The sequence below is a fragment of the Pan paniscus genome, chromosome 1, assembly GCF_029289425.2.
Source record: "Pan paniscus chromosome 1, NHGRI_mPanPan1-v2.0_pri, whole genome shotgun sequence".
NCBI classification, from domain to species: domain Eukaryota; kingdom Metazoa; phylum Chordata; class Mammalia; order Primates; family Hominidae; genus Pan; species Pan paniscus.
In genome coordinates, this window is record NC_073249.2 from 144,057,952 (window position 1) to 144,346,309 (window position 288,358).

At 35.6% G+C, this 288,358-nt stretch overlaps 1 long non-coding RNA gene across 2 annotated transcripts; it reads left to right on the forward strand.

The window, feature by feature from the left end:
* The first annotated feature begins 14,967 nt into the window (after positions 1 to 14,967).
* LOC129398632 (uncharacterized) lies at positions 14,968 to 238,508 on the forward strand. Of its 2 annotated transcripts, XR_010110881.1 has the most exons (7): positions 14,968 to 15,040; positions 176,423 to 176,454; positions 203,401 to 203,473; positions 225,066 to 225,156; positions 226,545 to 226,719; positions 226,858 to 226,994; positions 237,912 to 238,508. It is a non-coding gene; the product is annotated as an uncharacterized LOC129398632 (long non-coding RNA). The 2 variants fall into 2 exon arrangements; XR_008626451.2 differs by lacking the exon at positions 225,066 to 225,156.
* The last annotated feature ends 49,850 nt before the right edge of the window (positions 238,509 to 288,358 follow it).

A 288,358-nucleotide genomic window follows, 5' to 3' on the forward strand; every position in this document is an offset into this window, starting at 1 on the left:
TACCACTTACATCCATTTATAGCTTTGTTTTCCATCTATAATAGCATTCAATCAAGGATCATGCATTACATTTAGTTATCATTGTTATAGTCTTCTTGGATATAGAATACTTATCTAATCTGCTTTGTCTTTCATGACATTGCCTTTTTTGTTGTTTTAGGCAGGGTCTCACTGTGTTGCCCAGGCTGGAGTGCAGTGGCACAGCTCTCTGCAGCCTTGACATCCTGAACTCAAGCGATCCTACCACCTCAGCCTCCCAAGTAGCTGGGACTACAGGCTCGCCACCACACCAGGCTAATTTTTGTTAATTTTTTGTTTTTGGTAGATGCGGTTTCCGCATATTGCTCTGGCTAGTCTTGAATTCCTGCACTCAAGAGATCCATCTGCCTGCCTCGACCTCCCAAAATGCTGGGATTACAGATATGAGCCACCGCGTTTGGCCAACACTGACTTTTTTTAAGAGTTCAGGTCAATTGTGTTAGAATGAAAAATATCTCTCAATTTGTTTCGTATGATTCTAATCATACGATCAGATGATTTGATTAAACATCATCTAATCTTTTGGTTAACCAAACATTTAACCAAAATGTTTGGTTAAACATTTTGGGCAGGAATACCATGTAGGTGGTATTAGATTATTCTCAGTATCACATCAAAATGAACATGACGTCTATTTGTCCCATTATTTATCACATCAAAACGAACATGATGTCTATTTGTCCCATTATTGATGACCATTTATTTCTTAAGTTTTATAATTCCTTTTAGTCTGTTTTGTATCTCTAACATAATGTATTGAACCATTTCCTTAGGGAAGGTCATTTATTCACCGTGTTTAGAATTTTATTTGCATATTTTCTCCCATTTTATACTGACAACATCTAGCTCCATAAATCCTTATGTGATTTTTATTTTCTTACAAAGAAACAGCTTCCTAGAAGAGAGATGGACGTGTTAAACTGGATAGGTACTTTAACAAAAGTTGAATGATTGTTTTAAAGACTCCACCCATCCATTTATCTACTCATAGCATATGAGACAGCCTTTTATTTTTTCACATACCCACCATGGACAGTATTCTCAGTTATTTTAATATTTTCTTCTCTGATAGATGTAAGGTGATATCTTATTAATACTTTTTTGCCCTTTTTGGACTACTGATATGCTTGGGAAACTTTATATGTTTACCAGCCATTTTGATTTACTCATCTATAAATTACTCTCCACATTGTCAGCTTAATTTTTCAAATAGAATTTTTATGCCTACTTAGCAAATTTATAAGAGATCTCTATATATTATAGATACTACTCTCTGCCTTTCTTCTGTGTTATAACTTCTTTGAATCTGTGTCTTTGTCTATGATTTTACTGATGTTATCACTTGCCATTCAAAAATTTAAAAAAATTTTATTTAGTTAAATGTTTCTTTTGGTTTATAGTCTCTACATTTCTAGTTTTAGGAAGCACATGTCTCCAGCCTCTGGATTTTATATGTAACCTCTTAGATATTTTTCAAAATATTTCTTGTTTACTTTATATTTTCAACATTTTAATGTAGCTACAATTTCATTTGATAAGGTAAAAAATATGGTTTAATTTTGTTATCTTCTAAGTAACTGACTATTTAACAATATTTAAATAACACAATGTTTTTCTTTTTTTCTTTTTTTTTTTTTCTTTGAGACAGAGTCTGGCGCTGTTGTCCAGGTTGGAGTGCAGTGGCGCAATCTGGTCTCACCTCAAGCTCCGCCTCCCAGGTTCAGGCCATTCTCCTGACTCAGCCTCCTGAATAGCTGGGACTACAGGACCCTGCCACCACACCTGGCTAATTTTTGTATTTTTGGTAGAGATGGGTTTTCACCTTATTGGCCAGGCTGGTCTCAAACTCCTGACTTTGTGATCTGCCCGCCTCGGCCTCCTAAAGTGCTGAGATTACAGGCGTGAGCCACCGCGCCCGGCCAAATAACACAATTTTTAAAATATTCTATTTTTTTTTTTGAACAGAAATGCCACTTTAATCATGTTAAATTTCCATATGTATTAGAGTCATTACTAATTGTTGTTTTATTTCCACTGACCTATTTGTTTCTTTATATTTCTTCATCATGTAGCTCTGAATACTTCTTACATTTTAAGGTATCTATTATGAAGTATTGGTTGTTTAGAAATAATTTTTCTCAATTATTTATTTAGATTTGGGTGCAGAGTTTTTTTTTAAATTATTGCATATGTACAAATATATGTATCCCAGCAGGTGAAAAATAATTAATCTGATTATAGGACTATTGGATTGAATTCCTGGCTCTCAGAAGTCTGTAAATAATGTTCCCTTGTAATTTACAATGTGGCAGATAAGAAATCCGATGCCAGTCTGATTCTTTCGCCTTTGCCAGAAACATGTCCTTTTTCTTCAGAAGAATGTAACATGTTGTCATTATTTTTAAAATCCAAAAAAAGGCCAGGCATGGTGGCTCATACCTGTAATCCCAGCACTTTGGGAAGCCGAGGCAGGTGGATCATGAGGTCAGGAGTTTGAGACCAGCTTGGTCAATATGGGAAAACCCCATCTCTAGTAAAAAACAATCCAAAAATTAGCCGGGCATGGTGGCACGCACCGGTAATCCCAGCTACTCGGGAGGCTGAGGCAAGAGAATTGCTAGAACCTGGGAGGCAGAGGTTGCAGTGAGCCGAGATCACGCCACTGCACTCCAGCCTGGGTGACAGAGTGAGACACCACCTCAAAAAAAAAAAAAAAAAAAAAAAAAAAAAAAAAAACAACCCAAAGAAAATGTACTTATATATGTCAATGCCTGTGTCTTTTCTAACCTGGAACACACTGAGCACTTTCAGTCTACAAATTCAGTTCTTTCCTCAACTTTGGGAACTTCTTCAATGATTTGTTTAATTATTGTCCATCATCCATGTGTTCCTTTGCATCTTTTTGGAACTTTGATTAATCTCATGCTAGGTTCCCCCTATCTACCTTGCAAGTCTCATATCTCATTCCATCCAGCCCTCTTTATGTTCTCTCTTCTTGTTAATTCTTTGTGTTACTGTGCTTTGACTTTTAAAATCAAGATGTATTTATTTACTTTTCCAAGTCAATACTCACATTTCAGCCATACTCACACTTTTCTTTTACAAATCATTCAGACAGTAAATCATTATGTTAGGTCTAGCAAGTCCATGTATGTGTGTGTTGACATGCATGTGTTTACCTGAATGCTACACTTGCAGCTTCTAAGGTGTTTTCCTTTGTTCCTTTGCTAGTTCATGCCTATCTTTTCTAACAGTTGTAAATCAATGGGCCTGTGGTTTATCTGCTCTGACTGATAATTATCTCAGGTTGCTGAGCACCTAAAGATATATGATTGTTTTTCTTCCTAGACTCATTGGTTATTAGTCTGATTGTTATAGGCTAGGATCCTAACTGGTGGAGTTTCCAAAAGTAGAGACAGAGAAGTAGTGTTTATATGCACATACAGTCAGGCCTCAGGTGCAAGAAGATGCAGTCCACCTATTCAGCTGTTTCACGGCCTCCTGAAAGCAGGTACAATAAACACTGAAGTGAGACCAATTTTCTACTTATCCTGAGAGAGCCATACCCCTCTATGGGCCAGGTTATTCCAAAGATCCAGTGCCTTGTAATTGTTACCTTGGCACTGTTTGATGTGGGTCTTTAGGTACTTGCCAACTTGAAAAAAACAAAGCCCCACATAAATGCTCTTTTTTGGAACCACAGCAGATTCTAAGACAGGCAGATAGATTAAGATCAATTGTGGGGAGGTGGGGAGGTGAAGCAAGGCACCCATAATCATGTCTCAAACTTTGCTGAATGCTCTGAATCTACTGTTTCTACAATGGCTTGACTTTTACTTTTGTTTCTACTGATGTTTACCTTAAAATTTTATAAAGACATGGTTACATTTATCACTGGAATTAATTTAAATAGTTTCCACTTCCTTTTGTGAATGTGAACATTGTGAAGACTTTCTCAATCCTCCCCTTGTCACATACACCTGCTCAGTACTTGTTTCTCATTTGAAATTATGAACTCTGTGACTTTAACTTTTTTCAATTTTTAAAGAAAAACTATTACCAAATCTTAACTATACTAAAACCAATATTAAAATTTATCTCAATGTAGTTAACAGATTTTATTGCCCAACCTGTCAGTTATTTTCAGCTACGATGTTGTCATTATAATTTGATTCATATTTCATCATTTTGTAATAGATCTTCTGGCAGTTTAATAGTCTACCCTGAAAAGAACACAAACGAGATGGCATAGTATTAAGCACTTGCACATCAAGGAATTGCTTTGTCCTGGGTTCATAAATCAATGACAAATTGGCTGGAAATATAATTCTTGAGTCAAAACATTTTTCTTTGGGACACTGTGATTGTTGCTCCAATTTTTTCTGTCCTTTAGTGTTGCACCAACATGGAAGCATGCTTGATTTTTCTTTTCTTGTAATGAAACTGCTTTTTTGCCTCTTAGATGCCTGCAGAATTCTTCTATGTCTTTGAAGTTTCTAATTTCACCAGATCATTTCGAAGTATAGTGTTCTTTTTAAGCTGGGCTCAGAAATGATATGTACACTTGGTTGGTTATTGGAACAAATAATCTCTTTAGAATTAAGAATAATTTCTTCAATTTTTTCATTTTTTCTTTTTATTATATCTATGTTGTTCCTTCTTCCAAAAATGTTTATGACTCATAGTTTGAACTTGCCAAATCTGACCTTTCTACATTTATACCTTTTCTTCCATTTTTTTCCTTTTTATGATGATTCCTATTGAATTCTGTAAATGTTTCCTAAATTCTACTCACAGCTTTTATTTCCTAGCATGTACAATCTGCCAAAAAAACAACCTTGTTTATCATCACCATGTAGATCTTTTTGATGGCTTTTCTTGTCTGTTGACTTTGGATTTCTTTGTCACAAATATTCCAGCCAATGTTAACCAAACATTGACATTCAGAGTATGTCATGAAGCATTGCAGTCCGAAGCCTGAAAACGTCTGGTTTCCATCCTGCTGCTTGAGACTTTGATCTGATTGCTGAAGGTCCAGTTGGTCTGTGAAATAATTTGGGACTGATGTCCAGGAAATGTGGAACAATGAGATCTAAGGACCGTAGGTCTCTAAGGATTTGGTGGAAAGGAGTCGCTCTTGGGTAGCTTTGACCTGCTTGTTTCTGAATTTTATGCAGGTTACATTTATTTTTTGTTTAAGCCACTGTTTCTTTTATTCCTTTTAAGTGCCTCTTTAAATGGATTTTATGGAGCCAGGCTGCCAAAGTTTAAATGAAATAACTACTGCTTAACTTGCTTTGTGAACTTCAGGCAAATTACTTAGTTTTTCTGTGCCTCAGTATACTCATCCATAAAATGGGAGTACTAATAGTACGTATTTCATGGTTTGTTGGGATTAAGTAAATCACTAAATTAATCTCCTAGCACAGAGAAATCACTATTTAAGTGTCTTTTATTACCTTCAGCTTTAACATAGAGCTTATTTCTGTCCCACACATCATGGATTATTACAGGAAAGCTGCCACATGGCTGTTTCTTTGCTGTGTAGGTTTGCAAAGGACTTTTCTTATCACTGGGCCAAGATTCTGTCTTGTTGGAGTGGTCTACACTGATGAGAAATCTGGGTTATGCCTCTACTAAGGTTCAAAGTCTACAAAACAGAATTTGGCTGGTGTGCTGCTGCACAGCCTCTTCCCCTGATATTAACTCCAGTTCACCTCCATTTACAATAGCAATAAAACAAAAGATTTCCAGGGTCTTCTATTTATTATCCAGACTCTCCAGTCTTCCTGTAGAGTGATATCCATGCCTTAATATGTGCCTTCAAAGTATTTTTCCCATATGTATTCTATCTTGCAGAAATTCTTCAAATCTATAGATTGGCTTATACGCTTGGCAAGTATCAGTTTAACCAACCATAGATTTTTCTAGTTATGCTGTAGAATTTTGTTTTCCTATTTGTAAGTTCCATTTCAATAATTTAATAATATGGAAAGGTGGATGCCTGTGTTCATACTGCCCATAAATTTACAGCTAGGCCACTTGTTAGGAGTGTCTATAAGAGACGGTACCCAGAGAATTTTAGTGCCCCCAATTCTGCCAGCTTCTCAAATGACAGCTGTACCCTAGTCCTTGTTGCATGCTCAAGTTACTTCTCTTTTGTCCTCAGCCTTGATTAAATTCACTAACAGCAAGAGCTCATAGGGTTTTTCAGAGAAAGAGAGAGAGAAAAAAAAGAAGAAGAGATATTGTTCAGTGATTCTTGATTGTATATCCTAGGCATAAACTCAGCTTAGGCTATCCTGAGCTTCAGCCGTGCTCTAGACCTAGTGGATAGCACTGCAATAAATATTAGTCTGAGCACAAAAACAAAAACAAACAAAAAACCAAAAAATTCCCTTTTCTTGATTGGTTACCCAGCATTATGTATTTTTCATTTTAATCTTAATTACTTTATTCCCTGCCATGCATACATTTTAACGAAATAAAGCTCTCTCTACAGAAATGCTAATCACATAGATTGTGATCCATAATCGGGCCTAATTTATGTGCTTATATGTGCTTTATATGTGCTCATTAAAACATTATCTTAGTACAAGAACTTATTATCATTTTGTATTTTTGTGTCATACTGAGGCATACTAATTATGCCTCAAAGTTACTTCCTCTGACTCCTGGCACATTACTTCCTATAATATTTTTCTCCTAATTTCTAGTAGAATGTTGATCAATATAACTTATTTCACAGGCTTAACCATATCTTGTTGAAAATTGGCAATAACTTTTAACTATTTTAACTAGTCCAAGTAGCACTAGTATTTAATACATATAGGCTTTCTTAAAATAATTCTTAAGAAACTGGACATCCATGGATGTTGGGATAAAATATAATTTAGTGTGCTCCTAGAAAGTGAGGTAGGGAAGCCTAAAAGATTTCCTTATGTTAATCAAATCACACAGTATTGAATAAGTTTGATTTTTCTGGCTGGCACATCTGTCCTCATTGTGCAACTCTTATTTCAGGGCCTGAGGTTCAATGTCTTTTTTTGTTGTTTTTTGTCCTTATTCTAATAATCACTGTTTTTGGAGCTGGTCCATTGCAGTTAATTTACACTATTAATTCAATAATTTCTCAGTTTCATAGTCCATTGAGGCTGCTGTAACAAATACTTTAAACTGGGTAGCTTATAAACACAAACATTTATTTCTCACAGTTCTGGAGACTGTGAAATCCAAGATCCAGGCACCAGCAGATATGGTGTCTAGTGAGGGCCAATTTCCTGGTTCATAAAATGTGCCTTCTCACTGTATTCCCACATGGTGGAAGTTGCTAATGAGATCACTGGAGCTTATTTTAAAAGGGCACTAATGCCAGTCATGAGGGCTCCAACCTCCTGACCTAATCACTTCTCCAAAGGCCCCAACTCCTAATACCATTCCCATGAGGGTAAGGATTTGAACACACAAACTCTGGAGGGGAACACAAACATTCAGACCATAGCAGGCAGTCATGGTAAAAAAATAATTCTCAGCTCTGACATAATGATTTTAATCTGGAATAGAGCTGAGTGGTGAGTTATAAAGTCAAAACCTCCGGACTACAAATTCAAGAATACACAAAAAGAATAACCTAAATGTTTTTATTCAAGAGTGACATCATATTTAAAGACTCATTACCAAACTGGCAAGCATAGGTTTGATTCTTGAATCCTGTGTCTGTAAGAACTTTTAAATGGCTTCAGATCATGACCTTCTGCAGCACTTCCCTTTCTGTCTCTCACCAATTCTCTTGGACTGACTATTTCATTTGGTCAAACTCTCCTCATCAACTCTGTAATGTGAGTATTAACCTCACCAGCTCTGCTTCAAATCTACCATTTCAAATCTCCTCTTCCTCAACCACTTCTCTGATTTTGTATCACAAAAGTCAAGGAAACAGCCTAACCAGATTGAAAAAAAAAAAATCTCTTCTGCATGAGGGAATGAAGATAGGGTAGAAATGGGACTCTTGAATACAAGGATTCTCTTGATAGACAACAAATCACATATACACCATGGAATGCTATGCAGTCTTAAAAAAGGATGAGTTCATGTTCTTTGCAGGGACATGAATGAAGCTGGAAACCATCATTCTCAGCAAACTATCACGAGAACAGAACCAATCACTGCATGTTCTCACTCATAAGTGGGAGTTGAACAATGAGAACACATGGACACAGGGAGGAGAGCATCACACACTGGGGCCTGTTGTGGGGTGGGGAGCTAGGCGAGGGATAGCATTAAGAGAAATACCTAATGTAGATGATGGGTTGATGGGTGCAGCAAACCACCATGGCATGTGTATACCGATGTAACAAACCTGCACGTTCTGCACATGTATCCGACAACTTAAAGTATAATAATAAAAGAAAAATAAAATGAAAAAAAAGAGAAATATCTGTCATTAAAAATGTTTTTCTAATTATACATACAACATGGATAAATCTTATAATTATGCTGGAAGAAGGAAGTCAGGCAACAAAAGAGTACATTAGTTTATGATTTCATTTATATAAAATTCTAAAAAATGTCAACTTATCTATAGTGACAGGAAGCAGATCAGTGGCTGCCTGGGGTTAAGGGAGGAATTACTAAGGGGCAGGAGAAAAGTTCATCATTTTTGGAATGATGAATATGTTCATTATTTTGACTGTGGTGATGGTTTTACAAATGCATATCAAAAGTGATTAAATTGTACGCTTGAAATGTGTAATTTGATGCATATTAATTATATTTAAATAAAGCCATTTAATTTTAAAAAATAAGCATTATCTGCTAATTAATCAATGATTAGGTTAATAAAAAAAGTGGTAAAAACATTTTCAGATACTCTTGAGTGTGAAAGTCAATGTGATATTGCTAAAGTAGCTCTACAAAGTTCTGATTTCCTGAATTCAAGTCTCAGTTCTGCCAATTTAATAACCAACTAACCTTGAGCAAGTTGTTTAATCTCTCAGAGTCTCAGATTCCTCATTTGTAAAATGAAGAAAATAACATTTGCCTGAACGTGTTAAACTAATATACAGCATTACTGTGGATGTAATCTTATTTACTCATTGCTATATTTTACAACAATTCCTATGCTGTTTCTAGTCTCATCCTCCGTTCTACATAGAGTGGCATGTTTACATTTAAAAGATAGCTTCCTCAAAGTTATAGAATCACACAGTTAACAAGGTTTTCTTATTCAGAAAAAGAGAATGGAGAAGAGAGTTTTAGAAATGGTGTAGCTTATGTTTTGCCCAATTTCTTTACTATCAAATATAAAAATAATTCTTAAATTTGTTTTGTTATTTAGTGATTTATTTTGAATATTACTGTTATGTGAACTTAGATGGTTCTATAGTTAGCCCACAGTATTACTAGAACTATGAGAAAGAACTCATCCTAATTGTGCTTCTTATACAACTTCACTGATTCATATACTTGTGTGTTATTATATCTGAATATTTTGATGTTTTCCAGGCATTCTTTTTGAAATCAGCTTTCCTGCCACCACCTCAGACTGCATCCGCGATTTTCTCATGAAAGGTAAATTGGAAAAATAATTCAATACATAAAAACCATATGTAATTAACTTTTTAAAGGAGTGTTTTTTATCTGTCCTACAGTATGTGAGCATATTGATTTGGTAAGGTTTGGACTAACAGGAATAAAGAGTCATTCTTGCTCTCTCATTCTCCACAAATCATTTAAACCTGTTGCTGTTGTCTTAATGTTTGTGTCTCCCCAAAATTCATATGTTGAAATCCTAACCTCCAAGGCAATGGGATTAGGAGGCAGGGCCTTTGGGGGTGATTAGATCATGGGGTGGAGCTTTTATTAATTACATTAGTGCTCTTATAAAATAGGCCCAATTAAGCTCATTTTCTCCTTCTACCATTAAGGACAACTAGCAAGAAGGTGCCATCTATGAACCAGGAAATGATGAGCCCTCACTAGATTACAAATCTGCTGGCACTTGGATCTTGAACTTCACAGCCTCCAGAACTTTGAGAAATAACTTTATTGTATGTGTATAAGCCACCCAGTTTTTATTATAATATTTTGTTAGAGCAATTCACATTGAATTAAGATGAAAATTGGTACCAAGGAGTAAGGTTGCTGCTTTAACAAAAATATGGAAGCAGTTTTGAAACTGGATAATGAGTAGAGACTGGAAGGGTTTTCTAGTGCCTGCTGGAAAAAGCTTATGTCACCATGGACAGATCATAGAGGGAGATGCGGAGGAAGGCTCGGAAGAAGAGGAGAGCTGTAGAGAAAGCCTTCATCTTCTTAGAAAACATATGAGTGGTCATAAATACAATGTTGGTAGAAATATGGACAGTAAAGGCCATTCTGATGAGGTCTTAAACAGAAATGAGGAACATACCTTTGGACACTGGAGGAAAAGTGCCCCTTATTATAAAGTGTACTCGTTTTGTAGCAAGTAGAACTTATGAGTAATGAAATACATATTTTGCCAAAGAAATTTCTAAGCAGTGTAGAGGGTATGGCTTGGCTTACCCTCAACACTGCTTAGAAATTTAATACCGAAAAATTAAATAGTGAATTTTTAATCAAAAGAGAAGCAGAACTCAAATTTTAGAAAATTCTCAGGTTGTTCTTATTCTTTAAAATGAGAAAGCATGTTGTGGAGAGAACATCAAGGGTGTGACCAGTAAACCATTCAGTAAGGAGATTAGTACGTATAAACCAGGTGCTATTCATCAGGACAATGGAAAAATGATCCCAAAGGCATTTTGAAGAGTATCAGAGTTGCCACTCCCATCACAGGCCAAGAGTGCAAGGTCCTGGGGAAACAGAGTGATTTCAAAGGAGTGGCCATCGGTGTTCTCAAGACCTCTGCACTTGATGCCCTGCACCCCTCAAGGCTCTGCTCATTGCCCTCCATCATGATACTCCTTGGCTGCCCCAGGTGTGACTCCAGTGGGTCCTGGTATAGTATGTACTACTACCAGCAAAGCCGTGAGGAAATCTAGCTAAGTCCACCTAGATTCCAAAGGATTCCCCGGAAAGCCAAGAAATCCAGGTAGAAAACCAGTTTGAGGGTGGTGGTGTCCCCTAAATTTCAGACCAGTATATCTATAGATGTGCAATTCCAGCCCAGGAGAGCCACAGGGACATGACCCAGGCACGTTGCTGCTGCAGAGGTGGGGTTACTGCAGGGAACTGCCGTATGGGTGGAGCCACCCAAGCCTAGAAGACAGGGCCATCATCCCAGTGGGCCTGGAAGACAGAGCCACTGCTCCAGAGTGCCCAGACGGCACAGTTTCATGCCAGAGAAGTTATTTTTGACCCTTAAGGTTTTGGACTTGCTCAGGACCCGTTACCTCTTCCTTCTTTCCTATTTCTCCTTTTTGGAATGGACATGTCTATCCTATGCCTATCTCACCATTTTATTTTGGAAGCATATAACATGCTTGATTTCACAAGTCAACAGCTGGAGAGCTATTTGCTTCAGAATAAAGGGAACCTTGAGTCTCTCCATATCTGATTTAGATGATCTTTAGATGATGCTCTGGGTTTTAGACTTCTGAGGTGATGCTGGAATGTGTAAAGACTTTTGAGGCTATTGGGATGAAATGAATGTATTTTGCATATGAGAAGGGCATGAATTGAAGCTAGGGAAAGAATGCCATGGTCTGAATGTTTGTCTCCACCCAAATTTGTATGTTTAAATCCTAACCCCCAAGGTGATATAGTATTAGGAGGTGAAGACTTTGGGGAGGTAATTAAGTCATGGGGACAGAGGCCTTATGAATGAGACTAGTGACCTTATAAAATAGGCCTATGGGAGCTCATTAGCCCCTTCCATGATATCAGACACAGCAAGAAGTCAGCAGTCTGCAACCTAGAAGAGGGCCCTCTCCAGAAGCTGAACATGCTAGCAACCAGATCTTAGGCTTCCCAGCCTCTATAACCAGAAGATACAAATTTATGTTATTTATAAGCCACCCAATCGACGGTATTTTGTCATAGCAGCACAAACAGATCAAGATACCTATTGATAGTACCTCTTAAATATGTCTGTAAATACATCCCACTGGAACTCTTCCAAGTCTGCACATCACTGCCACTTATTTTATTAAAACAACAGGCTCTTAATTGGTCTTTACTCTCTAGTCCTGCCTCTCTTCAATCAGGGCAATATTTCTAAAATACAAATATGATTGCACTACACTATTTCAGTGGCTTACCATTACTCTGAGGATTAAATATATCTTAGCATGATAAATAAACTTCTTTATATTCTCTGATTTTCTTTCTGGTTTCCTTTCTAACCTCAAACTTTTTCTTTCCGTTCACAATCCATTACCTGCCCCAGTGATACTAAATATTGTCCAACATTGTGCTGGAAAATATCCCATGCCTATCTCCTTCCTTGAGCTGTGTAACACCTACTTCTCAAGGAAGATTTCATTTAGATTTTACCTCCCCTAGGAAGATTTCCCGGAGCTCTGTAGTCTGGTTAATTGCCTATTTTTATGCATTATATACATACCCACTTCATAGTGCTTACTTCTTTCTCTGTCTACTCATAAACTGTAAGTCCTAAGTTATATCCCTTCAGGTACTGTATCTCCAGTGCCTAGAGATATGCTCAGTCATCTGGATATGTACCATTTGCCCTCCAGCTCCCCACAACATCCTTAAAAGCTTTCCTTATGTCCTGGAGACTGATCCATGTGTACTACATCAATAGACTCCCTCGGCCTGACTTTCAGTTGGTCACTGCTAACGAGAGGTCCTGGTATGAGATGAGAGAGAGAGTCAGGATGTGGTGTAGGGGCTTGATTCCATGCCCTTGGGACCTTGAGTCCACTGCATCCCTCCTCCAAGGGCCTCAGCTCATTCCAGTTCTCTTTCCAGGATCTGGCAACCATTCCCTCCCATTTCCCCTTCAGGTCTGGAGGTGGTAATCAATACATATTTATTTAATTAACTTTAATTGAATCACTTTGTGTGAAACACTTTTTCCCCCTGGTGGATATGTTTTCTACAGTAAAGAAAGCAAATGAGTTTTCTCTTGACTGACTAGCCATTAATTGACCGCTATATAGAGCAATATTTTCCACACTGCTTTTGGTATTCAGATGGTATGCAAAATAATATTTTATATTTTAATAATCATTTATTTAATATAGTAGGAAAATTTAACTAGCATAACAAAACCGTGATTTAACAGATATAATGAAGTAACACACATTTTTCTTATAGACCACAATTAAGTGAAACATTGTCACTTTAAAGGAAAAAACTAAGTAAATGATATTTACTTACTACACGTAAAAATGAATATGATGAAATTATGGGCATGTTATGTGATTCTGTGGAACTTGGAAAGCACTGGCATGAAGGATTTTGAGGCTGTGTCTTACTAATGCAGAAAAGGTTGTGACTGATTTATGATCTCAGGCATTGGAAGAGCACAAAGCACACATGCCAGGTGAGTGTCACGTCTAGAGTCATGCCCTTGTTTATACCTTGGCAATCCAAGGGAATTTCCAGTTCTAATTCTTTGCATCAGCTGTTCTATTGGAGCTGGTTAGCTTAAAATACTGCTGCCAGGTAAAAGGGTAGAAGAAAATATATTTCTGCTTTTGCAGAAATCCATCTGTTTTATTACTCTGGAAATTGTGCTGAAGTTCACTCATTCAACTGCCTCAACTAGCACAAAGAGTCTTCTAAATTATTTGATCCTAGCAAAATAACAAAGATTGTGAAAGAGTTACCAGTGTTATTGTAATTATATGAACAGAAAAAGTACTACTTCCGTCTTTGGAGTGACAACAACTAATAACATTGTAAAATTGTCATTGTTCAGTTCATAATTTTGAGTTTGATGAAAAATCTGTAGATTGTTAGAATTATTATTATAGTATGGAATATGAGAGATTTGGGCAACTAAATGTTTTATAGAAACTGAATAATTAAAACCTAATTCCATGAGTACTCTGGGTGGTGACTGGGTTTCTGACTGTAGGCACACCATACTGGGAGTGAAACATTTAGTAGGTCCAATTCTGCAGAGACAAGTATTTTATTTACTTCTATATGTTTAATTTATACCCACTGGCCTCCAAAACATGTGCTATACCAAAGAAAAGGTAATAATGTACACTTGACTGGTTTTGGAAGCAGAGTAACAAATTGGATTAATTAATTGTACTCAGTATTTCCATCCCATTTAGTTTGGCTTTGATAACCCCCAAACTACCACAGTTTAATGGTCCTAGAGAACCCCCAGACAAATAAAATGGAAGAATAAAATGCTTAAAGTTAAAAACAACAACAACAACAAAACACTTTGAGACCTGATTGGTCCAGTTAACCTGTCTGCACTGATTCAATCCACTAAAGAATTCTAAATATTCTATTTGTACATAGTAAAAACCATTTATAGACAAATAACTTAGGCGTTCAAATGATTAAAGTAGGGGGTTTCACAGGGTGTGCTGGGAGCAGGTAAGGGTGGATATCAACCCAAAACCTCAGAAGTAGCTCCCTGTTAAGTAGTTGTCCAATTTCTTGTTGTGGTCTAACCTATTTCAAAGAATGAAATTGGCCACAGATGTTCTCATTTTAAAAGACATGAGCTTAGTTTCTTAATGCTTATTACTCTATGTAGAAATCCATTTCTCTCTTTGCTGTCTCTTTAGGAAATCTTTGTTTAATAATGCTCAGTAAATTAGGCCTCCATAGGCTTGGCTTTATCCCACCCTGCCAGTTTTCTTTCCCTTTCTGTACCTCTGTAAAATATCTGCTTAGAGTCTCTGATTTGAAATGTTAATTAAGGTGGGCCTGGCCTCAGGTTACAGTGTACATCCCTTTTTACATGCAAAGGGGAATATGCTAACTAGGTTACTTAGAGTCTGGGGGCCAAGAGGGAGGCTTCCAGAAGACAACAAAAGTCCATGAAGAACAGGGCACTTCTCAGCAACCCTCAAGGAAGCAATCGGTAAGACTGTTGGCTGAAATAAGTTATCTAGTATACAGAGATGTCTAGTATTAATTTTGGCCACGTTTTTTCTTTTTGTAATCTCTTAATGTCAAATTTGTATCCAGTTGACGTAGATATAATATGATTTAATTAGATATTCAAAAAAGCCGGATATGTGACTAATCCTGCCTACTGATTTCAAACAGGTAAATAATGTTCAATCTATTTGATTTCAAGATGATGATCTCAACATTTTAAGGTTTCTGAGTGAGATATTCATTTCAAATCATCTGGGCCACCCTGAAAAACCTAGAGATAATTCCTATATTACCCTGAAGAAAGGGTGTCTGTGTTTCTGTGTGCATTGTGATTGTGTGTGGGTATGAATGTGTATGTATGAAAAGTATATATGGGATTGTGAATGCATTGCATACACGGCTCTCCTAGCAAGCAAGATTCAGAAAGAGAAAATCTACATTTGAAAGCAAGGACACCGTAGATGTTAACTTTAAATCATGTAAGAGGTAGCACAAAGAAATAAATTAATATTGTTGTGTAAAAAGTACCCTAAATTAGCCTCCAGAGACATGAATTGCAAAATAAATGCAAAAGTTACACCTTTAATTACTGTGGTGGAACCTTTGAGATTTTGAAACATTTATTTGTATAAATCGCTTTCATAGTTATTATGGAAAGTATTTTCTAACTCTTTTGATTATAATGTTGTAGATGAGAAATGCTAGTTTCATTATTCTCATACTCGAGATATTTAAAGTTTTCCCTTTTATTGGCATGAACACATTTCATCTGCGGAGCTGTAGAGGACAGTCATTCAGGCTCACACATAAAAAGTAGTTAGCAAGAAACATTTTTCTCTCAGAGGTCAATCTTAACTGCCTTTTTCTTTTCTTCCCAATAAGACAGTCTTTCTTCCTTGCTTCGTAGCAGGAGTTCATTGTGTTGAACTATATGCCCTCAAATAGCCATAGATGCTGTAGAATCATTCCGTTTTTGAATGTAGTGGTCAATCATGTATGTTCAGCTTTTTTTTTTTAATTCTTAAAAGTTAACTTGCCACCCCCTTCATTCAAAGCCAGTAGAAATAAAACATTTGAATGAACTAAACAATTAGTATTTTGAGCAAATGTGTGAACAAAGGAGATCATGTAAAATAATCAATGACAGAGGAGAGTTTGTACTTTTTACTCCCATTCCCCTTATTAAGAATAACCTGGCTAAATAAATAAATAAGTTGTGTGTATGTGTGTGTGTGTGTCTCTGTGTGTGTGTGTGTGTGTGTAAATTGGGGGGGGCTGTGGGGGATCCCAAAGAAAAATGAAGGAGAGTTGGGATGTTCATCACATTGGCAGTTGACATAGCACACTGATCCGCTCAAACTGCTGTTCTAAAAAATCCATTTAGTTTAAATATAAAATTTCACCCACAACCAGAGAAAAGAGCACCTCTTCAGAATTTATTAAATATTTCTTTTTAAAGAAAGACAGATTAGAGCAATTTGACAAAGTGTAAGTGATATTTTTTGACACCTGAAAAAATGAAAACTAATTTCTGACTGAGGTTTAGAATTCTTTTCTTTGAAAGTCTTTAAAAAATAGTGTTTTTCTTACTGTTTTATTGAATGAGTAGCATGTTTTATGCGGCAAGCCTGATTCTTTGCTTTACTTCCTGGCCACTGCTGAAGATGCAATATCATACTTTGCACCAAGTTAGAGGAAATAAAATTCAACAGAGTCTATTTAGTTTGTGACTACCTGGAGCTTTCTCTTACCATTCTTTAAACCAAAGTCTAAAATAGATAAAAATCTGCAAATTATCCCCCATTTTATTCACTTAAAAATACATCATCACTACTTTGCACAATACCGTTAGTCGAAGTCAGTAATTCTTCATTTGATATATAGTAAAATGAAGTTAATCATGACAATTGTCCTAGACTGTGTACATCAACACTATTACCACTTTCTTTTTGGAAGTCATAGAAAAATCTCACTCCAAAGTAGGCCACATTAACAGAATGTATGAGCTCACTTTCCCCTCCCTGACTTACACTGACTCGCCAGGTTATTACTTTCCCAGCCACTGATAATGATATAGCCAGACTATTCCACTTGATAAAAAATATTTAAATAAAGTTTCTTCAAGCACAAATGAGATGCAGCATATTTACATTTTTATTTGATGAAGCCTGTTCCTGCTATCTTTGTTCTTAATTTGGCCTCAAAAGAATTAGCACTAAGAGGAAAAATAGTCTGTAAATATGTATGAAATCAAATATAGAGGGTAAGCTAAAAGGTATTGACTGCCAACAGAGCTTAGCTGCAGGAGGCAAAATTTTCTCCATAGTTTTCTTCTTGGCTGGAAACACATTGCCTTCTATCTAGATTATTTAATCCTCAAAATGCACATCAAAGCTTCTCATCAGGTGGCACATGTCTTTATAGGCAGTTGAATGTCAAAGATCTAGCTTAAAGATTTTTGAAAAATGTAAAAACATAATAGATCCCAGATAATAACACAGCAGTGGAGCTCCTGTCCTATTCCTTCCAGCAAAGTACCAGCATCACAGGCTGTGGCTAATCTCTGTGGCAAAGGGAAGAGCACATTCTGCTGCCTGAGAATGTGTGACATCTGTCTAACTGCTAGAAATGAAATGCTTAAACTGGGTTCCAGACCAATATCAGCTTGCTAACAATCCCAATCTCACTCTACACCTGTGGCTGAGGAGTGCTCTGAGCCATAAATTCTATCCTGCTCTCATGCCCAATTAGGCAGTGGAACAACTTATGCAAAAATATGTAAGAGGCATTTTTTGTCCTTCTATGCGAAGCAAGATGCAGGCTTCAGCATTAGCTCTCCCCTTTTAGAACTCATTTTTCAATCTTTGGCAAGGACAAATTACTTGTAATGATTACATCAACTCCCTTAAATGATTATATCATTGTGAGTTTAGTTTAAAAGCCCTTTAACACATTTATTTTTGCACTTCAAAAGTGGCTTTTGTGTTAGAGAGACAGCCCAGCATATGGAAAGAGACAAAAGCCTCTATATTAGTTGGAATATGCCATACACAAGGGACTTGGGGGTGTGGAAGGTCACATGCTAGGTGTATTAGAAACTGCCTGAAATAGTTCCACATGGGGCTCAGCGTTTTATTCATTTATATGAAGATGTTTAGGCGAATAAGCTAAGCCTTTGTCTTATTGAAAGATGTTACAAGAGGTTAACTCACAGTCAGCATTCTCATCCATAGCATATCATCATCATCATCATCCAGTATCTCTCCATTTCTTACAGGAAAGTGTCTGGATGTTCATTATATTTGAAAAAAAATTATCTGGCTTGTAGTTTGCCCACAGAATAGTCTCCTACAGATTTTTCAAATAGAGAAAAGAAAATTAGAATCACTGAAGAATGCCAGCTACCAAGCACCTCCCCTCTTAATTATGCTACCCCAATCCCCTTACCATAATCTGCCCAGCAACAAGGCACTTCCAGCTCCCTCTGGGGAGAAATCATTATAATGTATTAATTCAAGATTCCTAGTGATCTGGGACACCATAACACCATACGACGGTTGTATTAAATGCATTATTTAAGTCTGTCAAGTATTTGGGGATGCATTTTGGCATAAAGACACTACATAAAATAAAGTTTTATTTTATTAACAATCATATGGGAGAAATAGGCCATGATGTTCCAGGTGCAATTTTAAGCATGGCTACACATCTTGGCCAACCACCCCTTTTTTCTTCCCTTTTTTTCTCGCTTGGCTGTCTAATTACATTCTAACCCTGACCAGGAAAGGAAGACAGGTTGAAGGTTTGGGGGGCCCTTGATATTTTGGATGCTGTGGTGATTTATAGCAAAAGTGTTTGCACAATGTTGAGTTCATTCTCCTTCCAAACATTGTTATACAAAAGACGGAGGGAAGAAGAATGGTTAGGAAGCCCTGTGTCTGTCAGACAACAAAATTCTCACACTGGTGGCCATTTGCATCTCCTCGCAGCTTGAAATTGTTGTCCGTTGTGCCAACACAGCTTCCTTACTTGTAAAAAACGCTTCTCTCTGTTGGAGGGCTCAGAAAGATATTCTTCCTACAAAATCCCCTTACAGAACCTCCAGTCCCCTTGGGGCATACTCGCCGGTTTATGGTAGCGATGAACTGTCATCGGTCCCTCCTTGGTCTGTGAGATTGGGACCTGTAGAAATGGCTGTGACCGTTACTTTTCTCTTTGGGGATTTGCCCTTTTTTCATTTGGGTGGAGATTGAGACTGAGCTTTGTTACAGAGAATTATCCTGTGGCAGTGGGTTGGGGAGATAAGTCTTTGTTGAGACATAAAACACATACAGACAAAAGTGTGAAAAATTGAAATGACAAGGTTGCTGGGGTGTTGTTTCTTAAGTTCGGTCAAATGTTCAGACATAGGAAGTAAGGTACTCTTTGGCTCCTTGCTAGGTACTAAAGCGAATTCATATTCTATGTCTTCAGAGTGGAGGTACTATATGATTGTATCGTGGATATATATACCAGACACCATTACGCATCCTAGTCTTTACATAATCTTAATGTATATAAATATTGTTTTTACTTTGGTGTAATACAGAAATAAGATGGATGTCACTTTATAAGAAGCTGGGCAGAGGAATCAAATGAAAGCCAAGTTTCTTGCTATCTATTGTTATAATAATTACGTGATCTCTTCTATATGGTTAACACATGTCAGCATCCATAGGGACACTATATGAAGAACAGAGATGATATTTGTGGTCTTGTGATTAATTTAGTGTCTAATCTGACATTCTTTGTCTCTGGCAGAGATAATATCCTTATTTAATTCAAATAAGACTTCTACATCATTAGGCCTCAGGTTTAAAATTTCTGAAGTCCATATAAAATGAATTTAGTTGCTGTGCAAAATGTGTTAAATACTAAAAAATAACAATAAAAGCAAACTACGAAGAAAGCATTCAACATCTCCACCTTAGAAAGAGAGAAGTATTTATTATCTGCTTAACTACTGGTATATCTTAGAGGTTTTTAGAAAGACAACCTGTGAAGTAATGTAATTTACCTTCTAGACATGATTCAGAAAGTTGTGGTTTTATTATCCCATCATTATCTGTGAATTACCTTGTTTTTCTTCATAAACATGATTTAAATTCTGTTTATTGTGATTTCAAAATTCTTATAATTCTAAGTGCCACTATTAATAAGAAGTGCCATGGATGTGCCATTTTTTATTTGCTTTATTTTATAAAGCAGGGTTTTAAAAAAACAAGGTGAATGTGTGCCAACTATTCTCATAAAAATCTGAAATTTTATTTTAATACAAAAATTCGAATAAAAAATGGAGATGTTTAAATAAAAATTAAATTAAAAACAATAAACATACAATACACTGAAACTTTGTTTTTCAATAATATAGATAATGAAATTATATCTAAATATTGATAAAATTAAGTACACACATAAATTTTCTGGTACAAATGTAAGACAAGCAAATAAAAATAGCTATTGGAATAAAGATCCTTGTAAACATTTGCTGAGTAATTTTAATGTTTTCTATTATGTAACATTTCTACCCCTAAAACTATTTCAACTTGAACAATTTTTAAGTGACAGAAATTACATTTAAAACTATTTTATTTTATTTTCCTGAAGTTGATAGTCAGAAATCTGAGAAGATCTAGGTTCTAACCCTAGCTTTGTTCCTAATTTGCTGAATACTAAGGCAAAGCCTTCACCTCCCTAGACATGTTTTCTTTAACATTCAAAGATTAAAATTAGAATCTCTGAATTCTTTTTAAATTCTCATATTCTATGACTCTATTTGCTCCTTTTTTTTTTTTTTTTTTTTTTGTTCCAGGCAATCTTTCAGAAAGGGTGTCATCACCTTAAATCCCAGTGTAAGGTATTCAATATATTAGCAGTACTTTTAGCTTCTTATTTATTCACCAAATAAAATGACATTACAGTGTTGCCAAATTTATGTCAAATTGGTCCAAAATATAGAGGTCTATACCAATTACATTCAATGTCAAAAGATGAGACATTTATCTCTTTTGTTGTATGTTTTAAAAGTTTCCCTTAATTTAATTTTATGATAGCGTGATATTCACTTCCCAGTATGCTAAATCATTAACAAAGTAACTTTTTATGACAGTTAAGTTCAATATTCTAATTAAAAGTTATGGCAAATCCTCATCTAAGACTCCTAAATTTCCCTAGTAAGACTTTTTGTTATATTAGTGAAAAATATTATTTATTATCTAGCTATATATTATATATCTTACTTTTTATTTATCTATAGCTAGTAGAACATTTTAAAATGTGAAATAAGTAAGTCAAAACAAACCAGATATTTAAAAATCATTTGCTTTTTATTGAGCAATACTTATTATGGAAAAATTACTCTGCTAGAAACTAGTAATACAAATATTAATAATTCATATTGTTTATTATATCCTAGGGCTTTTACGTGCATTATTTTATTTAATTCACAAAGAAACCTCATAAGATACTACTAATATTCCATTACACAGATGAACTGAAATGCAAAGAGGTTGAATTACCTACCCAAGGTAACACACTAGAAAGTGTACCAGGGGACCATCAGTGGCCTGTGCTCTAAATCACTCGCTCCATCACAACCTCACACAGTTTGTAAAGGGTCTGCCTTTACTAAGGTAGAGACACATTCCCAACTACCTAAAATAAAATGAATAAAGTTCGTTAATCAGGGCCTGGATACATTTTAGGAAGTTATAGGAAGGAGACGTGTGTGTGTGTGTGTGTGTGTGTGTGTGTGTGTTTTAGCAGGAGATGTGGGAGGTATTATTTTAACTCAAAATAAAGTACCCACTTCCCTGAGAAAATCACAATGTTACATTCCCAGAATATAATTCGCTCCATTTTCAAATGTGCAGACAGGACAAGGTGATGTGGATGGCACAGGCTTGTGTGGGCTCAACTCAATTTGCCTGCTGCCCAATTATGCCAGCAACAGGAGTTCTAGCTGGTTCTCTCTTAGGACTTGGCAGCATTTACTAGCTCCTGGCTAGGAGGTTAACCTGAAGTTTTGCCCAGAATTTATGTCTTAAGGAATAACCTGAGAATGTCCTACAGAGAGGTAAATGGAGAACATTGAAATCTTCCTCCTTTCCCTATTTCTCTCAGGTGCATTTTTACACATCTAGTAGAGGACCACAAGGTTTTGTTCCGTAAACCAAAGGGTACATTTAAAGAGAGAGAGAGAGAGAGAGAGAGAGAGAGAGAGAGTGTGTGTGTGTGTGTGTGTGTGTGTGTGTGTGTGTCATGTTTCTGGCTGGCACAATTCCTGTGGAACTTCCTTAGTCTTTTTGAACAATCACCCAATATCATATCTGAAACCATAATTGTTTATGGGAGCCTTCTTTTCTGTTATTCTGAGGACTCTCATGGTTCAGCTATTTTGTTTTTTTGTGGTATTTAAATTAAGTAAGGAAAATACACATTGACTTATATATATTTTTATTTGGTTACATTCTACTTTTAGTACTGTAGACAAATAAATTTTCAGGCTACTAAGTTTCCCCTTCTTAGCCACTGAAAGTTAATTTTCATTTTTTTCCCCGTTCAGTTATGTTTTCAGGTCATACAAATGCTCAGTCACTAGTCATCACTCTCATTGCAGAGGACAAGCTCTTGTCTTGTGTTACGTCAGGATGGAATTGGGTAGGACTGTGAGGAGGGACTGAGACTGTGAAGAGGCAACACCCTCACTTCAGTCTTTTCACCTGACACTTACATTCAGCTGTAGCTGAGAAACCTGCACTTTTCTTGAATGTGGGGCAGTGGAAAACAATCCTATAGTGGTCAGATTTAATTATTAGCCGGACAGCATAACTTTCTTTTTTTCTCATACCTCAAGTATGTTAAAAACAATATAAACATTAGGATTTATGCAACACACTCATATTTAAAATATGGCCAAATGTGTCTTATGTATATGTAGTATATGTTTCTTGCCTCAAATAATATCTCCCTTCAAACACAGAATTATCTGGATGTAACTTCTTTATATCTAAAAATGAAAACACATTGTCTCCTCTCTGATATATTTATTTTAAATAAGAATAAGTTGATTTACATACGCAAGTTCTTTCTGGCTATCTCCATATTCAACTTTACTAGAAATACAAATATACCAACACTGAGGCTATCAGAGGTAGTTTTGTGGGAAAGACAAACTTGTCATTGTGAAGAGAAGAGCTGACAAGAGGCAATATAGCTTAAACCACTTACATCAAATGAAATAGTTTAAAAAAAGTTGCTAACTAATCAGCTTAAATTCTTAAAAAAAAAAAAGGAAATTGTAACTAGAAAGAGTATAGTATCTCTATGAAACTTCAAAAGGTACAGCTGGCTGGAGAATGTACAGTCCCCTGAGACTGCAGGATAAAAACCTATAAGTGCGCTCTCTAAAATCTTTTCTTCTCCTGACCTCATGCCAAGGTTAAGATAGAAGATTTTTTATTATGACTTTGAAACAGAGTTAAGGTGAAACAACTTGAGGAAAACAGATGAGAAGCTGGGACCCTTTCCATCACTCAAGGGAAGAACTCAAGTAGAGGCCAACTGCTGGTTCTCCCATCTGCATCTTGAGTTGTGCTGTGATTATTGTATTTGCACCTTTAACTCCTGCAGTTATATATGCAAATCAGTGAATTCTGACCACAATGCAAAGGGTAAAATGCCAGGGCGATCATTTTGAAAAATTTCACGTTTAGTTTACAGTCGTCTCCTCTTCAAAGCAGCCCTGTCCTCTGTCCTTGTCCAAAGTAAGTGCTAGCAAAAAAGTAGGAGATTTGTAGAAAACAAGAAAATACTACCGCTAAATTCCAACACAGGTTAAAGAATATTCAGTAATGTCTTGGCTTGAGGCTCTGTGCACTGTGTACCATGGGTTTGAGTCTGTGCACTGTGCACCACATGCACAGATATACTTCATTTCATTCAGGATGCTGTGTTCAACAACTAAATGCTTGCAGAAGAATGACACATTTTTAGTCACATTTGAACTGTATTTGCCACCTTTTCCTTCTCAGCTGTTGTAGTTCTGTTCTGAAGCAGTGAAAATACAACAATTTTTTAAAAGAATCAATTAGAAGGAAGCCTTAATGATGCAAATTTTGAGAGGATTTATGTATTCTTTTAGATCTTAAATGTCTCCCTTTTAAAAAAGCAAAACAACCATTGCCCCAGACGTCAGTTTTTAAAAGTGTACCTGTCTGCCTGTGTAAACTGTTATGGTCTTCAGTCTCATATGGACTTGAATATGCCAGAAGGCCACCGATCATGTGCTCCTGAAGGAGCCTGTCTGCCTACATTCGCTTTTTTTTTTTCCTTTTTCATTTTTGTGTGTGTGTTTGGCGTCGGGGGGGTGGGGGGTTTGGAGCTGTATCATACATTCTTAGAGCTAATGATTAAATCAATCTTTATATTAATAACATGTGGCCCATATTATTAGTCCCCAAACAAATGACATGTATTTTAAAACATACGTTTAAAAATACACACTGGACTATTATGATGTGGAGCTGTTGTAGAAAGCAAGCAGATGTCTAGCATGGAGACAAAAAAGGTCAAACCCTGTTAAAAGGGAGAAAGCAAGGTAAGCCTTCATTCTGTTCTGTTTGTAATGAGGTGGCTGCGTCTTCCACTTGATTAAGCAAGGAAGAAAGCCAATGAGAAAATGCACTAAATAGACCCAGGGTATCGGTGAGTAGGTACGTGTTGACTCTCTGGCTGGGACTCAGCAGAACTGATACCTTACAGACACTCAGGAGTTCTCCTTAAGCCTGTCAATGATACATTTTGTTTTCAACCCACACACTGGCTGAGGATTTGATTTTTGTTATGTGACTCACACCAAAGAGGAAACAACTCTAACATTTCCTAAGGGTGGGGACCAAGAGTAACAAGAAAGAAAGGACCACAAGGAAAGCTAGATGACAAAGCAGGCAGAGCAAGGAAAGGCCGACCTGAAAAAAAAAAAAAAGGATAAGAAAATAAAAGCAAAAAAGAAAAATCTGGGTTTAAACTCAACTCCTTTTAAATGAATTTGGTGATCGTAGCACTTGAGTGAGCACCAAGCCCCATGAGAGAAACATACTGCCTGGCTTTAATTGTTAACCCTACATTACAAGATTCTTTGTCATAAAACTAAAAGCTGTTTGACTCAAAGCTCAATCTTTGCACATGAGATTGCACAGGTTGTGATGAGCCTGGAGACTTAATTACTTTCTTGCATCAATTGAAGGGGATCCTCCAGGTCAGGCTTATGGCATATTGATGGGAAGTAAAAGAAATCTTACACAAAATTAGCCTCCAGTGTGCTTGTTTCCCAGATACCCAGGAATGCCTGATCTCTGTTCCTTGCTTTCATAATTTCTTAGTATTCAAGAGCAATATATTTACTGGGGATACTGATATGGAGTGAAATCGGAGGGAAGAAGGAAATGAGCAGTGCAAAAGACTGGCTTACAATTACTTTGCTGAAATAATTTTCTATCAAAAAACATCTGATCTAAATCAGTGCCATACTTTCTAAAGTTAGAATGTTACTTAATTTTGTTTTACTGTGGAGTGCTGTATCTGCAATTGCTTGTCTGCAGTTTCAAATAGGCATCTTGCCTCTTCTATTTTGTTTGTGTGTTCCTTGGGGTGAGTGTGTGCAATTGCTTAGTCATAAAAGTGATTTGTTTAGCAAAGGCTCATTTTACACTGTTTGTGTGGTTTTATTTCACTAAATATAGAATAAATTTGAAGCCAAAGAAGTGTTTTTTATGCAAAAATAATTACAAGGTTTTAACTGCAAAACCTTAAGACAAAGAACAGTGCTGGGAAATAATTCTGGTGGGAGAATGAATGGATTTTTGATTTCACTAAGGGAAAATAGCCCAGAGTCAGTGTCTTTTGACGCTGCTCTGCCTCCATCCCTCTCCCTCTCTCTGTGGCCGTATTGAGTCCGATCAGCTTTTGCAGCAGTTCTATATATTCTGTAGGCAAAGGCAGCATGTCAAGGCCTTGTCATTTCTGGTCAGTAGAGTAGTTTGTCAGGAGAATTTTCCACTATAAAAGCATCAGTAACTCATCAGAATATTTGTTGTTTCTTTTTGACAAAAGAGGCAAGTGTCTGTCAAGAAAAATCTAGGGTTTTCCTTGCCTTCCCCGAGGAACTTGGAGTCTGTCTTGAATAGCCCTAGACTCCAGAAACCTTGTGTGCAAAATAGATGTATTGATTCCTGTAGAATCTTGTTATTTGTGACATGCAACAGTATAAGTCAACATGACTTCGCCTATTTGTTACCATGTGTGAAACAGAATGTGCGGCTTTCATTAGTGAGGAGCACATTATGTGCAGAGGCTTTAAAGGAGGTCTCATTGGAAACCCACAGAAGTGCAATCCACACATAATAATTCAGGAAGGGACATTGTACGTGTGCTTAACAGGTAGCTCTCTAAATGGTTAAATATCAACGTATTGGTTGAATCTTTAAAAAAAAATTTCCAGAGCTAAAAAAAATGCATACTCATGCTTATAAACAAACAAATCACTTGCTTAAGGGTTATAAGAAATTTAAATGCAAATAGCACTTTGTAATGATACCCCAGAGACTGACATTGTAGTCAATTTCTTGAGAATGCATCACTGTAAACTTAGTTTTTGCTACTGGTTTCCTTAGTAACCGAAACAACATAGTGTTCAGGACATAAAATAATACTCTGTTTCAGTCACTGAGAATCTTGAACTAAAATGTAATTGATTTTGCATGAGGTACAGGATTATCATGTCCTCCCATTTTGGTGAGGCATTACAGCACAAAATGAATGTAGTTGGAAATATTTTTCAAACCAGCCATTTTGTTTCTAATCATCTCATTGTGAGAATACTAAAATTGCTAACAGTGTGGAATGTTATATCTTTAAGAGGAGCAGATTATTAGATAGAATTATTAATATAATTCCTAAGCATACCAGGATATTGTTTATTTCTCTTCTCTCACATGCAGAAAGCAGCATATGTGGAAGTGTATCTATTACTGTTAAATAATAGTGATGCTTATTTTGTAAGACCCGTATGTAATCCAATGCATGCCCGTGTAGATATTATAAAGTATGCATATAGAGAAAAGCCTGATATCCAGTATAATTTTGCAGTTTGAAATCAGGACAAAGAGTCAGAACATTCTATTTTAATTTAGTTTCTGCAGCTGGGCTATTATACTGCCTTAGGCAAATTATTAGATCTCTAGTGTCTCAATATCCTTATCTATAAAATGGGAATAATAACACCATCATCGCAGGGGTGTTATGTGGATAATTACTTGATGTGTGCAAAGAGCCATGAAGATATAATATGCTAAATCTTATGATTGTTTTAAACCACATATATAGCAGCATGTTTTAGGCATAAAATTAGAGAGTGGTTTAATGGGCTTAGAAAATTGGAGGCCTCTGGTTTAGGAGAGGAGTGTCTTGAGACATAGCAAAGCTTTGTCTATTTTACTGTTTCTGCAAACAGCATTTCCTAAAATGATATGGCAAGAACAGAACTGTTGAGTGACTGATTTCTGATGATACTCTTACTAGAAATACTGTGTTCCCAAGAAGGTGACAACATTATGCTCTGGGCACCCCTGCTGTAGTGAATTTTGTAGGTAGATTTTATTTCCCCCCATCTATTGGGAAATCAACCTCCTTCCTAACTGCTCTGTGGGAGATTTGGGTTCCAGGTGGAGGTTTTACAGATGAAACTGCTGCCTATCATAATGCCTTGTTAACTTGTTTGCCAGCAGAGGGTCAGTCTCCTATCACATTAGCCGTGGACTGTTTTTCTATGAAGTAGCAGCTAGCCAGAGGAAACACCCTGGATATTAGGAGTACTGTATTAATTCATTCACTCATTCAACAAATAGTGAAGGTCTACTATGAACGGCTAATATTTTTGGCATGTAGGGATTACACACAAATATTAAAACATGGTGCCCCCCGCTCAGCTTTTTTTCTCAATATAGAAGAGGCAGGTGCCACGTGCACACACACTACAGAATAATATGGTAAGTGCGAATCTCATAAACATCATACAAAGAGCTCTCGTTGGTTTAAGAGTGGCTAAGGTGATCAAAGACAGACTCTAGGAGCAATGACATTTGAGAGCTGGGCCTCATAGAATAGAAAAGATTTCAAAAGATAGTGAGAAGCAGGAGGAAGAAGGAAGTTCAGATAAGACACAATACGTAACTACTACATTTTGAAAAGGAAAAGGAAACAAAAGTTTGATCCATCATCAAACAATCCAACTTGGTAAGATCATCAGATATATGGAGGACAGCAGCAGCAGATAAAGGTGGAACTATGACTTTCTGTAGTATCACTTCTCATGGTTTATAATAATACATTAACTGATTAATGTCAGTTCATTCCTCCTCCTGAAGTACCCACTCCAAGTTGGTACCGTGTCTGATTATGAATATTCTATATTATTCCTAGTCCATTAAATATCTGTTGAATGAAAGCAGGAAAAGGCCAGGTTGTAAAGAGACTTGACACCAGACTAACGGGCATGGATTTGTCTAGTAGGCAGCAAGGAGTAACTAGCAGTCTCTTCTCCTAGAAGTAAAAAACAGAAACAGGATGCAGGGAAAAGTATAGCCTATAAGCGGGAAAGCCTGTCGGGATGCTGTTGCATTTGCCAAGGGGTAGATTTGCTAAGGGGTTGACTATAGGGCTCTAAACCAGGGTGGTGGTAACATGATGAAAGACAGGTATTACCATTCAGCCACAATGCCAGGGGACAAGCCAAAGCACTGTACTCCACGACAACAGTGTGCTTAGAAGAGATTGGGTAGCCATGGGCAGGAACTGATTTGGCGGGATAAGTGAAGAAGTTAAGTGATAGACACGTTGAGTCTGAGATATGCTTAGGGCATTAGGTGGAGGTGTCTGGCAGATGTCTGAAAATAGGAGACTGAATGAGGAGAGAGTTTAGAAATGGAGATTTACTTTTCAACGCCATCTTTATAGAACTAAGGCTTGAAAACCATGGGGTCACTGAGAGAAGGAGCCTGAAGAGAGAAAAGGATGAAGGACCCCAAAAAGACTAACATTTAACAGATGGGATGTGAAACAGAACCAGGTAAGAGAAATTTGAAGTGCTGCCTTTCAGAGAGATGGGAATAGAACTAGGCATAGAATTCAAAAAGCAGAGACTTTCAAAAAGGACAGGCTGATACCAAAAGTACAAGTAGGAGAAGACTTTGGAAAAGTCATTGAATTTGATTATTTAAATTTTACTGTTGATATTTAATGGTTTTCTTGAGCCATTAGTACTAAAGCCTGACATTAAGGGATTAAGGGCTGAATGAATGAGTATCGAAGAAGTGAATGCAATAATTGTAAACCACTCCTTCCAAGGGTTAGCAGCGGCAAGTGTAGAAAAATAGGAAAATAATCTGAGAAAGCTGTTGGCAGAGAATACTGCAAGTTTATCACTGTTAGAGTTGCTGCCTGGGATGTTCCACGACTGTATATTTCCAATATGCAAATATATGGCTGCTCAGTTTGTCTGCATAGAATCCTGTAATAATAGTTTCAAGTTCATGATTTCTGTTTTTGATAGATAAAAATTCTTTCATAAACCCTTGTTCAGAATGGAATAGTCTTCAAAGAAACCATAGTTCTGACTCCTGAACCAATGTTTATATTCTCACAAAATGGTAAAATTTAAAGAAAAAAATATAATCTAGACAGCAAGGCATCTAACAAATTAAATATACCATTAAAATCTCTTTAAAAATAAGATGACTTTGTTATATCCTAGACTGTTGTTTTATAATTGAAAACCACATTCTGATCACATTTCAATGTACTGTGTGCTTTTATACTGTTGGGCAACAATTCTCTATGGGTCTCCCATGTTTCTACACATCAAAGTAAAGAGCAGATTTGCTTTCAGCCTTAAGGATAGAGATACTGCCTATCACTGGAGTGAAAGGCAAGCATGCTTACTGACCATTCTCCTATGATATCACCCATGGATTGTGCAGGTATTACTTGGCCCTCATCTTGTTGTCCTGAGGGAATTGGGACTCAGTGCAAAAATTGTGAATCCCTGATTGTGGTTATTGCTGCGAGTAATAAACTACTTTGTCTTTGATCCAGGAGTCTTGTGTCTTCCACTCAGATTCATGAAGCTGTGGCAAACTAACTTGTCAGCTTCCAAGTATTGTCATTCTCAGATCCTTAGCAGTTGTTGCATATACATTATTAACAATAATAACATTAATAATTTTTAAAAGTTAAAAAATTGTAACATGTATTGAACATCTAACATGCCAGCTATGTTAGAACTGTAAGTATCCTCATTCATTCAACAAATATGTATTTAACATCTATAATAAACCAAAGATTATGCTAGGCTGATCATTGGGAAGTGGTGAACAAAAAGATTTGAGTCATTTCTTCAAAGAGTGGATGGTCTATTTAATCCTCCCAACAGCCTTGCATAGCAGGAATATCATGATTCTAGAACTGAGAAAATTAGACATCAGTAAGTTTACATAACTTACCCAAGGTCACACTAGTCTCTGGTTGGGACAGACATTGAAACCAGGTCTGGACTGATTAGGTCAGTATTCTTTTCACAACACCACATAGTACATTATTTAAAATTTTAATATTTAGCTTCCAATAAATATTAATAATTTAAGTTTATATTTTGTAGATCCTCCTTATACATCTGACACTTGGATAATATCTAATAAAATTGTTTTGAAAACGAAAAAGTGAAATAACCTTTTTAGTCACTTTTGTAGTCAAAATGTGGATTCATATTGAACACTCCTTTCAAAATATTCCCTATACCATCCGTTCCCAAAGCAAAAAGGATACAGCCATGTTGCAATAAATTAGAAGTTCAAACTAGACTTTTAAAAAATCCTTTTTATCTTTGTTTCTCCCATAAGCATTGGAAACTTTGGATTTTACTTAAAAAAAATTGGTATGAAGTTATATTCACAATTAGAAATAATATTGTTCAGTAGATTATGAGCACATCCAAAGTTACATTAGCACTGCATTTTGTTAATTTGTACTAAACGCTCTTTCTGCTGTTAATTTTTTGGCATGGTGCAGGGATGCAAAAGAGAGGCAGTATTGCTTAGTAGAGATCATTAGGCTCTGAAGTCAGGTGCCATACATTGTGCATCTCTGGCCCTACCAGTTTTACTCAATTTGTGATTTGGGCAAAATACTTTTCTATTCCTCCATTTTCTTTTTTGGAAAATTGAATAACAGCAGTAGCTACAGCTAAGATTATTATATGGCTTAATTGATTTTATGAACTCAGTGCACTGAGGACAGCACCTGTCACATGGTGTACAATAAATGTTAGCAGGATTTGTGACTTCACACCAGGGTCTCACTGAATAAATGTCTCAGTTAACTCCCTATTTCTTTAAGTTATAATTGTTCAAAGTAACTTTGCTCTGAACTCTGAGCTCCAAAGCGATGGCCCTTGACTTTTGTGACTATTTCTAAGCATAGTGTAGGCATGTCAATTTAATAATGATGATTCCTGACTTATAAAAGTAAATGTCATCAGCTTCCACCATGTGCAAGGTGAGTGGTCTGAAAGAGAATAAGGCATCAGACATTTTGTCTCCTATTCCCAGCTCATTACTGACTTGTTAGGGCAGAATAAATGAATCACAAATAAATAAATAAACAAATCACTTAACCTTTCTGCATTTCAGTTTCAGCAAAATGAGAATGATAAGGCTTTGTTTTGTAAGGGCTTTGAAATCACTGACTGAAAGGTGCTACAAGAGTGGCAAGTGTTATTAACTTTTCAGTATTTCCGTCTTTCTTATGCATACTCTGAGTGTTTGCTTTTCATCTTGGGAATTAAATACATCTTTAACATTGATATGTGGTAACTGCAGGAATTAGTGAAATTTGCCAGCTCCTCAGATAAAATCAGAGGACAAGTAAGTCAGGCAGTTAATTATGTGAAAGAATAGATTAGGGGAAGGAAGGACAGCTTCAACAGAAATCACCTGATTGTTGTCCCAAGTTCAGGGTTACAACTTTGGAAGGTAAAAGGGAGGGTGGAGGTTATAGAGATAAAAAGAGAGCAGTTTCTCTGTGTTGCTCATTTGTGCTTTCCCTGTACTCGGCCTAGACTTCTTCGAGACTCTTGCATCCTTTTGCTCGCACAGTGTGTAACCACTTCAATCAGATTCAAGCTGCTCTGTTTTGTATTTTTTAAGTAATCGCTGTTGCTTGCTATGTCTCAAAAACCTATTTTATTTCAAAAGCCACATTCTTTGCCTATTAATTTCCTCCTTCATTTATTATTTGTAAACTCATCTTTGAAAGTGCAAATACCCATGCCTTTATATATATACTTAGATGTGTATAAATATACATATATATTTTTGTTGTTTGTAAGGGTGTTTGAGAGTTAAACAAATACTTATTAATTCCTTATAAATCACCCATTATTATTCTTATTCTCTTAATTATTTTTAAATGACAAACATTTGTAAATTTTGGATTAAATTATTGAAATATGTGAAGCATTACCATTTTTGCTCCTGTTCATAAAGCAGACACAAAAGAGTTACAGTTTATTGGCCAAAAGAGATTTGCTACCCTTCTCATAAATCTCTCATTTAATGTGTTTTTGTAGGAAATCAATATTACATTGGTGTAAAATACAGATAAAATATAGTACACAATATATTTTATAAAATAGGCTTCACTAGAAATACATTTTTGATACATTTTAATATGTCACATTTTTATTTGAATGTGGGATTATATTTTCATGTATGTGTGAATGTGTCTTTTCCTTGGAGTTTGCAAACTCCATCAAATTTGTTTGTTTTATGTATATATGTGTTTATGTTATAATTATATATAGAGATGGATATAGATATAAACAAAAATATATATACACTTTTTTCTTCAATATTTTGTTTTGTCAATATTTGGGGCACCTGAATTTTTGTTATGCAACAATTTTTAAAGGAAGTACTATAAACACATCAATAAGCTGTAGCTTATTGTCCTCTCTGTAGAGAGGACAATACACATTTAGGTATTGTATATGTATTAATATTCTTTAAAAGAAATCTTATGGTACTCATGAATTTAAATACTTTTTATATAAGCCATGTAAATATAATGATTAACAATCTGCTGTATTCACTATTCAGGACATGAGATGTAGTATTTTTCTAATTACAGGCACCAGTGTGGGAGGATATGACTGCAAAAGAAGATTAAGCCATTTGTATTTATTCAGTGTTGCTTTATAGCATTAACTAGGAAACTCAGTCCTGCAATATTGAATGCTGAGGAATTTGATTACGAGAGCAGCAGATGCTGCCAATCTTGGCTTGAGACAGCAGACTCAACTAATTGTCTATCAGCAGTGATTTAGCTGTATCATCCTTCTACAATCTTGCTATTGATGGGTGCATTTAAAATCTGATGAAAATTACTGTTTAATAATCAGGATTTGGAAAACCCACCTGGCAAATGCATTCTTTCTTTCTCCCCCCACACCCCCCGCCCCCATTCATTTTTCAGGTAGAGGGAAAAATGTCAAGTTTCCAAAATTTAAAATGTAGACTTTCTTAAAACATTTTTTTATATAAATCAGGTTTTACAAATACTTTATCAAGAGCAAGGTTAAATGTTGTTTCTGTTGTTATTTATTTTTTTTTGGCTTTATTTTACAGTTTCTACAAATGCTATTGAACCTCTGTTTTGTTTCTCACTTTTATGGTTGAAGATCATGGGTCAGTGGTTAGGGTTGCTTTTACAACTGTAGAAACTATCTTTTGACTGCTGCTCCAATTCTCATTGTGTCTAGTTTCTTCTGTGGAAAGCTTATTGGAGGTAGAGCTTTAAAATATAAAATAAATATAAATCTATTTAATATATTACATACGTCTAAGTATGATAATTCAGATATCTTTTTAAAAAGACGATTTGTGCTGCAGAAATTCTACTACTCATGGCAAATCTGTGTCTAAAATAGTCTATTTTATTATATATCTAAGAAGGAGAAAAATATTTTACATATAGAGGAAAGGATCAAGGCCCTCTAAAATAATATATAATAAATAAGGGTGTGTGGGTGAGCTGAGTGCAAAATCAATCGCCCCCTGGTTGCCAGGTTTGATGAAATAGATATTTAATAAGTCAGGACATTTACATTCACTCACCACTCAACTGAGCTTTGCAGAGAGTTTCCCTAAGATTAGTATGGCATTTCTGTAAGTTGACAGTTCAGTGCACAGAAGGAGTCACTTAAATGCTTCTCCATTTTTCCCCGAAGCAAAACTTGCAGTGAGCATATGTAACAGTCTGTACTTCTGCGTGAATACCAATTGGTGTCATTAGGTGCCTGGAGTCTCAGGTTGCATTTTCAAGGCATGATTTTCAACTGGAGCAGACCCAGACATACCAGTGTCATATCTTCACTGTGGGTTTCATAGTTTGACATTGTCTAAGTGATTGGTTTAGTTCTGGGAACACCCCTAGTAAACTCACCTACTTGGAGAAAAGGATGAAACTAAAAGTTTGGTGGGTTCCCCTCATTTCACCCACTGGACTCTGAGAATCCCTGGTAGATGGGAATAAAGAATCAGTAGAAACGGCAACACAGAAAGGTGGCTGTAACAAAGAAGAATAGAGTGATTCTAATATTTTAGTCAAATATTCAAGAAACTAACCAGAATGAATTCTTTCCAGCAATTGAGAACCGTAAACTAAGGTACTCCTGAACTCATCAAGGTTTTTGTTCCCATACCATTTGTCATTGGACAATATGTGTTTATATTCTACACCCTCAAAATAATCATGATGGCATAGGCTTAGAGTGGGATGGCCTGGATTTGAGACTCTGACTTACTATGTTGTAGATATGAAACTTCAGACAATCATTTTCCTTATTCTAACCCCTATTTTTAAAATTTCTATGTTATAGTATATCCTGTATTTCTATGAGATAATACATCCAAAAATACTATCTATCTAAAAGGTAAAATGGTCCATAAATATAAAACATCAGAATTAATATGTTATTTGTCTGGTCTCTGAGAAGCCTCATTACAGTTTATGGAGATGCTTCCCAAAATATTTCAATTGCTTTTACAATTTTCTCTATACTTTTATAAGGAGTATTGACTACAAAATACAAGAAGTTTATCTTTTGATAAAGCAGCTTCTTAATATATAAAAAGCATAATTGAGGTATTTTAGAACTGGGGTAATTAAATATATTATTTGGCTTATAAAAATGTATTAACCTAATTATACATCTTAAAACAGGTAAGAGAAGAAACCAACCTTAGTCTTTCACAGAGAATAGCCATTTTAGCATGTCTGTGACTCCAGTGGATATCGCAAAAAAATAAAATAAAAATAAAAAAATAAAAACACGTTTAGAATACATAGAACATTCTTCCTTCGGGTTACAACTTTTGTTCATGAAGGTCCATTTGCAGTTTTCAGTTATCCTTAGATCAAATAAAGTTATCCATATGTAATGGAAAACTCTTTCAAGTTTTCAGCTCATGAGCAATTATTAAGTTTACTGCCAATCATCCACCCAAATCACAGCAGAAGGAGCCTTATCCTTTTCAATACCTTGCTTAAACTTTTATTTTGTATCTCAGAAGATTGATGAAATTGATGAGAGAATTTTGTGAGTGTTATAAGCTTGTTCAATGTTTTAGATATATAATTTCCTTCTTCCAAAGGCTGTAGAATCTGATTCAAATTCTGAATTTCTCAAATTTTGTGTCAAACTAGTTCCATGCCATTGCTGTGGTAAATATGTACCTTAAAAGTGCTACAAAGTCCTTTTTCTATTTGGTTTGCATGACCTTGTTATGAATTATTTATTGACCAAACATCTATCTTTGAAATTCTTCAAAACTGAAGAGGATAAAGAGATTATGGTGTAAAATTTACAATTTTTCCATAGAAAATATGGGGTAGTAATATAATTTTTAAATAATTATTTGATTTTTTAAGTTTAAGGCAACTTGGTCCACTTTGAGGAAATTCAGTTTCCACTACTATTTTCCTCATCATTAATACTAAAAATACGAACAAAGAGCTAATGTGCATGACCATTTAAATTTGAAAGACAGAGTCGGTCTTACTATGGCTATGAACGATGAAAACAAGAACATTTCAAAGGTATTAAGATTGCTATATCTTAAAATATGTGCATGAGAAAAAAATTTGAAAAATAAAACGTTAATTATGAAACGTGGTTATAATAGATACAAGTTAATTATTATGACATGAATTGAGTATCAGCAGGAGCTGGCATAATTGATGTCAGATGAATGTGGAAACTCCCTAGGATGAACTCAATCCCAGATGAAGTGACGATTGGAAAAATATAAAAGCTGTTGTGATGCATGTCCTCATCCCCTGATGAAAGCCGATTAATTCCAAAAGTTGATATTAAGTCAGTGGGGCGAAAATCTATAAAGACCCTTTCATAAAAGTTTGAATGAAAGCTGGTTATTTTCTATCCTTAAGGTATGAAGAATGTCATTTGTTTGGGTGGATATTTTGCTACTGTTCATTAAAGGGCCCATTGAGTCCTACATCCTCCACCTTCCTCCTCCTGTAATTGTTTCATATCCCATGATACGAAGTGTAATTTGTTCTTTTTTTTTATTGTCTTCTCTTCGTATAAAAGTAGACGGATATGCATTTTAGATTCTTTTGTTTCATTACACGCCAAATTAGCAGCACTTCCACTAGCCTGGTTTTGATATTTCATTAATTCTAGGAATAGCAGTGGGTGGCAGAATGGGGCACCAACAGGCAGGGGCAGAGCCAAATCTGTCTCCTGCTTTTGTTTGTAACATATGAGCTATTAGTTGTGGAAGAAAAAAAATCTCCATTGAATTGAAACCAGAGATTTTTAATTTTTTATTTATACAGTCCTATTTACAAAATCTTTATTGATTTATTTTCACAGATTTTGTTCCTATGCTTATAGTTCCAACAGACAAATGAACAAAATCTATCTATAGCCATATGCAGATATAGATACAGATATCTACATATCACAGACTCTCCCATGATTATTTTTGCACTCAGAATTAAGGGATCCAGTTGGATCGAATAATTGACATTCTGCCTCTCTGATCTATTGATTTAACATGGATACTACACTAACTTTTGTGTTGTTTCATGTAAGCGTGTTAGCCTCTTCAATCTTAGGTTGATAACACTTCATGAGGAATGCCAAAGGTAGCTCAAGTAGTAATTAAAATTAAAGAAAATTTGTATCCATTAGACCATCTTTCTTATAAAAATGAAAAATCAATAACTGAAAAAGATGTTCATCAGGATCCTAGTTTATTCAGAATCTCTCCTGTGATTATCCTCAATGCCTTCATTTCTCTGTTTCTAATGATCTTCTGAGTTTGTCTTTGATTTCCATGCTATCCCACCTTTGTAGAGAACTTAGTGTCACTTCTTAGAACACTGTCTGAATATGCTGTTGTCTGGGAATTCAGCTTACTGTATATTGTTGACTGTTCACTCTTTTTTATAGGTTTTTTTTATTTCTCAGCTCTCAAATCCTATTACTACTTCCAGAGACTGTCTAGTGTTATTTTGGGTTACATTTTTTTTTAATGGTACTGTTTGGTTTCAACAGATAATAATAAAAGGTATTTTACTGCTAGTGCTTGGTGAGATTTTGTTCTACACAGACATTACAGTAGTGATTTGTTATCAAAAGAGTTGGTCTGGAGTTTGTGCAAATGATTTCACCATGACCCCAGTCTTTTCTAAACAATAAAACATACATGCTTATTCACACACCTATACATAATTTAATCATCTCATATTTTCATTCATGTCCCTGCACTGCCAAAAACATTCCATGATATTCTTTCATCTTTAACTCATGACCATGTACTTTATGACCTTCCTTGCTTCACATCTTCACCTCCTTCTCAGGAAAAAAAGAAATCCTTTGTTGAGATCTGCTGCTCTTCTAAGAGGTAGCTCCCTCCACCTGGGAACTCCCCATTAAAAAAAGCCTTTACATTGCCTACAGGCTGCCAATTAGTCTTCTACCGTAACTGTGGCTGCTTTTTTAGAGAAATTTTTTTATTTGTTATCTATTGTGTTAACTGACATGTTAACGTTACAGGAATTTGACCTATAAATTTCTAAAACTTCACTGCAGAAAAAGAAATGTAACATAATATTATGAAATAAAGCTACTTCAGTGGAATATGGCTTATTACAACATATAATAGCAGCTCATTTATCCAATTTATTTGGTGGAATGAAGTTTCTTCCCTAAGTAAACTTTCCAAATAACACAGGCACTATTTATATTCCCGTTTTTACTACATATATATTTTGATTAAAATGCTCTTAAATACATAGCATGTTTTGGTATCATAGCAAAAAACTATGGCCAACATGATTTAACTTTCTTAATGACTTGAAGCTCTTCATTACAAAAATCAATTGTTCTGTTCTATATTATCCTTGGGGTTTCTGACCTGTGTGCTCCTATGTGAAACGCCCACAGACAGTTGAGAGTTTACTGTTTGTTTGTCTTGGTTTTATTGTTCTGTGTCAGCTATCAGTTCTTGCTTTACTAACAACATCACGGTTTTAAAAAGACCAAGGATGTCTTAAACAAATTAGCACCAAAAGCCATGCTGGGAATCACAGTTTGAGAAAACTTTGAGTTCACTCCTTATTATCCTTATTTCATCAGCTTTTTCCTTTATTTTGTTCAGGTTCTTCTGCCTTTATTCCATTCAGGGGGATACAATATGGGAGAAGGAACAGAGAAAGTTGTGACTGCACATTAACCAGGCTAAACAAGGACAAAAACAGTTCCCCTGTCTGGGGCAAAGAATGGATAGCTAACAGATGTGGCTCCTGACTTGCTTGGCACTAGTAGAAAGGATCTGAGTGTGAATATATTTTCCTAGAAACTTAGGAAATTACCCCCACTACAATGGTCTCTCCCATAGAATATAAGGCGGTTGAGGACAGAAGCTCTGTCTTTTCACAAGCAATTAGACAGCATTTATGGGCTGGCTGGCTGGCTGGCTGACAAGATGGCAGAAGTGAAGGAATAAAGAAAGCATTAATAAGGAGAACAGCAGATTGGCAAACATCCCTTTGGTGAAAATGAGACCTGCGCTCCTCATTTCCTACATAAGCTACTAAAAGTGTCCTGAAAATAGTTTACAACAAACATCCTTTCCACAAGAACATCAAGGTCACTTTCTCCATTTGAAGCAGGGTGGAGTTGGGGCGGGGGGGTGGAATAAACCAACCTATATAAAATATGAATAAAGTGTCAATCAAAGCTGGTTTTTCTGTGTATGCTACGGTAATATGAGCCGTATTCCTCTATTGCTTTTTTATTTTTAAACACAACTAGTCTAGATCTGGTAGTTTGGCAGCATTTCTTTTTTCTTATTCTTGTTCTTTTTCTTCCTCTTCCTTCTCTGGCCCCTCCCCGCCTTTAACAAAGAAAGAGCCTTCAAACTCTTTTCATAGCAAGGCTGGAAATCCTGCCAGGTAAAAAAAAAAAAAAAAATTTATTGAAAACCTTTCTCCCCTTATAGGCCCATTTTGACAGGAAATCTTTGAGAGGCAGCAGCAATGAAGTGCCCAGAGATTTCATCTGTCTTCTTTTGCTTTAGGAAATGCTGAGCGCAAGGCTCCCTATTAGGCAAATAGAAGGACTACCAAATCCCCTTAACAATCATCTTCGGCCGGCTCCTGGGTTGACAGCTCTTTGTGTCCTACACTGTCAGACAGGCCCTCGAACTGAGGATCACAATACTGGTACCAGCGTAAAAGTTTCTGACAGGACTTTACAAAAAAATATTATATTGACTCTGTTTGTGGATTATCTGGCACCATCAACTTTGCATAGGCTAATCAGAATAAAATCTATTATATTAGGACGGCATTAACTTGCAGCTCTTTTGCTTTTTCCTCTATGGTTTTGACATAAAATTCTTGTCAGGGTGTTTTTCCGCTGTCATTCTGTGTGATTGGTTAAATTTCAGCAATCATTACCTGCTATATGATAACATCCAATAGGATGACAGTGTTTTTTTTTTTTTTTTGACAGATGCCAAATCTAAATTTCAAATAATCCTTTCAAAAATGAAAATGCCAGCTTGTAGAAATACTGCAGAATTCTTAGCAGATGTACTTTAAAAAATAATCAGGATTAGGCAAAATGGGTAAAGTTCAGAGTGAAAGTTAAAAAAAAAACTTTCATAATTTTAGGTAGACATACTTATGTTAGTTTAGATTTGCTTTTGAGTTTTCCGTTATTAAAAGCTATATTTAACTACCACATTATAGATACTTTGCAAACAAAAACCCTGAATTTAGAAGTGTAAATCAACTTGTAAATAACTTTGACAAAAAACTGATTAAAAGTAGAATAAACAAGTATCATATACTGTGTGTGAACTAATCATATTGTAGATTTAAACATCAATTAAATAATAGCCTATGTCCCATGAAACAGAAGCAAAGGGAAGGGGGTTATAATTTCTAAAACATTCCTCAAAGTAAATTAGATGGCAGTGATGTGATATTTAGCATATCTGTGATGAGAAAACAAGTTATGAAAAGGATGCCTGCAGTTGTTTAACAGTAGACTTGAGAGAATTCACCTCATCTATGCTTACATTTTGGCAATTAACATTCAAAAACAATAATCAGAATAACAGATGCAAAGGGATTAAAAATTTCAGAATTCTGACAGGAAGCCATACAAAGGGCATCCTAAACAGCTTCTCCGACTCTAGCCCTGCTCTCTGTAAGTCCAGCCACCAAACAGCTGTCCCCAGGAGATATTATTTAAAGGTGGTATTAAGTGACTCTTCTATATAAAACCCTTTAACAATTTCTGATGCATAAAACTAATGTCCAAATTCCTTTTGATGGCTTGTAAGTCTCTCCTTTATCTGGACCCTGCCTCTCTCTCCAGGCTCATCATCTTAGCATAAATATCTCCATTATAATGGTTTATTTACTAGAGTCTATCAAACACCTTCTATGGCACAGCAACTTGAATATATTGTCATTAACTGACTGGTTGATATAAATAGATTGCAAGTATAATGGATATTTTGGTTGCCTTTTTAGTATTCATGTTTCCATTCCTTCTTCCTTAAAGATTTTCACATTTGTTCGGGTACCCTCTGTTTCCCTGTGCAGCCCTTATGAGGCAGTGGAAGTTCGTCAGTCCCTGATTGCAGAGACAGGCTTTCTGATTGTCAGAGAAATAAATTTAATATTAGAATAAGAAGATAAGAAAGTAAAACATATAGAGATGTGAATATTCTATCCACTAGGCCCATTATACAAGTATTAAGAATTCTAGAATTTGAAAAAAAAATCAATAGATGGAATTCAATTATCATATAAATAGTCAATGAAATTATCCCAGAATGGAAAGGTCACAGGGTCCCAGAGAATGCTGATCACAGGAAAAATATAATAATAAACAAATCGTGAAATACGAATTTTAAAAAACAAATAAATCATTGTAAAATTTTAAGACACTAAAAATAAAGAGAAACCTCAAACATTTCCAGAAAGAGAAAGAAAGAAGGGAAGGAGATACAGAAAAAAGGAAAGGAGAAGGGAAGAAAGGAAGAAGTAAAGGAAGGAAGGAAGAAGGAAGGAGATAAAATATTTCTTTATCTTACAAAAAGAGCAAAATCAGACTGGCATCGGACATTATCAGCAATATTAAATGCTAGAAAATAACAGAGAAATACCTTTAAAATTATGAGGACAAATAATTTTAGACTAGATATCCTATATTGAACTAAATCATCAAATCACATATAAGGACAAAAGAAAGACTTTCTAGACACTGCTGTGTTTCCTGCATATTATCTTAGAAAGTTTATTGAGGATATGCTACAGCATGAAAAGGGATTAAGTAAAGAATGAAGTCATGGGGTCCGGTTAGAGGCAGATCTAATCAGCACATTTATGAAGGGTTGCCCCAGGATGATAGATGTCTAACAGTTCCAGCTTAGAACCAAAAGGTGGAGGCTTCAGAAGGAGGGTCTCTATGGAGAAACAGTGGGGCTGAGAGAAGAGAGGCAGTTAGAAAAGTAATACTTTGCACAATTAAGAACATGGTAAGCAGAGAATTTAAAAAAGAAAGAAAAAGAAAAGGAAAAAAATCTTATGTTGGTGTGAGTGGGTTAAAAGGATTAGCATTTCCAGGAAAATAAAAATATCGCAGAAGATATATAATGCATATCACCTGTCTGTGTAATGGACAGAATTTACCACTGTGCCTCAACTCCTAGAACAGAAAGGGAAAATGCTGTTTAAGAGCTTGGGGAAAGTAGAAAGGAAGGAAATAAGAGAGAGTGATAATAATGAAAATGCTCTATATTAACTTTCAACATTTAAATTCAATGGGCAAAATGCAATAACTGTAAAGTTGCTGAATTAAATATAAAATGTATCAAACTTAAAAATGTAAAAGTACATAAACAGATGCCACATACTAAGAGCTGAAAGAACATTTAGGGAAAATAAAATCCTCATTTTTATATTGTGGGAGATCAGATATTTTCTCTTCAGTTGATGAGATAAGAAAAAAGGATGTAAGTGTGTAGCTTTAAAATGAAGTGAAAATTAAAAATGCTGATGCAAAGAATCTAAGTCTTTACATGTCATAATAGGAAGGTGATAATAATATTTACAATAAAAAAACAGGAACAGTAAAATTAGTAAATTATGTAAAAATAAGAACACAATGAAAAATCTAAAAAACAAAATGATTAAAAGATGTTACTTCCAGGGACTAGAATGGAGGTGGAGATAGAACAAAGAGTTGTTGCTGCTCATAAAGTCTACCTTATTATTATTATTATTATTGTGTGTGTGTGTGACTGTGTGTGTGCATGTGTTTTAGACATATGTGGGTTAGTTTTATTTTTAAATGTAAAGTTAGGTGAAGTCTCTGTTTTGCTTTTCTACTTGGGTTTTAGTAATAGGAAATTATAGTTAAATTCCTCCTCATTTTTCTATGTTGTCTTTCTTTAAAAAATTTCTTTTTTTTAGTAGAAACAGAGTCTCCCTATGTTGCCTAGGCTGATCTTGAACTCCTGGCATCAAGAGCTCCTCCTGCCTATGCCTCCCAAAGTGCTAGGATTCCAGGCGTGAGCCACTATGTCCTGTCTTATGATGCCTTTTTAAATTGACAATTGCTTTGAATATTTTGCTACATTCCAAAGTAAATGTATCTAAGCATCAGGAAAATCACTGTGTCAGTTAGGACTGGTTATAAGCAACAGAAATTGAGTCTGGATGAACAGAGATAGAAGGAATTTATTGGAAGGACAATGCACTGAACAACTCCTACATTAAACGAAAATGTGATATACCTGGCCAGAGAAAGGTCTAGAGTTACCATACCTCTGTGGAGAGGAAAGTCTGAATGGACTAGATTGGATCAAGTGCTGGTGAGGGTGAGACAGGGTGGAGGAGGTAGAACTAATGTGATTGATGGTTGCACAGAGGCTATCTGTTATGGGAAAGTGAAAGTAAAGTCATGGAAACAAAAGTGAAGATTGAGTTCTGTTACTAAAAGACGATGACAGGATTCTGTGTAGCCAAAACAACTGTTTATTACATTAACATTAACATTTAATTGTCCTGTATAGGGGCTTCATCCTTGGTGAAACACACAGTGTTTTCTGAGCTACCAAACCAACCAACAAAACAACATTATATACATAACAGAATAAAAAGGAGTGTCCTGCCAGTTCTGCCTCCAAAACATACTTCCATCTCTTTACGTCCTGTATCTCTAGAGTTTATCATCATTTTTTTATTGAGTCTTATAAAATAACCCCCTAGTTTTTCTTCCCTGCTTGTACTTTTGCCCTAACCCCCATGCTTCCTTGTCTACCAAGTTGCCAGAAATATAGTTTTAAAACATAGATCACATCACATTACTTCTCTGCTTGATTACTTTCTCATTGCACAAACTCCTTATCCTGACACTTTTCTTTACATCTGCCTCTGCACCCTCCTCACTTCTGGGCTCTTGGATTTACAGCTCCATCTGCCCAGAATGCTGTTCCTCCAATGCCTCCTATGAGTAGCTCATTCTCACTCTTCTACATAAAGTACTCCCCCATTCTCAGGTATTCTGTCACATGACCATATTTAGTTGATTCATAGTACCTGTCTGGATTGAATGTTTTCTTTTTCACTAACTTGCTTACTGTCTCTCTAGGCCCAATTAAGAGCTTCAAACTGGAAAAGGGCCAAAACCTTCTCTGGCATGTTTACCATTGAATCCCCAGCACCGATAATTGTGCCTGCCACTTACTAGGTGCACAAAATTAATACTTACTGAACAAATAAATGAATGTGCAAATTTGGTTAAAAAGTGAAAGGGTTTGCCTTCAAACTGCAACCTGTTATTTTATTTTATTTTATTTTATTTTATTTATTTTTGAGACCGAGTCTTGCTCTGCCGCCCAGGCTGGAGTGCAGTGATGCGATCTCTGCTCACTGCAAGCTCCGCCTCTGGGGTTCACGCCATTCTCCTGCCTCAGCCTCCCGAGTAGCTGGGACTACAGGTGCCCGCTACCACGCCAGGCTAATTTTTTATTTTTATTTTTTTATTTTTAGTAGAGACGGGGTTTCACCGCGTTAGCCAGGATGGTCTCGATATTCTGACTTCAAGATCTGCCCGCCTTGGCCTCCCAAAGTGCTGGGATTACAGGCGTGAGCCACTGCGCCCGGCCAACCCTGTTTATTAATGAATAACAAAAAGCAGTTAACTTTCTGTTAACCAAATTGACCTGTAATGCTTTGTGCGCCAGATAGACATATTGGCAGCATCCACTTCTAGACACACCAGAGGGTTGAGGTCTGGGAACTACGTTTCCCAAAAGCCCCTACCAGCAGTATTCCAGGTTTGTTCCTCAAATGAGAATAACAAGAGATTTGGAAGGAAGCACAGAATCAAAAGCCGTATGACTTCTTCTCTGGCAACAGCTGACAGATGTGTGAGTCTTTAACATGTGAAATTTTGCAACAGCCTCTGTGTTTAGTTTTGAATCACCTGCCTAATTTCTGGATTGTCACTGGCAATTTTATTAAACTCCTGCAGCTTTCCAACTCTCAGAATGCCAGTTGCAATTTGAAAATTATCAGCATTTTCACCAGACACTTTAGTCATTGTCATTCTAGTGCTTTTTGTTTTAAATTGTTATTTTGAAATAGTTCCAAACTTCCGGAAATAATAGAGCAAAGCACCACATAGTCTTCACCTGGAGATACCACTTAAGCTTTACTGATATCCCCACTAACGTCTTTTATGGTACACGAATCATGCATTGCATCTAATTGTCTTTCTAGTCTCTTTCTACCTGAAGCAGGGCTTCAGTCTTTCATTTCCATGACCCTGATGTGTTTGAAGATTACAAGGCAACAATTTTGTAGAATGTTTCTCAATTGGATTTGTCTGATATTTTGTCATGATTAGAGCTGGGCTATACATTTTGGGCAGGAATAGCACAGAAGTAATGCAGTTCTTCTCATTACTTTCTATCTGGTAGCACACAATGTTGATTCGTCCCATTACTAGTGGTTTAAATTTCGATGGCAAGATTAAAATTGTGAATACCAAGATTCTCCACAGTTAAGTTTTGTTTTCTTTGGTTTTGTTTACTTTGTAGATACAAAGTGTTTTCTGTGGAAAATTTGACATTGTATTAATATTTCTTCTGTCATTCCACTTTCACCCAACAGTTTTAGTACTCATTGACATTTCTTGTCTGAATTAGTACTGTGATAATTGCAAAATGGTGAACTTTTTTTAATTCAATCATCTCTTTCACATTTACTGGTTGGCATTAATGGAAGGGCAGGTTTTTCTTTTTCTTACTTATTTATCCGTATGGATTCATGGATTTCTATGTCATTCTATGGATTAGTATCTGCGACTATTTATATTCATTTTGATGCTTAAATTTCTTGGATTTGGCCAGTGGGAGTCACTTCAAGCAGGCTTTCTTTGTCCCTTTTCATTTGCCCTACAAAACGCTTTTATTTTTTCTTTGAATGTTGCATTACTTATTTACATAGTTTATTACTTCCAGGAACATATTGTTTTGTTGTTGTTGTTGTTTTGTTTTGTTTTTTCCAAATTCAGCCCTGGACTCTGCCATTTACCCAGGAGCTCTACTTTATTGTAATGAAGAGTTGTACTGTACTTAGAAACCAAGCTTTGCATGCTGGGAGAGCTCATTGCTACCGGGTTGTTGCTACATATAGAACATTTTATTAACAGAGTGAGGAAGTATATGTAAGAATGAATATGGATATACAACTACACACATATTCACACACATACATCTTTATGTCTATATTTTTACATATCTGTCATCTATGATCTATCTATCATCTATCTATCTATCTATCTGAAAAACCTTGAGTTTATGCCATACTGCCAATTTCAGTCTAACACCACAGGTTTATTCCAACTTCCTTTATTTCCATATTTGTACCTTCCTTCTCCTTCAGTGAGAAATCTGTTCCCATACTCCATTTATTTATTTGCCCAATTCCCTCAATGTTGCTAATCACCATCCCTGCCAGACTGCATATACTTACTGTACTTACTGCCTTGCTCCAACATATCAAATTCTCACAGGCTTGCATTGATGGCTTCTGGGATGTCCCTGCCATCCTGTTCCAACAGGCTGTCCTTATGTAAACCCAGTGCAAGTTGTCATTACAGGTTGTCACCTGACTACATTGACTCCCTGCTTCAAGATAACATCCTTCCACAGGTGACCATCACTGCCATTGCTAGTATCTTTTAAAGCAGGAAGAAAGGCAGACAGTTTCTAGTTCATATTTACAACCCCAACCCTCTATATTAAATTCTTTTCTGCTTGACATATCTAGAGTAAATTTTGTTTCCTTAAACAAAAGCTAATCATTATACTTTGGTATATAATGTCAATAGAAAAAATTCCAATGCATTGTAATTTTATATGCCAAATAAATAAAAGTGTACATAAAAGTCAAAATAATAAAAATATTTGCTTAAATACAAGAAAAAAATCATGACAAAATTTTTTATCTGAAATAAAAAATTTGCAATATTTTAAACTTAAAGTGTTTGAATAACTGACTATAATTGTTGCTACTAATAACCTAGCAGATGCTTGAAACACTTTATTATAGATTAATAGATATGTATTTTTCACTTGCAGTACTTAAATGAAGCTTAGAATTTTTGTCCTGCAAAATGACGTCAAGTCACATTTATGCAGAAAATGCCAGACTATTGTAACTGTTAAAGGTATATTTAAAAAACTCAAGTGCTAATAAATATTAGATAATAAATTTTAGAATATTATTTTACTGAATAAATTTGTCCTTTGAAAGAAGGCTGAGTTTTATTTTTATTTTCAGGGAATGGTGTGTAAAATAGAAGTTTCTGCAAATAAAGGAAAGTCACTGCATTAAAGAACATATTCATTATGTGCATGTCAGGTCAGAATTTAACTAGTTGGGGGCATGAGCTATACTATGTGTGAAAGAAAGCCTTTTCCCAATCCTGCTCTTGTAACCTTCTATCTGTTCATCTTATGCCACATGACAGGTGAAAAATGTAACCTTAGAAAAATAAACTGATGCTTTGAGATATTTCTACTAAGTGAAGTTTGTTCATCTGAAATATTTGCTTGCAAGGAAAATGCCCCTGGCAGTGTTTTCCTATCTTTCTCTCACAGTTTTAAAATCCTTGGGATTTTTAAAATGATGAAATTAGAAGAAAATATATGCATCATGTTCATTTCGACATTTGAAAAAGAAAATTTTCATCCTTTGTAAAATAAAATATACAAATACATAAAAGCCTCAGAAAAAGTACTGCTAGCATTCTCAGTTCTAGTATGTGTATGAATCAACATAAGAATTTAAAAAATGATCGACATATGTGTCCTGCCTATCTCATTTGTATACCTGAAATTCACTATTAATTCACCTGTTGCTAAATTCCACCATGAACACAAAGTAATTTTGTTTTTAAAAAAAGTCAGAGTCAATTTTCAGCTGATATAATTCCAAGGGTTTAAGAGGCATAGAATGAAAATAAATAGGCTGAGGAAATCTAAGCTGTTTAATTTGATTCAGTAAATATTTATTGGTTGATTCCTGTATTCTCAGTACACTGCTAGGTATTAAGACAGTTATGAATGAATCTGAATGTAGCATAGTCTGGTGCCACAAAATGTTTTCAGTTCATTACCGGAGAAGTGGAAAAGGGAATTTATATAAATCAGTGTAACATAAAGAAGCAGTTTTTAATAAATGCCTTAAGATTTCCTCTAAGTGGCAGTGAAAGTTAAATTTCTCCTTCACTGCTTTCCTATCTTGTAATTTGGATTGGCACCTTAATATGTAGAATATGTATGGTCACTGTGAAATAATATCAGGAAACAGAAAAGAATGAAAAACATTGGAGGTTCAGTAATAATATTTAGTATGGTATGAATGTCACCCAAAATATAAAACTTAATCCTCATCGTGGTAATATTGAGAGGTGGGGATTTTGAGGAAGTGACTAAGTCATGAGGGTTCTACCCTCACAAAAGAATGAATGCCCTTATAGAAGAGATTTCAGAGAGAGTTAACTTCTCTTGTTCTTGTGCTCTTCTGCCATGTAAGGACATCATTTTCATTTCCTCCAGAGGATGCGGCTATAAAACGCCATCTTGGAAGCGAGACTAGGCTCTCAGCAGACACCAAACCTTCATCTGGGACTTCCCAGCCTCCAGAACTGTGAGGAATAAATTTCTGTTATTTATAAATTACTCAGTCTGTGGCACTGTGTTACAGCAGCACAAACAGACTAAGGCAATATTCTAAAATGGCAAGGGATGGTATGCTAGAGCAGCCTTTCCCAAACGGTGCTCAAATGTGCATGTAGTTGATGCTGGAAAAGAAAGAAAACAAAAGCTATTCCAAGGTCAATGAGTTTGAGAAATGTTGGATTAATTAAAGCCGAACCAGCTTCTTTCTTGTAGAACTTCGGTTGTATAAAATAATTCCAAGAGGGAATTATTATATGCTGGGACACGATTTGGGGAAGTCTATGCTACTGAAAACAGGCAGAAATAGCAGGCAAAACAACAACCTAAAATCACAATTTATTTAACTGCTTTGATTTCCTGTACTCTTTTAAAACATTTAACTCAAATGTTGCTTGTAACTTAGCCAGTATCAATCCCTGTTTTCTGTTGCCACATTTAAACACTGGAAACAAATGCATCAAAATGCTTGCTATCTTTTTATCCCTTGCAGATGTCCTTGCTCCCTGGTAAAGAAACCATTGGAATGTTGCCATTTTAATTAGGCTTAGCTACAAGAAAAGCCTTAATCTGCCATTGAGATGTATATTTGCTTGTTTTATTAAAGCTTAGAGGAGGGGGAAAGGTGGCTTTCCATTTATGGAAATTATGTAATAATACAGATACACTTACTCCAAGATAGTTTTTACAACTTGGAGTGAATATGAAATACAATTGATGATTTTGAAGCCCTTCCCAAAATAAAGAACACTTTTATTTTATGGTATTTTTAATAACCAGAATTTTTTCTATCATTATTAAGTGATTACTTTTTGGAACAGTGTCAAAAAGAACCTCCCATTCCTATATCAGATATTTTATTATTATAATATCACCTTCCCTTAATTAAGGAGAAATCAAACTGAGAAAACAGCTTTTATGAGTGTTATTGGCCTGCTACAATAATGTATCTCTAATGTTTATTTTAAGTTTATGTTCATTTTAAGTCTTATGTTTATTGTAAATTATTGTAAGAACTGTTAAGATTCTTATACATTTTGCATGATTCCTTTTCTTTCTTTTTTTTTGAGCCAGAGTCTAGCTCTGTCACTCAGGCTAGAGTGCCGTGGCGCGATCTCTGCTCACTGTAACCTCCGCCTCCCGGGTTCAAGCAATTCTCCTGCCTCAGCCTCCCAAGTAGCTGGGATTACAGGCGCCTGCCACCACACCCAGCTAATTTTTGTATTTTTAGTAGAGACGGAGTTTCATTGTGTTGGCCAGGCTGGTCTGGAACTCCTGACCTCATGATCCGCCCTCCTCTGCCTCCCAAAGAGCTGGGATTACAAGTGTGAGCCACCGCGCCTGGCCTGCAAAATTTCTTAAGAATGAATTTTCAATATATTCAGGCAGGATTATATTCTATGTTACAGAATTTTGGGGTTCTATACTTGGTTTTAATATAATAAATATTCATTTAAAGGTAAAAGAACATGAAAGGGGAAAGGTGTCATAAACATGAATACATCAAACATTTAAAATATATAAGCCTGAAGGACACAAAGACATACAGAGTGATATAATGGATTTGGGGGACTTGAAGGTGGAGGAGAGTTTGGGAGGGGGTTGAGGGATAAAAGACTACATATTGGGTACAGTGTACACTGCTCAGGTGATGAATGCACTAAAATCTTAGAAATCACCACAGGAGAACTCATCCATGTAACCAAATCCACCTGTACCCCAAAAACTATTGAAATAAAAATAAGAAGAGAAAAAATAAAATAAAGTAGCCTAATAATTATCTTGGAACATGAATAACCATATTAACACTTAGCTATTGTTTTTGAGAATAGTATGTTTATGTCTTAGTTACATGACAGCAGGTAGCAGTGATGAGGACCAAGGACCACAGGAATTAAACTCTGGCTCCACCACTGTAGGATGTGTGTCCTTGGAAAAATCTTTGAACTTCTCTGTGACTCAGTTTCCTCATTTGAAAAATCAGAATGATATTAGCAGCTACTTGAAAGTACTGTTTTGAGGAACAAATAAGTTAATATTCATGAAGTACCTAGAATAATGCCTGGAACATGGTTATCATTAAATACACTTGGTTTGCCTCTTCAAACGTAACATTTATTTCAAGAGTAGTTAGACTCATCTCACCTTAAAAATTCAATTCAATCCCTTTCCTTTAACTGCTATGGTTGCCTTTGGCTATTACTACTGAAAAGCTCCTGTAAGAATTAGTCAGACATTGGAGAAAGCAGAATGTAAGATTTTAATTTGTAACTTCACATGAGTGCTAATCTAGAAGTACCAAAAATCTCCATCAAAGTTTAATGAAAGAAAAAGAGTGCTCTACTTCTAAACAAACTAATGAGGTCACAGCTACCTTTTCTTTTAAAAATTATTAAACAAAACTATCATTAAATCAATGTTGTGTTGAACAAACAAAACTCTTCCAACCAATACTGCCACGAACAAATACTTAAATCTAAAAATACAAAGTCTTTACTTTACCTCTCTCTTATATACACTTTTAAAAACATGCTTCAGAACTTTGCATAGTGTCTTTTTCGTATTAATCATTTACCACATATTTGAGGATTTTTTTTTTTTGGTCAAAATGATCAAATGAGTCATTGAAATTGAGATTTCAGTTTGGCATTAAAATAAAACACTGGAAAAGAGGAGTTTAAAATATCACCATTGCTAATCATTGAAATATTTGATCTCTCTAAGATTTCTGGGATAAGGCCAAGTTTTCCTTGGTTTTCTCTTTACTCCATACTTCCTCTACCCTCTTTCTGAGGTGCTCAATAAGCTTCAACCTACCCAAGCCTGACCTCATCCTATGCCCTATAATTTATCTCTACTTATAAACTTACCTCCTTTGGTCATTGTAATGGGTACATATTGAGCTATCTTTCCAGCCTACACATTAATGTCTTATCTTTTCCATAGATGCTACTCCACATTCCAGAGTAAGCCACCATTAGATAGGCATCTAATAGATTATACTGCCCCTTGACAATAGCTTATTGGCACAAAGGTGTTCATCTGTTCCAAGTTGGGTGTGATGGTTTTTATTCTTAGGGAATTGGAACTGAAATGTTCTGATGGTATACATCCGTATGTTTAAAGTCAGAACTTTGGGGTGCCAATGTTTTATCTGTGGAGCAAAGAGCCAAGAAGAGTCTATAATGAAAAGACTGAAGCCAACACTCTGGGAAGAGTAAAGATGAAAACTGCAGTGAATAGGCAGCTAATTCCCAGTTTCAGCACTTTTCTGAGGTTTGTGTCTATTCATGGCTTTGGGAAGTGAGACATATCCCTCCCCTTTCCAACAAAATTACCATTTTGCTAGTGATAGAAGAGTCAAGGAGATATTTTGAGAAAGCCAGACGTCTTGTAATCTTAAAACATTTTACTATGACTGTAGCTATGTCTAGCCTGGTACTATCAAAATGCAAATTTGAATTTTACCACTAGGGCCAACAGACATCGATACAGCATCAAAATAACAATTCTTAACACCAAAGTATTTAAGATTTACAGAAGAAACACCCACAGGTGGCTAGTTGTCAAGGAAAGTATCCACAGTTATAAACAATTTGTTTAAAATTTCAAGCAACAGTTTATTCAAATTACAGATGAAAACTCTGCAAAAACCTTGCACTATAAAAGTACTGTTCACCTTTCAGGTCATACAAGCACTTTTATTTCATCCTTAAGCACAATTGGCATTACCAGATTTTGCAAATCAAAATAAAAGACACCAGTTAAATTTGAATTTCAGATGACAAACACTAACTTTTAGAATAATATTTTAGACATACTTATGCTAAAAAGTTACTTGTTCTTTGTCTGGAATTCAATTTTAACTGGGCATCTTCTATTTAATCTGGCAACCCTAAGCCCAGTGAATAATATGCAATCACAGGTGTGGGAGGAATTTTTTCCCCCAGACTATATTTTAAGTGGTAAGACTTGTCATTAGGCAGTTAAATCAGTCAAGATGCAAAACGGCAATTTCTACCAAAATGTTCTTTCAGTGAATTGTATAGATGTGTTAAATGTAGATGTATGACCGTTGTTTTTTGAGGCTCCGTCTTAATTCCTTCTTGTAGGGAGAGCTGGGGAAATGAAAGGACACTTTATATATGTTAAATTTTAGTAAAACTTTTTTATTTCTGGAATTAACAGCAGTAGAGAACCCATTATTCTAGAAGTAGATTCATTTTCTTGAGAACAGAATTGGATGGTAAAAAAGGGAGATGATAGATAAGAAAGGAAGAAAATAAAAAACAAAGGCAAGGTAAGATAATTTAGAAAAAATAAGAAAACTATTTAGATATTTTTCAAGCTTTCTGCTTGCTTTGGCTATTTTTAAAACCAAATTCGATTAACTTCAAAGCAAATCTAATCATTTGGGCAAAATTGATAATAGAAGCAGAAAAAATATAATTTAACGAGTAAAACCAGTCACAAAATTGATACTGCTTCTGATTCAAAAAATCTTAGTTGTACTGAGATTTATATCACAGTACAAAAAGATTGAGCTTGTCTTTTATCCTCTGAAAATTTCTATTCTCTCCTTCTTCTTTCTGTTTCTCCCTCTCCTTCTTCTGCCTTCCACAAATGAAAATAGCATCCAAGCATAAAGTGTGAAAAATACTACATTCAGGGAGGCTTGGCTCAAAAACAGCAGCCAGGAAAGGAAGAAAGTTTGTACTAATGGCTGGGATTTTGGCCTCTTCATGGGGCAGGTTGTAGGGAGTGGTAGTAAGGAGTGGGGAATGTCATTTCTAAAAGCTCCCCTTAGTAAGAACTAGTGCTGCAACAGGTCATTAGTATGCCGAGTTATGTTTTGGGGAATGTAATGTGTCTGCCTGAATCCATGTAATAATGAACTGTGATACTAAGAAGCATTAATTAAATCAAGATAAATAAGATGATTGTACTTTGAACTTAAAAATAATGTATATTCAATAATATCTTACAAATTTGAACATAGCATAATATACACCTCAAATATCTTTGTAGTAAAAATGAGCCATTACATTCTCAGAAATAATTGGGACCCTTTTCCAAACTGAGGCTGAAGCTCCATAAAGGAAAATTCCAGTAATATGACTTGCTTTCACTCAGTGCCTATCAAAATTCTTCTTGTGGTAGCTCTTGGAAAGATTATCTTTTTTTATGATTAGAACAGGGAATATAGGTGTCTTGCTGACTAAATTGCTCTTTCTGATGTCTGATGTACCCACCCACTATGTCAGACTCTCCAGTACTAATATGTAGGTCCCTTTAAACCAGTAGGTTACACATCAAACTTCAGGTTTGAAGCTCTGGAAGATTCTCTAGGATCACAGGTTAAAATCTCACCAGGTCCAACGCAACCTTTCATTCTTCCAGAAGGGATAAATCAACCGGCACGTACTTCACTGTGTTAGGGTGTTTCAGATGAGAACTTATAAACTTAGACTCCTTTGCTTTGTAATGACATTAAAGATCTCATGGGGTGTTTGTTCTAAGGTTTAGAGACCGTCCTAAAACCTTGAGTAATTTTTGCTTATACTTGAAGTCTGCACTATGAAATGCTTGAACATTCTTATATGTTATTAAGGTTTTATGTACCTTATTAAATTATGAAAACTAAATTCACCTTTAGAAAGTACTTGCAGAACTAATATTATTTGGAACTCGAGATTACAGAGTACATGGTATGATTTAAACACCTGTAGTCTCATTTTCATCTTTTGTGTATCACATACACTTTTATGCACCTTCAGCCTAATAGCATGACAATTGGGCCAGTGTCTGTGTTTTTAATAAGCCACAGCCTACTGGTGTGAGACTCAATTCTAGAGTCATGGCGTGTAACACATTTAGGCCTCCAGTGACCTCTGTGTCCAAGGCCCCAAAGACTTTTTGAAGACTTTAATAAAGTGTCTCTCATTGCCCTGTGTCTAATCGAGTCTGCCTGGATTACCCCCTGCCCTGCACTATATTACACACATTCATCTTATGATTTCAATTCCTCTTTTCATGCTTTTTTTTACTTTATTGCTTTTAAACTACCATTTCCCCCATTGTTTATGATTAGTTGATATATCTTTCTGGCAAACAAATAAACAAGGAGAAAAGTGGCAAGGCAGCTGGTGAGTGTATGAATGTGGATCATGGGGACAAATTCTCCTCCTCAGCATTCATATGCTGCCCCTTGATAATTTGAGCTTAGAGTTCATTTTAGAAATCCGAATGCTAGCTACAATACTTTGTGTCACACGTTTTTGCTTCATTTTTTCTCATTTGATTGAAAGCCACTTAGAGGCTTCATTTCCATTTCATTGTGAAGCAGGATCCTATGGGATCATTCTATCAGAAAAATTTTCAAACCATGTTCACAGATTCCCATAGGGAGGGTGTCCTGTTGGCAGTGTCCAAAAAAATGGGGGAAGGTATAGAATACATAACACATTTACTTTTATAATTCAGGTGAGATTACTTGAGGAAACTTATGTGTAAAACCAACCTTACTCAATCCCTAAAATATCTGAATATTTCCTCCTGGAAAGTCTTTTACAAACCCCAAATGGAGATATTCCTTCCATTCTATTCATTTTGTTTAATATACCCAGAGCCCAATGGAAGCACCTCCTCTTTTCTTTTCACATATCATCATAATTAATTCCATAAGCATCTTCCAGCTTGCAAATTTAATTTTTATTTTCATAGAAGTTAATAGCTTTATAATAGAACAAATGCAGGGAGTAGTTCCTCTGAATGGAGATGCCACAGTTTTATGTACCCAGATGAATCTCCCCTTTCTGTGTTTAATATGACCTATGTTCTCTGCCAGAAACTTTAATATCATCTCATTCATCACTCAGCTTGCTCAGTCTCCTTTGTCTATCTTGTTCATTTTTTCCCCAAACCACTTGCTGATAGACTAAAATTATAACTGTAGTATTTCCCTGTTTTAGGTTTTACATTTTTCCTCGAAAATAGTATAATTAAGATGGATAAATCTTTGTCACCCCATTTGAATGTTCTAAGTAAAAATGGTGCAATGTAACATTTTAGAATTCCATAGTCTGAATCAACATCAAACAGATGTATGTGTACACACACATGCACACACACACATTTTCTATGAGACAAAGGTCTTTTGTGTCTTATTCACTGCTTTATTTCTGGGCCTATCTTGGTGCCAAGCACATAGCACAAGTCAACAAATATTTGTTGAACAAATGAAGTTAGATATTAATCAACTCATATGTACTTCATGTGCATACTAAAATATTTGAGATTTTTTAAACAAATAAAAACATAAATGTTTATAATTAGTTTGATGAGTTAAAACTAAATGTGATAAAATCCTAGTAAGCTATCTCTCGGTGACTAGAATATTTTGTGCCCTTCAGTTCAGTCTCTCAAAGTTCACAGGGGTTTCAAGATAAACTCTCCAATTACAAAATGCCATTAATATGATCATTTTACCAATAGATGTTGAGAGTCTCATGATATAAAGCTTTATAATGCACAAAGAATTTATGTATACGTTTTCATATTAATCCCATAAAATAATGGTCTCTCTATTTTTCAAGGAAAAAACCCTAGACTCAAAAACGTTAAATATTTAAAGTAAAATAGGTCAGTAAGAAGTAATAATTTTAAGAGATAAGCCTGGTCCTTCCACTTCTGACCCCTTTGTTCTGTGGGCTGCATTACAATTGCTTGTGTGGAGTGCTATTGGGATTGCCAAGCATAATCCATTCCTGGTTTTCACTTCAGTAGGACAGAGCTCCCTGGGAGCGGCACTTAATCAATGACTAATGGGCATGGAGGGAGTGGATGAATATTTCTGTTTGCTCCAGCTTCAGGTGGGAAAACTCCCAAGACACAGGTCCCATACTGTCTCCTGGTCCTGCATGGTGGGATTTAGCTCACCACTGCGATAACACACCTTTAACTGGCTGTAGGCGCTTATCCACACCTCTATAGTGTTTCCTGGTATTGCCCTCAGAAATAAACTACTTGAACCTGACTCCTAGTCTAAGGGTCTGCTTCTGAAAGATAAAATCAAGACTGCTGATACTGAAAGTAGTCCTAGAAAGCAGATTCTTATAATGTGATTCTGGAATTGAATGTTTTGCTGGCCATATGGAACAAGGATGTTATTGCATTCATGAGTGGGGTGGTGACGATGTCTGGCATGTGATTACTGAGAATTATTAAGACTCTCACCTGTGGTAGATGAGATACAGATAGAAGGAAATGTCTTGTTTTAATCATTTCAGAAATAGCATTTTTAAAGCTGTGAAGGGGGTGTTTTTGCCATCAAACCTCCGAAGGAAGTAAACAACAGGTGTGGGTAAGCCAGCTATCAGCCTACAGTATACTATGAAAGCCAAAAACATATGGCTACATTTAAAGAGACCCACATTCCTATAGTTAGTGGAGAGATAGTTCTGAAAAATCACTACCAGGATTTGTTTCTGAGAGTAGTAAAATTTAAAAAAAACAAACAAAAACAACAACAACAAAAAACATGAACTCACAGCTCCCGCAAGCTTCCTGAGAACTCCAATGAGGACATCTGAGTGAATGCACTTGAGCCTCTAGATTTTTACGAGCCCTTTTTTCTGTGCCCCAAACAATATGTGCCCCACTTGCTAGAGGAGAGCAGCTTCCCCTTACCTGGAGGCCATGCTTAGGCTGCAGTTGAGGTGGTTTACCTGAATAGATGATGCTCAACTTCCTCCCGATCTGTGACTCACAGATTGGCCTTTGGACCAATAACTAAAGATAAGTCTCAGCAGAGCCCCATTGGGGAAGTACCATCTGTGTTATGGGAAGAAAGGACTTAATGTATTAAAAGGGTTAAAGGACCGAGCAATGGCACTGGTTAATATGCCTCACCATGGATCTTGAGAGTTCTGGACTGGGTGTGGGGGTTGAATACAAGGCTGGATGAGGGAGATATATTGACACAGGGACATTTTTTCTGTGGCTCAGACTGGCAAGGACACCTGGTGCTTGTTCTAATATGCTGCTTGGATGGCACCTTGAAGCTTGGAAAAAAATGATGGCCTCTAATAAAAGAAGCAGATGTGCCTGGTTACCTTTGCAGAGTATTGAGGAAGGAGTTAGAAGGCTCTGAAAGACGCAATATGCAAGAATGGATTTACTGCATTAGACCTGAGAATCCACTGGCTAATTATGTTTCTGCGGAAGATTTACAGAACACTCCTTTCATTAAAGCAATAGGAATTATGCAAGGGAAGGGACATTGACATGGCTAAGGAGCTCAGTGCTGGCTGTCTTATACAAGCTTGAGTAAACTAAGAGATACTGCTCTGGGGTCCCTACAGTCAGTGCAGCTAATAGGATTGTGGAACAGAAGAGACCAGGTAATAGCGCTTAACCATCAAAGGCATGGTGGGTATAAGTTAGAGGGAAGCAAGGCTGCATTCTGTGGGCTTTGAAACATGGGGTAGGATTGGCTACATAATTGTCAGTGCTCAGTGCAAAATGAAAATGCAGGCACATTAAAAATTACTAAAAATTTAAGACAACAACATCAGAGAGAGAAACCAAGCATGGGACACTTCTGAGCACAGGGCCCTGTTTAATTGCACAAGGTGTACACCATGAAGCCCACCCTGATGGGGGCAACTGTGGCAATGACAAGAGACTGGTGTTTTCAGAGCTGAGATACCTGGACCATCAACAAAGATATCATTTGACTTTTGTAACCAAAAATATAACAAAAAGTGAGAAGAAATCTTATGTTAACTGCTATAGTGGAAAAGGGCAATCGTTCGCCCAGCTTTTACCCTCAAATCATTTCTCGGACCAAGAGCATTTTACTAAAGGAGAGGCAAGGGCCCCTTTGAGTAAAGACCCTGCAAAGCCACAGGCTAAGCAGATGAAGATTAATGATTCATATTGAGACCTCATACTTTGGGATTCAGTGCCTTGGCAGGGGCTGGACTGTTACAGTACTAGGACAAAGTTTGTGTGGAAGGGGAAGATAATACAATAGTGATGGTCCAAGGAGTCTTCTGTCTGTATTTGTAATTGGTGGCTTCTAACACGTCTCAAGATTAACATGTCCCATTTTGAACTGACCTGGGAAACCACTTTTGAAATGCCATTATTCTGTTAACTCTGAAAATGATGGCTCATGTTGCTTAAATATTAAGTGAAGAATGGATTGTACATTCTTCTGGATTTCTTGTAGTGTTTTACACATTGATGGAAAGAGATGAGGTTACTCCCCTCTTTCTTCCCTACCCAAATAAGCCCAACCTAAAGTCAAACTGTGGTCAATTGCTTCCTGGTCTGGCTTCTTGCTCCTTTTCCAATTTGCTTTATATCTCTCTATTCACCCTTCCACTCACGTTCAGTGTTCCAGCAACACTGAAAATATCTCTTGACCTGTGTTATTCTTTCTCTTTCCTGATCTTCAGACATGCTGTCTCTTCCTTTAGGAATAGCGCCCCTGCTCCCACCGTTTATCCCGCTCTTCCCTTCTGCCTCCGGGTTAGCCACTATTCATCTTTAGTTCTTAGATTTAAAGGTCATGTCCACATGGCAGCTTAGTGTAATTTAGGTCTTATCCACCCTGCTATGCCAGGCTCATGTGCTTGGCTGATGTTTAATTTTGAATGAAAAATAATAAACTTATTTTCTTTCTTAATTTTTTATTTATTTTATTTTATTTATTGATTTATTTATGTTTTTGTGAGACAGGGTCTTGCTCTGTCACTAGGGCTGGAGTGCAGTGGCATGATCATAGCTCACTGCAGCCTCAACCTCCCAGGTTCAAGCGATCCTCCCCCCTCAGCCTCCTGAGTAGCAGCATTACAGGCATGTGCCACCATGCCTAGCTAATTTTTGTATTTTTTGTAGAGACAGGATTTTGCCATGTTGTCCAGGCTGGTCTCAAACTCCTGGGCTCAAGCAATCCACGTGCCTCGGCCTCCCAAAGTGCTGAGATTACAGGCATGAGCCACTGCACCCAGCCAATAAACTTATTTTCATGAAAAGAATGTCTATTTTTCCCCTACTTGAATAGGTTGAATTCCAAATGTTATCTGAAACCTTTTTTATTTAATCCTTTACAGAAGCTATTTTGAGAACTAATAAGTCAGGAGAGTTGGACAGCTAAAGATGGTACCATCTTTGGTTTACTGAAGATCTATATCTTCAAATGATTGAAATTGCCTGTCTATCCTTTATGCCTAAATTAAAAATAGGTCTTAAATGCAGAAAAGACAGTGCATCATAGGAAAGCTTAATATCATATTCATTTAAAAGATTTCATTTTCTAATAATACTTAATAATTCTTACAGAATTTTTCCTTATTTGCCACTTCTAACTCCATGAATTCATGTTATTTTTTTTTTCCAAAGGAAGAAAGAGGGACTGATAAAAAATCTGGAAGATCGGTTTTCTTCACAGTGTGTTTATTGGAAGTATTAGGAACCCTGATGTTGGGTCTAAAATCTCCAGTTTGGTGTTTCAACTTAATGTCAGAATCTTCCCTTTATCCTTTTAAATCAGTGTAACTAGAGTCAAGACAACAGTTGCCTAGTATGAAGGAAATTGTGTGTGTGTGTGATTTTCAAGTATGTGTGCACAAGCGTCTCTGTGTACTTTTCTTGTTGATAGTGGTTTGGGATATAAGTATGCATTTTTGGAAGGGAAGAGAGGTAAAATCCCATTGAGGTGTTTTTGAATTTTTTTTCTGCAATACTCGTAGCTTCCAGCAGTAATTTCTAAAATGTGCTTTGCCCTGAATATCATCACTGAAAAAGCACCTGTTCTGGAGATGATTTCCAAGCCTCTGTAAGATCTTTACTCTCCTGGAAAATAGGGAAAAATTGGATAACAAATGTGAACAACAATATCACTCAAAGTGAAAATTTAAAGTGGCCACCCATTCCCTGGGTCCACCACAGACAAGGAATCATAAGTGAAGAACGTGTCCCCTTCTGCTCTGGTTACTGGCTTCAGTGAATTGGGCAATTCACTTAACCTCTCCATGTTCCCATTTCCTTCTTCAGGCACCTTGATGACACTGGTAGTGAATTTCTTTGCAGTAATGTGACAATTACCCAATTAATGACTATTAGAATTTCTAAAGATAGAATACAAGGAAATGCTTAATAAGATGGTAAATAGAGAGAAAATGGACAGTAAAAGGCATGTAGCCACAACTGGAAAATTATTAAAGCTTATTTTGAGAGGCACAGTGACAGACAGCTCCTAACACCATCTAATTGCGGACTGCCTGATCTTATACCTAAGCTTTTATGACAACAGGGTCTTCCACACCTGCATCATGGTGAGGCTGCCATCACAGCCAAGTTCCCAATCACAGGGGCATCTGAACTTTCCCCCTGAGAGTTGCTTTCATTTCATAGAAACTTCTGTTAAAAAAAAAAACAGACTTTTTTTTTTTTTTTTTTTTTTTTTTTTTTTGCTAAGATAGGACACTAAGTCATTCTCCTCCCCTTCCGAGCAAACTTCCCCTCCCTTCTCTCCCAGAATGGCTTTATCTCTGTAGTTCCCTGTAGTTCAAAGGCAGAAATGGGACATAATGGGATTTGGCTGAAGGGTTATAATCCTAAGAATTCCAAAACTTTTCATCGAAGGGCCATTTCTAAAGAGAGCTTTTATCCATTGGCAATTTCAGCTGAGAGCTATTCAGTGACTCAGGAGGCGCCACATAAAGGCTTTAAATGCCCTAGTCTGCCACTGTCCCTTTGCAAGGGCAGAGACAGAGCCTCTGTGTGGTGTTTCTCAGCCCATTTGTGATAGCATTCTTGTGAAAGAGGAATAGCCTAAAGCTAAACTGGGAGGAATGGGAAGGCTGTTTTCTTGGCAAAATTTACTATCAGAGCATCAAATCCCCCTTCTCTACCCACTGAAAGAGGCCTTAACATTTATTATTAGTCCAGCTTAGCTAGGAAGGTATACAATATAGAATCAGGGGGTTATTTTCATCCAGGATGGCAACACGACAGTGGGAAGAGGAGATGGTTCTTTGCGATCCAAGTATAAGAAAAGAAATGATCACACACACACACAAACACCCACACATACACACATTCGTGTTTCACCACCTCATTATTTTCCCTCCCAAGGGAACAATGAGAAGAATCCCTTTTGTATAGGAGAAACTGAATGTGTCCACAAAGTCCACATGTGCTCTTGGCTCTAGTCGATACCTTTGCCCTCCTGGCTGTAACCTGGATTCTGCACCAGCCATTGTTTAGAATGAATAGGAAGCTTTTGAGTGGTTTCTCCCATTATAGTAGGAAAATGTTAATATGGAACTTTTAGAAATATTCCTGTAGTATCTAGTGAGTTGTAGACATCTCCATTCCCTTAGGAGGGGCAAGGGTAATTTATTTCTATGTAGTTCCAAGCCCATAGGGTTGAGCAATGAGGACTCCCTAAGTACTTAGAGAAAAGGGAAATGAGGTTGCCCTGTGAGAATTAAATGACTTGAAAACAACACTTAGCAAAATGTTTTCTAGTTCCATGGGAACATACTAGAATAACACTTAATTAGTGAAATTGACACATCTACAGTCAGCATACATTATGCAAAGGGAGCAGCCTCATAGCAAACTGGCTTCAGAGGATGCAACTCCCTGCACAATCTAGGAGACAAGAGGAGAGACCAGGAGGTTGTGAGCATCCTGACCACGAGGACTCATAAGGTCTGATGAACCATCCTCAAGGCTTTCAACCACTCTGTTCTCATCCTGCAATTACTGAGCAGGCCTCTGATTTAATAGTTCATCTTACTAAATACTTACATACGGAGAAAAACTGTGGCCATCAACAGGAGATATAAGCACCTTTGTCACTAGAATGAATATTCCCTTTTTATAAATTAATAACTTGGCTTTCTTTTCCACCTATCAATATAAAGTAAATCTAGTTTTTATAATAAGTTTTTCTCTAAATGTCTAATTATTTCTATGTTTGCTCATAAAATTCTATTTTTGTACCCGTAAGACCAAGCACCGTAGAAATTTCATTAAGGTAATACCACTCAGCAAGGAATCTTGGGGTCAGCCACCAGCATTTGGCAACTGTTTTTAGAATTTCCACCCAAATGAATGTTTTCTTCTGTTTTAACCTAAATAATTCTGAAGTATTTCTATAGATATGGTAAAGAATCTCTAGAATTAAAATAATCTTCATGCTTCCCTAACAGATAAAGCCAATATTTGTTGTCGTTTATGAAAGTTGAGTCTTTTCCTATGGGATGTGTATATTTTAGAAATCTGGCTACCAATATGCCAGAAATGACACTACCTGGTCATTCCCATAGTTAAGATTGTGAGAAACAACCAACTCCACTTTAACCAAGTATCTATGATTAGAACCTAATGTAGAAACTTACTCATTTTAATTTTTGTCTATCAAAACACCCTCTCTTTGGTAATCTATTTAATAACTTTTCCCATGCCCTATGTGCCAGCCATTTGCTAGTCTTTGGGGATACATTGGTGAACAAGGAAATCCCTCACAGAATTTGTGGTTTTGTAGAAAAAGCTAAGACAATAAATACCAAAGATAACCCATTACTGAGAACTGCAGACATGTTATGAACTGTGAAGAACACAATCAAGGTGTTTTATTGAATATAGTGGAGCTGGCCAGGAAAAGATTCTTTGACAAATTAACATTTTAGCTTAACTCTAAAGGATACATAGGGACCCGTCAGGAAAGAAACTCAGGAAGGGCTTCTATGCATAGAGAAAAGAATGGACAGAAATCCTGAGGTCAAAAGGAGAATTTTGTGTTCCAAGAACTTAAAGGAAACCAGAAGTAGCTAATACTGAAACTGTAAGGAGAGAATGGAGGTTTAAACAGCAACCTGTGCATGTGTTAACATAGCTGATCTCACTGTGGATTGTGTTTATGCTCTTAGCAAATGCCCATTGAGGGCTTGTATGGTTTGGAGGTTTGTCCCCTCCCAAATGCATGCTGAGATTTAATTGGCATTGTAAGACTATAAAGAGGTGGGACCTTTGAGAGATGATTAGACCATGAAGGTTCCACCATCATGGGTGGGATTGATGTGGTTATAAAAGGGCGAGTTTGGCCGCCTCTTGCTGTCTCTTGGCCCTTCTGCTTTCTGCCACATGAGGAGGCTGCAGCATTGAAGCACCATCTTGGAAGCAGTGAAATCAGGTTCTACTCCGCTAGCACCTTGATCTTAGACTTCCCAGCCTCCACAACTGTGAGGGCACATTTCTGTTTTTAATAAATTACCCAGTCTGTGGTTGACATGGTTTGGCTGTGTCCCACCCAAATCTCATCTTGAATTGTAGCTCCCATAATTCCCATGTGTTGTGGGAGGGACCTGGTGGGAGATAATAGAATCATGGGGATGTTTTTCTCCATACTGTTCTCATGGTAGTGAGTAAGTCTCATGAGATCTGATGGTTTTACAGGAGGTTTCCCTTTTTGCTTGGCTCTCATTCTCTCTTGCCTGCCACCATGTAAGATGTGCCTTTTCACCTTCCACCATGATTGTGAGGCCTCCCTAGCCACATGGAACTGTGAGTCCATTAAACTTCTCTTACTTTATAAATTACCCAGTCTCGGGTATGTCTTTATCAGCAGCATGAAAACGGACTAATACACTGATATTCTGTTATAGCAGTGTAAATGGACTAAGAAAAGGGCCTACTATGAACCAAGAGCTGTTCTAGGTACTGACTTAGCATCAGGAAACAATGCCTTTCAGAAGGAAAAATACAATAAGAAAGCACATTTCTAGAATGTCAGATGTGGTTAATAATATGGAAAATAATGAATAATGGTAAAACAGAATAGAATAATAAAATAGACAAGGGAAACAAAGAACATGAGAGTTGGAGTTTGATTACTATTTACATAATGTGCTAAGCGTTGGCTTTACTGATAAGGTGGTGTTTGAGCAGCGACCCAAAGTAAATTTGGTAGAGCACATCAAGAGTATATCTTTGGGAAGAGCAGGCAGAGAGAAAAGCAAGTGCAAAGGCCCTGAGGTGAGAGCATAACTGAAGTGTTTAAAGACAGCAAGGCAATTGGTATGAATCACGTAATTCAGATGAGAATAACAGAAGATGGGATCAGAGAAAGTGTGTATGTGGGCTCCAATCATGTAGAACCTCTTGTACCATTGCTAGACTCTTATTCTGAGTGAAATAAGAGACTCCTAGCAGGTTTAGTGCAGAGAGGTGCCATGATTTAATACCCATTTAAACAGATCATCCTGGCTTTTGTGTTGTGCAAGATAGGAAGCGGGAGGGTTGGTATGGCAAAAGAGATCTCTTAGGAGACTATTATCTTTATCCTGAAAGTGATGGGAAATAAAGAGTTTTCAGACAGGAAGTTACATTTTATTAAAATATTGTAGAATATATTTTAATTGTAAGTCTCAGTTTAGCAATTAATTCACAATACAAACACCTTAGCCAAATTAAATACTTTCCTATCTTAAACTACTGTATTAACTAATTACTGCTAAACTTCACTTTGATTTTTCTTTTCTTCTTTGTTTCCTATAACTTGCAGCCATTTGGCCTCGATGCATCTCCCAATTCTTCTGATGTTGGAATAAACTGGGCTAATTTTAGCACTAATTACCCTTCTAAGAAAACATTTGGACTGTCTTTTTCCAGCTTCAAGAAATGCCTTGGATCCCTGAGGCTGGCTTGTGTAACAGGTATCTACAACGCCAGAGTACATGAAAAATCTGGCTCTAAGCACTCACTTATCAGTATTGGCAAGAATTCTAATATCACTCATTCTGGGATTTTCTGGTCTCTGACTGTATTGTACAGAATTCCCAGAATTACGAGGTTGCCAGAGAATGAAGACATTTCCATTCCACCCTGGCTATGTGTTGTATGGCTTCCTCCCTGAGCTCATACTGGCAGTTTGAATAGAGATGACCCATCGGTAGTACCCACTTGCTCAGTGCCAAACTCAATCATGAGGACCCTTCAGCATGGCAATTAAAGGCACGGTTCTTAGTGTTCTATGATGCTACTCCTTTATCTGTGATCCCGCTAGCTCACAGGTGCTTTCCTCAAGAGAATTTCCAATCTCGGCAATTCTCAGAAACCAGCAAACTGCTGTCCTCATTTCCAGAGAACCAACAATCCTCCATGTGAGCTAAAAATCTGGAAAGTCACATCAGTACCTCTGGATTTACATGCCTGTGGACTAGCCAGACCACAACATCTGGTGTAGTTTCAAAGACTGGATTTGTGTAAAATAGTTTTCATTTTTGCTTTCTACTAAACCAGTAAAAAGCTGCAGAAAGGATATAGACTACACTTGAGTGGACACTCCCTAACCCCTCTATGAGAATCTATTAATAAATTGTTCAGAGTGGCTTGCCTGAAATCTGGTGGTCAGTGTAGCTCACACTAGGTGAGGATTTAGCCAGATTCAAGGACTCAGGACTTGGACTCCCTGCCCTTCTTACTGCTAGGCTGACAGAGAAGTCATGTCAGGACCCAACCATCTACCCACTGCCATAGTCGGGAAATTCTCACTGCCTATATATTTCCATTTTCTCTTTCTTGCAGAACAGTCAAGCTTACAGAATAGTCCTGACCTACAACTCACACTACTTGCCATCCCTACACAATGCCCCCTCTTCCTCCACCTGCTAACATTCTTAGAGGAAGAATATTCTTAATCAGGAAAAAAAATATGCACACAAATTATAATCTCTATAATTCACCATTTACACCATTAAGAGTAAAATGATCCCTGCTCTGTGACATGTTTTCCCTTGCTTCTCCCCCTCCAGCTAAGCTAGAAGAATAAGAATGTCTTATCTCCTTTATATTCCTAAAAATTTTAGGTTTTTTGGTGTAGGGGAGGAAAGGAGTGATACCTTTTCTCATCCATCATAAGGGTCATGGTCAGTACCTCATAACAAAAAGACAATTTAAGAAGAGAAAAGCATAACAAATTTAATTTTAGTTTTACATGATATGGGAGACTTCAGAAGTAAGATCCAAAGATACAGGGGAAGCTATTTGATTTTATACTTAGGACTCAGAGTCAATGAAGCAGGGACAGTCATGTAGAAATGTGATTGGACAAAAAGGGTATAATGTAATACCAATTGACTGGCCAGTAGGGGAACACCCAGCAAGGCCTGTCCGTTCAGATTCTTGGTCTCTCTCTTGTAGCATTTCTTTCTCCTGAATATGGAATAGGCTCCCTCTGGAATGAGGGTCTTAGTCTTAAATTCTTTATGGCCAGCTCTTATGCAGAAAAGTGGAGCAGTGGGAGGGGAAGAGAAGTTAGCGTAATCTCTATTTTTAGACCTTACGGCTGACTTCGGGCAAAGGGGGTTCTAGTTTCTATGATTCACCCTGAGGAAGAGGAACTCTAATTTCTATGACTTGCCTCAGGGGAAAATGAAGGATGAATGACAGGAGGGCAGAAGAAGGTCTGAGAGAAACTTTGCTTCTGAGGCCTTATATTTGGGTATTGTTTTCTGAGCTCCATCATTGGCATCATAGGTCTCAAATATCCTGTGAGTTTCCATTTCCAGTTGATGGAAGCTTTACTTGGCAATTATTTATATTCATTCCAACATCAACCCTTCTGATTAATGCTAACGCCTCATCCCATAAATTTATTTTTATACTTAGTTTTGTTGATTGCCAACAATTTTAGATCTGGGTCACCATAAAAGACTTATGAAAGTTTATGCCTTTTGATTTTCAGGAAATAAACTTTTAAGCATTTCAACTGACATGTTTTTACAAATAAATGTGCAAAGACCTTTTCTCAGAACCGACAGCCTTTGAAGTCCACTCAGGAAAAGGAATTATAGGCAACTCCAAGTAGAGGTTGATAAAGAAGATATCATTTGAGAGGAAGTGAAGAGGGTTTCATCCATGCAATGATTATATTATACATCTCTACAACTAACACTGGCTATAACTGTAATTCCACCTCTTATCCAGTCTGCATTTTAGTTGGGCTCCTCAGTTTTCATAAGCAAATGTCAGGCTTACCTCAGATCAACTGATTCTTAACGATATCATTCTGCCATAAATAAGTTAAAAAATATCTCAATTTTAAGTACTGTTCTATTTGATGTTTAGTTGTAGGGAACATTGGTGTTGAATTAGTGTTTTTGAAAAAATATGAAGCCTTCCTTTATTATGCCTAATTTTATCCTTGGATCATGTTGGATTGCTATCAAGCTGCTATTATCAAACTATGACTTAGTATCTTGGAAGTCTGGCACTGAAGAATGTTTATGGATAGGTAAATATCCTACTCTGCACTTAATTATAATGAGATTGTTGAGGGCAATGTTTCCCACATCACACTCTCGGTAGGTAAATATCCCACCTTGTACTTAATTATAATGAGATTTTTTTGTTGAGTGCAGTGTTTCCCATATCACATGCTCTGCTTTTCTGAGGATCTAAAGAGACATTTTTATCAGATTTCAATAAGAAAAGATGTGTGCTCCTCCCTTCTTCACTGTTTTAACAAATTCCTTTTCTTGAGATGGAGTCTTACTCTGTCGCCCAACCTGGAGTGCAATGGTGCGATCTCAGTTTACTGCAACCTCTGCCTCCCGAGTTCAAGCGATTCTCCTGCCTCTGCCTTCCAAGTAGCTGGGACTACAGGCACCCACGACCATGCCCGGTTAATTTTTGTATTTTTAGCAGAGGCGGGGTTTTACCATGTTGGCCAGCCTGGTCTCGAACTCCTGACCTCAGGTTATCCACCCGCCTTGGCCTCCCAAAGTGCTGGGATTGCAGGCATGAGCCACCATGCCTGGCCTGTTTTAACAAATTCTAACTAAATCTTACTATATGCAGAAGGCACTGAGCATACAATGATGAACACAAAGAGACATGGTCACTAACTTCACGGAACTTAGAGTTTAAGATGTGAGAGGCAGGAAATGTATATCTTATTTAAAGTTGTTGAAATGAAAATGCAATATGTGCTATGAAGAACGGTTTCATCTTGCCATTAGAGCATAGAATAAAGGACTTGACCTATTTTTGAGATAAGGAAAGAAATTAAAGTGGAGATGCATACTCATCGAAGGTTTTAAGCAGGTTGGGAAAGTATGACATGGTTAGACATGTGTTCTGAAAAGATCACATAACTGCCATGTGAAAGGCATGTTGTGTTTCCCTAAAAAGCAGAGATCAAATTTTCAGCCTGCTTTTCTCCAAGTCTTGATAGTGTTGATTTCAGTTACTAACTTTATCCCTTACTCTACAATATTCTTTATACGTTTAATTTCTCTTTGCTCTATTTTTTTTCTTTCTTTTCCTTTTTTTTCTAGAGACTCACTCTGTTTTTCTAGAGTCTCACTCTGTTGCCCAGGCTGAAGTGCAGTGGTGTGATTATATAGTTCACTACAGCCTTGAAGCTTAAAACTCCTGGGCTCAAGCAATCCTACCTCAATTCTCCCAAGTAGCTGGGATTATAGGCACCAACCACCAAGCCTATATCTTTATAATCTATATAATTTGGAGATGGAGGAGAAATGAGGAAAGGCACTAATAAATAAATAAAAGAGAATATATCCTATTTCTGAAAATGTTTATAGTGTATTTGAAGAACTAGAGAAAGTGTAAGAAAAAAATGGCTCTGAAAAATAGAGAAGACATAGATGAGAATAGTTCTTTACAGATTAATTCACAAATAAAAGAATTTTATTTTTAAACAAAGTAGAATTGAACTAGTCAGCAGCATTGAGATGTCTAGCAAAGCCTGCTGAATGTCTTTTTCAATATAAACAGACTTTATCTCTCATATCTTTCTCTTTTCTTTCTTTTAATCCTGGCACTCTTATTCTTTTATTTTGTTAGTTGCTTGCTATTAGGCAGTAAACTCATTGAGGAAAGGAATCCTGCCTTTCATTTATTTATTTTCTTTAACTCTGTCTCCCCCCATAACATCGAGTGTAACATCTAGGGGTCTCTTTGCTAACTGATCTGTAGCTATGCATTCAAAAAATATTCATTCTTTCTCAAAGTTATGCTTGTTGGTAGAGCTGGTCTCTGAATTTCCAAGCATTGGCATATAAAATTGACAACTGCAACAAGTATTTCTTTTGTGCTTTCCCTCTATTTCCCTTCCTGATAGTAGTTAAGAAAAGAGCATCTTTTGACAATGAAAGAGCTAACGTTCCTATGTAAAATGCAGATGAACTTTGCCACCCATTTACACATAAATGCCAGGAAAATGAGTAGATAACAGAGTACCCATATTCAATTTTTTTCTCTATTTTCTGCTTATGTTTTTAATTTTATCCCAATGTTTTTAAAGTTCAAAACACATAGGCAAGTTTTTCTCTTCATAGGTTAAGCTATTACAACTACCAAGCCTAATAAGACCATCTTTAAAAAATAAAGGAAAGGAGCCCTGAGGAGGCTGAGGATGAAGTAAAGCGATGTGTCCCAGGAGCTGATGTCCCAGGAGCTGGAGGCAGTTAACCTTCAGGCCCATGAAAAGTACTGAGCACCAAGGGAAAGTGGATGGAGAGAATTTAGGGTCTTTATGGATGGTTTTCTTTTTCCCCTGTGAAAGCAACTTACCTCGTAAAGAAAAAAAAAAAATGATGTTTGTCTTGTTAACCTGGCTTTGAAGAGCAAAGACCCTGAGAGAGAAACAATAGCAGCAGCAAAGTATAAAGGGAAATAAACTCCTATAAGCGTTTTCCGGTCTGCAGACTCTAGTTTGGGGCAATATTAGGGCATAGTCACAAGGCCAAAAACAACAAGAGCAATAAAGCATGTCCTGTCTCCCTTCTCTTTTCAAGATTAAGCTCTGTGCTTATTCCTTATGAAGAAGCCTTCTGTTGTCCTCCTCAGCTGGAAAGCCTTTTTGCTTTTCTTCACTCTTGGAATATTTCCTAACTTTTCTTGCTTCCATCTTTCCTTCCATCAATTCCTATTTTCCTGTAAAAGCAGCTGTAGGAGACGTCACAGGGCACATCCTCAGAATGCAGCAGCTTGGAAAGCCATAGGTGATCTGCTTTGAGGGCAGCAGGCCAGAGATTGCACCTTCACTGCTGGGCTCTGAGGGTTCACCTAGAAGAGCTTTGACCGATCACACCCGGAACAGCAAAAGTGCTTGGTACATTTTCATCCACAGTGAGAAATCCTTGGTTGAGGGTCAAGTTTAAAATCTAACATTTAATTATATGAACACATACTCTGGACTAGAATTCATCAACATCATGGTCATTTGATTAAGTCTGAGAGATACATATATAGTATTTGGACTTTTTAGGTTTCATTTTTAATTTTTATATGGATTGTTTTACATATATACGTATAAAATATGTATAAAACAGGCACCTAGATGAAGAAACATATCAGAGCCAGCACCACTGAAGAACTCATCTGGCCTCCTTCCTTTTACTCCTTCTCCTCCAAGTGTAACCTTGTTTTGACTTTTAACACTAAGAAATTGTTTTGCCTGTTTTTCACCTTTATATCAGCTTCTAACTCCCTGTGCTCAATATCAGGTTTGTGAGATTCCCACATGTTGTTGCAGTAGCTATAGATTGTTCTAATTACTGTGTCCAGTGATTATCAAAAGGTGCTCCCACACCATCAGTTATCAGCATTGTAGAAACTTACTAGAAATGCAAATATCAAAGTGGTTCTTGTGCTGCCAACTTGACAATGCTGAATCAGAAATTCATTGTGGGGCAAAACAATCTGTATTTAAAAAAAAAAAACTCTCCAGATGATTCTAATACAAATTTTTTGAAAAAAACTGCTATATATTATTCCATTCTCTAAATACATTGTGATATATTTATCATTCTATTGCTGATGGATATTTTGGCTGTTTCTAGTGTGAGGTTATTATGAAGAGCTATGAAGATTCTAGTATGTGGCTTTTGGTGATCATGAATATGCATTTTCTTGAGTACATACCTAGAAGTGACACAGGATTTTTCTCACTTTGCAAACCGAGGACCTCCAGCTGGCAACGGCCCTGCCCAGGCCTTGCTCGGCCATGCTATCTGCCTCAGGAGACACCCCACCCACTTAGTCTGCCTGGGCCTCGCCTGGCTTGTGCACTGGCTCAGCCTGCCTTTGGCCCAGGTGTGCCCCAGCTCACCTGTGTTATAGCTTGTACTCATGTTTGGTGGTTCCAAAGTTCTTGTCCCACATTCAAGAAGAATTAGGAAACCCTGACAATTGAAGGGTGAGGAGAATGGAGAAGAATTTTATTGAGTGACAAAACAGCTCTCAGCAGAGAGGGGATGAGAAGATGGTCAACCACCCAGTGTCTGGTGGTTTCCCTCCCAGTGTGGCTGAGTCCAGGGCTTTTATGGGCTCAGAACAGAGGAGTGCATGCTGATTGGTTTGTGAGTATGCAGAACAGGTTAAAACAAAGGCACCACTCAAACGTGGGCATAACAGTATAAAAAAACCAATTAGGAAAGGGCAGATATATGTAAAATAGGTGAAGGGTAGGGATCAATCAAAGGATAGCACACCAAATGGGAAGACAGGTTCTCAATCTGGACCATGGTTTTGACTTGTAGCTTGACTTTCAGGCTTTAAACTGTCTTTGGCTTGGAGGTAGGGTTTCACTGGGGACCCGCCCCTATCTGCCTAGGCATTTGGCTGCCTCCTGCCGCTATCAGGAGTATAAAGTCTGGATCATATGATATGTTTTTGGTCAGCAATATGGTAGACGGTCCTATACGGTTTCCAAGCGGTTACACTAGTTTATATTCCCCAGCAGAATATGAGTTTGTTTCTTAATATCCTTACCAAAAATGTGCTTGGTATTCATTTTATTTTTAGCCATTCTCATGAGTGGTAGCGGTATCTCATTGATGTTTTAGTATACATTTCTCTAATGACTAGTGAGATTGCGTACTTTGTTCTATACCGATTTGCCATTTGTCTATCTTCTTTGATGAAGTCTATATTCAAACCTTTCTCCATTTTTCTATTAAGCAGTTTCCTTTTATCTCACTGATTTTTAGATACAAGTCTTTGTCAGATAAATGTATGGCAAATATCTTTTTCCACTTTGTGGGTTACAAAGCAATCATATTTTGATAACAAATATTCCCAAAGTGTAAGTATGAACTAAAAGCCTGCCTTCCAGCCTATAAATTTTTTTAGTATACTTCCTATTTCCTGATTATCTACTAACTTTCTTTCTTAATCAAACATTATTGCAAGGAGTAGTGGAGTTTTGTTGCACTATGTATAGCAGCTGTGGTGGTAACACCATTCAAAAAGCTATATACAATATTTGGAGCAGGCCAATGTCTCACAACAAACTCTAAATAACTCTTAGGCATGTGCACCCCCATCTTTTCTATATCTTATAATTGCTGTCCCACCTTCTTTTAAATATGGTTCTAGGTGACTGGCAAGTAGCCCACTAATAGGCTATGGATGATAAAGGAGGCATAACCAATCAGTGGGAGGAGGAAAAGATTATTTCAATAAACAGAGCTGGGGCAATTGGTTGGTTATTTGGATAAAAATCAATTCAGATTCTGATCTGAAGCTATTTATGAAAATAAGTTCCAAGTGGAACAAAAGTTAAATATAAAAATTCCAACCATGAAGAAATAGAAGATAATATTTGTGAATATTTTTCTGATTTTTTTATGTAAAATGAAATAGCAATGAGAAAGATATATAGATATCAGTATATTACACTTTGAAACTTTTGAACTTCAGAAACCAAACTGAATTCAACAGTAAAAAGCAAACAATGAAATATTTCAAATAAATATGACACAGAGTATATATTCTTAACATATTAAGATCACAAATAGGAAAAATATTAAGAACTCAATAGAAAATATCCAAAAATTAAGATAACAAATACACTAATTATATTACAATGAGGCTCAACTGGCTTTTAAATTAATAGTTGTTGAAAAATAAAAATAAAGCAAGGAGGAAAAAAGCCCAAACTCATATATTCAAAGAAATACAAATTAATATTCTTAAAATAAATTTCCAATAATATAGAGACTCTAGACTAAATTTAGAACCAAATGTAATTTGAATTAAGAAAAAAGAAGCTCTCATAGATAAGCAAAAATCTAATTTCTATTGTAGCAAGACGCAAACCAAGGAGAGAAAAGAGAGGCAAGTCCCCTCCCATGTACTAGGCAGTAGTGCAAAAAAAGAAAAAAAAAGAGTAGACAGTCTTGACTGCCCTGAGAAAGCAGCCTTTTTGTCTGTGTCAAAAGAAAAAAACAAAAGAGGAAATAAAACTGCAAAGAGTTTGGGGAAGATTGGTGATGGGGTCATTGATTAGAATCAGAAATGAGAATAAAAAGCAGCCCAGATTTTACAATGAAAAAAAATCATTTGTTTATTATATTCAAAATGATCGAGGCACTATGGTTAATGCTAGGTTGACAAAGATAAATGCAGCCTATCCCTGCCTTCAAGGAGCTTAGACAGGTTAGCTGATAATTTAAATAAAATATTGCTGAAGTGGTTATAATGTCAGCATCTTGAACAGGATTTTTATTAAATTTGCCTGGGGTACTTCCACCTAGTCCCTTGAAAACACTAGCTGTTTGTGTTGTGAGTGGATATGTGTGTGTGTGTTTCAATTTATCTTAATAGCTGATACTTGTAATGATCTTGATTCATTAGAAACAGTGAAATTAAACTGATGTGTTCTGATAAAGAGGACAATAAAGCACAAGGTATATTTTGTAAGGATTTGTGGCAGAACTGATTTTTAAAATGATTCTGGCTCTTACAGAGTTAATATGCAATTCTCTCTCTCTCTGAGTCAACTGAGATCTCGGCAAAGCTGAAATTCTGCTACATACAATTCTTCAGCAGGTAGGATTGATTGAAACATTGAAATGAGCTGCTTGTTCTGCTGTCTTTGAGAGTATCAACCAAAACAAAGAGGGGTGTCTGGGAGAAATAGGCACCCACTGAATCTTTACAGTACACAAATATCTTACATGGCAGTCACTTTAGGAAGTCCAAAAGAAGTGAGGATAAACACCTGATATTTCAGACACCCAAAAATCTGTTGTTTCTGTGAACAATTACTATAATTTAAATTGTGTTTTGCTTGACTCATCTAAGTAATTACCTCAAATCCATGCTTCATTTTTTAATCTCATGCTATATGTAGTTTATTGTTGTTACTACCTGAAGAAATAAGTAAAGCATTGTGAAGTTTCTTTGCTTTTTGCAAGATAAAATCTTTGTTCTTGCAAAATAACATATTTGGTGGTATCACCCGAAACATTACTTTTTTCTAGAATTAGAAACAGCATTCATAGAAGAGATCTGAAAGTGCACTGTTTCAAAGATAAGTTTTCTGCTGCATGTAACTGAGTCTCTGGGAAATTTTATGACAAATATCCATCCATTGTTTTTGTGGTAATCATCGCATTGTGAAATTAAAATGGACTCAATACTAAGCATTTTTAAAACAATTACCCAGCAGTGAAATTACTACATATTTTCTTCTAAAAACAGATTGTTATCATACATACATTTATGTGAAAAGTGACTGAACTTTTTGATTCAGTTCAGCGGCAACATTCATTAAACTTGCTTTTTAATTTCTTCAATTGGTGCCTGTAAAGTGCAAGGCTGTGCTGAAGGTTTAGGGTGTGAATATGTGGGCGTGATTCCTTTTGATCAAGAACAAAACTGAACCTTATTCTCACCCAGCTTTCCCCTTTTGTGCTGTGTGTTCCGAGCAGCCTTTCAGAACAGGGTCCCAAATTGCAGCGATGTCCCAAATCACAGGATTAATGTGTCTACGAACAGACCTCTTATGCCTCCAAAATGAAGTACTCCTTGCTAATTTCTCTTCAAGACACCAGCTTAATTGCATTTTAAACAAATGGGCTGCTTTGCTGGCCAACTTTTAAATGAGATAACAGCAATGTTCACTCTCCAGCAGTGATGAGTGCCTTGCAGTAGATTCAAAACTCTGTTCAATAACAGGTTTAATCTCACACCAGCAGATTTACTGCAGAATAAACTGCCACTGAGCTCATAATTAGTAAAACAACAACAACAAAAAAATCCAACCTACTAAATATTATTTTCCAAAGCAGCAGGCAATCTTTTAGTGGAAAAATTCAGTCCTGGTCTTTGTCTGTTTTATTGATTTTATGTATGATATTGGGAATTCATGCTATGATTTAAGATAATGTTCTTTATCGATCACGTAAGCAGTTGTTTAGCTATCCAGTAACAAAATGATGCTCCCATTCACAGAATATGGGACATACATAGCCAGGAGACTACAGTGCTACTCTCTTTAATGTTTATTTCTTTTTTTTTCCTGCAAGCATATTCACTGCTGGAAAACAATGGCAAAAAAGCATTTGTGCTTTAGAAACAATCTTCTCATAATTTTCTTTGTTGCAGCTATTAGTGGCCAATTGTGACTCAGTGAAAACCCCATTCAACAAACAGATGTTACAAAGTGTATTTTCTGCTTGCTGCATCTAAAAAAATATTAATGAGGTAATTGGAACTATGAAGGAAAAAGTAGTGTTTTGCAAGTATTTATGATTTCATGTATGAGGCTATACCCTTCTAAAACTTCTCATTTATATTGCACAATTGTAAGATGTAGTTATAAAGATATACCAAGGGACACATTTTTCATAATTGTCTCAAATATCTGTGCAAAAAATTCATGATATAATTCAAAAACCTTGTCTGCAAATAAGAGTAAATGAAAGCTTTTGTGCAAAAGTGGAGAAAAGCAGTTATAGGCATTTTTTTTAAAAAACCCAAGTACATTATATATAGCATACAGAAATTTTTAAAAATCGTACTTGTTTTGTCTAAATATAAATGAAAACTGTGATAGCAAAAAAAAAAAACTATTAACAAATAGCTTTTTAAAATTTGGGCAGTGTGCTTTTCCTAACATTTTTCAGACATAAGTTGTCTTTAGTACAAGCACTAGCTCACCTCTCATCACTCAAACATATAGTAATGGCATGTGAGGCTAGCTTTATTTCTGGCATTAACCTTTTGATAATGAGTGCTACATCAAATGGAATTTGAGGAATCTAATGGTATTGCTGTGCAGTTTATTTTTTTAAGACCCCCAAAGCAAATTAAACCTCAGTGCATCAGACATCATATTCACAGACAATAGCAGTTTTAAGAAATAACTAAAAAATACCAATTTTACAAATAAAGCTTTTAATGCTATAGGTTTTCCAAGAGATGATTCAAAAAAAAATTACTCATTATTATCTTCATTTAAATTACCCCTAATTAGTACCGATCCTGAGGATTAAAAGTTTAAAAAAGAAGAAAAGACAGAAAAAAAAGTGTTTCTTGTTCTATCTCTAATTATCATGATATTTCTAAGTCATACAACCAAATAATTTTAGAAGTGAAAGGCCACAGGAATGACCTAATTCCCATAACTCACAAAGGAGGAAACTAATGTTCAGAAAAGTGATGTGATCAGCCCAAGGGCACATTTTTCATTTGTCTCATCTATTATATGGGAACAGTGTTTATTCTTTCATCACATACCTAATAAGTTTCATAGTATATACTCTAGTCCATCAGATTTCAAAGTCATTGCTCCTAAACACACAGTGGATGATCTCATCTAATATATGGCCACCTTATAAATCCTGTGCAAGACTATATTCATCTTTTCCCGATCACTTCAATTTTGGCCTCAGTGCTGCTAGAGCAAGCATTTGTTGTGACCTTTTTTGCAACTTTATTGAAGCATGATATACATGTATTAAAATGCACACATTTCTAAGTGTACAGTGTGATGACTTTTGACAAACACCCATGTAACCACCATTCCAATCAAGATATAGAACACTGGCTTCACTCCAAAAATTTCCTTCCTGTCTCTGCAACAAATACTCCCCCATCACTCACCACAGGAAATTGCTGATCTGATTTCTATAATTATAGATAAATTTGGCCTGTTCTAGGACTTCATATAAAAGGAAGCACACTTTTATTTATTAATTTGATATGGCAAATACTTATAAGAGCTTACTATGTGTTAGACACAGAGTGCTCTACAAATATCAGAATATTTAATCCTCTCAACCACCATGAGGTGGATCTTATTATTCTTGTTGTACAGATAGTTAAACAGAAGCCCAGAGAGATTAAGTAAATAGTCTAAGGTCACACAGTGGGTAGATGATAGACTTAGAATTTTAGCCCAATAGTCTAGTTCCAGAGCCTATGCCCTAACTCCTACAAAATGCAGCATGAGAATAGACGTAATGATAAGACCTAAATCTTATTCTCTCCTGGCCACTCTTCCAAGCATTTACAAATATTAGCTCATTTAATTCTCATAACAATCATATGATATAGGTGATATTTTTCTCTTGACTTCATAAGTGAAGAAATGGAAGCACAGCAAGACACAGAGTGGTCATAAAGCCAAGACCTTCACATACATTACATCTGAATCTCCAGAGCCTAGAAGAATGCCTGGTATGTAATAGGTGCTCAATAAAACAAACACATTATACATAATACATTATATCCACTATGATATTATTTGGCTCTGTGTCCTCACACAAATCTCATCTCGAATTATAATCCCCATGTGTGGAGGGAGGAACCTGGTAGGAGGTAATTGGACCATGGGGGCGGTTTTCCCCATGATGTACTCTTGATAGTGAGAAAGTTCTCACGAGATTTAATGGTTTAAAAGTGTTTGGCAGTTCCCCCCAGCCCCACTGCCATGTAAGACAAGCCTTGCTTCCCCTTCATCTTCCACCATGATTTAAGTGTCCTGAGGCCTCCCCAGCCATGTGGAACTGTGAGTTAATTAAACTTTTTTTTTTTTAATTACCCAGTCTCAAATAATTCTTTATAGCAGTGTGAAAATGGACTAATACACACTGTAAGATTGTATATGAAATATATTATCAATAACATACTTTATATATACATCATATATGTCTTTTAATAAGTGAATAGGTTTATTTTGATTTTTTAGCATCCCATGTATGGAAAACATAAACTCAAAGTGTTTTTTCTATTCTGTCACTCAACAACAATCAATACAAAATGCTTCTGTGACCAAATGCATGGGGGTTTGCTCCACACACCAAGCAAACCATCAGTTCTGCAGCAGACGCCAGCTGGGTATTCTCCAATTCAACGCTAGACTATCTACCTAGAGGTAGCATCAGATCCCACAAGTTGAGGGCTCAGTCCAAAGACTGCTTCCTCTTCAGACCTCAGATCAGGCCTATGGAAATTCTGATTAAATGGCTCCAAGTTGGGGCTCTCATGGCCCCCTCTTTGGGTTTGATTAATTTACTAGAGTGGCTCACAGAACTCAGGGAAGCACATTTACTGGTTTATCATAAAGGGTATTACAAAGGATACAGATGAAGAGATGTATAGAATGAAGTATGGGGGAAGGGGTGCAAAGTTTCCATGCCTTCCCTAGTCATGCCAACCTCTATGTATTCAGCAATCTGGAAGCTCTCAAAATCCTGTCCCTTTGGTTTTTTTATAGAGGCTTCATTACATATGCATGATTGATTAAATCACTGTCCATTCATAATTGACTTAACCTTTAACCCCTCTCCCCTCCTCAGAAGTCAGGGGGTGGGGCTAAAAGACCAAACCCTCTAAAATTATGCCTTGGTCTTTCTGATGACCAGCCTCCATCCTGAAGCTGCCCAGGGACTTCTAGCATTCAGTCAATTATTAGTATACAAAAATACATCACTTTGGATAGTCTGAAGACTGTAGGAGTTGTAAACCAGGGAACTGAGCCAAAGACCAAACATATATATTTCACAATATCACACATTCCCGTTCTACAAATGAGAAAACAAAATGGAGAGGTTCAGAAAGTGAAAGTAAATAACATTGAAATTTACAAACAGATTGCATGGTTTTAACACCAAGTAAGTAAGTTTGTAAAGAACACACATTTTCCCTGTATTTTTTATGCATTTTTCAGCATTTGCAACATAACTTTTCTCATGTAACCATCATGCCAACCCTACGGAGAATCGCTTCTCACCACTTTACCTGTTAGATAACCAATATGCAGGGGGATTAGACAATTTCCCATGGTCAACTAGCTGGGAAAGAATATAATCTATGTTCATATTCAGGCTGATGATGCAGGTGGGCAGGCAAGCCTTGAAATTGGGCCTTAGCTCAGGAGGGTTCTTGGTTTTTCCCAGGAAAGCATTCGAGGGTGAGCCAACAGTATTAAACAGCAATATTGTATTGAACTGGAGCTGCTCCTTGCAGAGCAAGGCAGACTTGTTGGCAGTGCACCCAGAGTCAGCAGTGTATGGGCTGTTGGCAGCTGTATTTATACCCACTTATACCTACTTTTAATTACATGCAAATTAGGGGGTGGGGTATTCAGAAATTTCTAGCAGTGAAAGTAACTAGAGGTTGCCTTAGGTGCTACCTATTGGTTCCTGCCAGTTCCTTCACTTCATCCTGTCAACCAGGAAATACATCCTGCTGGTCTACTATCTCGTTCCCCCTCAAAGATTAGACACTCCTCCTTAATCTTAAGGGAGCTGCAGAAGGGAGGAGGTTTTTCTGCTGATTTTATGGGGATAGGCCCTGCCTAGCATTGGAGCAGTAAAAATCCCTGGATGCTACATCTAAGGGGCTTATTGGCCGAATGAGAGCATGTTTTCATTTTCTATGTCAGAAGATGGGATGGATCAGAAGCCTTCTACCACCATTGTTTTACATGGAATTGTTGTAGTCTAGAAGACACAAACTTTATAAGTAGGTTAAACAAGCAAGGGACAAAATTATTTGTAACAAGATAGCTATCAAAGGTCCTAGGAAGGGTGAAAACTAGGTGAGACTAGAGAGGGTACTTTTGACAGTGAACCAGATACAGTTGGGGTCAGTGTCCTGGTTATATCTATGTAACAAAGTGGAATTGATCCTTGGCGGGGGGGTCCTTATTTCCTAGTTTTTAATAGGACCAAGTCTCCTGGTTGAACAGGGGAGCTATTATTTTCCAAGGGGAATGCTTTATTTTCATATTTTTCAAAGGTCTTTTGAACCTGGTCCAAGTTCCAAAGGGAGCATAGTAAGATATGTCTGTCCTCCTGTTTCCCATCATGGCTCAAATTAAGTTTTTGGGCATCTTATAGCCAATTAAAATTTTAAGCCAGATGCGAATGGAGGTGGGCAGGCATTAATTAGTCCTTAAAACACTTTTGAAGCAATATAGAAGCCAAAAACCAAAATACAAAAATAAGGTTACATATTAACAAAATCAAGTTAGGCCAGGCATGGTGGCTCACATCTGTAATCCCAGCACTTTGGGAGGCCAAGGCAGGTTAATCACGAGGTCAGAAGTTCAAGACCAGCCTGGTAAAGATGGTGAAACCCCATCTCTACTAAAAAAAAAACACAAAAATTAGCCAGGCATGGTGGCTGGCATCTGTAATCCCAGCTACTCAGGAGGCTGAGGCAGGAGAATTGCTTGAACCTGGGAGATGGAGGTTGCAGTGAGCTGAGATTGAAACACTGCACTCCAGCCTGGGTGACAGAGCAAGACCCCATCTCAAAATAAATAAATAAATAAATAAATAAATCCAAGTTATAATGGAGGAAATTAGTGCTTTTATAGACCTCTAAGATAAAATATTTTAGCATCAGGCTATAACAACAGTTAGAAACAGAGAAGGAAAAATTACAGGAACTGACAAAAGCTGAAGAAAGAGTTATCTCAGGCTTTCTCAAAGGGAGAAAAAGCTGAAAGCAGTGAGACATAACAATGGTTGAAACTCTGAGATATGAATGAAAAAAGTTTTTAAACAATACACATTATAAAATTAAAAAGCAAATCAATATCTTAAGAAAACTGTTTTAATATAAAGACCATTCTTTAGAAAGACTATTATAAGCAATTCCATGTTAATTATAGCTAGTTTAATCACACACAATTTTTTTTCATAAATTCCTCTTCACAAACCTTATCATGACATACACAGATCATCTATGACATGTTTGGCCTTTCTGACTTGTCTTATACTACCTTTCTCTTAAATACCAGTCATTTTATTCTAGGATAAGATTTACCATACAAGATTTTCCCTCATTTAAAATTACTTTCTATATCCTATGTTACCAAAAATACATTTTTGTATCTATAACCTTTTCCACATCTCTCTTTTCTACCGACTGGTTCATTTATTTTTTACAACTAAAATGCCATGTATAGCCAATCACTATGTAAAGCCACTTTTCTGTTAGCAATTCTAAAGCCTGCAAACTTTAGCATCTCACCTAGGTAAGAACCTTAAAGTTAAATTTTAAAAGACACAATGTTACCAACAAACTAATAAGTTTAGACTAGTCCCATTTACCCAAAGATTACCAAGTTATGTGAACTTGAGAAGTATTTGGTCTTATCTGTTTAGTTTATCAGAGCCATTTTTTTATAATTCAATTTGATAGCATGTTAGATACAACACACATCACAACACCTGTATATACACATAAGCAGAAACATATTAAACAAAGCAACCTATACAAGATGGCTGGATCCAAGTTATTTACAAAACTTTGTTTACTTCAATAGGTATGTAATACAGGGAGAGGCAGGGAAAGGGTGCCATCTAAGGGAGGGGGTGAACCATGTTGCTCAAGGGGAGATGCTGAAGTTCCTGAGCCACCAGAGAACTCACCCAGCAGTGGAGACACGGATGAAAAGTGTTTGGGTAGCTGCTAGTTGATATTGCAGACTGTCTGTCAAGTCAAGGGTCCAGGAACCCCAGTAATTTTATTCAACCAAGGCAGTTCATTGGGGTGAATGGAAGATGGTTAGCTCTAGTGTTGACAGAGAGCCTTTTTATTCTCTCACCAGGGATTGTTAGGATAGTCTCATTGCCAATGCCCCTCTCGATTATAGTAGTCACACTGATTCTGGCCCAGGGGCCAGCAAGCTGGGGACTCTTGTCTGGGCATCCCAGATGCTGATCTCATGACACTTTCTCAAGATAGATAATCCTGAGGTAGCAAGGGGCTTAAAGCAGATGTTAATGATTGTACTTTTGGGGTTTTGTTTTCTCTGTTTTTTTTTTTTTTGCTTTGTTTTGTTTTTTGTTTTTTCCATCTCTATTGTTGTAAGTCCAAAGGCCATGTTTAAGAGTTTGCTTATAGGGGTTTAGAGTCCCACTGCTGCTCTTTTTAGGTTCCTCCCAACATCAGGGGTAGATTGAGTAATAAAATGCACAACCAGGGGAGTTTGCCCTTCCAGGGAGTCTGGGTCTGCGTTAGTGTATTTCTTGAGTACCTCAACAAAAAGGCTCTGAAACACAGCAGGACTTTTGTCTTTCCCGAGTTACTTCTTTAATTTTGTCATGTTTAACTGGCTTAACGAAGCATGTTTTTCAATATATTAAACATGTTACCATGTGATTTCTGCATTCAAGATCTTGGGAACCATCCTGGTTATCTCACTAAGGGTCCAGATCAGGAACTGCTGATACAATAACTATGCATGGCCTTCATTACATGTGGCTGCTCCATCTGCATACTCACAGTCAGCACGCAGAATCCTCTGCTTCTCCACTCACAGCAAGTGGATGACCATACATGCTAGTTATGCCAAGTTAAATTGAAGAACATGGTCAACTTAACAAACTCTTCTATAAACTTCCCTGGGTTATCTGAAAACTGGCCAAATTTCTCCCTGCATAAAGCCAAATCAGACACACAGAATGGCATAATGTACTCTTAAGTGTTCCCTTCTCCCTGCCAGCTACCTCCTGCAATGGACACAGGTTTCATTTTAAGGGCCGATAAGGGGCTCCACTCCTGGTAGTACTGGTTGGGCTTACTTCAATGAGCAGTAGGGGTTATAGGCTGGGGCTAGTTGGATAATGGGGAGGGGTGCCATGCCTCATGACCTTGGGGTAGAATCCTGCGTTAGAGAACTGGTAGACCCCCTCAGAATTGAGGCAACTAAGGAGACAGTGGGGAGGGCCTATACCTTCTAGTGGGAACAGTTAGGATGGGACCCCTTAAACATGGCTTCTTGGTGCCCTTTATTTCATGCGCCATTAAAGAGCCATAAGCCTGTACATAAGGCACCTCTTCCCATTTTCCTTCTTTTTTACAGAATAAGTCCAATTGTAAAATAGTATTATGATGTAAGCAGCCATTTTAGGCCAAATTTCTTGGTCTGCCGATTCGTATTGGACCCAAGCAGAGTTGGAATAGAAAATGAGCTCCTCCTTCTTTAAGCCATATTTGAATTTGCTCCAGTTACCTAAAAGCCACCTAGTGGCAAGCCCTCTGGAATGCTCACCATTTCCCTATGTCTAGCAAGGATCTTTACCAGTCACAGAAGTTTTTCTAAGTCCAGTGAAAGAAAAAGCAATTCGGTTCTTGCTATTTTTCCATTTTAGATTTTTACCTCATGCAGAGGTGTGAGTATAGGTCTCAAAGCACTGTGAAAGTGGATTGTGAGATACAAGCAGGCAGTAGAGTACTGCACATGCCCGCAAGCGAAATACAACAAAAGAAGTATTTTTACGTAGCAAGTATAAAAGGAAAAGTGAAAATAGAGTGACAGAACTTTAGGACAGAAAACAAAAAGGTAAGACCAGATTCTCCTACAGTGGGTTTCTATCTTACCCACAGTCCTAGAAAGAATGCCACTGCCAAAAACCCCAGAGCATCCAGGAAGTAGCCAACAATACCAAGTGCTAAAATCACCAGAGTCCCCAAGTATTTGCCAATGAGTGTGTCCACACCAAATGCCTAAAACCCTGCAGTATCCACGGTCCAACCAATGTCAAAAACCTGAAGCATTCAGGGTCGGCCAGTAGTGAACCCCAAATGCCTGGCTGGGGCCACGGAACAACATGACTGGTGCTGCAGAGTCAACATGATGGGGAAACTCCCACAAACAAGTGTCCTGCCTTAAATAATTGCCCAAATACAGTTAGCAGGGAGCTAAAGCAAAAAAAAAAAAAAAAAAAAAACCCTGCAAACAAAACATACATTTCAGAGCAGAAAACAAAATTGGCCACGGAAAAATGATATGGTGTTAGTGGAGAAAGGACTAAGAGAAGTAGGAACAAGGATGTCATTGGTCAGGACTGCTATGGGGGACTGTGAATTGACTTATTTCCTGGCTCACCCGATCTCAAGTTGGGAAGAAGCAGAGGGAACACTCACCTGTTTGTAGGAGCCAAAATGGCCCTGATGAATCTACAGCTTGGGGCCTGGGTGAAGGTCTTCCCCATGTTCCCCCAGCTGGGGTGAGTTCGGCTACCACAGGGGACCAGCATGCGGTCTTCTGACCAACCAGCTGGAGCAGTGGATCTCACATGAGGCCGTGCTGTTGCTGCTCACCCTTCTGCTCAGCTCCACCGCCTTTCAGGAAACATGATGACTCTTAAAAGAGTCTTTGGCTAGTGTTACAACGCTGCAGTGTTAGCAGTTCCTTATTGTTGCAGCCACCATCTCTCACTGCCTAGTCGATTGCTGTCTCTCTCTCTTTCCATCTCTCGCTGTCTAGTCAATCGCCATCTCACTGTCTCTTGTCATCTAGCTGATCGCTGTCTCATCATCTTTGTCATCTTCATCATCTTTGATGTCTTCTTCATCTCTGTTATCTTCATCTCTGTGGTTGCCAGACAATGCAAGCAGGCAGGCAAGCCCTGAAATCGGGGCTTTGCACGGAGAGGTTCTTGACTTTGCCCAGGAAATAATTCAAGGGCGAGCCAGTAGTGTTGAGAGGTGACAGCGTGCTGGCAGTCCTCACAGCCCTCTCTCGCTCTCGACGCCTCTTCTGCCTGGGCTCCCACTTTGGCGGCATTTGAGGAGCCCTTCAGCCCACCGCTGCACTGTGGGAGCCCCCTTTCTGGGCTGGCCAAGGCCGGAGCCCACTCCCTCAGCTTGCAGGGAGGTGTGGAGGGAGAGGCGTGAGCGGGAACCGGGGCTGCCTGCGGAGCTTGCGGGCCAGCTGGAGTTCCGGGTGGGCGTGGGCTTGGCGGGCCCCGCACTCGGAGCAGCCAGCCGGCCCTGCCGGCCCCGGGCAATAAGGGACTTAGCACCCGGGCCAGCGGCTGCGGAGGGTGTACTGGGTCCCCCAGCAGTGCCAGCCCACCGGCGCTGTGCTCGATTTCTCGCCGGGCCTTAGCTGCCTTCCCGCGGGGCAGGCCTCAGGACTGCAGCCCGCCATGCCTGAGCCTTCCCCCACCTCCGTGGGCTCCTGTGCAGCCGGAGCCTCCCGGACGAGCACCACCTCCTGCTCCACGGCGCCCAGTCCCATGGATCACCCAAGGGCTGAGGAGTGAGAGCGCATGGCGCGGGACTGGCAGGCAGTTCCACCTGCAGCCCTGGTGCGGGATCCACTGGGTGAAGCCAGCTGGGCTACTGAGTCTGGTGGGGATTTGGAGAACCTTTATGTCTAGCTCAGGGATTGTAAATACACCAATCGGCACTCTGTATCTAGCTCAAGGTTTGTAAACACACCAATCAGCACCCTGTGTCTAGCTCAGGGTTTGTGAGTGCACCAATCGACACTCTGTATCTAGCTGCTCTGGTGGGGCCTTGGAGAACCTGTGTGTCAAAATTCTGTATCTAACTAATCTGATGGGGAGGTGGAGAACCTTTGTATCTAGCTCAGGGATTGTAAACGCACCAATCAACACCCTGTCAAAACAGGCCACTGGGCTCTACCAATCAGCAGGATGTGGGTGGGGCCAGATAAGAGAATAAAAGCAGGCTGCCCGAGCCAGCAGTGGCAACCCTCTGTGGTCCCCTTCCACACTATAGAAGCTTTGTTCTTTCCCTCTTTGCAATAAATCTTGCTACTGCTCACTCTTTGGGTCCACACTGCTTTTATGAGCTGTAACACTCACCGCGAAGTTCTGCAGCTTCACTCCTGAAGCCAGCCAGACCAGGAGCCCACCGGGAGGAACGAACAACTCCAGACGCGCTACCTTAAGAGCTGTAACACTCACCGCCAAGGTCTGCAGCTTCACTCCTGAGCCAGCGAGACCACGAACCCACCGGAAGGAAGAAACTCCGAACACATCTGAAAATCAGAAGGAACAAACCCAGACGCGCCACCTTAAGAGCTGTAACACTCACCGCGAGGGTCCGCGGCTTCATTCTTAAAGTAAGTGAGACCAAAAACCCACCAATTCCGGACAGTGTTAGAATTCTTTTGAACCAGAGCTGGTCCTTCAGAGCAGAGCTAACACCTAGGTAGTGCTCCCAGAGTCAGAAGGGTATGGGTTATTGGCAGCTGTATTTATACCCACTTATACCTACTTTTAATTACATGCAAATTAGGGGTGGGTCATTCAGAAATTTCTGGAAACCAGGGCAGTAACTTCGAGGTCATTGTCATGGAGAGGGGCAGCAGCTTCGGGGTTGTTGCCAAGGCTATTTGTAAACTGTCAAGGCACTGATGAGAGTGTCTTATGCTAATGAGCAGCGCGGGAAACCAGAGGTTGCCTTTGGCGCCACCTGCTGGTTCCTGCCAGTGTCTGTCTTCATCCTGTTGGGATTAGGAAATAAGTCCCGCTGGTCTCCTACCTCATTAGGAGTTGAGTCTGATGTTGATAAATTTGAAATTCCTCATTGTGTAGGTAATACATCGAAAGTGCATGAGATTAGTAAAATAGATGATGAAAACGGACAACACAAAGCTAATCAAAGTAAGTTATAGCTCCCGAGTACATCAGTGTGCCAGGAATTTTATATACTGCATTTTATTGATTCAGAGCCAACATCAATTGTAAGACATATCCTGATTTGTTAAAATGAGAAAGCAATCAACGACTTGGAATCAAGGAGATATAATATGTTATCCTATAATATAATGACCCTACCTGATTATTATTTCGGTTTTTCAAGTGAGAAAAACAAGGCTCAAAGTAAAAAAAGTGACACATTCATGGACCCAGAAACTAGATTTGGGTGGTTCTGGAGTCTGTCCCTTCATGTGACTTATGTCATCTGTCACTGTTTTCTGCCCTGTCTGATTCTTTTGCCTGTTTAGGAGCTGCTCCTGCAAAAAGAAGCTTTTTCGAGAGAATTCACTTTAAGGGAAGGTCAAAACATTGCAAATCCAAATTATTGTTGGTTTGAACTACTGAACTTTTAAACTATTTTTTAAATTAGTATTATACATACAACCTACAATTGATTTGTTTATAGTTGCACAATGTCTCACTTTATAGTTGCACAAGATCTCACCTTTTCTACTTTTGAGTTTGGCTCAGACATGCCCTTTCTTTAGTTACAAATGGTTAAATCCAGCTCCTTTCCAGAAGGTCACCCTGTCTTTCATGAACTAACTGGCTAACCCATTATGACAATAAGAGAATTATTGTATTTTGACAACCTGTTCCCTTCGGTATATTTTATTTTTACAGTAAAGTGTTGTTAACATTTTAGTAAAGACATTTAGTTAAACAATTTTATAAAATGAATAGGTTCACATGTTCTAATGCCTTTTAAATTTTCTTTATTTTAAATCACCATAAATTTATATCTCCCTAAAGATAATCCATCAGAGGAATTGAGTCTGCCACACCCATTCACAATTCGCATTTTTGTATCTCTGCATTCAAGTATCGTTATTTTTACATGTAACAGGAAATGTTTGTCTGGTTCTTCCTAATGTGGGTGGGACTTTTTTCTGAAATCATGGCAATGACTTCTGTTCCAAATGTGAAAATCCTGTAAAATTTAAATGATTAGATTTTCAAATGGGAGTTTTTTTTCTTTTTTTTTCCATCAAATTTAAAGTTTCTTGTGAAGAGACGTGATTTTGTGGAAATAAATTCCTGATGAATAATTGGCCCTTTTTCTAGGAGATATGTTTTGTTTAGCATCCAGAGGAAAAATGCATCATTGACTTATACTTTGTACAAATAAAGAATAAAAGTTGTTTACTTTCTTATCAGAAAAGTCTCAATAGCAACTTCTAGTTTTCTACAGGCTTTGAAAGTCTGGAATTTTTTCTAATTTTATTCTCTCTTTTTGTTTCTCTCTCTCTCTCACTCTCTCTTTAGCCAGATGGCATTTATAAACCCCACTGAAAGAAGAAATATTCTAGAAATACAGCAAATTTATTCTGGATATTTCCAGTGATTTCTTTTTAATCCTTTAGGGATGTAAAACTCCTTTATGCATATGCAATCCTTGAATGTTGTCAAAGCATTTGAACTTCCCTTGCTTCACTAATACTCTCACTTGCCTCAAAACACAGCCAGGATAAACAATATTAGTTATCAGGATTGGCTTCACGGGCCTGCAATTTGTGCAGTTGAACAGGGACCCATGTTTGGAAGGACCTACACACTAACTCTCTGCTGTCATTATCTTTCTATACTTAATAACATTTAAACAAGAGCCCCCAGATTTTCACTATGCACTGTACCCCACAAATTATGTCATTGGTCCTATTAATTATCCCCATAAATATAAATGCTCTTCAACTTATCATGAATTTATCTGGACATGGACTCATTGTAGGTCAAGGAGAGTACTGGATACTTATCACTTTCCTACCATTTTAAAGTTGAAAAATTGTAAATCAAACCTTCATAAGCCAGGAACTGTCTGCAGATACGAAGGTTTCTTTCTCCACTCCACATCAGAGGGATAGCTAGCAAAAAGAAACCAGGAAAAGGACAGTTAGAAAAGTTAAATAGTTGCTATGTGTTGGTTTTATTCTTTAGTTTAAAAATATAAATTCACGAAACATTAGATATGTTCATACTGGCTTATTATCTGTCTCCAAATATAAGCCATTTTTTCTCACTGAAAAATTCATATCCTAAAAAAGAATAGTCATATATTTGAGTTCTTACAGTCTGTCATATAAAGTGTGGTCTCAATTATTTGATTTTAAACATGAGCCTGCGATAACCTCAATCAATTCTAGTTGGAGATATTTATAGATATCATGACAGAAATTTGTTTTTAAAAATGGAGGCAAAAATATTTGGTTATTCTTGGACAAATGATCTCACAATTTTAAATGTCGGATCTTACTGTAGAAAATCCTTCTAAAGATTACTTTTAAAGGATAAATGGTAGAATTTTACCTTGTCAAGACAATAAAAATATACCTTCAGAATAATTTTAAAAATTCTAGAATGATATGTGAACAGGTACTTGCAACTGGAGATAAAGTTTGTACTGACAGTGTCATATATGAGTTCAAAATGAATTCAAACAACTTTGACAGAAGCTGTGCTATGGAAGATTGAGGAAGATGACTCTAAAGGGGACTCTGGTGATGGGGATGTCACAAGTATTGGAGATCATGTGAAGAGTGATAAAAGCATTTCATAAAATTCATGTGTGGGAAAATCTTATAAATTCACATGATTTTGTAAATTATTGAATGTAAATTGTATATCACTAAATTAAATATTATAAATAGTCATTTGACTCTTTAATCTACTTGCTTCAAAGTTTATATATTCAAACTGTCCCCCCCATCCCTCAAACTCTTTCAACTGGGAAAATGAGGAGTTGCCTTGTATTCAGGTTTGCCTTATGTTTAAATGTATGTGATAGTAATCATAAACATTTCAAAATCACATATGAAAGTAACTCCTATTTGATGTTATTTGCTCTTTGTACAATGTGGATGGTTGATTAGCATAGCTAATTGAAAGTTGAATATATTCAGGCGTTCTCAGTTGCAAGGTTCTTTATAGCCACAGAGTGCCAAATTGAATTATTTTCATCTCTCTAGTCCAAATCCTGGGCTGTGAATCTCTCCGGGACAGCTCTGCTGAGATTTATTACATGTACACATCTGTATTCCCCCGAAAGTCTTTCATTGCTGCCTAAATGAAGAGAGAGAGTCTGATTGCCTGTCTACCTCCCTCTTATCCTTTACACCCATGGCCGGAGGCAACTGTGCTGGTGAGGATGAGGTTACTACTAGAAGCAACAACCCTGAGAATTTGCATCTCTCTTGGATGAAAGCAAGCAAACAAAAACAAAGTCAACCCTACTTACTCCTGATAGATATTTCCTTTTTGTTACTACTTTAATGAAAGAACTTTTTTTCCCTGAATTCTTCTATTCTATCTCTCACATCTTTCACTCCTTTTCCATTCCTGCTGTCATAATCTTACAACAAAATGTTTTCACTCTGTGTGGATCTCCTTCCTCCAATTAGTCCATCTCTCGGTTTTTACCTCCCCCCTTTCCTCCCCCACATACACCATTCAACCCATCTTCAAGCCTGCTGCCTGTGTGCTCTTTCAAGTACCCATCAATATACCCTCAACTCCTGCTCACCCAATTTCTATGCCTTTTGATTCCCTAAGAATAAAACAAAACTCTTAGTTCAGCGTTTCAAACTCACCAAATTCTGATCCCAATTCACTTTTCCAACTTTGGTTCTTACTACTAGCATAATAGTAGCCTGAACTCGACTAAGAAATACCTGTAGTGTTCTTTAATATAATTGTTAATCATATTACTTTGTTGTAATTTATGTATTCTTGGGGATACTTTAAGTCTTGTCTAGAATGGATAGAGTGAAAAAGTAAAAATAGCTGCATTTTGAAACATTATGTTTCTCAGTTCTCTATTTCTGTTCATGCTGTTCTCTCTGGAGTATTCTCCCATCCTGATATTTGCTATTGAAATTCTATTCATCCGTTCATGGAGGTCCAGTCCGTATGTTATTTCTCACACGATTAGTTTCCGAATCAATTCAGGCAGTCTCTTTTCCTCTCTCCTGCCCTTGAACTCTGCAGACCCCTCATGTGATGGCTCACATAGCCTTGTATTACAGGTAACTGAATTGCATCTACTAAATTATATACTGATTGCACAAAAAGCTTTCTACCTTTTAGTTTTAAAGAAAGTCTATCACAGAATCTTGCACAAAGCAGATACTCATAAACACCTGTTGACTGAATGAGGAAAGAAAAGTTAAATTTTCTGCCTCTAAGTTTTAGTTTACATTCTAGAGTTCTACTGAGGACTCCCTTCTTCTAGTAGGTATCCTTTAAAAAAATAATTTTATAAGTTGGCTACCTTATGATGTTAGTATTATGGACAGAATACTAGTCAGTGACACATTCATTCTTGCTTACTTCCTAGTTGCGAAGTGGCAGGCAAGTCACATAAAGCTTGGGACATTCTTTCTATAAGTAGGAATAATAAGTAATAACTGACATTTACTTACTGCATCCTTACTGTGTGCCAAGGACTACTCTCATACTTTATTTATCTTACTTCATTTAATCCTACCCAAATTCTAAAAGGTAGATACTGTTATCAATTCAGTATCCCTTAACCTAAATGCTTGAGACCAGAATTATTTTAAATTTTGGAATATTTGCATATACATAAAGAGATATCTTGGGGATGGGCCCCAAGCCTAAACATAAAATTCTTTCATGTTTAATATGCAAGGTAATTTTATACAATATTTTTTAAACAATTTTGTGCATGAAACAAAGTTTGTATACATTGAACTATCAGAAAGCAAAGGGGTCACTATCTCAGCCACCCATGTGGGCGATCTGTGGTTGTTTGGCATAATCTTCATTCCTAACTTTGAATTTATATGCTACCAATAAGCAATGATTTTCTTACACTTACTCACACACAAGGACTTAACAGTAAAAATATGACGTGCTGTTGATTCAGTGAAAAAAATAATGTGTTCAGGTAACTAAGCATCCCAGTGACTTCACCAGAGTACCTATACCAGCTGTTAATCAACAGCAATAACAAACAACAGCCAGCTTTCAGTATCTACCTACAATGCTGTGATTTGATTAAAATATTACTGTATACCATAATTTTTTTTAGGTGAGAAGAAACATCAGAAGCAGTTGAGACACCATGGAGTGAGTCCTTTAGGGATGAGGAAGCATTCTGCTGGATGGTTTTTAAAAATGTTTCCTCCAGAGTCATCTGCCTCATTAACCACAAGTTTTTGTTTCAGAAATGTGTCTTTGATTTTGTAAACTGACATGATTTCTTGTTCTGTTATGAATGCATACTGCTGTAGTCCTTCAATTAGCCCACCACACATTTTTACCATGTTGTCTATAGGCACTTTTTCTGCAGTGTTAACTGCATCATCATCATGATCACTATGATTAGGATCACCTTGATTCGAAAGCTTTTCAACTATTTTACCATCAATCAAGGAATGAACAACTGGAGCTTCATTATTGATGTTAAAAACTCTGGCGGCATATTTTTTGCACGTGTAAGGAGTTCAGACGTCATCTTTCTCTCACTTGACATGTGGAATCCTTCAAAGTCGCTGCCTTGTTCATCCTTATCACTGAACACAGTCATAGGCCATGGGTTGTGCCAGTGGTTGTGCCAGCCACTGTGTTTGGAACACAGTACTTGGAGCACTGCCAACAGCACATATGGCGTCCTTCATGCTAAACTCCTTTTGATAACCATCCACATCCCATGCTAGTATATGGTTCAAGAAAGTGCTTTTATAGTTATTCATAGATCTAAAACTACCCTAGTTATATGGCTTAATTAATGAGGTCATATTTGAGGGAAAGTACATGGCATAAATATTATTTTTGATGATTATTTCAGCTGAAGGATGAGTACAACAGTTGTCAAGGAATAACAAAAGCATGCAGTCTTCATCTACCCCAGTTTCCCTGCAGTGAATACAAAAAACTGATATAAAATGTGAAACTAATTGAAAAAGATGTCCCTGGTGATCCATACCTTTTTGTAAGCATAATAATGGGTTGGTCAGAAATGCACTCTGAAAACAGCAAGCATGTAAGCTTTCACCAATCTTTGCAAGTTTACACTTATATGTGTCTGTGGCATTAGCACAGCCCAGTATAGTTATTCTATCCTTGGCATTCTCAATTGCTGTTGGGACTGTCTGACCAGCTGTAGTCAGTGTTTTTCATCAGCAGTTATGTGAAAAGTGATGTTTTATCAGCATTATAGATTTGTTGTGGCATCAGATTTTCATCCAGGATGACTTTGGCAAACTTGTCAATGAATTTCTTTGCTGCGTCATGATCAACAGATTCTTTGTCACCAAAAATCTTTAAAAATTTAATGCTGTATTTTTTCTTAAATTTCTGCAGCCAACCTGTTGAATATTCACAGTCCCCTTCAATTTTCAGTTTATCATGATAGATCTTTGCTTGTTTCATAATCAGCATTCCATTAAATGGCATGTGTTCACTGTGATGCTGATGGATCCCCTCTTTCAATACACAATTGAGATCTTCATTTTTAGCTTTATGCAGGGTTTTGCTATTTTTTTTTAAATTAACATCTGTTCATCACTTTCAGCATAGAACTTCAACAGTCTATCTTTCTGTTTCTTCAGGTCATATATGGTGGTTGTTCTGACACCAGACTCTTCTTTGAGATGCTTGACATTTATACCATTGTCCAGTTTCACCAACAGCTTGATTTTCTTGTTATAGATAGACATATGCTTTCTATTCTTATCACTGTTACCCATAGGGTTATCTGCAGGCCTCTTGACATTTGCAACAATATCTTTACACTACAGAGCAGAGAATAAGTAAAAAAAAAATGCATGAAGGTCTTGGCCCTTGGTGGGACATCATGGAGAACCTGCCCTTCGTGTGTCCAGCCTTCACACATGCTGTTTTATTGCTTCTTGTGATCATGCTTGTATGAGGGAATCTGGGTGTGTTCAGAAAAGATATATCACACCTGAGGGTGCTGGAGGGGCCTTTTTTCCTTTGGGGATGCCGAATAAACTGCGTCTTGGGAGCCTAAGTTTTTACTGTGACCTCTGGGGAGAATGTCCCACTTGTGGCATAATGTTGAGGCTTAAGAAGTTTCAGATTTTGGAGCATTTCGGATTTTGAATTATCAGGTTAGGGGATGCTTAATCTGTGTTACATTTGTATAGAACAGAGACTAGGTGAATTTCTCAAAGTCACATAGCTACTAAATGATCAGAAATGAGATTTTAGCTCACTAATTTGGGCTCCAAAATCTATGTCTTCTATAGTCAAGTGGTATTGGATGAGATACACATTAAGTTTACTTCAATATGAAAAAAAAACTATGAGTATTTGATAGATATTATGCTTTTACTTCAGTCCTTAAGTATGATGAAAGATCTAAGGCAATATTCCTGAATTTCAGTAATTATTTCATTATTCTAGGAAGTTTTAATTAAATATCAAAGATCAATGCAAGCTTGGCTTCCCAGCCATAGAACCTGTGCAGTTGCACAGACCCTGTACATAGAAGGGCCTTCTGCTTGTTTTAATGTGTCTCAAAATTCATAATCATTTTTGAAATAGGTTCCATTTTTCTTTTTTCTTTTTTTAATTTTCAATTATACATCTGGTCATTTAATGTTTTTGCAACAAATATAAATATTTGCTGAACACATTAATGTAAACATTAAGGTTTTATCCCTTCTGCTCCTACTTCTTTCTTTAAACACACCTCAGAGGCTATGGCAAGGTCTTTAAAAAGCTAAAGATCTCTTTTATAAGAAAGCAGTAGAATTTCCTGAGTAAGATGTTAATATTAACATGTCCATCTGGAAAACAGATGAAATAGTCATCTCACTTTCTTCATCCTGGTTTAAGTCAGAATTACCCCCTGTCTCCCATAAAGCAGGATGTATGAATAAGTATACTTCCTTCTTCTAACTAGTGCTCTGTAATTTCTGGAGTGGCTTTTTACTTATGTTCTTTTTTCATTCTTCTGTCCATTTTCCTGGCCAAGCTTTGGTTCCCCTAGCCCTCTGCTATCTCTGGCCTATCTGTGAAATTCATGGTCTTTTATTATCTTATTCGGCAATGAACTCTGTTGAGTCTCTACTGCAATGTAGAAAGAAAGACACTGAGATGAGACAATTATACAGTTTGGCTTCTTATGGTGGTAAAATGTATAAAATGCATTTGAAGGATGGCTCAGGGATGAATAATATTCTGCAGTATCGGTCTGGTCCAAATATAAGAAACATAGATTGGGTCCCTTTTCACAGAACAAATCTTTCTACTAATAACATTATTGAAGTGAAGACTCCTACTAAAGGCAAAGATGAAGTTTAGACAATTTCTGTCCTCTGGTATCCTCTTACCTAAGGGAGGAGATAGTCATATATGGAGTGATGTACAGGATGTTGATGTGAGTAAACTACACTATGGATCCAGAGGAGAATAAAATGGGACACAGAAAAATGGTAACAGAATAGGTAATATTTAGGCTTCCTCTGAGGGTAGAGATGGCAGTCTTCCCCACACATTAAAAAGACAAAGCCATCATATTTCAACATTTGTTTGTAAAAGTAAGTGATTTCTGTTACTGGGATTGGACTTAATGGGGTTGAAAGTATAGGGAGGGACAGGTGTGCAATGCAAGAGGTAAGATGACATTCTGTTGAAATGAGTGAATCCATCAAAGGTTTTACTGAGTAAAGAGATTTAACAAGAATATACGTTTAACACATATAATATGTGCAGTAAGCGGCAAAACGATTCTCCTCCCTTACAAAGATGTTCCACATCCTAGTCCCTGGAATCTGAATATATTAGGTTAGGCGAAGAAAAATTAAGGTTGCATATGAAATTTAAGGTTGCTATTTAGCTGGCTTTGAGATGAGAAGATGATATTGGATTATACAGGTGGGCCTAATGTAATCACATTGGTTCTCATAAGTGGAAAAAGGAGGCAGAAGAAAAGGAACCAGATAAATGGCAGCACGAAAAGACCTTGACCACATGTTGCTGGCTTTGGAGTTGAAGAAATGTGGCCCCAAGAAGGCATGCCGGTGCCATCTAGAATCTGGAAAAAGATAAGCAGATTCATTCTCCCCTAGAGCCCCAAGAGAGAATGTAGCCCTTCTCCTCCTTTGATTTTATTTAGGCCGGTGAGAGTGGAGTTGGACTTCCGATCCCTGAAGCTGAAATATAATACAAATATAATATATTTGTGTTGCTTTCAGCCACTATGTTTATGATCAGTAGTTATAATAGCAATAGGAAACTAGTGTAACTGGTTAAATTCATCATTGTATCATGAAAGCTTTGAACGTCAGTGTTAAAATATGCTTTAATAATTGATAAATATGTTCTACTACCTACTTACCTTCTCTTAAAGTTCTTAGGTCTTGCACGCATTTCCCAGGGCTCCCCACCTATGCTTCTGCTTCCCACTGTTCCCAGATTGCTTAGGTTTTTGAGCACAATCTTCCAGTTACACTCAGGGAAGAAGTATAAGTGCTAATACCTATTCCAGGCTAGCCATAAGCTAATAAAGAGAAGCAGTTACTGAGTTTTTCAGACACATTACCCACTGGCTTTGTGTTGGACAGGAGATACTATGTTTGCATACATTGTTCTGTGCCTCAATTCCTTTCTACTTGTACCAAATGCAAAATAATTTGGATCTGGCAAAAAAAAAAAAAAAAAATTAAAAGGTCAGAAAGGTGCTATTTCTGAGATGCTTAACACAGTGCCAAATCCTTAATCGCAGATTTTGTTTATGCCATTCCTTTTGACACAGGGTAACACAGCTGTATAAAAACTCTTCTACTTTAGGGTGACAATTCTGTTTAGATTAATTGACTAGGGAGATTAATATTTACTTTCCTATCACTGCTGAAATATTAAGTATATTGTATAAAATCCCTGAAGTACTAAAGCATACTTTGGAAACTACAGCATGTTGATTTACTTCTAAAATGCAGCTCATATGGTCACAAAATGGCAGAAAATCTTTGCGTATTTTAAAGGGCAAATAGTTTTGGTTGAGCACAGAAACATTTGTGGCACGCAGGTTTGGAGTTATTTATCCTTGTAGTGGAATGACGAAAGCTCTTCCACTCATGAAAACAGACTGAATTTGCTAGTATCCTGTCCGCTAAGGATGCCCATACTGAGTAGACCCTCAGTAACCATTTGTCTGCCAGAGTAAATAAGGAGACAAATGTGTCCTTATGTGTTGAAGACACCAATATCTCATTGTGAACTAGATAGGTGTAGTCTTACGAACTATGTCGCCTAGAAGCCACCTTTTAGCTAGGAAAAAGCACTGTGGCAAAACAGCAGTTACTTCTGCCAGACATTCTCCAATAGTTATATGTTTAGGATCAAATATGCCGCAGAGCTCTGTAATACAGCGATTCAATTAGAGATGCATTTTCCCATTTTTCCTTCTGACTCTTGTGAAACCACATTCTTATAAATGTTTCTTAGGATTATAGCTGGATCTTTCTGTGGCCTTGGTAGAAGCTTGGCATCACCTGGTCTGGGTGCTTTTCCAAGCCATATCCCTCTCTGAGTTGCCATGTTGTAAAAATTCAAAGCCTTTACACAGGTTTTATTCAAGAACTGTGTTCAAAGGCTTCTGATGTGAAACAAAACAAAAAAAGTAGTTTTTTGTTTGTCTTTCCTGTAGATACATTCTTGAAGGGGTGGTAGTTTCTCCATTTTGTGGAGAATAATATAGAGAATCCTTAATTCTCTTTGAAAAAATGATAGCACTCACATGGCTTTTCAAAGCTTTGAAATTTATTCTTAAAAACCTGTTAAGAACAAAACGACTTCAGTCCTTTTGTCCTACAGGAAAACCTTGAATTAATTGCTGTTTGGCTCTTAGTAACAGTTCTTCAAAGACGAGCTCAAGGGAGAGTTCTCCAAGGTGCCTGCCACCCCTCTATTTCTTTGGAAAATCAAATGTTCTTTTTTTGATCAAATTAGACACCATCACCCAGTCACCTTCACTGAGCTTCACTTCATCGTTAAACCTTTCACTTTTATGAAATGCAGCTATAAGAATTGGCTGTATAAATGTAATTTCTGCATATCATACTAAATGATATTGCCCACTGCATTGCACAATGCCCTCTATAGATTATATCATGTTGAAAACTTCTCTCGGGATTCAGGAACAGAAATGTTTCTTGAGAAATTTTCTTTCTTCTTTCCAATAATGAGGATGATGTATTTTCTATATTTCCTTGAGTGTGCATTGTCACACTGCTGTAACTTAGCATTTGACCTGCCAGTATGCTAAGAATCAGAAGAGATCCTCATTTACACAATTCAACATATTGGCCTATGGTTAGATATTTGCATTTGTCCTTTAATTTTCCATCTCTCTCTATTTTTTAGCAAAGGAAAGAAGAATGTATTCATTAGTAAAATTAATTCGAAAATAATATTGTTGTTATTTGGGAAGTTGAGAAAAGAGATGCACTTCAGGCTGAATAAGATAGGGAAGTTAAAATGGCTTTGGAATGATAGTCTATGAAGTAGATAAGACTATAAAAGCAACATTTAAATTCTATCCTATTTTTAAAAAATCCAAATATTTTCTGATGTGACGACAGAAGTGAAAATAAGAAAGAGGACTAAGTTAAGGCATCCATTAGTTTATCCCACAATATTTATCAAGACTGTGGTATGTGTCTGACACAGTTCTTGCCTTTAGGAAGTTTTCTCTGATGAACATTGATAAGCAATTTTGCTATATTACAGCATCTGCTATGTCAAAGGAAATTCATGCTGCCAGAGGACCAAATTAACAAGCAATTTTGATTTGAATTTAGGGTGGGCTAGAAGAAGAAGCAATCTCAAAGCAAAGACCAGAAGAAAGATGATGAAAGAAGGTAACCAGAGGAAGAGGGGAGGGTGGATTCAAAGGAAAGACAATGAATTGGCAGAGACTCCAAATTAAGAGAGGACACTGAGCCTCTAGGGAATTAAAATGTATTAACCAGCACCTTCCCTCTCAGATGGCAATGAGGTTAATCTAATCTTCAGGAGCCCTGACAACACATCTACTATTAACATTAATTACCTTATTGACAGTGATTACATTATTCAGAAAGTAAGAATGCACTCATATTTAATCTATAGTGATTATAACACATTAGATTATGTTTCCAATTATGTATGTATGTGTGTATGTATATATTTATAAGTGGGACCTGAAAATGACTTAAAGAGAACAGAATTTTGTTTCAGTTTCACATGAAGCTCTTGAGTTAATAATTAGTTCAAGGCTGCTGTGGTTTTTGCATTGCTCTCATGTGCATTTGCCATGAGCATTTGCCACTGTTCTCTGTCATGTGGCCTCCATTCATAATGTTAAGTCAAGATAAGATGGCTGGCTGATGCAACTCCTAAAATCACATCTACCATCCAGCTGGCAGAAAATAAGGGACAATCGAGAAAGGCAATCAACAAAGATACATACTTTTCTTTTTTTAAAAAAAGAGGTTGCTATAGAAGAGCTCTTCTTATCAATGGGCTAGAACACAGTTTCATGGCAACACCTACCTGTGCTTTCAGAAATGAAGCCTTTATTCAAGGTACCAATGAGTCCTGATGAAAATTCTTAATATTTAAAAAGGGGAGAAAAGATTATGAAGGACCATTTATGGTTTCTGATATTATATTTGTACAGCATAGTTGTATCTGCATCTATAAAGTAATGCTTACATATATGTGTGTCTATTTATAAAGATAAACCATAATGTGTGAGGTTCTCAAAGTTGGTGATTTTACCATATTATACACACATTATTTTCTTATAAATAATTATGTTGCATCTTATCTGTTGACCTGATAACCAATAAAATAATTTTAACAAAAACTATATAACACAGCAAGCCACATTCCCTATCAGTTACATGCAAAGGGAAACAGATAAACTCTCTTAGCTATACCAAACTAAATTACCTGGAACATTGGACTACTGATATTAGGAAATTTGAGTGGTTATTAACCATCCATATAATCAGCTTATTTTGCAGCATATTTTGCCAGTGAATGCTTTACTTCATATGCTTTATATGATACCTATGGATGTCTGTGAAAATGAATAGCTCAAGTTCTATTTATGTAGAATGGCATCTCTCAAAGGCATTATGCCAATCATCTAGGGAACCCAGGTAACTTTTAAATGGTCTTGCTTGTATAACTTTGATAAAAACATGTTTTAACCTGAATTACCTATACAATTGAATTTATGTTCTTATTTCTTTTTAAAGTAGAATTAACACAAAAAAACAAAATCTATGTAAGATTATGTGAGGTAGAAAGCCAATCATATGGGGTGGTATTGTCAGTCAACCTGGTCGTATTAAAAAAAAGGAGCCACTGTTACATTTTTCTAAGTAGATCCTATTAAAAGGAAATTTTTGCCGTTACTTCTGTTTCTAATTTTTTTTCTCTAATTTACCTTTATTGATTTTTTTTTTTTGCACAGTCCTCACATGTTTTTGTAGCAGAGGCTCATGCTGGAAGGGATGGGCACTATATAAGGACTTTTCACTCCTATTTGCCTAATAAGACATGATATCAGACCACAGATCTCTTGTCTTTTTAAGAATTGCATAATAACAAATATCACAGAAAAAATAAAATTTTGTTTCACAACATAGTATATGTCATTTTAATCACATTTTATATTTTGTAATATTTTGGACTTTTAGAAAATGTATTATTTCTTTGGAGTTGGGACTTCGGGGAGAATTATGACAGAATGTCATAATAAGAGGTGTGTCACCTGGCAAAAAGCTGCGGTTTTCTGCTGGATATACTTAACTTTGCTGAGACTTTGATGCTCAGGTAGTTAACCTGGAATTTTTAATATTTTCCTATTCCTTCAGGTCAAATATTTGAATATAGCAATTTGAGGTGTTATATTTATTATAATATTTAGAGATGAATCGATGTAATTCTTTAACACTTTACTGTGGTTTAGTAGACTTAAATTCTTTGAACAATTCAATGAATTCCTTTAGTTTCCTAAGTACAAAATACATAACGTAGTAAGCACAAAATGAAGTTGCTAATTATTCTGTGCATTTGGGAGTATGCACATAGGAAAGCAATGAAATTTAAGGACAATACAGTCACCTTTGGATCTAAATGATCTCTATAAGTTCCACCCTCAGTTACATGTACTAGAAAATTGCCAGTTTTTCACATTACTTCAGGTTCTATAAATCTTGATAAAAGGGAAATTTTAAACAGAGAGTGGTGAAGATAATACGTATTTTAAAGGTCACAAGGTAATATGGATGGCTTAAAAAATAATACTTTCTGGATCTTTCTCAAATTGGTAACAATTGGATATCATGATTTGGTTGTGTACTGGTATTTGTACTGGACGTCAGGAAAACGGGTTTCTCATATCTCTGTTTTACCACTTACCAGAGTTATAACTTCTGATAGGTGCAGCCACATAATTAATAGAATGATGTAATGATAAATTTGTCTACTTAAAGACACACAATGCCTTATTTTGTGGTCCACAAGAGCTCTAAGACAAGGGTCAGCAAAGAACAGACAATGCAGTAAATCTAGCCCACAACCCAATTTTATAAATAAAGTTTTGTTGGAATACAGCTCTGCCTATTTATTTATGTATTGTCTACAGCAGCTTTCATGCCTCAATGACAGAGTTGAGTAGTTGCAACAGAGCCCATGTGGCCCACAAAGCCCAAATTATTTACTTCTCTGGCCTTTTACAGAAAAATTTCATTGACCCCTGCTACGCCAGCTGTGCTATTGTCATGCTGAACACATCCTGCTATAGATGGGTGGTAGTTTCTGATAATTAATCGTGTTTTGTTTGAGCTCACCATATCCTCTGAATGTGCTAGAATCCAACACTGAAAAATGTTTCTGTGTGAAGTAGAGGTAGGAGCTGGTCACATTAAACCTGTTCCACAAATAGAGGGCAAATTTCTCTTAGACAATCAGTTTGCCATCTTTTGTGAGCTTGAAATTCATCTTATAATTTTAGGGAGGAAAATGTCGTCTTAAGCATGGGGGAATGTTTTAAAATTCTTATATTCTGTAATATGATCTACCTTCTCACTATTTGTTTCAACTCAATAATAAAATATAACTCCTAAATGTGAAGAACTTTCCTGGGCTGTGAAATTGATAAGATCCAGACTCTTCATCTGGAAATTTTGTCAAGCCTCCCTCCTCCTGATTCTCACCTCACTTTCTTTGGACAAATTTGAAAGAAAATCATATTTCTTCAAATTTGCATATGTGCTCATTTTTTTTTTGTAAACCAAAAGCAGTTCACATTTGTTTTATAGTTATATTAAATTTAAAAGTAGTCTATAACAAATAAAATGAAACATATCAAAATAATTCACAGGCACTTCCAGTCTATTTTCTCAAAGTGGATATACCACAGTAATAGTGTGACATGTAAAATTACTTAGAAAGAAAATTATTTGTTGCTGTCCACTACTACTTTCTCTCCTTGCTTCTAAATAATCTGTTTATTTACTTCTCCACTCAGTAGACAGTTACTGCATGCCCCATTATTTCTTCTTTTTCATTGCCAGAGGCAATTGCTCATCATTCTACAACCATGGCACAGCTCCTTGAGCATTCCTATTCTTTTCTTGGCTACCATTAGAAATCCAAGTGATTCCTGAAGAGTTATTTTATTATGTGTCTCAGCCTCAACCTTAGTCTCTCTTCATGTTGTACATATGAGACAAACGAAGTAAACATAGAGACATTGGGCAAGATGGCTCAAGGAATTTATGCTGTGACACAACTCCCCTAAATGCTAAACAAAGTAGAAATAAAACACAGAAAGCAAAGCTAAAGCCACATGTCTCCTTATTTTCAAGTCTAGAATTATATAGGGGAGCTGGGAATTTGGCATGTATGAAATATTGGGAACCAATAGAGCAACATGCCTAATTGGGGACCAGAACTGAAGCTTGATGCTGTGGATTAGAATGTGGCCCACACTACAGCTGTATGGGATCCTAGGGAACTTACAGCTGGAGGGAAAAAGGAAAACATGAATACAGGCAGGATTTAAGCCAAGCCACCTGCTGGTCCAGTGAGTACATGTGCAGTAATGTGAATTTTAGATTCTTTAACAAATGTTTACTATGTGAACAATTTAGATTACTCACTAAAAGACCAGAAATACAATGTGTCCAAACTAGCAGAAGGAAACGGAGGAGGAGTAATGAAAACCTTATCAACCCTAGTAGAAGACAGAAAAGGAGAGAAACAGGCGGAGGAAGCAGGGAAGAAGAACAAGAGGAGAAGGGAGAGGAAAAAGAGGAAGAAAATGAAGAGGAATAAAAAGGCTAGTGAATCGAAGCACAAAATATGGTTGTTTCTTGTTATACTCTGGAAATTGGTTTCAGAACCTTTGCATATGCCAGAGTCCACGTGTTCAAGTCCTGCAGTTGGTCATGGAGAATTTGGGTATGTGAAAAGTTGGCCCTCTGAATACGCAAGGTTTCAGATGCCTCAAATCTGCATTTGTTTGGAAAAATCCTTGTATAAGTGGACCCACGTAGTTCAAATCCGTATTGTTTAAGGGCTAACTGTAACTATTAAAAAATCCAATTACCTAACTAAAAATAATGCAAATAAATGAAACTTATATTTAAAAACTACAATTATCTGACTGGTTATAAAAAAGAGGATCTAGCTATATGCTATATTCTCAATCATATCTAAAAGCAAAACCCCACCAAAAAAGCAAAAATAAAGGAATGAAAATAACAATACTTTGTAAACACTGAGAGAAGACTGCCCTAGCAATGCAAAGTATTAGTTGCCTTAACAAGCAGAGTATTATTTAAAGCAATAAGAAGTTGTCTTAGTATATTTTGTGCTGCTATAACAAAATACTCAAGACTAGGTAACTTATAAAGAACAGAAATATATTTTTTCTCAGTTCTAGAATCTGGGAAGTCCAAGATTCAGGTGCCGGCAGGTTGAGTTGTCTGGTGAGGCTGCATCCTACAGAAGTGCAGAACACCATGTTCTTACATGCCAGAAGAGCCAAAGAGCAAGATAGCGGAAGCCTCTTGTCTACGGGCCTAGTCCTATTCACAAGGGACAAGTGCTCATGGCATAATTACCACTTCAATAATCTACCTCTTAATGCTATCACATTGGCAACATGTGAATTTTGGAGGGGCCGCATTCAAATTATAATAGAGGAATCCTGCATAATAATTAAAGGAACCACCCCTGTAGGAATATATAAAAACCATTATATACCCTAATTATATTATCTGAATTATATAAAACAAAAAAGGAGACAATTGCAAAGAGAAATCAGCAAATCCACAATCTGGATTGCAGTTTTTAACATACAATGTTAGAAACAGTAGATCAACTAAAATGTGTAAATAAAAATATAAGAAATTTGAACAACAAATTAACAAACTTCACCTAATACACATACAGACACACACACACAGACGCACACACACCCACACATATATATATACATATATATAACCCTGCATTCAAGGATCATTTTCATATGTAATATTTAGAAAAAAATAATTTAAAATATAGCCACTAACAAAATAACTTTCAAAGGAATTGTTATCATCAGATACTATACTATAACTGTAATGCAATTAAACAAGAAATTAATAATAAAAATTGGTTTATTTCCGTGGTATATTTGGAAAATTAAAAATGCATTCTTATATAATTCATTATTTTAATAGAGAAACTGAAAATATATCTTATTTGGCAAGGAAAGCAAAAGAACAATGTATCAAAATATGTGGGATGCTTTCAAATGAGAGGAAAATTTATAAATACATTTTTATAAATGCATTTTTATCTCAAATGCATTTATTAAAAGTCAACCAAAATATTTTTGTGTTCCCTTGGGACAGTAAAAGAAAACAGAATGCACATAAGAAAAAATGGAAGATGATAAGGATGTGAGCAGAAATTAATAAAATGGAAAGAATAAGGAGAAAACCTGGTTCTTCTAAAATACCAGTAAAATAGGTAAACATAGTAAGGTTGATTCCACCTGTTCAGAGGAACCAGAACAATACTGAGAGGTAGATCTAGGTAGAGGTATATGTTACTTAGGTCTAAATCTATGTCTATATATCTACATCTATATCATCTGTGGCTGTATTAACTATGTCCATTTCATCTATAGCAAGATTTCTTAACCTTGGCATTATTGAAATTTTGAGTCCGACAGTTCTTTGTTAGAAGAGGCTATGCTGTGCACTGTGGGATGTTTAGCAGAATCCCTGGCCTCTACCATCTAGATGGCATAGCACTCTATCTCACTCCAGGAAAGATAAACAAAAAACTTTCTCCAGACACCACCAAATGTCCTCTTGGGGGCAAAATAGTCTCCAGTGAGAATCACTATATTGACTATATTATCTATAGTTATAGCTGTGTAATCTGTGTATCTTTTTATCTCTCAATACAAAGAGCCCAGACCTAAAAAACTGGAGTCTATGTGCAGTGTTTAATGAATGATCCAGCTCACCTAAGACTAGGATTTCTCTGTAAAATGGAGACTGTAATTCCTACCTTATCGTCTGTGTTATTTGTTTAGCTGCTGAAAGGAGATAATAGGTATGAAAGTCTTTGAAAAAGCAAGACATATTAACAAGATAAAGATAGTAGAAATGATGAAATGACATTTTGATGCTATAACTATTGGACTAACACAAGTTAGTGTTAAACATTGAAATAGTTTATTCTAAAAAAAGAACTAGTCGGGAGGCTTGATATGGAATAAATTGGGTACTTGGTGATAGTTACAACTGAGAAAATCGCTTTTTTCATAGTTTGAGAGTTTCAGTTCCTAACTGTTAATATGGTGATTATAACTCAAACCTAGCAGAATTATTGGGGACCTCTCTCTGTGTATGGATAAGAATACGTCCCATATAGTATGTATGAGAAGAAGCATTTGCAGTATCCAAATCAATATCTTTTTCTTGCAATAGTCTTGGATTTTTTTTTTTTGTTGTTGTTGTTTGTTTTTGGTAGTTTGCCTTTTGGTTACACATCTTGGGATTTCTCTATTCCAGTGTCCTCATTCCCTAGCAATCTAAAACACTATTCATTTTTCTGTCTATGCTTCTAATTTTCTATCCTCTATTAATGATACTTCTGCTTTATCATCCTATACATTTCTTTTATTTTCAACATTTTGTAGAGGCTTTCTAATGACACCACACTTAGAAGTACTATAAACTCTAGCAACAAAATAAGATTCAACCAAATTACATTTCTGTAAATAGCTAGTATCATGTATTAAAATATTAACAGGTCAAACCAAAATAAAGTCCTTCTTTGAGGAATATCCCTGCAGTGACTACTAAGAGCTAAACCTGTTTCCATGTTTACACTATAAATCCTTTGTTTGAAAAGTTAATATCTCAGCTGCGAAATTTCTTCTTGTGGTTAAACTTGGCAAAAGGTTGACACTCTGGAGTGATATTTTCTTTTCCTCAAGTTTAGAGGGAAAACCATTAGTTTATTTTTAAGATCTTAGCGGAAGAAACGGGAGAGAGTGACAACAGATGTTTCAGATGATTCTTATTACTAGAAAACTGAATAACCAGTTAGCTTTATTTTTAAAAAATCTAGTTACATGAAAGCTTACCTTGGACTTGTGAGAATTCTTTTCCATATATAATACCACTGATCAGTCTAATCAATTGTAATTTTCCTTTTTAATGTTGAAAGTGGATTTTGGCCCATGCTCAGTTGCTCATTTTCTTCAGAAATTTCATAAGGATTTTTAGTATAAAAAGTTATTGAGCATGCAAGGTTCTGCGGATAAAAAGCTCCCTAAGCATGCATTGACAAGGAGGAGCAGGGTTGTTACAGTTTGTTGTGTCAATGATTTGCAAATAATGGGTCTCTGGGAGATTTTTAAATTGCAGCTTTCACTCCAGGCCATGGTGCTTTTTAGGATGAGCTGAGTTGCTATGAGGCTTGGCACTCTTCAATGCACCTTAGGCAGGGGCTCTAATACTTCCATTGAGATCGTAACAGCTGGCCATTACAATCAATCTCAATGACATATTTTTCTTGCATTTTTTTCTTTTAATAAAAAACAAAAAAGCACACTCAAAAGACAATATTAAAGTTGTAACTTAAGCCAACTACAGTGAAGAGCTTTCACAGAATGCCATGAACATCATGAATCAAGTCGTTATGGAGCCATGTTTAAACCATACATGGCTTACAGTATGGGCACAATAGTAGTTCCAAAAGTGGTGAATTTGAGTCAGTTAAAATGGCATAAAAAGATATGACTCATACATGAAATTAAAAAGTGTGGGACAATCAAATAAGCATTACAGGTAAAGTACATGAAGACTCTATATTACACTGTAAAACAGTTCATAGGTTCTAAGTTCAAATTTCTCAGTCATACTTCTGTTTCTTACATAAGCTGAGTTTTATCTGTCACACTGCATAGCCCAGGATCTCTGAAGTTAATCTCGTATTATAGAATTTAGGAAATCAAGAGGATTTTCAGATCACTAACATCCCTTAGTATTTGACAGCCTGAAGGAGATACGTGTTGGAGGATGATATACTGAAATGCCCTGTGGATATAACACTGGCTCATTTATTTTATGAGTTAAATTCACAACATTACATTATATTTAATGTAAAACAACATTTTAGAAAACACATTTCTTCATAGTGGATTCTCCCAGTAGGTATAATTTCACCTTATTAGGGAACTGATGGTTATCAATAAATATTACTTTTGAACACAAAAACATATATAATATGTTTATGATTTTTAAGAGTGCCTTCTGGGGTTGTTACACTTTTACTTGAAAAGTATGGGCTCCCTCACTGCAAAAACGACTTCTTATACATTATTTAGCATTCACTCAGCATCTATCATAAAGCCTGCCACAGTGGACAACAAATATTTGTTGAATTTCAGGCTATTGTTGAATGTGCCTATGCACATGTGCCTGTGCAAAAACTTATGTCAACATTTCCAAACAGCTCTGATCAAAACTGAAGAAGAAATTTCAGGATTATTCAGAAAGTTAGAGCCAGTGTGAATCAGACACTGACTGCCATCCATACAGTTATATAAAATTGTCAATAGATTGTTGAGAACATATAAGCAATGGAACTTAAATGAAGAGCAAAGAGATAATCCTGAGAGCAGGAAATGTTGAAAGGGGAATTTTAAACTCACTATTGGGTTTAACCAAGAAAGTGCCCCCTCCCTGAGAAGATAACAATAGATGTTACAGAACAAAAAAGAAATAATTATGGAAGGAGTAAAGATTTTCAGTAACTGCAATATATTGATGGTAGGATTATTTAAATCTTACAGAAGAGGGAAAAACGATTTTATTAAGGTAACTAACAAAAGAGAGGAATTGTGGTTTTACTTGATTTCTTTTTTTCTCCAGAATATTTCTTTGGTTTTACAAACTTTTAGCACAAAGCATTTGAACATATTTTCCTATACAAACTGGTGGTGGACAGAGGCATCAGTAATGTATTGATGGATACAAGTCTAGTTGGGTGATGTAAATAGGAAATACTGGCTGGTGGTAAGGTTTGAGATAATGATGAAGATACAGAAGGGAGAAAAAAGCTCCATAGATGATTTGATGGGAGGCGGAGTCACCAGTACACAGGAGGATGTAGGAAGGGGCTGACAGGCAGATTTGAAACCTGAAAGATAAGAGGTTGGGATATGTTCCAAGAAGTAGAAACTCAGACTTTGGGGAAAGGGTTGAGGGACAGAGTAATTTATTCTATGGCCAGTTTATTCAATACATTTTGACACTTATATAAATTATAATAGAATTACTTCTTCAATCAGTACTTCAAATTTTCCCAGCAGCAACAACTATGAAACCATCCCACTTTCAAAGCCATACAGGCATAGTCTTAGTTTAAGATAGAAATGCCACATTTGTATGTTGAAGTGGGTTAAGAGAAATGCTTTTGTTAGTACTACAATCCATCTCCAACATCCGGAAGTCTAAGCAAGGATATGAATCTTGGGCTTTCTTCTTCTCCTCGCCTTAATTTTTAAAACATTGTACATCTTTATGTCTATAAGCCTGAAAACAACCCCAAGAATCAGAAACAGGTGAAAAGCCCTTCTGGGATGATCCATGAACTCACTGCCTTAGATGAACTATGAATAGCTTTCCTTTTAGTGCAATTAGACCTAAGGAGGTGCATGTACAGTCGATGGGGTCGCCTTGTAATCCACATTATCTAAACTCTGATAGTTTGCATTTCAGTCAATTGATTTGACCTTAGATTTTGATAGCTTGCTTGCATACACAATTGCCTAGCCCAGCCAACAACTTTCCTGAATATGATACTTGACCAATATTTTAAAATCAATGACTGAATGAAGTAAAAGGGAAGTCTTTCTAGAAACAATGAAGACTAGCTATTAACAAGTTCTTTATTATCAGAATTAAATTGTAGTGCAAGAAGCATTTTTCTTCTTAATACTTATTTTCAGCATTGTTTTTCATATCTCAAACTATGTTAGAGTCAATGGCTAAATTTCACAAAACAACTTCTATCTGCTATAGCGTTATAGAAATAGAAAAAATAAAACAGAAGCACTAATACATTCTCGAAAAGAGACAGATTTTCTCAACGTAAGTAATGCTAATCACACTTGCCTATTAGGGTAAAGGCATTTTTAAGGAATGTGTAGTTTGGCCCCTTATGGCTCTATATAAATGAATAAAGGGGTCTAATTTTTCAAGACTGTCTTCTTTAAATCAACATGACAATGAAGTATACAATATGTAGTTCAACGTGGGTGTAGAAGTCAATGTCAGTAGGTTATTACCCCATTTTTAACATTTTCTTCCCAGAGGAATTTTAAAGGGAGTGCTTATTTTTCTAGAGTGCTTAAAGACAACTTAATCCAGACAAGCCTGTGACTATGTGTTGGCAAGCTAATGTTTTGACAAGGAATAAATCAGTGCATGTGGACACTGGTGATGTATGAATCTCCCCAACACAACATTTCGTCAAAATATGTCTTTCAAACCAATGCGTCTGTCATAATGCCTGGGCCAAATGTTTAATGAACAGTTCTTCTAAACACTACTGTCAAGAGAGAATGTTATTGGTCGTCAGCTTTTCAAATGCAAGTGATTAATAGAGTGACAATTTCAAGATCAAAGTTCTTGCAGTCCTAGACAGATTTAGCAGTGAGTGTATAAATACGGGTCTTTGAACAGGGATAGAGCCTCCAGATATGACCAGGCCAACATCCTATCCAATACATAATATGCTCCCTTTCTGTCAGCAGACTGCCTAAAATGTTTGAGAGTAACATTTGGAAATTAGAAATGATTTCTCACCATGCTTCTTGGACTAAAATAGAAGATGATTCAAAGGAATTCAGGACTAATTTTTGATCCTCAATCAAAAACTATGGCACTGTATTACAAACACACTGATAAACACAATCTATAATTTATTCTATTTATGGCACTGAATTCTTCTAAAGTAAATAAAAAACATTTTACTTTTTGAGTATATGAAATTTCACAAAAAGTAAAATTTCAGAGATTGTCAAAGAAATGTTAATGTTCCCTTGATAAGAATGAATGACAATATTTTCCAAATGTTCAAGTGAACAACTTTCAAATTTTGAATATCATTATTTGATGTTATTACATATGCAATAACTTGAAACAATTTGAGAATGTACTTTTGAATTCAAAACATTTTTAAGTTTGCCAATATTATTTATGTAAGTTATAACATTAGTAACATCTAGAAGTTAATTACATAAATTCATTTTTAATGATATGTGTACTACTTTTTAATAAAACGTATATACATTTTATTGGTTAATATTTGGAGCATGCTGCTTTCAGAAACTATATATTGTCTTTCATATTTCAAAGAGAATGGAGTGTTTAGTGTTTAAAGCTACTGAATTATACTTAATACAATCTAAAAATATATTAAGAGTTGCCTTCAGTGAAATGAAAAACTATTTTATTTCTGGCTGCTAAATATGTGAACTGTGTAGTGTGATGTCTCAATAAAAGCATATAAGTTTATGTGGATAATATACTATTTTCTATTTATAAATACATTGAATTTGGATTAAGATGGCTTAACTATCAATCCAGTTTTCATTTGAATAAATTAATGATACTAAACTGTATTCTGTTTTGTAATTACAAAAGACACATTGTGACAAAGGTCACTGATTTCCCAATGTATAATAAATAAATGTAATAGAAAATAAAATACTTAATTAACCTAATAACATAATTTAAATTATTTTTGTTCCAATTCAAATGAATTCAAATTAATGGCATTCTTTTTCATTCTGCTGCAAGGGTATTTCATGTGGCATGTGCTGATTTGAAAATTTACATCAACTTCAAATTTTTAGAAAGGCTAATTAATTATCAATGGATGTGGGGATGCCTAGGTTTCAAACATGCCTTTATTGTGAAAATTTCTCTTTACTTGTGCCTCTCATTGGGCATAAGAAACTTAGGAATTCTGGTTATAACAAATTTAGGGAAAGACAGTCAACAACCAATAAACCAGCCATGACAATAAGTGCTGGCCCCATGTGCCGAGGGTCCAAAAGAAATCAGGCATCAGGCCTAATAAGAATCAGGTAATGTACCTAATAAAAGTCAGGCAACAGGCCTAATGAAGCTTAGGCAGTGAAAACCAGGCAGTGGGCCTAATGAGAGAGAGGCAACAGGCCTAATGAAAATCAGGCAACGGGCCTAATGAGAAATGCCGTAGACTTTATTTTGGTTTCTCTCTCCATGGAAGTTTGTATGGTGTAATTTAAGTGGACCCACTCAAAAACATATGTGAGATATGTTTGTCTAAGTGCAAAGTATTGGAAAAAAGAAGAGCCATTAGTACATAAGGTAGAGTCAATGCACAGTTTGTATCCCTCACTGAATTGTGTAAGCACGATGAATTTGAAAAACATCAAGGTATGTCCACACCATCACAGCAGTAGTTTTTAATAAACATGTTCACAGTTCTAACTTGAGATTTATCCTGAGTTACTGAGTTTCTGTCTGGTTACCATGCCCTAATCAGCCCTAAAAGAACAGGCTGTAAGCTTTCCAATATTTGATGCTTAGAAGGAAATAGAGTCATTTAAATAATTTCCGTTGTTCTGAGGTTTAAAGGAATATACAAAAGAGAGCAGAGATGTCAAGCTTTCATTGACTTTTTTTTTTTTAGAAACTATTTGAATGACTATATGCAAGGTACTGGGTGTTAGTGGGCTCTTCTCCGTGGAGTTTTTAGTCCAATGGGAGAGACAGACCACATACAAACTATAAAACTACAAACAGCGGAATGTTATATGAAGAAAACAACAAGATATTATGATAGAGAATACTGGGGCAAAAGAACTAAGATTGATTGTGTGGCCAGGACAGGCCTCTCTAGAATAAGAAGATGCACCACATGCTGCCAGAACAGAGACGAACATTCCAGACACAGAGACCAGCATGAGCAAAGCAGGGAGGTGGGTAGCATGATTGAAGAATTAAAAGATCATTTTGGGTTATCCATTGTCAATGAAATGGGCAATGTGAGATATTGTGGAAGAATTGTAGAGGCAGACACATCTCGGGACAATTCCTGTTTCTTGCACTTAGTGACCTATAATCATAGGAAACATATTTATTCTCTTTTAGCTTTATATTCTCCTTGCATATAGTGCAATATATAATATAATGACTTGTAAGACATATTGGGTAAGCATTTGACTAAAACATATTTTTGTATTCATTCACTTAAACACTTCAATTTGTCATAATAGTTGTTTTTTTTAATCTTAAGGTAAAAAAAGCGAAAAACCATCTTTTTCATAAGCAATTGAAATGTTAACTTTAATCTTTACAAATATAAACATCATCTCATTATTAAAACAATGTAATAGTAAGCATGAAAAACAAAAAGAAAAGTAAATCTAAAGAATAGTATTGTAAAATTTAATCATTTTAAGTGTAAAATTATTTTAGCTGTCTCAGTGCCGTAGCAACAAAATCTAACGTGATTGTCACTTGCAAATGTGACCATATAACAAAATATGTATTGTAAATAAAATGTGTCAAATTGTAAATTATTTTAATTATATTAGTTATTCTTACTTTGTTTACTTTTTTCCTAGAATTATTACAGAAAAATAACAGCAATTTTTAGGACATATACTTTCTTTTTGATTTCAAATTGAATTAGAACGAAAACCACAGTAACACAGAATAATATGTCTAACATGTGGTTTTCCTTCAGGAGATATTGAGTTTTTAGATTTTACCAAGTCCCTTGGAAGCTTTAGGGTTCTTACGATGCCTGGAGTCAATTTTGAACAACTTTGCAATTTACTATAGGGAATCTTAATTCAAATTCAACAAAACACTGAAAGAGGAAGTGTTTTGGGGGAAATTAGGTTTCTCCAAGGATATTAATATGAGATTCCCTGGTGGGGAAAAGGAAGATGTAAATAAAATATATCTGTAATACTGCAATATGTTAAATAGTATTAATGATAAAAATATATATAAGTAAAAACTGTAAGTCCTATCCATTTTATTGGGAGAATTAAGGCTAAATCTACACACCAAACAAAAGAACATGAGAGCTGAACAATTGCCAAAACTCTATTTGGAGCGTCCATTTACACATTTATGATAGTCTTTCACTTGTAAGATCTTGTGACTTAAAGTTATCAGTGACAACAATTAAACAATTTTGTGTTTATAGTTCCAACAATACCGCTGCCTAATTTTAATCAATCATTAAATAAATACTTGGTGCCTACTATGTGTCAGGCATGCATGATTCTAGGTGTGAGGGATATAATTGTGAACAAAATTATCAAAAGTGACTGACTCCCCCTCTTTCTTTGCATATCTAATTTGTAAATTGTTGTATACTATCTTTTTGCATTGTATTGGGAGATCTATTGTCTTTTAGCAATGTTAATATTGATCAATACATTGAAGTGCTGTCAGCCTGATTCATTCATTATAAAGTTCCCCACTGGCTTTTACCTCATGGTTTTTTTAGCCATTGATGATCATTTCCTAGAATCCTTGCATTCATTATTTGTTATAAAATGATAATATTTTGATTTTTTTATTCTCCTGCATATTATAGCATTTTTTGGTAAAGAACAACTTTCCTTATGAATTACTGTGTTTACATGAAAAAAAAGTTTGTTCAGAAAACATAGGTGAGATATTTTATTCTCACCCTGTATTCACCGGTTTGTAGAATAATGAGTTGAACACAAGACAGAGAACCAAATATAAACCAAAGGTAAGGTGTTTTGTTTTTCTTTCTCTATTATTATAAGCTCAGGAACATTAACATATTTGATGTGTTTAACTCCATTGCAATCCCTGCTTTGTGTGATGGTCTAATTGCTGGAAGTTGGCTTCTGGGACATTTTAATAGGACCTTAGAGGTCTTAGATACTACCATGCAATCTGGTAGAACATAATTTTTCATATTCATCTTTAGGAATTTTTGTCCTAATTCTGGAGTGACCAATTTCTACAGGAATCCCTGATTCCTTTTTTTTGGAAAGTGGTGTTCAGAAACCACATTCCAAGTGCTATTGGTGCTACATGGTGAGCCTGAGCCTTTCAGTAGCAAAGCTAGAAACTACTTCATAGGTTATTTTTTCTAAGAAATTAATAGTAAGTTTATATTGTAAAGGTTTTTTAACTTTAAAATCATGCTTACTCCAGTGGAACTTATATTCTCATGAGTGGAGACAGACTTTGAAAGTATTACACTTTACTCAGTGATTACTCTCCATATCAGAAGCAGAAATATAATTTAATTCTCGAATATGCTTATGATTTTCTCCTATTGCATGCATTAGTCTTCTCAACTCTCCTTATGCAAAGTACTATTCAGAAATAACACCATCATTCATTCAGATTTTGTGACAAGAGCCAGTCAATTAAACTTGGTTATATCACCTTTAATCTTTCATATTCTACAAAAGTGAGTATTTCACTTGGATATCCTTATCATCTTGGACTCACAGTGGCCAATCAAACTTCTCATAAAGATGACAGAGTTTCTGCTAATTATCTTTAAAAAGATTTAATGAATAGCATTACAATAATTTATCTTACATTTCCTTCTGAATAATTACCATTGTGACTCACTAAGAGGAAGAGGAAAAATAGAAGACATCTTCTATCATATCCCATTGTCCTTTTCTTCTCAAGGTATTTAGTCATAATATAAATTATTTTAATGTGAATATTTAATTTAATGAAATGAAAATTGCAGTGATGACAAATGCATACGATTTTAACTGCAAGTAATAAAACTCAATGCAAGACTTTTACTAAAATATGTAAAACGCCATCTTGAATGAAAATACTGTAGAAATTTGTGGCATGACTTTATTATTGAAAAATCTCAATCAATATACTATCTGTAATTTCAGTGAGTATGCCATCAAATAAGGTGATATTGCCTATTGCAGATGTTACAAAAACAAATTCCAAAGGCATTTTTTCCTTTAAAGGTTGAATATGTTGCCATATATTAACTGTTTATAGTCAAAACCATAGATAAATATTTTTAAATATATAAAATTCATGAAAAGATGTATACAAGATGAATACTTTATATTGCATATATGTATTTGTGGGCATTAAGCAACCATATATTGGCACATATTGATTGACCAACTAAATTAAAATCATAGTTTTCCACACACTTAAACTATGCTTATGTTGCAGAAACAACTATATTATCCTTGAAGGAGGGAAAAGTAATTAAAATTGAGAATGGAACTTTATTGTTAACATGACAGTAGATTAGCAATATCCAAAAGGTCTGCACATTAAAAACCCATAGTGTTAAATATAATGACAAAAATGGACTAAAGTATTGGAACTAGTGAAAAGAGAAGACCAAATGTCAAAGTGTGGTGCAGATATTCACTAGTTGGAACACTGAGGTGAATGAATAAATAAGTAATATTCTGGATTTTGCAAAGTTTTAAAGGAAAGAAGAATAACATTTAATTTAATCTTACTGGCTGAGATATAAGAGTGTCACTTACCAGACATGGACTTTCCACTCCAAATTCTCATTGATATAAATTATCACTGAAACAACCGTGGTGGTTCAGCCTGTACCTTTTGCCACATTATCCATCGTTTTTATGCATCTGTTTGAAGTTGAACACCCGTACTATAATATAAATATATTTTAGTAATAACACTATTAATATTGTCATATAATTTAATTTCAACTTAATAATAATACTTAATATTAATTACTATTCCCTTGTGTTTTAATTTTTAAAAATATCCGGGCATACTATGTTTTAGGTAAGTTCTAGCCACTTACAGTCTATTGTAATTGACACATTAACACTATAAGATAGAAAGTACTTGTGTCTTCATTGTATAGATTAGGAAACTGAGGAGCCTAAAACTTGTGAGTGACTAAGTTAGGTTTGATTCTAGGTTTGACCAAAGTGCTCTGTGGAGGGAGAGAAAGGAAGAGGAGGGTAGGAAAGACAGAAAAAAAAAGAAGAATGAAAGATTAAAGGTAGTACAAGTATCATGGATTCTATAGAAAGATGTTGGATTTAGATAGGTCTCATTTTTTTTCAAATAGAAATAAAGAATTTATACACAGTGACACTTTTCTAAATATTCCTGTAGGATATAGGAATCAAGCATTATCCAGAAGATGTAAAGAAATTTCTATGTTTCTCTGCATTACAGGCAATATAAGAAACTTAGGAAAATAGTTTCTTCTATCAGTTTCTTCAAATTTAATGAAAAAAGTGATTTTTATAAGCATGAAGAAAGAGCAAACAGTTTAAAATTATACCAAATTTGTCTGACATAAGCAACAGCAATAAAAAGAAATCCAATAAAGAGATCTAGAAACCCATTAAAAACTTGATTCTACATTTGCAGACTGTGGAAATGATCCTTCTGAAATTAAATGATTTTCAGAAATTCTTGATACATTGAAAAGAGAACAGAAAATATGAAAATAATAGAAGAAAATATAACAGATTGAGATGAGCAAGAAGGGACTAAATGACTGTAATTTGTAAAAACTAATGTTCCTGAAGAAGAAATCAGAATAAAATGAAAAGAAATACTGAGGGACATGACTGAAGAAAACTTTCATGAGATAAGAACTTTTGAATTTTCAAATTAATTAGTGTCAATTGGCAAAATTAATAAATCCAATGATTATTTAGATATAATCTGATAGCAGTTTAGACCTTAAAAGACAAAGAAAATAACTCTATACGTATCTAACCAAAGGTAAAAGAAAAACATTATATATACTCAGGCAAAAATTTTGATTTTAGAGTTTTATTGGGAAATTCTTTCTGTTTTTGTTTTGTTTTTTTAGAGATAGGATCTTACTCTGGTGCCCAGGCTCCAGTGCAGTGGCATGATTATAGCTCAATGCAACCTCAAACTCCTGGGCTCAAGCAATCCTCCCTCCTCAGCCTTCGGAGTAGCTGAGACTGCAGGCATGCACCACCATGCCTGGCTAATATATATGTAGAGCCAGTGTCTTCCTTTGTTGCCCAGACTGGTCTTGAACTCTTGGCTTCCAGAGATCCTCCTGCCTTTGCCTCCCAAAGTGATGGAATTACAGGTGTGAGCCACCGTGCCCAGCCTTGGGAAATTCTGAACACTGAAATTAAATGGATAATTTCCTATAGAAATTCTAGAGACAGATTCAAATATATAATTAAAGGGTTGTTCTTACAGTAATGTGATGGGAAAATAATCTCAGATAACGAGATCCATGAAACACATTGTTTTCATCCTCTGGGCTGAGAATACTTTTTTAAAGATATAATTCAGCTAATGGGAAAAAGAATCAAAATAAACAACTCAAGACTTGGTAACTTTTTTCTCTAAAAAAGTAAAAGAAATATGGGTTAACACTGAGATTCAGTTAAACAGAGAGAAGTATAAAATATTGTAAATATAGTAAAAAAAATTAAACCAATAAAAATTCTTTTGAAATACTGTTTATGATTTAAAATCTTACCCTCTGATCCCCGATTACATTTACAAAATATAAGAAATTGACCTGGATGGAAAGAGAAAGAGAAACAAAAAGTGTAAAAAATTTTTTTTAGTTTTCAATTTTATCTGCTTACAAATAACTATACAATATCAGAACAAGCTACCTTTAACCGATACAGAAAAGACTTAAGGTAAAGAAAACAATAATGACATAGGAAACAAGCACATAAATAACATTTAAAACTGGAGAGCAATATGACAATTACTATATAGATCTTAAAATGTCTATACCAATTGAAAGACATTTATACAGGGCATATTATTGCAAAAAAATAGATAAAATTTGAAAATACAAAGAAAAGGCACTAAACTATTAAAAGTGACTACATAAAGTATATTACAGAAGACTTTAATTTTCCTTATATTTTCTTAAAAAATAGTTACTAAATGTTTTTTAAAACAACAATATGAGATCTATCCCCCAAAATCAATTTGGGACAATATTCAATAAAGGAATAATGGGTATAAGTAAAGATATTTCAGATTTTTAAAACTTAGCAAATTAATGATGGCAATTTTAATACAAAATTCAGTAGAATAGAAAGGAAATAGTTAAAATTGAGGATGAAAATAATTCTGGTAACAAGATACATCATTAGTAAAATCAGTTGTTTTTTACCCTTGTGCACTGAATAACATAATCCCAACACAGTTAGAAATGTAAATAATAGTTTAATTCCAAACTTAACATTAGAGAGCATTTAATAATTGATTTCATAAATTTTAAGGAATATGTCTAATAAGTATAAAATTATGTATTTTTAAAGCAGAGTCAGCTACTCTTTTCAAAGGATTATTTACTGTATATAAAGTAAAATATGTAACAACCCTTCTAACACTGTAACTTGAAAGCAAAAATTTTATCAAAGTGGACAAGGAGGAATAAGAAAAAAGATAAAGGCAAAGAAAGAACAGAAGGAGAAGATACAACTATTTAATAATTAGAGATGTACCAAAATGGGAGATTATAGTTTTAAAGACTGATTATTTAAAAGAGACAAAAATTTACGACTTAGAATAATTCTTTAACACATTTAGTACTATAAGATAAATAATAATTATTGTAACTGTGAATGTTAATAAACTAAATAGTGAATGCTAGAGTTTTTAACATTGTTAGTAAATAGCTTTTAAAATACAGAACATACATTTGATATGTTAAATAAGCAATACACAAAGTCGATAATTCAAAACTTTCACTGAAAAAAGGAATTACATGTTAAAATGATATTTGCAATTTCTCTCTAATTGGTTTTCAAACTGGGACTTTTGTAACCTTGGGGTATATTCAGACTTTCTGAGGTTCAAAGAGTATAGAGAGTTTTAAGGAAATTAACTTCCGATTCTTCTTTTCGTTTTTGAAAACCAAGAACCTTGGAGTTTACTTTTTGAGATATTTTATTTCATCCTCAGCTGAGCTAAAGGAATAAAGCCTTTTTATTTCTGTTAAGACAGAGGGTAGAAATTTTACATATCTGAAGACAGAGGATATAAATTTTACATGTTTGCTTTAATTTTACCTGGCTACTCCAGGTCTTTGGCATTAAACAGTGTAGAGCAAGAGGAAAATTGATAAGATGTAGCTAGATGTAAAACTAGGGAAGTCAGGTCAAGAAAGTGGCAGAAAAGAAACATCAGTAATGGTAATGCAGTTTGCTCTTGGTACTCTTTTTAGATTGAAATTATAACTATTAAGTAGAATATAAGAGTGATGCTTGCACAACTTCTTGGGAAAACATAACTGAGTTGACCACCATTCCTCTTTGTCGCTTCTCCTGTCTTTGTAGGCCATCAATGATTGTCTTCTATCATTTTTTCCCTTTGTTACATGTAATTTTGGGATACATCTAGTTTCTGTTGGTGATTGTGTATGTTAAGCATTATGCTTAGAGTTACGGATAAACATAAATTAATAAAAAATATTTGGGAGGTAGAATTTTGGTAGAGTTCATGGGCACACAACATTCAAAATGCCAAGAGAGAGATTTCTTGTTATATGTTAAACTTGACTTAGAGGAAGAGTTAAGTATATCATTAGCAGAATTTCCAAAGCCCTGAACGCCTATCCTAATTTGCTAGAGGGAAGAAGATAAAATATTAGGATTATCTTTTCAATTTTAGGACTTTAGAAAGTGGGATAAAGGTAAAACAAACTAGTCTAGGCCCTCTTGTTATCTCATCCTTCCTATCAGATCAAGACGTCATCCTTCTGATATCAAAAATAGGCTATGATCAGAAATTTAAATTATTTAGACTGTATATACTTTACGGTCTTCAACTTTGAGTTTCTTTCTAACTCTTAAGTGGCTGAAATTGACCCCCAAATTACTCAATGTATTATGATGCAATTAGCATAATGGGAGAAAGAAAAGGCAAGCAATTATATAAATGTGTGCCTATTGGTTAAATAAAGAAAGCAAGATTACATGAGTTTGAAAATATGAATATCAGGTACTGTGTAATTATAATATTGCACTTTAACACTACCTTCTTCTTCATTTTAAAACCACATTTTTCTAGAACTGGAGTGACAAGGAGAGGAGTAGAAGATGAAATCAGACAGGCCAGGGCTTTGGTTTTTTTCTCTAAGTGAAATGAAAACCCATGTGCGGGTCTTAACAAAAGGAGTGACATGATCTGAGTCATGTTTTAAGGGGAGGATTCTTTTGGCTGCTGAGTTGAGATTAGGTTGAGGGTAGTGAAGGTAAAGGCAGTGAGACCACGTAGGGGTGATTGCAGTATTACAGGCTGGAGATGATGGTGGTTCAGTTGGAATAGCAGTGCATGTGCTGTAACAGCCTCAGCTGGGAAGCAGTATATGTGGCGTTATGACCTCAGCTGGAACAGCAATGCATGTGGTGGTGTAATGACCCCAGCTGGGTAGGGTGTATGTGGTGTAATGACCTCAGCTGGGTAGCAGTGTGTGTGATGTAACAACCTCAGCTGGGTAGCAGTGTACTTGATAAAATGTTGGCATACTCTAGATTTGTTATGAGGGTAGTGCCATTAAATTTCTCCACAAGTTGGTTGTCACGTATGAGTGAAAAGAGGAAGTGATGGAAGACTTCAGTGCTTTTGGCCTGAATAAATGGAAGATGTCATTTCCAGTTAATGGAGACAGGGAAGACTAAAGGTAGGGCGGGATTCAGTAGAGGAGGTGTTCAGTTTTGAATATGATGAACTCAGAGAGGAAAAACTTTTTCTACCTCTTAGTTTTTGTGACTGGACTTAAGAATTAAAGTGACATAAGACAGAGTAACAAGAGAAAAATATGCGAGGTTATTTAATATTTTTACTTGCAGAGGGGAATCTTCAAAAGAAAAATGAAGACCCAAAGAAGCCATTAGGGTCAAAAGCTCATATGCCTTTTTAAGTAAAAAATGATAAATTTTAACAATGTGAGAAGACAAAGGGGTTTGAGCTGAGGGCAATAAATTGTGGGACAGTGATTAAGAAATATATGGGGGAAATGAAACGATAAGTTATTTTAGTAGGTTTATTCTTCATATCTATTTTGGCTTCAACTTCCAGTCTCTAGTGATAAGAATGTTCTTCTCTTCCTGGTACAGAGAGAGCACCTTTCTCATGGGAAATTTTATGACCTTGTTGCAAGTAGAAAGGGGAAGATCAGAGAGCCTTTCCTGCATCTGCTGTTTCTCTAGTGCCCTCAGCTTGAAATAATCAATATGTGGTATATTTTAGAATGAAATACTCTGAACCACTCCAGTTTGAAATGTCTATTCGACATCCAGGCAAAGATGTAAGTAGGCAGTTGGATATATAAGTTTAGAGTTTCAGTTATATAAAATAAATAATTTTTAGACATCTGTTGTACAACGTCATACCTAAAGTTAGCAATGTTGTTTTGTACACTTAAAAATTTGTTAAGAGGTCTCATGTTAAATGTTCTGACTACAATAGAAAATAAATAGCCTCTCTGTAGTCCCATCTCTGAGAGCTATGTCTGGGTCAAAAAGGCTTTCTGGTTTCAATGCTGTGCTTCCTAGAACTTGAATCACCAGATAGTGCTTTCTTCTTTATACCACGTATTCTTCTTTTAAGATGCTTTCTAGAATTGATCTCCTCTGGACCACTATTAGCTCCCCTCAGTTATCTAAAACTTTTTTCTACCTTACTCCCAAGTTTCCTTCCCTACTCTATTTGGATTTGGTTCTTAGCAATTTTCCCTCAAGATGAGGCTCTATCCTTTGGCATCAGATAATTTTCCAGAATTTTCTAAGGTCACTGTGTGCTTTCCATGTGGATAAAAAATAAATGTTTACCTCTCCTCTCTCACACCATATTAAAAAACTCAACTCCAGGTATATTGATTGACCACAATGCAAAACTTCAAGCAATAAAACTTCCAGAAAGAAATGAAGGAATGCATCTATGTGACTTTGGGTATACAAATTTTTTTCAAGATACACAAAACTACTGACTCTAAAATAAAATAAAATTTTATAAACTGTATTATGTTAAAATTAAGAATTTTAATTCATCAGAAAATGCCATCAAGACAGTTGAAAGTCAAGCCAAGAAGTAAGAGAAAATAGTTGGAATACACTCATATATCTGACAAAGGACAAATATCCAAAATATATGAAACACCTCTGCAAATCAATAAAAAAGGAAGATAATCTCATAAAAATGATTGAAAGACTTATAACAGGCACTTCTCAAAAGAGAATATCCATAAGGCCAGTAAACATGAAAAACTGCTCAACTTCAGTAGTCATCAGGAATATGTGAATTAAAACTGCAGTGCAATACTTTTACACACCCAGCAGAATGGTTAGAATGAGAGATTCCTTCTAAATGTTGACTAGAATGTGGAAAAACTGAACTTATGCTCACTGCTAGTAGAAATATAAGTTGTTATAATTGCATTTGAAAACTCTGGAAGTTTCAAAGAAAGCTGGATGTAAGCATAGCCAGTGGTTCTACTCCCAAGTATGTATCCAACAGAAACCCATTCTTTGTTCACAAATGATTTGCACAAGTATGTTCATAGCAGCACCAATCCTAATAGCTTTTAAACCAGGAAGTAACCAAATGTTCATCAGTATTAAAATAAACACACTTATTGTGGTACACAAATACAATAAAATGTAGTAAAGAATCATTTAGAATGCATATGACATAGTAGAAGTATCTCATAAACAAAATTTTGGGCAAAAAAATGGCAGATCCAAAAGAATACATACTGTATAATTCTATTTAAATAAACCTCAAATACAAATAAGTATAATCTACAAGTAAATGTAAATCAGCATCTTGATTGCTCTTTTGAAAGGAGCAATAGTGACTGGGCTGGGCAATGTTCTTTTTCTTGGTCTTGGCACTAATAACTTAACATATGTTAACTTCATGCATATTTAGTAATCTATATACTTATAATCTGTAAGTTATATTTCAATAAAAGCTTCATCTAAAAATATAAACAATAAACAGATAGCTGATTGTGGGCAAAATATGGCTCAATGTTGAAATCTGTTTAATTTTTTTTAAAGAATGTATATCTTATCTGTGCATGTGTGGTGAGATCCATGCTGCTATTCTCATCCTGCAGTAACTAGAAGCAGTGTAATTACTTTTTGAAAATTTTGAACATACTCTTCTGGAAGCATGCAGAATCCACTGTCAGAAAATACTTATTTGTAGAGGTCACACCTTAATTATTTGGGGCCAAAATCCACTGTATTTTTGGAATTATTTAGTAATAATATTGCTTTTTTGTTGAGAAAGATTGGACACTACTAATTAAATAGAATTAGACTCAATGTTTCCCCGTCTCTGCTGTCAAAATCCATTCACTGTCTATGAAAAGACTCATGAAACAGCAACTAGTCTTCACTAACTTATTTTGTTCAATTAAAATTAAATTACACAATTGTACTTTCTCTTGTCTTTTTTATATAACATTTTAGTTAATTGCTTAATTAAAACTGAAGCCTGACATTTGTTTCTTCCTCTTTAGAAAAAAAGAAAAAAAAAAAAAGAAAACATGTTTATTGCTACTTTCCATTTTGGTTATTTTATAACAGGAAACTCTGGAATAAATTTATATTACCAGAGAAAGAAATAGTTTACACCTTCCTCATGAAAATATTTTTTAAAAGAATGGAAGAATGTTAGTTAAATTCAATGTCAGATTTTGATTTCTAGGAAGGCATTTATAATGCAATCAAGTTAAGCAAATATCTCTAGTTTTCTTTGCACACGTCTGTGTGTGCACACGCGTGCATATACACACACACACACACAAACACACCACATACACAAAATCCCAGAAACACCAGCTTGATTTTCCCTAGTATTTTAATCATTTCTCAGTAGACATTTTGCACATGGAAATAATTAATGACTCTACCTACGGTTAGCAATATTTTATACTATTTCTCCAAAAACCCAGTCTTCTTCTATATAATGACTGCGATTTGCATAGTCGTTACTATTTTGGAATTGTCAAGTTGTTTTATGTACATTAACTCATTGAATAATTACAGCATCCTCTGCAATAGGCACTACAATTATTCCCTTTTTATGGATGAGAAAACTGGGGGATATTTAGATGACTTGTCCAGGGTTACATAGCTAATAAATAGCAGAGCTGGGATTTTCATCCAGAATTTCATTTTCATTGTGGTAATTTAACTTTAGAAGTCACACTTGGCAACTGAATTGCATTGCCTCCAAGAAGATAGAGGCCAACTGGTAACTCTCCTAAAAACACAGAATTTGTTTTTTCTATTCATTCATTGGTTCAACAGCTATTTGGGATTCTATGTTTATGCAGATGTGCTAAGGACTAGCTTTACATTAATGAGTAAAACTGGTATAGTTTTTGCCCAATGGTACTTAAAACGAATGAAAACGAAGTAAAAATAAACAAATACACATACAATAAAGAAAAAGACAATTAATAAACCTTTGATTAAAAGGCACTCTTCAGTTTGCACATTACCAGAATACACCAATTGTGTTCCAGAAATTTAGTTGAATAAAGACATTCCCTCAACAACATGGTTCAAATTTCAGTTACCACAATATTTTAATTAAGTAATTGCATAAAATACCAAATTGGCTGTTGAAACTTTAGTCCCCAAATTGCTACATAAGTAACAGATGCACATTATGATCAGTGACTAATCATGTCACTTCTTTCAAAGTCTGTCTGTGATTGATCACTACTCATCTGTTATTCACTTCAAATACATACACTACAGCCTTTAGTTTTACTGCCTCCTTGTCTGCCAGTGATAAAACTCGTATGACATTTTACAGAAATGGATAATTGACAGAGCGAATTGGTCAAGAGGACCCTGCCTCAAAAAAAAGAAAAAAAAAAAGAAAGAAAGAAGAAAGAAAGAAAGAAAGGAAAGAAAGAAAGAAAGGAAGAAAGAAAGAAGAAAAAAAGACAGTCGGACAAGAAAGAAAGAAAGAAAGAAAGAAAGAAAGAAAGAAAGAAAGAAAGAAAGAAAGAAAGAAAGAAAGAAAGAAAGAAAGAAAGAAAAAGAGAAAGAAAGAAAGAGAAAGAAAGAAAGAAGAAAGAAAGGAAGGAAGGAAGAAAGAAAGAAGAAAAAAAGACAGTCGGACAAGAAAGAAAGAAAGAAAGAAAGAAAGAAAGAAAGAAAGAAAGAAAGAAAGAAAGAACAAACAAAAAACAGAGGCAGACTCAGTGGTAAATGCCTGTAGTTCCAGCTACTAGGGAGGCTGAGATGGGAGAATACCTTGAGCTCAGGAATTTGAGGCCAACCTGGGACACAGAGCAAGACTCCATCTCTAAAAAGAGAAGGATGGAAGGAAGGAAGGAAGGAAAGAAGGAAGGAGGGAAGGAAGGAAGGGAGAGAGGGAAGGAGGGAGGGAGGAAAGGAAGGAAAAAGAGAGAAATGAATATGCAGCAAAGAAAGACAAAGTGATATAACTGATAGTCAAATTCAAATTGAATGTAAATGGAGTTATAGAAGAAATAGCTGACGACATTGGCATTTCTGCTGTTTGAGGGTTGCTAGCTATGTAGCCAGAGGAATTTAGTAAATGCGAATGTGTTGACATAAATGAGATAAATGATTTTGTCGAGAGGTTGTGGATGTCCAAAGTGACATGAGCAAAAACTAAAAAACTGAAAAACTCTCAAAGATATTTTATGACATTGAAAGCACATAGGATAAAATGTTGGAAATTGATCCAAACGTAGAAAGGAGTGTGACAATTTGCCAAGGCATGAGAAAGGTACTTGGTCTGTAGACTATATGAAGAGAAGGTGGGCATTATGCAAACAACTGCTGATAACATTTTTGCAAAGAAATTAAAACACTTTAATTTTCGATGTTTCTAATTACATTATACTAAATAAATATTAGTTTCATGGTTGTTTTCACTTTTTTGAACGTTTGTAAGTGACCAAAATAGTTTTTTAATCTTTTGAGAAACCTTTGAAAGATTATGGAATTATCTAATTTTTCCCCACAATTATGAAAATTGCCTTGCACGATTTCAGCATGAGTGATCATTTCTTAGTCTTATACTACAAAGCCAACAAGTCCTAACCTCCAATCTCTTTTCTCCTATTATTAGTCAACAATTAAAGTAATTAAATTACTTTACAACAATTAAAGTAATAGTCTAACATTTCTTTCTCTAGATTATCAATTTTTGATATTTTGATTTCCTACTATATAGATGAGAATTTGCTTGTTTACTCTTTCTCTACTGCCCTATAGCAATATAGTCATGTCATCATTTCCTAGTCCCATTATCATTACCTTTGCATCTGTAAATTATATAACCTTACTTTTATTTCCTCTTTATTTATTTATGTATTTATTTATTTATTTGAGACAGGGTCTCACTCTGTTGCCGAGGTGACATGCAGTGTCACGATCTCTGCTCATTGCAGCCTCAACCTCCCAGGCTCCTTCCTCCTCAGCCTCCCAAACAGCTGGGACTAAGGAGTGAGCCACTCCACCAGGCTAATTTTTCTATTTTTTGTAGAGATGGGGTTTTACCAGGGTGCTCAGGCTGGTCCTGAACTCCTGGGTTCAAGCAATCCTCCCGCCTTGACCTCCCAAAGTGTTGCGATTACAGGTGTGAGCTACTGCACCCAGTCCCATTTTCTCTTTCATAAGTTGCATATTGAAAAATAGAAAAAATGGCCTTATCCATCTTCTGGCATCCTTGATTGCCAACTCTAAAATTTTGACACTTGTACTTTTACTTTAATATCATCAAGGTTAATTAAAGTTATGCTGTTAGATAATCTTACAAATTATTATTCATATAATCATATATATTATTCTCAATTATGACTAACTGCTATTTCTAAAAGTTGACCCCTTAATACATTATTTACACTATTCTGAATATCTTGTTGAACGAAAAGAAATGGACAATATTTCACTTCTTTGGCCTATAAAAATAGCAATTTAATACAGCTCAACATAATATTTACTGCAACAATAAATATTGAGGAGTGCTGTTACATGAATATATATTTAATTGAAAAGGTGATGCCTGTCTGGCTAATGTTTTGAACATGGGGTAAGGGTGAGGGCCAACGGTTTTACATAATAACGTGTTTATCTCTGTTTTTCATCTTATCTCTCACTCTTGCTCTCTTTGAGAATCCTGAGGATGAACCAAATTCTTCCTTCCTATGGTTCTGTCCATTCTTACTCTTGGCCGTGTCTACTTCTATCTGTTCTCTGTCTTCTATACGTTTTGTTGTATTGTTGTGTTTTAATCGCTAATTGGACAGTTGATCCCCCTCAATTTCTTTCTCATAAAAATTTGCATACTTGGCTATGTGTTACCAGAATTTTAAAGGCATTTATGTCTGTTCAGGTCCTGTAAGAAGCAGACATTAAGACAAGATTAAAGTTACAAGAGATTTATTAACCTGTGAAGGGTTAGAGAGAAGTAAGGAAGGGAAGTGGGAAGAAAGACTCTCACACTGCAGCACAGCTCTGAGCCTGGATGAGTCCAGGCTGATGGAGATCCTACAACAAAGATTTCCCATTAAAGGGATGAAGTGCCTGGCTCTAGTAACATACTCCGTGCTCAGCTATTGGCCTATAAAAATGGCCAGCGAGAACATGGCCTTAGCATGAACCCTGTAGTCAATTTCAAAGATGCAGATGTGGCATCTGGCAGCTACAGCCAAAGACCTAAACAATACACCTCCATGCTCCACAGCATCTGAGGAAGAAGTACATAACATTAGCTGGCCACTGTATTATCTCAAACCAGAAGACTGCTTAAGTTTGGAGTCTTGCTACTTAATCATTTACTGAGTTTTACGTTGCTCATTAGTTGTCTTATATTCTTAGCTAGCTCTTTCATTATGGCATCATTAATTTGCATGTGGTCTCTCAGAGCTTACCGAGTTAACTGTAGTTCTCCTGATTGCTGGGACAATGTCCTACATTGCCTTACACCAGCTTTGGCATCAAACAAAGTCCTGGTGTGGTTGACACTGTGGTGTCATCTTTCTAGGCCACATCCTTCCTTCTCTGAGATCTGTATTTATAATCCAAACTTAAATCTCAGTTCCGTTACTCTTAAACATTTAACACAGCCATATTTTGATTTCTAAAGTATGTTCAGTCTTAAAATTTAATGACTTATTTACTAATAAGAACTTGGGAATTGTGACTCTTTTTAAACCAAAATAAATGTTTCCTGAATGTCAGAAATAGATTTTTTATTGTTATTTTTACTTATACTATATCTTTCTGTTGTTGTTTGAGTTACATTTTATACAACATGCATTTCTTAAACACTTACAAATATGAATCTGACATCATTGTTCTAGGAATGGAGATGTGAAGATGATGATGGCCAGTCTTTGACTAGTGCACCATTGTGATAAAAAGACAGTCATGACTGGGCATGGTGGCTCACACCTGTAATCCCAGCATTTTAGGAAGCTGAGGTGGGCAGATCACTTGAAGTCAGGAGTTAAAGACCAGCCTGGCCAACATGGTGAAACATTTTCTCTACCAAAAATTACAAATTAGCCAGGCGTAGTGGTCCACATCTGTAGTCCCAACTACTCAGAAGGCTGAGGTGGGAGAATCACTTGAACCTGGGAGGCAGAGGTTGCAGTAAGCCAAGATTGTGCTACTGCACTCAAGCCTGGGTGACATAGAGAGACCCTGTCTCAGAAAAAAAAATAATAAAATAAAAATAAATGAAGCATAAAAATTACAGAAACAAAAAATCACAGGAAAATCCAAAATAAAACAACATAGTGTTTTAGTGTTTTATAATTAAAATACATATATAATGTGTACTCTTTAGAATCAAGTGTAAAACACAGATATGTGTTCTTATATAAAAATAAAAAAGCTGTAACGAGGACACACCCATGTTTATAGCTCCCAAGATAATATTTCATACCTACACATGGACACACAATCATGGGCAAAATTAGAAAATACTTGAAATGTAAATCTTGAGTTGTTTTGTCCTTAGACATAAGGAAATAAAATCACTGAGAAGCATTTTTAGACACAGGACTTATTAATTTGGCATTTTATTTCTAGTGTAGGGTGTACTTACTTTTATAGATGTTGCAGTTACATATTTCTTAATTAAAAAAAATTTATTAGTTTTTATTAACTAAACATTTTTATCCTACAAATGTGAGAAAATTTGGACTATGAGAAAATAATAGGTTTGTAACAACTACTTCAAAATTTTAGCACACATCTCAAACTTAAAGTCTGAGCAAGACTAACGGATATTCCCTACAAATTAAATACATTTGAACTATTAAGAAGAGCAACATTTGAGAACCATCCAGTGTGTTCCTGGTTATTTCCTGAATTATTGTCATTTATTTTTGTTGATTAATGATATTCACCTGTCTAAACTATAATATTCCCTGGGTGAGTGGAGGAGTCTTGTGGTTGTAAAAATTTTTGGAAGTAATAAGAGGCCAAGTGGTTTGATGGATCATCCACTGTGGACTGTGGGAGCAGTGAGGTTAGAGATAAAAAGAATGGAGCAGGCACTGCAACCACCAATCATTACGATTGAGATCTTGAAAACTGTTTTATGAAAGTTACCATTAAGTGGAACAAGCCTTATAATTTAATATCAGAATCTTCTATAATGTGATATGAGCAAATTGAGCACTGAACTTATCACCAGCCCAGGGATACCTGAGTAAGAAAGAAAAAGCAGCCTCCACTACCTGAGTACTACAAGGGAGTAAGTATCCTTGGAAGAGAGACAAATTTCATCACAGCAAGAGGTAAAGGGATTATTCAGGAATATGATTAATGACATAGGGAGTTGGTTCATGGCAGGTAAAAAGTTAAAAGAGCTCCACAATGTTTCAGATTACAACTGGTTAAGATATTAAAAAATAAATATAAGAAAGATGATGAATAACCTGAAAGCTTTAGATTTCTGTTAGGAACTAGGATTTATGTTGGGCATAATGGATGTAGTAATGATTAATTTACAGAGAGAATGCTGGTCTTTGATACACTATGACACATTCTTGAAACAGTCAATACAGTTTAGTAAATTTAATAAGTAACCCCAACTTGGATAAGACAGATTGAAAAGGCAGGACAACATTTACTGAAATTCAGTAAATTTGTGTGCAGATCCAGGTTTCTATCTTAGGTCAGTTTCCTTTGGTTTGAAAATTTTCTTGAACACGTGTAGCAGCATGGATTTGCTGGTGAAAAATTCTTTTTGCATTTGTGTGTTTAAAAATGTATTTTTATTTTTGAAAGATATTTTTGCTTGTAAAGAATTCTATGTTGACAGTTTTTTTGTTTTCTTTTAATTCAATACTTTGAAGATGTTTCTCCACTTTTTTCTAGCTTGCATTATTTCTGACAAGAAATCAGCTGTCCTCCTTATCTTTTTTTCTCTGTAAATAACATTTTTTTCCTCCATCTGCTTTTAAGATATAATGTTTTCTTTTCATCACAGGTTTTAAGAAATTGTTTAATGATGTGTCTTGGTGTAGCCTTCTCTCTATGATTTTGTCCATGGGCTGTGTTGAGCCTCTTGGGTCTTGAGTTTATATTTTTCTTTCAATTTGGAAATTTTTTAACCATTATTCCTGCAAATGTCTTGCCTCAATTCCTTCAAGATTCCGATACATATATTGCTGGCCACTTGTAGCTGTCCCACATTTTATTGATTGATTATTCTCCTTCATATGGTTAGTATTTTTCTGCTTCTTTGGATTTCTTGTTATCTTTGATTAGATACCAGACATTGTGAATATTATCTTGCTAGTATTCATAAAAATATTAGCAAGCCTTGTTTTGGGATTTGGTTAAGCTACTTGGAATCAGTGTGATCTTTTCAGGTCTTTTATTGAAGCTTTGTTATGTGGGACTGGAACTGTGTTTAATATGGGGTTAATCTCCAGCTTCCATATTAAGAAGGGAAGGCCATTCTTAGTATTCTTACCAATACCTCTTGAATTATGAGGTTTTCCATACTGACTGTTGGGAACACACACCATTCCTGTCCCTGTGGGATCTCTGAGCAGTGTTCTCTTTGCAGTGGTTCATTTTCCATCCTATGATAATTTCCTCACATAATTGTGTTGATGAGCTCTCAACTGAATCCTCCAGAAAGACCCCCAGCAGATCTACAGAGTTCTTTCTCTGTGCAGCTCTTTCATCTCTGAGACTCTGCTCTGTGACCTCACTGTTTTGTCTTCCTTGGATTTCCAGTTGTCTCCTTGACTCGAGAAGACCACAAGATTCCCCTCTTTTTGTACCACAATCTGAAAACTTTCCCCAGGCAGCAAGGTGAGGCAATCCTAGGATTCACCTTCTCTGTTTCTCAGGTCTCGGGAATCATTGCTATTGATTGCCTAATGCCAATGACTAGGGCTTCATTGTTTCATATATTTTATACTGTTTTTGTAGTTCTTTTAAGTATGAGGGTAAATTTTATACCTGTCAGTTCTGGTTGTTATTTGAACTAGTAATTGTTAAGCAGTGGATCTTTATAATATTAGCAGTGAAATGCAATATAAAATTAATAAAGAACAAAAAACCTTAGTATTTGAAAGTTTTAAAACCTCAGAGAAATAAACATATTTCGAGGCATAATTATGTAAATAGATGGCAAAGTTTAAGGAAAAGGCATCAGCTCTTCCACCTCATTTAGTATGAAGGAGCAGAGTTTGAGCAAAAAATTATTTAATTCATAACAACATCCTAGAAACCCTTATCAAAAGGACAGTGTACACTTTACTAGTTTCGCTCATTAAATTGAAAATGAACTTGGAAAAGGTCATGGGGTATTAGAGGTTAGGTAAGTCATAATCAAAGCAATTAGCAATGGATTATGTCTCATGAACTCTCTAGAAAGAGAAATCTCAGTGGTAATTGTTGAAAAAAAGATGGTATTACCATCTTTTTAACATCTATCTGGAACATAATCCAATAATTAACTACTTCCTTTACTACTTAAATACAAATAGTACTCTCCTTTATCTAAATTTATAGGTTGCAAAAAATATGAAGTGATTTTCAAGTATATATGTGTTATACAAATCACACCTTTGGACAATGATTTGTTGATAAATAAAGCTTTTATTTATAGAAAGACTAACTAGAAAGTGCACTCTAAGCTCAATGGTTGGCTTTAATAGAAGTAGATATTTTATATTATTAGACTCTAGAAAGTTTCTGCACTTTTTAGTATAGCTCTAATAAATCATATCTAAATCTTAAGTACCAGTTTTTATTCTTCTTTGAACTGTATTTTAATGTTTCCAATCACCATTAACATTTTTCAGTTTAATATTTATAAGAATATGTTTTAAAACACAACACTGCTGGATTTTGTCACCTAGGAAACTAATCATTCTCTTTGACACTCTTAGCCTCAATTTCTGTAGCTGTGAAATATGCCTTAAAAACTTTTTTTCTGACTTTCTTAAAAACAGATCATGTCTTAAAACACCATGCCTGTGTGGGGTTTTTCTGTATTTGTATTGTTGGTGTTTCAGAATATGGTGCTATTTCTGAATGTATAAATGTGAGTACAAACCAAAATTTAAGAGATATGAATTTTCAAAATGTCAGTCTCTTACCTTGCACAAGCACACCAGACACTTAACTAATTTATTAAGCATATAAGATAAGGAGGCCTAACAGTGATCTAAATCTGAGAGAAAAATGAAATATTGGAGTGATGTGCTTCAAGACCAATAACTAGGGGTTGGCTTGAAACCTCAAAAGACAGACAACAAAGAGACCTCAAAGAGATCACTTGGAAAGGGAAATAATTATTAAATAAGACTAACTGAAGCTAACTAGGGAAAAATCATCACAAATTAAACACATAGGGAATCAAAGATCAGAGCAGAAATGGATTTAAATTCAGCATTATACCCTAGCTTATCAATAAAATGATATGTTAACCTTGTATTTGTATAAGGCTATCCTTTGCCATAATATTGTGTTCTAAAACCCAACATTCATTTTTCTTCCTAGCTCTAGATGACTATAAGGTATTAGATCTGTACTTTCATCAGAGAAAACCTATTGGTTAAAACATCATTCTGGAGTCATATGGCCTGGGTTAAAACATCTGTTCAGGATATTAGATAATATTAAGGAATTATTGTTTATTTTTTTAGGTGTGGTCAAGGCTTTGAGGTTATATTTTTAAAAAGACTCCTTATCTCAGAGAGTTGGATTCTAAAATACTTATAATTAAAATACATGATATGGGGAATTTGCTTCAAAATAAACCAGAAGATGGGGAGAGTATAGGGATTTGAATGAAAGAAGACTGTTCATAAAGTGATAATTATTGAAACCAGATGATGAGTTCATGCTATGTTCTCTTTTCTTTTTGAACTTTGAAATTAAATAGAACAAAACTTGTTTCATCATATAATGCTCTGTGACCTGAGGCAAATTACTTAATACTCAGTTTATCATTTAATTGTGAGAGAATAAGAGATACCTGACTCTTAGGATTGTTTTCAGAACTAAATGAGTTAATTGGTATAATGCACTTAGAATATTGTCTGTATCATGGAAGGTACTGTGTAAATATTACCTTTTAAAATATTATGCATTCCATGTCAATTTTTTCCATGTCCACTTCTTAAATTAAACTTCATTTTGAGATCATTGTAGATTCACATGCAATTTTAAGATATAATACAGAGAAATCACCTGCTCCATTTGCTCAGTTTCCACCAATGGTAATATCTTGTACAACTACAGTAGAATATTGTAACCAGGATATTAATATCGATACAATCACAACACAGAGTATTTCTGTCATCACAAGAACTCCTCTTTTGCACTTCTATAGCTACACCTACTTCCAATCCTTCCTTAACCCATGGCTCCCATTAATCTATTTTTATTACTATGATTCAGTCATTTCAATATTGCTTTATAAATGGAACCACACTGTAAGTAACTTTTTGGAATTGGCTTTTTTCTCTTAACATAATTCTCTGTAGAATTGTTATGTTATGTTATGTAGAACTTAACATAATTCTCTGTAGATTTATCTAAATTGTTGTGTGTATCAATAGTTCATTCAGCCTTATTGCTGAGTAGTATTCTATGATGTGGATATTCCACCATTTGTTTAGTGATTCTCTGTTTGCTGAAGAAGATCTGGGTTATTACTGTATTTGGCTATTATGAAGTAAGCTTCTATAAACATTTGTATATAGGCATTTGTGTGAATATAAGTTTTCATTTCTATGGGGTAAATATCCAGTAGTGCAATTGTTGGGTCATATTGTAGTTTCATATTTAGTATTTTAGATACTGCCAAGATGCTTTCCAGAGTTGTGTTAACATTTTAAATTTCCATCACTAATGAATGAATGATCCAGTCCCTCTGCATTCTTTCCAGCAAGAATTGAATAGTGTTATGTTATCACTATGTTTTAATTTTGGTCATTGTGATAGGTGTGTTGTCCTCATTGGGGATTTAATTTTGTTGACGATCTTTTCATATGCTTATTTGCCATCTGTATATTCTCTGCAGAGAAATATCTGTTCATGTTTTTTGTCCATTTTCTAATGATTACTTGCTTTTTAAAGTTGAGTTTTTTAAGTTTTATCATCTATTGTTTATTTTACATTCAACAAATACATACTGTACAATACTAAATGTCAGGCCCTGTTGTAGCTACTCGTGATATGTCAGTGAATGAAACATGCATCTCATCCCTTATGAAGCTTACAATCCAGCTAGACCATGACTATGACAAAGACAATGACAGACACAGTAACACAGTAAATGTATAGTGCACATTAGAAAGTTACAAATACTACAAGAAAGAAAATAGAGTAAGGAGGCTCAGGAATCAAGGGTGCAGGTTAAAGCTTCAAACTGTTAATGTATACCTAAATATATGTGCATATTCAGGGACATTTGTCCTTTGATCAATAGTAAGGAAATGCAGAAATTAAGAGCAAAATTACTAACGTATTGCAATGCTAACTTAACTTGAAAAGTGGTTTGTAGGGTTTGTATCATAAAAAGGAATTTTGGGGGTTACAATAGCTTAGATTTATTGAAAGCTAAGTGCCAGTCACTGCATTTTACATACACTATTTTGATTGAATCATCACATGAATATGCATTTTATATCTTTAAATGTGTTTTTTGGTTTTGTTTTGAGACAGAGTCTTGCTCTGTCACCCAGGCTGGAGTGCAGTAGCATGAATACGGCTCCCTGAAGCTTCAACCTCCTGGGCTCAAGCAATTCTCCTGCCTCAGCCTCCCAAAGTGTTGGGATTACAGGTGTCAGCCACTATACCCAACTTCTGTGTTTTTAATTTACTTGTCCTAGGCCCCACAGCTTTCCTCATTCCGTTTGATAATATTGGTACTCAGAATTGTCTATGTTATCAATAATGGATTAGAAAAATATGTATCTATACAAACTCCTGCCATACAAGATTTTTTTAATTGCTAGGTTTTAATAATCCTTAAAGCCTCTGCACTAACTGCTATCTTGCTGCCTGGACTCTTACCCCTGTGTATGGCCGGCTTCCTCATATTTATGTCTTGGCTTCATGGAGACCTTCTCGGGCTTCCAAGGAACAATCCATGGAGGCTCTATTTCTGATCCTTTTCAAGTTCCTCCAAAGCACTTGCTGAGATTTCCTTGTTTGGTTATTGTCCTAGAATTATACTTGGTCATGTAAGTTTAGTTCACTGAAGGATCCCCAGGACCTGTTTCTTGAAGGAAAAATGTACATATACCCAAAATACTAATAGCAGTTTAACTCAGTGTGGTGGCATTAAGGATAATCAGTACTTTAATATTTAAGACTCTTACAGTATTACCGTTTAATTATATTTAATGCTGTTCACTAAGTTGAATGTTTTCTTGAAATATTGCAAGACAGCTTTCTAACTTCTCCCTTCATTTCGTTTATGACCTGTTCCTCAGACCATTGTCTAAAAATGATCACCTTTAGAAATCTTTTCCAACATTCCCTCTTCATCAAATAATTCATGATTTTATTTACCAGTGGTCCAAAACTGCCTGCAAGAATGAACATTTCCAGTGACGTAGCATTTGGACATTGCCTTATACCATGGTCAATTCACAATGTGTCTGGCCACTGAGCTGCATGCCCATGAGTCCCAGGAGTCTCTCTTGAGCTCCTGGCTGATATTCAACTGCATCTTGGGTTCCATGGGTCCAAATTTGAATTGTTTTCACTAAGGTAGAAAAACAGAAACACTTGGGGATCTTGGGAAAAAGATAACAGGTCTATTTTGACAAAATTAATGAAAATATTGATTATCATGACCATGACTTATTTAAACATGGTCTTTGGAACAATTTGTGTAGCTCTTTAGGGAAAATGACAGCATTAGAGTAAATATTATTGCTGTTTTCACTAAATTTACATGCCTAATATTTGACCAGTTTTAATCCAGGTTTTATTTTATTCATGACCTTCTTTCCCTATAACCTTGGTGAATCAAAAGCTCCTTTTGCTTATTCTATTATGCTATACTCTCCTCCTTTCTCCAATATTTAGTATACTATTCTTCATTTCTAACTTGAGAAAGTAAAATTTTTAAAATTACATTTACACCAAGACTAAATATTCCTTGATTTGGTTTATCATCAGACATTCATTTTAATGCTTGACTTATTTTTTCCTACTAACTCTTGTTTATTCACCTTGTGCTTATTTCTATTACTCTAAAAATGCTTTATTTTCTGTACAAACCCAAGGTGTTCCAGACCTCTTCTTCTTTGTCATTAATTGCCAAGATGAGTCATGTCTCCATAAAAACTTATTGAGGATTTTTCCACAAGTGCCAATACAAGGCCACAAAAGTTTAGAAATTTTCTAAGCTTTTATGTGGTAGAACTTGTTTTTCCATCAACGTATCTGATTCTAAAGCACATGGTCTTCCAACTTTGTTACACTGCCACAGGGTAATTAAGAGACAAAAATTTGGCCACTTGTCTCTATGAGCCAATTTATAAGAGGTTTAAAATATTAATTTGATGCTAAGATAACATTGGGAACATACTGAGATGGAGAAAATTCTATGTCACAGAGAAACTGTCAATGATTGCAATTGTTGGAAGAAATATTTGAAAAGCCACTTTCAGTGCTTTCAAGAATAGGATATGCACATGTGGGTCCATGGTTAAATCGTGTGGGTCAAGGGAGCAGGTTTCACCATTAGTCCTCCTTTGCTACATCCTTCACAAAGAATTCAGCCACTGCACTAAATTGGTGGTGAGTAAATATTTAAGAAATGTCAGTTTGAAAGAGTAGAAAGTGATTAGCTTATTGGCAGTGCCATCTCTCTCAGTCTGCCTTATACTGCTCTGTACTTTGTAGGTCATGAGAAATTCTCATGTGAGAAAAATGCATCCATGTCTATACTCCTGCTAAAGCATTTCCCCCACAAAGTACAGAACTATCTTCAATATGTTTAAAGTTTCAGTGGAATGGAAATCATGATATAAGCATGTATGTGTTAGCAAATACAGATGCAAAATTAAAGACCGTATCTCAGTCACAAGAGGAACATGTAAGGCAGACAAAATGTGGAAACTTTTTGGCTAAATTGAAAGGTTAAAACAAAATTGAAAACAAATAGATCACTGATAACATGACATGTAATATATATTTAATGTTCTCCAGAAGATTTCTTGTAAGCTTTATTATGAATGACAAAGTTGCAAAAATCACATTTCCAGGATTGGATGGTGACACTGAGAATGCTCCAACTTTCTTCCAGGATCTAAAACATTTATCCTGGAGCACAACTCACTTTCAGAGACTCATAAATACAATAAGAACATGATGACACATTGGGAAAACCTGCATCCAAGACTTTCCTCTTTAATACAAGTTTTCCAAAGCAAACCAGGTAGAAACCCTTCCCCAGCGAGTGACAAAGACAAAAATATTGCAATGTTCATTGTGGACAAAGCCAAGACTTATTTTTGGTATTACGGTAGAAATAGATCACTCTAAACATAAGTACATTTTTACATTCACTAACAGATATTCAAATGCAGAAATATTAAAGAAATCTCATTACAACATTTGTAAGATTTGGAGGGAGTTCTGAGCATATGTATAAATATATATACAAAGTCTCTTTAGTAGGATTGAATACTTAGTAGAAAAGTAAAAGACTATTTTTCAAATTTTAGCCTGAAGTCTTTCATAAGTAAAATATCAAACTTAGTTTTTTACTCCTAGAACCTTGCAATGAAGACCACAGAGCAATCATACCACTACCCTGTGTTCCCATTTTGTATTTTAATAATAATATTTTCAGTCACAAAAGGTTCTCAAGTGAAATCAAGAAGTAATATAAGTTCATAGATAATTTAGATTAAAAAGAGTTTTCTTTACCTGAGACTTCCATATCATTGAGACTTATTTTGATTAGAATCATGTGAATGATACCCACCTTCTCAAACCATAAGCATTATTTGCATATTTAGCGACTACCAATAGCATCTTAAAAAGTCTCTTCTGTGGATTCATTTATTTAATTTCCTATTTTAAAAGGCATTTGAGAGAAAAAGAATTCTGGATTTAATGCCACATTTCTAAAAGCATATTATGACATGAAATGAAAAGCTAAAAATTTTGCTACACACCTTTGTCCAGTGGCATTTTACCCAACATAAGTGAAAACACATTTATGATGAAGTCATCACAATAAATCATGAAAGAGATTCTGGTAAATATGGTAGTTCTAGTTCCCAAGGTGTGGTTTCACAATTTAACACAGGATGATAAGCATAAGCACTGTAAGTTGATTTACCCATTTTTATTGGAATTCACTTTAGATCAGTTTCTAATGGGAGATTTGGATTGCTTTGACTCCAATGTTGTAAAACCCTTCATTCTTAGTAACTTTTCCAATTTTGGTAATGAAAGTGTTTGGGTACTCACACTTGCGCCATTCCTTGAAAGCTTGCCCATTAGTTTACTAGAACTCCATAAAATATTAACTTGTGTGTGTGCAGTAAGGAGACCAATAAAACACCATATGTTTAGTGACTAAATCATTTAAAAATGTACTAGCACCTCTTCCATAATATTCTGTGACATATAGGAATTTTGAATTTGACTACGTTTAATAAGTATGAAATATTCTTTGTTCTTAGCATACCTTCTTCATACTCTTTGAGAGAGAAATTTTCCACATGTGCAAGTAAAAGAAACACTGGATTCTGGCTTACCAATTTATTTTAAGAAATAAATTTGGAGAATATTTTGCTTATTTCATTGCCTTGACGTATTTATCTTCTTAGTCATCAACAGGTGATTGCTATAAGTAACTGGAGAACAAAAACAGAGTTCCATTCGTTTTTCAGTACCTAGAAAATAGATGACTCCATGAAAATGCATAAGCAGGGAATAAATACATGCTAAACCAACTTTCTGTAACGTATAATTTCTCTAAGAAACCAAATTTGGATAAAGGAAAACACGAGAATTATTTTTGGCCAATATTAAGCAAAAACTCTCAAATATGATAATTGAATGATTTCTATTTAAAACTCAGATAGGCTGTTCATCATGACAACATTACCAAACCAAACCAGGACCAATGAAGTAAAGAGAAGCATGTATTTATAACAAAACAAAACAAAGAAATAAAAACAAAACTGTAAAAGGCAGGCAAAACCACAGTGATCTTCTACTTCTACTCAATATCATTTGCTCCATATATTGATAGGGCTCCTCTTCTGAGTAAGCCAAAGCAAAAAAAGAAAAAGAAACAAACAAAAATACACCAAAATATATGAACGTGAATTTGGGGGGTAAACAAGTTTTGGGGGAAATCCAGTCAATAACTCATGTTTATTTGAACTTTCTCTACGAAAGCTCTCAACTTCAGTTTCATTCTGTGACTACAATTAAACAGCAGTTCAAAAACAGAAATATATCTGAGCATTTGTGTGTGTGTAATTGCGCAAATCTAAATGGTCAATGTCTCTGTAGGGAGAAAGTTAAATACAGGGAACATAACCAAGGCCACTGAACGTGCATGCTGTGGTTGAGTTATCTTGTATCCAAGTTTTAGACCTTAGATCATAAAAGATGTGAAGAATGCTAGAGAGAGAGAGGAAGGAAAGTGACAGTTTTAATTTTAAAAAATGAAAAACAGGGCTCTTTCCAATTGCTTAGCATGCTGGCCAGCCTCCATCTCATGGCTGACATCTCACCCATGTTAGAATGTCAGCCATGTTCCTCTTGCCCAATTGACTTGGGTAGGTCAATGCTATTCTAGTGCCCACTCAATCTTTCTACTATGCAGAGAGATAAAAGAGGGAAACAATTTAAAAATAAGCAACCAAATCTTTAAAACTCATTTCTCTCCCTGTCAGAATACCAATGACATTCTTCACAGAAATAGAAAAACCAATCCTAAAATTCATATGGAACCATGAAAGACCCAGTATAGCCAAAGCTATCCTGAGAAAAAGAACACGACTGGAGGAATCACATTAGCTGACTTCAAATTATACTACAGAACTATAGTTAACAAAACAGCATGGTGCAGGCCTAAAGGCAGATGCATAGACAAATGGAACAGAATAGAGAACCCAGAAACAAATCCATGCACCTGTAGTAAACTCATTTTTGACAAAGGTGACAAGAACATACACTGGAGAAAACAAAGTCTCCTCAATAAATGGTGCTGGGCAAACTGTATATCCATATGCAAAAGAATGAAACTAGACTCCTGTATCTTGCCATATACAAAATTCAAATAAAAATGGATTAAAGACTTAAATCTAAGATCTGAAACTATGAAACTGCTACAAGAAAACATTGGTGAAAATCTCCAAGACATTGGTCTGGGCAAAGATTTCTTGAGCAATACCTCATAAGCACAGGCCACCAAAGCAAACATGGACAAATGGGATCACATCAAGTTATAAAGTTTCTGCACAGCAAAAGGTACAGTCAACAAAGTGAAGAGACAATCCACAGAATGGGATGAAATATTTGCAAACTACCCTTCTGACAAGGGTTTAATAACTAGAATATATAAGGAGCTCAAACAACTCAATGGGGAAAAAATCTAATAATCTGATATTTAAAATGGGCAAAATATTTGAATAGACATATCTCAAAAGAAAACACACAAATGGCAAACAGGCATATGAAAAGGTGCTCAACATCACTGATAATCAAAGAAATGCAAATCAAAACTACAATGAGTTATCATTTCACCCCACTTAAAAAGACAGGCAATAACAAATGCTGATGAGGATGTGGAGGAAAGGGAACCCCTGTAACCCATTGGTGAGAATGTAAATTAGTACAACCGCTATGGAGAAGAGTTTGGAGGTTCATCAAAAAACTAAAAACTAAGCTATCATATGATCCAGGAATCCCACTGCTGGGCATATAGCTAAAAGAAAGGAAATCAGTGTGTCAAAGAGATATCTGCACTTCTATGTTTGTTATGGCACTGTTTACAATAGCTAAGATTTGGCAGCAACCTAAGTGTCCGACAGCAGATGAATGGATTAAAAAATGTGGTACATAAACACAATGAAGTACTGTTCAGCCATAAAAAATAATAATATTCAGTAATTTGCAACAACATGGATAGAACTGGAAATCATTATGTGACGTGAAATAAGCCAGGAACAGAAAGATAAATATGGCATGTTCTCACTTATTGTGGTAACTAAAAATCAAAACAGTTGAAATCATGGAAATAGAGTGTAGAAGGATGGTTACTAGAAGCTGGGAAGGGTAGTAGGGGGTTGGGAGGGAGGTGGGGATGATTAATGGGTGCCAAGAAAATAGAAAAAATGAGTAAGACCTACTATTTGATAGTGCATTCTCCATGATGTGCTTATTTGACATTGCATGCCTGTATCAAAACATATCATGTATTTCATAAATATATACATCTACTATGTACCCACAAAAATTTAAAAAAAAATTAAAAAACCACTTTTCTCTGTGACAAAGTATCAATACTTTAGATGAAAGTATTGGGACATTTTATATTTTAGCCCAGTCCACCAACTCACTATGGAATCCTAATATTAAAATAATGTCTCAATTTCATCAGTTGTTTACAAATTTTAAAGTCACTGGACAGGGAGTGAGATATGGAAATAAATATTTATAAAAAGCTCTGAGATCTCTTGATGAAAAATGACCTGAATGTGTAAAGTATTATTGTAGATAACAGAAAAAAAGCAGTGCAAATTGTCCCATTTCTGCAATAATTGACAGGTTGATAGGCTAAATCATAACTTTTTAGCTGTATTCACATTTGCAGTGAAAATGGAATTCAATCTGAATATTACTAAATAGAACATATGCAGCTGGTGGTAATGAAACTCTGAGATTTTTCTCCTTTTTATATAGTATTTGAGAGATCACATAGCATACTCAATGGCATTGATTTTGGGATGAATTCAATTTCCACACATCATTCAACTGTTCATAAAGTTTACAAGAGAGGTGAAAAAATAGATCAAAAGAGACTGAAGAAGGCCAATAGCTTGGCAAAAAGTGCCACACAGCTATCCACTTAGGGCATGAGTCAATATAGTTGTGTTCATTCCTCTTGTTAAACAAGAAGAGAGAGAGAAACCACAAGTTAGAAAATTTTGGAACATCCACATCTTTCATAACTTCACTCTGTACATCTTCATGGAAAGAAATATGAATTTTCATTAAAATATAAGCATTTTAATTTCAAATGCACAAATTGGCCTTTAAACAAAGTGACCCTTATACTCAAACATTTCGAAATGTCACCTCTTAAAGGTTAAGAATGTTGCTGTGACCCTGCTCACCTGTAAAACACACTCTGAATCAGAAGTTCAGAGCAAGACATGTGCACAGCTCTTGACTTTAACTGTCTGCTGAGAATGTGGTCAAGGGCATGCCACAGTCCTCACTGCAAGCCAAGAATTATTTCTTCAAGCTTTCACTCTTTCAGTCCTAGCTTATTGGAACTTTCAATAAAAGCCTGAAATAGAGTAAAAAGGTGAAAGTTTACATTTCTTCATGTTGTCTCAGCCTTCATGATTACTTGAGTAGTTCTATTATGACCTCAAACTGGACACATTATTTTTTATTTGTTTGCCTTGGTTCCATATAAGCTAACAGATTTGTAAATTACACCTGTCCCAAAGGTAACCACACTGCTTTTTCTTCCTGCATTATTCTGAAATTTGGTTTCAAATAAAATATTTCTTATTTGATGAATAGAATTAAATCTGGAATAAATGTAATGTAATCAGTCAGTGTACCTGCCACGTTGATAGAATGAGGATTTGTGGTATATATTAGTTTTTTATTGCTACTGTAAGAAATCATCACAAACTTATGGCTAAAACAGCAGAAATGTATTATCTTACAGTTGGGTAGGGCAGAAATTCAACACAGGTCTTAATGCACTAAGATATAGGTCTCAACAGAACTTAATTCCTCTCTGGAGGCTCTCTGGGAGAATCCCTAACCTTGCCTTTGCTGGCTTCTAGAAGGCACCCGCCTTGGTTTGTGGCCTCTTCTTCCATCTTCAAAACCAACAACATCAGGTCAAGTTCTTCCTTTGCCACACCATGTCTCGAGTTCTCTGCCAGAAAAGCTTCTCACATTTAAGGATTGGGCCCACCACCTGGATAATCTAGAATAATCTCCCTATCCCAAGCTTCTCAATTTTAATCATATCTGAAAATTTTCTTTTGTTATGTAAGGGAACATATACATAGGTCCTGGGGATTAACGTGTCAATACCTTTAGGGGTTCATTATCCTGCCTACCACATAGTAAAAGTCAAAGTTGTCTAGACAGCATTTCAATCTTTTAAATTCTCTACAGTGTCATACAATCTAATGAGGATGAAACCCACTTTCTTCCTAATAATTAAAAAACTTATTTTATCACAATTTTACTAAGAGCTTTCCACTATTTCCAATATAATTCCAGGCCTCTTTAAGGACCTAAACTACTATTATTTAAATGTTTAGCTTTCAGCTTTTTCGATTTCAATAATAATAAATAAATATTATTACTCTGAAAAACAAGTATATTATTAGGATGCAGTAGAGAGAGAAGAATTGGTTTTAGCCTGGAAATTGTATGCACTATGTACCCTTGGGCAAATCTCTTAAGCTTTCCAGGCAGCAGTATCTCATAGAAGAAATGAGTAAATTAGATTATGTGATCTCTATAAACTCTTGAATTATAAAATTCTATAATTTTGAATAATTGAATTCTATAATTATATAAAATTCATGTCACTTCATTGACATGATTAGCTCTTAAAAGCTATAAAAATTAAAAGCTACTGCCAGATGTTTTCAAGATCACAAATGACTTGTGATATAAAGAAAATAAATTCAAACCAAAGAATCAATACGTGCCTAAACTTAGCAAAACTGGTGTTTAAGTTACCCAGATAAGATAAAGGCCAGTCATTTGTTAGCATCATTTTTGATTAGTTGCAAATAAGGGACCATTTGAAACAAAATTTTGAATCTATATTAGTCCTTTAATTCTTTGAAAAATATGAATTTAGACAAGTTTTTATCTGCCAATTTGCCAAGAAAGCTAAAATATAACATTATGTTTAGAAAATAATTGCTTAAAAAATTAGTGTTGGATAGAAGAGAAGTTTGTAATAAACAAGGTACTGGTGACTTCAGGAATATAGCACATTAGTCTGTAACAAGAATAATATTAGCAGAAATGTTGTTCAGATTATTTTAAAATGACTAATAGTAGTGTCTTCATTACTTCTTATAGCAGAATATTCCAATGTTATATCTAAGAATAATAGTATTGAAACAGAATTCTAGCCTAATTGGTAAAACTACGCCTTGTGTTCTGAAACAAAATTCCTTTGTGATTTCTATTAAAAATTGCTTCTTTACTTCCTGATGTTCTGTGGGCTGCCCAGTGACTATTATGTTACAAACTGGAAATAGGGAACTGTGTGAGGTGAACTTGTATGACTTACTATATAAACTCAGGAATAATTCAGAATGCCTGTATTGGGGCAGAAAGAGGGTAATTCCTTTTGTCCCTATGATTAAGGTTATGGCTATAACAAAAGACAGGTTAACAAGAGAAAAGCATAACAAATTTATTTGATCATAGTTTTACATGACAGAGGAGACTTCAGAATAGAGACTCTAAAGATACAGGGGAAACTATCAATTTTTATGTTTAGGTTCTATAAAGCAGGGACAGCTGTTGTAGAAATGTGATTGGACAAAGTGTATGAACTAATGGAAATAGAGTGGGGAACCCAACAAGGCCTGCCTGTTCAGATTCTTCTTGGCTTCTCTGTATAACATTCCTACCTCTTGTGTATGGGGCAGGACCCCTCTGGAAGGACAGTCCTAATTTCTTTATGGCCAGCTGTTACAAAGAAAGGTGAGGGAAAGTCAGAGTAATAATTTTAAGCTTTACGGTTGGCTTTGGGGAAAAGGTGTTTTGGTTTCCATGACTTGCCTTGGGAAAGAGGAATTCTAGTTTCTACGGCTTGCTTCAAGGGAGAATGAGGGGCAAGAGACAGGAGCTCAGGAGAATGTCAGAGACTTTGCTTCTGAAGCTTTCATTTTGGAGGATTATTTTCTGAACCTCAGTACCCATAGTTACAAGTTCCACACACGGCCATCTTTACATTAACACTGTAGTGCTTCAGTGCTAACCAAGTGATAACTTCCCTCAGGTGTTCTGTGACCTTCATTTTCTTCTAAATTTATCTTTGACCTTGATTGGTTTTTTACTGTAAAGAGCTAGTATAACCTGAACTCTAATATTCATGTTAGTCCAGCTTAAATTTACAAGACGTGGTGTGTGTGTGTGTGTGTGTGGACTTGGCATATGTGTCTTATTTTCATATTTAACTATTTATATTTAGGTCATACTTATATCTATAGAACGTTAAGTTTGCTAAAAGCTATTACTATGCTTTTATACTTCTTTGCATTATTAGTCTCTGAACAAATGCTTTTAAATGTAGTTCATTCCAAATATAGATGGTAGAGTTAAACAAAATCTTTAGTGCTGTTAAAACTCTGAGATGGGAAAATAGGACTTCTGATTCCAGAAGTGGAGTGAGGTCTTCCACAAACCCATCCCTCCAAAAAAGCAACAGAAACATTGACAAAACATGGCCAAAAATAACTTTTTCAAATTCTAGAAATTAGCCAAAGACTTGAAAAAGATCTGAGAAATGTTTATTCAAGAAAAACTGCTAATTCTTAGTAAGAACAATAGAATTTGTAACATTTCAACTTTACATATTCCCTTCTTCCTCTTCCTACTTCTACAGAACTCTTAAAAACTAGCAGCCTTGCAGTCATAGTATCCGTGAAAAACAGAAGCTGTTCAATTATCAGAGCGAGTAAACCAGGTTTGGACCTCAAAAAAAACGTTCATCAATAGAGAATTGTCATTATTTGACTTGTCTGGCAGCCCCCTGGAAAAGCCCCATTCATAGCAGTTTGTCATTATTTGATCTGTCTGGGAACTACCTCTATAGGAAAAGACCTATCTCCAGAGTCTTTGTGGAAAACATTAAGCAAAAATTGTTTAACATTGTAGCTGCCTAAGGCTGCAGTTATCGGTTTAGACAAATAAGAGCTTGACTAAAAATTTTAAAAGATCTGGGGAACAAGATGTCCGTAGGGGCTTTGCAAAGTTCTGATACATGCCTGGAGTTCGAAAAGTCTATGCAGAGATGCAGGTCTGAATGGTTGCTCAGGAAAGGAGGGAGTCTCTATCTCTCACCACTGGCTGATTTTGAGGCCCTTCCCAAGCAAAAAGTAAAGAATAAAGAGGTTGTAAAACGCTTGAGCATTGATGACAGGTTTCAATAAACAGAATTCCTCAACAAAAGGTGAAAGACTATTGGTTCAAGGCAACTAAGAAAATCTGACCAATAATTACTTGATCGCTAAGATGACTGAGTAGAGACTAAAGTGAATACACACTACAGGGAAGCCAAACTATATACAGTTACTCCAAGAATGTCAATAACTAAAAAATAGCAGCAGTAACAACAACAAAACAGCCACAGCATCAAACCCTGGTTGGCAGGGAAGGTTATGATTTCTAGAGTTATCACATTATAATATCTCAAATATTTAAAATATATAGTTTTTAAGCAAAAATTATAAAACTCATTAAGAAATAAGAATGTATGGCCCATACAATGGGAAAAAAAGAAATACATATATACTATCTCAGAATAGGTTTATATGTTCAACTTACTACACAAAGACTTCACATAAGCTATTATAAATATGACCAAAGAACTAAAATAAACTGTGTCTAAAGAATTAAAAGAAATTATGTCAGTGATGTCTCACCAAATAGTAAAACAGAGCTAAATACTGAAAAATGGGTTGAAAGGCATAAGATGGAAAGACTAGTCTGATAGAAAAAGGAATACACTTTTAAGTTCAGTAAATTTACAAGAATGCTCTATAGATAAAGCCAGAACTACAGGCACCCATTTTCTTTTAATCTGTATATCCTTTTGAATAAGAAGATTTTAAAAACGAGGTAATATGAAGAAATTTGAAGTCTCTTTGATATCATAAATTACCTTCAATTGAATTTTTGAGAGAGTATGATTTATCTACTACTGATCTGCAGAAGAGATTGGGTAAAAGACCATGAAACAAAAGTGATTGCCCAGTTTTGGGAGACAAGGATGATCTTTTAATTACTTACAATTATGTAGCAAAGAGAAAGTCACTTATGTGGCAGGCATATTTATGGTACAAAGTATAGTTCTGGCCTCTGTTGTAGCAGGGTTTGAGTTGAGAACAGTTTTCTGAGTTTGTCTCAAAATTTGAACATGCCCACAGCCAAGTCACTTAAGCTTGTAAGCATTCATCATTACCCACCTAAAATTTTATTTTAATATCCACTTCTCTAAATTTTTAGAGGCTTGACAGCTTAACACAATTCCGGGTTTTTAATATAATTGAAAATAATCACACAGATTTCTAATTGCCCTTGGTAAGACCACCATTTCCAGTCACCCTACACCAAAGATGTCACCACACAAACTTCATGAGAACCATTCCAAGGAGGCTATTATCAGAAATGATTACCCAGCTCTTCTAAAGACCCAGGTCTCCAAAATTTTATTTTAATACTATAAATATGAAACTCAAAAGCAACCACATAAAAACCTGGAGCAAGATAGGGAAATTACTGTCACCATTTCTAGTGAACACTGCTTCTAGGTCCTAGCGCTTGAAATGATAAATGAAGAGAAGGAAAAAAATAGTGATAATTAGAAAAGAAGACAAAAAAACCTTTTTCAGTAGATATGATTTTTTACCAAGAAAATACAAGAGAATAGACAACTTAGTAAATGTAATAAGTGAGTCTGGCAAGTTTTGCAAACACAAATCAATAAGATTCCTATACTGTTTAAAAATATATAGGTAATGTGAGAGAAAAAATAACATTTACAATAGAAATGAAACTTAAATGGCTTTCAAAAATAATTCTAAAAATACATTTCTCCTTTATAAAATCAAACACTATAGAGAGACATAAAGGAAAATCTAAATGTGTGAAGAGATATGCCAAGTTATTGGGTGGAAGAACAAAATACTCTAATTACATCAAATTTGTTGATACTAGACCATAAATTCAATGCAATCCCAATCAAAATTTCTATAGCTATTTTGTGATATTTTATGTCAATCCTAAAATTCATACCAAAAGAAAAAATGAACAATAGCAAGAAAGATTTTCAATAATAATTATAATAATAATAATGATAAAGTTAAGGGAGTTACTTAAAAGTAGCTAAGAAATTTAAGGTCTAGTAATTAAAACAGTATGTTATTTCTTCTTGGATAGAGGACTAGAGAAGTAGAACTTGAAAAAGAACCTAGAATCACACACATATAAAACCTTGAGCACATAAAAATCTTGAGCAAAATAAGGAAATTACTGTCAACCCAGTTTCAGAGCAGTAGAACTTTAAAAAGAACCTAGAATCACACACATATGAAATTTGGGTATATGATGGAGGGAACAGAGGAGAAAGCATTGATGATTAAATAAATGCTCTGGAGCGATTGATTTTCTGTACTACATACCACACAAGAAAAATAAACTTATTTGTAAATGCAAAAAGCAAAATTTTAGACTTTTAGAATAACTTGGGAGAGTGTTTTAAAAACTGGTAATGGAGAAGGATTTTGCAACAGGACTCAGAAACCACAAGCCAAAAAGGGAGGATATATTTGACTACATTCACAAGCTGTAAAGGAAAAGATTGATATATATGAATACAAGAGGAAATGTTGTATTTATTAATGCACCAGAAACAAAGGTATAGCCTGGGAGAAAATATTTGCAAATTATATAAACAGCCAAGGGATAATATCCAGAATATATAAAGTAATTCTCCAAGTCAAAAGCAAAAGACAAATCCAGTCAAGAAATGAGCAAAGGATGAAAGGAAGGGCATTTCACAGATACGGTCAACTTCTCTTGTAATTAGAATAATGCAAATTTAGAAAAGACAATATTATATTCACCAGCTTGGAAAATAACAAGATAAGATGGTGTGGATATTAAGAAACACAAACTTACATAGCCAGAAAATAAACATATAAATGGACAGAGATGTATTAGTGAGGAATTTGACAATCTACTGGAGAACCAAGGTATATACTTCAACCCAATAACTCCACTCCTAGAAAAACTTTACTGTTGTATTTCTACAGTGAAACACAATTAAGAACATTTTTTATAACACTGTATACAAAGGTCAAAATTGTAATGAATTATCTCACAACAGGAAAATGAATATGTAAACTGTGGTAAATGAATGTAATTGAATATCAGAAAGCTATTAAAATGAACAAATTAGAGCTACACATATCCAAATGGATGTTTCACAAATAAAATGTTGAATAATAAAACTCAATTTGTGAAATAACACATTTATGTAATTATGATACAATTTATCTTAACTTGAGCACATGCAAATCAATAATATACCTTATGATGGCTACACAAATGTGTGGTAAAAGTCCAAACATACACATGGGAATGGTGTACAAAAATTCAGGATGATGAGAATGTTGGAGGAAGGAAGAAAGGGAAATGGATTGTAGAGAGACACATAATAGATTCCAAATATATCTGTAATGTTTTATCTCTTATAAAGATCTGGAGAGGCTGGGCGCGGTGGCTATTGCCTGTAATCCCAGCACTCTGCGGGGCTGAGGCGGGTGGATCACCTGAGGTCAGGAGTTCCAGACCAGCCTGGCTAACATGTTGAAACCCTGTCTCTACTAAAAATACAAAAATTAGCCGGGCATGATGGTACATGCCTGTGATCCCAGCTACTCGGGAGGTTAAGGCAGGAGAATCACTTGAACCCAGGAGGCAGAAGTTGCAGTGAGCCGAGATCGCACCACTGCACTCCAACCTGTGCGACAAGAGTGAGATTCTGTCTCAAAAAAAGAAAAAAGAAAAAAAACTGAAGAAAATATGACAAACATTACAATTTCATAAAGCTTGGTGTTGGCATCCCAGCATTTATTAAATTATTCTTAAAACTTTTTGATATTTTGACATTTTTCTATAATGAAAGTAGAAATCAGGTGAACTTAGAGACTTTGTGGTGAGGAGTAAAAGCAGAAATACGGATATAAAAGGAATTTTAAAGTACCAGGAAAGGAAGTTACAAGGTTTATACCACCCCCTTAAAGAAGCTTAAAGTGATGAAAAATTTAAAAATCTTTGTACTGTCCTTCTTTGACCTCTAGTTCTAATAACAAATGACTCAGTTTGATTATGTGCCTTTTTCAAACAAGATTCCAACTCTGGCGTCTTTATTAGATTCTAACTTTCACACTTTTTTTTTTAAGTGTTCCCAATCTGGCTTTCTAATCATTAAATGTACCATCCTGAAACAACTGGAATACGATAATAATATGTCCCTTTTATAGTTCACTAGGGTTCATTACGTGTTTTAAAAATTTTCAGTGTAGATACAAATGTGTAATACATATAAGGTGAATTTTTAAAAGCCAAGGATTCTATTTTGAAAAACATTGACCCAGACAATTGGGGAGGGGGAGAGGAAATTTCAGTCTCTCTAAATGAAGACATGCTAAACAAATTGGCTCAGTCGAAAAGCATCACTATAAGCGATAAGAAAAATGGGCTCTGGCACATTGAACTGGATGAAGAGAGCCAATATTTATGCACCTGCCATGAGTTATTTGTGTGAAACTGCTCTGTGAATGCTATTTGAGATCAAATTTAACTCTGAAGTTTTCCAAATTAAAAAAAAAATACCTGAAACCTTCTACGATTTAGGAAAGACAACTATTGATTTTGACTATCTAAGCACAGTGAATATAATGTTGCTTAAAGTGACTTATTACTTGGGAAGTCAATGAATGGAGTGAATGAGGCAGAAACCAAATTTAATAAGAAGTAAATTAAGTTCAAAGAATACAATAAAGTAGTAGGAAATAGTTGTGCTGTGTTGTTCTCCAAAGAAGGATTACATTCAAGAGAAAAATAACAGACAATCCCAATAATGCCAAAACCAGAAAGCTAAAAAGACAAGAAACATAGGCCAGGTACAATTAGCTGCCTCTCAGAGTTCATACAATACACAGTGTTTAACCCCAAAGCCCTTCTGAGCTCTGTACTCAAATAGGACATTGGGAGAATCCAGATTCATACACAATAAACACACTAAGATAAATAAACACAAGCTTATCAAACTTAACTGCTTGTTTTGATGTAAAAGAATGGATAAAACTATGAAGAAAAGATGATTTGCCGCATATTCTCAAAAACATAGTGTTTTAGTTGTGCAGTAAGAGTACTGGAGTGGAGGAAAAACAGTGAGAGAAATCGGAAATTTTTCTAAGTCTTTTCTTAGATTTATGCTTTGTCACTTACTATGAAATAAATATAAAGCAATATTATCATTATGTACTGGTATTATGAAGCTTAGATTATAAGTGCATAGAAGGCTTTGAATAAATTCTCAATACAAAGTTAACATTGCTTATTCATTTAGCAAACAGTTCTATAGCACTTACAATGTGTCATATTCTGATGTAAATGCTTTAAAAATATTAGCTTGTTTAATTCCCATTACAATCCTATTAGGTGGGTATTACAATCCTTACTTTAGGAAGGAAACTGAGCAAAATAAGGCTAAATAACTTACTCAAATTCACACAGCTAAATAGGCAGTCTGATTCAAGTCCATGATCTTAACTGCTACTATAATATATATATACACATATATAGATAGCTATATATCTATATATGTGTATATAGATAGATATTACTAATAGGAAATCTGCTACTTATATTCAAATCTGGCAAGGAAGTGTTATAAGAAAGGGTTTTAGAGAAAACTGAAATGAAGAATGAAATGAGAAATGAATATAGATGTAATAGACAGAAGAAAAGCAAAAGACGGTCACCCTGGAGAAAAAAGAAATGATTGTCTTTCCTTTTGAATATTTGCAAGAGTTTTACTTGTGGTCTAGAATAAGTAAGCAGGGAAACAAGATATGCAACTGTCATCCCTAAAATATTTGAATATGAAACTTAAAAATGTATGCCATGACTAGAAAGGAGGGGAAAAGAGGGAAAAGCTTAGCTAATCTTCAGTCGTGATGAATAATATCGAACACTTATCATAACAGAAATTTAGCGATGTGGGTAGAGTGCTTCATTAACTTCCATTCTCAACAACTGAATTAATATTGTTAAAATCATTTTATTTAGTAACTCATTAATATAACTCTAGTCCAGAAATACTTGAAAAGCCTGCCATATAGAGTAAAAAACACTAAGTATTCTAGAAATCACATACTCTAAAGCCAAACTACTTATTCAAGGCCTTTCATAGCAGCAATAGGAAATACAAATGTCACATAAATTCATTTTAATCATAAATGTAATGAATTGCTTTATTCCAGGTGCTGCAGGGCTACTGAAGAAGTTAAATGTGGTTCTTGCCCAAAAAGAATGTACAGTGTATGTTGGGATTCACGCCTGAATAAACTAGGGAACAATTCAAGAGCAAATAAGATGTAGTTGGGCATATATCACATCTGTAAAGACCTAAGGAAATTGGATGAATCTAGAATGCGTGGGATCATGTCTTAAAGAAACAGTCTGGGCATTGGAGGAAGTATTAGGTTTGCAATGGAAAGGATGGGAGGGAAGACTTTTCTAAGTAGATACACAGAGTGGATATGCAAAAACAATGATTTAGAGTGTTGGTTCTGGAATTTGACTTTCTGGATTCTATTGCTACATACATGAACTTGAGCAAGTAAGTAAATCTCTGTTTCTCATCTTTTAAGTGGAGTCTCGCTCTGTCGCCCAGGCTGGAGTCAGTGGCATGATCTCGGCTCACTGCAAGCTCCACCTCCCGGGTTTCGCCCTTCTCCTGCCTCAGCCTCCCGAGTAGCTGGGATTACAGGCACCCGCCACCATGCCTGGATAATTTTTTGTATTTTTGGTAGAGACGGGGTTTCACCGTGTTAGCCAGGATGGTCTCAATCCCCTGACCTCGTGATCCACCTGCCTCGGCCTCCCAAAGTGCTGGGATTACAGGCGTGAGCCACCGGCCCCGGCCTATTTCAAAAGATTTTGAGAATTTTAAAAAATGAATTTAGTTTTGAAAGCCAATAGTGATTGGCAAGAAGGGTACTAATAAATGTTAGCTGTTGTTATTATTTGCAGAGAAATAAAGTTAAATAAAAAATTATAAGATGGATTTACAAGTTATTACCACTTGATTCATGTCAGTAATTTCAGTGGTAGGAAACTGTATTTAGTAGAAAAAAAATAGTGATTTTAGCAAAAGTTTCAGTTAAAGAAAATCAAACTGGCAACCGAAAACCTGTTTATGCTCTTTCCTTCTTCTCCACTTCAGTTTTTTTTTCCCTTTACATGAGATGAGAGTCTCAACTCTGAGGTATAGAGGAAGGAAGAAAGGGGGAGGAAAGATAGTAAGTCTACATAGCTAGTAGAGTTGAATAGCGCTGAAATGGAATATCCAAACAACTGTCAAAAGTATAAGAAGCCCTTTTTACTAACCAGATGCTACCAGGCCTGAGCTAACACAGAAGAATATACCCAGCATGAGGAGCTGCTTTGCTTTGACAGGTCTGATTTATGAAACAGATGATTTGTTATTTATTGATCAGAGACCAATTCTACTCACTGAGTTAAGAAGAAGCTTGATAAAAGGCAATCATGCATCTCATTTGGTAATGAGCAAAAATAGTGTCTATTGGCTTGCTGTGTCAACTGACTTTGATGCTGTAACATCCAGATGTTCAACATGTGCAAACTGCAGAAGTAAAACAAAACAAAACAAAATGGGCCTTTTCTGCCACAAAAGAGAGCAAAACATTCAAAACATGTCCCGTCGGAAAAAAAAAAAAAAAACTTATCAGAACCATATAACATAGTCTGAAATGTAATTTTAGTAGAAAATAAGAAAAGTTCACTGTATTCGTGTTTTTATCCTTTTATTTATCTAAAAATTATGTGTTGAGGGCACTCTATGTTTAATGCCTTGTGTGAAGCACTGTATTGACATTTAAAATGTTGTATATGCAAATGCCACCTATGTTAGCAGAATGCCAGGAAATTACTAATTCAAATAAAGTTTCACAAACATGCTCAAAGCAAGCCTGCTACTTTTTCATTTTCCACAATATCAAAGTTCCTATTAAGATAATTATTTTTCACTCTTGGTATCATAACACAGTCGCCATTTGTTCTTTCTTATTCAGGAAATTCCTTCAGCTTTGTTGTCCTCCCCATTCAGTACAGCGGAAAGCTGCATGTAACTGGGTTTTGAGATAAGACACATGACTACTTAGTTTGGGAGCATGGAAACGTTCATATCTTAGTTCTGTGCTTTTTAAGTGTGATGCTGAAGTTTGCACATCAACTGTGCTACACAGTGATGTCATATTTTTCTAGTTGCTATTAATACTTGAAAACACTAACCTCTATTTGGTCACTTGAGGATTTATAAACTTTTTTCCCCTTCCCTAAGTATGCTCTAAAAACAGGAAAAAATAATTAGCATATCATCTGAAGTTAGATATTAAATTGTTTCTTTTTCAACAATTTCTCTGGGAATGACCTCATCCAAGATGGGGTAGTAAATATATTTAATTTAGTCTCTTCTAATTCATTTAGGTTTGTATTTGAAACAGATTTTCTTTTTCTTCTCACAGTTGTCTTAGAAATAGACAGCATTAAATTATAACCCTTGGCCTTTCAGTTTTAACAAAACTAGTTAAACAAACACCCCATCATGGATAATAGTCATTATCACTGTGAGAGCACTAAGTTGTAAAGTTCATAGCAAGAACCTTGTGCAGTTATAATGAGCCACCATACTTGCAGTACTATCACAGAGAGGGTTGCCTTCTAAAGCAAACATTTCTGGAAACCAGAAATCCACCAGCTTGTTTGTCTTGATTATAAAATACAGTGAAGTGTGGTGCTAAGTATATGGGCCATGGAAGTGGACAAATGAAGTCGATTCTCAGTTCTGCCTCCTGAAGTAGCACAGATTTACTTCTCTGAATCTTTTCCCTCTATGTGTCAATTTGGGATTGTGATTCTTGTCCTTAAAGTTTGTAGGACTGATGTTAGGTTTAGACCATGTAATCTAACAAGATAATCTTATAAGATGACTATCACCTTACTGCCCTCTGGTAAGTACTTAGGAAAAAAAAAATCCTGATTTTTCTTACTGGTTTTTATAAGGTGGTGAGGATTAAGTGGATAATTGGACGCTCCAAAGAAAAGTCAAAGCAATGAGACTATTTTTAGTGTCATATCAAACAGTATGAGCTTTTCTAGAGGAGAATACTGCCCTTCACTAGATCACAATTTGATTGGATACAAAATCACCCAAATTTAAGAATTTGATGGTTGCATTTTGAAGGATAACATATATCCAATTTATCTCCAAACTTTGTGAGGTTCTGTATAATACTATTTGTTATTCTTGTAGTTTGAAGGAAAATAACGTGATGGTTAATACTGAACACAAAGGTCACTTTGTTGAGAGTTTTCTTTTTCTCTTTCTTTCTTTTATTTCTTTTTTTTTTTTTTTCTGGGACAGAGTCTTCCTCTGTCACCCAGGCTGGAGTGCAGTGGCACGATCTTGGCTCACTGCAACCTCCACCTCCTGGGTTAAAGCGATTCTCCTGCCTCAGCCTCTGAGTAGCTGGGATTATGCACCCGCGCCACCATGCCCAGGTAATTTTTGTATGTTTTCATAGAGGCGGGGTTTCACCATGTTGGCCAGGCTCGTCTCTTAACTCCTGGCCTCAAGTGATCCGCCCACCTCAGCCGCCTAAATTGCTGGGATTACAGGTGTAATCTGAAGATTTTTCTTTAGTAGTCCACACTCATTTATTCATTTGTTCATTCAAAATAATTTATTGAGCACCTACCTTGTGTCAAAGGAAAACAACAACATGACTTTTGAACATTGTGAAATACAGTTTAAACTGGATAACACACCTAAACTTCTTAACTTGAGTACATTCATCTGAATATCACTATAGCCTGAGCACCAGGAAAAAATTACCCCCCATTATGGGCTGGCAGTCTGTTGCTTGCTTTTCATGTTCTCTCATAGAATCTTCAAAACAACCCTGTAAGATCTGTTACTATCTATATTTTTCAGATAAGAAGACGAATTTCAGGAAGTTTTAAGTTTTACATGTCCAAGATCACAGAGTTAACTAATGGCAAAGCTGGGTTTGAGTTCAGGTAATGAATCTGTTTTTACCAGGCCTGAGAATAGCAGGGCCTCTAGTACTCTGAGAGGGTAGGGCAGGAGGTGTAAGTAATGTTTTTAGATGTAGTGCCTAGTATCTCAGGGAATTTAATAGTGAAATAAATTGGAGAAAAATGTTTAAACTAGTCAGAAATGCTAATCCAGTGAAATACATCACTCCGTGCTTCATACTTCCAATTATACTTTTCTCATAATTATGGAAATCATTCCTGAACATGTGGCCTTTTGTGGAGTATCTCAGTTTATTTACCAAATGTTCACTGACCATCTCCTATCTGTACCTTCGATAATATAGCATTCAAGTTTTGACTATCATAAATGAGAAGAAAGATATTTGGTGTGTAAAATGTGAATTTTTTTCTGTGTTGTGGATTTTTTTTTTAATCTGGGAGACCAGCATATGAATGACAGTGAGTCACTGGCTAGAAAACGTGTGGCATTGTTATAACTAACTTCTAGTGGAAAATGTGTTCTCTAGAGAGTACAGTATTTTCAAGTTTGGAATTGTTGAAGTTATTTGGAACCATCCATTGCAGATGTCAAGGACGGCTATATATGCTATGACACTTTTATATATCCTATGGAAGATGTGAAAGCATTGTGAGGTATAGCCCCGGCCATCAGTAAACTTATCATCTAGATAAAATAGCATTTTGATGTAATATGGACAATATGTCATTTTCACAGATAGATAGTTTTTCTTAACTTTTCATCTTATTAAACATAGTTTCTCTTATCTCTTATCTGTTTCTTTAAGTATAATTTTTTATCACATGACTGTCTCTTAAACTAGACTTTTCTGTCTTTCAGGGTAAGAGTCATACCTTGTCTCACCCATCTTCACATCCTCAATTTCAGCAGTGTCTAGCATCCTATGAATCTTTAGTTTATGGTTCTTAAATGGAAAAACATATCTGTGCATCTTCCTTTACTGATCAGCTTAAAATCTTATTAAAAATAGAGTCCATGACTAAAATCTATTGTATTCCATTCTAAATTCAAAGTGCTGGGTTAATTTACTATAGATATTAAGTGTTTAACAAGTGTAATCCATCAATCATAGTTGTTAAGAAGGCTCATTAAGATGAGTAGAGCATTAAGAACACACAATTCCCATTCTTGCTCCCCTGTGTGACCTTGAATTAATCATCTGAGATCAGTCTCTGCATTCCAGTTTACTTTCCTCTCAAGAGTTAAGGATTACAAAACTGAGAACGATTCCAATTATTATTAATATTTAAACTTTTTATAACTAAAAATGCTTTTAACCGTAACCTGTATGCTTCTGGCATCTCAAAGTCCCAGAATTTTTGCCTATGGAAAAAAAGTACCAAAAAAGACAAGGTTAGTTTTAAATCCAGTCTTGAACAATAGAAAGCAAATGAGTATAAAGGAGACAAAAAGCCTAGAAAGTTCCATTTGCCATGCCACAACGTCCCACTCCCAAAGAAAATGTCACAAAAGGAAGCATCACATTTATATTCCTGAGAATAACATTACCATACAAAAAGTGATCCATTTTTTTAAAGTATTTGTGAATTTGATCAAAGGTAAAATTTGAAAATAGCTTTTCACTAAGGAAAAGGATGGATTCTGCCTCCAGTCAAAATATTCATTTTTTTTAAAGAACAAATTAGCAGATACTGAAGGAATAAATAGCTTTTTTGTGTGGCATAAATTGGCATCTCTAGTAACTATTCTGCATGTGAGTGGTGGAAAAACTTTCAAATTCTGAGACTATTATTAAATGTTACCTTAAATGAGAATCAAACTAATCTAAAACATACATTAGATGTCAATTAAACCAAAACAATGTCATCACAAATTCAAAACATGGCCAGAAAAGCGTATGGCTTAGAAAGCACAATAACCCGTCATGGGGGGAGTTCTGTACATAAAGCAGATCACCAAATCTAAAGGAATAATACAAACTACAGAGACAGCTCTCTGACAGGTTTCTCCCATTTTAATGAAACAAGTTTCAGTGGAAAACTTAAAAGATTAAAAACTCACAACGAAATAACTCCCATACATTTTTCTTAGGGCTGTCTCCATCACCCGAAATGAAGTAGAGATTTGGCAGTTCTCCCATAATAGGATCAGTGGAGACAGTCGAGTGAAATAGGACACTAAAGACCTTTCATTTTCTAAATTAGTTGTCTAACTTGATCAAATAAACCATATATTGGCTAAATTTCCAGTTCATATTATACTTGGTAGATATATACAAATATCAAATCTATTTGGCTGCAGAGTAATAATCCATTTCCAGAAACAATACATTCAGCTTCAGCAACTCTGTGGTAATAAGTTTCACCTCATCGTATTGGATTTATGCTATTTTTCATGGTTTTGGAAAATCTATGAAGGATTAAAACAGTTATTTTATTCTGAAAATTATACTTTTTATTATACCCAAATTATTGATGTGTTCATTATCAAACAGTGCAAACAGTACACTAAAACATCTCTACGATATACCTATAGAGACTTATTTTGCTATATGAAATTGTCAATGGTTAAAAAAAAGACAATGACATCTTTATTACTTATTTACTCAGGTAAAATGTGAGTTTTTCAAATCTGACAACATTAAAAATATAATTTTAAAATTTTTATTTGCCATGAGTTAATTCTGCTTGTTTAGCAAATAATTTTGCTACTAAAATAATGATTAAAATACTTTAAAAACTTCACTTTTAAAAACATAACTGACACTGAATTATTGTTTTAAAAACATTTTAAGGATCACATTTTATATTTGTATTAGTAAATATTAAATTATATATGGTCTAAAGGAGTCAATTGTTTTGTCTATAAGGCAAAGGAGAAAATGCAGAAAAAAAAGTCAATTCGTCAAACTATTGATGCTAGATAGAATCACATGTGTACAACTGATCATGGACAGTAGCAGGCATTTTGGTGTCTTGGTAGCAGTGAACTGAATCCCAATTTGTTAATTCCACTCCAGAACATTATTTTTTCCAGACTGTTTTCTGTCATTTGTTGTATGATTTTTATTTTATCTGAAAGTGGCCATTAGAGATCTATCTCTGTTAACAATTTGGGTAGATGTGAGCTCTATTAATGAGCAGAAGACCCCAAACAGACTGTTTGTGACTTTTTGACTGTAGTTGACTAATTGGGTGGCAGCTAACTCATTTAATTGAATTAGGAAGGATTAGAAAATATATTTAGCAACATGGAACACCAAAAAGAAGAGGTGGTTAAATATGAACAATGTTTCGGCTATGTCATAGCGTCATCTGCTCCCTTAAATAAAACTAACTTAGTCTTAAATCATTTATAGCATCCTCATTATGTACAATAGACTACGACTGTTAAGAGCAAGCCATGGAAAATGCTGTAGCTTCCAACTTAGATCCATTTTGTGAGGGCAGGAAATATTGATGCCACCACACGGTGTACATGTGAGAAATGCCAAACACATGTGTACAACATCCCCAGAGTGTTGATGAATCTTTCCTAAAATATTCAGGAAAATAAAGCAAATTATGCAGTACAAAATGAGGCAGGCTGAGGGGTTCTGTGTAATCTTCATATGCAGACTATGTCTCACTCATTAAGGCATAGAGTGTGAGTGAGTGAGGGTATTGTAGAGATAAACATGTGTCTCTCATAATTTATTTAAAAAGATAGCAAATTATTTAAGAACATTGATACTTAAACTCACTATTGATAAGTTTTTTGTGGTCCATATTGTTCAATTTATGTTAGCCAATTTGCACATGGCAATTCCTTGACAACTCAAGAAATTAAAAATATTCTAGAAAAACACTACCCATACTTCAAAAACAGAGCAGAATTTGAAGGAACTGTGATGTCACTGAGACCACTTAGGGAAGACAATTCCTTTGCCTAAGGGATTGAAGGAGTTGACAATCATGGCTATTATAAAAAAGAGGTGGGAGATAAGAGTAATTAAGTGACTTGGGAGTCAAAATGGAGAAATATTTCGAGAAATAGGAAGGAAGAGAAAGTCAACACACCAAATCATGCAAGAAGTTCCATTGGGATGAAAATTGATAGGAATAGATTAGATTTATTATCTGGATGGTTTTACAGATGCCTACTTTAATCAATATCACTACTCTCTTGACATTCATACTTAATTCCAGCAGTTTCTCCAATCCATTAACTTTTTTCTTCCTCATCCTTCCAATCAGAATTAAGCTCTTGTCTTTGGCACTCATTTCGTTTATAGTTGCCACACTATTTCTGAAAGCCTGCTTTGACTTAAACAAAATTCTATTTTGTACATGTCTGTCTCTTCCAGTAAATAGCTCAGAGCACAAACTATGCCTTTGCCTATCTACTATGCCTATATCTGACACATGGTAGAGTTAAAAAAAAATGTTGTCTAGATCAATTTCAATTTCTTCACATTCTTCTTCAAATTTACATGCATTCAGTTTTTCCAACGGATGATAGTGGCTGGCAATGAATGGAAATATAGAGAAAACCTGTCGAGTGCGCAGTCATGGCGACGGGATAGTGCAGGAAGAGAGTCTCACCTCGAGTACATAAATAGCTCACTCTGCCTCTGTTGTGGTTACAGAAAGGCAACATAGACAGATCAGAAATAGTCAGGCAGTAAGTATTTTTATGGATTCAGGAGAGTCAATTTGTGCTCGGAGATTATGCTGGTGATGCTTTTATCTACTCAGGATTGCAGAGCTGAAAAAAACGGACTTAAAATTTAGGCATTAGGAAAGAGGTGGGATACATTTTCGGCATAAGAAAGATCAGGTTATCTAGTGGAATGAGCTGCTTCATGAGGAGTGAGTTTCCCACTATTTAGTTTTCAACAGGAAAAAAGATGACATTTATAAGGGTTATTACAGGGAGCATTTCTTAATCGAGAAAACAGGTATCCTTTAAACTCCTTCTTACACTTGAAATACTACTAGGGTATACTATTTTGAAGTTGACAATAGTATTTATATTTAGAAAATTTTAGGACAAAGTTTCAGAAATTAACAGATATAGAGATTTGAGGATTGTTTTTTTATTAATTTACCAATTATTTACTCATTCGTTTAACAAACATGCCGTTAGCATCTATACTGTGTGAGGCATTATTTTGAATACAAACATATACAACATAGACAAAGTTTCTGTCCTTCAAGAGCTCGCGGTTAAAATAGAAAACGTTACGTTACATTTTACTGATAGTTTTTATAAGAAGTAATGCTTTGGCTTTCGATAAAGTATAATTGGGCCTTGTGCCAGACAGTTAAGGGCCATACCACTGTCTGTCCGGGTATTTACTGGCCAGTTGGAAACACACACACACACACACACACACACACACACGAAACAAAGAAGCAAAGGGCAAACCTAGCTAAGAAATTACAAAAAGATTATTACATTTGAAAAAAACCACAAAAATAATATGAATCAATGAAATTGTCCTTTATTATTATCTTTTGAAAAATCCTACCAAGAATGATGTGATGTATGCAGTCACTGGGATTAACTGGCTTTTCTGAGGTCATATTCCTAACAAATTTTGGAGACAGAACTATAACTCTGAGGTTTTTTTTTTTTTTTAGACATAATCCCCTTTATCAACTTTAAATGGGTATATGTATGTGCATGACTATATATGTATTTTGCTTTTCATGGCTAAATCCACAGATTATAAAAACCATGAGGGTTAAAAAAAACAACCAAAGTTACTCATCTCTGTATTTAATTCTATTTTTTTAAAAAATCAGATAATTATGTATCATTGTGGTTTAGAAACTGAAAGTAGGAAGGTGATTTGCTTTGAATAGAATCAGATACCTTAAAAGACCTTTTAGATTTCAAAGTACATTGTTTCTCAGGACCCTTTAAGGTCACATTGATCTTTTCAGGGACAAAACTATTTTTTACAATAATAGTAGGATGTTATTTGCTCTTTAACTTTCATTTCTTTGTAAGTGAGCTGTGGACTTTTCCAGAGACTGCATACATGTAATAGTGCAATTGACAGACTGCAGAAATAGGTATGATAATCCAGCTTTCTTCTATTACACTAGATATTAAAGTGATTTGCAAAAATGTGAAGAACTGCCATTCTTCTCCCTAATTTTTAAAAAACTTTAGATACATTTTCAAAAATGTTTATATTTACTATTGTTTTATTTAAATAAATAGGTAATATAGTTTAAATTTTTTCCATTTTATTTTATAATATGGTAAATATCAATAGATATAACACACAAAAACAAAATTTTGGGGTTGTCATCTATAATATTTAAGACTGACTTAAGTGGTTCTGATATTTAAAAAACAAAAAGTTTGAATACAATATTTTGCCTTAACTGATGAATTCTGCGATTATACCTCAAGCAGTTTTTTCTTCCAATGAATGGACGTCTCCCTTCTCAAAGTAGGCCTATCCTTTCTCAGGCACAGTAATTGGTATTTTCTCATATTGAATCAAAATTTGTTCCCTATAGTATTCATCCCCAGATTCAGGCCCCTTCATTTAGGTGAGGGGAGAGTTTACTGGATGAATTAATCAATAACAATTAATTGAATATTTCTTTTATGGACAGGCATGTTATATTGTTGGTTGCTGCTAAACTATTGCCTCTCTTTCCTTCACTCCTTTAACACTTTTATATAACTGGAGTTTTGAAATTATGTATAGAATTCTACACTTTATTGTCTCAAATCACTTGGTTGGATAAAGTCTTTTATTCTAGGATGAAGCTATTATATATCTAAATTTATAATAACTATGGTTGGAATGTTTCTTAAATTTTCTTTCAATGTCACTAAAAAAAATTAAAACATGATTTTTATCTGGAAATAAATTTAAAGTAGTTTGACAGTCTTGTTGGGGGGTTCGATTGTGACTGGCCAGAGGCCAAGCAGTTGTCAAATGGATATTGGCAGTATATAAAAAAGTTAAATCTCTTGCAATTTCTTTTCTTGTCTCTGAACATAAATATTATTCTTCTTTTCTCAGCTTAAATGCACAGATTTTAAGAACAAAGTACTGTTTTGTAGGGAGGAAATAATGAGTCATCGAATCATTACAACAATTCTTTATGAACAAATACAACTATCTTGCAACTTAAATTTCAGTCTTATTATTCACGGATTAATTAACTAATTTTTTCTGTGCCAACTAAAAAATGTTTTCTTTTAAAAAAAGGCAGGAGTTTTCTTAAAATATACTTTTTTATTTTTCTGATGTTAGATGTCTGTACATGTTATTGTGAGCTTAAAAAATATTTGACTTTCAAGACTAAGTATTAGAAAAAGGACGTATAACATGACATTACTTTCCTATTTCAGTGTGAGTTCCCTGGCAATTCAAAGTGGAAACCCACAGGGTAACCACAGGAGGTAACACCTTCCTGGATCAATATTTGTGCATCAGATGTTATAAGAATGTTTTGTAAGGTTCATAAATAAAAAGCTTTCTTTTTTCCCCCGACTCAGAAAATGAAATTAAAGGGAATTTGGCTGTCAAGGGACTTGCATTTTCTGGAGCAAATAACTAACTAAAAGAAGGCTTTACATTAATCAATTAAAGACAAATGTTCACTGAAAGGAATGCCAGAAATATTCCTTATTTGAGGGGCGTTTTTTTTTTCCCAGTCAATTGGTGGTTTCATAAAAGCCGTCATATCAAATAAAATCATATCCACCAACCTTTACTAAGTGTCAAGTTTGATTCAATTTCATTCAGGAAACATTTATTAAATACGTACTTTTTTACATACCAGGATTATGCTGGCATCTGGGTTTGAAACCATCAATAAAACACAAGCCTGGCCCTCTAGGATCTTACAGTCTGATAAGGGAAAAAGACAACTGCAAAAATGTGTTTAGAGTTTAATAATTTGTAGATTTCCCAGAGGCAACAATGACTGAACTATGTGTTGCAGAATGAGGAGGGGCAAGTGTGGTAAAGCGAGGAGGGAAGAGGATTCTAGAGACAAGAAATTAACCAAGAAAAATATATTGTTGACTGGCATGAGGCTTTTGGAAGATTGTGAGATTCTAAAACTGGTAAAGATGGGAGAAGAGGCTAAGAAGGTAATATAGGATCACTTTTAGATAGCCTGGCATGGCACTGATGGCCAGCCAAGTTCAGTAAGGACCCTTATGAGCTACAGAAGAGTTTTTTGCAGGGAGTTATATGATTAAGTTAAATGTCATTAATAGTAAGCGTGAAGGTTGTCCCATCCTACTCATCTGGTCCTTAGATCAGATGTCAGGTGTGCCACATCACATAACTTGAGAGAAGAGAGAGCATTCTATAATAATGAGGAATTGACAGTGGAACTGGGCTTATTCATGTGTTTGCAGCTTGTTCTACAAAAGCAGTGTTTTTTTAAAGTGGGTTGCTAGAATATATTACTTTAAATAATGATAATCCCACCTCATGAGATAAAATTGACCTTAAAAACATATTGTACTAAAAAAAAAAAGATTTTCTAGTTGTCTTATGGCAAAGTACTTAAAAAGAGCTATTGAAGGCTGACTGTGGTGGCTGATGCCTGTAATCCCAGCACCTTGGGAGGCCGAGGCGGGTGGATCACCTGAGGTCAGGAGTTTGAGACCAGCCTGGCCAACATGGTGAAACCCCGTCTCTGCTAAAAATACAAAAACTAGCTGGGCATGGTGGCGGGTGCCTGTAATTCCAGCTACTTGAGAGGCTGAGGCAGGAGAATCAGTTGAACCCAGGAGATGGAGGTTGCAGTGAGCCAAGATCACGCCACTGCACTCTAGCCTGGCAACAGAGTGAGCCTCTGTCTCCAAAAGACAAAAAAAAAAAAAAAAAAAAAAAAAAAAGACAAGCTAAGGAAATGTATTCATTAAACAGATAGAGAGAATTAATATCCATTAGTCATTAAGAAAAAGACAAACAACCCAATAAAAAATTGGGCAAAGAATGAACAGGCATTTCATAGAAGAAGAAACACTGTAGATTCTTAATCATATGGAAAAAACTGTTCCACCTGGTTAGTAATCAGAATTTAAATTAAAACTGTATCTATATATTTTTTACACATACAAATTTCCTACTCATTGGAAAAATTAAAAGTTGAACAATTCTGATATTGGCTTGAATATGGGTTAACAGGAATTCTCATCTATCCTTGGGATGTGTATAACTACTCTACTTGGAAACAATTTGTCATCAACTACTAAAGTAGGACATTTACATATTCTCTTGTCAGCAAATACACTGTTACGTGCTATTGCATCATGACCCTGTGAAGTTTATTTTAAGTATAAAGGTAATTCAATATCAGGAAATCCATTAATATAAATTATCATTTAATAGAGCAAAAGGAAAAGATATCATCTCCAAAGATGCCAAAAACACATTTAATAACATTTATCATAGTTAACTTTACAGTAGAAAAATCTGGCAAATACCACCTTATACCAGTGATTAAGATTAATATTATCAGTAATAAAACTTACCATCATGCACACCCTAATACAATGCATCAAGAATGGCATAGGACCACTGTGGCTCTGTGGTATTTTTCATTCAAATCCCAAACCTTAATCTAATCATGAGAAAACATCACAAAAAGCCAGATTGAGAAACATTCTGCAAAACAGTTGACATGATCTCTTTGAAAGTGTCAAGGTTATGAAAGACAAGGAAAGATATAATAGTGTTCTTTATTCTATATTCTCTATTTCTGTGAAAGTTTAGCATTTTCCACAATAGAAAGTTTTTAAATAGTGTCATTTAATGTTTTTTTTAAAAAAAGCTTCAAATTGATGACTTTTATAAGTAGTTGTCAAGAGCATTTTCACATATTATTAAAAAATAATAGATACTCCCTGCAAGGTAAACATGATACTTTAACAATGAGTAGGAAACTTGTACTATGGAAAGTGCATTGAGGAAGTTTGGAAATATTTTCTTTATTATATGATTTGTAAATAAAAATGTTCATACATGAACGCTTTAAAAAATTGAAAGCAGAATTTTTAAGCTCCTTTTAGAAAATATTCCAAAAGAATAGTCTTACTAAGTATTACCGAAGCCTTTGCAAGAAGAACTGTTTTATATCAAACAAGACAGACATTTACAATGAAACTTAAAAAATAATACCTAGAATAATTTTTGAGAAGAAATGTAGGATAATTTACTAAATGTGTCTTTCTCCCACTTGTATCTATAGAGTTTTAGTAGTATCCTTTCCAGCTATGACAGCCACTTTGAAACAAACTGGATTAAGTCATTGTTTCAGAAAGATTTAAACCAGAATTTTAAAAAGTAAACATATTCATCTATGCTACTAACAATAAAACACAATTTTAAGAAAAGCCAAAATACTATGGGCATGTTGTTTTTTAAGTTTATGAATCCTTTTGAAATTTCTCATCTTGTGTGTGGTTTACAAGATACATAATCTATTAGCACCATAGTGCCTATATATAGTTTTTAAACATGGATTTCTGGTTTTGCACATATGGTGGACAAAATAACATGAAAAGATTTTTTCTATAGGAAGTCTGGAAAAGCTAGATGTTATGAGACAAATATCCAGTTATATGTACAGCTCTATTCCCCTGGAAACTAAAAAAAAACACTTCAAGTTTAAAAAAAAAGTGAGGCAAGTTCTTAAAAGCAGGGAAGATAGCAGGTGGGCAGGTGTGGACCAACTATTTGTAAGTTTGGAGCAGGTGATTGAATGCCTGTGTACGGACAGAAATCTAGGCCACCACCTATGAAATTAAGACTTTGTGCAGAATGAACTGAAAATAATATGACCAGCATTCCAGAAAGATAATAATGGAACTTGTCTGTCTTAAATCCTGTGTATTAGAAGAAAATAGAAATTTGTCCCTGAGAATTTCTAGCCACAGACCACCCAATACAAAAGGTCTATGATCTGACGTTGTCTGGACTTTTTACTACCTAGTAATCATGGAATCTCCCAAGACAAGAAAGCAGCATAAAAAGTTTGTCTCAGGCCACCTATATGTTTGGAACTCTGGTAGAAGCAAAGGCCAGGCTTTGGAGAGGCATGTTGTCCACTTAAGTTTTATAAGATTTTATAGAAAATGTCTCACTGGAGATATACTTAAAAATCAAAGTCATATATCTCATGAAAAAATATTCAGTCATGACAGAAAGTCAGCAGATATAAGCAGAAGGATTAGATTGTCCAAGAACATCAGATAATAAAACAATTGAAGAAAGTATGTAAGAAATTATCAAAAACATTAAAGAAACATAAAAGTAATAGAAGAAAATAAGTGAAAATCTCAAGACAGTGAAAATAGAAGATATGTGAAATAATAGAAAAGAACTTCTAGAAATTAAAAATCTATTGGAATATAATTTATATGTAAAATTGTACATATATGGAAATCAATGCTGAAACATTTTTACTGCAGGGCTGTGTAATCAAAATGTTTAGAGTTCTCTGATTTATAAGATAAGGCAAGTGATATAAAGGAGTGGAGTGGGCTGGTTGCAAGTTAAAATTAATAAGAAGTAGTGCATGACTTGTGTATTGAGGCAGTGTTTACACAGTTCTACCAATTTTGCATGGGGTATGTGTACAACGTGTTACTAACATATATTCTGATTTCTCAAGAGGAATTGTAAAGTCCAATTTTTTTATGTAAAATTGAACAATTTTTAAATATTTAGAATTATTTCGAGTCCCTTTTAAATACTATGTAGGCCTAAAGAAACAGCAATGGCTAACATATTGCACTTCATATTTGACAGGGTGGTCAAGGAGAAAGGACTTACAAAAAAATGAAAAAGAATGGTTAGGAGTTCAAGAACAATAGAAGCTAAGAGAACAGAGTTTTTCAGGTAGAAGTGAGTGGCAAACAGTGTTCAGTATAGTAAGAGGAGAATAGGAAAAAAAATGAATTGATTCAATTCAATTTTAAATGTGTGCTTCAGTGATTTTTAGAAAAAGTTTTAGTGGAGTGTTGATAACTAAAACCATATGTCAGTAAATTTGGGAGTGATTATTAATCATGAAAATAGAATTGGCATGTTTCATCTACTTCGGGCCCAGAAAAGAGGGCTCTTACTCCAGGCCAGAAGAGGATTATTTGTTAATAATGTATTTATTTTTCTTTATGAAGGAAGAGACTTTAGCATGCTTATAGTACAAGGGCACAGATCCAGTGGGGAGAGAGAGAGAAAGGAGGTAATTTATGAGATAGATCAGATCCACAGCATTGGCCTTGAGCAGAGGAAGAGCCCCTTGTCTTCTAAGATTGGTGATACGGTTTGGCTGCGCCCCCACCCAAATCTCAACTGGAATTATATCTCCCAGAATTCCCACGTGTTGTGGGAGGGACCCAGGGGAAGGTAATTGAATCATGGGGGAAGGTCTTTCCTGTGCTATTCTCATAATAGTGAATAAGTCTTATGAGATATGATAGGTTTATCAGGAGTTTCCACTTTTGCTTCCTCATCATTCTCTCTTGCTGCTGCCATGTAAGAAGTGCCTTTCACCCTCCACCATGATTATGAGATCTCCCTAGCCATGTGGAACTGTAAGTCAAATTAAACCTCCTTTTCTTCCCAGTTCAGGTATGTTTTTATCAGCAATGTAAAAACAGACTAATACAACTGGGTTTAGGAGATAGGAGAAATATTTGGGGCAATTCCATTTAGACCCTGAGTTCCCTAATTTCTTGAGGAAATAGTAGGCAAAATCAACAGCTGATGAAGAGGTTAGGGATCAGTTTTGAAGATAGTAGTGAGGATGAGAAATATTTGCTTCAGTGAATGCAAGTTCTAAAAGCCAAAGAAAATATTGGAGGAAATGTTTACAGATGCAGATACACATCTGTTGTAAAAGCTAAGATAATTAAAATAAACAATTGAGAGGTCTTAAAAAAAAACAGTGGAGAGTAGTATAACATTAAAAAGATGATGTAAATTACTCATAATGATAGCAGCAGCAGACAAATTCCTAGGCAGACAGAAGCTGGTCCTGGCTGAAACCCAACCTTCAAACCAAAGACAATTTAAAGCCTGAAAACCGAGCTGCCAGTCCACAGTCAGAGTGAGAACTTCCTCAATGTCTTTTAGCCAATCAAATGGTGCTTTTTCCAGGTCCTCCCATGGACCAATCAGCATGCACTCCCCCATTCTGAGCCCATAAATACCCAGGACTCAGCCACACATGGGCTACACGCTTTCAGGGCTTCTCTCACACAGAGGGGTACTCATTTTGGGTCTCCTCTCATTGTTGAGAGCTTTTCTGTCACTCAATACAATTCTTCCTTGACTTGCTCACTCTCAGATGTCCATGTAACCTCATTCTTCTTGGTTGTGGGACAAGAACCCAGAACCCACTGAATGGTGGGTGCAAAAGGAGCTGTAACACTGTAACCCTCCTGCCCTCTTCCAGCGCCAGGCGTTCACCCCATGTGACAGGAAGCAGCGGTATGGGGCTGGGCCAGGCGAGGAGCCATGGGCCACAGTGAGGCTGTGAGACTGAATGAGCTATGACATGCCCCCATCTCCTGAAGCATGTGGTCGGTCGGAACAACCAAGCTGTAATATGAACGAGCTGTAACACACTGTAATTCTTCCTGGGACTCAGACCTCGGGATTCCCTGAGCAAAATCTGGGGCTCCATGGTTGCTGGTATTTCCAAAATTTTGCATGCCACTGCATCCCCCTCATCCAGACATCAGTGCCCAAGGTGGAAGCTGGTCAAAACATGCCTGGACAGGCTGTGAGCCTAGCACAGAGCTGCAGTAGGTGCATGGGTGTGAGATCTGGCAGGTAGTGAAAGCCGAGTGCAGTCAGCAGGACCAAATAGGAGGAGCAAGCCCAGAGGGCCCAAGCAAAATCCAGTCAGAGGTGCTGCAGCCACAGAGGTTTCCAGCTGGCAAAGCTGCACTGAAAGCATAGTCATAGTGCATCTCAGCAATTATTAAAAAATGTCATCTTTTTCATTCGTAGTCTGTTACTTTAAAAGATTACCACCAAAAATTATTTAATCTCATTTCATTAAAAATACATTTTTTTGCTGGTATAAATAATACATACATAAAGTTGACCCTTGAACAACACAGGGATTAGGGGACCAACACCCCCACACAGTTGAAAAATCTACATATGACTTTGGACTCACCCAAAACTTTACTATTAATAGTCTAGTGTTGGCCGGGCACAGTAGCTCACCAATGTAATCCTAGCACTTTGGGAGGCCGAGTCGGGTGGATCACTTGAGGTCAGGAGTTCTGAACCAGCCTGGCCAACATGGTGAAACCATGTCTCTACTAAAAATACAAAATATATTAGCTGGGCTTGGTGGCAGGCACCTGTAATCCCAGCTACTTGGGAGACTGAGGCAGGAAAATCACTTGAACCCAGGAGGCAGAGGTTGCAGTAAGCCAAGATCACGCCACTGCACTGCAGCCTGGGCAAAAGAGCGAGACTCCCTCTCAAAAAAAAAAAAAAAAGGAAAAAGAATAAAAGGCCTACTGTTTGCTGGAAGGCTTACTGATAACAGAAACAGCTGATTCACACATATTTTGTATGTTATGTGTATTATATACTATACTTTTACAATAAAGCAACCTAGAAGAAATGTTAAGAAAATCATAAAGAAGAAAAAATATATTCTTCATTAAATGGGAGTTGATCATCAAAGTAGTCTTCCTCCTTGTCTTCATGTTGAGTAGGCTGAGGAAGAACAAGAGGAGTTGATTTTGCTGTATTGGGGGTGACAGAGGTGGAAGAGTTGAAGGAGGTAGAAGGGGAGGCAGGAGAGGCAGGGATGATCTGTGAAACTTTACAGAAATACATGGTAATTTCTGTCTGACTTCTTAATTTTTTTAGTATCTCTGAAAATGTTTCTACATTGAGACAAATTTTTCTTCCATCATTTGCTTTAGTTTCAAAAAAGGGCCTATGCCCTAAAAGAAGTCAAAAGCAGTCCTGAATAATCAGAACTCCTCTGCAGATTGTCTAATGTCAATTTGTTTTCTGACAGTGCTTCTTCTATGTTTTCTTTCTCATTGTTTGGCACTGATTAGAAGTGCTCATCTACATCATGTCATCTTCTGTTAATTTCTCTGCTGTGGTGTCTGATAGCTTTTTACTTTCTCCAACTCTTAAAACCCCTCATCCTTCCCTGCCCCACCTTTTTTTTTTTTTTTTTTTTTTGCCATATCCACCAAGTCTTTCATTATTTCCTTTATCAGCACTTTCATAAATCCTCTGAAGACACACATAACTTCTGGTCACAGTTTTCTCCAGCATGAACTTATTGTTTCAGGCTTGATGGCTTTCATGCTTTTTCTATAACAATGATGGCATCTTCAAAAGTGTAATCCTTCCAGAGTTTCTTGACGTTCTTTCTATCAGGTTCTCTACCAAAGCACTGGCAATATTTTCCATAGAGTACAATGTGTAATGAGCCTTAAATGTCCTTATGACCCCCTGACCTAGAGGCTGAATTAGAGACATTGTGTTTTGGGGCAAGTAGACCACTTTGACACCTTCAGTGTTAACTCATGGAGTTCTGGGTACCCAGTGAGCATTGTCCAATGTCAAAAAAACTTTAAAAGGGAGTCCCTTATTGGAAAGGTGCTTTCTGACTTCAGGAGCAAAGCATCATTGGAGCCAATCCAGATAAAGGGTTCTTGTTGTCCAGACCTTGTTGTACAAACAAAAGGCTGGCAGTTGGTGTTTACCTTTTTCCTTTTAAGTTCATGGGTTGGAAGCTGTTTAGATAAGGGCAGTACTGTTGATAAATCCAACTGCATTTGACAAAACAGCTGAGTCAGCCTGTCCCTACTTGCCTTAAATCCTGGCTCTTGCTTCTCTTCTTTTCTTTCTTTTTGTTTTTTATTTTTATTTTTTTTCTTTTTGAGACGGAGTCTTGCTCTGTCACCCAGGCTGGAGTGCAGTGGCACAATCTCAGCTTACTGCAAGCTCCGCCTCCTGGGTTCACGCCATTCTCCTGCTTCAGCCTCCCGAGTAGCTGGGACTACAGGCACCAGCCACCACGCCTGGCTATTTTTTTTTTTTTCTATTTTTGGTAGAGACGGGGTTTCACCATGTTAGCCAGGATGGTCTTGATCTCCTGATCTTGTGAGCCACCCCCCTCGGCCTCCCAAAGTGCTGGGATTACAGGCACGAGCCACCGCACCTGGCTGCTTCTCTTCTTTTCTAATAAATGTCCTTTGTTTCTTTTCTTTCCCCCAGAACAGGGTACTTTTGTCTACATTAAAAACCAATTCAGGAAGATAGCCTTTCTCCTCATTGACTTTCTTAATGGCATCTGGGAACTCATCTACTGCCCCTTGGTTGGCAGAACCTGCTTCTACTGCTATGATGACTTTTGTTTAATCAAACCTCTTTCTACAGTTATCAAACCATCCTTTGCTGGCATTACATTCTCCAGCTTTAGATCCTTTACCTTCTTTTTGCTTTAAGTTGTCATATAATGACTTCGCTTTTTCTCAAATCATATTACAGTCTATAGGTATGCCTTTCTTACAGCAACCGAACACCCACATAAAAGCTTCATTTTCAGTACTAGATAAAAAAATATATTTTACAAAAAGTGCAAGGTTTTCCCACCTGCTGGCATAGCTGCAGCAACAGCTTGAGAAATACCCTATTCTTTTACGATTGTCCTTAGGCAGAATTCATTTATCTTCAAATGATGAGCAAAAGCAGCTGTAGTCTTCAATCTTTGGTAAGTATCAAGCAATTCAACTTTTTCTTGTAATGTCATGACTTTTCTCCATGGTTTTATTCAAAGTTTATGGTATTGCACTAAACGCAATGTAAAACACATGAGAACTGCTAAAGATCATTTTTTACTGTGATAATTTACTGGAGAGTGAACTGCTCAAGCAGAAATGATTTAGTGTCACATGGTGTTTTGGGCAAATACTCGCAACACTTGAGCTGACTATAATAGCAACCAGAGGAGGCTATGAAATTATTACAGTAGTACAGTATGTACTGAAGTTAATTTTATGTGACTATGATTTAATACTGCATTTTTACATTTGTTTACATTTCTCCTGCCTGTGTTTAGTGGCTTGTATAGTCTGTGTTTATGTGCTTAAGTTTTGATACATTTTAACTCTTAATAATAGGTTTTTGTATATTTTATGGTAAATGATAAAATAGACTAGTTTTTACGTATGTTTTTTCATCAATGGCACACTTAACTTTTTCTTAATTTTTTGATATTTCTAGGCTATGTGGTTCTTCTGCAAGTTGTTTCAAATTGTTACAAATCTCCAAAAATTTTTCCAATATATTTAGTGAAAAATGTCTGCACATAAGTAGACCCGCATAGTTCAAATCTTTGTTTTTCAAAGGCAAATTGTAGTATTAAAAATGACACAAATAGCATCACAATATACATACTCCAATATCTCCAGAACTTTACATAGAAAAATATTGATATCCATTACATTCTATTTAATGTTGACATGGAATACCATTATATGGATGCATCATAGTGATCATATATCCAGTTATTTATTGATGGCCATTTAAGTTGTTTTCATTGTTTTTTACAGTCAAACAAAGCTTGCAAAGTCTCTCACTCTTGTTTTAATTATGTACATACATTTGAAGGACAAATTTTCCAAATGAAATTTAGCATCAAACAGTATTTCTATGTTAAATTTTGATTGGTGCTAACTTATCCTCTACAAATATGCACTAATCTACATTCACATCTACAATGTTTGTGAATTTGTTACTGAGTTTCCTCATAAAGACTGGGCAATACATAAGGTTAAATTGTTTCACTAGCAGGAGAGAAGAAAATAGTAAGTTATTTATTTCTTTTATAATGAGAGGAAAAATGATGATGAATAAAACACTCTCCTTGATCTGCTGAAATTTCAGTCTATTGAAAGAGGCAGAAAATTAAAAAAGAAGTTACACTGAAGCAAGTTGAATAAGTCTGAGAATAGAAGAAGTCCAGGGTTGCTATGAAAATTCAAAGAAAATATATATAACTAAAGCATGGTAATATAAGAAAGACTTACTGTAGAACTGATGACTAAGCTGAGACCCAAATGATTATATGATTTAACAAGATAAAGTTTGGACACCTTTTTTTTTTTTTTTTAATTCCAGCCAGAGGACAAAGATCCTGCAAAATCCTATTGGTAAGAGAAAGCATGTTTTAACATGGATACTGCTCCAACAAATTTTTATTGAGTGTCAACTGTCTACTAGGCACTGTGTTGGAACTAGGGATATTACGGTGAGTAAGACAGGCATGGTATTTTTCTTCACAAAATTTTAGAGAAAGGTAAATAAACAATAATAATCATGCATCTTAACTTCATAGTTTATTTTCTGAACTGCAATGACCATGTTTTTTACTCTACTTTAGCCACTCAAACTCCTGACCATATGCTTAGATTCCCAAGTTGTTCCCTGTCAGAAATTTTAACTGTTATTCTCCAGTTCATTGACATTCATTTATTTTTCTCATTCCTTCATGCTCTCTCATATTCTCTTAAATCTGTGGAGATATTCAGCCTATCGATTGCTTTATTCCCTCCCAGTTGTGCTTGGTCTTGACCTCTCCTACTTCTCTATCCATCTTAGACTGCATGGTTTATCATTTCAGTCACTCAATAACCATGAGTCTTCATCCTTAAGCCTAATTATCTAGAAAAGACCTGATTCCTAACTCATCCAAAACTATACCGTCTCTATGAAGGATCTTGAGTGCTGCAAGAAGAGTCCTCAAAACCCTAAATATTTTTGTTAGATCAAATTCATGTCCTTCAACCTTAGCTGGAGTTATGGTACAATGCATCAAATATAGTGTAGTGATACCATATTTAAAAATATATTGATGTTCTTTCTGAGAATTTCTTTGCGATGACAGTCTTCCTAATGAGCAGACACCTACAAGTGATGATAAGTAGGTTGTAAAGAGAAAAAAAAAATCAATATTTAGCCTTTTAACCTAAAATTAGGCTCTTGAAGCTCATTTCAAAATAGATAGTTCTGAAAATGAAGACAAATTTTGTATAATAAAAGCAGGGCTTTTAAGTAAGAGGACAACCACCAAAGCCATTTTGCAAATGGAAAACTATAATTCAGTAAGAGCCTGTCATGTTACCAAAACTTATTAGCAGCAGAAGAAGAAAACCTATAAAGTATTGGGTTATGCAAACGCAAGCAAGCACAGTATGAGGGTAGCTGTGCCTTGCTGAGGGGCTATGGCAGGAGCCTATAGGCTCTCTGGCAAAGGCACCATATGAGCTGCCATCTGCATCTCACCTCTGTACTGTCTCGCAGGTATGAGTGTTCAAGGTTTTCTCAACTCATCTAAATACCATATAAATTGACCCTCTACTCAACCCCCAGCAACTTCCAACACTCCTAATGCCTTAAGCATCAAGAATCGGTCAGGGGAATTTTACATGACCAGAGATAACAGTACTGGTGTGGAAGGAAATGTCCCCAGCACTTTTCCTTGTTTGGATTAAAAGGAAACAGCTCCAGATTTTCTCTGGGATTCAGGAAAATAGGAAAATCAAGTCCCTCATTACAACATCGCAAGGCCTGGCACATCATAAGCCCTGAAAAAATATCTGTTGAATAAATGCATGTGTAAATGAACATAGGAAAGCATGATGAAGGTCTAATTCCAGAAAGTGATACTGGGGAGCAGACAGATGATCAGGAGATAAATGGGATGAGGGGAGGTAGAGGACTATAGCTGGAGAGCATGATGTTGAAGGAGGAAGGCTTTTACATAGGGTGTAGGAGAAGCTGCTCTAAAAATCACCAGGTTTGGGCCGGGCGCGGTGGCTCACGCCTGTAATCCCAGCACTTTGGGAGGCTGAGGCGGACGGATCACGAGGTCAGGAGATCACGACCATCTTGGCTAACACGGTGAAACCCCGTCTCTACTGAAAAATAGAAAAAATTAGCCGGGCATGGTGGCAGGCACCTGTAGTCCCAGCTACTCGGGAGGCTGAGGCAGGAGAATGGCATGAAGCCAGGAGGCGGAGCTTGCAGTGACGATCGTGCCACTGCACTCCAGCCTGGGCAACAGAGCGAAACTCCGTCTCACAAAAAAAAAAAAAAAAAAAAAAAAAAAAAATCACCAGCTTCCAGGTGCTATGCTTAATGGAACAGTTATTGGCACAGAATGAATATACATAACAAATGCCTTGAGGAATATCAATGGATGCATCTACTAGACCAACAGTAAAGGGTCAAGAGAGGATAATGATGAATGGAAAGAGTATGAATAGACTTTCAATAAACTTTCATTCAAAACTTACATTGGACACCTAATACATTCTAGGCACCGAGTTAAGCTCTGGGTGATGGCGACAAGCAAAACAGGTGCGTTTCCTGTCTTTTTGTGACTTACCATCTATTGAGGAAAATTGATATTAAACAAATAAATTCAGTTTATGTTTATGCACAATATAAATTTTGAAAACTTCTGTGAAGTAAAGGAACAAACTTCATTTGAAAGAATTTTAAGGAGTTTGGGGAAGACTTCTCAAGGAAAGGGACCAATGAGCTCAGGTTGAACGAAGGGAAGGGAGTTAGCCAGGCACAGAGAGCACAATTGTAATCTTTTAATTATCTGGACCAAGGTTAAAAAGATAATGTGTTGGCAATTAGAACACAATCTGAGGAACTTGTACCAGCCAAACTATATATACATATGTGTATATGTGTGCCTGAGTGTGTATATGTGTGTATGTACATACACACACACATATATACATATACATATACAAACACACACATATATAATATACACATTCATGCACACATACACACATATGTAGGCACACATGCATATAAATGTGTATGTGCACATATATCCTCATATACACATATAGACATGAATTTATTAAGGAGATTTTGACTTACGCAATTGTGGTAGTTGGTGTAACAGTCTGTGAGAAGCTGTTGCCTTCTATCTGTGTAAAACAGGTCTTTTGGAAGAGAAGATAGATGTGAAATAAGTAACAGCAAAGACAAACTGCAACTCGCAAAGTGAGATAGATCCCAAGATTTTAGAATGTAAACTTTGTTCCTCTAAGCTTCTCTAAGCCTCCACCTTAGATGATATCAGTGACCTACCGAAAGAGTTGGCCCACTTCCTCACAGAGATAAACACACACCTGGCCTAGGATTCAGAGAAACTAATGGATGGTCAGGTGAGAGCTGGAGAATCTGCAGGCATGGCTGTTGTCCTGCATCAACAGGGTAAGCCAGGAGGCTTGGGAGAATGTGCTTTCAGTTGCGACACAGTTTCATGTCCTGTCCAACCTTCCAAATGTACAATGAATATGGCTACTGCTTCACATTCCTTTTCCAAATCCCACACATACCCACAATACACAGGGTAAGTAATTCTGAAAAATATAGTTCCAGCTTAGTTTAAGTTAACACAATGCAATTCCATCACAGTAGCAATTCTTAATATTTTTTTAAAAAAATCCTTTCTTGAGGTGTTTAAGGGTAGAAGAGAAAATTGAATGGCTTTTAGTGTTAGAAACTAACAGTAAGAAGATGAGACTTGGCCACATGCCCCGGTGTTGTAATGAGAGCAGGCTCAGGTATAAGGCAAACAGAGTGAAAATATTACAGCGTAAGGAATAGACTGGAATGGACAGCCCTGTGATCCAGGTCTCTTATTGGGATAGAGTATTCAGCCCATATAGTTGTGACCAGGTTGTCCTCTACAGGAAATGGGGGAAGAAGGGAAATAAAGACAACTATAGTCGCATCAGCTTAATAGAGTATTCATCTGGGGAATGCTACAAAGAAATAAAAGTTTATGCAACCAGGTAATGTTTCCCATAACCAAGCCAAAAAAGTGCATTCCTTCTGGAAGCTATCTCCAAACTAACCCCACTTGGCTTCTTTTAGTTTCAGTCATTAAACTTCTTCCTGTCCACTTTCCTGAATACTGAACACTTACGTAAACGTCTCTTTACAGCTTCCATCTGGCAGATGTTTCTGTCACTCAAGTTTCTGATTTTATTGTTCTACCTTGTCTCCTTCATGGGGCCATAAGCTCCTCAAGAGCAGCACTGGGCTCTTGCTCTTCATATGTGGGTCATTTAGTAAATGCTGTTGACTGATATGGGGACAGATTAAAGGACTGTCCTCTTTTGAGGAACTGTGGGTCCAACCTGAGCAATCTGAAAAGCTCTTGCTTACAAACAGCCGAAACAATGTAATAAAGGGTAGATCTTTTAATAAAAGGTAGACCATTTAAATAAAAGCTATTTCAGGAGTTGTTACCCTGGAAAAGTCTACCACTTCCATGTGATAAATCCTTTGTATCCAAACTGGGTTTTGTCTATTTTTATTTATCCTTATTATCATATTCTGTACCTTAAAAGTTGCCCCATCCCTGCACCCCAAAGTTTCTGAAAACTTGGCAAGAAGAAAACTCGGCCCTATATACTCTGCCTAAGGTACAGCTGAGTCTAGCTTCTGGATTACTGCAGGATTTAAAAATCACTGTCATTTCTTTGTAATGTCTTTCCTCCCTCTTCCCCATCAGAAGTTATTTCATCTTTCTCATAGAATATTACATATGTGCATGTGTATTGAACTTATTGTCCTCTATTCTGCATTTGAGATATGTGCACATATTTTTTTCTACATGGTTAACAGGGCCACCATGGCTGGGTTCCTGCTTCTTGAATAAAGGGATATAATAAAGCACCCATAATCACAGGTTATATATACTTTATCACAGTGTATAGAGCCATGCCTTGCACTAAGTTCACTGCTGGTAAGTCTTTCTTCCTTCTCTTTTCTTTTTCGCTCTCTTTTTCTTTTTCTGACTGAATAATAAGAACGAGGATAACAAAGTAAACTGGATCCTAGGAAAACAAATGTCCTCCAACAGACCTAACTGATAATAAATTATATAGCCCCCAATACCTGGGGAGCTTGGGATAGGAGAGAGACGTGTGCTATTACTGGCCTCGGTTATATTTCGTTTCATTGTTTAATAGGTCTATTACCTTGAACATGTTAAATTAGCTCTCTATTTTATTTTTGATTCAAAATAGAGATATTATTACCATTCTCATACTGGTGTTATAACAGGTACATAAATTATCATACGAAATAGCTAGAACTTCACAAACACTTAGGGCTCAAAATTTATCCATGTTACTTCCACATGTGATGCCTTTTTATCTTTTCTGTTCCAAGACAAGTGCTAATTATTTCTAAGGGCCCAGATCAAATCTCATTTTCTCTTGAAAATCATCCTCATATACACTCATGATTTCTCCTTTCTTTGTATTTCTAATCTGCTTATAGTGTTTCCCAATGTATTTTAACTATTTGAAGAAAATCTCTTTTCAATGTCAAAGGGTTATTTTTTTCCCATATGATAGTTGTTCTAAGAATCCATTAATTGAGGTTATGCTTACGGGCAAAGAATCCTTCCATAGTTGGTTCATATCATCCTTAGTTATAACCTCATTGTACATAAAGGACAAAGCTCTTTGTATATGTATCCAATTGTGTATTCGGTCTATAGGCATGCCTAGAGCAATGAGGATGTATTGACTCTGTGAAAAACTGAGCAGGCATCACCTGGTTCCATTTCCCCCGCTTCTATCTTCCTACCACTCCTCACTCTTCTGCCCACCTGAACTCATTCATACTAATATTGTTGGATCCACAGATCGCTAGTAACTGGACTATGTTTTTCCACCGTTTTATACATACACACTGTATCTACACATACACTCCATTTGTTTTAACAATATTTAAATAACATCTGATTTAGATTTTATGGTAGTAGTGAATTTATATCATTTACATCTTCATCTACTCACTATCAACTACATGCTGTAGTGCTGTTCTATAAATATTTAATGAACGAATTATTCTCTAATATGCATTTTCCTAAATACAGAAAATACACAATTTTATTAGTGATTCTTATTGACATCAAGAAGGTTGTGTTCTAGTTTAGATGAGATGAGTTGGGAGCTTGCGGAGATATGCTCATTCATATCCTTCAAAAAGCAAATGCCAAGATGGGATTAGTTGTGTAAGGATTTTATTAGGGAAAATGTCTATGAGGCAAACTGGGGAAGGAGCCTCAAAAGGCTGGGAGAACCATCAGACTGGGGTGTAGTTTTAACCTTAATGAAGTATCAAGAAAAGGAATGATGGGTGGAAGCATATTGCCAGGTGTATAAGGAAGGTTCAACAAGGCTATCAGGTGCTCCCCAAGCCAGTCAGAGGAAAAAGGAGTCCCTGGTCTCCTGTCCCTTTCACATGCAGCCACTGTCTCTTGGCAGCCTGAAGGAAGCATGATCTCAGAGAAAATGGCACAGTAGATTTTTTAGTGCAGCCTCTGGGTCCCACCTGCAACGTGTAGTCTCACGTATATCACACCTGTTTCATAGAAGAACACACTCAATAAAATAAAAATAATTAATGTACCATCAGGTGGTTTACAAACATTTTTTGTACCTGCCACTGTACAAATGCAAGTAATCATCAGAATGCAAGTAATGATTTTTTTTTGTTTGTGTGTGTAACCCTTTTTCCAAACACACATTTTCGTTTCACTTTGACTCAACATAACTTACCTTACACATATAATAGATTTTTGTTGTTGTTGTTGAACCCTCTTTCCAAACACACTTTTTAATTTTACTTTTGATTCAATATAACTAATCTCAACCATAATTTATGAGTGTCAGACTAATCTGTTGATACTTTTAGCAACTAACTTTCCTCTGAGTCTTAGTTTCTCCATGTGCAAAGTTAAGGATAAGTCTGACTGATTTTTAAAATCCTGTCTCACTTTTAATGAAGTAAGGAGACTAACATTCCGTAAGTGCCTACTATTTATCAGGCTTTGTACCATGAAGTTTCACATGCATTATTCCTTTTAATTCTTACAAAACTCACTCTAGTAGATGTTGCCAGTGTTGTCATCTTCATTTGGACACACAGGAATTCAAACAAGCTTGCCTAAGGCCATATAGTTAGTGGTGGATCTGTTATTCAAAGCAAATCTGAATGAGTTCTCATGTTTTCCGAGTTAAAAAGAGACCAAAATAATAATAATAAGAAGAATCAAGCTCCAGATTTCTCCCATTAATCAAGAAGCAGTTCTCAAATTCTACATCACATGAGAACATCCAGGGTGCTTGTGAAAAAATATATATTAATGAAACTATGGCACTCTCACATTTGTTGACTGGACCTTCAAATCTGTGTTTGAAGAAGTGCCAAAGGTGATGCTGACATAGGTGGTTGGATGGATGTTGCCTTAGAAAATACTGGCACAGAATGCATTGTTGCCAAGTAAAGAAAAAACAGAAGAAAGTCAGTGCTTCAGGCTGACCAAGAACACAACTGATAAAGAGTAGGAAGACACTGCAAGGCTGCACTACCTACTTTACCCTTCTCTACATGCATGCATTTCCTACTGCCCCTGCCCCCCCAAAATGGCTTCTAGATATCTATCCTAGGGAAATAGAAATTGATTTATGCTAAAAAATTTACATAGAAAATTTTTTATCGTAATTGTGATTTTTATCTCGTCACAATGCTAGATAGTATGGTAATTCAATTTAACATGATATTTCATATATAGAAGAAATACTGGAAGAAAATTTAATTTACTAAGGATGGATACTCATGAGTGGTGGTAATATGGGACTTTTATTTTCTTATTTGCAATTTCCTGTGATTTCCAGATTCCCAATAATGTACACGTTACCTCTGTATTTTTAAAGAAAGCTATTTAAGACATTTCTAAACTTAAATTTGACAATTTCTCTAAGTATTTGAAATGTACAATCTTAAAACATCTATTATACCTGATTGAAAGTTTAACTGTCACACATATATTCAGACAAAAGAATTATTCCAATCTATGGAGATAATAGACAGTGACATTGAATTGTACAATGTTTCTGAAAATAAATTTATTTTTCTTCCACAATATGTTCTGATTTAATGAATATTTAACTATGTATAATGAATAAAACTAATTACAGTAGATTTCCTATAAGGTTATTAAAATACTAACCAGAGTGTCTTGGGAGTGTTCTCAACACCCATTTCTACATCAAATACCTTTTTTCTATCATTGTTTTCCAAAGAGCCTGGCCTGTTTTTGAGATCTGGTAAAGAATTTTCTCAGTGGAGAAAAAAATAGCAAATTTCATTATTTTGATGTTTCCTTTTTAATTTGCATTCTTAAAGAAGTGTTACTTCATTCCAATTCATGAGTTTACTCGTTTGCATTAAGTTCGATGTGTCTAGAATTTCACGACAGTGCGTTTAAACTATTCAGTCACATCTACCTCTTCTGGGAAATTTTGACATCTTTCTGTAGTGTGCTTGTAAATTTTTTGTGGTTTTCCCTTTCAAATTCAGTAGTAGATCATCAAGCCTTTGAGTATGGTAGCTCTGGCAGTTGTCAAAGCAAAAAGCCATATATGTTTCCAAATACAACTGATGTTCTTCCAGGATAGTGAAAGCTTCTATTTAATGAAGAGTTAACCAAATTATTTTTCTGCATTCTGGAGGAGTAAATTACTACAATTAAATTATTCATGTAGATTAGGTTTAAGCAGCAACAGCTATCATATTCAGAAATATATTAAGAAAACTATTTGAAAATCTTAAATCCTAGCTATATAATTTAGAAGCATCTTCCCAGGAGAAAACACATGAACACTAAATGAGATTAGAGTATTTCTAAATAATGGAGTTTCTGAAAATTATTTCTCCAACTTGAATATTTTTAAAATGAATAGCAATGCCCTGAAATTGAGAGACTTTTAGAAGTTTCTGATCTGATATATGCATGAGTATCTTCCTTCGTTATTTAATATTTATTAAGTATATACACTAAGTTAGCCCTCTATCAATTATACATATAATATACCCATATTGGAATAGCTAAGAGTTAGTAAAAATAACTTATACATTATATAAATACAAAGTGGTAATATTGTACAGCTTTTAATTAACCATGTCACCTTTATTCCTCCTGTCTGCTTTTGTTTTGCTTTATTTTCCAGTAAAAAGAGAGCTTTCCCTCCTTGAATAAAATAGACTTGGGCCCATCTACAACATTTATCTTTTATGAAGTGTGTGTATGTGGACAAATTCCTTAACTTAATTGGGTCTCAATTTCTCGATCTACAGAGGAAGATAATAATGTGTACATTTTTACTGAGTTTGAGAGGGTTAAATGTGAAATTAGGTAAAGAACACATGCAAAATGCATATGCACAATAATTTTTAGTGTATCATTTTTTGAATTAGCAGAGACTAGACACAACCCAAATGTCCATCAGTAGGAAATTAGTAAAATAAATACAATAAATATTATGCATCCATGAAAAGGAAAGAATACATTATTTGTGCACTGATATAAAAAGATCTTCAATATAGAATATTATATGAAAATTATGTGTTAGAAGAGTGTGTATAGTATGCTAAAAGGGATCACTTATGCAAGAGTTTTGCCCTTAATCTATTTTTGTACCTAAAACTTGTAGTACATTAAAAATTACTCATTTCTCTAAGGCCTTCTTAATAGATTTTAAACTTTGGAAATGATCTTCGCTCCGTGTTGCATTAGAATATTTATTTACCATAAACACTGCTAACGCTTTTTCAAAATCATCACAGTTTAATATCTGTATATTGTTCTGCAAATATATATCTAGGGAGTTATCAAAATTAGCATTACCATATAATTGCAAATTTGGGATTGTATAAAATATAATTCCACGTAAGTGCTTATTCAAAGACTTTTACAAATCAAATTGTTTACTTGACGTAGTGAAGCCATTCTTACCTGTCATGTAAATGCATGCTTTCATTGAAAGCATGTGTTATGAAGCATGGCTATTTCTGAGGTACTAGTGGGAATTATTTATGAAGATTAATTGTGCACACTAGGTAAGGATATATCCTTAAACTATTTAAATTAATTAGTTAATTAGGACAACCTAGATACACCTCTGATTTTCCAGATACCAACCTAGGCTACATATGGATTCAATTTTAGGGGATCATTTCATGACAAGAAAAGAGTGTGAACAGGGCAAGAGAAACTAGAGAGATTAGGAATTGCTCCTAATTTGGGGGTAGAGAGGTGTACGAAGGCTGTTTATCAAAAGTAGTATAATATTTTACATTAAATTATTAACTAAAATTTGCCAACTTTCAGGCATGTATTTACTTCCTCATTCTTAAAAAATTTAAAGATATCTTATTTTAAACAAAACTAAAATTTTCAACTCCTGTGCCACATTAAATAAAAAGGGAAAGTTTTTTCTAAGTATTTCTTTTTCCTTTTTCCCATTTATAGGCTTTTCAGAAAGCTCAGTATATTAAACTTCTTTTGGAAAATTTGTTAGAGATATTCTGAATATTTTCAAGATCAAGAAGCATTTTTACTAAGTGAAATTATTTCTACCATTGTTTTCAGACAGAAACGCTTCACTTCAAGAATAAGAATGTAATAGACGTGAAATGTCAAAGATACAAAAGACATAATTCACAATATGACTTATTCAAGACACAGTAGGACTTAGTGTCATACAAGTATGTTCACCATAAGATGACTTTAAATACTGAATGGTGCAGTACATTTAAAGTAAATTTATTATGCAAAATTTTGCTTTACATACTTGACTTAATTAAATACATAAATAAGTGACCATGCTATTTACTTTAAGAAGAAAAATTTGTGACCCAAGAATTAATCAACTATCTATATTAATATCATATATATGTACACATTTGTAAACATACAAGAAGACTTGAGGTACAGTGTGCAATAATTATTTATAAAAGCAAGTACTGACTATTATGCCCAAATAAAAAAAAGTCAGACATATCAAATCAATTAATGGCCTAATGAGCCACTTAATACAATTCACTTATTCTTTTTGTTTAATCTGAGATGTGTGTGTCTTTCCTGAAATGTGTGAATAAAGGAGAAAGTCTAAGCAGACTCCATTTTCACACGTAGAATGACATGGGAAAGGGTATAAAAGTTGCAGGCAGATGTAGGATAAATAAGTCTGTAGATTCAACATAAGAACTCTAATTATAATAATAATAATTATTATTATTATATAACTATAATATTGTATTGTATGTTGAAATTTTGCCGAGAAAGTAGATTTTAGGTGCTCTTATCAAAAATAAAAGAGTAACTATGACAAGTATGTTAATTTGCTTGACTATAGTAACAGTTTCACTATGTATATCAAAATGTTATGTTGTACACCTTAAATATATACAATTTAAAACAAATTTTTTAGGTAATTCATCTGGAAAATGTCTAACTTTTCCAAACAAACCATAGTTTTATTTTAATATCTCAGCAGCATTCTCAATTGTTTTATTTGGTAGTGAATGAACTTTGGAGAAAGATGTGCACCCTTAATGAAATCCAGTTATACCAGAATGTCTAAATATGTTCGTTGAGCTTACAAATAAAACTACAAAAAAATTTTAAAACTCTTCAAAAAGTGAGCTGGTAACTGAGGATTGAAATCTGCATAAGTATTGAGGAACAAGTAAAAAGGTTGGAGGTCAAATGGCATGTTGAGACACCCTTTGAAAACCTAATAAATAACCTGCATCACAGATTTTAAATATACAATGTATATAGAGAGATGCACTATTAACCAGAGATGCACTTCTGGTTACCTCCTTCAAAACTGTAGGATAATTGGTTAGTAATGCAAGTCCAATGTAGTACTTGTCTAAGCAAACCATGATGGAAATAATACCTTAGATTTTGAAGTATCTACAACTTAAAAGCAGACAATTGAAACTTTATGCCACAGAATATTAACACCATATTAAGTTGTCTCAGAGTTACAGAACCATCACAGGCTCTTCTAATTGAGGTAACCAGGTGATTCCCTGGAGGGATTTTTAATTGTGGAGGATCAATAGACAGGAGGGTATATTTTACAAACACATCCTTAGAGACAAACTATGGTGTCTTACAATATAATTGATTGTGATAAACTATATTTCAAACATGTTGCAAAATCCAAGGGAATGCTTTAGTAGTCATAACAGAAACATTATTCCAAGAAAAACAAATCTTCAAACATGTCTCTTATGAAGGCACTACAAAATATATCCTTCTAATTTCTCAAATCTCTCGAAATTCAAAATCCCATCAGGTCTCTTAGAGTTGCAAAGAAAAGCTATTAATTTTCATTTCTTTTCAAGACTGCATATTTGTGTAGGTCACTTTTTAATTTAAACTGCTTACCTAACCTATAAAATGCAGTTAAACCAAGCAATTGTTATCAATCATGACTCTAGAAATGTAACCTTTAATTTTAATTTTATTACTTGTTCAAAATGTAAAACTTTATTCAAATGTCATATTTTCCCTACCCTCCTTTTCACAAAAAGAAAAGCTGTTTTACTAAATAGTATCCATCAATGCTCATTATTGCTGAAACCGTGGGAAGCTTTACCCTAAATTTCACAACGCACAGTAGGTTTCTCTTCTCTGTTTATCCACACCATGTGGTCTATGCATGTTTTTGTTTTTTCCTGCAGTGGAAACCACTGTCATCATAACTTACAACTGAATTCTTTTTTTTTCGACAGAGTCTCGCTCTGTCACCCAGTTATTAGTTGCTGAATGGGCATCTGATATTTCAGGAGATAGCAACACTATGTATGAAAGTTTGGAAGCACGAAATAGCAAACTATGTGTTTGATGTAACACATATATGAGAGAAGATGATGGAAATGAGAATAGTAATGTAGGCAGAGATTACATTTACTGAAAAAACATTATCCTTAAAGTTATGGTGATCATAGATATGTATTTTATAATATCACCCTCTGTAGAATGGCATAGGGATATCAGAGATTAGGCTTGCTTTAGTATGAACAACTGGACAATTTTACAGAATTTCAGGCATGAAATGAAGGGCATGTGAACTAAGGAAATTGAAACCAAGTTGGAGAGAACTGTGTACATTCAGGAGATATTCAGAAGATAGAATATACACACTCGAGAAATCATATGGAGTGGTAGGAAAGGAATACGAGGAGTTCAGAGGAATAACTAGGTTTCTATTTGTATAAATAAAATATACAACAAAGGAGGAGCTATTTTGGGAGAAGGAAAGATGAGTTTAATTTTAAACATACTGAGAGTTGTCTGTTGCCTTGATGACATGTAATTTAAGATGTGTGATAAGTAGTAGACCCTAATACATATGGGGTCTAGAGTTCAGCAGAGAGTCCAAGGTTATACATATATATATGTATAGCAACTAATATATATGTATTGTATATAATGCATTTATGTGTGTATATACAGCAACTAATATATTTGTATTTTATATGTATTTTATATGTGTGTGTGTGTGTGTGTGTGTGTGTGCTGTTTTCAAATAGGTGGAGTTGAAACTGAATTTAGACGGGGTTGTCGAGGTAGAAATAAGGTGAAAAGAGAATGAAGGACAGAATCCTGAAAATGCACCAATATGAAAGAGGCTTTTCAACCAATAATGTTTCTATTCTCAGTCATTAAAGAAGTAGCAAATCCCTCACAAATGAAAATGAAAGTTGTTTCAATTTCTCCATCCATTCTCCTGCCCTCCAGTACCTCCACATTATCCCTAAAAATAGTTTATTTTCTTTTATATGCATAAAAATGATTTTTTATTATACAGCAACAATTTCTAAACTCCTGCCTTTCCACACTTCCCTTTTATTATCGATGTGGCAAAGTTGCATAGGTGTCAACCAAATGCAGACCTAGTAGTGCCTAGGAATGTTAAGAAGGTCTACCTTGTAGTATGAGTTCATGGGAAAGACCTTTATAATACCTCCTCTATCCAAACACACACATTTAGTGGGAAACCTGAAATAACACCAATTAGGTCTTAGTCTTTCAGTTATATGGAATAAGTTACCACTTTCATAAAACCTGTGTATAACCTATATAGAGATTTTGTGCTTTTTTCCACATATGAATTTTTGCAAAATTCAATAAAGCAACCAAGCCTAATATATTTGGAATCAAATAAAACAAATAGAAGACAATTTCCATGCTAAATCAATCACGGACAACACCTTCAGTATTTCACAGATAGACTCTGCTGACCAATGGTTCGTGGAATATAAATGGCTTACTTCATACCTCCCTAATCTTGCTATAGTCCTTTTCTGCAATTAGGTTGGGCTATTCTGGGCAATTCCCTGTGACAATTTTATTTGAAAGCCTAGGCTGACAGAATACGTCATCTCTGCTCCCACATTTACTTTGGGGTTTAGGATACAGTGATTCCATTCACACTAAATATTCATATCTGTCACTTTAAAGTATGGTTGTGGCATCTCTGCTCTTCTCCTGCTCTGGAAGGTAAGGCTTTCAAAGACCCATCAGAGTGGAAGCAGTCAAGCAGGCACATTTTAAAGTGACAGGTCTATATCCAAACTCTATGGTCTTAATGAAATCTTTATTCTAAGAACTGAACATTTTAACTCCACTAGAGCCACTGTGGTCTCCAGCTTCTCCCTGTTAATCATTTCTAAATCATGTCCATGGGCAGGAGAAACATCTCCAGGGTACTTCTGAAACATGGCTGAACTCAGCAGTCTGGAGAAGCAGGCACTCCGAGCACACTGAAGAACTTTTTCAAATATCTTAGGTTTGTAATTTTGAAGAGTGTCACTCAGTTGCAGTTATTATGGGGAAGAAAGAGAGAGAGCTGGTTTGCCAATAGCGTTTTCAAAGGCCCTTGCCATTACTAAACTGTACAAAATGATCAATATGGAGCCCATTGGATATTTGTGCAATTCCCACATTTTGGCATGGTGCACTTACTTTGCCAGCCTCCGGTAGTGACAGACCATGGTCACTGACAGCAGAAGGATTGCAGGTTGACATTGTGATTCACTGCCAGACTTGCCTGGAAACTGCTTGCCTGATGCTTGGAGCTAGTCCAGGTAGTTTGTCTCTGAAGTTTACAAAAATGATGCTGAGGCTCAAATTAATCTCAACAATTTTAAAATTGTTAATCCCAGCCTTTTCCTGCTAGAAAATGGTTAAACCCAGCCTTTTCCTGTTGTCTGAACTTCAGCCAGTTGCTGACTACAATGTTATCTATTGGCTTGCTTACAATGGATCACATGTGTGCACTTTATCAGTGCATAAATGTCCAGGTACTACTTGGAGTGCCAACCTAACACTTCTTTAGAAACTGTAAAATGAAATCAACTGCAGAAACATTTGGAGTCACCAAGGATAGTCATTATAAAACAGTCAATTCACCATTGTAGGAGATCTTCTGAGTTTACTGTCCAACACGGTCTGGAGAATAGTGGCTAGACTGTTGTTGTTGATACTCAATAGCTAGAAAAAAAGACAAGTTGAATTGCTAACACACTGTAAAAGTCTCTAGACACTTTGACCTATTATTGCTGTTTCGTATAATATCACTGTAATGATATCTTTTTCATTAAAAGTAAGAAGGCTTCTCTTGGTTAGAGAGATTCTGTAGAGTAGGGGCTAAGGATGTGAGCAGTCAGAAACAGACTGCCATGAGTTGAATTTTAGTTCTCCCGATTTCTAATTTTATGACTATGATCAAGCTACTTTCTGTGCCTCAGTTTCTTCATCTATAAAATGAATTTGTTTTTGGCACCAATCAAATAAAAACCACAATGAGATACCATCCCACACAGTTAGAATGGCGATCATTAAAAAGTCAGGAAACAACAGGTGCTGGAGAGGATGTGGAGAAATAGGAACACTTTTACACTGTTAGTGGGACTGTCAACTGGTTCAACCATTGTGGAAGTCAGTGTGGCGATTCCTCAGGGATCTAGAACTAGAAATACCATTTGACCCAGCCATCCCACTACTGGGTATATACCCAAAGGATTATAAATCATGCTGCTATAAAGACACATACACACGTATGTTTATTGTGGCACTATTTACAATAGCAAAGACTTGGAACCAACCAAAATGTCCAACAATGATAGACTGGATTAAGAAAATGTGGCACATATACACCATGGAATACTATGCAGCCATAAAAAATAAAGAGTTCATGTCCTCTGTAGGGACATGGATGAAACTGGAAACCATCATTCTCAGCAAACTATTCCAAGGACAAAAACCAAACACCGCATGTTCTCACTCATAGGTGGGAATTGAACAATGAGAACACATGGACACAGGAAGGGGAACATCACACTCCAGGGACTGTTGTGGGGTGGGGGGATGGGGGAGGGATAGCATTAGGAGATATACCTAATGGTAAACGACGAGTTACTGGGTGCAGCACACCAACATGGCACATGTATACATATGTAACTAACCTGCACATTGTGCACATGTACCCTAAAACTTAAAGTATAATAAAATAAAATAAAATAAAAAAAGAATAGTGCCTAGCACGACAGTAAGTAGCATGTAAGTGTCAGCTACTATTGCTTAAGAATCATGTTTTGTTTGTTTGATTCTCACAAACCCGTAAGAGGAAAAACAGACCTACATGGCCTAAAGGTAATGCCTGGCCACGGACAAATTTACCCAGATATTTAACTCACTAAAACTGGATGTTTCGTCTGGCTTATTTCATAGGGCTGCTGTGAGATTTAGCTAATGAAAAGAGTACAGTGTCTGGAACCTGCAAATGATGAATAGTTTTTATCATTAATGCTATTATTGTTAACATTTTATGCATTACTAAGACTGAATTCTAATTATTGATGAGAAATAAATTTCATTATAATAAAATGACCACACCACAACAAAATCACAGAACATTAGAGTCAGAAGAAATCCTAGAGACTATCAACTCCACCCTATAACCCAAGAAATGCCTCCCTTTATCATTCTCTGCTACGTAGCTAAAATAAACAGACAAAAACACCTTAAAATGACCTTTGAACATCTCCGTTGAAGGTACCATAACTCCTTCATAAAGTAGCCCAGTATAGTATACATATTTTAAAATACTTACAATTTATTCCTTTTATTTACCCTAAATTACTGGCCATTTTTTAACCTAGTTGTTTAAGCTTCTATCCTAATGGTTCTTTCAGAATCCCCTAATTCTTCTCTATCATATCTTATGGTCTCCCTTATATCCCATTAAACTTTTTCTTTTCCCTGCAGGCTTAAAATTTCTAGTTTCTTTTGCTATTTCTCAGATAACCGTGTTTTGAGTTTGTTCATTCTAACTGCCCTCTCTGAGTGTATTCTATGTTGACTATTTTTCTCCTCAAATGTAGTACCTAATGGAATATAATACATCCCTTTCAGTATATGGTAAAGGGGAAATATTACTTTTCATCTTGGACTTTATATTTCCATTATGTATCCTAAGATTGTTCTTATTTTTTCCCATATTGCTTTTTTGTAGCTAGGTCTTGGAAACTAAAAATATGGCTGCACATTTATCCCTAATACTTTTCAATCTGTTAAATTTAGCCCATTATTCCATCCTGACTGAACATTTTTTAAAACTTAGTTAAAACTCCCAGCTTTTTACTATTCATATATTGTGAGAAGTTTGCTATCAGTGATGTCCTTGAAATCCCTAGAGTGTGGAAGGTCACAGAGTCAGTGGTTAATCTCTCTTCTTAGTATAGTATTTTTTGATATGTTGATTCACCAGTTACAAATTTCTTAAGTATTTTAACACCCAGCTCAGTTCTACTCAAAGATGCCATGAGAAGACAAGTCCATGCTTATGGATATAGCTCTCCTCTAATTTACTTGCAATAGCTCTGTTATTAAAACAAACATAAAAACAAAACAAAAACTAATAGTATGCTGGCAGGACCTGTACCATAAGGTCTCCATTTAGAAATCAGGAGGAATGACTTATGATATGATTCAGTGTGCTCCACTTATGCTACTTATCTCAGTTGTCTGGCCTCAGTATAGGAAAAATAAAGGTATCTCCTTTATTCTTTATGAAAGTAGGCAAACTCAAGGAGAGACTCCCTGTGAATTTTCATAAAATGACACATTCTCTTACTTATAGAATCACATTTTTCTTGTGACCTACAAGGAGGGACACTGGAACCTATCTTATGTTCTGGTAAGGTGACAGACAACTTACCCTCATTTGGTGTATTCTAAATTTTTGAAAAAGAAGTTAAGTATCCCTTCCCTAAGACAATTTAGCTTTTTTATTTTATTTTTTTTTTCGTGGAATGGAAAGTCACTTCAGGATGGGTGCGGTGATTCATGCCTGTAATCCCAGCACTTTGAGAGGCCGAGGCAGGTGGATTACTTGACTTCAGAAGTTTGACACCAGCCTGGACAACATAGTGAGTCCCTATCTCTACAAAAAATGCAAAAATTAGCTGAGTTTGGTGGCATGTGCCTGTAGTCCCAGCTCCTTGGGAGGCTGAGGTAAGAGGATCACTTGAACCTAGCAGGTTGAGGCTGCGGTGAGCCATGATCTTACCACTGCACTCCAGCCTGGGTGGCAGAGTGAGATCTTGTCTCAAAAAAAAAAAAAAAAAAAGAAAGGAAGAAAGTCACTTCAAGTGTTTTCTGTTATACAGTTGGAGGTATTTACTCATTTGACAAGCAGTTATGGGGTCCTCAATGCATACCTATATTTTGTGCTAGGTACAAGGGATATAAATATTTTTAAAACAACACAATATTTTTGTTGAACTCATGATCTAATTAGGAAGACATTAACAAATAAGTACAAGCCAATGTTGTAAAAACTGTACAATAGACCATGCATAAAGAACTAATCAAGCATAGTAGAACTTGTATCGCCTACCTAGCATATCAGAAAGGACCACAGAGGAGAGACAACATTAGATCCCAGTATTGAAGGATGAATGCATCTTTGTCAGGATTTAAGGGAAGGAGAAATTCGTGGTTAAAAAAATAATGTTTCAGGCCAAAGATGTACAAAAAATTCAATAGCACAAATAATTTTCTACCGACCTGGCTCTTTGGTCTACTAACAACTCCATGACAGGTCTTTGCAATAGACTATTCTCCCAGCTTTTGTCCTCATCTTCTACAGCTTATTCCAGACATAGTTGACAAATAGATTTTTTTTTTTTTTTTGAGACAGAGTCTCACTCTGTTGCCCAGGCTAGAGTGCAGTGGTGTGATCTCAGCTCACTGCAACCTCCGCCTCCCGGGTTCACGCCATTCTCCTGCCTCAGACTGCTGAGTAGCTGGGACTACAGGCGCCCGCCACCACGCCCGGCTAATGACAAATAGATTTTTGTAAAATCAAAATAAGATCATTTCACTAAGCACTCGAACTGTTCCAATGAGTCCCATAATAAAATCAAAGAATAGGTATTCCATAATAAAATCAAGTAAAAATAATGATATCCCAGAGAAAAATCAAAGTCCTGAAAATGTCCTCTCAGGCTTTACAGAATCTCCAGTCCCTTACTTGACTAACATTCTGACCACATAGCTTTGGACTGCTCTGCCCTAGACCTACTGGTTACTTTGCTAGTACTCAAACACTCCAAATAGCCTTCTACCTCAGGACCTATGCATTTGCACTGCCTCTGCCGAGAACACTCTTTCTACAGACAGCCACATGTTTCATTTGTTCTCTTCTGCTATATCTCTGCTAAGTTGTCATCTAATCTAAAAAGCCATCCCTGACCATGTCATATAACACCCTACAACCAACACTGGCATTTTCCATCCTATTCTTCCTGCATTAATTTTTGCCACAGCACTTATCCCCAGGGATTTTTCTGTATATTTACTTGTCCTTTGTGCCTTATCCACTTCCCCTCACTATAATGTAAGCTCCATGAGGGCATGGATTTTTTTTTGTTATGTTTCTATACTATATTTCCAAGTATTTCCACAGGATTGAAATTTAGAATCCAGAATCAGAAGAGGCAAAGTTGTATTGGTACCGTTTTATGAAGAAATTGGTATGATGTGTTAGGAAGAATGGACTTTTACTTTTCAACAAAGGGAAACTGTTGAATAACATTGAATCCTTTGGAAGCCAAGAGTGAAATCTTTGGACTTTGTGTGCCAGCAACGTCAAACACCTTTCTTTTCATGTTAAGCTGTACCCTAATATTGTTTCCAGCTATGCGAGCCCCAAAAGGGAGCTGTTTTGCAACTAACTAGAGTTACAAAGACTTTTATTTTCTATAATGATAACCAACATAGACTTATTGAACCTACCAGCTTCTTTTAATGGCTACTAAGAAACCACTGAAGCATGTGAAATTGGAATCATTGCTATTTACATATTTGAATCAAGAATGAGAAATTAAAAGAGTCACAAGTTAACATAATTTTATAATGAAGTAAGCCTGCTTCTGTCAGTGCTGAATAACATGAAAAAGGAATTTACATATTACAAGGATAACAGACAAGCTCTACAGTAAACTTCTGATGTCAACAGAGATTTTCAAGCAAAGAATAATGACCACATAATTTTAGTTACAATGTTGACTTTGTTGTACATGTTACATAAAATATATGAAAACAAAGTCTGCAAACAAGGACTCTGTGGGTTTTTTTGCAGCAACAAAAGACCATGTCAAGTAGACTTTGAATAAATGGCAGTTGTAACCCAGCAGGCAACCAAAATTCAAGGTGAGATTCTAGGAAGAGAGGAAACATTTGTCCTTTCTATAAGCTAATAGCCATTAATTACAAGAATTTTGAAAATGTTAAGTTGGTTTCAGAAAATGCCAAAATTGCAAGAAATACTACTAAAGTATATAGATAAACTTCCTCAGCTATTTGGTTCATTATTTTGAAGGTCAATATTGGGTGGGCATGTAATCCTATCTTAGTAATTGCTGATTCATTTAGCAAATATTCAGCTAGACAGGTACATCTCTTAGATTCTAAAGGAAATGGTAAATGAGAGCTGTATTCATGAAGAGTTACATGACAACTTGAGTAACTAATTATTTTTCACACTTTTAGCCAACCAAAACCTGCAATAAAAATGAACTACACATTTTCTCCCACCCTTGTCAAAACAGCAATACAATTCTATTATTTTCTGCTTAGTGATTTGAGTGATATAAAAGGAAAATAAATTAACAAAATTCCAAATGAATTTCATGCAAAGAAAATTGTATTAAGGAAAAGTATCACAAATTTTTCTTTAGACAAATACAAACAAATGAAGATTTTTAAAAATATATATATATAGACTTTTCTTATTTATTTGTGATAGTTTGAATACGGTAAGGAAGTTAGAAAGAATCTCATGTTATCCTTTCAACAGCTCTAAAGATTAGGTAATAATATCTTTATTTTACAGATGAGAAAACAGTAATTCAGAAGGCTTAAGTGACTTATTCAAGGTTACAAAGCTAAGTAAGAAGCAAAATTGAGCTGTAAACCCAGGTCTAGCTGACTCTAACATCTTTGAGCTCCCTAATATTATAGGCAGTGTTATGCAGCGTGCTCGTTTCTGAAGAATAGAATAATAATTTTTATCAAATTCTTAATGACATATATCATATTGAAAGATATAATAGTCCTGGTTTTCGGTGGGATCACAGGCTAAATACAGTTCAGGTGGAAATCCATTGGACTGCCTTAATGTCATTGGCCAGGAGGCCCTCCAGCATCATGAAGTAGATAAAGTGAACTTTGAGGCTTCCTTCCTAAAAGCAGGCTGAGCATCTGTCCTACATACTCTGTAATGGCCAGCATGTGTCCTGACTGGTGAGTGTCCTTTCTAAGGGTTCAGATGTCTGGTCTGATTGATTAGAGCCTTCACCAGGCTCACTGAGAAATACTTTGAAAATGTAATAAATATTCACAAATCTTAAACAATACAAACACCATTCTGTATTACAAACATGATTTCCAATTAGTTCCATGCTGCAGCTTCCTATCACCATTGGGAGACTTTTGTTTCTAACTTCTTGGGTGTCTCATCCAAGGGTGGCATAGCTTTCTTGTGGGATCACTTGTTACTTCAACATCCTTTTGAAAGGCATGGGTTATGGGCAATTCCTGTATCCATCCTAAGTGATAATTATCAAAAGAATCTGTGTACCCCAAAGTCATTTCTTTAATTACCAAGATTACATTTCAAATAGAAAAAAGAAAGGAAAACATTTTTTATTTATTACATATGTTTATTCTAAAAACATATTATAACTTTTATATAAGACTAAAAAATGTATGAGATAAAAGGGAATAAACGATATCACATGGTGAAATAATTTTGAGATATTTATACACTGTAGATATGTATACTCTCTGCCTGCTGAGGGCACTATTCCAACAACACCGTTCACTCCATTCCAGTTGGAACCATCCCCTTAAAAGAACTCCTCATTGCATAGTGGACATTTTCTTCATTTTCTCTCCTCCATTTTCCATTGTTGTTTAAATCATTAAAGTTACCCTTGCTGAATGTTAAGCAGAGGAAAAGGAAAAAGAGCAATATAAAGGTAGAGCCCCTCTTAGACACAACTAGACTGTTCAGCAAGGTCCTCTATACTAGTAGCTTCTTATTAAAGCCAGAAATTCCAATATTATCACGTCTACCTTTTGTGCTGAGTTGTCTTCATCAGCTGATCTGGTATTCCTTCCTGACTTGTTCCTCTCTCCCTTCTTTTCTTCACTTTCTGTCCCTTTCTCCCCTTCCCTCTAATACAATAGTCGTTTAATTCTCTAAACAGCCCACAACTCTCCTATTGTCCTCATTTTACAGATGAGAAAAAAAAAAAAAACACACAGAAACCAACAGGTTATATAACTTGACCAAGATCATATACTTAACAAGTGGCAGAACTGGGATTCAAATGGGAAACAAGTTGTCTTCTTTTTTGTGGAGAGAGAAAAATCTTTTTTTTTATTAGCTCCTTAGCATGAATCACTTTTTTTAAAAGATGCTAATAGCCTTGAAAAACATAAGAGCAGATACTGGAAAGGAGAAAGGTCAGAGGCTTCACAGAATACAAGCTCACCTATTTCCCAGGGTCAAAACAATAAATGCTACTGTGTGAAGAGTGACCTGATAAAAGATCATTAGCAAGTAACTTCCATTTTTGCTAAACAAGGTAGTATTAATATTAGGTTGGTGCAAAAGTAATGGCAAAAACCGCCATTACTTTTGTACCAACATAATAATATAATTGTAATTCTCTTAAGAAAATAAAACCAGGATATACCACTGAAAAAATAAATGTTGATTTTTGAAATATCTTTTCCTTAGAATTCTTGAAGCATTTATTCCTTTTAGATTATATAGTTTTTTTCTATACAAACAGAAATTTCAACATAACTATATTCTAAGGACACATCTATTATGACCTTTTAAAATTCCTGGCTGGGCTCGGTGGCTTACACCTGTAATCCCAGCACTTTGGAAGACTGAGGTGGACAGATCACCTGAGGTCAGGAGTTCAAGACCAGCCTGACCAACACAGTGAGACTACCCCTCTACTAAAAATAGAAAAAATTAGCCAGGTGTGGTGGCAGGCGCCTGTAATTCCAGCTACTTGGGAGGCTGAGGTAGTAGAATTGCTTGAACCTGGCAGGCGGAGGTTGCAGTGAGCCAAGATCACGCCATTGCACTCCATCCTGGGCGATAGAGCAAGGCTCCGTCTCAAAAATAAATAAATAAATAAATAAATATATGAAATACATAAATAAAATTTCTTTTGTAAATAGTTGAATTAGTTTATAGATAAATAATATTAGCTCATAGATATCAAGTAACTCATATGCTAAATGTCTTCCATTTGTTATCACATTCAATATTCAAAATGATACAATGATATTACAATTTTACAGATGAGTAAGCTGAGGCTTATTGGAGTAAAATAACTTCCGGAATGTCAGTAAGCTAGGGAATAAAGAAATAAAGACCTGATCCCAAAACTTCATTCCTCACCACAGCACTATATTGCCAAAGACCAAAGAGCATGACTAATTTTTTAAATCAATACACAATTATTCTTTTTTTTTTTTTTTTTTTTTTTTGAGAATAAGTCTTGCTCTCTTGCCCAGGCTGGAGTGCAGTGGTGTGATCTCTGCTCACTGCAACCTCTGCCTCCTGGGTTCAAGCAATTATCCTGCCTCAGCTCCCTAGTAGCTGGGATTACAGGCGCCCACCACCCTGCCTGGCTAATTTTTGTATTTTTAGTAGAGACGGGCTTTCACCGTCTTGGCCAGGATGGCCTCAAACTCCTGACCTCATGATCCACCCACCTCAGCCTCCCAAAGTGCTGGGATTACAGGCATGAGCCACTGCACCTGGCCTATACAATTATTCTTGTAAAAATTAATAATGTTATTTGTTTAAAATATTTATAGTTTCTCTTCATATAGCTTATTAAATCTTCTCTTTGTCTTTGGACTAAAAAAATTTTTTGCTCTTACATTTCCGTGTAAGAATCTGATAATTTTTGAACCTAATAATTTTCAAAGTGCTAACTGTGTCTTTGATAGAAATATATCAATTTTGTAATTTATTCCAAAGTGCAGTTGTTCTAAAATTTAAAGAAAAGCTTTTAGTATTTTTTTCTTGATAAATCTTTTAAAATATATATTAGAATTGTTAGAAATGCTGGGAAAAAGGAAAAGAGAAAAGAGAAGAGGAGCTGCTGAAATTTAGAAAAGGCGAAGATAGAAAAGATGGAATCACTGAAGAAATATTTCACTTAATTCACAGAAGGCAGTGCCCTGTGTACTGGTATATGGGAATTATATGATAAAACCCCCTTACTTTAGTTTTCTGCAAATTATAAATATAAAAAGCATTATAAATTGCTAAAAAGCACTTCTTGATTTAGCATTTGAAAAGTTTGCATTGATATTCGACTGTTAATATGTAACTGTGGTCTTATGGAAATAAATTAAAATCAATGTGGAGTGTCCTCTTCCTATCCATCCACCCCTAAGGTAAAACTTGATAATTATACTCAATAAAAGTATTATTCTTACCTTTCTTCTATTTAGAATATTTTCTTTGAGTATCAGGATTTGTCATTATCTTAATTCCTTACTTTTGTACTATAAATGAGAAGTTTTAAAAAATCCCTTCGAATAAATGTGATTAAAAAGGTAAAACTCATCCTGAATATAGTGAGTTGAGTTATATAATCTCTGTTACTTTTCATTTTCCAAATAACCACTTCCCTATTTTGTATGACCTAACTCATTCTGGCAAAGCATCCATCATCACCAATCAAATGACTAGTTCAGAACAATACACTCTATGTGAATGACGTGAGACTGATTGAATGACTGAGATTTTAAAATATGTATATTATTTGTGATTGGGGAAGGATTGTACTAGTCAAATGCACAGAAAAGACTCATGAAGTAGAAAAACATCCAAAGTCATATGAAAAAGTTTTTTCCTATTTGAGTTAGGTTTCCAAGAGTATTATGAATTTCATTTGGCCTTTTATCCCCAAGAACTAAAATTACATGATTTACCAAAAGTCCTTTCTCTCTTTTTATTAAATAACACTTGCCTAAGAACAGTCTCAAATACTATAGTCAAGGTCACTTTCTGTAATTAATTGTAGTATAATAATAATAAAACATAAGTTATTTCTGTAGGTTAACAGCATGCTAGTCTCATGAGTAATAAGAATATACAAAATGCATTTACTGATGAAAAAGAGCTTATGTTTACCGACTAGGACCTTCTTGGATTTTCTGGTAAGTGAGTGTTTCAAAGTTCACTCTCCATCTCCTGGCCCCTTACATAAAGTGCTCTGTTGGCCCTGAGCACCCTGGCTTCATTTGGCTTCACTGAGCAGAGTTGCCTATGTCTATACACTTTAGCAAGACTTGGGTTGCTTTCTGCTTGTCTTTCTTTTCTGTTTTCTCTTCCTTTTACTTGCAAAGCTTTCAAGCTTGATATTTCCCGCAATAAGGATTCTTCTTCAATTTATCATGAGTTCTTACTACCCTTTATGAGTCACCCATTTCTACAGAAATTCTGCATTTTCACTCCACAAATCAGTTTCCAAATGTCATTAACTTTTCTTCATGGAGATACCTTTCTTTTTAATAGGCTACCATAGAGTCTTATTTAAAAATCCCTGCATTGCATTTACTGGAATCTTTAAAATATTTAACATGTCACCATTAGCAATAATACATTAGCAATGCACCATTTCTCTACTTGGGTTTGTCTTTTATAGTATTTTTTTGGGAGGTTTTTGACGTTCCTGTTATTGTTTTTAATAATGTATGTGTGAAAGTATTGCTACTCTCTCAAAACATTACTACTATTTCTACTCCCTTAAAACATTAAGTTTATATTATATACATTATTGATCAAATAAAAATATGGGTAACATTTTCTGATCCTTTTTTTTGTATGCCAAACACCATCCTAGGTAGTTACATGATATTTTTACAATAACCTTAAATAGTAGTCATTATTATCCTTACGTTTCAGAGGAGGTAAACAACTTCCCTGAGGTCACCCAACTAGTAAGTAGCAGAAACAAAGTTTATACCTAGATTTAACTGATCCAAAAGTAATGTGTTTTTCATCAACAATCTTTGCCTACAATCTTTGCCTATGATCTTCGATTAGTCATGTCTGTAAATTCTCTGATTTTGGATTTACACCAAATAAGGAATTTCCTCATCTGGTGAAGCTCTCATTAGCAGGCTTAGGAAAGATAGAAAGCCTGGGGGAAGCAACATACCTGACCTTCTCTCTCTGGTCTAAAGAGTGAGCCAAAATCTCCATCCCTAGGCTTAAAGACGTGCTATTGATAGCTTTATTTGGCTTAAGATCTAATTGAAAAATGTCCTAAAGACTTGGAAGTAATTAGACTTGTTAGTTTATCTCACTGAGAAAAATCCTTCAAAGTATGTTAACAGAAAGTATATTCCAGAATTTCTTTATTGGCATAGTTAGCTTGGTAAACCCACACTAGTCAAATAATTTTTAAGGCAAAAATATCATCATATATAACCTCTCAAACAATAGGTTAATGTAACATAAATTCCAACTTGAAAGTATCATTCCACAGAGAATTAGCTTTATATTTGCTTGTCTTTTGATATATTGTTCCAATAACAAGACATGATGTTATTATTTCAGTTCCAGAAACCTATGGAGAAAGCGCATGGAGATAAGTAGTTCTACTTCCAGAGAGGGTAAACATATCACAAATGTAAGTTTTCTTCTTACCAATGTAGTTATGGGATGGCTTCAGTTTTTATAAGACTGTTCTATTAAAGTATCTGATTGTGTTTGCGTTAGGAATGTTTTTTGTTTGCTTTATTTTTGTCTCACTGTCTGACATTTAAGCTCCTTGAGAGCTTCTAAATCCATTCAAAATAATAAACGTTTGTTGAGAACTTACAACATTACTAGGTAGTTGTATTATTTGGATGCTTATGTTTAAAACAACATTATTCAGGTATCAGATCTTTAATGTAAGGAAATGTGAAAGATACCCAATAATTAGATAAAACAAAATGCTCTAATTTGACTTACACCAACAATTAAGTATGGTCATGGTTTTATAGAGAACTTAAAAACAACCTAAAAGTTTGGGTCTTAGAGGCAACCTCAACTTCTGAAATTCATCAAACATCGTAAACAACCATATGCTTAGTGCAAGCAATAAAGAGTAGTTAAAATAAGAGCAGAACAATTATCACTGCAATTTTCCACTTTTCTAAACAATGGCAAACAAATGGTAATACTATTTAGCCTAGGCTAATTATTATTAATCATAATATTTCAAGACTATTTTTCAAAAACATTCATTTTCAAGACCAGAATTCTGTCATTTGAATCCCTTTTTTCTTTTCACAGAAAAAAGTCATTTTGCTTCATATATCTATGAAATTGATATGGAATATTCATTTTTAATACCTATAGACACTTACATATGTTCAAACAAAATTGAGTGAGAAAGGCGAGTAGGAGCATATTTCATAGCACACACTTGTAAAATGTGAAATTTCCTTGGATTACTTTCCTGGAAAAAAAATCCATAATTGAAATTGTACTCCAGGAATGTTCTGGGTGAACTGAACAGCTTGATATGAATGATAGTCTAAAGTCATTTTGTTGATGAAACAAACCTTTGTTTTGAGGGAATAAATAGTTACATTGCAGCGTATTCTGTGCTATCCAAGAAAATGGTCAGCAAACCTTTCTATGAATATGTAATTAAATTTATCTAGTCAATAATGGTTCTTTGAAAAACCTAAAGCTGAAAATTAAGAGGTCATGCACCTGGGCATCTGATTGACACCAGTTTTATTTGATATAATAATACCAGTTGAGTTCCATTGAGAAGTTGATAATGGCCTTTATTTACATTTAATTAGCACCTCTCTGGATTAATTCCTCATTTTTAAAACCTAATACAACCTTAATACTGGAAGATGTGAATCGAATATCATAACAACATGTACCTGGTTGTTTTAATTAATCTGTCTAAACTGAGCATGCCACTTCAAATTCATAAAGATCAAGCTTTATGCTACCCTTAGACTTTTCATCATGTTAATTGGCTGCTGTGTTAGAAAATGATCTTTATATTATTGTGACTCTGTGGCAGTACAGTTCCACTTGGTTATGATGAGCATGGAAAGTAAACATATAACCTTTATTTCAGATATTTATTTAGGCTAGAGGAAAATAAATAAAAGTGTTAAGATTGGGTAATTCTAAGTGCTGGGAGCATAGATAGTTAAAAACAACTGTCCGCATCTTCCAGAATTTTTTATAATGAAAATGGATTACTTTTATTTAAAATGATATATTACATCTATAAATCATATATATATGATGTGTTTCTTTATATAAATAGCAAATACACCATATATGCATATATAGTTTAAATCCGTGTCTTGGAAGTCAAAGAAAAATAATCGAGGTACATATTTTTTTACTCACATTCTATTCGATTGCAATATTAATGAAGGTGAAGGTGAGAAGCAAGTCAAAAAATATTAGACAATGTAAACCTTAATGGCTTGAATAAAGAACAATATAAACGATGAATGAATGAGTGAATGAATGAGTAATGTCTTACAATTCTTCCTCTTAGGAAAGTAGCTGAAAAAAAGTCATTTTTAAAAATTTGCCATAAAGTCTTTTTTTTTCACTTAAGTTGATTTTTTATTTACTGTTCTCATTGGGTTTTATTAAAGACCACATACTTACCATCAGATTTTAAGATTAGAATTTGTTGCCACTATTGAAATAAGTGATTACAGATTATATCAGAAGCACATTCCACTAATTTGTAATTATCCATTAGCTATATTCAGATTAAGAAGAAAGAGGAACAATCTAGCTTGGGGACAAAGTAATCAAAATATAAAAGGATTCATCAACAAATAGAAAGTAACAATCAAAGGAATGTTATACAATTATTCACAAAGAAATTCTAGAAAATAGAGTTTACGATGTCATATCCTGTCAATTCTGTGGATTGGAAATGATGCCAAACCCAATGAGAATTAATGCCAAAAGAGCCTAACATGTAACATAAATAGCTTCTTGTGATACTCTCTCTGCTTTAAGAACTTAGACTAATGTCATATTACACAAGTAATTGCTGCCCTGTGATATTTGATGATGGGATTTGTACTATTTCAGCATTATTGCTAGAAAAAAAGAGGGTTCTGTTTACATTTCAAAGTTTGTTTTTAAGTGAACTTTCTCTCTGTATGTTGAGAATATTATTTTTTAGGTTTTTAACATCTTATTTTCTCGATTTCTCCAGTGATCTCTTACAGCATCCCTTTCCCTAATATTTAGCTGTCTTCCTTAATTCTGTACTATCAGTAAAATAAACTCCTATATTTTGGTACTACAGTTAGGGAGCCAGAGAAAGATTGTTTTCTTGAGAAAGAGAGAGATAATCAATGTTTAAATAAATGTAAGAATAACTGAGACAAAATTAATAAATCTTTATAAAATGTTGACTAATCAACATTCCTTTTACTTCAACATTTGATAAGAAAATGTTTTCTACTTTGTCAAGTATAAATAAAAGCTGAATGTACCCACATTATATTATTGTTCTGAGTCCATTGGGATTAAACGGGAGAGAGCAACATTGCAACTAGGCTGGAAACTAGGAGACTTAGATTCTAGCTCTGGTTCTATCTCTGCTTAGTTTTGTGACATTGAAGAAAGAAGAGTTTCTTGAGCCATCACTTTATTAATCTGCAAAGACTTCATTGATCTGTATGATTTTGGCATCCCCTTGAATTGTAAGTTGTGTCCTTATATATACTTTTGTGGGGCTTTGAATTGAGTAATTCTACTTAAAAGGCAAACTTAAACCCAATTGTTTATTAATTTGAAAGAGTACATAAAATGATCTGTTGATTACTTTTCATCACTTTATTTTGTTAATTGTCATTAGCTGGTGTTGATAACTTCTTTTCTGTTGGGTTCAATATTATGATTTGTGGGTTTGCAACCTACACCATGCATCATTGCATAAGTAACAAAGGAGAACCCATAAAGACACCTTAAAAAATGAATATTATTATTTGATAAGTTGTCATATTTGAAAAGAAAAAGAAAACATAGAGCACTGTGAGTTGTTTGAACTGCATGCTTATTGTACCTCTCTTCATGCCAAAAAGTTAGAGCTAACAAGCAATTAGTTTATTATTCCAAACATACTGTTGGTCAGCCAAAATCTCCTTTGTGCCACTACTGATACTGGAATTCTGAAATTTCTCTAAGGAGCATAGGAATTGTGCACAACATCTAGTGATGTTGGTCCTTCACAGTCAAAAGCATCTAAGTGTCCTATCTGAGGTGCTAGGGTGGAGTGAACAGTACAACAACACAATGGTTAAGGACAATAACTTGGTTGTGAGATTTAGTAATAATGTGAATTCGACCAATGGCTTTAATCTTTCTCAGTCTCTGTTATATCATCTACGAAGCAGGGAAAACAATACACTCAGTTCATGGAGTTGCTATAGTTATTAAGTGAGATTAAGTGAAAATATATATGTAAAGTGCTTATCATCATAGTGGCTCTTACAGGCTTTTATGGAAATAAGAATCGCCAAGAAAAACATTTCAGTGTTTGAGAATCAAATAGAGTTTCCTCAGGTGTTATGTTTGTTTGCTTACTTGCTATTAAAGCTTTATGAGATGTAATTCAAATACCCTAAAATTTACCTGTTGAAGTGTACAAGTCAATAGTTTTAATATATTCACAAAATTTTGCAACCATCACCACTACATAATTTTAAAATATTTTCATTGTCCATGCAAAAACCACATGCCCTAATCTACGTTTTCTTGTTTGCATGTTTATCTATTTTGATCATTACATATAAAGGAAATTGCACAATGTTTTCATTTGTGACTGTCTCCTTTCTTAGCATAATATTCTCAAGTTTCATCCATATTGTGGCATATATCAGTATTTCATGTCTTATTGCTGAATATTCTGTTGTATGAATATATCACAATTTGTTTATCCATTCAACAGTTAATTCGTATTTGGGATGTTTCTGATTTTTCATAATTATGAATAGTGCTGCCAAGAATATTCAGGTATGAAATTTTTGTCGACATATTTTCATTTCTCTTGGGTATAATAAAAGAGTAGAATTGTTGAGTGTCATATGGTAAATCTATGTTTACTATCCTGAGGAACTGCTAGAATGTTTTCCAAAGTAGCTGTACAATTTTACAAGCTCACAAGCAATATGTTAAGGTTCCCATTTCTCTACATCGTAGCAAACACTGGTTATGTCTTGTCATTTTTAGTCATCCTACTGGGTGTAAAGTTGTATCTCATCATAGTTTTGATTTACATTTTCTATATGACTAATGATATTGAGGATCTTTTAATATGCTTATTGGTCATTTGCACATTTTCTTTGGGTACATGTCTACTTAAAGATTTTTCCCATTTTTTAATTGCTTTATTGTGTTTTTATTGTTGAATACTAAGAATTTTTATGCTGGGTATTAACTCCTCATCAAATACATGATTTAAAACTATTTTCTTCCATTCTATGGATTTTCTTGTCACTTTCTTGATTGTGTCATAGGAAGCATAAAGTTGTTTAATTTGATGAAGTCCAATGTATCTATTTTTCTTTTACAGTTTGTGGTTTTGGTATTGTACCTAGAAACTATTACTTAATAAAATATTATAAGAATTTTCTCTTAAATTTTATTCTAGGAAGTTATAGTTGTAGCTGTCACATTAAGGTCTAAGATTCATTCTGAGTTAATTTTTATGTATGATATGAGGAAGGCATCCATCTTCATCTTTTGGCATGTGGATATCCAGTTGTCCGGGTACCATTTCTTAAAAAACGATTCTTTCTCCATTGAATTGTTGGCAGCATTGTCAAAAATCAATTGACCATACATGTAAATGTTTATTTCTCTATTCTCAATCTATTTTATAGTCTGTTTGTTCATCTTTGTGTTAGTACCACATGGTTTTGATTATTGTAGCTTTAAAGTGTTGAAATCGAGAAACGTGAGTCCTGACACTTGTTTTTCTTTTTCAAGATTGTTCTGCCATTCTGTGTCTCTTGCATTTTTAATATCAGTTGTATGATCAGATTATCAAGTTTTGAAAAAGCCAGCTGGGAATTTGTTAGGAAATTCATTGAATCTGTAGATCAATTTGGGGAATCTTGTCATCTTCATAATTTAAGTCTTCTGATTCATGAGCATGGGATATCTTTCTATTTATTTAAATGTCTTCAATTCCCTTCAAAACAGTTTTGTTGTTTTCATAAGTTTTGTACATCTTTTATAAAATGTATTTCTACATTTAAAAATTATTTTTGATACCTTTTTAAAAATTTTTTATTTTCATAGGTTTTTGGGGAACAGGTGGTATTTGGTTACGTGAGTAAGTTCTTGAGTGGTGATTTGTGAGCTTTTGGTGCACCCATCACCCGAGCAGTGTACACTGGACCCACCTTGGAGTATTTTATCCCTCATCCCTTTCCCACACTTTCCAGCTGAGTCCTAAAAGTCCATTGTGTCATTCTTATGTCTTCGCATCCTCATAGCTTAGCTCCCACTTTTGAATGAGAACATACAATGTTTGGCTTTCCATTACTGAGTTATTACACTTAGAATAATATTCTCCAATTCCATCCAGGTTGCTGTGAATGCCATTAATTTTCAGATTTTATTTTCATTGTCCATTGCTAGACTATAGAAAGATAATTAATTTTTTAGATTGATCTTTGCTTATTGAAATTGCTTATTAATTGCAATAGGTATTTAGTGATTTCTTTAGACATTTTTATATACAAGGTCATGTTGTCTGTGAAAAGAGATCATATTACTTCTGTCTTTACAATATGAATAAAATTTATTTATTTATTTTAATCTAATTGGCCTGACTAGTACTTTCAATACAATGTGGATGGAATAGAAGTGGCAAGAACAGAGACTCTGGTCTTATTCTTGATCTTAGGGAAAAAAATACCATTAATGATGCTAACTGCAGGGTTTTTTTTTAAATAGGTGTTCGTTATCAAGATGAGAACTTTTCCTTTTATTTTACAAGCTTTTGCAATTTGTTGAGATACATTCACTGCACATATTGGAATAATCATGTGGTTTTTATTCTTTATTTTATTAGTATGGCATAAGACAGTGATTGAATTTCATATTTTAAAACAACCTTGCATTCCTGTGATAAATCACACTTGTTTATTGTAAATTACTGTTTGCATCTTACTGGATCCAGTTTGGTAATATTTTATTGAAGATTTTTGGTCTATATTCATTTGCAATATTGGTTTGTATTTTTTCTTGTAATTTCTTTCTCTAGTTTTTGTATCAGAGTAATACTGACCTCATAGAATACACTGGAAATGCATCTCCTATTCTATTTTTGAAAGTGTTTGTGAATAATTCATCTTAATTTTTAAAATATTTGTTTGAATTCACCAGTGAAGGAACTGGACATTGGCTTTTTTCAAGGAGTTTTAAAATTATCTATTTTGTTTTATATAGGTCTAATTCATATTTTCTATTTTTTATTTGGGTCTTTATAGGAATTTATCCATTTTGTCTAAGTAATCATTTTTTAAAAATTCTTTAAAAATATTTCTTTCTAATCTTTTTCATTCCATAATGTTGACAGTGAGATCTAATCTCTCATTCTCAATTATAGTAATTTGAGTCCTCTTTCTTTTTCTCTTGTTCATTTGCCCTAAAGTCTTGTCACTTTGGTTGATTTTAAAAATAGAAAATAAGTTTCAGTTTCATTGATTTTTTTCTTATGTATTTCTATTCTCTAGTTCATTAATTCCTGACTTGACATTTATTAGTTCCTTCAGCCTGCTTAATTTACGTTTCGTTGGTTCTTCTTTTTCAAGTTTCTTAAGGTTGATTTGGGCCTTTTTTATATTAAAGGTGTTTATGGCTATAAATTGTATTTATAAGCACTAGTTTTGCTTCATCCCAAAATATGAGGCTTTTGTTTATTTGTTTTAATTTTAAGTTTAAGTTTAGATGGGGCCTTGCTCTGTTACCCAGGATGGTCTCAAACTCCTGGTACTTGGGAGTAATAATCCCAGGTACTTGGGAGGCTGAGGTGAAAGGATCACTTGAGCCCAGGATTTGAGCATGCCATAGCACCTGGCTGTTTCGTTTTATTTTCTTTTTATAAATTTTCATTTATCTCTAAGAATTTTATAATGTCCCTTGTAATTTCTTGTTTGCCCTATTGGATACTTAGAAGTGTGTGGCTTAATTTTACATATCTGTGAATTTCCCAAGTTTCCTCCTGTTAGGTTTTATTTTAAATTTCATTCTCTCAAGGTCAGAGAACATACTTTGCATGATTTCAATCCCTTTAAATTTACTGAGTTTTGTTTTGTGACCTAACCTATGGTCTGTCTTAGCAAATGTACCATATGTGCTTGAGATAAATGTGTATTCTGTTGCTATTGGGTAGAGTGTTCTAGAGATGTATGTTAAGGCTAACTGGTTTATAGTGCTGTTCAAGTCATATATCTTTGTTTATCTTCTGCCTACTTATTTTCTCCATTATTAAAAGTGAGATTTTGAAACCTCCAACTATTATAGTTAAATCGTCTGTTTCTCCCTTCAATTCTGTCAGTTATTGCTTCATATATTTTAGGGCTCTGTCCATTGAGGTCTATTTTTCTCCTACAGTGTAGAGCCTGGAGTGTCCCTTCTCAGAGGGTGCAACTTTGGGCATGCATACTCACCTTGACTCCCTCCTCCCATCCCAGGGATAACAGTGGTTTTACCTGACCTCTCTGACAGTGTCTTTTGCTGATGTCCCTTATCTCATTGTGAATTTCTGGCTAGTATCTCTCTATTGGTATCACACCTAGACATTAACATTTACCAACTGCTAGCTGATTGCTCTCTTGTTTTCAACAATGTCATGGATCATAAATTGTCCCAAAATATGATCAAATAATGCATGAACCCTTTGCAGGGATAGTTTTTAAGGCCAGTCTTTTAGGCTGGCTTATACTCTAGAAAGGTGCTTCTTAGCTAAAATCTCCATTATTTTCACAGTGCCTTCAGGCTTGAACTTCCCTCACACTTTATTCCAAGGAAAGACAGACCCCTGACTGTGCCTCCTATTCTTGGCTGTATCTGTCCAGAGACTTCCATCACACAGGGCTGGAGGCGGGAAGAGAGTGGGGCCATTGCTCAGATGCCACAGACGCCCACTGTTCTCACCAAGATTTCATAGATTTTCTTGCATAAATTCTTTTTCCATTTGCTTAAGATAATTTGCTGAGACTTTGTTTTTTTGTTTGTTTGTTTGTTTGTTTGTTTGCAAATTTGACTTACTTGTTACAGTTGTTTTTCTGGGGAGACTTTGCACAGCTCCTCATGCCACCATTCTGGAGTGCTTCTCCTCCCTAGAATGTTTTACATTGGTTCATTCTCCTGTTTGTATTATTCAATGCAATTATATGGGAAGGGATTATAATTTTATAGTATAATTTTTGTCTCCACAAACATTTTTCTGGCCACATCAGGCTGTGGGATTGCTCCAGTCAGCAGCTCAGTGACCTCAAACCCAGAGAAGCCCTGGAGCTGTGAATATAGATGAGGGGGGGCTTGGGAACCTGCTTGGTCAGGACTTCCTCAGCAGATGGCTCTCACTTTATGTCCTGATTTATATTTTGTGGGAGGAGTAAGGATAAAAATAGTATTTTACTGAGGTTTTTGTTTGGTTCATGACTTAAATAAGCTGAACAGAATCTTAGGGAAGGCATGGGAAGGCCTCAAACAAATATTTGCTGTCCATCAGTCATCTGCAGCAACATGATGAGTGTAGACTTAAAGTCCCATAACCCAAAAAGCTATTTTATGAGATGGGACCTGATGGCTTCTATGCTGGTCAATTATCTTGGTGCTATTAGCTAATTTCTTGTTTTGATGTGCTCTTCTCTCTATTTTAGTGGCTAGAAATCCACAGATTCTATTTCCTAGACTCCCTTAAAAATTAGTTTCTGTTTCAGTTCTGCCAATGAAAGGCACTGTTGGGAGATTGAAGAAAAGAGAGACAGAAGAGTGACTTTCTTCATCTTCCCAGTTTCCAGTGTCATCTTCAGCAGCAGGGGAGCAGGATTAGCATTAATGACAGGAGACACAATGCCAGAGGCCTCGGAGGGCAGGTCCTAGTGCTAACAGCAGGAACTTGTAACAGCAGTGACCTCAAGAGCTAGGAAAGATCTGCTTCTCTTTTGCTCCTTCAACTCTGGTGTCCACAGTTACTAAGCATCTGGTAAACCTACTTTCCCCTCTTGTTTCTCTAACTCCTCCAACATTCCTGTAACCAATTCTGAATTAAATTTTCTCTGTCTGAAATACTAAGGGTAGTTTCTCCTTTCTGACAAGATCCTAAATTATACACAGTATTTATTTAAAACCTTTCCTTTAGACTAGAGGGATGAAGAAGGAAAAATGGAGTCAAATGCTTGCAGAAGAGTCAAGTGTAGTATGGTTCATTGATAACTAACATAGAAAGAACATCTACTGGGTATCTATGTAGCCCATTGCAAAGTGTAATATTTTAGGTAAAAAAAAGGTAAACGATTAGGTAAGAAATTTGGGGAAAAGCTAAATTTATGAAGCTTTTAGAAGAAAACATAAGGAGAGTCCCACTGCATCCTGCAAATAGGCAAAGATTTTGTAGCAGTACACAGAAAGCAATAATCATAAGGAAAAATTAAATTATGCTTTATCAACATTTAAAACTTCTCATCAAAATGCATTAAGAAAATGTATAAGCAAGCTGCAGGCTAGGAAAAATATTTGCCAAATAGGACTTGCATCTAGAATATATGAAGAACTCCTGAAACTCCACAATGAAAAGACAGCTCCATTAGAGAAAGAAGGACAAAAAACTAGACACTTTGAAAGGAAGATATTCAACTTGTTAATAAAACACAAAAAGACTTCAACATCATTAGTCACCAAGGGAATGCAAATTAAAGTCACAATGAAGTACTACCAAACACCTAATAGAATGGCTAAAATTTAAAGACTGACAAAACCAAGTGTTGACAATGTGTAACAACCAGAACACTCCGACAGTGATGATGGGGATCTAAATGTTTTTGGTACTTTCTTACAAATGTCCATAGACATGTATCCTATGGCCCAGTAATTCAATGACTAAGTATTTATCCAAGAGAAATGAAAACATACATCCTCTAAAAGTCTTGTACAAGAGTGTTTCTGGCAGCCTTATTCTTAAGAGTCCCAAATTGGAAACAATCCATATCTCAGCACCAGGAAAATGGGAAAACAATTGCAGTATAAATACAATAAAATGCTATTCAGCAATAAAAATTAATGAACTATTGCTATACATAAGCAACTATATGAATTAATTTTATAGACATTATGCTGCATGAAACAAGTCATTTACAGAATACTTACTTTGGGATTGCATTTATTTAACCTCTGCAATAAGCAAACTATAGTAAAAAAAATCAGTAAAGCATTTGCCTTTGTGAATTGGGGAGGATTTATGGAGAAGGATCATGGAGGAAAAAACTGTTTGGTGTGGCAGCTGTATCTTAATAGGAGTGTAGCTTACACGGGTGGATAAATTTGTCAGACCTCTTAAAATTCACTTCAGATGTGCACATTTTACTTCATGTAAACTTTTCTACTAAAGGAATTTTAAACACTGATGAGTATAAAAGGGTCAAATATCCCAACAATGTACTATTTCACTTTCATCCAGTTCTTTATGCAGAGTAAAACATAAGTTTTATTTATTTGATAATTGGCCATAAGCTGGAAATAAATGCAAAATGCAGTCTCCTTGAGAGCCTTGTAATTCTATGAAGGAATCATTATTAGCATACTCTAGATCCAGTCTTTGGCAGGAAGGGGCAGAGTATGTAAATTCATAGCAATGTACAGAGACAGGACCGTGGAGAGGGGCCAAGTCTATAAACATGGAAGCTTGAAAAATCATTATTCGAGGAAGAGATGCAAGAAGATATTGGTCTGAAAAATATTTAAAATAAATTAATGAGAAATAATAGAAGCTAATGAAATACAATTAACATGAGAGAAGAGAGAACAGGAAAGCAGACAAACAAAAAGGTTAAATTGAAATATAACAGGCCTTTTATTTGCTTAAATTTCAGGGTTGCTTTTTGTTGTTGTTTTTCTAGATTTACTCTCACCAGTGTACCAAGTTTTATTGCAATCTGTTAACATCTTTGGAAATGCTTCAACTTGGTTCCAAATCTACTGATATGAAGTCTATTTCCTGCCAAGATATAGTGGCGAGTTCAAAGTGTTTGTATATGTTCTTTCACTTTATTTACTTAAAAGAAGTAATAGAAGTAAAGGAAAGGAAAGTCGCCATAGAAAAATAATCCTGACTTGTTAAGTAGATTCTTGCCAGAAGACTCAGGCTTTCTGATACATAGAAAAAATTCACATTTGGATACCATTTTATAAAATCTTGTCTAAACTGATAAAGCAATAAAAGCAGGCCAGCACCAGTCATACTATTTCTAGTATAGCGTAAGAGTTAAGAAAATGAGCTTTGCAATAACTTATGATTGAGTTCAAATTTCAGGGCTGCCCCATAACAGCTGTATAACTTCAGACAAATTACTTACCCCCTTTGAACTTTAACGTCCTCACCTGTAAAATTCAAATAATGCTTACCTCAGAGGGTTAATAAGATTAAGTGAGAAAATATATGAAATTACTCAATACCTGACATCAATATTAAGCATCATTCTTACTAAAAGATATGACTAACAAGGTGGCTTTATTCAGTTTAGGTACCAGTTTTTATTAACACTAAAGCTTATTTGAATCACAGTTTGGCAATCACCAAATGTATTAGTTAAAAAAAAAAAAAAAAAACAGGACAACGTAAGGAGAAACCATGTACAGACTTTCTTCATTGCATGCATTAAAGCCCTAACTCTAGCACAGAATATTTAAGCTTCAAAGTATTTCATCAATAGATCAATAAACCCCTAAATTAGGAAGACTGGTTTCATTTTATTCCCCATTTAAGCTCTGTTTTCCTTTTCTCTCCCATCCCTAGTAATAGACTTTTCTGATTCTCACCTATTGTTGTTTCTAAGGTTCTTAGGCTTAGACTTAAGGCTCTTAAGTTTATCTGTCTGATTACTATTCAATCACTTAGCAAATACTTATTAATTTCCCATGTTATATAAGATTCCATGCTAAGCACTGATCATATTAGGACTGGCTGAATAAGATAGACAAAATCCCTGTTCTCAAAAAAAAAATAAAAAGCAAGTTAAGAAACTTTAAATGACCAATTAGATCCTCACTTATTTAACTAAGTTACTATTAATGACAAGAAGGAGGATGGCAAAATATTACAGGATTACAAAATAGTATATTGGCAGAGATTAGAGATTTAACAGGTAAGGATTGCCTTTAAAAAGGTCATTCAATAAACATCAAAGGAAATGTAGGCATTTGTAAGTGCTACATAAAAAAAGAGCCTTAAATATAAGACATGTAACACTTAAAGTTACTCACAGAAATCGTGTGTGATTGGGGCTCAGAGAGAAAGGGAATGGCTCACAGTGAGCATTAAGGCAGGCTGGAGATAGATGATGGAAGTCCTTTTGGGCCATGTTGGATATTCTTTATTTCTTTTTAAAAGTTTGTTTTTCCTAGTAGGAAAAGGTTTACTGCCAATTCTGTAGTGCACTGCCTTTGTTGACCCTAGTCAATTTGTGTACACCATTAGCCTTTGAGCTCACTGTTGATATGCACTCAATCTGCTCTAAAGGATGGACATTTTCCTTGGCTGCCTGTGCCCTAGGCTATAACTCACGTTGCCTAGGGCTCTATGATCTCTCATCATTGGCTTCCAGGAGTAGGTTAGTGACACCATTGGATATAACCCTTGACCCCAAGTCAGCACTCTTTGCACATCTATTCTCTCAACCCAGAGCAGGCTTCCACCAACAATCAACTCTTTCTGGTTTAACTGACTGTTGGAGCCTACAATGAAGATTCCACCCTTTGGCTAGCCTTAGCCCTCCCTCCAGTCTCCATCCTCCATAGCAGCTCCACCAGTTACTTTTTGTTAGACTTTTAGAAGTGTCCAGAATTTAATCTATTTTACTTCTCTTCCTTCCAATATACCTGCAAGGTAAGTATTCTTTCTTAGCTTCTATTTACCCGTGAGAAATGTGAGCATTAAGGAGATTTGCTCACTTGCCCAAAGTTAAACGTACAATATACAAAAATCTAAACTCAAGACTCTAGTTCAAGAGAAAAAATAACAACAACAAAAGCAGTGCTAATTATTTTGCCCCTTGTTTTAGAGAAATAAAAGCCATAACACAGAGCTATGAACACCAAGTAAAATAGATGGTACCCCAAAAAGCACTATTCCTTGAGACATGAGATCTATTTCTCTTTTTTTTAAATTTATTTTGCTATTTTTTTTTGTATCTGTTTATGGATTGATGCCCTACCTCCACTCATTTCAAAAATCTTACTGTGCGTTCAAAATTCTTCAGCTCTCATCTCTCTCTTACTCAGCGCTATAATTGCTCCCCCAAACACAACAATTTTTCAAAACTAAACTGCCAGAACTTCAAGTCAAAGTTTTAATTTTAAACTGGACAGGCCTTGCCTTTGGCTGACACATTTCCCTGGTAGTTTTTCAAAGTTATTTCAGCAAGGCTAACAAAATTAAGTGAGGTGAAAGAAAAAACAATTTGTACTTTTTAGGTGGAAAAACACATTTTACTTTAATTCTCTTTTCCTGATTACTGATGTAGACCCAGCACAACATAAAGGAAATGGACTGTGTGAAGGAGAAAGGCACAAACAGTACCAGAGAAAGTCAAAACGAAAAAAAGAGGCTGTTATTCTCTCTAAAATCTGCATTAGCACAGAAAAAGGGTCTACACTAAAGCCATGGACAGACTCTAAAATCACCATAATCTTTGGCAAATGTTCTTAAACCTGCCTCTGTTTTTTGAATCTAAAAAAAATTCAGGAAATTTTTCTGGAAAAGGTTAAACTGTACTTAACTTTAACTTTTATCTTTGTAGGAAACTGTAGCCCTTGAACTAATTCCAATATATTATACATTGCCAAGTGCAAAAAGTTTAAAATTAAACTTGTATATTAAAAAAAAGAACAGAGGAAAAGTAAGTTACTTAAAGTAATATCCCAGTAATGTTTATCCATCAAAAATATGAGACAACGGGGACTAGACCTTAGAGTAAAACATACGAATTTTAATTTCAGACTATGTAACGGAGAACTGTTGAATAGTTCATGAGATGTATGTTAGTTTTGATAAGCTACTGCAATTTACATTGTATTTTATTTGGGGCTTCTCAGCATTCAAAAATGACTCCTTATTGAGGCTTTCTGTATGAGTGACATCTTTTCTGGAACATTCACTCCATAACCTTTAATTAATGTGTCCTTTTGGCACTTAAAATATAATCTAAATGGTTTTTTGTTTGTTTGTTTGTTTGTTTGTTTGCTTTTTTGGTGGGGGGATAGTTTAAACCAAAGAGGAACAAAAATAAACACTGGACTCATTTTTATCATCTTGCCAAGAGACACAACTATAGATAAGCATCCATGGGTATGATAAGCAAGAACTGAATCTCAAATCCCATTCAGGGTGCTGAAAATTCCACCCTTAATATATTTGTAAACACATTGTCATAAAATCAAACGGCTTGCCTGATGTTGATGCTACACCACTTGGAAATTGTGCAGGGGACCTGAATCTAGGAAATGTAATTTCCCTGTTGCTTACCTTGTGAAAAACCCTATTTTTAATATCATCTGGATATGAACTAGAATGATTGTGACAACTTCATCTCTAATGCAACGAGAGTTGTTGTGTTTATTTTACAGAGTTTTGCTTGTAGCAAAACACAGAAATACCATAGAGAGGAACACATACTTTATGGGTCTGCTGCTGATGATTTTGAGTGGCAATCAATCTTCTGGCTACATGCAAATGCAGAAATACTGACCAACATGCAAAACACTTCAACTTTCAGGGATATTTGAGTCAAGAGGAACCCAGTGTGTATAAGTTCTTCTTGTATAATTTAGCACAATTCATTTAAATAAATGCATTGCATACCTTCTATATGCAAAATAATGTGCAATTTAAAAGTTCTTTCTCTCTCATTAAACATAATAGTATGTAGTGTTGAAGAACATTGGACATACATATGGAAATATTGCCATTCAAATCTAGAGTAATTTTTCTAGTGTAGTATTTTTTATTGCCTCCTTTAAAAAAGCTGATGAGTGTCCTATTTATTATACATTCCATCTTAAACCACAAAAGAAGTAAAATAACTTACCAAACTATAAGGTACAATCCACTTAAACTTTATTGGCATCTACTATGAGCTAGAGACAATTTCAAACTGGTCAATGGCACTCTATGTCTCCTTAATTAAAAAAATATTTTCACCATGTCATGTATTTTATTTAGAAATTACTTGCATGTTTACATCTTTGAAAACCACTAATTTAGCAAAATCAGGAAGCAGGGCCTTCTTTAATACATTCTTTAACATTTCAGTTAAGAAAATTTGCTTTTAATGGTGAATATCTTTAATGCTAATAAATCATTAATAATGGGAAGTTAGCAAATAACATTCTTCATTTTTTCTTTCAATAAAACCTCATTTTTAAAAATTTCATTTAATTTTGTTTTAAGTTCCAGGATACATATGCAGGACGTGTAGGTTTGTCACAATGGTAAATGTGTTCCATGGTGGTTTGCTACACCTATCAACCCATCACCTAGGTATTAAGCCCCACATGAATTAACCATTTATCCTGATACTCTCCCTCCCCTGGCTCCACCCCTGGACAGGCCCCAGTGTGTGCTATTCCCCTCCCTGGGTCCATGTGTTCTCATTATTCAGCTCCCACTTATAAGTGAGAACATGCAGTGTTTGGTTTTCTGTTTCTTGCATTGGTTTGCTGAGGATAATGGCTTTGAGCTACATCCATGCCCCTGCAAAGGACATGATCCTGTTCTTTTTATGGCTGCATAGTATTTCATGGTTTTATGTACTACATTTTCTTTATCCGGTCTATCACTGATGGCCATTTAGGTTGAGCCCATGTCTTTGTTACTGTGAATAGTGCTGCAGTGAATATACACATGCATGTATCTTTTTAATAGAATGATTTATATTCATTTGGGTATATACCCAGTAATGGGATTACTGGGTCAAATGTATTTCTGGTTCTTGGTCTTTGAAGAATCACCACACTGTCTTCCACAATGGTTGAACTAATTTACACTCCCAACAACAGTGTAAAATCATTCCTATTTCTCCATAGCCTTGCCAGCATCTGTTGTTTCTTGGCTTTTTAATAATTGCCATTCTGACTGGCATGAGATAGTAGCTCATCGTGGTTTTGATTTGCATTTCTCTAATGATCAATGGTGTTGAGCCTTTTTTCATGTTTGTTGGCTGCATGAATGTCATCTTTTGAGAAGTGTCTGTTCATGAATAGGACCTAATTTTTTTATAGATGGCAATTTTGTCTTATGAAACAAATTGAATAAAGTATTTTTACAGATAATTACACTCTCTGGTTCTTCCTAGCTGAGATGAGGCTTCATCTCATTTCCTTTTATTGACTGAGTACTATTTCCAAAGTATTTCCACTCTGCTACTAATGCCTTTTATGCCTTCGTATACTGCATAATGCCTGGCATTTTCTCACATTAGGATGGCTGCCCACTCTTCACCCTAAAGCCAGTAGTTTTAGCTTTCTTCTCAGAATGTAAAATTGGACATCTGACCTCAGCAAGAACATTCCACTCCACCAGACCTCAGGAAGAACATTCCACTCCACCAACCTGGCTTTTTTTTTCTTTTTTTTTTTTAAGACAGATTCTCACTCTGTGGCCCAGGCTGGACTGCAGTGGCACAATCTTGGCTCACTGCAACCTCCGCCTCCCAGGTTCAAGCGATTCTCCTGCTTCAGCCTCCCGACTAGCTGGGGCTACAAGCACATGCCACCACCCCGTGCTAATTTTTATACTTTTAGTAGAGATGGGGTTTCACCATGTTGGCCAGGCTGGTCTCAAACTCCTGACCACAAGTGATCTACTTGCTTCGGCCTCCCAAAGTGCTGGGATTACAGGCGTGAGCCACCGCGGCCAGCCTCCACTAGCCTGTTTTATGTGCCCTAATCTTCCTTTCACTTATCAAAGGAAGTTTAGCTAAAATGGTCATGAACTTCTCAGAGGCCTGGCATGTGTGAGACTTCCCATGAAGAAAGGCCAAGTTTATCAAGTCTCAGAAGGCTTACCAAATTAGGTTCCAAGGCTATAACTTACTAAATTAAAAATAGACTGCTCCTTTGAGGAACAGGTAGAGAGATCTAAAAAGAAAAGAAAAGAAAAAAAGAAAACCTAAGAAAAAAGTGGGTAAAAAACACTAACATTGAAACATGCAACCTTCTGGTAGACACTTCAGACTTTGATCAACCAAGAGAAGCAGTGTATCTTCCAAACCCAAATCTTTTTACTGTGTTCAAATTCAATGGTGTAAGAATTAATTTTAGCTCCAAGTTTAAAAAATTAAACAAACAAACAAAAACTTTGGGTAGTTTAAATTCTCTGGAGGTGGGTGTAAAATAATGGGAATAGTAACCATAATGTTCTGAAATCATTGTCTAATAAAAACAATGCAAGCTCTCTATAAGTTCAGTGTGTTTGTTTTGTTTATTGCTGTACCCCCAGCACTTAGAACATTGATGTTGCTCATTAAACATTAGTTGTATGAATGTTTCATAAACAAATGAATTTCAGTGGAATGCAATAGGGCTACCTGTCTATACCCCTTTTCTAGCAACTATTCTCCCTTACCTTCGCATAGTGGGAGCAGGCACAAGCAAATTAGTAATGACCCTGACCCCTGACCATAGGTGATTGGTTGAAGAGTATATAATTCACCCAAACTGGGCTGATTACAATGCCCCACTTCTTTCCCTTCCCACCCCAGTCACAGTGAGTGGGACTGAGGCTCCAACTTCACTAAATCTAGACCAGTAAATCCCTTCCCTAGGAATTGTGGTCTTGGACAAAGAAAATATCAAGTCAATCTCCATGGTATGGTTGATTCTTACATGTAAAATTTAGGAACTGTTCACAGTCTTGTTTCCCACATTAAAAAAATATGGACGAAAATTCTTGATGGTACCTTCACTCTAGTTCTAATCGTCCTCAACACTCAGATGCATTTGTGGTCTTTAGTTGTGTGAGACACTTGAGTATTCACAAAGTAAATTTTCTTAAACTAGCTGGAGGTTTGTTTTTCTTTACCTGTTATTTGAAACTAAAAGAAATCTAAATTCTTCCTGCCTTCCTCCATTCTTCCCTTCCTCCACCCCTTTCACCTTCCCTTCTCTCCTTTCCTTTCTTCTCTCCTTTCTTTTCTTCTTCCTCCCTCCCTCCCTTCTTCCTTTTAAAATTAGCCATTAATCCATCTATTTCCTATCTAAACTCCATATCCTACAAAAAAGAGGTTTTATTTCAAAATGAATAACTAATAACAAGCTGTCAATTCCCTGAAGACTGGGCCTCATTGGTAAGAGAATGCAGTGAACAGAATCATGAATTGAGGAGAACTTTTAGTCTCTCAAATGTGGTCATTCATTTCTGTTCATATATGCACAGGGGCGTAATACAGAAGATTAACATTACTAACAGAATTTTTCTAATAAGTTGTTTTCTTCCCATTAAGTCTAAATACTGTATGTTTCTGGACAGCATGATTGATGTAATTATTACTCTAAGTGCCAATTACTGAAGCAAGAGAGCACTCTATGCTTAGTCTGAAACTGCCAGGATGCTCCTAGGTCGAAATATCTAAAAATGTGTAAGTCCAAAACACATTCAGGATGTGTAGCACTGACCTTCTTTTCTAAACTCTAACCCTGGACGTTACTTAATCTTAATAAAACTTATCTTTTCTGTTTGAAAACCTCAGCCTTTGAAATAATATGTGAAAATCTTAAAAAAAAGAAAGAGAAAGTTTATTTAAATTCGTGTGATTTTAAAACTACTTGGAATAATTAAAGCACTAGTTAATGTGTTATCATTATAACCTATTCACTAATAATAGTTAATCATTGCTAACCATCATAGTGCCTATTGTGTGCCAGGTACTTTAGTAAGAGCATTATATGTATTAAATCATTTAGTTCTCATATGATTATCTGAGGTAGGTATAATTATAATCCCCATTTTAAAGTTAAAAAACTTGAAGACAATAAAGTTAAACAACTTGCCAGTTTCGCTGATAGTGTATTTGTCACAGTTTATTAGGGTTCTTGGTTGCAAGAGATTAAACTGACTGAATTAAACCCTCCATATATTCTTCTAGAATCAACAATTCAGTTTATTTGCTTTTCTTTGATATATCATGGGATGAGTTTGCATTGTAAAACAAAGAATGGATCTGAGAAAGATTTGTAGGAAAAAAACAAATATTCAGCAATAGAGAGTCAATAAAAATGTTCTTTGGGTCTTCATTTGCTACCTAATGATTTCATTTACCTTTGGAGTGATGAGGGTGCCTTCACATATCAAAGGAGAATTTTGGCATAAGAAGGCTTGGATTCAAGTTCCTGGCTATTCCACTTCCTGTCTGTAGTGGAGCATGGCACATCACACTTCTGACATCACATGGCTCATCTATAAAATGAAAGGAAGGATTCTTGCCTTACCCATCTTAAGTGATTTTTTAAGAAACAAAAAGGCAATTCATGTAAAAATTATTTGTAAATTGTGAAACATGAAAGCATATTACAAATATAAGACATTATTATCCTGAAGTTATAGGCTTTGAAATATGAAGTATTGTCATGGGATCCTTGGGGTGTTCCTTTGCCAGCCGGAAACTGCAGATAAAGAATAATATCATCAGGTAACTGGCTTTCACATTTATTGCAGAGCAAAGGTGGAAGCAAAAGGAATAGTATCACTAAAATGTTTGCTCAATAATAATTTTCTTATTCATCTGAGCTAGATTCGCTATTAGAAGCTTACTGAGTGAGAGGGAGTCTTTTCCCCAAAATTTATATTACTTTCTTTAAGAATATTAACAATTATAACTGTATCTACAAATCTCTAATTTATGGCTTTCTCAAAACATTTTTTCAAAAAGGTGCAAATACGCCAAAAATATCAAAAGTGACTTAGTTTCGAGTTATATAAGGGCAACTCTTGCAAAACTGTTAGCTAAGCATTGAATACTTTCTCCTTTACCAACGTTGCCCTTCAGAATGAACGATTAGGAAACTTAAATTGCATTATCATATTTAAATAAGACTCTGCATAGACTTATTTTATCCTTTTTTTTTTTTTTTTTTTTTTTTTTTTGAGACAGAGTCTCATTCTGTCGCCCAGGCTAGAATGCAATGGTGTGATCTCAGCTCACTTCAACCTCCGCCTCTTGGCTCCTGGGTTCAAGCGATTCTCCTGCCTCAGCCTCCTGAGTAGCTGGGATTACAGGCATGCACCACCACACCTGGCTAATTTTTCTATTTTTAGTAGAGATGGGGTTTCACCATGTTGGCCAGGCTGGTCTCAAACTCTGACCTCAACTGATCCTCCTGCCTCAGCCTCTCAAAGTGCTGGGATTACAAGCATGAGCCCCCATGCCCAGCCGACTTATTTTCATTTATTAATTTATTTTCATAGTAGTATGAGGTTCATGGGAAGATGCCCATTTTTCAGAAATAGGAAATGAGAAGAACTACTATAGATGAGAGAATAGGGAAAGAAAATGGGACCTTGTAGTTTATTTCCTATCTGTGTTGAGTTTAGTTGTATAACTGTGTGTCAGTACAACCAGGTGGTAAAGGGGAGTGAAGAGGAAATTCTGGGGCAGTGGGCACATTTAAAAGCAGCTCTACTTACTGTGGTGAGTTTAGAGCTTTAGAAGCAATCACATCAGCTAACTCAAAAGACCCTTCAAAAATTTTAAGGCCACACATTTTCAGCATGGAGTATCCATGGTGCCTGTTCCACCCACTTTCTTTAATCATCCTGTCTCTCACTTTAACTCTTATGTCAGATGTTTGAAAGAACTTAAGCATCTGACCTTAGAAAAGTACACTATATTCCCCACAAGTTCACAGATTCCATGGAAACTAAACATGGTGCATTTAAAAACTATATAAACAGTAAATTAGCTATAAAAAAACTCTCTGTTTTATTTTATATTAAGCTTGGCCAATTTTGTACAGCTGCTTTCTCAGTAAATGAGTTTGGAAATTTCCACTGCAAGACTTTTCACTTAGGACTCATAGAAGAAAGAGGTCAGTATTCTTATCTTATCTCTGCTACTTACTCATTGGGTGGTTTTGCCCAAACTAAGATAAAAATTTGTAATAAGCAAATTTTTGTGGATAAGCAAAAAAAATTTGTCTTAGTTCTTAGCACAGTGCCCTGACACATGCTAGTAGCTCAATAAATGTTTGTTCAGTGAGTAAATGAATGAATGAATCGATGTATGAACAAGAGTTTTTGTTGATAGATAGTTAGACCTTATAAGTATCCTCCAGATGAAATGATAAAGGCTCTTCTTATCAGTCTTTTGTACTTGTTCCTAATATAGGGCAAACCAATTCTGAAAGAGTTGGAAGAGAATTTCAGTAATATTTTCTCCCCTCCCTAAATAAATGATGCAATTTCTGAGTAAAGCAATTCAATTTCTCTTAGTTGTTGCAATTATTGACCATCTGATTAAGGCAAGTGTGTCTTGCTTTAAATGAAAGCTTGCTTTCAGGTGTTGTTACAATAAATAAATTTAACTCAACACCATATTGATTCTGCTATATACTGGACAAAATCCTTACCGTATGCTTCTAGTACATAACTAAACTGCTGCCAAGGACTGTTCAGGTTGGCATAACTATTCAAACTAATTATGAAGTAGATTCTGCCTTGGAGATTGAGTGTAAAAAGTGACACACTGCTAATTATCTCTAAAGAACAGAAAGATAAGTAAAATTGAAGACAGGCATTGAAAACATGAATAGAAAAAAAGCATGAGGAAAATGAAGAAAAGATGAAAAGAAAAGTGAATCGTTTTTAACCTTCACAACTCAATTGATGTATATTTGTATGCCCATCTAGTTTTTTATGTCTAAGAAAAAAGAACAATTAGTCTGTAAAGAAGAAAGGTTGTTATCCTAGGGTCTCTTGTTAATTGAATAACAAGAAGAGAAAATGCTGCAGAAGAGGGAATGGGGGAGATCATCACAGGGAAGAAGAAATAAAGTTAACAGGTTGGAATATATATCGAAATAAAAAATGGGAAATAACATTAAAGTAGAGAGAAATGATTTCTCATCATTCTTTTTGTGCATTGGATAAGCAAAAATAAATGTTGGTAGAGTCAGTACTGAATCCTTTACTGCTCAAATTGTTTCTTTTCTTGAATCTGACTCAACCAGAAAAAGTATCAAAAGCAGAGAATGCTTCACCCACTCCCTACTTCTTTTCCCTTCCTTTCCTATAAAATTGAGGTAGAGAGAGAAAGAGGTTATTCAATAAAAGTGAATACCAAAAGAAATTGGCAACATTATTCAACAAATACTTATTAAGCTCCTACTCTATTCAGTGTATGGGGAATACAAAAATGGATGGCAAATGTCTTTCCATACACTGTTTATAGTCTTTTTTTTTTTTTTTTCTGAGACAGGGTCTTACCGTGTCACCCAGGCTGGAGTGCAGTGGCATGGTCATAGATCACTGCAGCCTCAAACTCCTGTGTGCCAGTGATCCTCCTGCTTCAGCCTCCAGAGAAGCTGAGATAGTTTGACAGATTTAATGAAGTAACTAACAGGATAAATGATTCATTCAAGGCAACTGAACAGGTCAGTTTTATAAACTAGAGTTAAATATTTAGAATTGCTTTGAAATGGCTTTTTTGTTGTTGTTATTGTTTTTCAAATTAGTCATGGAAGAGAAAATAGGAATCCATGTTTTTCTTGACTTTTTCTTTTGTTTTACAGCTGAAAAAAAAATTGTTTTTATTAAACATTGTTGCTTCTGATAGCTCCAACTTTGTGTCCTTTCCTGAAGGAAAATATACCCATTAAGTGATAAATCTTGAGATAAGAAAAGAAAAAGCTAAAATCCAGCATTACAGGTAAGAACAGTAGCCCATTATCATGACTAAGAAAAATAGATTTGTTTTACTTACAAATCCCTAATGACTTCTCAAATGTAATGCTAATAACTCAGTGATTACTCACTCATCAAAGAAAACACCCCATACTTAGAAGCCTTCAAGGCTACATTAGATCCTCACTTGTCTGAAGGTCACCTATAATTATTCACTCACCCACCTCACAGGGGCACTGGATGGAATGACTAATGTATCATTGATAACTACTTTAAATGGTGCATATTAAAAGCCAGATTCACATCTTGTATTCCTTTATGGAAAGTCATTGAAAAGGTACGATAATGAAACAGTCTTTGGAGACTTTCAGCAAAAGAACCTGTCTGAATGGATGAGAAATCGTTTTTTAAAAGTAAGTTCACCAAGAAAGGACTGCAGTTGCTATAAAGTCTTGGCCCACAATGTTATCTTAACAAATATTCTTGACATACATTACATCACATCATTGCTGCCATCTGTACACAACACTATTTTTTGGTGACAAGTAAGTGTGATAAGATGCAGCTCTTGAGACTATTATGATTTTATTTTAAATAAATGTGTTTTAGTAATTTAGCCTTTAACACAAAATGCTATTGTACTGTAAGACAGGGTTGGTTCTTTTTAAAGTGAAACAAATCTTGAAGTTGCAATTTAAATGTACATTGTTTTCTTTTGGTAAACTCCACGAGAACACATCTCCAATATCCCATTTATTTTTCTGCATTTAAAGAACAAATTGTAGATTAAATCCATTGGGAATCACACATTTTAAATGACTCATGCTCATTCTTGTAAGTTAATAAGAAAGAGTATTTATATAAATTCAGAAAAATATTCTCTGCAGCTTCTAAAGTGAAGACATGTTATGAGTTCAGAGATAATCAAATATGAAGCCAGTATATTCTGGACCATGGTGTGCTAAGGCTTAGTTGGAATAAGAATAAGAAAGAAGAAAACTAATTCCAAAGTATCAGTATTTCTTTGGGAGGGAAGAGAGGTTGTGGTATCAATAGTTCCCAGCTATCTACCAGAATCTACCTAAAGAGGTAGCATCTCACCAGCCTTTTGATTAAGCATTAGTGTGATGGTTAATTTTTGGTGTCATTTTGACTGGATTAAGAAATAACCTAGATAGATGGAAAACCATTATTTCTGGGTGTATTTGTGAGGGTGTTTCCGAGGAGATTGGCATGTGCCTCAGTGGACTGATTGGAAAGATTCACCCTCAAGGTGATCAGAAACATCCAGTAGGCTGGGGGTCCCTGTGGAACAAAAAGGCAAAGAAAATATGAATTCTGTTGCTCCTGGAGTGGGGACACCCTTCTTACCCTGCCCTTGGACATTAAAACTCTAGGCTCTTTGGCCTTTGGACTCTGTGACTTGTGCCAGCAGCTTCTAAGGCTCTCCCACCTTACTTAGCCTTGAACAGAGAGTTATACCTTTGGCTTCCCCGGCTCTGATGCCTTCAGACTTGGACCGAGCCAGGCTACCTGCAACCCAGGGTCTCCAGCTTGCACAGAGCCTATCATGAGACTGACTTCTCAGACTACGTAATACCATGAGCCACTTCCCCTAATGAATTACCGCTTGTCTATCTATCTATCTCTCTATCTATCTACCTACCTATCTATCTATCTATTCATCCATCCATCCTGGAGAACCCTGACTAATACAATTAGACTAGCTCTATGAAAAAGTGATACATGATGGCAGAAAACCTCATGAATTACAGTGGTAAATAGCAAATGGACAGGGGAAAAGTAGAGTGACAATAGGTGTACAACAGTCTAGCAGGTAGAAAAACCATCCCCAAGTATGTCCATTCCCTAAAACCCTAAAATCTGTGAATATTTTATGTTTCATAACAAAACAGACTTTGCAGATATAATTACAACGGGGAGATTATTTTGGATCACCAGGGCCCAATGGCATCACATAAGCACTTAAAAGGAGAGAACATTTTTCAAGCTAGAGACAGGAGACATACATCAGAAAGGGAGATCAGAGGCACCGGATGCATAAAAAGGACTCCTGCTTGTTGGCTGGAGACAAGACAAAGAATGCAAGTGGTCTTCAGGAGCTGAGAGAGGCTCCCAGGTGACAGCCAGCATAGTAATAGGCACTGGGGCCTACAACCACAAGACACTAAGCGTAGCCAACAACTTAAATGAGCTAAGTGGATCCTCTCCTAGCACAACAAAATACGAGTAAGCTGACACTTTGATTTTGGCTTTGGAAGGTAGTATGTGGAGGAACCAGTGAATTCTACCTGGATTTCTGACCTACAGAACTGTGAGATAATAAGTTTGTGTTGTTTTAGCCACTAAGTGTGTGAAAATTTGTTACAGTATTAATTGTGACAAATAATAAAAAACTAGCTCAAGAAGGAAATTGTTATAACTGATTGTATATTAACTTTGCAAACAAAGCAATATCAGTTATGTTCTTAGGATTCAGCTTATATTTGGGATCTAGGAACATCTCTTCACTGAACACACCTTTTTGAAAGACATTATGTTGGATGATGCCGATGGGAAAAGTGCTGGAAAGTCAATATCCGTTTACTCAAAGGGAAGACTCAGGGAAAGACCAAGAAACACATGACTAACTCTAACCCATCAGGATAATAAAAGCTGTTAATAGAGATTCAAACAAAATAATGTGGGAACTAGAGTCTGATCTGACTCCTGAAGGAAGTGGGGGTTGTGGGGGCAGTTCACAGGGGTTCAGTGGAGATGAGTTCAACAGTAAGAGGGTCTTGGCATTGTTTGGGAATCTTTTCCTGTCCCACTGTCTAGACAGGATCTCATGTAATGAAGTACCTCAATGTGCAGTACATTCTGTACCATCACGATGCTCCAGGTCTCACCCTAAGCCCGTAATACAAATAGACTCAATGGATTCCAGGAGGTTGGATGAGACTGTTCTAATACGTGCAGCCTCAGAGTTTAGTCTCCTAAAAAAGTTCAAATCAAATTTACAGCTTTTTCTGGCAATTGGGAGTTTGAAGTTCTCTGACATGATTCAGGAATGTAACTTAAAGTACTTATAAAAGTAGTTTCTAATCCTCATTATTTTTCAGAATCAACCATGGGTTTTAAAAGAAAAATAGAGTTGCCATATTCCTATCCCCAAATAACAGAATCAGAATTTCTATAGGTGAGTCTTAGGCATATGTATTTTTTTTAACTCCTCAAGTGAATAAACTTTATTTTTATTAAGTCCTCAAGGAATACTGATTGCATAGCCAAAGTTTTGACGAAGGCAGCAGTGAATTCAAGGTTACATAATCTGACAAAAAACTGAACTTCACATACACTATGCTCATCATGTAACAAATCACCCGAGGGAAGGCAGAGTCATCACTCTCTAATGACCTCATCTGAGAACTTTCGTGATAACCTCACCTGCACACATGGTCACAGAGGAACTAGAGTGGACAGCTGCAAAATTTACTCAAAAAAGTTCTGGTTTCACTTCAATGTGAATAAAAATTAATGCTCAAAACTCCAAAATTTTAACTTAGGTTATGGTTCTCATAAACTTTGCTTGAAAAGAACAATGTAAAGCATACACCATTACTGGCTATAGAAAAATATCAATAAGGAATTTGTAGAAGGGAAAATCTGAGGGGAAAACTGAATCTCAACATATACTTCTAAATAACTAAATGTAATGAGCTTCTGTTGCTAATAATTGATAACATGCTGAATAAATATTCAAGAGCTTCTGATTTTGATTTTTTGGTAGTGATCACTGTTATTCTGGACATGATTTTTTAAAAAAAAGAAACAAGAAGTGTTACAGTAGGTAGCTAGTCAGGCATGAGTGGGGCAGGAGAGGGCTCCCCCCAGTACACACACACACACACACATACACACACACCACGAATGTCAAGTGACCACCTGGTGGTTAACTGTCTCTCTAAAATAATAATTGGTCACAGATGACACCAGGGAAAGGCAGTCTCCTGATAGATAGAAAAAACCCTGAAATTGGTGTTCAGTAGCTTCCTGATAAGATCTCAGGAGTTGGGTGAGTGGACTCAAGCATGAGCATTAAGAGGCAAAATGGCAAAATTTAACTGGTACATGACATTCTAGGAACATTCGACTGGTAAGGGAAGAATGCCTCAAGTGAGCATGCATACAGCTCCGGTAAATTCACTGTACATGTTCACCTCCCAAGTGCTAGCAGGTCAATGCACATGCAAACATCCCACCCCAAGGGAAGAATTGAGAAGAAGGGACACAAGACCCCAGAAATATGCCAACATATAAAACCTCAACTCAAAAGGTCAAACTGCATACTTGATCTCTCAAGTCGCCAGCTTGGCCCTCTTCCAAGTGTACTTTACTTCCTTTCATTCCTGCTCTAAAGCTTTTTAATAAACTTTCACTTCTGCTCTAAAATTTGCCTCAGGCTCTCTTTCTGCCTTATGCCCCTCTGTCGAATTCTTTCTTCTGAGAAGGCAAGAATTGAGGTTGCTGCAGACCCATACAGATTCTCCGCTGGCAGTAAAAGTAGTCAGAACTATAATACAGTTAACTTAAGCTTGTGTGTTCCTGTAGAAGAGTATTGAACTAAAAATTACCTAGAATTTATCCAAAAAGAAACTTGTTTTAATTTGGGGGGGATATTCAATATATTATTACCCTCAAAGTTTGAGTATAAATGTGTGTTATGAGTATGTGGATTCCTTCAAGCCATTTTGAAAAATTGCTCTCTGTGACAGAAAGATAGAAGTATAACTCCTTAAAGTATAACCATTGAGATACATTTATCTAGAAAAGTATAGTTAATGGTTTCAAATATTGTCACTCAGTTTAATTGTACTGGCATAATTTATGTATAAAGTCTATTCTATAAATTAATGAACATTTTATAAGACCAGGAAAATAACAATTTTGTAAGAAACTTACTAGTAAGTGGTGAGACTGTTAAAGGAAAGGGGTCCAGATCCAGACCCCAAGAGATGGTTCTCGGATCTTCTGCAAGAAAGAATTCAGGGCGAGTCCATAGAGTAAAGTGAAAGCAAGTTTGTAAAAAAAGTAAAGGAATAAAAGAGTGGCTACTTCATAGTACTACTACTCCATAGCAGCCTGAATATGGCTATCCCATATTCAGGCCTCTACTTTTTAGACCATATAGGGTAACTTCCTGATGTTGCCATGGCACCTGTAAACTGTCCTGGTGCTGGTGGAAGAGTAGCAGTGAGGACAACCAAAAGTCACTCTCATTGCCATCTTGGTTTTGGTGGGTTTTGGCTGGCTTCTTTACTGCAACCCGTTTTATCATCAAGGTCTTTATGACCTATATCTTGTGCCGACCTCCTCTCTCATCCTGTGACTTAGAATGTTTTAACTGTCTGTGAATGCAGCCCCGTAGGTCTCAGCCTCATTTTACCCAGCAATTATTCAACATGGAGTTGCTCTGATTTGAACACCTCTGACATTTTCCCTCTCCCTTTTATAAGAGCACCCTTAATCCTAAGGGTTGCACAGAGATGAACATCCATCTTCTGTAACTTCTTTAGGCTGAATAGGGGCAATGATATTCCTGTCTAAATATGACAATCTCTCATATTCAGAGTGGAGAGGCACTCAGTCAGAAAGCATCAGTATGGTGAGGGTCATTCATAGCTCTTTAGTTCTGACAACAGATGATATCTGGGAGATTAGTAAGTGTTTAATTTAAGAAAATGTTGAGTAAGCTTATCCTCATTCCTACATAAAGAGTACAACAGCAATATATTCCACAAAAGAAGAGCAAAATAAGTAACATAGCCCAAGTAAACTAAATTAGAAGACTTTCCATGAACTGGACAACTGTTGAAACCAAGCTAATATGGGGTTACTACATGATTCCAGTATATGCCCAGAATTAGAATACTGATTCAGATTTTTTACATTACCCAACCCTCTTGTTTCTTCTGAGCAGCCATCACAGGTCCTGGTTGGTTTACAGGAATAAGGAGGGTTAGCCTAAATTTCAGAAACAAACTTAAAAACAACTGGCGAGGCTAGAATTTAATAATAAGTGTACCATAGTTCTTGAAACATAATAGTTCTCTCCAGTTTTCTATTTTTAATAAAGACAAATCATGATAAGATCCATTTGCTTTATTATCCTTGGCCTGATTATTTGTATAAAGTGCAGCAAGAATAATTATTTTTCATATAAGCTCTTTTTAAATTGGTTTGGATGGAACTCTGTTCCATAGAAGGAATCTTAGATAAGACTTTTTTAGAGCCGAGCCCTGCCATGAGTTTTTACCTTCAAATACCTATGAGTTGGGTAAATTCTTCTCCTCTTGAGATCCCAAGATAACTTGGGGCTCCTGGACTTGTTAGAAAGTGACATTCTTTACTTACCACAGGTCAGAAACCCTGTAAAGGGACTGTGTAGGCAAGATATGAGGCTGGTTCTCCAAGGGTCTTTTATTGGCTTTACAAGTCAAATTTGATTCCTTAAAGGAAAACATACCATTCCAGTGAAAGCACTGGTAAAATAACCAGTTTCCCCAACTGTGTCTTGTTGCAAAGAAAAACAGATACCTATTGCATTTAGGCAAATAACTATATTGCCATAAATTAAGAATACTTACAAATAGTTTCCAAATTCTAGAGAAATTAGGTAGAGAGAAACAAATATGCTCCAAATTTTGTTTATAGGAGTACACTTTACTTAATTGCTTCAAGCTGTGAATAGCTTCTGTAGTTCAGTCCATGCAGTTAACTCCTGTTCTGTTTAGTATTCATGAACATTCCAGTTTTCCACGAGAGTTCTGAAAGTTGTTTCTTCTATTCCAGTGTCACAATCTTCAAAGTTATCAGAAACCTGTATTTAAGAACATCTGTTGGAGTTCTATAGCTGATTATAAACCACCTTCTAAAGAGGACAAAAACAAGACAACAATTGTGTATGGATGTCAAAACATCTTAGGACAGCCACAGTTAAAAACATGATTGACAAAGCAATTTGGTTACCTTTGTTGCATATACAATGATTTAATGTAACAATTATAATCATTACTGATGACATATACTGAGGCATATTAGAATTATAGGAATCTTATGCAATTTTGAAACACACACTAAGAAAAAATTTATATGCATATAACCTAAAGAAAGTTAAACATCATTTCACATTTGATAATGCTTCCTATATGACTTTTATACCAAATAAAGCAAATGTCACTGTTGCATTCATGTATTATTGATGTCAAACCCAGTTCTTAGTAAAACCTTATAGACAAATGTATTTAATTTTAATCAGTTTGACCATAAGGTACGATTTTTATAAACCTTTTATAACCCTTTACAAATTTTTGTTAAAGAGCAGATCATAAACAGGTTTTGGCTTTAAAAACAACCTGTTGTGCTTTTACTCCAATGTTTAGTTTATGGAAAAACTAAATACATTTTTAACTTTAGCCCAGTTTCCACACATAGAATCTCTTTTACAATTAATTTTTCACAAACTTTCCACAATTTGCTTAAACCTTCAGATTTTTCCTATTTAACTTAAAACAATCCTTTAACCCTTTAGGCAAAAAAAAAAAAAAAAAAAAAAAAAAGTTTCACATTCCCATGCCTTCTGATAATCTTTTACCAAAAACTCATTTCACTTTTGGTATACACCTTGCTTGTAAAACTGTTTCTTCAGTTGTCTCAAATACATGTTACACTGTTAACTCTTAGTGACTTTTACTTTGGTGAAAACCTTGGTAAGTAAGGGATTTTAATTATGTACGAGGTATGAAGCCTATGACCCAGACAGAAGTGCAGATAAAGTCTGATTCTTTCCAGCATCTAAGTCCACATGTCCCAGGCCTTACACAGAATTTAATTCTCGAAAATAAATAGAACAATTTTCAAAAGTCGAAGAAGTAATTTATGACCTTAAAGCATTTAGCAAATTTAATATCTGACCTATATAATTTAGAGCAAATATTTACATTTTTGAAGATATTTATATTTTACCAATAATCTTTAAAACTGTCTTTATTTCCCAAAGATTACTTAAGTCACTTGAACTAAAAGACATTACACTTTTCACTTTTTTTAACAAAATATTTGATTTATGCACTTATTATTTATAAACCAATTAATATTTATATCACACATAATGCATGTAAGTACACAGACAGAAGAAGATAAATGACTCATCCCCTAAGCTGGGAATTGAAATTCAAACCCAGGTCACCATTGTGAAAAAAGAAAGCATGGCCACATGGTTACAAGGTCAAGCTCCCAAGGACATAAAAGACAGCAAGAAAACCTCATATAGATTTTTCTGTGACCTGCAGCAAAATTTGTAATTGACCAGTTTGCTGGGCCATCTTGAAAACCAGGTGTATAGGGGTCCTAGGCCCCAATCTTTCCTAAGGTACCCCTCTTTATGACAGAACAATACAGAAAGACACACAAAGCACACTAGATTCCTACAGTTTAAGCCTAGCCTCACAAAATCTTTCTTCCATTAATCAAAACTTTACAAAGGAGATAAACAGTGATTTTTACCTCTCATTCAGCCGATTTGCATAGAGAGAGAGAGAGAAAGAGAGAGAGACCAGAAGCCTAGCTAGTAAGAAATCCTTCCCCTTTTGCCAGTATGCCAGGTTTCTTTGTTCTCTTTCCTTGACACACCCTAATGACCTGGCTGGCTGCACTCTAGCTCTGGGGGCCAAGCCACAACAAAAGGGAAAAGTATTTTTTTTCCATTTTGGCCAGAGCAAAATACATGTTACAAAACATAGACATTAGCCACTATGCTTAGCACCCAATATCAAACTGGCAAGGCTAAAACTTGTCCCCAGTTGGGCCCCATCATAGTTAATCCAACCTCCAACCAGGAGTTTTAACCTGTGGTCTTTGGGCAAGATGGTCTCCCCGAGTAATAGAAAAGATAAGGGTAAGAAGAGACAGAAAAGCATTGCCTGTGGCAGGGTGGGGAAGGTGAGGTGTTCAAGGGGGCCAGAGAAAAGACCCACCAATTGCAGCTGACACTGAAAAGCTCAGGCTGTTGAGTGTAAAACGCAGATTATTCCAAAGAGAATAGCAGTTAACATCCCGTGGTGCCAAACCCATTCTTAGATGTAAGGTATTTTACCGAGAGAGGCCTCTAACCCCTTAAATCTTAGAAGGGATTTTAACCCTCCTGAGGTGGGCCTCTAACCCGAGATTGAGCAAGCATCCTTGCCTTTTATTAAGAGGGGCCTGTAACCAACTCTGTCTTAGGAGAGACTCTAACTCCCCTAAATTGGGCCTATAACCCAATCCCATCCTTTCCCCGGGTACCTCACCACTTACCCAAAGTCAGCCGATTAGTGCTGCAGTCTATTTCCTTTGGGTTGCAGGGTTTCTTTAGTATCACCCCCTCAGGGTTCAGGAGAAAGATGTTTCCAGACCCCACCACTTACCCGAAGTTAGCCTTTGGATCGGGGGTTTCTGCACTACAGTCCCTTCCGTGGTCACCAGAAAGATGTTACAGGAAAGGGGTCCTATCCAGACCCCAAAAAAGGGTTCGTGGATCTCACGCAAGAATAATTCAGGATGAGTCCATAAAGTGAAAGCAAGTTTATTAGGAAAGTAAAGGAATAAAAGAATGGCTACTCCATAGATAGAAAAGCCCCAAAGCCTGCTGGTTGTTCATATTTATGCTTATTTCTTGATTATATGCTAAAGGAGAGGTGGATTATTCATGCCTCCCCTTTTTAGACCATATAGGGTAACTTCCTGATGTTGCTTTGGCATCTGTGAACTGTCATGGCGCTGGTGGGAGTGCAGCAGTGAGGACAACCAGAGGTCACTCTCATCGCCATCTTGGTTTTGGTGGGTTTTGGCCGACGTCTTTACTGCAACCTGTTTTATCAGCAAGGTCTTTATGACGTGTATCATGTGCTGACCTTCCATCTCAACCTGTGACTTAGAATGCATTAACCATCTGGGAATGAGCCCAGTAGGTCTCAGCCTCATTTTACCCAGCTTCTATTCAAGATGGATTTGCTCTAGTTCAAACACCTCTGACAAAAGTGCCACAAATATATTCTACATACCCCTGGAAATCTTTTATACAACATGTGGAGACTTTTAATAAAGATTTATGTCTAAGAAAAAAATGTTTTTGAGGGAGTGGAAGAAAAAATGGTGAGGCAAGCTATTTTTAATGACTGATTGTCATAAGCAGAGACATTTGAAGTCACTTCCTGATATAGAAAGAGATAAACATTTTGTTCTCTTGATAACAAAAATGATTAAGAGCAATAATAGGTATAGAGACTGCTTTCAAAACACCTTCAACGTTATATAATTTTATGCTATAAAATGAAAGTCATTATTATTCTCATAATATAAACTATAGAAAATGAAGATGGACAAAATCCTGCCTGATGGAGCATGTGTAATAAAAGCTTGAGTACTAAAGGAGGATAAATTGCTTGAACCCAGAAGATGAAGATTGCCATCAGCCGAAATTGTGCGACTGCACTCCAGCCTGGGTGACAGAGGGAGAATCTGTGTTAAAAAAAAAAAAAAAAGCTTGAATAACAGTGAAATTACCTTTGCAAAAATTATATCAATGACAAAAATTGTAACAGTAAGCTAAGCTAACCCACCTCCATCTTGCCTTTCCCTTAACTATTCCTGGGCTAATTGGCAGAGCCAACTCTGGAAGAAATGTAGGCTACATTGTAAATGATAATAGGCCTTACCAGAAAACTCAACCACTTTTGTAAAGCCATCAGGAAGGAGAGGAGACTAGGTCTTTCTAAGGCTGAGACATAAACGATTGTCAGCCATTATTCCAGAGGTGTAAGATACGCAACTTCTCCAATTACTGCTGCAAATAGAATCTCTACTGTGGAACCTAAGTTTGAACTTTGACATATATTTTCAGGTTTTTTTCATGTCTAACATCCATGGTTCCACCTGGACCTGCCAACCCCACTCTGTGGCCCCAAGCAGAAATGATTCAGCCAGCAGGAGGACAGCTTCGTCTCCCACTGTGAGTCCATCTTCTTCCCAACCAATCAGCAGCAAGCACCTGTTACCAGCCACCCCACCCCTTCATCCAAACTGCCTTTGAAAAACCCCTGCCCTAGGAGCTGTGCCCAGCCCCGTGTCCATTAAACACTTTCTCCACTACAATGCAGTGGTCTTTCTTTACGTAGTGCTCAGGAAGAACTCCTTTGTTGGTTACATTAGTATTCACCGTCAGCTTATGAACAACCTGAATGGCACGGCTGGATTGAGGAAGATTAACTGGGGAGCAATTCAGCCAAGAAAATTAAATGTATAAAAACAATTCAGATAATAAGATGAGTTCGAAATAGGGTTTTTCCAAGAAGAATTCCAGTAGAGAGATCTGCATTTTTATGCAGTTGAATAGATTCAACTTGTTGATGTTGGAGCATTGAAGAAGAGTCTTCTTATTAGAAAGAGTAAATCAGAGATGAGACTTTCATTCCTTAGGGAGTTTAAGCACTGTGTCTTGTGTCAGCACAGTATTTGACTTGGAGGCTTTCTGCAATCTTTAATATAATGGAAATACTTTTAAAAAGATAAATAAGTTAGTGTCAAGAAGCAGGATCTTCTGAAAAGAGATAAGTTTCAAACATGTTAAAGCTATAATTGAAAGCAATTAGACATTAAACTGCAAGTACGCGAATATAGCAAAGTGAAAAACTTGCCTAACACCTGAATCTTAATATATGTCATAAATTGATTACATTTCTTTTCTAAAATTTCATATTTCTGATAGTGCTTATAGTATTTGTCAGTTAACATAGGGTAGTGAGGAGGGGAGATAATAAAATGGGGTTGTTTCATTGGTACAAAACTACAGTTAGATAGAAGGAATAAGATGTGGCTGATGCCTGTAACCCAGCACTTTGGGAGGCTGAGGTGGGTGGATCACCTGAGGTCAGGAGTTCAAGACCAGCCTGGCCAATATAGTGAAACCCCATCTCTACTAAAAATGCAAAAATTAGCTGGGCATGGTGGTGGGCACCCGTATTCCCAGCTACTTGGGAGGCTGAGGCAGGAGAATCGCTTGAACCCAGGAGGCAGAGGTTGCAGTGAGTCGAGATCACACCACTGCACTCCAGCCTGGGTGACAGAGTGAGACTCTGTCTCAAAAAAAAAAAAAAATTCGACTGTTTGGTAGCAGTATAGGGCGAATATAGCTAACAATAATTTTTTGTATATTTTAAAATAGCTCGAAGAGTAGATTTAGAATGTACCCAACACAAATAAATGATAAATGTTTGAGGAGATTGAAATCCTAATTAACCAGGTTTGATCATTACACATTGCATGCTTGTATCAAAATATCACACATGTCCCATAAATATGTACAACTATTATGTATCCTTAAAAATTAAAATTAAAAAATGTGTTAGTTAACATAGAACAAGAAACTTCTTTACAGTTGAGAATCTCAGAGAATAGGAAATATTTTAGATACAAGTAATAAAAAGTCAGTATGTCAAACATCCCATTACTTCAGCGTGAGGGTCTCTGCAAAATTTACTCTGAAAATGGTATTTCTAGTTCTAGATCCCTGAGGAATCGCCACACTGACTTCCACAATGGTTGAACTAGTTTACAGTCCCACCAACAGTGTAAAAGTGTTCCTATTTCTCCACATCAAAATAGTAAAAAAAAAAAAAAAAAAAAAAAATTTACTCTGAAAAATAATGTACAGTCAGAATAATAATTTAATGCATGAAAATGTATAACAAACATGCATGTTTTTAAAACATTGATATTAGGAGATAAAGAATAAATCTCTGAAACAAAGAAAATTCTAATGCTACCTGATTTTAAATATGCCCTGATAGTTGCTTAATTTGTATAGACCAAATGTATTCTATCAGCCTGACATTTTTTTAATGTTTCTCAATTTTGTAATCCAATTACTAATTTTAAAAGGTTTATAATAAGTACATTAAGTGATCATAAACTAAGCTTTTTAATAACACATTACTTTTTTAGCTGGGTTTGTATCATATAGTTTCCATGATTGGTCTAATTCATTAATAGTAAAGCACTCATTATCAATCCTGTTTTGACCTGTGAAATTCTGAAGTCTGTCTATTGCCAGTGGATCACAATGCCTTAGCTTAAAGCAGATACAGAAAAAAGTTAAAATCACAATGTGGTTCAGTTATTTTGTAGGAGGGTTAAAAGCTTAAATGTGCTCCATCCAGTGTCAACTGCACATACATCTTGGAAATTAAGTGTTCTGCCAAAAGAGTTGGCACTCACATTCACAAAAGAGACACAATTTTTGCTTTGCTTCACCACACTTACTTTAAAAATGTACACTAGAAGAGGTCCAGCAATTCCACTCAGTAAGGAGCTACACGTGCTTTAATAAATCAAATGCTTGGTGGGCATCTTAGCTTGAATATGTTAACCTTGAGAAATTACAAGTCATGAAGGCCTTGAAAAAGTATCTAAAAGTAAAAGACAAGAAACAAATATAATTTTCTCTTTTATTTCAAGCTCAGAATTCCATATCTATCAAATATTAAAACAGCATTACTTTAAAATGTCCAAATGAAAAAACAGACTATCTTGTTCCTACTTCATTGCCATTCTGCTATATAACATGACCACATGTTCACAACATGTCAAGTTCATTTTAATATCATTCCTCACATCTTTTTCTCCAACCCAAAAAAGGTAAATATTCTCAATGAAATAGTTTGTAATTTCTATATTTTTCTGTGGACCTTGTAAAATTTATCAGCCAGTCACATTCCATAATTTTTGGGAGATTTCAAATTGAATCACATACAGTTTAACAGTGACTAACCCTAGGCTAGTGACTGGAGTTGGAGACAGTTGGTTCAGTATAGTATTGCTTCCTGAGTCTTATTAGCAAAAGCTGATTACAAAAATAGGATATTTTATTTTCTGGGCGCTATTGGGTGGTAAGCATTTCAATGATAAATAATAATAATAATAAATTACCCCTGGTTCCAAGGTAGACTTAATATCAGGTTAGTGGAAAAGTTCCTGGGATGCTAAAATCATAAGGGAACTTTTTTGTCTGACTACTTTTCAGATCTTTAATGGCTAGGGCTCTTGGAATATAACTGGTGCAGAGTGAACATAACTTCTTTATCAATAGGGAACTCTTAAGACACAAGAGGAAAAGACAGGAATTCACGTTGCTGGGAGTCTGAGGAAGCAAGCTGGCAGCAGCAGTAAAGCCAAAGGCACCCAAAACCCTCAAGGATTGAAGAAAGACTATCCCTAGGCAGACAGAACCGCTAGGATACAGTGCCTTATAATTTCCCTTTGTAATGCCCATCACACCTACAATTTCTTGATAATGAATGTCTTCCCCAGTAGACTGTTAACTGAATGAAGGCTGGATATACTGGAGTTCATTTCGTTCACTGGCATTTTTTCATTGTCTTCAGAAGTATTTAACATATAGTAGGGGCTTAATATTTATTGAGTTTTTAATTGGCCAAGAAACTTTTTCCAAGTAAAGTTGGGGCTCAGGCAAATTGGGCAGTGATTCAACTCCTAACGGCGTCCAAGGAGACTAGACAAAGGCAATAGAATCGAATACAAAATGGAATTGTTGAACTCAAATTGTTCATTTGTTGTTGTTACTGCCTCCCTGATACAGCATATTTTTAGCTTCCTTAGGTATGAAAAAAGTCAGTTATTATGAAGCTCTTAAGACCATATTTAAAAGCAGATATTTCTGGGGTTGCCATGGCAGGAAGCACAGCATGCTGACTAGATGAGATTATATTCCTATCCCTCTCGAAACTAAACAAACAAAACAAAACACCTTCAAAGAGAATAAGATAGTTTCTCTATATATTTATTCACAATTTTTACTTTGCATCCTCATTTTTGTTTTGGGCAAGCACTGTTCTATGCCATGAAATTATAGCATTGAACAAAACTAATCTAATGAGAGGAGATATTTTAAATAAACCCATCATGAAATTCCTTCCTAGGGAGTTGACATTTGAACAGTGACTGAGAAGATGGGAAGGAGCAAATCACATGAAGATATAACAAAGGGCATTTCCCATTGGTTAGAGCAGCCACTGTCAAGATTGGGGTAGGGTTGACTTCGTTTCATTGAGAAGCATCAACAGTACTCATGTGGTTAGAGTGGAGTGAATGAGTGAGTGAAAAAGCATCGAGAACCATTAATTGTAAGGCTTTTACAATGAAAACTGAAGACTTCTTATGTTATTCACAATGTGAAGAGAAGCCTTCCTAGGGTTTTGGCTTGATAGTGAGTGACAGTGATTAAATCTTGCAGAATACTATCATCATATATTTTTTCTTTTTAAATATATCTTTAACAGCTTTGTGGAGAATATACTATGGGAGTTATAAATAAACTAGAGAGAACAATTAGAAAACTAATATATCTGTCTAGTAATTATGTAATATATCAGATTAATAATCATCTCAGGCCAGAGATAACTGTTGCTTGCACTAGGCCTTTGGCAGTATAGATGGTGAGAAGAAGATCAAATTTTGATGTATTTAGATAATAAGGCCCATGAAACTTGCTGGTTGAATGAAAAGGGGGTATTGAGGAAAGTGAGAGATAAGGAAACTGCTTAACATTTTTGCCTGAGCAACGAATGTGTGGCTGTGCTGTTAATTGAGATAGGGAGGAACTAGGAGGGTCAGATTTAGGCCTGATAGTGAGTAGTAATCAGAATTTTGTTTATATATAATGAGAAAGAAGTTTTACATATTAGATTCAAGTACGGTGATAAAGGTTTGAGAGTTGGGATAAAATTGTACTATGTTTAAAGCCACAGAAGCTGATGAGATTGCCTTCAGATGTGTTCATAAACAGAGAAGAGAAAGAACCTTGGGCTGACAATATTTCAAGGGAGAAAGGGAGAGGTAGGGAGGAAAGATTTTGTATAGTCAATGAAGTAGGAGGAAAACAAAAGAAGTTGGTGTCTTAGGAGTCAAGTTAACAGGGAATAACTAGTCAAGAACAAAAGAGTAATCATTTGTGTCCATCACTGTTGTGGGTTTGAATGTGTTAAAGATATAGAATGGATCTTGTATTTTGCACAATACTGATTTGCTGGTGACCTTATTAAGAGCAGCTTCAATAGTATGGTGGTGACAAAATTCTGATAAGACATTAATGAGGGAATTAAGAGGTGAACATATAGTGAGCATAAACCAATCACTCAAGGAGTTTTGTTGCAAAAGGCTACTGAGAACAGTGACAGGAGCTGGTGGTAGGGGGATTTTTAATTAGTCTATTACATTTTTACTCTATTGGAAATGATCCAATAGTGGAGGGTGTGGGGCACGAATTGATGGCAAAGGGGATAGAAGAACTAATTGCATGAGCAAAGTCTTTAAGTAAGAGATAAGGGGATGGAGACCAAGTTGAGGGGGTTAGCTTTCTACAGAACAGTAATTATTACTGGGAGAGGGGAAATAATATAGAGAATAAGGTTACATGAAGATGAGTAACAGATTTAGTGATTAAGATTACATTAAGATGAGAAACAGATTTAGTGATAGCAAAGTGTAATTCTCTTTTCACTGCTATTTTCAGATTAAAACAAAAATGTTTTATTATTTTGACCATCTGATATGAACAAAGAGTGGAAAAGTGTATTAGAGTTATAAAAACATCTGCAAGAGAAACATTTCAATGATTTCAATGAAGGACCGCAGGAGCAAACCTAATAAGTAGGAGTGATAAGGATGTGGACAGAAATTATAGAGCGTGAGAAAGTGGAGGGAGCCAATAGATTGGAGCTCATGAGTGGCTGAAGAATTACTACAGTTACAGAAAGTAAGCTGGGAAAACTATAAAATAGTAGTCAAAATATAGAATGCTTGAATCTGGGCATTTGGAAGAGAGGCAGTTATTGGTGATGGCAAAACGTAAGTCCTGTCACAGGACTCTGAAGAGGGGTAGAGGACAAGATTAATGCTATGGTCAAAGAACTGAAGTCAGCATCAGACAAACCATCTATGTGGTTCTAAAAATTGCCAAGAATGATGCCAAGAGTCTCTACAGGGAAAACAGTGGGTCAATTTCCAGAACATTCAATGATGAGGGGAGTAATGGTGAGGTAGTGCACAAGGAGGGGTCGTGGGTAGTATAGTTTGATGGCAGGCACCTCTTTGGCACTGTGGTAATTGACAGGGAGTGAGAAAATCGGCTGACAGCAGACTGAAAATCAAGGAGGGCATCTCCAGGCTTCATGATGTGTGGTGTGTCGGAGCCAGTGTTTCCATGTGAGAGCAGGGGAAGCTATGATCTTCAGAAATAGCCTCGATTCAGGAACAGATGGAAGGAAACTTCAAAGAGGGCATTGAGATTAAGTAAACTTTGTTGTTCACAGAAAATAAGTTCCAGATGAGTCAATAGAGAACCTATTTTTGTGGACTTGAGATACTCAAATTATGATTAAAAAGTACTATTATAATGATGATAAAATTTCTATTAATATGCATGAGGTGCCTGCTGTGCACCAAGCACCATAATAGATGCTTTGCATATATTATCTAAAGTTATCCTTACCCTAACAATAATCCTATTGATCAGCTCTATTATCCACATTTTATGAGTATAAAAATTTAAGTAACTTGCCTAAAATGAGTTAAAATGAGTTAGTCAGGACTTGAATCTGTATTGCTCTGTCTCAAGTGTTGTAGGTTTCTAAAAAGTGCCTTCTTTATCAGTATAAGTCATTCTCTATCCATGTATTTCTTTCTTGATGATGGTAAAAGGGTTGGTTCATAGAATGCTATTGCATATAACCACAACATTAAGAATTAGATTGACTATCTTAAAATGGAAGTTAGTATCATTATCAAAAATATCTGAATATTTTGATTAGTTACAAACAGAAGTTTATAAAATGACTTTAGTATTAACTTAATGTGGGCTTTTCTGGTGAATTAAAATAAAAGAATGCCCAACATTTCCTTCTCCCACTCCACTTATATTTTCCTGCTTTTTCAAAGTACCAAAGTTAGGGCCATAGGGATTCTGAAGTATTTTAGTTGAAATGTATTATTTATTAATAGAACTATTACTTAGTAAGTCCTCATATTACATGTTTGACAATGTGCTAAGCACAGTGGAGACTAAGACCGATATAATTCCTTGCATGTTAGACTGCAGAGTCTGGTAGGGAAAACAGACTCTAAATAGATAACCATGCATGCTTTTATTTGAAGTACACTTGTGAGAAGTGCTTTGAATGAGAAGTACAAGTTCTAGCAAGGGTATACAATAGAGAGACACAGCTCTCATAAGATGACTCCTTCCACAGGGTTGTGTGTCAAGTGCAGTTACTCTCAGTGGTGTATTTGCTAAAAGGAGTATGGAATATGTTACCAATCTCCTTTACCCAACATTAAGTCAGATCTGTGCAGTAACAAAGAAAAGCAAGAGGCTGAGTAATAATACAACAGACATAGATTTTAAAAGCTTCCAATCTTGGTCCTGCAGGTGAAGCAATCCAACTCTCTCAGCTTTTGTGGCAGGTCAGACAACACTGGGAAGAGGACGAGGCCCTCCAACCCCCAATCCAGTCTGTATCTCTTAGACCTCGTAGCATCTCAGGGTTAATTATCCTACCTGAGAATTTTGAATAAATCCTCTAATTATGCTCATTGCTCTGTTTTATAAGAGGAAAAAATCATCCTGTGGAATTCAAGCAATAAAGCATCATGATATAATAGCCTCATCCTTTATTCTCAGCCTAATTTATCAAAGAAATGAAAGAGTATCAGAAAAACAGCTACCAAAACCTGTGAAAGACATGCCAATATTTTGGCTGGAGAGTAGTTTTGTCCTGACAACTATATTGACTCATCTTTAGAAATAAATTGTGTGATTTAAAATGCCCTTGAGAAGTTATCACTTATTAAAATTTCCTGCTGAAACTTAAGGTTTGATAATTGCAGGGTTATGGAGAGACCAAGTACCTTTACTGGTACAAGACTGTTTTCCCCAGCTCTTTCCCTGGACTCAGCTGGCCCATCGATTTTAGAGGCTATGGAGACCAGCATAACTAAAGCCATCCCCTTGCCTTTCAGTCAGAGCCCTTTGGCAAAGGGATAAAAAAGAGGCCAACCTTAAGAGTTATATAGTTTCTAATATCTTGGCTGCCCCTTAATAAGTATGTATTCAGAGCACATTGACAATAGTGCTACTGACATTGTTACTAATATAGAACAAGTCAAAATACAAAGAATTTTAAATGGTTCAGATTCTTTAAAAATGATTTTGGAACCGTTTCTTCTTCTAAACCGGAGTCTCCTGCTGCTCCTGTTGGTAGTGAGATCTCTAAAGTGCCAGACAATGGTGACCGTGATAAATGGTCTTCCTAGTCAAAGGTGCCCTGAGTGAAAAGCAAAAGTATAAAAAGCCAGTCTCACTTGTGTGATGCCAGTCTTGTAGACAATAAATGTCTGTGCATGTACTTTTAAAGCCAGATCTTTTAAGTTGATTGTTAAGCAGTTAACTGTTAGTACTTTGAAACATTCCATTCTTTGGTAGTGTAGAGTTGATGTTGAAAATTTTCCATGACACTGTAAACCTAAAGCTTTCTCCAGTTGAGCTTAAATAATTTAATGACTGCCTGTTAACATGGACAAGTTTAAGATTCTGGTAGGTTTAGAAAAATAAATATTTACAGTAATCAAGGAAAGGGTTATTCACTGTAATTGACATTAATGTATAATTTACATACTATAATGTTCTTAGGTTTTAATAAGTCCTAATAAGTAAAACTAAGGATGAGAATGGTTATCCCACAAGAATAAAAATAAACTATCATTTCATTTGCTTATGATTTGGGAAGTTGTTCTATTTTGCTTCAAATGACTTGTTAGGGTTTCTGCAACTCGAATTTAAAAGGTACAGGGGTTATTCAGCAAAAAGTTCAGAAAGTTTATTTGATCGGTAAATTTTGTTTATTATGTATCAAAGGGAGTGAATCTATGTTAAATTGTTCATTTAAAAAGATATGAGAAGAAGAAGGAGAAAGAGGAGAGAGGAAGAAGACGAAGTGAAGCTAGTGACTCTCTTTCCAAATCCTGCTATAATATAAAATTATATTAAAAGTATTATAGTATTACACCACTACCTACATCAATAAAATGCCAGTTTGACACATCATGAGAAAAAATCAGCTACACTTTAAGAAATCCAACTCTCTAGAAATAAAAGAAAGTGAAAAGTATATAGTGTGCCTCATCCACAAGAAATAATCAGAGACCACAGAGCCATGATATCTGCTATGCCACAGAAGTGTGTATTTCAAAAGAAGTGGTTTCCAGCACAAGGAATCTAGCTTCCTTCATTGCTAAATTTCAGTGATGTGTCAAGATTGACAGGCAACTCTGAAGAATAAATTGTGAAATTAGAGAGGGATCATGGTCTTTCATACTATTTTATTCTATTCCAAAGCTGTTTGCACACACATCTGGAATCTAACTTGTAATTCCACATTCATAATAAGCTTTTCACATGGAAAATAAAAAACTTGGATAGAAAAACCCTTCTTAAAGACCCCAGGACTGCCAACATTTGATCATTAAAAAAACTAAAAGTATGATATCTTTTGGTCTTCGATTTATAGCACCTGAAGTGCAATCATAGATGCCAACTGCAAATTTACTATTCATTGAAGCCCTGAAAGAATGAAGAAGTATAAATAATCAGACAACTCTAAATAGGTAGTAAATCTGCTTCTGGCTTTCTCTCTCCCCACTGAAGTTTTATAAGAAAACCCAGGATATGGTGAGGCATGTAACTGACCTTTGAAGTTGACATGAAGTGGATAGCCATTTATTTCTAGAACAAGTCTGAGAAAAATAATAGAATGCACAGGCTATTTCTCTTATCCAAGAAAAAGATATTTTATTTTTGGCCTGTTTGATTTGGGGGTTTGGGATCCATCTTCTTTCTGAGCAGGTATTACATTCTCCTGATATAACATTTGTTCCTTTCTAGTGATAGGTACTTTGACATCAGTCATCTCATATTCGGTAGCCCTGCAGCTTTTTCATAACCCTCACTGCTATCTTTGAGTTGTAATAACAAGTCAGGCCCATCATTGATCTTGAGAACCCTTCTACTCACATCGGGGTACAGAAAAGAAGCTTCACCCAGTGGGAAATAAAGGCTATCGTTATGGAAATCTTAACTTTTAGGATGGGTTTGGATAGAGTTGCAAGGAGTATTCCAGCTGAAGTGCATTTGAACAATGACACTTAAGGTAAATTAGTTGAGTTGAGCATTGGAGAGTTGTGGAAGAACAAGTTGAAAAGTGAGTTTGAGGCTTCACCACAGAGGGCCTTGAAAACCAGGAAGCATTTATTCTTTTCAGCGTGCAGGGATTTGAAGGCATTGAGATGGCGAGCAATAAAGATACAATCTAAACTTCCTTGTGCAAAGATTAATTTACCTATAATGTGTATGAAAACTGTAAGGTAGAGAGAAGAGGGAAGGGAACCTATTAATATTTAGATAAAAGATACAGCTGGGCACAGTGGCAGGTACCTGGAGTCCCAGCTACTCAGGAAGCTGAAGCGGGAGGATCCCTCGAGGCCAGGAGTTTGAGGCTGCAGTGAGCTATGTGCCTGTGAATAGCCACTGCACTCCAGCCTGGGCAATATAGCAAGGGTTTGTCCCAATTTTTAATAAATATGTAAACAGATATCAAAGCTAAATTATGATTTGAATATAATAAATGAAAGAATTTCTACACTCTACTTTGCTCAAATGGCTATCTCTATGTTGCCTGCTCATTTTCTATCCTTCAAATTTAGCTACTGAAGAATAATTTCATACTTCAAAGCATAATTTAAATCCCAAATTTTATAAACAATCTCTGAGACCTCCAGGGAACTCCCTAATGCCTTTATATTTTGTTACTATACTCAATTACATGCTCATGGTCGGCGACCAAACAATGTGTGTCAAATGACTTGTATTAGTTTGTTTTCATGTTGCTGATAAAGACATAGCCAAAACCGGGAACAAAAAGAGGTTTAATTGGACTTATAGTTCCACATGGCTGGGGAGGCCACAGAATCATGGCAGGAGGTGAAAGGCACTTCTCACATGGCGGCAACAAGATAAAAATGAGGAAGAAGCAAAATCGGAAACCCGTGATAAACCCATCAGATCTCATGAGACTTATTCACTATCACGAGAATAGCACGGGAAAGACCGGCCCCCATGATTCAATTACTTCCCTCTGGGTCCCTCCCACAACACTTGGAAATTCTGGAAGATACAATTCAAATTGAGATTTTGGTGGAGATACAGCCAAACCGTATCATGACTGAATAAAATAATGTAAAAATTTGGACTGTGATAGCTATTTTTGTATGAATTTATCTTATACAATCAGGAGGACAGTATCATCTTTAAATCTTTGCATCTTTTTAAAGAGATTTGTACATAATAGGTAGTGAATAACTATTCAGTTAAATTGCACTAACAAATTTTTCCTAGGGTGTATACATCTAATAAATTCATATGTGAACAAGCATGTTATAAAATAGTTGAATTTATCATTATGTTTTCTCAGATGGAGTTGTATTAGATATTATTAGTTTGAATAAATAATTTTGCAATAAACACCTTCTAGATGTAAGCACAAATATAATGACTGATTTTCATCAGAGAATCACTGAAGTCATCAGGATAATTGAAAACCATGGTAACAAAAAAGCTAAAATTTCAACTCTAAATACGATTATATGCCCATTATCAATTTAAATATCTCTCAACTTCAAATCTACCCCCTTTTTCCATGCTTTATGGTGCTGGAACCGGATTCTGCCACCTTTTTTCTTTGCCAGCTGCCCAGTGATGCTAAACATTCTAGAGGGACACTCCAGTGTGGCTTCCTAGTGAGTTTCACCACTATACTCTAGCTGCTTCCAGTGAAACTTCCCAGCACTACAGCATTACAGCAGGCTGTTTCCTCACATCAGGGCAAACAATTTCTCAGTGGCTTTTATGGCTACCACATTAAATGGATTCCTAGTGAGTTTTACCTGCATCTCAGGGGTGGTTTACTGCGGCATCTCAGTGAACTTCTCTGCCACCCAAGGGGACCTCAGCCACATCTCTCTATCAGAGTCTGAAGCTCAGCTCTGTGATGGAAGGTGGGAGGAGTTCACTAGCATGTTAGATCTTTCCTTGGGTTCTTTCCCTCAGCTCGAAAGATAGTGATGTTTTCTAACTCTGTTATGCCTACATCCTTTAGAGTTCTCCATTCCTTTTTAGAACTGAATCCTCTTTTACCAATTTAATACTTCTTAATATTATACTTTCCTGTTCAAATTATATGTGATTTTTGTGTACTAAATGGACTCTTGTAGTCTGTAAGGGAATTTTCTCAAGATAGGAAACTATTATAAGATGAACAAGATGTTTGTATGCCAGTATTGGTTAAGTCATGTGAGATACCTATGTGTTTCAAATGGAAGACTCAAAATCCCTGCTGCACCTATACTCCTTCCAGGGAGTTCTTTATAAATAGATACTCACGTTTTAAATATATGTCACCTTTACCGTAGACACAAATGAATGAGTGACTTTTGCAGAGACAGAAATCTTATATTTTTTCAGTGATTCTTTAGACATCCTGGCAATATTTGCTCTTCCCAAAGCAGATGCTCTAAGTTGATAGTGAGCAAATCAATCAATCAATTCCTCTGTGACAGAATAATGAGTCATGGTTAATAGATAGCATCTAAAGTAGGGCCCACTAAGAGATGAGTGTAAGCAGGACCTATGAGATAGTAGGAAGCATAAATAAGTAGAATTAAGTAGGAAACACAAGGTAAAATCACCTGTTACTTGCTCTTATAATGGTCTATACTTTTCTCTTGTAGCATTATATTTTTTCATGCACTTATTTTATTTTATTTCAATAGTTTTTGGGGAACAGGTGGTTTTTGGTTACATGGATAAGTTCTTCAGTGGTCATTTCTGAGATTTTGGTGCACTGTCACCTGAGCAGTGTACATTGTACCCAATGTGTAGTCTTTTATCCCTCACCCCCCTCCCACCATTCCCCTTGAGTGCCCAAAGTCCACTATATCATTCTTATGCCTTTGCATCTTCATAGCTTTGGTCCATTTACAAGTGAGGACATATGATATTTGTTTTTCTATTTCTGAGTTACCTCACTAGAATAATGGTCTCCTACTCCATCCAGGTTGCTGCGAATGTCATTCTTTCTTTCTTTTTTATGGCCAAGTTGTATTTCATGGTGTATATTTACCATATTTTCTTTATCCACTCATTGGTGGATGGGCATTTAGGCTGTTTTCATATTTTTGCAATTACGAATTGACTTGTAGCATTATCTTAACTGTGAATTGTATTTAATACTTTTCTTCCCCACTGAACTCTGAGCTTCATAACGGTAGGGGCTATGTCTGTCTTGCTTTTAAGAATCCTCAGTTCATAGGAAAGAATACTTAGTAAATATTGGTAAATGCACTAATCACCAAATTCCGATAGAATATAGTTGAATCAAGGATCATAGAAAAAGAATATTCTTGCAACACATGATGAAACTATTGTAGAGAATCACTGAAAGTGGCAGAGAGGTTACCAACAAGGTAACTTTGTTGAGTACTGTATAGTGTCCTGAATGCTCATTCTAGTTCTAGAAATGCATTTTAGTCGTGATAAAACCTAGCTGATTTCTTGAGAGGCATGGAAGTGTGGGTGGTTCATGATGCTGTTACTCCCCCAGGTACTTTTGCAATTTATTGGTGGAAGATTTAGCCATTGGCTTTATTCCTTGGAATCAAGAAGAGCCTATCAAATGCTCAGCTTTGTATTCTATATTTCAAGTATTGAAGATACTTCAATTACTAGCCATGGAAACATTGATATGTTCATACAACCACCCAACTCTCCTCAGTGGGTAGATGTTTCGCCATACAATAACACAAGGATCTGTCATTTAAGCAGTAAAGGAAAAGTGATGTATGCATTTAAACTTTAATTCTTCATTGGCTCTCTGCCTCCTCTATCCTATATATATTTGTATTTGTTTTATTTTTTTGCATAAAGAAGGCATCATTGATTGAAGACCACCTACTTGGCACGCTATTAACTATTTCTAAGAAGATAAACATGTCCATAGACTTTATATCTGTGTTGCTAGTGAATTTCTGCCACTGAAACTTCAACAGTTCTACTAGTTTCAGGCCTAATTTCTAGCCCCAGGGATATAGATATTAGAGAACCTTGGTGACATCATGAAATATACTGTATTACCCCCAGGCAAATTTCATTATAGCTGTGAAATATTCAGGATACAGAGGGATCTTTTTATCATATACTCTCCTTTATTATAATTTTGCTGAATAGTTTAATTTTGATCAATTGCAAGGGCTTCATCGCTTAAAGCTATTGTGACAGATGATAACTCATATTCATATTCTTGTTTTAGAAACTGAAGAAATAATTCCGAAGATTGTGCATTTGTATTTGATATCATATTTAGCAGATTGAAGACAATCCCCAGCTGTTATTCTGTCTCTGGTGATTAAGGAAAATGATGCTGGTAAATATTAGTAATAATATGTGTTATCTCATATGAGAGACAAGTTTAGTGAAATTTTAATACTGCCTTTATGTATTATAAGGAAATGAATGTAATTTACAAATCCACATAAATAATACATTGGAAATTCCACTAAACTGTAATATGCCTTAAGTCAGCCATGATTGAAATTGCATTTGACAGGGAGAAAAACAGTATTTCTTCTTCCAACAACTCCCTGCGTTGTCATCATGGCATGGTTGGGCAGTAGTGAGTGCCAGCTGAGGACCCTTCCCTCCTCTGTGTCACCATCTGGCTTTAGATCCACTTCAATCAGCTTCTATTGGCTTTTTGATTTATGCTGGAATTCACAAGCAGAAATAAAGTCTGCCCATACATTTGAGACAACCCTGTTTCTCCTCATTTTTGTCCCTTCAAAACTCATAGGGAGAAATTCTGTACTCAGAAGCTTTTACCCAGTTAATTTAACTTTCACCAGTGACAGAGACACATTCCTGCAAAATCCCATGTGCTTTTTTGCCCAACTATGATGTTAATGTTTTCTCCCCTGCTGTCCTACAGTGTGATCAGAATTTTCACTTCTGTTGTGTTAGATGTTCACTGTCCTGTACAAGTAGATAATATTATTTGCCCTTGATTAATTTTTCTTATCTATGAGGATCTTTCTATTTAACCTTGAGTTTATGCTATTTTCTTTTAAAAATTTGATTTTATTCCATATTTACGTTATGCGATCCCGCAATAAAACACTGTGCGTTGGCATTGTTAGGAAAGATGAGCTGAGTAAATTCTTATGAAAACCACATAATTTTAGGTTTCTACTCGCTCAGCAAAATCAGAAGTAACACAAAGCTGCGCTTCAAAACAATTTAGCATTGAGCACAAGTCCTCAGAAGGGGATAAAATAGAAGGCTATTCACCTCTCTTTAATCACAGCATGGTGCTAATCAGCTATTCATTATAAATGTACCATTAGAGGAGTTGCCACTAACACCACTCTACTTAATGGTCAATTGGTTTTTCCATTAGAAACCCATTTTCAGGGTTTAATATATCAACATTCCACCTTGCAATAGATCTGAAATTATGCACAAAACACCGAAGCCTACAAATAACACTTGGAAAAAAATGAGTTGCTTTTAGTATCCAGTAAAGTCTGCTATTTAACAAAATACACAGGCCCAGATTCCTCTCAGTTACTCAACAAATATTTATTGATTATCTTCTATGTGCTGGGAACTTACAAACCATACTCTGAAGGAGCTACTGTCTGTTAGTGAAGGTGAGTGTGAGTATGTGTGTTTGTGTGTGTAACCGAATTGTAGAACCGGTCTGGACTGTCATGGTTATCTAAAATAAGTTCTCTAATTTTTAAAATGAAAATGTTAAGGCTCAGAAAGAATATGTGATTTTCTTTGCATATGGAGAAGTTGGATATGTTTCCTGGTCCAGCAATATTTCTAGTACACCATCCCATCTATACTGAATGAGTTTCAAGGGGTTGGCATAAAGAGAATTTCAGGAAATTTAGGCTGTTCATCTGTGGGAGCCAACAGCACAGGCTGCCTAATTATCATTCTAGAAACAAACATTTTCTATATTGACCACAAGCCAACAAGGAGAGAGTTGTCTGAGAGACTATACTTTTTTGATTGTAGCCACAGTCACCAATCAGCAGGCAAACCAGCACAGAAAAGGGACAAGAGTACAAAAACCACATCTCTGCTACAGTTTTCCTGAATTTCTTCAGCCTCATCTCAGAAAAAGGAATTCACTGACAGACATGATAAATTTGTGACTTCAAGGTGTACGCTCACTGGCATGTGTGTTTCCGAGTATGGGTCATTTTCAAGCTTTCTATTATCAAAACTCTATTAACATGAATGTCGTAGAATTTACAATTATTCATAGTCAATCAGGCCAGGAGGAAAATGTGCTTTCTAGATATGGAAGCAAACCTGATGTTCAAAATTTATTCAGAAAAAAAAAAAAATTCTAACTTCCACATTTTCAAAGCCTTGAGAAAGGAATGAGACAATTCGTCTGTTTTTCACCTTAATTCAATGAGGTATTTGATTTTCAACTACTGTCTCAGCACTGTATTAAAACCCTGTTACTAGGGAATAAAAGAAAATTACCTGTAATCCCCTTTCCTCAGAAAGCAGGTTATTATAATGGATTTCTCACTTTAGTTTGCTTTAGCTGCAGTCTGGAGAGAACTTCTGTGCTTTAGAGCACCAGAGCTGCTAACCCACCTCACCAGCAGGCGATGCTCGCTTTCTCCTACTGAAGGAACAGGATTGCTCTCAAACTTGGTTCCAAAGACAGAAAGCTTGTGTCAAAGCGACCTGTCACAGCTTTCATGATTTGGAACAGGTGAAGAGGAAGCTATTACTGAGACAAAACTTTGGATGATTATCCTACAATAGAGCAGCTTTCTTCAAATACACTCCTATATATAAAATGATTTTTCAATTATGAAAAACATCCATGGATATAGTAAATATGGTGATTTTGGGAATAATGAAAAATATCATATGACACCAAAACTAACCATGTCTTGCTATCATATACTCCTTTCTATCTAATAAAACGGGGACATGTTATAGCAGCTTTTTCCTTTAGACTCCTTTTGTCATATCCTCTTTACCCATTGTCTGTGCTCTCTCAGATGCTAATTAGACATTAAGTAATAGTCATTTCCACCCTCAACAATTATTTATTGAATGGAATATAGAAGAGATGAGAACAAACACATAATATTTAATATGTACCTGATACCATGCAAGACATTTAAAATTATTTTACAGAAACCCTGCACAATAGGTATCATTAAATGGGGGAAATTGAGAATGTAAAAGGTAATTTTCCCAAGTTTTTCCCAGGGGTAGTAAAAGAATTGCTATTAGTAAAACAATTGATTGAAAGCATTAGCATGGATTAGGTGATAAAGAAGCACAGAAAAGTAAAAGTTCCTGTTTCCTAAGAGCTTGTAACATATTGGGAAAAATATGATATATAAAACAAATATCACAATGCAAAAAAGTATGACACACAGTATCATGATTAGAGAAATTGAAAATGACATTATATATGAATGATAATTTATGAGAACTATTTAAGTATCAAAGAAAGTCATAGCTATTATATATCAATACTAACAATATTTCTATTATTGATACTGCTCTTACATCTTCCCATACAGTAAGGTGAAAAAAAAAAAAAGAAAAGAAATAGGAAAAAAAAAAGACATTAAAAAGTAAACAAAAACAAACAATCAAAAAACTATCCGGCAGCTCTCTTTAACCCAATTTTACAACGAGTATTCTGAGGTTCAAGTAGGTTAAGTGTATGGCCCAAAATCTCAGCTAATATGTGGTGATTGTACAGAAGTATCCCCACATATTTCACTGACTATATAATAATTTGAATCCACATTTCCACCTTCTATAAATTAAGGTCTTTCTTCATAAAACTCTAGCATTTTCTCAAATTATTTTCAAATATTCTATACATTTTTAAAAAAATCATACCTGGCTGTCCTTGGAGGACCCCTGATTCCCACACAGGCCATGTTGAAGGTTTTGTTGTTGTTGTTTTTTAAATCCCTTAATGCAATACTCCATGTCTTATAAGGCAAATTAGTGTCCTCATTTCTCCAAATGACTTATTACACTAATTGTTCCTTTTCCTTTAAAAAAAATACAAGTGTGTACAGTGACTCACAACCATAATCCCAGCTATTTGGGAGACTGAGGCTGGAGAATTGCTTGACACTAGGAGTTGAGAAAAGCCTGGACAACACAGCAAGATCCTATAAATAAATTTTTTTAATTAGCTGAAGCCAGGAGGATTGCTTGAACCTGAGAGTTGAAGGCTGCAGTACTGCAGTGAGCTATGATCATGCCATTACACTCCAGCCTGGGCAACAGAGTAAGCCCCCATCTTAAAAAAAAAAAAATAGCCTTTTTTTCCAGCAAGCTGTAATGGATGTTGGATGAACCACCTAGATTCCAGGGAGAAATCATTTTCCAAGTTGCCAGGACTAGTGATAGGTGATGACTTTCAGCTGAATCCCTCTCTAAGAATTGCCTTTAGCCAAAGAGCATTCAGAACTATGCCCTTTCCCATACCACAGCCAATGATGATGGACAGAGGGGACCAATTCCCTTTCCTCAAGGTGAGACAATTCTGAGGGGCCACTTCAGTATCAGAGTTTCCTAGTGGATTGGATCGGGTAGAGACCTTTGTTCTGACTTCTGAGGATTGCTATTCCATTCCTCCCTCTGCCCAATCCTGCTTCCTTTTCTTGGTCACAGATGCTCATCTTAAGTGCACACTTCAATAGATTTCCTGCACAGAAATATCCATTCCGAAGTCTGTGTTTCAGGAACCCATCCTAATACATAAACCAAAGATCAATCAAACTTGCTCATTTTTTATTGCTATAGTCTATCAGCACTGTGTTTGCTGCCCCTGCTCTCTGGAGACTCTAGTACTTGGCTGAACACCTGCTTCTTCACTATTACTATCTGTATTATTCTTGATAACTTCAACATCTGTGCATTTGATTTCTCCAAAATTTTGATCTCCCCAGTTATTATCTCCCCCTTTCCAAGTAGGGTAAGATAAAAGTATAAAAATAAAAGAAATCTGGCTCCTAGGAGAGTAGTGGGAGATGTGGTCAAGGGGTAAGAGGGTAGATCATGGCTTTGTAATCCATCGTAAAGACTTTGACTTTGACTTGGAGTGAAATTTAAGCCATTTGAGAATTGTCAAGAGAGGAATAACCTGATCTAATTTTGCATTTAAAATAATCTCTTTGGCTGTCTCATTGTAAATGTACAGAGGAAAGAAAAGAAGAAAAGAGGGAGAGAGACAACTTAGTGAGTTGTTTTTAGTACTAAGTAAAAGATGACAATTGCTCAAACTATGCCAATAGGAGAAGAAGTATTAAGAAGTGGTTGGATGCTGAAGATATTGTGCTGGAAGGAGCCAAGCACGAATCCAAGGACTTTGGTCTGTGCAAATGGAAAGATGAAGTTTCAATTAGCTGAGATGAGAGATATTTTGAGTGAAATACCTTGCATAAAAAATGCTGAGTAGATAGTTGGATATATAGTTGTAAATTTCAGTGTGATTGAAAAGCTCTGGGCATGTCTGCCTGAGTATTATTGAAGTTGTCTACCTATACTCACTCTTCCTATTTACATCATTGTACCCACTCTTTATCCCTCAGAATATGCCCCCTTCCTTCAAAATCTGAAATTTCTTTCTCAAGTTTCACCAATATCCTCCCAACAGTTTTCTCAGTGTCTTATATTTACTCTTCATTTTATTCACTTTTCTGTTGTACTACATGCTTTTCATCACCTTTGTCTATTCATTTGGATCTGCTAGAAAATATCTATCTTGTTATCCTGTTAGGATCCAAATTACTTTCTTCAGATTTTGTTTCTCTACTGAACTGTTGTGTCATTCAAGGAATTGTGTTTTCCTTGTCCTCTTGTTCCCATGATTACAAACTCCAGTGTTTTCAGGAGCAAGGCAGGAAATAAAAAGTAGTGAAATAAACCTTGTATATAATAACATAAAGTAGGAGGGACTGTGTCAACCTTAGCAGTATATGCCTTATCTAAGGAAATTAAAATGCAAAATTTTAAACACTACGCAAACAAAACAAAATCTATTTGTGGATTAGCACTGCTTGTGATAGATCACTGTGAGTTGGGAGCCAATTAGAAACTTGAAAGATACATCCCAAACACCATAATTTTTAATTTCTGAATATTGAAATCCCAAAAGAGCATGACCTCAAGAATATAATTCTGGAAAAAATAATTTTAAAAAGTATTTAAGAGATATTGATTTACATTTTTTTAAATGGAATTTATTTGAAAACACATAAAAATATGACAGAACACTTCATAGGCCACTTTACACAATAAAATAAGTAATAACAACATAGATATTTTTGGAAACATAAATGCTCAGATATACTAATGGCAGTCACACTGGTATAACAGTTATGAGCAGATGAACAGTAGTCATAAAGAAACAGGTCAAAAAGGAAATGTGTAAATTTATATAATTATGGTTTATAGTTGTGTGCACTCAGCTTTATTACTGCAGTCACTAAAATATGGTAATGGACAATGGAAATCTTTTGATGAGATCGGTCAAAAACTGTGATGGTTCACCGCCGCATATACAGTTGTTCAAAAAGCCAAATGTAAATGTAAAAACAGGACATCTTTTCATTTACTGCAGAAGTTTTAATGTTTTTATGTACGTTCACAACGTTTATACACATAGCCAATGTGGTGGTAATATACTTTCATGGAGACAAATATGCAAAAAATGCATAAAATGAATCAGAAATCTCTCTAAGTCTTACGTGGTTTATACCTTTAGTATTGGTAATGATGCAAAGATGAAATTCATAGCACAGAAAAGTGTAAAAAATAATGCTGACAATTCAAAATAGCAGAAAAACTTTTAAAAGGGAAAAATCAAAACCAAAACAAACAAACAAACAAAAACAACCAAAAACTGAAAGAGAAATCTGACCTATAGAGAAATGTATTACAAGGACAGATTATGGGCAATTGCACAGAGGTAGTCCAGAGTTGGCTGACTTTCATGATCATTAACCATATTTTGATATCTTGTATTGCAATGAATAGCTGCTCTTTTTCTTTTAGAGTATGGTTCTCCTCAGAGAATATGTTTACATTCATTTTCTACATGGCACCACTTGTTTTGAAATTCTTGTTTGATTTGATATACACCAACACGAACATTCTCTATTACGTTTTCCTATCTGCTGTGCCATACTTCTATATTGTTTTGGGTACACAGAAATCCATTCCACGTGCTCTTATATACAGACTATGAATTTGGCAGAAACAATACTGATGATTGAAGAACAACACCATTGTGTAAGTGTCTTCTCATCCTACAGTACACAATTACTTTTGAAGCAGTCAGTAACTTTGCTGACTTCTTCAGGGCAATGTGGCTTTAATTCATTAAAAGCTCCTGAAATTTCATCAGCTGGAAGGAATGCCAATGCATACAAATAACACATTTTTAAACCGACATTTTTGTCGTTGTGTATAGTCAATCCAAACATCTGAATTTTCTTACAAATGCATTGAGCTGAATGGAAAAAAAAACCCAAACTTTATTGGCTTTGTTTTATTGAAAAATTTATATGAGAGATAGATTTCCAGTCCAATCATCATAATGATTAGTTTTCATTAAAAGAGAGAGAGAAAGAGATGAATGAGGACAAGAAGGAAGGAAGGAGGAAAGAAGGAAGAAATGAAGGAAGGAAGGAAGAAGGGCAGGAAGGAACTAATTATTTATATGGTGTTTTCTTAGTATTTTGTCAAATGAGTCCCTGTGAAGAAAACGAGCAGATCAATATGATTGGGTGATCTGCTTTCTGTGATAGAGTTATCAAGTAAAATAATTAAATCATTCCTTGTATTAATATCATGGTCTTGTAAACTTCATAATGTGAGGTCCCAGAACCTTCAAGTCATAAGGCTAGCCCAGAGTTAGTCCAAATACATGGGCTATGAAACCTCCTTGGATACTAGCAAACATACATCTCTTTGATTGCTAAGATGTTTAAACTTTGTCTACTTTTCTGGTTTCTACAAATTCTACATCTCTTTATACCTTTACACTCTTTTCCATTCTCACAGCCACTGCCACACTCCTGACAATTTCCACCCTAGACTGCCTAAGTAATCCTTCTCTCATTGTCTTTAATATTTCCTCTTCTGCCACAAAAAGCTTTCAAAATATAGATAACATCATGACTTGCATCTTTCCAAATCAAGAGGTTTTCAAAGAGCTTTGACCCAGGGCAAAAGAAGAGAGTGGATAGGTATCTGGTGGTAATGATCAATATTAGGAGCAAGACTAGAATCCCCTTCCAGAAGAGCACAAACCACACTCACTTCCTGAAATCTACTGTGGTTTCCCCTTTTCACCAAGGCAGAGAATAGCACTTTAGGTATGCTTCCAATTTAGGACAAGTGAGTTTCTTTTCTTATTTGAGCTTGAAAGACAACTCTAGAGATGAACTTAAAATGTTTGCTTTATGTTCAGTGATGTTCACTTCTTCAGAATAGCTTTCAAGGGTATTTATTTCAAGCGACACTACCTTGATCAAGTCTATAACATTAAAGGCATATATTTGTTCCATATGGCTAAGTCAGAATTATGCAACCTAGGTTCTAATAATTATGTAAAGGCAGTAATTTAAATCAGATATAAACTACCAAATATGTTTATAACATATTCTGCAAAATAAATTCCTTTTATAGTCTTATGCGTAGAAAGATGAGCATTTTGCAATGCAGGAAGTTCTGGCAGTGCATGAAATATCACTATGAAAGGAAAGAGCAAAAGAATATAAGATAGTACATTTTAGTAAAGCTAGAGTTTGCCAACTTTGACACACCAAGATTTTTTAAGAACTGAGATGAAAGATTAAGTTTATGAGTGCTCAGTTAGAATCACAAATCTTATTATTATTAATAGAAGTGCAGAATGTGACCTCAACAAAATTTATTATGCACTATGCAAAATTTGCCTTGTAAAGTATGTCATTTTATTCCATGTTGTTTTCTCTTTCTTATGTGCATACTCAAAAGGGAAAATTGAATGATGACTATATTCTATGCTGTCAGAACACGGAAGGCAAACAAGTATACTGTGGAAGTTATTACAGAAGCCAGGTCAGGATGGTGCATGGGGGTGCATCTGTCGATTAAGTAAATAGATACCGCTGTTCATTCTTATTTTTCTAACTATTAGAACTGAATCCTACAGAGTAAACTTTGTAAGAATTAATGATATGGTTATAGCAGCTAAAATATTATCTACAACTAAACTGAGGGCCAAAAAACTCTGAATTGGACTTTGATTGTTCTAATGTTAAAGACAGCTTTCTTTGAGTCAGCTCATTATAGAGCATAAAACAACTGTTCTGGCTATCTCAGTACAATACCTCTGAGTGAGTGTGATGAAGGGGCTGAGAAATTGCCGTGATGTATGACAGTGCCTGCATCTAAAGCAAATTTGTCTGCAACCTCCTGGGCTCACTGAATATTAAGATAAGGCTATTGGGATTGGCACTTACTCCCTTCAGTTTTGGAGCTAAGACATGTGGAAATGATTGTAGGTCCAGACTATCGCATTCCTTCAAAAAAATGTTGGCAAGTCCTCAGAAACTGAGGCCAGTTATTATTATCATTCTCCTGAACATCATTTGGAGAAAAAATAAGGTCTGATAGAGAAGAAAGGGAATTCTGGCACCTTTCTGAATCCAAAAAAATTTTATTGAAAATAAGGTCCTGGAACAATGATATGGGGAAAAAATCAATAAAATTTGATGACGGCCTTTTGGACTATATAAAGGAAGTTGATCTAAAAGTTAATTACTACTTTATTAGGCTAAGCTTTGGATCTAGAAAACTAAAAAGATGGGCTAAATTCAAAGGAATCCATTCAGTTCTTTTTTCCTCATGACAGGAAATGGTGCAATTTATATATACAGTATTAAAAAAATAGAGATTTCACTTCTGACTTCTAAATGGCAAAATAATAATGAGCAAATTCTTATTCACTGTAGCCCAAAATCTATTCTCTAGTGCTTTGAGGTTCTGCATAAGAATGGAAATCTCCCTTTGAAAATGAAATGTGATAGGCAAATTTGTGATGCTAAAGAAGGTTAAGAAATTCTAGTGCAAAATTTTGAGGCATAACTTTGGTTGGCAATCTTGAGCACAGAGTTTATTTAGAAAAACACTCCTGAAAAGATATAATAAAAATAAACAAATTTTACTTTGGCCTTGATTCAAAGGAATGTTTAGCAGAAATATAATTGCTGTGTGTAAACATAACGAAAATAAATGTAGCATTTAAGGTTCATGATATTCAAGTATCGGTCTCAACAATCTTATGGAAAGGTTCCTAACCTTACTGATACCAGTTCTCTTGCCTGAAAAATAAAGATAACAACACTCATAACAAATGGTATATAAAGCAATAAAATAATATATATAGCAGACCCAGTACAAGCCCTATAAAATATCTACTCCACTAAAATACATTTCATCTATTAAATATATAGAAAAATAGGAAATGAAATTGGATACTTATAGTGTGCATTCTAGATTGTTTTTAAAACTGGTTGTGTGGGCAGAATTTATTTTTAATAATCATTGTTTACTATTCCATCCCCAGTGCCTAAAACATTGCTTGAATAAGAAGTTAATAATTTTACTTTTAAAGTGGTGGGTCTAAATATTGTGTTTTGATGTAATTTAATTGTTTGAAAATTAATTTTAAATGTCTTCCTTTGTTTTTCCTGCATTAGAAGATATTTCCTGCCTAAATTCTAGATAAAGTTATTAAATCACTTGATAATACAGTGGCATCCTTCCTATAAATATGGCATCCTGTGGTCACTTGGGGTGTATGCCAGATGCTGTATGAAATGGAGATACGCTGTTACAAGCTCCTCTCCTAATGTGACATCCTGCAGAAAGGATCAGTTTTCTCCAGGACCATACTTCATTCAATGCTTATGTGACCTTTCAGTGCATTAACAACGGCTGGTACATCATTGGGTTTTGTCTAATAGACACATTGATTTAGGGATGCAAAGAAAGTTTTCACTAAACAATGTGCTATCCAGCTGGAGCATAATAAACACACATATAGCCACGTGAATGGAGCTAAATGCTTAATTAACTTTTGCACCTTCCAATGAGGACACCAAAAGTAAAATCGATAGAATCTAGTTAGCTTGAATCATGAGCAAGATTTTCTGTATCTACTAAGGGTTAGGTGTGACTAGCCAGAGTTAACTACCTGGGGATTTATTTGCTTGTTTGTTAGTTCATTAATAGTAACTCTCCCTCCCCGCCACCTACCCAGGAAGAATTATAGAAATGTGGGAAAAAATTGGCTCACCCAAATGGGCATTCATTCTACTCAGGCTTCATTGTTTAAAGTGATGTTTGTTACTTACTTAAGAGGTATATTCCAAACACTACATTTTATAGTGTTAAAGGAATAACCAGAGATATATTTTAAGGTGCTAGTGGAGAAAGAATTATAGGTTAAAAAAAAATATTGCACAGGGGGTGGCAAAGCCTTTTAGTCAGTCTTCTACCAAAAGAAATTCTTTTTCTCCAACTGTCCTTACTCTTTGACCCTACTCCAGAATTGTTTCCTATAACAACACAGAAATAAGAAAATTTTGGATATGTGTATTTTTTTATGTAGAAGAAAAAAATGGTAAGTAATATTTTTCCTGTTCTGGCTCTAGTTTACCTTATGAGCATTTTTCATGCAGATGAATGACAATGACTGGCTTCCAAATTAAAAACTAAAAAACTGATGAGCAGGAGAGATAATACCGGTACTCTATGTCTATTTTATTTTCCATCAGTATGTCATAGTGATTCAAGTAGTGGGCACTGGGATAAAATCTGGTGTCCTCCATTTACAACTTACATGACCTTGGTAAGTTACTTTGTGCTTCCATGTCCTCAGTTATTAAGTGAATATAATCATAGTACCTTCTTCATAGAGTTGTCAGGAGAATTAATATTTGTAAAGCACTCACAATGGGACTTGACACATATTAAGTACTATTAAGTGTCATCTATCTACTGTCTGTCTATCTATCAGATCTTCATCATCTTTATTTGTAAATAATATACTTAACATAACTAAAACAGCAGAGATCTTTGGGGCAAATATGTTGCATCTATAAGAAAGCTCTCTAGTTTTCCTAGATGTTTGGTATTTTAGTTTTCTCTTTCGATTGAAAACATACAATGTTTACACTGATGCAGTAGAAATAGAATTATCATTCCTGGTTCACAGTTATAAAGCTGATTACATCTGCTATCATGTTTAGGGCTCTATCATATTTTCAGGATAAAATGCTCTGTTGGTTACAATGCAGAATATAAAGATGAATAACATACAAAGAAGCTTACAATTTACTGAAGTGGATTCAGACACACACACAAATAATATGACATGAACAAAGAGTGTTAAAAAGTGTAAAACATGTCAATAGATGACAGAATTAGACAAATTTAAAATTTCAAAAAGGTGTTGTGGATGATGCTAACTTTAAATCCTATCTCAACAGTTCAGCCAATTTGAGAAAGAGTGAATCCAGTTCCCAAGCAGGCCCATTATAGGACTGCTGTAAAGTCTGGAAATTCTTTGAATTAGCAGCTCTAGGTTGTAGAGTTTTATCAGAGGTTATTGGTAAGTGCTACTTCGGAGTATTTATGAGCAATTCTCATTCCGAGTAGAGAGAGGGGTATAAAAAATTTGGAGGAGAGCTGAGAGATCAAAGATTAACTTATACCTGAGTCATTAATAGTAACTTTTTGGCAGCATTGCCATCAACATCCATAGCTGCTATAATCATCATTTCTGCTTGTCTCTTAATATGTCTTTGGAAGAAGTTCCATGCTCCTTGACAGTCCTATCACTTCTTGGACTAATTTTCCATTTCCTCAATTGGGGCATGTTTTCTTATCCTGGAGTGGCCCGAGTATGTTACCCTGAGATATCCAGGATGCATATTAAGTTCTCAACCAACTTTACATTTTGATAATTTCAGTGGTACTAATGGTTAAGCAAACCGTAAATAGCTATTGACTTATCGAAAACATTTTTTTGGGTGAGCTTGGGACCAGAATCAAAAGTAAGATGGTTAGACTCACGGGACAGTGGCCAAGAATGTTTTAACTTAGGAAATTAAACTGAAACATAAATCAGAGTTAACACTGATAATAGTAAAGCCTGGATGTGGGAATATTACCGTAAGGCTTTCTCAAACCATTTACTTTTGCTTCCATCACATATGCCTCTGAAGTTATTGCGAGTTTCAGGCTGCAAGGATCCATTATCTACTACAGAAAGGAAGACCATTTTGAAAATAGAAGGTCACTCTTACTTTAGAGGAAAAAATGATCTCAATACTCAAAGTATCTAATTCTTAAACACTGAAATTAAGGAAACTAGGTTAATACCAAGTAAATGTTTAAGTCAAGTAAGACAAGAGTCTGATCTATTTCCCAAGTCAGAGTAACGATGCCTATTTGACCACAGCCAAGAGAAAATCTATTCCAGGTGTTGATAATCTGTGAGGGTCTCTTCTTTGTGTACTTTGGGGGAAAAGAGCCAACTTCTTCTAAAGTTAAGAGAGAAAAAAGAAGAGGAATAAGAAATGCGTGTGTGCGTGTGAGTGTGTGTGTGTGTGTGTTGCATCACAAAGTAATATGTCTACACTGAGAGGAATCTGACACAGTCCTTTATAAAGTTAATACAATACAGGGATATCTTTTTCATTTCACATCTCTTTTACTTAAATATTTGTAGGTCCCTGCCAAATATCTGTTTTTAATGGAGATGAAGTTTTCAAAAACTTTTGATGGGCTAGAAGACATGCTTAATCTCTACCCTTAAAGATGACCTTCCTCATAAAACAGGCTGTGTCTCTCTAAGTTCCAGGACTAAACAGTCACACCTGAACAGCAAGTGTGTCATAAAATAAAATGTCATTAGCAATCATCAATTGGATTCATGTGTAAGACTTTCTCTTATTTTTATTGTCAATTCACAGCTAATAATTAATTTTCTCATGTTAACAACATGGCTCGGATAGTGTACTTTGATGCCAGGGCATGGCTTCTTTAGAGCTTTCTATATAAATAGTCTCAGAAACATCTAAAAGTTTGCTTTCCATTTCTCTCAAATTTATGTTTACAAAGAAGGCACACAGGCCCCGTTTCCATATCAAGCTAAGGGAAAGGAGGAGCAGAGTGAATGATTTGGAAAAGGCTGGGCTTGGTGGCTCATGCCTGTAATCCTAGCACTTTGGGAAGCCGAGGCTGTTGGATCACCTGAGGTCAAGAGTTGACATCAGCCTGACAAACATGGTGAAACCCCATCTCTACTAAAAATACAAAATTAGTCCGGCATGGTGGCACATGCCTGTAATCCCAGCTACTCCGGAGGCAGGAGAATCCCTTGAATCTAGGAGGCAGAGGTTTCAGTGAGCCGAGATCATGCCATTGCACTCCAGACTGGGAAACAAGAGAAAAACTCCATCTCAAAAAAAAAAAAAAAAAAAAGAAGAGGAAATAATCCTTCTGATAAATCTGTTAATAGCAGCATAAGAGTCTTTAATTTGGAGATATAACAAAATAAGCACGTAGCTCAGAGATTCTTAGGGGAGACTCTGAGGAATGAAATGAATTCTTAAAATCATTCCAATTCCCATGTTATTATTTGCACTTTTGGAAACGTCCTTTCCATTTATTTATTTACAGAAGTAATACCTACCTTGCAGGTAGTTTTAGGGTTAGAGAAGTTTTTGTTTGTTTGTTTGTTTGTTTGTTTTACTGTAGAAAGAGAGATGGCATAGTAATGGGGATACATTATGGCTCAGTAAATACTAAAAATTATCAGAGGCCACAAAATATATCAGTTTAAGAATGTGGTCTTTGGCCAGGCATGGTGGCTTACACCTGTAATCCCAGTACTTTGGAGGCTGAGGTAGACGGATCACTTGAGGCCAGGAGTTCAAGACTAGCCTGGGCAACATAGTGAGATTCCATTTCTTTAAAGAATGAAAATAAATTAACCAGGTGTGGTGGTATGTATCTGCAGTCCTGGCTACTCAGGAGGCTGAAGTGGGAGGATGGCTTGAGCCCACGAGTTCAAGGTTAAAGTGAGCTATGATCATGCCACTGTCCTCCAGCTGGGGCAAAAGAACAAGGGCCTGTGTAAAAGAAAACAAAAACAAAAACAAAAACAGAATGTGGTCTTTAATGTCGATCAGAACTGAGTTTGAATTCTTAGCTCTGCCACTTGACATCTGCATAACCTCAAAATTACTGAGAACCTGAGACTTGCCTTTCTTTTTATGTAAAAATGAGAAAATAAACCTTCCTGGTTAAACTGTTTTGAGTTAACCTAAAGGAGTTATGAACATGTTTACTGAAACTAAATTAGCAAATGTTATGTGCTGGTTCCATTGTAGGATACGAAGCCAAATCCGTCTTTGTATTTCTTTTTCACTGATTATTGCCCTTGGTGCAGCTCACTTGGTTGGTGGCCTACAACACTGTCCTGCCCCACTCCTTGAGAACTAAACCCTTTTCCTAAGCCCCTGGCAACAGTCCTTGTATTAGACAGCTAATGCAAGATATTAGCTGTCTATTGCTTTGTAACAAATTAGCCCCAAATTTAACAGCTTAAAATAGCAAACATTTATTAGCTCACACAGTTAACTTAGGTTTAGGAGTCCAGGAGTACAAGTAGGGTGGGTATGACTCAGGATCTTTCATGAAATTGTACTCAAAATGTCTGCGGGAACTCCAGTCATCTGAAGGTTTGCTGGGGCTGAAGGAGCTGCTTTCGTACTCTCTCACACATGGCCATTAGGCATGGCCTCAGTTCCCCACTTGTGGGCCTCTGCATAACACTGCTCATCACATGGCCACTGGCTCTCTCCAAAGGAGTTGATTCGAGAGAGAGACAGGGGGATTGAAACGGAAGCTGAGTTGTCTTTTATAACCCCATCTCGGAAGTACTTCCACCATATTGTACTGATCACACAGGCTAGCCCAGTACAGTATGGGAGGGAACTACACAATGTGTGAACACCAGGATTCCCAGATCATTGGGAACCATTATGAAACCTAGGTATAACTATCTTCCACGGAATGACATAAGCACCAACAAGCTGATGTCATCTCATGCCTGATCTCAAGTTAGATACTCTGTATGGTATTTCTTGTTCATCACATTATAATCTTCTATCATACTTCTAAAAACACATGACACTTGCTAAATGCAATTGGTAGTTTGTCATTTTGCTTTGTTCTGTTGGCCAACCCTATATCCAGGTAAGTTTCTCAACTGAGGCCCCCTGAGTTCATTACAAATGCATTCTTAGCTCATAATAATAGTGTTCAGATAACAACAGCAACAAAAAACCCTGTACTATCTCTATTTTTAGTGTATATAGCTGTTTTTCCAATATATAAGACTGAGTCAGTCACAGAGCAAGCAAACAAACTCTGCTTTGTGTAACTGCAGAAAGGAAGTGAAGAAAGTCTTTAGGAAATTAGGAAAACAACATGAAAAATGGGGGAAAATATGACCCAGCAGCACAAAGACAAGAAGGAAGTAACAAACCCAGTCAAAAAACAAGCAGAATCTGACAGTGTATAGAATGACAAGTGTTGACTATATAAAACAATATTTAATATTCCAACCACCAAATTCTAGTTACAAAAGCCATGTTTCTACTAAGTTTTATTTTAGAAGCTTATTGAATTTGTCTTAATACTTGGAAATTTAAATCACCAACTAAATTTCATTTAGGCCAGCCTTAACTAGGACAAGCCAATCACTTTTGCCTGATCTATGCTGTTTTTCCGATTTTAGAAACAGAAAAACAACAACAACAAAAAGAGTCTACAAAATGAGAATTATGTATTTATGTAAAGCTGCTTTTTTATTAAGGTCACAAATGATCTTTTGGAACAATAACAAAACCGGATACAGTATTTTTTTAATGCTATGCTATTTTGCAATAAGTTCATTTTCAAAACAAAAATTTAACAAAAGCAAAAATATGAAGTTCAAATATAATAGAACTCTACATCCAATTTTAAAATTAAATATCCCATAATTTGCTGTATAATTATTGTTCTGTCATAATTTTTTCTTAGCTTTTTTAAATGTAGTTGACAGATTGTTTAAATTTTTTTTAATTCTGGGATAAAAGCAGATCAAACATCTTTAAATAGGAGCTTTTCGTTATTTGTAAGCAGGTACTTCATTTTACCACCTGGCTTAGAAATAGATCAAGTCATTCTGGTTATTGGATGTCACCCATGGGAGGTTATGCTAAAAAATAGGCTAATTGTGGATTAGTGAATTTCTCTATTTCACGGAATAAGACAATACCTGTTATCTAGGGAAAAGGCTTATTGCTAAGAATCAATAAAAATTACCTCACGGCTTACCGTTGCTTCATAATTAGTTATGTGCCTTTGATTACTTTCCATTATGTTTTTCAACTTTAATCAATGGACCTTACTCAAGCAAGAGGCAGAACTAGCCTGTATGTAAATGATGAGGTCATAGATTTCAATGGAAATCTTCTCAATGAATATGGTAGCCTCAGTGCATCAGGCCCCATTTATTTACTTAAGCAAGCCCAGGCTTATAACTGCAGGGGTGACAATAGCCACACAATTAGAAAAAACAATTCTCTCTGGCCGGGCGTGGTGGTTCATGCCTGTAATCCTGGCACTTTGGGAGGCCAAGGTGGGCGGATCACGAGGTCAGGAGATCAAGACCATACTGGCTAACGTGGTGAAACCTCGTCTCTACTAAAAATACAAAAAATTAGCTGGGCGTGGTGGCGGGTGCCTGTAGTCCCAGCTGACTCGGGAGGCTGAGGCAGGAGAATGGCGTGAGCCCAGGAGGCGGAGCTTGCAGTGAGCCGAGATCGTGCCACTGCCCTCCAGCCTGGGTGGCAGAACGAGACTCTGTCTCAAAAAAAAAAAAAAGAAAAAACAGTTCTCTGTGTTTGGTATTTAAAGGAATTTTACTTAAAACAAAGGATAGAAGCTAATGGGGGTACATAGAGGGTGGCCTCCATGGTGCAGCACATGCCCAGCAGGCTCTCAGACACTGCTGCTGGAGAACAGTAATGGGGTGAGAGAAGAGCTAGGACAGAGGAGCATCCACATCCGAGTCCATTGCTAACGAGCAAAGCATGCTACTTTGCCCAACAATCACATTATTATCTAAGTATTATATTTGGAAGAGAATTCAGAGTATCTTTTTATAGACTTATGTTATTTGCTCCAAGTTCACACTGAGAAATGGAGATTAATGGGCGAGAGGGAGGAGAGCATTATATAGTGGTGTTATCAAAAAGAAACTTTGTATTAAACCAGAGCATTTGGGAAAGATATGATCATTAGCATTTTTATGAGCTTTTAGTTTCCATTTTTTTCTGACACTGATAAGAGATCTGTCTTCTCTTAAATGTAATGATTTGTATATTTGCCCTCATTTGCAAGTTCAGAGTCTGGGGGAAGACAAATCCAAGTACTGTCTAGTCCTGAAATTTCCTTAGGCTGCTGAGACAAAAACAAAAAGGCATTCATCCTCAAATTAGTGACTTCTTGCAAAAAGATACAACAGAAAAATAATGACCTACTTTTGGTTTAAGACCTTTTTCACATGAAAGTAAACCCTGTGCTGCTGTTATGTGCATGACCAGGAGGACAGCAGAGTACCCACATTACAGATGTTGGTCTCTAATAGAATTACATCATGTACCTATGCATCACTATTTGCCTAAAATGCCGAATTTTTCTCCGAAATCTTTCTGACACTCCACATATGGCAGAGTAAGGCATTTAATATTTGAGCACTGTGAACAGTTTGCCTATCATCACATGAATTAGGTCCCAAGAACTCCACATACTTGATTTGTCTCACTTTCTCTGTAATTGGGAGGCAGCATACAGGGGAGTTTGAGATTATGACCTCTGAACCCAGACTTTCCCATCTTTTGGATTTTAGCTCCACTCCTTAGCAACTATGTGACTCTTGGGCAACTTAATGGATGTGTGTCTTAGTTTCTTCATCTAGAAACACAGGTTAAAAATCATAGGGCTTTGGGCAGATTCAGTGAGATGATATCTGTAAAGCAATTAGAACAGTGACTAGCATACAGTTAGAATTATATTAGTGATCCCAACTAATTATTGATTTATTTGTTTCAGGAAAATGTCATTTTATGTTTGATGTTGAAAAACTGCCAAAAAATATTAAAATCAGAGGCAAAAAATCTAATAAATTCAAAACTGAGCTCAATGTTTCATGATTTGTCTTTAGTTTCCCAATTGCCATGTGTCTGTTAACCTCACTTGGATTTCTAGAGTGAAAACCATTTCTGGAGCCTTACTGAGTGCGGACATGCATGTGTTAGCATTCTGTTAAAAAAGAAGAAAGCAGCTTTTATATGCAACACAATCAAGTTATCATTAGAATTATGATTTAGGAATTCAAAGGTTTAATGACCAAGGCCTAGGCCCTAAGTCAGGACTCTGTCCCTATACTGCCCCTTAGTAGAATCTTGCCTCCAACTGGGTACCTTTAACAAGTCCACAGTTTTAATTGAATAGTTATAATTAGCAATGCAATGCATACTATTTCCGAACTGACTTTGACTAAGGAGGTCTAGTTCCTTTTTGCCATGTTTATAAACTCTCTCTGGTCCTCCTATATCCTCACTTTCTAAGATGTAGTAATCAAGGATTTTAAAACAACAGAATGGGAATGTGTTTTTCTTTCCTAGAATGAGTGCCAATATGTATTAATACATAATATTTGGATATCATTTTCACTGAACACTTCCAAATGACTCCCACATACAGATGTTGGTTTACTTTCACACACAGCCTCCCTCTTCTTGCATGTGTTTCTCTTGTTTTGAGGGGGATAGGATGAAGAGAAGAGGGAGGCATGAGGCAAAGTTTTTTTTTTTTTTTTTCTCTTGTTCTCTAAGCAGACACCAGAGATGAGTTGAGACCCAATAGACTCTAAGGACATGGATCCCGCCTCATCTCCTCTTTAATGGTCACTTGGGGGCAATACACTGAAGGATAATGCGATGGTCCCAGAAAATAATGGGGAATAAAGATAGCAGGTAGTGATGCCAGTTGTGTGAAATGACAGTCTCAGAGGTCTTACAGGAGAAGGGCTCTCAAAGGTCTTGTGGGGTCTGCTGGAAAGATCCGAGTGCTCCTTGACCTGTGAATAACATATATTTACCAATCATTTTTTTTCAACTCCAGGGCTATAAAAGCTATTTCCCGGAAAACAGAAGCAGTCCTTTATACCAGTATATTAAAGTATTTTTAAATTGTTAATAATAATGTGGTAGCCGAGGTAAGCCACAGTGACTGCTGTGTTCTGATATTCACACTCTTGTGTGAGCCTCTCTCATGGTGAATAGGATCAATTTATGTAACTGAAAGGATAGTACAGAAATGATGACATGTGACTTCTGAGATTAGGTCATAAAAGACACTATGATTTCCATCTCTGTACCCTTTAAATACACTCTGAGGAAAGCCAGCTGCCATGCCACTGTGAGGACATCTGAGTAGTCCTACAGAAAGATCCACATAGGGAGGAAGTGAGGCCTCTCACCAATAGCCAGTGAGGAACTGAGGCTTCCTGCCAACAGCTCTGTCAGTGAGCCATCTTGAAAGCAGATTCTTGTCTCAGTGAAGTTGCCAAATGACTGCAGTCCTGGCTGACACCTTGAATGTGACCTCATGAGAGACCCTGAGCCAGAACCACCCAGCTAAGCTAAGGATTCCTGATTCACAGAAATTTTGAGCAATTTTTTATTGTTTTAAGCCCCTGAGTTTTGGGGTAATCTTCTATGCAGCAATGGATAACAAAACAGAGAAATTCCTGTGTTAGAACATTAACTGAAAGAAGCATGAGACAAACAAATTTATTAAAATTTCACCATTGTAAATTGTACATCAAAAAAAGAAAAAAAATCATATTTATTATTAGCTATTAGGGCTACTGGATAAATCATAATCCTTTTTATATTTATAATGTGTGAAGTATTAGTTTGATCAAAAATAACAATTTATTTATTTTTAATTTTATTATTATTATACTTTAAGTTTTAGGGGACATGTGCACAACGTGCAGGTTTGTTACATATGTATACATGTGCCATGTTGGTGTGCTGCACCCATTAACTCTGCATTTAGCGTTAGGTATATCTCCTAATGCTATCCCTCCCCCCTCCCCCCACCCCACGACAGGCCCCAGTGTGTGATGTTCCCCATCCTGTGTCCATGTGTTATTGTTCAATTCCCACCTATGAGTGAGAACATGCGGTGTTTGGTTTTTTGTCCTTGCAATAGTTTGCTGAGAATGATGGTTTCTAGTATCATCCATGTCCCTGCAAAGGACATGAACTCATCATTTTTTATGGCTGCATAGTATTCCATGGTGTATATGTGCCACATTTTCTTAATCCAGTCTATCATTGCTGGACATTTAGGTTGGTTCCAAGTCTTTGCTATTGTGAATAGTGCCGCTATAAACATACGTGTGCACGTGTCTTTATAGCGGCATGATTTATAATCCTTTGGGTATATACCCAGTAATGGGATTGCTGGGTCAAATGGTATTTCTAGTTCTAGATCCCTGAGGAGTCGCCACACTGACTTGCACAATGGTTGAACTAGTTTATAGTCCCATCAACAGTGTAAAAGTGTTCCTATTTCTCCACATCCTCTCCAGCACCTGTTGTTTCCTGACGTTTTAATGATCGCCATTCTAACTGGTGTGAGATGGCATCTCATTGTGGTTTTGATTTGCATTTCTCTGATGGCCAGGGATGATGAGCATTTTTTCATATGTTTTTTGGCTGCATAAATGTCATCTTTTGAGAAGTGTCTGTTCATATCCTTTGCCCAGTTTTTGATGGGGTTGTTTGTTTTTTTCTTGTAAATTTGTTTGAGTTCATTGTAGATTCTGGATATTAGCCCTTTGTCAGATGAGTAGGTTGCAAAAATTTTCTCCCATTCTTAGGTTGCCTGTTCACTCTAATGGTAATTTCTTTTGCTGTGCAGAAGCTCTTTAGTTTAATTAGATCCCATTTGTCAATTTTGGCTTTTGTTGCCATTGCTTTTGGTGTTTTAGACATGAAGTCCTTGCCCATGCTTATGTCCTGAATGGTATTGCCTAGGTTATCTTCTAGGGTTATTATGGTTTTAAGTCTAACATGTAAGTCTTTAATCCATCTTGAATTAATTTTTGTATAAGGTGTAAGGAAGGGATCCAGTTTCAGCTTTCTACATATGGCTAGCCAGTTTTCCCAGCACCATTTATTAAATAGGGAATCCTTTCCCCATTGCTTGTTTTTCTCAGGTTTGTCAAAGATCAGATAGTTGTAGATATGCGGCATTATTTCTGAGGGCTCTGTTCTGTTCCATTGGTCTATATCCCTGTTTTGGTACCAGTACCATGCTGTTTTGGTTACTGTAGCCTTGTAGTATGGTTCGATGTCAGGTAGCATGATGCCTCCAGCTTTGTTCTTTTGGCTTAGGATTGACTTGGCGATGCGGGCTCATTTTTGGTTCCATATGAACTTTAAAGTAGTTTTTTCCAATTCTGTGAAGAAAGTCATTGGTAGCTTGATGGGGATGGCATTGAATCTATAAATTACCTTGGGCAGTATGGCCATTTTCACGATATTGGTTCTTCCTACCCATGAGCACGGAATGTTCTTCCATTTGTTTGTATCCTCTTTTATTTCATTGAGCAGTGGTTTGTAGTTCTCCTTGAAGAGCTCCTTCACATCCCTTATAAGTTGGATTCCTAGGTATTTTATTCTCTTTGAAGCAATTGTGAATGGGAGTTCACTCATGATTTGGCTCTCTGTTTGTCTGTTATTGGTGTATAAGAATGCTTGTGATTTTTGTACATTGATTTTGTATCCTGAGACTTTGCTGAAGTTGCTTATCAGCTTAAGGAGATTTTGGGCTAAGATGATGGGGTTTTCCAGATATACAATCATGTATGTCATCTGCAAACAGGGACAATTTGACTTCCTCTTTTCCTAATTGAATACCCTTTATTCCCTTCTCCTGCCTAATTGCCCTGGCCAGAACTTCCAACACTATGTTGAATAGGAGTGGTGAGAGAGGGCATCCCTGTCTTGTGACCGTTTTCAAAGGGAATGCTTCCAGTTTTTGCCCATTCAGTATGATATTGGCTGTGGGTTTGTCATAGATAGCTCTTATTATTTTGAGATACGTCCCATCAATACCTAATTTATTGAGAGTTTTTAGCATGAAGTGTTGTTGAATTTTGTCAAAGGCCTTTTCTGCATCTATTGAGATAATCATGTGGTTTTTGTCTTTGGTTCTGTTTATATGATAACTTTTAAAATAATTTTTAAGTATTTGCTTCATTATAGGAGAGATTAAAACTACTTTCATTTGTTTGGTAATATGTTTGGGTAATAATATTCCAAAAACAATTTCAAAAACTAAAATATAAAACTATATTTCTGTCATCAGGAGAGTTTATTTTTTATGTACTATTTTTTCCTTTAGCTAACCTACTTGAATTTGCAAGTTCCTTTTAGCTTCAAACATGATCTTAAGTATAGAAAAATATACCGTGCGTTCTCATGCTCTGTGTGAAAATTAGGCTGTGGTAACTCTGAGACACCCAGCCTAGATGTCAACATGTTATATATCTTACCAGAAAAAATATAATTGGAATAATGTGAACAGAAATGAAAGTTAAAGTTCTTAGCCACTTTTTAAACTTTCTCTCTGCTGCTTTACCTCGTGAAGGCAGTATACAACATAATCGTTAAAAGATCCAGTCTAGTTCTAACATTTACTATCTGTGTAAACCTTGGGTAAGTTTCTTACCCTTTTTATACCTCTTTACCCTCATCTTTAAAATGAAGATGCTACTTATACTATCAGGCTCAAAGCTTTACTACTAGGGGATAAATCTGGCTTGACCTAGAAGAACTGTGAATTATTTATTATTCTTTGCTTAAAGTTTTCTGATATTCAAGGTTGGAATCAGGATCCATAGGATTTAATTGTTTGAGACATTACAAGATATCACACAATGACTGGGGAATGCAAAATGAGTGTCAGCTGAATATTTTGCCTAGCTTTTGCAGTCTCACAATCTGGGACTCATATCTCCGCTATGCAGTTTATTTGCTGTGTGGCATTGGAGGGTGGCATAACCTTTCTGAGTTTTACTTTTTATTTTATTCTTATGAAGAAGAGTATGTGGACTATCACATAAAACTATTTTAAGGATTGAATAAAATAGTAAAGAGGAAAAGAGCATATTTCCTGGTGTATGTTAAGTACAAAATACATGCTAATTCCTTTTTTTCTTTTCTTATTTATTCTCTATGTATTAGGTGAGAGTTGAGAGAGGACACTGAGTAGAAATGGAAATGAGAAGATGAATTAATGTGAAAAAAATTGTGGCAACACATTGTTAAACTATTGTCCTATTTCGTTAATGCAAAGAGGAAACATAATAACAAACTTATTAGATGTTTGCTCATTAATCTCACCATGGCATATTAAATTGCCTGGTGGAAATGTCATATCTACTATTCACAAAAGAAATATTACTGCATATAATTTGGATGCATTCGGAAAACTCCCTGCTTCAGCTTGTTAGAAAAAATTCACAGAGCTGGAACACTCTCAAGGCAGATAATGGTAAGCCACAAGGTGTCAAATCTATCCCTGTCATGAGGAAACAGGAATCTCTTTATAAGGTTAATTCAGGGTCTCTATAACTCTGTCAAAATAGTGGCACGTGAGCATTTGGCATTCTCAGAACTTCAAGAATTGCTGAATAGCTCAGAAAGCTAACATTATTGCATAAGCTTCTCTGACACACTTACAGGTGTCCAGTATTGAATTTTAGGCAAGCTGATAATTTTTTATCTTGATCTTAATGCACGAGATAGTTTGTCCACTGGGTATGGTGTTTTCCTGAAAGCTTAATTTCCCCTCATTTTACTAATGCTACTGTTGGTTGTTTAGAATATTTAATTAATGATTTTTTTTACAATCTGTTTATACCCTGAGGCTTTTAAAACAAAAGACATAATTTTTAAAAATTCTAACAAAAAATTAATTAAAATTATCGTTGTGAGTTATTATCCCAACTCTCAACTGGGAATATTTTAACACGCAAAGAAGTGGGCAATAAAACAGCTTCTTGGATTGTACAATGACTCTGAGACTTCTCAAAGTCCCTTTGTCCCTTGCCTAAGGCATGCTTTCATATCATGACTCACTACATGTTTTTCATGAAAACTGTAGCAATCATTCTCGAAGGAAGGAAGGAAGGGAGGGAGGGAGGGAGGGAGGGAGGGAGGGAGGGAGGGAGGGAGGGAGGGAGGGAGGGAGGGAGGGGAGGAAAATTTAAAAGAGAGAAAACTAGTTATATTCTTACTGATCAAATCTAGATTTTGCTTTGCTAATTTTAATTTTTATAAATCAGTGAAACTGTCAAAAACACAAAGAAAGTAATGCACAGATAAAGGAAGAACACAGTAATAAATATGAATTGTCACATTTTTCTTACTTACCTTCTCTTTAATCCAGCATCGTTTCCTTTAATATGTGGGTATCTCAGTTGAAGAGAACAGTGACATTACTTATTTGAGAATGTGTTGAGTATGGATTTTTTCTCAAATCCTTTTATTCAATACACATAAAAAGACTGCACATTGCTTTTTTTGTTTGTTTGTTTTCCAATTTTATAGCTGAAGAAACTAGAAAAAAAGTGAACCTAAGCAAACTCCAAACCATCTTGTCTGATTTAAAACTTGGTCTTTCCAAAGTGTATACTGGGCAAACTACCCTTGTAGCTCAGTCATTGATTCTAGTCACTTTCAGTATTGCTTTATTAAGGGGTCAGTTTGAGGATTCTATATATATATATATATATATATATATATATATATATATATGGTTTTTTTTTTTTGTAGGTTTCCTTCTCTATCCCTGTGCCAGTGTCATACTGCCTTAATTGTTACTATAGGTTTATATCTCTGATAGATTTGTTTTATTTTGGAAGTTAGGTTTTAACAAGTGGTTCAATTTATGTAATGATTACAAGTTCACCAATGTTTTCTGTACTATTAAATTAGTTTAGTAATTTATAATGTGTTATAAAATTTTTATTTGACCTGATTGTCAAATGAATTTCCATAAGTTGTTCACAGTATTTCTCCCTTGTTGAAACTGTTTGCCTTATCTTAATTTGTCCCCTTTTCATTCCTTATATTAATTATGTTTGTCTTCTATCACTTTCTTTTTAATCAACCTTGCAGAGACTTGTAGTTTTTTTTGGTTGTTCCAAGAACTACCTTTTATATCCTCTTGAATGTATTTTTGTTTTCTATTTTATTATTTTCTTCCTTCTACATTTTCTAGACTTCTTCCTTTCTTTTTTTCAAATTTCTTAAGTTGGATGCTTAGCATATTAATTGTTAGCCTATCTTTTCTAATAAGCATTTCAGACTACAAATTTCCAAAAAATTCCTGCATTAGCTTTATCTGACATGTTCAAATAATGTATCTCTTATTACCATCTACATCTATTTCTTATAAACAAAATTTAGAAAAGTCCTGCTCTGTTTTTCAATCTGACATTCTCTGCCTTCATTTGAGTGTTTAGGTTATTTATTTTTATTATATTACTTGATATTTTGTATTTAAACCTGCCATCTTGGCAGGCATTCTCTTTTCCTTTTTATACCATTTATTCTGTATCTATTCATCCTTTCCTGATGTCTTTAGAATTAATTGGAAATTATTCAGTATTCTATTTCTTCTATTGATTTTTTTGGGCTACATTTACTACAAAGTTTTAATAGTTACTTAAAGATTAAAATGTTCACCTTTAAGTTATCACAGCCTATCTTAACCAATATATACTACTTCATGAGCAAGATAAGAATCTTATCACACAATTTCATTTCTATAGATATGTATCTGCTCCAGAAAAAATGTCAGCAGCTGAAAACAATGATGATTTATTGATTCTTTACCTCCTGTTGGTCAGGAATTGGACAGTGCTCAACTAAGCAATTCTGCTCCCTGTGATGTTGGTTTGGGTCAAATGGCTGAATTCAGTTGTGAGCTTGGCTGGAGCTGGAATGCCCAAAAAGGTCTCTCCTCTTCCAAGGTCTGTCTCAAGGTAACCTCATTATAACAATATGGAGCTGGACTCCACGAAGAATTCCAGGACTAGGCTTTATATGCCAGCTCTTTTTGAGTGTCTGCTTATGTCATGCTTGTTAACTGGCCAAAGAAAGTCACATGGTGACACTGAGTGAATCTGAGAGGGGACTGCATATGAGAATTAATACTGGGAGGCATAATTAATTGGGGCCATTAATATACAAACACACAAAAATAATTAAGCTGGGGGGAGGCATCAGTAGATCTACTATAGCATCATAATATATATTACGTAAATAGATCTACCACAAAATGCCTTCAAAATTTGCCCAAATACTCACCCTTACTGCTGTTCTTCATTCTTGCCTTGAAGAGTCAAAGTTTCATATGGTAATGTTTTTCTTCCATCTGAAGAACTATCTTCAATATCTCTTAAAGTACAGGTCAAGTAGAAATAATTTTATTCCATTTTTTTTCCTGTTTGCAATTAGCTTTGTTTTGCTTTAATGCTTCAAAAATGATTTTTTAAACACTAATATATTTTTTAAATATTAAAAAAAAATTTTAACTATCATCCCTTTCTGTTTCAGTGTGGAATTTTTCTCTTGATCTGTCTTCAGGTTTCTGATTTTATCCACTGTTTAGTCTGCTACTAAAGCCAAACAGTTGATTTCTTCATTTCTGCTATTTCTGGAGTTTTGTTTTGGTTCCTCATGCCCTAACACAATATGTCCACATGTTTTCATTTTTTAAATATTAAAAAATATATATTTTAAATAGTAAAAAATATAAATATGTTTTTAAATATAAAAGGGTATTTTCACTGGATATAGAATGCTTGTTTAACAGTTTTTTTTTTTTAATTTCTATCAACACTTCTTAAATGTCATTTGATTGTTTTCTAGCTAATGTTGCTTCTTGGTATTTATCACTCTTGGGACTCCGTGAACTTCTGGGGTTTGTGAGCTGAAGTTTTCATTAGGTTCAATGAGTTATTGCCTGTTATGTCTTCAAATATTTCTTCTGCCCCATTGTCTCTCTCTCTTCTCGCCTTCTGGGAATCCAAATGCAAGTACTTTTGATTATTTTATACTTCCCACATATTTCATACACTAGTCTCTTGTTGATATTATTGTTATATTATTATCATTATCATCCCTTTCTGTTTCAGTGTGGAATTTTTCTCTTGACCTGTCTTCAAGTTTACTGATTTTATCCACTATGTTTAGTCTGTTACTAAAGCCAAACAGGGATTTCTTCATTTCTGCTATTTCTAGAGTTTCTTTTTGGTTCCTCATGCCCTAACACAATATGTCCAAATGTTTTCAGAGTCAGACAGACCACAGTTTAGATCCAAATATTTAGTAGTTGTGTGACCAATAGCTTAGTTCTAAACTTACGGAAATACTAATTTCTAAATTTATAAACTGCAACTAATCACATATAACACTTGAATTACCGTGTAGACTACATAAGAGAGTGTTTAAGAATCTCCTGATATTGAGTCTAGAAAAGAGAAAGGTCTCATTAAATTTGAGTTTCTCCCTCTTTCCAAAAGTTTCTCATATTACAAGTAACATAACAGGAACTTAGAGGTTAAATGGCTTTCTCAATGTCAAACTGTTAGTAGTGTCAGAACTAAATCTCAAACCTGCCTTTCAGTTCTAAAGCGAGTTGTGGTTTTTGTTTTTTGTTGTTTTTTTTTTTTTTAACTACAGCACAGCTAGCTCAGAAGTAGCAGCAGGAGCTTTTTATAACAGTTTTGCCATTGTTCTATAGTATAAAAACTCAAAAAAAAAAAAAAGAAAACTCCTGTCTGGGTACGAAGATATGAAAAATATGTTGGACAGGTACTGTCTCATCACTGAGCCACAGTGTAAATGTTCTAAATTTGGGTTTTCACTGTCTCATCACTGGACTAAGTAGTAGCTGTGACTATATAACCAGTCACTAAAAAGAGCTGATTGCCCATGACAACTCTTTAAAAAGTGCTTTATTTTTCATTTACTGTTTTATTCTCCTTGTGGTTGCTCTACTTAATTAATGGGATCTATTTGGCAAATGAGATGACTTAACATGAAAAGAAAAACACTTTGTTGAATCCTGTCAACTTGCCACATTTCTATGAAACTGAACTGACCCTCTAAAAGAATGATGATATATCTCATTCATATATAATTTCTGTTTTACTTTTTGTTTGCAGGGCATCATGAAGTTTTTTTTTTCAAATTCTTACAGGAATTTCTAAAACTCCAAGATGTTGCCTTTCATATTAAATGATACATAGTGCCCTATATCTGCACTCTGAATACAGATGCTGTAGGCAAACCAAAGATAATTACAGTTAATTTTGACTTCTGATGCTTTTGTTTGTTTCTGTGCCCTATATTATTTAAATGATAAAAGGATAGGGAAATATTCAATACATTATCTCCTTGCATACAAATTCCCCTAAAGGTCCAAACGTAAATGCATGTACAACTCCTGTTTATAATTGATAATCAGCAGATGTATAGTTACCATGGCAGCAGACAAGATATGGATGATATTAGGCAAATAAAAGTAAACAAAGATAATGATTAATATTTAAAAGATAGAATTTTGGGCAGAAAGGTAATTTAATCAACACTTTAGTTGATGGGTTTTTTCAACTTTAAGAATTACAGGGATTATATCTTAATTTCAAGATATTTTAAATAATTATTATTATTTTAAATTAATTGGATGATTTTTAATAATTAGTCACAGACTAAACAAGAAGGAAAATTCTACCAGATAGAAATATAAAGATTCCATTTTATAATGTCTATCAATGTAGCAGAAATTAAAATGTAAGTAAATAAATAAAATAGAGGTTAAACAATTTTCTCACAAAAGTTGACAAAAAAATTTAAAGTTAAAAATATAAATACAAGCTACATAGGAATTAATGAGAGTAAAACATTTTGATAAAAGTTAAGCGATGTAATTAAAATCAATATTTAAAGTTCAATTAAAGATGTGAATTGAGAGCCAGAACAGCAACAAAAGCAATTGCAAGGAAAAATAATACCAAATATAAAGACAAATTAATGAATTAGAAAAATAAAACATGACCCAGTAAATTATAAAGAAGAAAGTATAGCAACAAAGGTGGAGTTTTTGTTTTAAATTATACATTTACTTTTTGAAAATATGTGTTAAATATTTGAAATTTTCAATAAACAGAGTCATTTTCTAGGAAATAAATATTTATTCAAGAAAAGCAAACTATACTGATGAATTATCATGGAGGAGACTGAAAACATCATCAAAAAATATTTAGGTTTATACAGTTACAGTTTTTCTAAGATATAGATATTTCCCATATCCTAGCATCTATTCCAGAGCATCAACTATGATGAAAAAATACAAGTTTATTTCAGAAGCTAGAAAAACCCTAATGCCAATTGCTGCCAAATTTTAACACAAATATGTAAAATTTGAGAAATCCTAAAATTAAAATGCTTTTGTTGTCAAAATCTTTTATAAAATATTTGGATTGTAAATTAAACAATATCTACCCTAACCACGTAAAGACTCTATCAAGAATGAAAAGCTCACTTAGCTTTAAGGCAATACATTAATATAATACATTACATACACTTGAATAAATAAAATATGGGGACTTTAATAGTTTCTTGTGTTAGGCTGTGGCCAGATATACTATACTGAACACCCAAATAAGAACAACGATATATGAAGAAACAGAATTTGAAAATATATCACAGCAGTGCATAGAGAATCTTAGTCATGTGGTAATAGAATGGACTTTGAGTGCTTACATGTCCACTTTCTCCTATTCCAGCTTCATCTCATGCCCAAACTGGGAACTTCTAGTCCTAGACTCCTTCAGGGTAGCCATCTTCTCACTCTGATTAACTGGGAAGGCATCAAGGAGCTGCAGCTCTCACATACCCTTAATATTATGAGCATTCTTTGCACTGCTTGTTTTCTTCTTCAGTAGGAAGCTAAAGTGTAAGCAATCTTATCCATGTTTCTGGTATAATTCTTGTCCATGCTGTGATCTGGACAAACTACTAGTTCAATGCTAAAATGATATTAGATAAAAGCTAACTCCCATCCCTAGAACTTGCTTCCATAAGGATTCTTCTTTAACACCTCCCCTAACCTCTTACTAATGGCAAATTGTTCTAGGAATTCTATTAAAATCAGGGGTAAGACTGATGTTCTGAATGCTCTATTCACTGTGGTGAGGTTGGTAACAGAAATAAGACTTATAATGACTAGAAAGGAAAAAACTAAAAATTTTTGCTTTTTTTTTTGAGACTGAGTTTCACTCTTGTTGCCCAGGCTGTAGTGCAATGGTGTGATCTTGGCTCACCACAACTCCCACCTCGCGGATTCAAGCGATTCTCCTGCCTCAGCCTCCCGAATAGCTGGGATTACAGGCATGCGCCACCACGTCCAGCTAATTTTGTATTTTTAGTAGAGATGGGGTTTCTCCATGTTGGTCAGGCTGGTCTTGAACTCCCGACCTCAGGTGATCTCCCCTCCTAGGCCTCCCAAAGTGCTGGGATTACAGGCGTGAGCCAGTGCGCCCAGCCAAAATTGTTACTTTTTAAGATAAAATAACATATAGCAACAGTAATAACAGATAAATTACTTAGAACTACTTAGAAAATATACTGACTTTACTAGAACAAAAATGAATAGACAAAAAATTTCCTATATATTTCAAATAACCATTTGGAAAATGTAATATGAAAAACGCAACAAAACTTATAAAATTTATATGGATAATCTCAATTTAAAATTTGTAGCATACATATAGGTGTTTGTGCACACTACATAAATACATTTGAAATGTACATGCATATAAATATGTATATACATAGATACTAATTAACAAGTTACCTAAGCTGAAAACATACAGTAGTCCCTCTTATTCATGGTTTCACTTTCCATGGTTTTAGTTAACCACGGTCAACTGTGATTTAAAAATTTTAAATAAAATATTCCAGAAATTATTGATAAGCTTTAAAGTGCACACTGTTCTGAATAGCATGATGAAATCTCACACCTTCACACTCCATCTTGCCTGGGACGTGAATCTTCTCTTCTACCAGTTATCCATACTGTAAATACTCCCTGCCCATTAGTCATTTAGCTGCCATGTGTGTAATCAGATTGACTGTTGTGGTTACTTGTGTTCAAGTCACCCTTATTTTACTTAATAATGGCCTCAAAGCACAAGACTGGTGATACTGGTAATTCGGATATGCTAAAGAGAAGGCATCAATTGAAAAGGTCAATGTCCTTGACTAAATAAATTTAAAAATTATATGTGGGGGTTACTAAGATCTACAGTAAAAATGAGTCTTCTATCTGTGAAATTGCAAAGAAGCAAAAAGAAATGCATGCTAGTTTTGCTGATGTACTTCAAACTGCAAAAGTTAAGGCGACAGTGCTTGGTGAGTGCTTAGTTAAGATGAAAAAGACAATAAATTTGTGTGTGGAAGACATAAACAGAAGTCTGTTAGAATTGATGGCATTTGGGTTTGGTCAGCATCCTTGGTTTCAGACATCCATTGGCCGACTTGGAACATAATCCCCCTGCAGCTAAGGGAGGACTTACTGTACTTAGTTAAATGGAAAAACATATTATATATCATAATTGAAGTACTTACTGATTTGAAAATCTTAATTCTTCTAAAGTAATCTGCAATTTATCACAATTTTTTATTGAGAAATCATTTGGAGGTAGTTTGGTAATTTATTGTTGTCAGCTTTTTCCTTTTAACTTGGTAAAATTATCTTAAACATCATCTGAAAGCCAAACCTATTAAAAATCACTTCGGGTTGGGTGCAATGACTCATGCCTGTAATTCCAATGTTTTGAGAAGCCGAGGCAGGGGTATTGCTTGAGCCCATGAGCTCAAGGCTGCAGTGAGCTATGATCACACCACTGCAGTCCAGCCCGGGCAATAGAGCAAAACCCTGTCTCAAAAAAAAAAAAAAAAAAAAAAAAAAAAAAGTGACTTGGGCAATCTTGTAAAAGAAGAATTTCATGGAAGAATTTGATGTAAAAGGTATTAAAACTCATACAAAGCTATACATTAAAAAATGTTGCTGGCATGTAAACTGACAGATAAAATGAAAAAACAAGTCTTGAAATAGACACACACACACACACACACACACACACAGAATTGTAATATAGTGTCAAAGCATCGTAAACCAATGGGAAAGATAAAGATGCTAAGGTAATTTGCTATGTATTTCACATTATACAGTATATACTATTTTGGGGCCACATTTTTTCATTAAGCATACTACTTGAGATTTGTATATATTGTGGCCTTATTAGTATTCTTCTTATTGACGAGTAACATTTCTGTGGATATACTACAATCTACTTAGTCATTTAGAAACTGATGGACATTTAGATTGTTTTCAGCTTTTTGGCTTAAAAACTGCTGTGAGCAGCAGCAGTTTTAAAAGCTGCTGTGAGCATCCAAGTTCAAGTCCATTTATGGGGGCATGGTTTTATTAATATTTGTCTTGAATAAATTATCTAAGGATGAAATTTTGGGGTCACATGATAATTGTATGTTTAATTCTATAAGAAACTGTGACATTATTTTCAAAGTGGCTGTTCCATTTTACATTTCCAACAGTAATACATGAGAGTTCCGTTTGTACCACATCCTGCCAACACATGGCTTTGTTAGTTTTTCTAATTGGAGACATAACAGTAGATGTGTAGTATTATCTCACTGTGATTTTGTGTTTGTTTAATGACCAATGATATTGAGGGTCATTTCTTTTGTTTATTTGCAATCCATACATCTTCTATAAATGTCTTCTCAAATATGTTGCCGGTTTTTGTTGGATTGTATTTTTATTATTGTGTTGTAAAATGTTTACATCTAAAAGAAGCCCTTTATCTGGTATACTTTTTGCAGATATTTTCTCCCAGTCTGCAACTTGTCTTTTCATTTGTTTGGCAGTGACTTTTGAAGATGAAAACTTATATTAATTTCGATGAAGTTCAACTTATTCTTTAATAATTTATGCTATGTTCTATTCAGAAATCTTTGTTGTCTCTAAAATGTTCCTGTTTTCATCTGGATGTTTTATACTTTTCAGTCTTATTTTAATTCTGTGACTCATTTTGAGTTTTTTTTAAAAAAACTTTTATTTTCGGTTTGGGGGTACATATGAAGGTTTGTTACATAGGTAAACATGTGTCATGGGGATGTGTTGTACATATTTTTCATCACTCAGCTATTAAGCCCAATGCCCAATAGTTGTCTTTTCTGCTTCTCTCCCTCCTCCCCTTCTTCTCCTCTAGTGGATCCCAGTGTCTGCTGTTTTCGTCTTTGTGATCATAAGTTCTTATCATTTAGGTCCCATTTATAAGTGAGAACATGTGGTATTTAGTTTTCTATTCCTGTGTTAGCTTGCTAAGGATGATAGCCTCTGGCTGCATTTATGTTCCTGCAGAATACATGATGTCATTCTTTTTTCGTGGCTGCATAGTATTCCCTAGTGTGTGTGTGTGTGTGTGTGTGTGTGTGTGTGCATGCCTATATATATATATATATGGATATATATATGGATATATATATATATATATTTCTCTTTCTCATTTCTGCACTCCTCTGTGGGGTGTTTCATAGTACCACCTCCTAATAGTATTGCCTCTGAAACAGGTACTAAAATTTTCATTCAACGTCTGATCCTGAGAGAGAATCCAACCTAAAATAGTAGGCAAAGGCACAAGTAGGGAGATGGGTAAACAGGCTATACATATATATAGTTACTACATTTTCTATATGGTCTAAGCTAAGGGTGAAGTTTTATTTTTGTTGTTTTGCATATGTATATGCAATTGTGCCATTGCCATATGTTGAAAAGACCATCTTTTTTCCATTGTATTTCCTTCACACTTTTTGTCCAAAATGTATTGATCATATACGTGTGCATCTATTTCTGAACTCCCATCCTTTTCATTGATGCCAAATTTATGCCAACACCAGTGTCTTGATTCCTGTAGCTTTATAGTTAAGTTTTAAAATCAGGTAGTGTAAGTACAAAGTGTTGTTTTTTGTCAAAATTGTTTTGGCTTTTGTGGCTCCTTTGCATTTTCACATGAATTTTATACACAAAACACAAATGACCAAAAATATATGCAAATATTTCCCATGTTATCTTTAGAAAAAACAATGCACGGTAGAAACAACCCTGAAATGCCATTTTTGACACCTTCAAATTTATACAAATAAAGAAAAATTATACCTACCTTAGTAAGGGTACAGTGAACAAAGGTACAGTGAACAGAACAGGAATATTTATGTAATTTTCCTATGTAGAATTTGGCAATTGATGTCAAGAGACATAAACACATTCATAGGCTTTTGTCTGGTAATTCCATTTCTGGATATCCAATTAAAAGAAATAATCAGAGTTGTAGTTGAGTGTATTTGGGTGGATTGTAGGAGACTCTGATGGTAGCCCACTCACATCACTGAGGTATTCATCATTCCTGTGCACTCTGTCTCAACACATCCCAAATGCCAGTTCCTGTGATTTTACAGATGTGCAATCTATAGAATTGCATAGGGTCTCATGCTCAGAAGGGCCTTGGTTTCATGCATTGCTGTCACCTTCCTGAAATCCTCAATCGTTTTTAACAAGGGGCCCCCCATTTTCGTTTGACACTTGGCCCCACAAATTATGCAGAAGATGCTGCCTCTGACTTCGCTTAAGGACTTCCTTTGACCCTTGGAGCCCATCCAGTCCATATGGGGCTGGAGGGAAATGTCAAGTGGTCCCTGCACCCCAGAATACCCAATAAGACAGGCTGTATGTCTCCT